Here is a 260,318-nt window from a genome sequence, read left to right on the forward strand (position 1 = left end):
TGAAAGAAAAATGAAAGAAAAAGATAGTTTCAATTATAAACAAATTTTCTAATCGTTTTGTAAGACGCTGATTTTAACGTTACTAAAGTATAACTAAGCAAAATTCCTAAGAAAATTAATTAAATGATTGTAATTAAAATATTTAGAATTCATAACAAAATTAATATTATGAATAAAATAAATAATACGAATATAGTTATTCATAAATAAATAACTTATTTCATGTCTTTTTCCTTAATCAAAAAGTCAAAACTAGACAGTGAAAATGTTTAGGGATGTATTTAATATTTATTTGTGTATAGATATAAACAAAAAGCTTATGCTGGAATATTAGTGAACGGTACTTTTATTTACGCTGCCCTAGAGATTCACAATGGGATAGTGTTAGCGATCTAGGAAACATCCCCGACGATGATCCGGAGACAACATACATACGTCACGTCCCATTTTACAGGGAGGACACATTCACACACTATTAATCCATCTGCGGATCGTGGTTTTGACCTGAAACAGAGCAGGATCAATCTCCGATCCAGTACCCCCGGAGGTACTGATTTGTTATGAAAAATTGGAAGACTTAGTTACCCCGACAGATTTAGCGTGCAAAAGTCATCATTTTGTCTTCGGTCAGAGGGGATGGAATTATAAGGAAAGAAATTAGATTGGCAAAAGTCATCTCCCCCAAGATTGAGATTTGAAGACACAAATTTATTTTTCCTAATTTTCAATAACATTTAAAACAAAATTTTAACTACCATATTGAAAAAAAAGTCCACTTTTCGATTAGTCTTCTGAAAAAGCGAATTATACTTAATAAGTTTAATATATTGAAAATCCTTGTTTATTTATCATCTATAAAATTTCACTCACGACTACGCAAAGTCAAAACTAAAGTAGAAAAATAATAAATTAACAGAAAATTGGGATAAATTTGTTACTTTAATCAGAATAAAATTATAATAAGTTTATAATTTTAATAATTTTAAAAATTGATTTTAATAATAGTTATGTAAAAAATCGATAAACTTTTAAAACATTCATCAATTACAGTACTATTAAGTTTTATATGACTTAAACATTCTATTAATGTTCATTGCTCATTTGATCACGAAAAATAATATTTATCATTACTCCAGATAATTTAAGTATTTCGAAAGTTTTGTCAGATAAAATAATCTCACAAAAATAGATTTCAGAGATCAGACATAATTTAAAAGTGTAAATAAAAATAATCTCTAATAGCGCTGAGTCAGCATCTTCTGAAAGTGTTAATCACGCTATTAAAAAAAACGAAAAGAAAAGAAAAAAAAAACTAAGTACTTGATAGTATATTTAAAAAAAGTGTACTTCTAGTGTAATTTCGAGTCCTTAAACACAGATGCTGTTTCTCAAATTTCAACAGTTAACGCGATTACAACAGGTATTTAAACAGAGCCTAATCAGAGTTTATGCATATTGAATTGTATCACACTGAATTCAATTATTCAAAATGAATATCTTTTACATCCTAGTCTTTTTGACCACTACTTTTGCTCTTCCTTTCCCAGAAGATCTTGACAATGGTTTAATTCAAATGTCTGATATTGAGGAAGAAAGTAAGTTTTAATATAATAATCTTTTTCAAGCACTTGCCCGAAATAAGCAAAATCCAGAGTATTTCAAAAGTTAATGCACAAACAGAATTGCATAAAAATATACAAAGGTCCTTCGAGATTGCGGAAAGTAACAAACAAATAATTGTTATGAAATTATTAGGCGCTGTGAGTGTAAAAAAAAAATTAATGTTTATGGTGATGAAGTAGAAAATTATTAATGAACAAAAGAAAATCATTAGATAAAACTTAATCAAATTAGCCGTATTAATAGAATTAGATAAAATATTGGATACAATCATCCTAAACAACCTAGCAATTAACTGATTAAATTTACTGCCACACGTGGTGGTTAACTTAACAATTTAGTGGTAGTACAAAGCTAAAAAAAAGAGTCTCTGGAAAATAAATATATTAAATTTAGATATAAGTAAATTAAGCTGAAATAAAAAAAAATCATAATCCTAAGAAAACGACAAAAGATTTACTTACACAAATTTATTCCATCATTACAAAAAGAAGTCACGAGTATACGAAAATGTATATTTCTAATATTTTTTACATTAATGTAGAAATCAAAAATTAATTTAGATCATTGTATTCCACAACAAACTTTACGGATCAAGATGGATCCTGAAAATTATCACAATTTCATTTCATTGAAACTCAAACGTTGCTCCACGTTCTTGGAGAGAACAACGGCAGGCCGAAGCCTCCGCTCCTCACCAACTCACATCATCGACTGAGGTATCAAATTACTTCAAAAGGGACTCTTCACTGTCGTTGCCACCATTCCAATACTTCCTTCCCAAAATCTCGATGTAGGTGTCTCTGCCCTCGAGTTGGAATTCGGCTCTATCTGCTCCTAGAATCCTGAACCATAAACTAGTAATAATATAAATTTACTCAAAAATAATTTAAATAAAAATTACTCAAAAATAGTTAAATAAAATTAAATAAAATTTAAATAAAATTTAAATAAAGTTGTGTGTTTACAGAGCAGCACTTCATCAGGGGACACACTGTCTGCAAACACACAGGAGCCTTTCTGTTGTTAGTGGCAGAGCCAAAACTAACAGTGCCCCGAGGCCCCTAATGAAAATACAAGCATAAAAATAATAATAATTACCACATTAAATAAATATTTACCATAACAACATTCATATAAATTTGCAATATAATCACCTTTACTGAAACAAAAATACTAAACACTTAGAAGACATCAAATGCACCGCCCCCAAAGCACATATAAAACAATTACAGTTAGTAAAAATGAAAAAGAAATTCCTTATATATTCCAAATCAGCTCAAAAAATAATGTGCTGACACCTAGATAAAAATAGACAAACCAAAGAGCTAAAGAATCCAAGTGCTGCCATCTGTCTAAAAAACCTCAACAGAATATTTTGAAAAAGAAAACATAATCCCAATAAATTTAAATCCAAAAATTAAAAGATGAAAACCAAACCATAGTCATGAGAATCTGAAGACTTGTCCAAAAACATTATTAGAATAAACCGTGGAGTGTGAAAAGTTCTTATCAATAAAGAGTGTGAAGAATTCAAAGTAGAACAAACCGTGGAGTGTGAAAAGTTCTTATCAATAAAGAGTGTGAAGAATTCAAAGTCTTATTAGTGTCTCAAAAATTATTGTTACAATGTGTAACATTATCCTTCCTTAAAAGGAAAAAAAATGAATAAAAAAAAATTTTTATGTACCAAATTTTTTTTTGTGATGTGACCTCTGAGGAACATGTAAAAGAAAAAAAAATATCACAAATAAACACATATCAAAAATTCCTGAATATATAATAAAAATTCCTGAATATATAATACATAAATCAAAACCATTATTGTCGTTTCCTTTGGGAAATTAATGTATCTCACTCTCTCTCTCAAAACACAAACAGATTCTCTACTAGCGTAGAGTAAGGAATTATCATACTATATACAATTCAAACTTACATACCGTAACACTACTGTCTTTAGTATAAATGATAAGTTTGAATACATAAATATATACTACATATGTTTATAACCAGAGTTTGCATAATTTTTTTTAACATCTATGTAGCTACATCTTCTTATAATCCTACTCTGGTACTAATTTTACAAAAAAACAAATTTTATTTTCTCAATTCTCTTTCAAATCATTTTATTCTTATGTTACTTTATTTCATTTTATAACTTTTATTTACCAATGTGATTTAGCTTAATTTATATATATTCTCCTCCTCTCACATTATGTGATTTCTAAATCGAATTTATGTATTTGTCTGACAATATGATGAGTTCAACATCAAAAGTAAAAATTTTAAATAAATGGTCAAAAATATATATATGGTAATACAAATAATTTGCTAACTTTGAACAGGATTTTTCCTATTCAATGAAATCTGGACCAGCCATCACATTGAATCAAAATTTTGGCCTAAATTTGGAAAAATGCAATTCAAAAATAGAAATGTAAAAACAAAATAATATTCATCAACTTAAACCATTTGTATTTTCACCAGAAAATCAAACTCATTATCATTATTTTCAAACACAACAATTCAAATCTTTAATTAGATTTAGTATAATCTTACTCATTAGTATTCTATACTCAAATCATGTTCCTTGACCATCTCATTCTCTAATTCCTTTCTTAAAATTCTTTTCTTAAAAAGTTTACTAACATGAAATTTTTTGTATAGGTCTCTTTGCTTATCTTTAATGTGTATTAAGTAATTATTATTCCTAAATTTTTTTGTTATTTCAAATGGACCTTCATATTTGGGATTTAGAGAATTTACATCAGTATTTATCTTTAAGTAAACAAGATCTTTACAATCATAATTAGGAGTTGGTCTACCTTTTATATATTTTCTATGCATTTCAAAATATTTGTTTTCATTTTGACTTACTATTTCCCTAGTCTCCGCAATTTGTTGTCTTAATTTTTTGATATAGTCAGATGGGTTTTCTTCACTGTTGGTATTAACACTTGTATTTAAAGGGAGATTTAAATTACGACCAAAAAATAGTTCAGCAGGAGTATAACCTGTTACCACGTTGATAGAAGAATTATAATGTAATTTGAAAAATAAAAGCTTTTTAGTCCATTCCCAACTATTGTTACACATTGAAGCTATAGATTCTTTTAGAATTCTGTGAGATCTCTCAATTAAACCATTAGATAAAGGATAGTAAAATGAAGTTTTACGATGTTCAATGTTTAAAGCCCTAATAAAATCTTGAAACTCTTCAGAGGTAAAGTTAGTACCATTGTCAGAAATAATGGATTGAGGCAAACCAAATTTTGAAAAATGTTCATTTAAATTATTTATAATTGTTGAAGATTTAATGTTAGTTAAAGGTATCGCCTCTAAATACCGTGAATAATTGTCAATAATAGTTAAAATAAAAAATTTATTATCAATTGATCTGGGTAGTTTCCCAACAATATCTATAGATAAAATTTGTCCTACACTTAAATCACCTTTTTCAATGAATTTAGTCTCAGTTACTTTAGATTTGGGCTTATTTGCCAAACATGCATCACAAGATTCAACAAAATTTTGGGTGTCTGCCAACATCCCATACCATGCATAATTTCTTTTTAACAAATTATAGGTCTTAAAAATGCCAAAATGTGCAGCATGTGCTGCCTTTAAAATTTCACCTCTTAATGAGATGGGTATAAAAATTCTATTTAAAGTTTTATATGGATGCTTAGGTGGTCTCACCCTCATCATCAAAATACCATCATTGTTTACAAAAATTTTTTTAGAAATTAGTTTATCATTATCATTTAGTTTTTTAAAGATTTCCTTAGTTTGTGTACAATTTTGTTGAGAATTTTTTATATTCTCTATTTTAAGCTTATCATTAACTTCAAAAATATTTGTGTTATTTACAACAGCATTATCATTAGTTACTCTAGATAGGTAATCGGCTGGATTTTTAAAACCAGGAATATGTTGAATTGTATAATTAAATTCCTGCATATACATTAACCATCTGCCTACTATCTCAGGTTGTTTTTGTAAGTTGATGTGAAAAGTTAAAGCCTTAGCATCCGTAAAAATAACAAAATTTTTTCCATAAAGATGTTGATGGAAATGTTTAATTGAATCTACAATTGCTAAAAGTTCCCTACGGATAGATGGGTATTTAGATTCAGAATGGGTTAACTGCCTAGAATAAAATTCTATAGGGTTAAAATTGTCCTTATTCTTTTGCATTAATATTCCACAAAGAGCACTGCTAGAAGCATCAGTTACCAAATAAAATTTTTGTTCCTCATTTATATTCTTTAAAGTTGGTTTAAGTAGTAGTTGTTCAGAGATATTTTCAAAAGCATCCTGACAATCTTTATTCCAATTAAAAATAACATTTTTTTTGTTAAGTTTACAATGGGTTTGATGATCTCTGCAAAGTTGTAGATTAAATGTCTAAAATAACCAATCATACCTAAAAAAGTTTGAATTTGTTTAACATCTTTTGGAACAGGAAATTTTAAAATTTTGTCTATATTATCAGAAGCGGGTGAGAAACCATTAGAATTTACATCAAAACCTAAGTATTTAATGTTAGATTTACAGATTTGTATCTTAGCTGGATCTAGAGTTAAATTAAATTTCTTTAATCTATCAAAAACCTTAACAAGTAATTGTGACATTTCCTCAATGGGATTTGCAGCAACAACAATGTCATCAAGAAAATACTGCACATTAGGACCTTTAATGTCATCTAAACATTTAGAAATTAAGTTATGGAAAAAAGAAGTACTGTTGCGAGAACCAAAAGGAAGACGAGTAGGTTGGAAATTGCCTATCTCACAACTAGGACTGGGCGATATTAGAAATTATATATCGTGATATATCGTCAGTTTTGCATCGCGATATAGCGATGTATCGCGATATAGTATTTTTGAATTTCATTTACTTTAAGGCACAGAAAGTCAGATTTCTATCAAGACTTCATACGCATACTGATTTAAATCAATTTATAAATTTGAAAATATATATGTTTTGCTAAAGAAAGATATTAAATAAATTGACTAAGATGTACAAATCTTACCTAAAATATTTATTGAAAAAATGTGTGTAGATACAGAATGAAATATTTGCACTTCTTTATCGTTTATAAGGTATAAGCAGTCTTAATTTAAGTTAACCCCTAAAACACCCTTAATGAAAAAAAAAAAAATTTTATTAAACAAAAGCTGATTTTAAAATTTCAAAATATATTTTAATTAAAATAAAAGTTAGATTGACTAAAAGCCGAAGTTTAAAATTAAAAATGTTCGAATTTTAAACTAAAAAGTAAACATAAGATTTGTAATAATTTCTTAAAATTTTCGTTCTCTGAAAGATTTCTCAGTTTAAAAATAAAAAGGGAATTTTATAAAGATATCTAGCTGAAATTATTGAAAGAAAATTTAAAAAATTAAAAAAAAGTTTGTTAAGAAATTCATTATACACTTAAAACAAAGTGTTAAAAAAATTTTTTTTTTTTTAAAAAAAGAAACTTTTTTTTAACAAATCAATATTTGCTTGTACTATTATGCGTAAATAATTACAGAATTATTAAGTTCGATCGTAATGTTCAAATTCTTAATGAAGAAGTAAACACAAGTTTTGTTATATTTTCTAAAAATGATCACGCAAATAACAAAAGATTTCTTAGTTTAAAAAAAAAAAATAAATAAAAGTGAAATTTATCAATATATTTACCTAACAGCATAGGAACAAAATTTAAAAAATAAGTTCGTTAAAAAATTATTTGCATGCTTAAAACAAAGAGCTAAATAAATTTTAGAAAAAAAATGTTTCTTAAACACTATTTTTATTATTATTTCATATAAATAATTAAATTTAATTAAATAATGACCGAATTATGAACGAAAAACAAAGTAAGGCAAAGTTTCTTAATTAAATTCTTAAAAATAAAAACAAAAGAATTGTGATATTCGGTAATATATTTAGCTAATTAACTAATAATATAAAACGAAAATTAAAAAAAAATAATGATTTTACTCTCTAATAAAACGAAGTAGTAATTGATAAAAAAAAAAAAAAAAGAAATGAATAAAATTCGCAAACTTTTCAAATTCTTTTGAACAAATAAAGTTTATTGACTTATGTCCAAAAAATAAGTTTTGTTTTAACTTTATTTCTAAAAATAAAAACAACTCAAGATTTATAAATTTAAAATCAGTAATAGAAGCCCATTAAATTATTAGAAGTTTTATCCGAAAGGTTTTTCATAAATTAAAAGAAAGTAAAAAAATAACCGAACAAATTTATTTACTTTGTAATTTAATTCCTTATGGGTGCCTTAAATTAGATTTCCGATAATTTTCACATTTAAAAATATAAAAAAAGTTTTGTCAGAAAATAAATAAAAAACTTACCTAATTAATGAAGAAACTTTTCTTTATAAATTCTTTTCAATAATAGATTGCGTTCAGAACAAGGTTACGACGGCGATCACGAAGTTAATCCCATCGAAAATAATCTACAAGAAACGATTTCAAATCGCGAAGGTGCGAAAACGAACATGTGATATAACGATATAAGGTCTCAAAAGTGATTCTGATTCTACCGCTCATCAGTCAAGGCCGTCTCAACATAACGAAACAATATCGTCTTCCACAGCGCGAGTTGGCATCGGAACGTAAGAGAAAGTCCTTGCGTGTATCGCTATATCGCTATATCGTTATATCGTCTTCTTCACTCGACGGCTTAAATCAGATTTCTGATGCATCGCTTGGAATGAAAGTTGCTGTATCGGTTTGCCGATATAGGCGTTAAATCGATATGTCGCGATATATCGATTTATAGCCCAGTACTACTCACAACAAAATGCTAATTTGGATTTGTCCTTTTCTTTTAATTTTATTTGAAAAAATGCACTTTTGAGATCTAAAACACTATAATATGACTTTCCAGAAATGTTATGCAAGATATCATTAATTTTTGGAAGACAAATTTTGAAAGTCTCAGTAACTGAGTTAAGTAACCTATAATCTATAACCATTCTGAATTTTTGCAATTCAGGATCATTAACATAAGGCTTTTTTTTGACAAAAATTACAGGAAAACAATAATTGGAAGAAGATGGTTCAATTATTCCTGCATTTAATAGATCTTTAATCTCTTTTTTGGCAAAGTTTTTTGCAATATTAGGAATAGGATAAGGCTTGGTTTGGATAGAAAAGTTATGCAATAAATTAAATTCAGGTACTACTGCATCAGTCGAACCCAATGTTGTATAAGATTGAGAAAAAACTTCATAATTTTTTAACAAAACTTTAAGTATTTCATCAGCATCTACCTTATTCAAATGACTTAAATCAAAATCAGAAGCATTAAGTTCTTTTTGTCTTAGTTGATGAATTTCATTTAGATTTAAATTATTAATTTGGTAATTAGCTTTTTCTTTAGGTTTGATTATATCATCATCTTTAATATCAATAATGTTTCCTAATTTTGTACCCTTATTGATTACAATCTTATTATCTGTATTATTTTCGATTAAAGTACAGAATTTTTTATCCTTAAATTCATTAACAGATTCATAGATATTATAATTTAGTTTGTTTTTGTTTGGAGAAAAAAGCATTTGTTTACTATCTTTTATATCCTCAGATATACCTAATTGAATTAATATTTGAGAATGGGGTTCCATCACAATCTTTTTTTTTGCAAAAGCAAAATTAGTTACACTCTTTACATCATTTAAAACATTGTTTACAATACGAGGAGTATCTTCGAAAAAATCAAATGAATCGTGTCCCAAAATCAATTTCCTATTCAGTGTGTCTAAAATAATTTTGTTATTTTGGATGAAGTCGTATCCCAAGATGATTTTATATTTGTAAGGTCAAGAATTTTGAGTAACAAAGAAAGTACCATATAACCATTTAGTATTGATTTTAAATTTGGATGAAATAGCTGACAAGTAAGGTATAGTGTTGTTATCTAAAGTATGTATTTTTACTGACCTAGATAAATAATTGACTTTTGTCTTTTCTTTTATTTCATTTACAGTTATAGGATCAATTAAACCTAAATTAGCACCAGTGTCTAATAAGGCGGGTACTAATAAATCTCCAAATTTTAACATTATGATAGGAAGAGCATCCGAATTGTCATTATCATTGCAAGTCATAACATGTTTATTACCTGCTTCCACTTCATTATTTTCTTTTAAGTTATCATTGTTTTGATTTATTCTATTTCTAATTATCTGATTACTATTTAAATTATGATTAGAGTTTGTTACTACCTGGTTTTTCTTATCATCATTATCTAAATTAAATTTTTTATGTTTGATATTACTATTAACAAATATCCTAGTTTTCAATATTTTGTCATTATGTTTTGTTTTGACATTTTGTTTATAGATTACTCTCTTCTTCAATTTTTCATTTGACCTTAACTGATTTGATTTCTCATTGGTTCTTGTAAACCCTGTATCATTCCACCTGTTACAAGAACCAGCTATCAGTTTAAATTATTCTGTCGCCTATCTCTGCTGTTGTAACCCCTATGTCTAAAGTTCCTGTTAAAACCTCGCCTGAAATTGCTACGACTCCTATCATAAGGTGTTGCTCGATTGTTGTTATTCCCACTTTTGCCTGGATAGTACCAGCAGTCGGTAGTCAAGTGATTTTTGTTGCAAATATGGCAACTAATTTTGGGTTGGACAAAGTTTCTATTAGCTGAGATATTGTTTACAGCCTTGCTTTTAGTTAAATCCTCAATTTTTTGTGTTAATTCCTCAATTTTGCGATTGCTTTCCAATTGATTTTTTAACAACATATCTACATCTATTGTTTTAGTAATATTGGTCACGTGATTCTCACTGATTGCTAGTGCATTCTCCACATCCCTTGCAATTTTTCCTATATCCTCAAACTTTGTGGCTCCCCTTTTCATAACTTCAATTCGAATATCGGGTCTCATACTGTCTAACAATTTTTGAGCCGTCATCTTTTTAGCCAAATTTAAGGTTTCCTCACTACTATTATTACTTATTTCTAAGTACTGATTAGTGGTTTTATCAACCTCTTCTGTTAGATGTTTAATGTCCTGATTTGGACGTTGCATGAGTGTATTAAATCTGTTCTGAATTTCTGCATAGTTTGGTTTTTTTAGAAATTTATCCCTAAGTATTTTTACTATCTTTCCAAAATCATTAGTATCGTCTGTACCAGCTTCACTTACAATTCGTAAGGCCTCTCCTGCTAAATTGAGTTTAAGAATTAGGCATTTTTTAGACTCATCCCATTTTTCTAAAATGGCAATTTGCTCTAAATTGTTAAGAAAAAAATTTAAATTTTCCTCTTTGCTACCCTTAAAAGTTTGCAGCGAATTCGCTAAGGAATATGCAGATTTAGCCATAGTGTATTATTAAATCACAGAAAAATTTACCGAATTAATATCTACCTTAAAATATCACTAAAATGTATATTAATAATCAATAAATAGCATTCAAACCCCCAAAAACAATATTCATACAATACATACAATACTCCTTATCAAAATAATACATAAAATGTAGTTTAAAAAAATATTATCAAAAAAAATGTTGTCAAATATATTTTTATATTAATAAAAATCAATAATCTTATTGAAATACTATAGAAATTAGTTTCATCACTGAAATCTTGCCCTATTAAAACATCATAAATACTGAAATCAATCAATGTATTTACCAAAATTACTAAATAAATTTTCTATGTACTTATTTAAATTTAATATCATACACATAGAAATAATTAATATATTCAAAAAATATATCATGATCTGAATTAAAATGCTAATTAACAATCATTCTAACTCAATTAAAATATCAACCAAATTATTTAAAATTTAAAAAAAAACCTATTTTCAATTATATATTGAATTACATATAAAATTTTAATGTTCAAAATGTAATATTTATATTCAAATACTTCATATTCAAAAGTATATTATGAAATAGCGATTCACATATAAATCAAAAGTATATTTCTTGTGACAACATATATATCAATATTAAAATCCAATTTGATACATTACTTATTGTTTAAATGTCAACAATAAATTTTTTATTTGTGAGAGAGAGCGAGAAAAATGTTTAAAACAAATCAATTATTTGATCATATTTTTTGTGCACAAGGCACTTAGTATTTAAAATTTAATAATATTTCAGCCATAAATTAATTTAAAAACCAAAGTTTCCAGAGATTCTCCTAAAAAAAAATTTATTAACACCAGATTCGAAACCACGCGACGGCACCATATATTATGGGCAGTGTGGTATAAAAAAAGAATTAATGTTTATGGTGATGAAGTAGAAAATTATTAATGAACAAAAGAAAATCATTAGATAAAACTTAATCAAATTAGCCGTATTAATAGAATTAGATAAAATATTGGATACAATCATCCTAAACAACCTAGCAATTAACTGATTAAATTTACTGCCACACGTGGTGGTTAACTTAACAATTTAGTGGTAGTACAAAGCTAAAAAAAGAGTCTCTGGAAAATAAATATATTAAATTTAGATATAAGTAAATTAAGCTGAAATAAAAAAAAAATCATAATCCTAAGAAAACGACAAAAGATTTACTTACACAAATTTATTCCATCATTACAAAAAGAAGTCACGAGTATACGAAAATGTATATTTCTAATATTTTTTACATTAATGTAGAAATCAAAAATTAATTTAGATCATTGTATTCCACTACAAACTTTACGGATCAAGATGGATCCTGAAAATTATCACAATTTCATTTCATTGAAACTCAAACGTTGCTCCACGTTCTTGGAGAGAACAACGGCAGGCCGAAGCCTCCGCTCCTCACCAACTCACATCATCGACTGAGGTATCAAATTACTTCAAAAGGGACTCTTCACTGTCGTTGCCACCATTCCAATACTTCCTTCCCAAAATCTCGATGTAGGTGTCTCTGCCCTCGAGTTGGAATTCGGCTCTATCTGCTCCTAGAATCCTGAACCATAGTCATGAGAATCTGAAGACTTGTCCAAAAACATTATTAGAATAAACCGTGGAGTGTGAAAAGTTCTTATCAATAAAGAGTGTGAAGAATTCAAAGTAGAACAAACCGTGGAGTGTGAAAAGTTCTTATCAATAAAGAGTGTGAAGAATTCAAAGTCTTATTAGTGTCTCAAAAATTATTGTTACAATGTGTAACAGAAATATACTAAATAACTCACTTAACTTAATGTTGATACCCAAGCTAAACTACATTTGTTCACTAAAACACACAATTCTGAATGTTTTGTACTGCTTTATGAAGTTTGAAGGAAAAAATGACATTTTAAAAAAGGATGTAATAGACTCGAGTAAATTTGGAGGATCAAGGTTTGGTATATTAATATTATTTATTACAGTTTTGCTTATTATGCAGACAAAGAGCTATGCAAAGTTAATTAATTGTTAATTTGGGTTTTTATTTTTATTTGAAAAATTATACAATCTTAATAATATGAAGACAATTTTATAACAATCTTTTTCTTCTTTTCTATAAGGTGCTGCCCCCAATGTAGACTTGGCTTGCTGAACAATGTTGTCTCAAATCTCCCTGATTTTAGCTTTAAATTTTTAGCTATCAATTTTTTATTACAGGGTAACAAGAAATTATAGGGATCACTTTTGTGGTTATCTACCACTAAAGTTTTAAAACCTTTTTACATATATAGCATACTGATCTAAAGCTCTACTATTTGACTTTCAATTGCAATACTATTTCATAAAATCACAAAAATGCTTTTGAAGAAATTTGACAAAAAGCTAATTGGTCAAGTACAAGTATTTTTAGAACTTCGATGGAGCCACAAGATTATAGAAACCCATTTTAAAAAGAAAGTTATTGCGATTTCACTCAGCCATATCAGTCGCATCAAGAATTCAAAACTTGGATCGATGCAAAATAATGCAAAACCAAAAAGAAGTGGACGGTCAAGCAAATTGAAGAAATCAGATTTGCAGAAGCTTGATAAGATGACATCAAAATCGGATCCTCCAACACAGACAAGCATGGCTAAATCTCTTAACGGGAGTCAGCAAGTTGTAAACTATCAACTAAAACAAAAGTTGAAGAAAAAATGCCATAAAAACCTAAATGTCATCATTTAAGTGAGAGATCGGTGCAGATTAGGAGGCAACGCTTATGGCCTCTCTACAAGCTTCTCTGTAAGGACAGATGGCGAAAGTTCATTACAACTGATGAAGCTTGGATCTATCTATCTGATACCAATGCTAAATTTCAAGTTCAATATCTTAGCCGTGGACAGTACAGGCGAGACTTGACACCATCAACCACGATACCTCATGTCAAAGGCGTAATGGTTTGGATGGGCATATCCGCCCATGGTGTGACCAAACCTCGGTTTGTGAAACCTGGGGCCCAAAATAAATTTTGAGTATTCTATACAGAAGATATTAAAGCCCTTTTTTAAGGATTATTACTGCAGATTGTACTCTAATAGTGATGCTGTGTTCCATCAGGACTCTGCCCCATCGCATGCATCTAAGGTCACCCAGAAATTTCTAACAGATCAACAAGTGAAATTCCTGAGACCAGAACAATGGATTCCAAACAGTCCTGATGCTTCACCATGCGACTATTTCCTATGGGGACATCTGAAAAACAAACTGAATAAGAAAAGATTTTCTACATTGAGAGGCCTTCAAAGAGCTATTAGAGAAGAGGTGAAGAAAATCTCCCAGGAAATCATTTTGCGGTCTTTAAAATCATGGCCGAAGCGTTGTAGACAAATCTATTATGCCGGAGGTCGACATATTGAGAAACATCGCTGAATTTATGTAATAAATTTTGGAAATAAAAACATTCAAAAATGATCCCTATAATTTTTTGTTACCCTGTAGATCTTTAGCAACAGCATTTTACCATCGCTTTCTGTGTCTTAAATTCATTGATTTCCAATTTAAGATATTTCTCAAACCCATATTTTTATCATTCTTTCCATAAGGCTCAAGGATGACAAGAGCCTCAATTTTTTTAATCGAATATTATCCTTTTATAAGAATTGCGATGAAATTTATGAAAATAATAATTGTCTAATTTATATATTTCAGTTGCCAGAGAAGCCATGACAAATCCAGATTTACTTGGTGGAGATATGCTTGGTGTTAAGGAAATTCTTGTAAGTAGTGTTTGATGGAATCACTTTACTTCTTTTTGCAAATAAAATTTTAAATAGGCCTAAAAACATTTTCAATCAGAACGGGTAAATTAAAAAAATTTAAATTTTCATTTTCGAAGAAAAATAATTTTATCTGAAACTGTTCTTTCTGTTGCGGTTTTGTAAGGGAAAAACAGTCTTATAAAAATTATAAAGTTTAAAAGTATTTTAATTTTGAGATTATTGTTCCATGAGGAAGCAGGTTTTTCTGTACAAACTTGCCCAAATGCAAACATCTCGGTCAGTTCATAATATTGAAACACCTGATTTTAAAACTGAAGTGATCAGAGAGTAATCATTTCTGCCTGATTAACTGGTCAATTTTACTTCAGCGCATAATACCTATCAAGAAAGGTCCCTTTAAATTTACAAAAATATTGTTTTAAAAAAATAATAAAACTAAAATTTAGTGAAATATTTACTGGAATTTTAGGAAGATTTTGAATGTAAACGTATCTGTCTCTCTCATATAACTTCGGACCGTTTGTGACATTTTCCTAAACTTTGGAGAACAGGACAAAAGGAAAATTTTTACCACTATCTTTAAAATCATTCACAAATTTCTACTGGATTGTTAGGAACAGAAGTTTGAAAAATAGAATTTTCTCCTTTGTTTAGCATTAGTCATTGTTAAAAATTTAAATGCAGGTGAATCAGTTTTTTCTTCTTCTACATGTATAAAGAAGAGAATAGCAGTTAAGTTTGCAGGATTACAACTCCAATTAAAAAAGAAAAGAGTTTATTGCACGTTCTGTAGTATTTAAATACTTTTATTTATTTTGTCTGGTACGATCGATTATAAACGTGGATGGCATGTGATGTCATAAAAATAGAATTTCTAAAGCTATCCATAATCATGCTAATATTTTGTTTATATTTACTCTTTTGAAAGGTTATTATATAAAACAAAATAATATAAATCAACGGTAATAGAAGAAGAATAAAAATAAATTATGTACTAAAACGCAAAGCAGATCGATTTTGTAAATAGCAAAAAATAGCCAAACTAATATTTTTTATATTTTTTTGCATTTCGGGAATTTTTATTTATCTTTAATCTAAGTAAAGTAAACGCAGACAAAATCAGCGTTTGTAACGTAACTGGTAATAACGTACGATGACGTGAGGTGGAGTATGATGACGTAACGTAACTGATGTCACCAAATTAGTAGACACACTTTTTTTACGTGTTTCTGCACTGTAAAAAGTTTAGTGTATATCCACGTCAAAAAGGGTGGCAACTATCTTACACCAAAGTGGTGTAGTGAAACACAATACATAACTATTGGAAATAGCGTTTTACTACACCAATGGTGTTTACACTACATGGTCTGAAGTAGACGACACCATTTTAGTTATTTAGTAACAATAAATTCATAATAGTAAGATAAGATACATAGAGAATAAAGTTATTTTAACAATACAATTAGTTTAGCATGTATATATATGCACTAATACTTAAAAAATTATTTGTAAATAAAACTTGGGTGTATCATGGAATAGAATCTAGATAAATTCGAACTAGGCTTAACACAATGGAAACGGATAGAAATTGTAAAATATAAAAACAGTTAATTCAGTTCTCAGAGATTTAAAAATTAAAATATAATTATCTTCATTACAAAATTAAAAACATACATACTTATGAAGCGGCAAATGTTTGCTGTTGATGAATATCAGTGTCGAGAATTACAACTACCTCTTGTCAGCTGTTTCAAAATTGTAACCGCTCTCGTTTTCCTTGGTGTTTCTCAAAACTCGCCAAGTGCCAAACTTGGTGTTTTAGGAAATTAGAAATTTCTCGTGTGGTGTAAAAGCATGATAGTTTGGTGTAAGATTATTTATCTTTAAGTGTTTTGATTTAAATTATTCCCTTTTAATCATATATAAATACTTGATTTGATGTTAGCCCGGAATAAAGTTCCTTTGTAGAATTTTTTTGGTTGTTCATCATCAAAATTGGAGAGAAATTACAAATTGTACAAGGTATTATACTTTACAAAATAACGTAAAGTCAATAACGATTAGAATTTTAAAAAAAGAACGTTGTTTATTAAAGTTAAAACTTATTGGAAAAACTGTTTGATTATAATAAATCTTGAATATTATGTGTCGGTTGTGGTCAATCTAAAATATCATTACCTAGTGTAACGTGAATTCGTTACGCTTGTTCGCACGTAATCATATTTTTTTCTTTCGTGCCCTGATTTTTTTTATTTATAATAACATTTGAAATAAAAACAAATAATAAAAAAGCGTGATTATTTTTAATTGACTTGTTTTATGCTGCTTTTCAGTTTTGCACATGATAATTTAAATTTTAAAGAAGTAATTTATTTTTTTTAAACGAAAAATTTTACAACTACGCTACTGTGCAAATTAATTGGGACAAGCTCAAAACTTTTCACAAATGTTGTTTAATCACTATAAGTTAACTGTATATGCTTCAGTGATGGGAGTGTAAGACTTTCAAATGAAAACAATATGGCAAAGAAACATCCTCTTTAATATTGAAAGATAACAAACCATCTACGAAACTTCACAAACTCCAATTAACAAGTAATTCTTTAAAAACATTGAAAGTTGTTATTAAAAGAACAATTAAAAACTTAAACTTTTGATTGTAAATATCGCATTCTGCAGGTGGGCGTCACCGGGAAGAAATGGGATATCGGGATGAAGTCTCGGACGCTGCACAACAACCTCTCTCGAAGGCAAACTGTCATCTGCTTAAATAATGGACTTCAGCCTTTTCACTCCCTGCCTTGGCCGCCGGTTGATGCTCCTCCGCCGGTATTCCTCCGCGCAGGAACTATTTCGGTTCGTCCTCCTACCTTCGATCTTCGTTCCAATCCTCGATCCTTCTACCTCAGTTTTCCATGCAATCTGAGCTGACGCAACCAACAGCCTCTACAGTAGCCCCCTACCAGAGCTAGCGAGACTTTTCCAGCTCATTGCTGATACTTTCCCTGAAACTTAACTCGACGGCCTGGTCGTGTCTTAACCTCTCTTGGCATGTCACTAGGCTCTGGGATAGTAGATTCCTCTGTAGATTCACTCATAGCTGTTGATTCGCTTTTAGGAAACATGTCCTGTTCATCTCGGGATACATATGCAGGTTTTAGACGATCCACGTTTACCGTACTTTCCCGGAATAAGAATCCTAAAAACCTTCTCCCCTCGACTCAGCACTTGAAATGGACCCTCGTATGGTGGCTGCAGGCCTTTCTTTATGACATCGGTCCTCAGGAAAACATGACTGCACGACGAAAGGTCTTTACTTACAAAAACTGCTCTATGGCCCTGATGTCTGGACTTTACTGGCAGCAACTCCTGCATGGTCTCTTTTAGTTTTCCTCCAAAGTTTGCGGGATCCGCTGTACCAGTAGACGGACATAAAAATTCTCCAGGCAGTCGTATCGGAGTTCCATAAACCATTTCCGCTGTCGTTGCCTGCAAGTCCTCCTTCCATGCAGCTCTAAAACCTAAAAGAATGGTAGGTAAAACTCTGGTCCACTGACTTGTACTGTAGGCTCTAATCGCTCCCTTCATCTGTCTATGAAATCTCTCCACTTGACCATTTCCTGCGGGATGATAAGGGCTTGTTCGATGACGGGCCGAACCCAGGAACTTAGTCAGGGCATCAAACAGTGAGGCTTCGAACTGTGTTCCCTGGTCTGTTGTGATTCGTAGAGGTATTCCAAATCTAGCAATCCATCCAGCATAGAAAGTCTCAGCAACCGATTTGGCTGTTATATCTACGAGCGGGTAAGCTTCTGGCCACTTGGAAAAACGGTCGACACAAGTTAGACAGTAGCGAAAACCTTCTGATGGCGGCAAGGGACCTACGATGTCGATGTGCACGTGCTCGAACCTGGCATTTGGTGGAACAAATGTACCAAGCTTGCTCTGTGTGTGACGTGTTACCTTAGAACGTTGGCAAGCTAAGCATTGCTGAGCCCATGTTCTAACATCTTTCTTTATACCAGGCCATACATATCGCTCTTCCACCAACCTTATAGTAGTCTTAATACCTGGATGTGAAATAGAATGCAGTTTGGAAAATACGTTTTTTCTGTCCACTTTCGGTACGAATGGTCGAATCCATTTGGTAGATACATCACAAAACAGTTCCACACCAGGATCACCTATTACGAATGGTTGAAGTACTAAAGACGAGTTACCGGTTTGAGCTAAAATTTCGGCTAGTTCCTGGTCGCCTTTTTGGTTGTTAGCCATTTCTTGAAAATTGATATGGGAAGGTGTTTCTATGGTAGCAATGTTTACTCTGGACAGCGCATCTGCAACCGCGTTATCTATTCCCTTCACGTGCTGAATATCCGTAGTGAATTGGCCAATTAAATCCAAATGACGCGATTGTCTTGGCGAACACTTATCTTCCTTTTGTTTAAAGGCATATATAAGCGGCTTGTGGTCAGTGTAGATAGTGAACGGCCGACCCTCTACCATATGACGAAAGTATTTGACGGCCATGTACGCAGCCAAGAGTTCTCTGTCGTAAGCACTATACTTTTTTTGAGACGGTGCAAGCTTCTTTGAGTAAAAACCAAGTGGTTGCCACTCTTTCTAGATCTGCTGATGCAAAGCAGCACCCATCGCAGTATCTGAAGCGTCTACCACCATCGCCAACTGTGCATTCATGACAGGATGGTACAGCGTGGTTGAATTCGCCAATTCTTTCTTGCTCTTCTCAAAGGCAGTAACTGCTTCCTCCGACCACTTGATCGCGCTTTTATCATTTTTCTTAGCACCTTTTAAATATTCGTTTAAAATTGCTTGAGTGTGGGCAGCTCTAGGTATGAATCTTCTATAAAAATTCAAGACCGCAAGAAATCGACGCAGCTCTCTTATTGTAACTGGTTGAGGAAAATTAGCAATTGCAGAAACTTTATCAGGAAGCGGAGTAATACCCTTTTCCGTTACACAATGCCCTAGGAATTCTACTGAAGACTGTCCCAGGACACACTTGCATACGTTGAGTGTTACACCATATTCAGCAAAACGTTGAAAAACTCGTTTTAAATGTGTTAAATGTTCTTCTTCGTTCTTCGAAGCTACCAATACGTCATCAAAATAAGGTACACAAAATTCAAACTCACCTAAGACTTGATGAATGAAGCGTTGGAAAGTTGCGGCAGTATTTGATAATCCAAACGGCATATACAAAAACTCGAACAATCCAAACGGGGATGCTACCGCAGTCTTTGGTACGTCTTCGCTGCGCACCGGAATCTGATAATACGCTTTTTCCAGGTCCAAGGTAGAAAATATCCTTTTACCTTCCAAAACCTGAAAACAGTCTTGCATGTTGGGAACAGGGTACCTATCTGGCACGGTCACACCATTAAGACGACGAAAATCACCACATGGTCGCCAGTCGCCGTTCTTCTTTAACACCATGTGTAACGGACTTGCCCAACAGCTTTTGGAAGGCTGACAAACCCCTGATGCTACCAGAAATTCAAACTCTTGTTTTGCAGCCTTCAACTTATCTGTCGATAAACGTCGAGGTTTCGAAAAAACAGGAGGTCCTTTTGTCTGTATCCAATGTTCTACTCCATGCTTAACTTTTCTTGGCGTGACACCTGATCTAATCAGAGCAGGAAATTCAGACAACAAATTGTGGAATTTGGAGTTCTCTAATATTACCCTTACTGCTGAAGCATTCCCAGTATACCGGGTACCACTTGTTTGCCACTTGGTCAAAGGATCAATTACTGTAGCATTTTTGACGTCTATTAATAAACCAAAATTACGTAAGAAGTCAGCTCCGATAATTGGATGAGGCACGGCAGCAATGATAAAAGGCCAGTTGAACTCTCTTCTGAGTCCGAGGTCTAATTTCAACAGGCGTTGGCCAAACGTTGGAATGGTCGTACCGTTTGCGGCGAACAACTTCATCTGAGAGGAATGGTCACTGGATGCATAAGCAACACAAGGTATCACAGAGACGTCAGCTCCCGTATCGATGAGATAACGTGAGGATGTAGACTTGTCCGTCAGATAAAGTCGCTGAATCATCGCTTCGCCGTCAACCTTTTGACTAGATGACGGCCTCAGCAGTTTTCCGGCAGGAACGAACATGGAGGTCGGCATTTTGTGGCTCGTTGTTTAAATATTTTATGATACCAGCAATACTGTGAATTTGCAGACTGTCGGCTTCGGCTTGTAGAGCGTTTCTGACTAGTACTTCTCGACGGTCACTTGTACGGGCTTCCAACCGTGCGAGACGAGCTGTGATCTCTGTCAATAAAGACCGTAAATCCGTCTGATCCGTCGAATCAGCAACTACGCTGACTGACTGTGCGTTAGTTGTTGTAGCCATGATACCATCCGCCATCTCTGCCAGCTTGTCCAGGTTATCGTTGGAAATCGCCAAAATCTGTTGAACATTAGTAGGCAATCTCTGCAAAAATAACGATTTAAGAATTTCATCGTTAATTCTCGCTCCGGCTTTATTCCGCATCTCCAGAAGCAGTCTTGAAGGACGGCGGTTGCCAACTTGCATCCTCGAAATCAAATCCCTTAACCCTTTCGCGACGCAAAGCGCGAAAGCGCGCTTACCGCTGAGGCCGGCAGTCTCTCTAGCGTGTGTCTCCCCAGGGCTGGAGGGTTTTTCGATGTTAAGCCTAATTCCATGAAATTACCGAAATATCAGCGCGTTGTTTAATATTGTTCTGTAGAGTATTTAAGTGACATATGCTTTATATATATTTCTATGGATACTTTATTTACTTAAGTTATTTCTTGTTTAAATGTATATTTTACACATTTTATTTTCATTATAGTGTCACTATCACTACTATCCGAATCTGTTTCAGAATCAATATCTGAAATATTTTGCATAATTTCCTCTATTTCCAGCTCAGTCAAAATTTTTCGACGCTTCGACATTCTAACGGTAAAAAGAAAAAAAAAATCAAGCCTGCAAGATCTAATTATCCACTAAAAACTAATCCGAAAATCGAAAGTAGCGAGAGAAAAAAAAAAACTCCCTTACTTACTGTAAATAAATATCACGTGCTAATTTAAAGAGCCCTCATAAAACATTCCCTCCCTCCACTCCTTCCCCTAAAAACCACGTGACTGTACTTTCATCTTGAGTAGAAGGTCAAATCTACATGTATCTGAAACCATATGGACATACAATGCCATCTTTTGGAAGAAATTTCATTTTTTAAAACGTTCCGAAACGCTGGCACAAATAAGTGACGGTCGGGGGTGAACGAGAAAACTCTCTGACACGCGGGTGTGTCGGTCGGGAAGTGAGCGCGTTTCTTGCTGTCACATATATGTGACAGTCGGCTCGAAAGGGTTAAGCGTTGAGCTTCAGATTCAGCATATTGAGAGCACAATCTTTTCTTAAGTGCGGCGAAATCCTTATCCACAGGTGGACTGATAACAATGTCGCTGATAATCGCCAGTTCCTCCGGTTGTAGAGCAGCAACTACATGGTGGAATTTCGTTGATTCTGTACTTACTCTCGCATGAGTGAACTGATTTTCTATTTGCCTGAATCACAATTCTGGATTAGCTCTCCAAAAAGGTGGCGGCTTTACAGTGACACGAGCAATTTGTTGATCAGCAGCTTCAGTAGATTCGGGCATTTTTCGCATTAATCCAAAATTAATAAGTCCAACAATAGAAGTAATTTGCACTCACGGCTTGCCAAAAAACTCTAAAACTTGAAACGTACCAGCATTTCCCCGTAATCCATCAACTAGTAGAATTTCTCAAAAGCAGTTTGCAGAAACAGAAATATACGCATTCGTTTACAGGTCACCAATTGTATATGCTTCGGTGATGGGAATGTAAGACTTTCAAATGAAAACAATATGGCAAAGAAACATCCTCTTTAATATTGAAAGATAACAAACCATCTACGAAACTTCACAAACTCCAATTAACAAGTTATTCTTTAAAAACATTAAAAGTTGTTATTAAAAGAACAATTACAAACTTAAACTTTTGATTGTAAATGTCGCATACTGCAGGTGTGCGTCACCGGGAAGAAATGGGATATCGGGACGAAGTCTCGGACGCTGCACAACAACCTCTCTCGAAGGCAAACTGTCATCTGCTTAAATACTGGACTTCAGCCTTTTCACTCCCTGCCTTGGCCGCCGGTTGATGCTCCTCCGCCGGTATTCCTCCGCCCAGGAACTATTTCGGTTCGTCCTCCTACCTTCGATCTTCGTTCCAATCCTCGATCCTTCTACCTCAGTTTTCCATGCAATCTGAGCTGACGTACATTAACTTACAAGCATGGTATAGCAATCTAATATGAAATATGTCCTCCTTTAGCTCGATATAGATCTCGTACTCGGTTTGGCATGGATTCTACTAAATTCGAACATAAATTTTTGATCTCGTCATCGTGAAACCAAACTTTTATAACATTCTCAATCATTGATTTCTTTGTTGAGCAGTCCATTTGACTCACACGTCTCTTCACTATACTCCAAAAATTTTAGATGGGATTGAGATCAGGAGAATTACCTGGCCAATCCAAAACCTTTAATTTCTGTTCTTTGTCATCTTAGAATTGTGGCAAGGAGCGGGATCTTGTTGAAAGACGCTAACACCCCCAGCGAACGTTTGCATCAAAGGCACAACTTTTTTTTCTATTATTGGAATGTACTTTTGAGAGTTCATCATTCCTTCAATCGGTACTAAGCTGCCAGGTCCTCCAGAGGTAAAACAACCCCAAAATATATGCTTTTAGGGGTGCTTAACTGTCTGAATAATATGTTGTTCACTTATGGGTTCTCCAGCACTTCGTCTGACAAATCTTGGTCGAAACTCTTTTACCAAAAAATGCATTTCGTCGCTGAATATAACTTTTTTCCAGTCTTGTGCAGTCCAGGATTTATTTTTCTTGGCCCAAATCAAACGTTTTCTATTCATTACAGATGTTAATAGCTGTTTTTTTATTGGTTTTCCTGCAATTCTCCCAGCTTCATTAAGCCTTCGTCGGACTGTCGATGTATCGATGCTCACACCAGTAGCTGATAAATCTCTCTGAAGGTCTGTACTTGTTTTGCGAGGATGCATTTTACTATTTCGTAATAGAAATTGGTCTGTTCGAGGTGTCGTCTTGCGTTTGAGTCCACATTTACTCTTTCGTTTCGGAGACACTGTACCCAAATTCTTTTGCATATGAATAATCCTCGAAGCACTCGATTTTCCAACTCCAACTGTAGCAGCAATATTCCTTACAGTCATAGATGTATGCTGACTAAGCGTAACAATTCGAATTCTTTTCCTGGGACTGATATCCATTTTTTTAATACACGTCAGAAGCAAACAATTCGCACAATCGACCGCTCCTGACAGCAACTGAAGCGCGAATAAGGAGTAAATGTTCGACACAAGATGATCATGTTGTCAAGCCGGCTTAAACCAGCCAAAAGCAACCCCATGCTTTGGCCCAGTTCAAACCGGTTTGGGCTGGAAATCTCCGAGAAAAAAACAATTTTCTGAAAAAATTTGTTTGTCCCAATTAATTTGCTCAGTAGATTATTTTTCTGAAAATATTCCATTATTTGTTTTACTTACTTTACTCCTTTTTGATGCAGTTTAAAAAATAAAAACAATAAAAATATGCAGTAATTTTTTGTTACTTTAAACTAAGAAATTGAAAAAAAGATGTTTTATTTCATTTGACAAGACAATTCCACTGACTGTGCCTACTGGCGTGTCTATATATACTATTATCTAATATATAGGTAATACTTTTTCCTTTTTTCATGCTTATAGCTGCTCACTCACTTGATATTTCTATTTACAGTTCTTTCGTTGCAAATGCAATGACGAATTTAATCATTTGGGGGTGGGGGGAATATGCATTAGTGATTTAAATAATAAGGTTATAAAATGGATAGATAGATATTACTTACTTAATTTTTGTATTATTATTTTTCTTTCTTTTAATTTCAGGAAGCCGACAGAAATGGGAGACGAGGCAAACAGTTTAGGTGGCCCAATGCTGTAGTACCGTATGTTATTGAAGACGATATTAATGGTAAATATTAGTTTTCACATAATAATATTTTTAAAGTAATTTTTAACAATTTAATTAATTTCAAATTTGTTTAAAGTCAAAGCATTTCTTCACGTAGCAAATGATGTTAAGCTTCGTGAAATATATTTTCTAATCCTATTTCCTTACTGCTGTTCAAAGACAATTCTTAATTTATAGGTTGACTCTAACGACTCCAATTGCATTTTTATAACTTTTGCCAAAAGTGAGGGAAAAAAATAATATATTTTTAGCGTCAGAACCAAATATTTAAAGGCAAAATAAACTAAAAAGCAGTAGAAGGAGCTAGGTTAAAAACCTCAAAATCTGTTTCATTGCAAGAGGAAGCAGGCAGGATTTGTAGAATCAGTTTCATCAATCAATCAAACTGATTTTGGCATACTACATCCCAAAAACCCTTTTTGACAAGTTTCTTTAAACATATAGTAAGTACGATAATTTCGGAATACAGAGCATATATCTTTAGAATAGTATTAAAATATTATTCACATTAGGTTGTTTGGAATTTGGCGTTTTCGAAAAATATTATATTCTAATCTTAAGACGTCTGACGCCATATAAGTTTCCTTTTAGCTTCCTTAACAAGACCAGCTTAACAAGACAGAATAAATAAATAAAAAGAAAAAATATAAATAAAATCTCTCGAAAAAATTAAAAGAATTTTTTTCTTCTAAATTTTAGACATGCAATTCTGTATTTTCGTCACGTAGCACCATTTAAAAACGTTTGTTCCTTTAAGAGTTTCGTTTTTAAATCTTTAGCTAAAAATTAACTTTAAAAAAAATTAAATTTTTTAAATATCACAAACTTACTTCAAATTTTCTAAACTAAGGCAATGATAGAAGAAAATTCAATTTGAACTGAATACTAACCTCTATCCCGGGGAATCATACCCCAGTACAGACTCTACCCACTTTAGATTGATTTCTTCTAATGATAAACATAAAATAACTTGATCGAAAAATTCAGCTGCATGTATTTGCCGATTTGCAAGTTTTTGTACCTTTTAATTTTCTTACCGATTTTGAATTTATCTGAAATGGGAACATACTTCTTAAAGGGAAGACTAAGAATTGAGAGTTTAGTAAATTTTTCTAGTGAAAAAATATTATGGAACCTGATAGAAGCAGAAAAACATCTTACCTGATTGTAAACTTAAGTGTTTTTTTATCCTAATGGCATGTAACATTGTATATTTCGACTTATGTTACCTGATAACAGCGTTGAAAGCAAATATTCACCACTTAGTTTTAATAGCAAAAACATCGATGAAAAATTTCAGATGCTAGTTATATATTTAATTTTTTAATAAGAAGAGCTTTATGTTTGTTTATTCCATTCTCAGTTAACAAATAAATTAGATATGTTTGTAAGCTGAGAAAAAATTTCGGTGAAATTACCGTACTGATATATATGATAGGATGGAGGCATTTTTCGAAAAAACACCATAATTCTGGTAATAAAAACAAAAATATACAATATTTGAACCATTCATTTAGTTATTTTTCTCCTCATAGGGTAACAGTTTCCCGGAAATTCCACTTTTCAGGTATCTAGTTCTTATTGCTTTAGTAAAATATGCAAAACTGAAAAATGAATTCAACCGAATAAATGCTTTTCATGCCATTCTTCAATGTATAATGATCAAATTACCACATTTGCCAATTGTTTTTGCACATTTTGAAACCATACTTTATTGTTAATTTTACCAAAACCGCTTTTAAAGCATAGATCCAGAAACAATGTAAATTTTTCCTTATTCTAGTAGTTTTGAAAATACATTCTTTATTAGTGTAAGTTTAACTTTGCTAATGACCAAAATGTTTAGGTAAAAAATGGAAACTGCATGGATTTTCAATATATTCACTACAATATAATTGATATGTCAAAAGGTTAACGTTACACTTGGTCTTAGTTTCATTTGCTGCGAAATGAAAAATGCATTATAATAAAATGCTTGGTTTAATATTTTAATTTTCAGTACATAATGTGCATATTTCTCCCCCCCCACCACCAGAAAAAAACTAAGCGTTTTGAACCAATGCTAGGCAGTTCCAATTCCAGATACAGCTTTATTAGAATTACATTTATTTCGAGATTTTCATTGTCAAGTTTTTCAATCAAATCTAATTTTAAGCTACTCGCAGAAAGGGATGACAAGATAAAAGAAGAAGAAAGCTATGACCAAGTGTTATGGATAAAATCGAATTTTACTCCGTCCTTAACTTTTTTGCTTTTATTAAAATTTGTTATTCGTTGCAAAAATTGTATTTCGTAAGGGTAATAAAATATTTTAATCATTTAATTTTTGCAATTATTCTGGTAAAGTAAGAAATATCTAACAGATAAATAAACATGAAGTAACATTCATACAGGTTTAGTGTCACATCAAAATGTCTGTTGCTTAACTTAATAAAGAACCAAATAATTTAAGATCAATGGGAAAGAATGATTTATGTCCAATTTTCACAAAACTGATTATTGAACCATTTGTTGCATTTTAAGAATTGATAAGTTTTAACCCATAAATAACGTGGAAAATCGGTTTTTCTTCAGAGTTAATTCACGTTCAAAATGATATGGGGCACAAAAACGTTTCTTGTCCAACTTGAAATTCATTTTCATGGATATAAAGCATTCTTCCCTCTTGATCGTTAGTTTTTTACGTAAAGGTAAATGGAGAATAGACTGCTGTTAGAAATAAATAAAGTAACATAAAAAGTATTAATTAAACTGAACTAAACTAAACTCAGTGACGCGACATCCCAGAGAGGGCCAAGGCTTACTGGGTCCACCTCAGTTTTCTTGACCTTGAGTTCTGGGGTGCAAGAACAGATGGTCCGGTTGGGTGGTTGCCAAACGCGGAACCCCAAGTGTTTAATCCCCAAGCATACTTGGTACTCATGTTATCTACCCACTGAAAGGATGAAAGGGGAAGTCAACTTTGCCCGGTCCGAGGATCAAAATTATATGTTAAGTTATTATTCTTAGTTATTATGTATTAACGAAAGTATTTGTTAAGCTGAGGAAATTTGTAATTGCACTAAAAACAGTTAATTAATAATTACGCACTGAATTATTTAAGAGCAACATAATTGCGACAATTTGTCACAGCTGTGTCTACTTTACCATATTGTATGAAGAAAAATAAGAATAAAACGGTAAATATCATATTTTCGAGAAATACATACTGTTCAGATCGGTCAGTCAAACAGTAATTTTCCATTCTTTTATAGACGAAACCCCGGTCTAACTGCTACTATTTACAAAAATTAAATATTTCGAAATTTTTTGAACACTTTCTATTTAGAAAATACTCCAATCCCTTTTACATCTTAATGCCTTGTGAAAATACAAGTTTAAACAGTTTCCAGACCACTGCAAATGAAATTTATTCCTACATAATCATCATTATCAATGGCTCGACAGTCCAGTTAGTCTTCTCAAGTGTGTTCGAGTTAGTCCTCAACAGTCAAGAAGTTTTTTCCAGGCTAACCTTTTTCCTGCGAGCGTTTTACAGTTTTTGTTTTTTAAGAGTTTTCTAGGTCATCTATCCATCTCGAATTCGGCCTGCCTCTTTTTCGTGTGCCAACTGGTCTGGTACTGAAAACTTTTTTTGTGGTGCAGTCTTCGTCCGTTTTGATAACGTGACCTGCTTGATTTCATTCTTTAATTAAGTTAATGTTAGGTTCATTAGTTGACTCATTAATGTTAGGATCATTAGATTATGTTTAATGTTAGGTTCATTAGATGCTCTAAATTTGTTCCTACATAACAGCTAATCGAAATTTATTGTCTATCGAAATTTTGACGATTTTCTACTTTGCTAGAATAGCAATAAGGTAATAAAAGCCTTGATATTTTTCTGCCCACTAATACATACCATATTTGTTATTTATAATAACAAGGGTTATTTTATTTTAAATTTAAATTTCATCCGCTTTTTTATGCATACTTTCAGATACGAAACGAAAAAATTTTTTAAAAAAAATCACAATTTTCAAGTAGTCTACAGCTTATAGAACAATTTTATTTTTGCAAGGCATGAATCGAAAAGCATGGAGAACTTCTTTCATAATAAGAGTCTATTACGATCAAAAATTTCAAATGCTTTCGTTGAAAAGTAAGGTACACTAACTTTTTTTTCTCATTTTTTTTACAAAAGTAAAATAGTTTTCTACGTATTACTATTTGAAAAACGTAGTTATTACAAATTTTATTACAGATTAATTTATTAATTTTCATATTTGTATTGTTTTCCCTTCGCATTTACAGACAAAAAGATGAAACTCATTGATGATGCAATCGCTTATTATCGTGAAAATACCTGTGTGAGATTTGTTCCGAGAACTGATGAACATAACGATATATAACGGATCTGGGTAAATATGTCAGATGTATTTTTCTTATTAGTATATCATTTTTCTATTTTTCTATGCGCAATAAGTGCTGAAAATATTTTTGTATTTCGAAAATTTATTAACACTATTCTACCTTCTTCTTCTTCTTCTTCATAAGCGCAACAGCCTTTCACAGGCCAAGGCTGACTCGCAGATTTTCCTCCATCTGGCCCTGTCCGGTGCGACGGCCCGCCATCGGTTGACTCCCAACAGCTTGAGGTCCTTTTCAACGTCGTCTATCCATCTTGTAGGTGGTCGTCCCCTACGTCTCGTCCCTTCAATTGTGGAAAAAGTCACTTTTTTGGCAGGGACGGCATCAGAATTTCTGAAGAGGTGGCCCAGCCACCTAATGCGTGATGCTTTAATAGTTCTCACAATGTCGGTCCCACCGAATTTGTCATATTTTTTGTAAATTTCGTGGTTGTAAAGAATTCTCCATACGTTATTCTCTTGAAGAGATCCAAAGATTTTCCTCAAAATTTTTCTTTCAAAAATTAGCAGTTTTTCCTCCTCTATTTTGCTTAGGGTCCAGCACTCACTTCCATACGTAGCTATAGGCCTGATTAAAGTTTTGTAGATGTTTAACTTTGTCTTCACACTGATGAACTTGGATTTCAGTTGGTTTCTGAGGCCGTAGAAACCTCTGTTAGCCATGGAAATTCTGTTATTTATTTCGATTTTCAGGTTGTTGTGGCTAGAGATCAAGGTTCCTAGGTACTTGAACTGGTTAACAGTTTCAAAAGAGTAAGTCATTATCTCCAGAGGAGATCGATCAGGAGTTTTATTTGTTGCGATCAAAAACTTGGTTTTGCTATTCTACCTACCACTGGAAAAAAAATCCACCCTTAGATATTATAATTTTTTTTGTTCCTAAAACATCTAACTAGTACTTAAAGGAATGTACATAAAGTAAATGAATGTACATAAAGTAAATAAATGTACATAAAGTAAATTTTTGTACATAAAGTAAATAAATGTACATAAAGTAAATGAATGTACACAAAGTAAATGAATGTACATAAAGTAAATGAATGTACATGGTGTTCTATAAAGACCCTAACCTAAAGTTCCAATTAAAACTGAAGATAAGAAATAATAAACTGGGAGACAGTTTAATATTTATGCAAAGATAAAGTAAGGATGCTATAGATATTTGACAAATTGCAATTGAGCTAAAAAAGGGCCAAAATCTCTTTGCTTTGAAAAAAATTGTTAAATCGCCTATTACCTGGAAAACACAAAGATAACTTTGATAAGACTGGTAATAATTGGTAATAATTTTAATAACTAATAATAATTTTCTGGTAAATAATTTTCGATTGCTAGTTTTAAAATTATAATTTGCAAATATGTAGCAAACAAATATACCATGTGGATCTCTTCAACTGGCAGAAGATGAACTACAAGATGGAAATTTGACATATGGAAAAAAATAACCTTTTTATTTATAAACCTAATATGATAGTTTTTCAAATTATGATTTGTGCAAAAATTATTTCATTTTAATTGCACTTTTGCAATTTTTTTCTAATTTTCTTGCTTTAAATAATGACAAATTATCTATAGTGTTTGTATTTATCTCTTTTGAGGTCTCTACATTTTAAGCTCTCGCTTATGTCAAAAAATAAAATAAAAAAAGAGGGAGGCAGAGATTTTAAATTTTGGATGATTTTATTAAAAATAGAAAAACCCTAACTCAAGTAAGATGAAAATAGTTTCCCATTTGAACTATTATTTTTTATAAGCCTTCTTAACGAGTGGAATTACTTCACATTTATTTCCTTGCATTGAACCTAGTAACCTGTATTCCTACGTTTATATATTTGGGTGATTCTCATGAAATATGACAATTTACAGTCACTTGCACCAATACTAAACTACTAAAAGAGATTTAAAAAAAATTTTTTTTTATAAATAGCATTGTATTTTAAAATGACTTTGCAATAGCATTGACTGTTTTGTATAGTTAAAAAATTTAAATAAGAACAAGCTTCAAAACTTCCCATAAATTCTTCAATATCTAAATTTTTTTAATCTCAACCAGTGTTAGCCTTCCTAGAATATACGCAGAGGGTATTATTTACAAAAAATTCGTTTAAAATAGTTTTTTCTGTCAATAATTTGCTTGTCCCAAAAAAATCTGTCATTTTCCTAGCTACTTTGATTTAGTTATTTATAACTAAAATATATAGAGCCAGCAATCAATATCTTATGTGAATAGATTGATTAGATACCCTTCTATCTGAGCATGTCTTGTTGCATCAATAAAGAACCAACTTTCGGGTTCAAAATCTATTTCAAAAATTTTTTCAAGGTGTGTAGGTTTTTGTGTTGTCCTTTTCCTGGCTTCTTGAAATCAGTAATAATATAAACTCTATAGATTTTTCTGAGTTATTTCAAGATATCCTGTTTTCTACAGAATATAAACGCCTTAGGCCAAAATATTAAATTAAAGTAAATTTATATGCTATAAAATGGCGAATTTGTCATTATCCTGGCTGTCATTTTCCTGGCTTATGAATGCCGGGACATTGAAGTGTTACCAATTTTTTTTTTAACTGCTAACACTGTAAACAGAGAAAGCAAATATTAATCTAATACCAAGTTTATGTATGATTGTAATAAGATTGAATGTAATCAAAGTCATTTATTTATTTAATGATTAATAATTTTACCCAATTTTATTCTGTACATATCAGCAGCAAAACTTTTTTTGATTATTTCTGCAGTAGATAATAGAATTAATATAAGTTATTCATGGTCCATCTAACATAAAAGCTTAGGTTTTGTTGCTTACTAATAGCTTAAAAAGACTGTTTTTTCAAACTTCTAAGCTAATATGTCATTCTCCTGGCATTCAAAATGTGGTGAATTTCTATTTTATTTTTTTCTTGAGTGAATGTAAATAAACTACACTGCTCTCTGTAAGATATTAATAAATGTCTTACTAAATAAATAAACAAAAAAAAATTAGATTGTTTTGAAGACTTTAAACTTGAAGAAGTTTTTTGGTACAAATTGTCATGTTTCCTAGGAATCACCCATTTATTTATTTTTCTAAATGTAGATGACTATTATTCAACTTCACGTAAACGTTCATTTCCTTACGATTAACGTATTAACAAAAAATCGTTCAAAAACTTATATACTTAGTTTATAAACATTTCTTTGACTGATATAAACTGATTTTTAAGCTGTTTCATAAACAGATTTTTTTGTGAAAAATACTGGCGTTTGAAAAGTAAGCAATGAGGAATGCGAAGCAATCACGGTAATTATTAATTGAAGCTTCTTAGTTCTTAAATAGCTCAGATTCTGAATTTTTTTTTCTTTTTTTACTTTAGATGTACCTCATACGTGGGAAAACAGGAGCTTGATAAACAGCCACAGCCCTTATCACTCACAGATGGGTGTGATTACGTTGGTACAATAATGCATGAATTCATGCATGCACTTGGATTCTATCATGAGCATAGCAGATCTGATAGAGATGAATATGTTGAGATCCGCTTAGAAAACGCAGATGAAAGTAAGACGTTTTCAATTATAATTAATTTAAAGTATGGGCCCCCTATATTCAGACAACGCCTAAATTTCTTTTCAGAAACTTTTGTAGACAATACAATGTATGCGCAATAGACTTAACTATTAATATTCATTATTAAATATACCTTATAATGTTGAAAATAAATGGACTTTATCTGATAAATGCAATTTATCTGAAAAAAATGAATAGTGCACTTTGGCTATTAAATGGACAAGTTTACATAAATGTACCTGATATAGAAAAATTTAAATAAAAATCAATAAAGAATGTGTAAAGAACTTCTAGTTTAAACTGTTTTTATTTCAATAGAACTGAAATCAGCAATTACTATTGATCTTTTAAATAACTGAAAAATACAATTGTCTTTCTACAATGGATAATGGTAAATTTATGCTAAAAAAATCATTTTTTAAACGTTTCTCTCCAAGTGACTAATAGAAAATTTTGAAGGAATTTAATTTTAAAACTGGAATACCCCCACCCCCTAAGTGAAAGAGAGACTCCCTCTAACCTTTTTCTTACTGCTGGAGATCATTCATAATTACATTGGTTACTCGTTGACCCAGTAACAGAAACCTCTGTATTGATCTACTGCACACTGAAAATATTCCATTTTTTTTTGTTAACGAAGTAAAACTAAGGCTATCGAGATCGTTAAGTTGTTAAATAATTGTTTCAAACTTTTAGTGCTTAAAATTGGTACGTTTGAACCATTCTTGAGTCAAAATTTTGGTAAAATTTTTGTACATGAGCAAAAATACTGAAAATATAAAATTTTCTTTCAGCGTCTTCAGCAGGCAGTATTTCGACTAATATGTTTCATTTTCTTTACCTTATTAACGGTTGATAATTTTTTTTTCATCAAATGGCAGGAGCTGAACATTATTCTTAGCCTTAGAAGATGCCGGAATTGTTACTCATTTCGCGTTACCCAGTGGGCACCTGTGAACCAAAGTCACAGAAGCGAGCAACATTACTCACGCTACGCTGCCACAAACCCGTTTATAGGGTGGGCCACATTCACACATCACACACAACTGAGGGCAACATATAGAGAGAGAAACATCCAGGTCCAGAGCGGGATTTGAACCCGCAGCCATTGGCTTTGCCGTTAGGCGCGCTAACCGCTCGGCCACCTGGCCGGCTAACGGTTGATAATAGAACGTATCTTTAATTTCTTGAAACGATCAAGTTCATTATGCATTTTTCAACTCACCATCGTAGTTTCAAGTTTCTAAGCAATATAGACTTTGGGGAGCGAAAGAAAATTTGTAAAACAAAATTTAAGAGTGCAATACTTTTAGAACATATTTGAATTTGAAAAAAAAATTCTTTGTTAATTTCATAAACAAATATGGCACTTTAAATATGCCAATTCTCAAATCTGTAGCTGCATTCCTGCGGTTCCAATGGTATTTTCCCAACAAGTTTAACACCTAATAATTTTCGAACTAACTACTGAATGTTAAGCTCTTCCTTTGCATTTCGTGTGCCTTTTTTCTGCACCTTTGTAATTTCAAGTCGTATAGTTTTATTTTTTCGCAACGAAGCGTAACTTTAAGTTGAACAGCCGAAACAGTAGCGGACTTAACAATTTTTGATAGAGAAATCGTGACATTTTTATTTATTATTTATTTATTTCTTACAGAGATGCATGGACAATTTTTTAAATTATCGAAAGCTTTAGAAGTTCGTTATACTGGATATGACTACGACTCCATCATGACTTATGGCAGCAAATCATTTTCCAATAATGGCAAAGATACTATTGTACCCTTACAAAAGGGCGTGGTTCTTGTAGATGCCTTTAAGAAATTTAAGATGACAAAATCTGACTTAAAAAGAGTCAACAGAATGTACAAGTGCCAAGTTTAAATAATGTTAATCTTCATGTACTGCTTATGAAAGAAAAATAAATTGTTATAAATAGAACAATATCATGTTTATTGTATCTGAAATTTAAAAAAAATTCTTATTAGAGAATTATTTAATACGTAACGTCTTATGAAGCACCAGTTCCGGCATGATACAAGATCTGTATCAGAGTGGATTAAATAAAATACTGCAAGGAATGCTTCAGTGTTTCTGCTATAATACTGGATTTAGTATTTTACCAGAAACGGTGTTTCGTAAACTGGCATCATACTGTTTACAGTATATTACTTCATTAAGTACCATACCACGCCCAGTATGGTACCGGATCAATTTAGTAATATACTAGCACCAGCATTATACTGGAACTAGTATATACCAGTATCATACTTGAACCAGTATTTTATAAGTCTGTATAAATTTAACACGTGTATAGTTTGATACTAATCCAGTTTCATATTGAAATCTTAGTAGACAGGTTTGTATAGGAAAATAAAACATTGATATCAATTGAGAACATCTTTTAAAAAGATTGGAGAGTACATGAGATTTGAAGCATTGATATTATTCAATCCTCATCAGACTTAGGTAATAAATCGTATAATCAACCGTATTTAAGTAATAAATAAAACATAATAGAGATTAATACACATACCAATCAATAAAAGGTGTTTTAAGAAAAGCAATAAATGGAAATATTTTTATAAGACTCTTTTATAAGTATTAAAAATTATGCTAGTAATGTTGGGGATTTAAAAAGACACTTATGTTCCTTACAACAATTTTATTTTGGCTTTAGTAGGACTCAAAATTGATAAACACCGAAAAACACAAATCGGGATCCTGAAATTTTCCATCAATCGACCAAATTAATTTTGTGTTATTGGAGAAAGATTATAATTTTTAGCTAGGATCAATAATACAAAATATGGGCACCTCAAAATCGAATCTATAATATTAACATGTAAGGGTCCTAGATAGAAGTGAATTTTGGCTCAATATTAAATGCCAAAGTTCAGAAATACAAACTGTAGACGCCTCTATATAGTCCTCAAATGAAAGTCTATGAGGACCTTAGACAAAAATGAATCTTAGTCCTTTTAGATTGATATTAAAAGCCACCTTAATGCGAATATGACAAAATGCCGGCAACCCTATTGACCCTATGTTATAAGCCTATTTTGGGTCATACGTATGAATGAGTTATGGTCCAATATTGAGATCCATGAATACCAACATTACAAATAATAGAAATCCCAATATTGGCTATATATTGTAAGTCCATTAGGGACTTTGACAGAAATGTATCAAGGCGTTTATTCGTTTATTTTTATCAATAGGGGAAACTCTATCAATATTGAATTTCAATCAATATTCAAATTCATCAATTGACAAGCTTAGTAGAGATGATTTTTAAATGAATGTTATCCAAGGAGTGACACTCAATAATCCAATATATAACGCCATATTTTTTCTTGAATAATTTTTTTTACCTTAAAAAATTTTAAGACGCAAAACTTGATAACAAAAGACTGTGTAGTTTGCATAAATAAATAAAAAATAATAATTTAACTCCTACAATTGGCATTTACAGCTGTTTACATTATTTAGTTATTAAACGTTACGGGCTGAATTTGCGTGTTGGAAAATTTCTCATTTCTTCATGTTTGTAATTTTTTTTAATTCAAAAATCCAGTATAAAGGTTTTGAAATAAGAACTGCAAGTAATTAAAATATTTTTTGTATCTGTCAACAATCAAATATATGTCAGCAATCATCAGTATTTTATTGTTTGTTGTTTCTGTGGAGAAAAAGGAAAACAATTCTATACACACTCACGTTAGTTTTTATTTTTTCAAATATTGTTATTACCAGCGGGAAGAAAAGTGACGAAAACTAGATTATTCCATCTCAAACTTCATTAAGAAGTGTATTTTGAAACATATTGCTTAAATTTTATGAGTTATTTAAATTCTGACTTTTAATTACACTTAACCATTGTTGTAGCTTCCAACGGAAAAAAACAAGTTCAGACCAGCCTGTATATATATATATATATATATATATATATATATATATATATATATATATATATATATATATATATATATATATATATATATATATATATATATATATATATATATATATATATATATATATATATATATATATATATATATATATATATATATATATATATATATATATATATATATATATATATATATATATATATATATATATATATATGTATATATATATATATATATATATATATATATATATATGCATGCACGAGTAAACTTGACATGTGGATTATTTCCTTTTAAATAAAAATGGAAAATTCTATAAAGATTTTATTGCTTTTAAAAACTCTCTGTCGCTTTTAAAAAATATTAGTGCACTAATACATATGACAATGCAAACAAATACTCTATTTCTAGTAGGATTTTTATTACAATATCTAGGCTTATTTCCGAAATATTCTTCTGTATATTCTTTTTAATTGCTTTGAAAACTACATTCCTATCATGCATAAAGATTAAAATAAAATGTATTGATTCAAAAACATAAAAATGCAATGCAGGTATAGAAACAATCATAAGTTGAAACTTCTGATTATAGAAACGAATTTCATAAAAATAGGAGTGTTCGTATAGAAACAGTTGAATCAAAAAAAAATAAAGTTATTTGAAAACGAAATCTTATTCACAGAGCGGCATTTCTTTCAGAATAAAAAATTATCTATGCTTGTTTCTAAAGAAATCCAAAATACATTTGATTATACTCTTTGACTTATTTTGTAACAGCTGATAAGACTTTAAAATACACGTTTTCTTTAAAATGAAAGCAGAAATGTTTTTACGAACTAAAAATATCTGAAATCGAATATAATTTGTACTTACGCTTGCGAAGGAAAAAATAGATATTAATTAAAGTGCAAATAATAAAAATGAGCATTATTTAATTTGTGTTCATTAAAAAAATTATAAATGTCATGCAAGGTAGGCTAAAGTGATAAATAAGATCATGGTATTATGGTCCTTTTCAAAACTAAAAAATATTTTAACTACTGTGACTTTTAAAAACTAAAATTTAATATTATTAGCTTGATTTATGTATCATACTATTATCTAAAATTAGTCTACTTTAATAAACGAAAAGAGCTCTTCTATTTTTCATCTAATATATTTTAAATTAATAGCTTTTTTTCGAAATTTCTTTCATTAATTTTCTACCGTATTGGTAATACAGGTATTTGCGTTAATTTACCAACGTTTATTTCTTATTGCAATCTAGCTTAACTTTCTTATATTTATTTACAGGATTTTTATAATAATAATTATATATAATAATAATATTTATTTTATATAAATAATATTTATAGGATTTTTATTTTATTATGATTTTAGTTGGTGAAACACTCATTTATGTTAGTTACATAACATATTAATGTAAAAATGCAATGTTTCAAGAAGAAAGAACTAAGGAGCCATCATAAAAATAAAATTTTTCTTAATTTTAATCAACATTAAAATTCTTAATGATCATAGATATACCATTAAAAATTAAGTATATTGTTTAAACAGAATTTTAATAATGTATGAATTTAAAAATTAGTCATATTACTTCAATTACAAACAAATAAATAACACTTTATTAACCATTACAAGAAATCATTTGTTGAAATATTTTTTTTCCTATCTAACAGTTCAAGTTTTTATAATAAATATACATTAAAATCTTTTAGAAGAATGTTTTCTATACAGTTGTTTATTATTTTAAAGTTGCCGTTCGTGAAGAATTTAAATCAGTTTTAATATTCCAAAGAATATGCTGTTCTTTTCTTTTTTTATATGTAAGTTAATGATTTGTGTTATAAAAATTTTTTGATAGAGAAATGTTTAAATGAAATGTTTTGAATTTCAGTAGTAATGTAGAATATTTTAACCGAGTATCTACTGAATATTTTACTGCAATTTTCTTTTCTTCACAATCATACATAACCATGCGTTAGACAATTTGGAATATGATTGGTGCAATCTAAGCGAAACAATTTTACTACAACAATTTTCAGTATGAATGCTCCTTAAGTTTTTGGTAGGTAAGTAGGTACTTTATCTACGTCGCACTAGAAGCTGCTTAGTAGGCTACTGGAGACGGTTCAGGAAACATCCCTGCAGAAGATCCGATGGCATACCATCATGATTCTTTTTGTGAGGTCACCTCCTCTATATAGACAAAAAAAAGTTCAAAGTTCTACCAACATAAAAATCAATTTACAATGTAAAGGTTTAGCAACGTATAAAAAATTTATTGTCTTTTATGAAAAACGAAAAAAATTAATAAGTTTTATTAACTGCGCATAAGCTGCAAGTATATAGAACTCATAAAATAAGCTAAAAAATTCAGAAAATATGGAAAAAAATGAAAAATAATGACAAGAGAAGAAAATTATTAACAATAAAGTGTGTTAAGGGCATTGCTCTTTGAGCCTAATTTTTGGATTTCAGCAGCAATAATAATTTGGCTCTTGCCAAAAATCAATTCAAAACGAGTAAATCCTGTTTTTTTTTTTTTTTTTTTTTAAATAATTGTTTTAATTATCAAACTTTTTAATTACAAACTTTAAATTATCCTGTCTTATATTATTGCCTTGCGCGCATCCATTTTCGGGCCCACCCAAGGTAAATAACAAATTAGACGCGCTTCAGTTTTGCAGTAAGAACGTGCCATAAGATATCACTTTATTTATGCTTCTGTTTTCATATATTGTAATCTGGCAATCTTATTACGAAAATATTATAAATCATTCTTGAAAGATTCCGGTACGTGTAAGTTCATTTAATTCGTTCCTCACTATGTAGATTTCCTTTCGTGTACTGTTCTCTAAAGTCTTTACATTTTATTTTCAGTTTTTTGCTTGATATATTTGTTTGTTTTTCCGAACATATTTTTTACTTAATGTGTTCCAATTTCGTTTAAATTTTTTTGAGTGCTCCTCACACTGTTGTATTGATATATTTTGCTTTGGCTATATTAATACAATATTAGAAAGCACTCCTTTTGCGGATATAATCGTGTGAGCTGATGAAGAGATTATATCTTTTCTTTGTTTTGTTTTCCAAATTTTAATAATTTTTTTTTTTTTTTTTTTTTTTTTTTTAGGTATTAAAAATTATGTTTTTTTAAATACTTTTAAAAAATTATTGTTAATAATTTTCTTCTCTTGTCATTATTTTTCATTTTTTCCATATTTTCTGAATTTTTTAGCTTATATATATATATATATATATATATATATATATATATATATATATATATATATATATACATATATATATGTTGTCTCGATTGATACTTGTACGAGCCAAGCAGACCAGTTATTATTCTTTGCGAATTAGGTCAAAAAGATTCACCTTTCGTTCGACAAGAGAGCACCGCATGGGTGAAAGTTAGCCTCCAGAAATTCTCGGATAGATAAAAGCGCCTCATTCATTCCAGTGGTCTCAGTCATTCACGTGACCTCATTCATGAGACCTCATCCGTAATTTTGACATAGATCTAGAAGGGGAAGAAAATTTTCGCAAGATTCCTGTACACATGCTACTGCTCAGTGACTGAGAATGGGACTTTCGATTACGTAGATTTTACGAGCACGTATATTACATGTTGCATTAAGGTTTTTAAAAACCTGAATTATGTATTATTATTAGAGATTTTAACATTTTTCTATTGAACGTTTTTATAAAGTTACTAAAAATATTATATGAAATGATTATTAAATGAAAAATTGTTATTAAATAAAAAATATTATTAAATATAGAACTATTACGTCACGTGGCAACTGGATTGGTTAAAAAATCCTGCATTCGAACAATTGTTCACATCTCCAAATTTCAAGAAATTTGAAAGACACTTCATTTCAGGTACTTTAAAAATTAGCTGGTAAAATATTTTGAGAAAAATCTGAATATTATTATTACCGTTAAAAATGTGGTTTATTTCTAAATCTTCACTAAAAGGGAATTTAATTTTCTATTAAATGATACAAATGGATACGGAATTGAAATGTTAATTAGATATATGTATGCCTACTGTTTAGTTTAAGTATTAGGAGTTTTATTGATGGAGATTTGTGTGTAATCATAACATCTGACATGGTCTGAGAAAAAAAAATATGGTAAAAATTACCAGATGATGGAGAAATTTACCGTGTTTCTGGCTCTATGGGAACAACAAAAAGCTAAGTAACTTTTACAAAAGAGCTTTGGTAACAATTTCGGTAAAATTAACAATGAAATATGGTTTTATAATATCTAATAAAATTTGGTAAATGTTTCAAAACTTAGTAATTTTATCATGGTACCCTCAAGCACAGCATAAAAACCGTTTATGTGGTAAAAATTTTCTTAAATTTTATATTTAAAAAAATATTTATGCTTTAGTGTGGTTCTTAAAAATTTGAAAAATGGTTTCCATAATATAATATAAAAAAGCTAAGGATTTATTTTCAATAACTTTCATCTTAAAATTTCGAAACTAAGGAAATCATTAACGAAACCAATTTTTTTTACTTTACTTGAAAATATTAAGAGTGGTGGTGGGTACTAACTTACTAAAATACTTACAAATTTTTATACTTTTTAAGGACTCTGTGATTCTTGATATGTGAATACGCATTAATAAAATATAGCCATCACTCCTGAATATTATGTGCCTACCTCTTCTGAAGCTGAAAATGAGATGGCCACCGAATTTATAATATCGTTCCGTCATTATACTTCTTTGCGTTTTACTCAGGAACGAAGATTGGAATATATATGTGCCTAAAAATGCCAGGTAGTTGTAAGGAAATATAGCCTACCAATTGAAAATAACAAAATAAATAAATCACAAAAAATAATTAAACTCTAAATCGAATAAACTTTACATAATTTTTACTATCACGAAAAACAAAGTTTTTAACTGCTTCACCGGAACCAGTTAACAAGTTAAACTGCTTCCGGTGAAATAGCATCTGCTTCTTTCTCTCCTCTAATATGCTGCAATCTGTTTAAACTGGCCATCTCTCCTCTATGGAATAGATTCACCCCTTAGTTTTTTTTTTGTTTTTTTGCTCTACACTACAATATAGTGCTCAGTATAATGAATGCTTTCAGTACAAAAGCTTTAAAGCCTTGAAATGACGTAGTTTAAAAATCTCAAAATAACTTGAAGTGTAAACCAATTGACTTGTACACCTTAAAAACTACCTTACTTAGCAGGTTGCTATAAACCAAATTTAAATCAACCTCAAAACAACTTAAAGCGAGAAAAAAAAATTATCTGTACACTTTCAAAACAACTTCCCTCATCAGGTCGCTATGATGTAGATTTAAGTCCACCTCAAAATAACTTGAGGTGTAAAAAAGTCGCCTTTACTTTTTCAACAACCTTTCTGAGCAGGTAAATTTGAAGTATATTTAAATCCACCTCAAAACCATTTGAAGTGTAAAAGAAATAACCTATACACTTTTAAAACAACCTCTCTCAGCTGGTTGCTACAAAGTTGATTTAAATCAACCTTAAAACAGCATAAGTGTGAAAAAAACAATTTCATATATTTTAATTAAACAACTTATGAGGTTAATTTGCGGTTGTTTTTGTTGCCAACCTCAAATCAAACTTAATATCTAAACACATCCTCAATTAAAACTCAAAAGCACTTTAAAGTTTGCAAGCGCCATCAGTAAAATATATAATAATTGGATAACGGTATTAATAAATGTATGTCATTAATCAAAATTTTACAAATATTTTATAGATAAATTTTATAATTTCCAATAATAAATTGCATTTCTACACTTTTAATTAATTGAGATATTTATTTATCAAATTCCGGGGACTAAAACATCTTTTTCTTCTGTCGACATCTTAATGCACGTTCAAGAGCTTTTCTGAGAAATTTATTATGATGCTATAAGGGATGGCACAATAATTAGCCTTGGCAGCAACATTTTCTGCGACAATAGCTGATTCATCTTCATCCCTCAAAGAGAAGGCGAATCATCGGAAAGGGATATAGCGTTACGTGACTGCTTCATCCGGAACAGTGACATCAGAGCTGTAATCTTTGTATTACTGGCTGCTTTAAGGAAGATAAGGTGTCAAGACGCATGGGAGGTATTAAGTAGATTTAAGATGGAGAGGAACAAAATCAATACTTCGTGTGGCCAAATAGATATGGAGACATTATTTTATAATAAGAGGCATAGCTGTAAAATGAAGGAATCGGATATGTTCAAATAAAAATGAGTCTTTTTTTAATAACTAAGAATTAAAATGATACTACAAAGAATGCAAATGTTTTATTTTTATACATAATTTGTGTGGACTTCTACATACTTTTTCCAACGTTTTGAAAGTTATTTTAATCCCGGTGGTAAAAAAAGAAGTAAGCCGTGTAGTAAATCGATTGCGCACAAAATCTTTTACTTCTTCATTGGATGAAGTTTTCGTTCCTTAAGGCTTCTTTAAGGTATCCGAGCAAATTATAGTCTGAATGTGCAACGTCCGAGCTATATAGAGGAAGTTCAATTGTTTCTCAATTTAAAGCTAACTTTTGTTAAATTTCTGATGTTTTATAAGGTGCCGTATTGTCCTCTTGTAAAAGCACTTAGCCGATCTGCATGTTACGTTTCTTAGACGGATTTGGGTTTCTCTAAAAGTTTATTATAATAATTTGCATTAATTTTTCGTCGTTCATGAAAGAAATTGACGTATACAACAACTCGTGAGTCCCAGAAAACCCTTGTGAGTACCTTATCAGCAGAAAACAGAAATTTTTAATTGAATGGACCAGATTAATTTTTCCTAGGCCATTCCATACTAAACCGCTTTGTTTCAGGAGTGTAGTGATGCAGCCCAAGTTTCGTCACAATGCACTATATATATATATATATATATTTTTTTTTTTTTGTGTATATATATAATATATATATATACATATATATATATATATATATATAAATATATATATATATATATATATACATATATATATATATATATATATATATATATATATATATATATATATATACATATATATATATATATATATATATATATATATATATATATATACATATATATATATATATATATATATAATTATATATATATATATATATATATATACATAATATATATATATATATATACATATATATATAATATATATATAAATATATACTATTATATATATATATATATATATAGTATATATATTATATATATATATATTATATATATATATATATATATATAATATTATATATATATATATTATATATATATATATATATATATATTATATATATATATATATATATATATATATATAATATATATATATATATATATATATATATATATATATATATATATATATATAATATATATATATATATATATATATATATATACAAAGCTGAGGTGTCTGGAATCCACCACAGTTTTTTGTGGTGGATTCCAGACACCCACCCAACTCGTCATGAATAATGCTTTGCACACATTCATAATTCATCTCTGTTATAGCACTAATTTCTCGACTTAAAATCGTCGATCATCATGATAAATGAATAAGGTCACAAACTTGGTCAATATGGTCGTGGTATTGTCGTAAGACTCATTCTCTGTCGACGATATATGTTTTCAACTTCGTCACGGGATTTAAATAAATTGTGTCATTTGTATATTTACGCCCGTGACATGATAGTATCGCCGAATTTAAATCCATACCAATAGGCTTGGCCCTGGTTAAAAATACAACTACTATGCATTGTGCATCTGAATTAGGAACGTTACGCTCACTCATCAATCTACTGGAGAAAAAAAAGAACTGTACACTACCAAACAATTATTTACACTCCAGATAAAATTCAATTGTTGCCATGACAACGAGAAAAAATCACCTACAGCTATTAAAACGGTCTTATTTATACTTGATTCACCTAAGCATATCGCATATTTTTACTATATCTCACTATAATATGCCGGTCCAGGTGGCTGAGCGGCTGGCGCGCCTGACTGCGAAGCTATTTGCTGTGGGTTCGAATCCCTCTCTGGGCATGGATGTTTCTCTCTCTCTTTGTGCTGTCCTCTATTGTGTGTGATGTGTGAATGTGGCCCACCCTATAAACGGGTTTGTGGCAGTGTGGCGTGGGTAACGTTGCTTGTCTCCGTGACTTTGGTTCACAGGTGCCCACTGGGTAACGCTAAATGAGTAACAATTCCGGCATCTTCATAGGCAAAGATTAAAATTCAGTGCCTGCCATTGGGAAAAAAACTACATCACACGGCACAATTTTATACGTTTTAAATCTTTGTAATAATGAATGAGTGCATAGTAAAAGTCTTCTTATGCATCTACTTCATATGTATAAATCTTGCAACACTATGTTTAAATTTAACAGAAGAAACAAAAACTGTAAGACTTCTTATGGAAATAACAGCATCAGACATGAATGTAATATACCAACATGTCTGTCAACGAATAAACGATTTGAAACATGGAGAAAAACATCACGTTTAAAATAGCAATGATATGTTGATTGAAAGGACTATAGCTTGATTTTCAAGATCTTAGACTGATACTTACCATCCTAAGGAAGCGAGTACAAACTATTGATCTTCTAATGAAATAATGAAAAAAGTCAGCTTATTTGAATTTGAAGACAAAAGTTGAAGAGCGTAGAAGAATTTTTACACGTATGAGAAGTCATATACTTAGAAGCAGAATGATAACGAGTAATACAGGGTTATTCATAATTCCCTCCGCCTGTAAACGCCATTTTTCTTTACTAGAACTGGCCTCAGTGGCACATGTTACTGCCATCTACCGGCAACTGCTTAAGTTAAAACTTGAATACTTTCGGAATAATTTCATATGTACCCTTTTGCCATATTCGTCTTGGTTTTTTTACTATAACGCTTCGAAACCGCGGGGGGAATTATGAATGACCCTCTATAAATGAACGAGTAAATTATATAAAGAGCACGAGCAATATAAATAGTTGAATATAAAAACTAAGCATTTATATACGGCTTTAAATGTTTAAGGGGAGTCGCTGTCAATAATGCTAAAACGGCACTGTTTCGTTGTATCTGTTCTAAGAAACTACTTATGATATCGCTTTGAAATTTTGGGGGAGATAGTTGAGATTATACCAGTTGTATGTTCTGATATTATTTAGCTTTAACAGGAATACTTTGTGAGATGAAAGAGATTTGCTGAAGCTTTTCAAAAAATTAAAAGTTCTAAGTCCATAATTCTTTTTTTAAAACTATAGTTCAAAGATATGTATAAACAGTTATCACAGTGTAAACATGTACAGGAAATATTCTGTGGAAAAACACTAAAGCTATATCTTGTTTAGATACTGAGAAAAGGTACATTGAAAAGGGCCATTTTAAGCATTATTGGTATATGCCCTATCGACTCTATTTAAGATGTTCTCGTTTATTTTTTATTTTATTTTTTAGTTTCTTTTTTATTGCTGAAGCATGATATTTAAATTTTTATTATGCTTCTTTAGTTAACAAAATTTTATAGTAAAGGTAGAGAAGGTTTTAAAAGGCATTCATTTAAATATTCAACACTTACATACCATTTGGTATTAACACGAGTAATCTTTTAAAATCTGGTAGTTGTGCTTTATGGAATAAAAACCAAGATAAAAACGCTTCTTGATTCCTTCGAATTGATAGATTAAAATAGATGCGATTGCAGGTAAAATTAAAATGGTTTGTTTTCAATTCTTTTAGTTGTTTACATTTTTTTTCGCAATGTTGAATATAAAAACGTAGTTTTTTACTCTTGCTTTTTTATTATTATTTTTAAATATTTATTTTTACTTTGTTAAGATACAAAAGTAAAACATAAGATCATACCCAATGATTTAAAATCCGATGATAGATGCGATAAAAACAAAACATTTTAAAGATACAAGAAAATGGATAAAGCAGGAAATAAAGAACTATAAGATTTAAATTTAAAATGTGTTTTTCTGAAAATGGTGATTAACAAATCATAAAAAAACATAAACGAATACCTTTTATAAAACATGCTCATAAGTTTCACAAGCACTAAAAGGTTTTTACTTTAGAAGTCTTTGAGTAAAAAAAAAATAGTTCAAAATCATTTTTAACTCCTCCCCACCATAAAAATTATTTAAATTCAATCAAACTTCGAAGTAAGAGATTATTTATTAAATTGTCATACATTCAAGAAATTTTTTCCCTCAGCTTTTCAATTGAACGAACTTTTGATTTTTCTCCAGCAAACCAATTTGATTTCATATAAAGATCTTGCCATCCGTAAAATCACAAATAAAAGCACAATGCGCAGGCATTTACGGCACTTTAATGGGATTTTTATCGATTTTCTGTCAGAATAAGTGACTTAGGTCACTTTAGCGGTGTAATCCACAAACACGATTTCAAACCTAGTTTGGAACAAACACTATCTTCAACTCATGGCCATCAAAGACGCACACACTCTAACGGTTGCCGTGGATGGTTCCTGAACAACTCATTCAAAGTGCTGAGATAGTTTGGCGTTGAAACATGCTATTTGCATTCGATCTGGTATCTTTGAAGTGATAAACTGGGGCTGAAAGACATCCATCTTATATTGGGGTTTATTGCTGGTAAATGCAAATTTTGATAGTGGGTTGATCCGAATTTACACGCTCTAAGCATTTTGCAAGTTATGGATAAAACCGGATGTTTCCTTAATCGAATTTAATTTCACATTGGGGTTGTTTAAAATGAAATAAATTCGACTAAACGTTTGCTTGAGTTAATTTGTTGTTTTATTTGACTTAACTTAAAACAGACATTTCTTATTGACTTTTCTTATTTTCTTATCATTAACCATTCTTTTTTTAAAATACTTTTTACATTTAGGAATTTCTTTGTCAAGATATCTGAATAAAGTGAGCTTACTAACAATTACTTTTCATAAAAAAACAGTAAATATTTTTACTATAAATTACGTTCTAATTTTTGTACTTCATCTATGTTTTTCGTACTTTATATATTTATTTTTGTGCTTATATTTTATTACGTACTTTGTCTGACTAAACGTTCACTGGGGGATTACTGCAGTTTCAGTAATATTTAAAACTCATTTCAAGAAATTTCGTTAAATTGATACGTAAAATAATATGACCAGCCAGATGGCCGAAGACTGTAAATCATTGTTAAAAAATTAAATCTAGCTAAACAAATCCGGTTAGACAAAAAAAAAAACTAAAGAAATGAAATTTTCTGGCTTAGAAGCATTATATGGATCAAAGGAACGGATAAATTAAATTTGATGAAAATGATAACTTTACGACTATTACATTAAAAACAAACATTAAAACAAACAAAACAGATAAGTTAATAACTTTTTTTCTCTAAGCTGAAAAGGATTTTTTTAAAAAGAAGGATTTTCATATGGTTAATTAGTTCTCTGAAATACTAACAAAAAAAGTGCATTACCATAATTAAACGGACCATATAACTTCAAAAAATACACGTTTTAGGACAAGAAGCTATTTTTTTCAAAAAATCAGAGTATTTAATTTGATCAGAGTCAGAAAAGTCAGAGCATTTAATTTGATGAATATCTTTTTAGAATGTATCAAGTAAATAAGAAAATTTAAAATTATAATAATAGGTTAAAAATCTAAGTAAAAATTACAGCGAGAATTCAACAAAATGAAATTAATCATGCGCTGTTTCGACAGGAAATAACCATTTTACCAGTCTGCAACGGAATAAAAGAAATTCTCAGAATTCACTAATAAAATTATTTGGAAAACTGAAATGCGACATAGCATTATTTTTAAGAAAATGAGCTGAAGAATATATTTTTCGAAAACAATGTATTAAAACAGGTTAGAATAAGAATTACGGAATGATATGAGATTGATACTGATTCAAATGATACATTCTTTGAAAGATTGAAAAACCATTTCTACGTAAACAAGACTTACAAGTATCCGGCAAGACCGTGAATATCGATAAGTTAGGTAACGTTTTTTCTTGCTTCTTTAACACGTTTTGTAGCTTACCCGTTAAATGTAACAGTGCAACGGTTGATTCCCAGGAGATCTTAAAGAAAACGAGGAAAAAAATATTGAAAGCGAAAAAACTAAAGCAAATAGTCTTAGTTATTGCATTGAAGAGAAAAAAAGTTGAACTTCGAGAAAGATTTCCTTTTTTGAGGTTCGTGGGAAATAACAAGAAACGATAGCTGCCAACAACAAACGAGTTTCGGACGAGAAAAAAAAAATGCCCTTTCCTTTACAAACGTACTGTATTAGGGAGTTAAAAAGTAGGGAAGAGATTTTTCTCATTCCTTCCTTGGTAAAGAAAAACAACTTGGATAAAAGAAAATTGGTTTTGCTTCAACTTGTCCGTTTGTTATTCGAAGTTTTCTCTTATGTAATGACTAAAAAACCACGTGTATCATTTGTAAAAGAATTCTGTGTAACATCCTCCGAAGTCCTTAGCAATTGTTCAAGCTTAAAAAAAAAGTAATTACATGATTTTTTTCACGGAATAATTTAAGGAGAAGGAAAAAAGACTTCTTAAAAATTTTATGTGTGATACAAATGATATTAAAGTAATGTTTTGCATGTACAGTGCTAAAGAAAAAGAATTTTTAAAAGATTTTTAAAAGGCAGTATGTTTGAAATTCGATTTCTCAGAAAATATTCGACGGATTTCGCAGAAATTCTGTATTTTGCCATGTAAAATTATATTCATTAAAATTATTAAAAAAAATATACCTTAGATCTCAATTTTTTTCTACTATTACTAAAGGACGTAACAAAAAGAACGAATATTTACTTAAATTTATTTTTTGCATGGAATTTTCGTAAAATATTTTTCCAGGTATAGCGAGAAGTTCAAGAAGAAAAATTAACACTAAGGGGGTAAAATTTTGAAACGCGCTCCTGACAAAAGTATAGGGGCCATATTTTTCAGATTTTAGCTATCCTTAATTTTTTGGGAGTTAAAACTCCGAATCGAATGAATAGTAATAGTTTATTTAGAGAAAGTAAGTTTTTGTGTCTGATTTCGTAACTTAAAATATCGTATGCACTAATTAATTACCATATTCGACGTTACCCCTTCGAACCATTAGGATTGAATCCCAGAACGTAAAGATCCTTTTATTAGATTAAAAGTTAATCAGGGTGCTCCGCTTATTTTTTTTTGAGCTCTGTACAACATTTAAAATACTGTATAAAATATGCAGTAACTCACAATATTAAGTATACGCATACAGTGTAATCTGAAATATTCACCCTCAATATATAATTTTAGAATCCTTTCAATAGATAAAAAAAATGTAGACTAAGGTGACGAGTTAATATTTGACAGAGTAGGGAACAAAAACAGATTAAAAATTGTCAAATTCAATTCAGTTAGGCAGAGATGTACAAACTAAAACCATGCATAATTGCTTAGAAGTATTTTATAGGCATCTCTCTAAAAATACGACACTTTAGAAAAAAAATCATAATAGTTCTTTTTCTAAATATTTATTTAATAACGCGAATTAATAACTTATCAGGAGCAGTTTAGCTATCATACAAACATTATGCTATTTACAAACATTTTCTGGCATATTAGTGCCAGGAAAATGTCACCCAGGGCATTTTAAATTTTTTTTTGTTTGTTACTTCCATGTCCAACTATTTTAGGCCGGACAGGAATTATAAACAAGATTTTTTAAAAGAAGCTCAGAGCGAATTCCATAGTCTATGTTATTAAATGTATGGAGTTAAATGTTATTAAATGTACGGAAATGGCAACATAAAAAAAACTTGCTTATTTAAATTTGTTTAAATTGATTTTTATCTTCTCTGTATCAACCGAAAGACAGATTTAAATGAAATGGTATGCAAATTTTACAATTTGCCTATTTTTCATTTAGACAGAAATAATTAATGCTAACCCCATTTCTGTAGGCTGTAGAAAAATAAAAATAAGTGGCCAGGAAAATGACGATTTTTAGTGTGATTTACAAATTATTGGTTGAAAAACTTACTTTTAAAAGTATATTTTGAAGATTATTCCTTGGGAACATACTATGGCAAAGCTTTTATCAGTCGATACCTAAAACATTAACTAGAGTAAATTGCATAGGGAGTTTAAAGCAAGCAATTAATTTTAAATATTGCTTGTGACATGCCAGAAAAATGACATTTTGAAACTAAACATGAACCTTTAAATATATATATAATTGCTAAAGCTAGTGTAAAATTATTCTAAAAGATGGCAATAATGGCATTAAATAATATTTGATAAGTCCTCATTTTACAGTATAACATTGAATTTCTGAGGGGATTATAGTAAATAGTCACGTTTGGAGAGACGTTTTTTTTAAATCATGCGTCAAAAAATATAACATTAGGCTTACAGATATAAGTTGTCAAAGTACAAATTTAAATTTAAAAAAAATTTAAGTTGTAAACAAAATTACGTAAAATATTTAAGTTTTCAGTACAAACAAAGACGAAACAGGTGGTCATAAAGTACCTGATTGTCCCAATTGCGTTTTTAACCTTTATTTTTTACTTCAATATGACTTACAATAAAATACAATGTGTTACATAGTTTCTACATACTTACCACAAGAACAGAAATTACAATTCACTAAATTAAATTAGGCGAAAATCACTAGCGCTGTTCGAATGGCGCCACTTCTTAAAAAAATGCGTAATCCCGACTACAAGACATGCGTCTACGGTAACTTAAGAGTTATTTCCATTCTCATTGGAATATTTTATCTGTGAGTAGGTCAAGAAAAAAAGCGCTATTATGAAATATTGGCCAATCAAAATCATAGAGCAGCCAGGAAATCATCCTGTGCTATCCTGTGCCATTGATTTAAAGTGACAAAGTTATCATAACATCATTTCATTTTAAGTTGAGACTCATGAAGAATTTTGTGAAGTACTAGGTGATTTTCGATATACCTTCAGCAAATTTCCAGATTTTGGTTATGCGAAAAAGTGGGTTCACAGATCTATAAGGAAGGTAATTGCTGACGCTCGCTTCTAACTTACAAGACTTAATGATACCGAAACAAAAGGGTGCATGCTATGTTAATATTTTATAACCAATTGGGTATAATATGAAAAAAGCACAAAAGTGAAAAAAGTACTTCCACTTACTAGGAATAACATTTACCTTTTAGTTTAATTAATAAACTGAGTTTTAAATATGCTTACTAAATTCATAAACTTCGGTAAAACAACAATATAAATTATTTCCAAAGGAACTAGACTAATACAATTCCAACCTGGCGAGTAGCGACTTATAAACAAGACACTTCGTTTGATGCTTTTACTTGTTGCTAGAAATCAGGTTCACAGAAAATGCTGTTTACTAGTTAAATTTAATAGGAATAACACGATCTGTGACGTAGGCTATAGTATACCCAATTGTCTTCGAAATAATTTGGTAACTGTCTTAACTGCCACCGTTACGCTTACTTCAATGTGACACGCCACGTTCTCAAAATAAACGCGAATCTACAGCATAAAAATCTTAATCAAACACATCTTAGGTTAAGAAGTGTTTTTAATGTATAGAACACAAAAAAATGAACCACCCTAAACAGATTTTGATCTAATGATCGGATCTTCACGTCCAAGGACTCAATCTTAATGGCTCGAAGGGGTGACCTCAAATATTCTAATTAATAAGTGCAGATGATATTTAAAGTTGCGAAATCATACTCAAAAGCACACTATCTCTGAATAAACATACCTTTTTTTCGTTGGATTTGGACTTTTGACTCCCAAAATATCGGGAGTAGCGTCAATCTGGACACAAGGTCCCCATACTTTGGTCAGGAGAGTGTTCCAAAATTTTAACCCTTTAATGTTAATCTTACTTCTTGCGTATTTCGCTATGGCTCGAGAGCTTTTTAAGTGAATTGAAAGAAAATTTTCCTCGCAATTATAAAATTCATTTATTTTAAGATAATCCCATGCGAAAAATAAATTTTAGTAAATATTTATTATTTTATTTAATAATAGTCGAAAAATTATTGTTGAATTGTTATGTATGAACATTTTAGTTTTGTCTTAAAGAACATAATTTCACAAAGAAAAATACAAAATTCGAGCAAAATCGGTCTAAATTCCTAAGAAATACTTAGAATATTAAATATCTTGATGACTTTTTTGAAATTCAATTTCTCAGTAACCATTCAACCGATTTAGCTCAAATTTTAGAACTTGCTATGCAAAATTATTTTCTTTAAAATGATGCAAAATTAGCATGCTTAATAATTCAAAATTCTTTCGACTATAATTAAATAAGATAATAAAAAATAATAAATCTATACAAAAAGTTATTTTTTGCATGGAATTATATCTTAAGATAAACGAATTTCATAATTGTGTGCAAAAATTAACAGCCCTCTCCTGATCAAGGGATTGGGACCATGTTTCCCAGATTGCTGCTACCCCCTTTAGTTTGAGTGCCAGAAATCCGAAACCATCGAAAAAAAGGTTTGCTGATTCAGGGAAAGTAAATTCTGCTCCTGATTGATTTTGTAACTTTATATATTGTCTGCACTAGGGTGGTACTTTTTTTGGCGCATGGTACATGAATCTTATGTGAGTATTAGATATTAAAATAGATTTTCCTACGTAGTAAATATGTCAGGGGACCTAATTTTACTATTGATTTCAGTTAACGACATGTTCATGACTATTCCATGTAACAACATATTGTTCTAATCGATTGTAAATAATTGAAGAAGAACATTTAGAAAACGGTGAGGAAGTGAAGCAAATAACTTTCATATTTTGAATAAGTATTCTACAATTGTATGGGAAAATTCATTGGATACCAAGATATCCACCACTTTTCAATTTTTGTTTATCAGGGATTTATTTTCATTGAGAACTCAAATTCATAAATTTAAAATATGGATTTCTTCCTAGGCATAAAGTTTAAATACTGTTAAGTTTCATGTAAATTATTTTTAAACTGGCAGTTCTTCGCCTCTATTTTTTCGATGCTGATCAAAGAAATAGCAAAGAATAGATCCTCGTCGCTGTTGATCAGAATTCAATGTCGTCGATATAAACTAGTTTTTTGAAAGAGTTTCTTTTCTCGCTCAGAAAAAAAAAGATTTCATTTGTATACGGAGAAATGTCTTGTAGAATACAGATGCATAGAAACTTTTTTTAAGGCGAGCCTGTCACATAAATTTAATTTTATCCAGAAAGTGTTTTGCTTTCGCTTTTACATTTTGTTCTTATTCACGCTTCTCAAGCCTAAGTGAGAAAGCGAAAATAAGATAATGCTATTGCAAAGGAAATGCATGAAACGTGTTTAAAGCAAAAGGTTTTTTATTTCCAACAGTTCCTTTACATGAAAAAAATGCATAAAATGGTCCTAAGAGATTATTTTTCTGATAAATATATAAATATACAGAAATATTTCAGATAGTTCTACGTGATGTAGAGAATAAGTTTACATATTTGTCAAAAAAAGTAAATATTTTCTTATGATTGAAATATCCTAAAATTTAATGCAAGAAAATAATTTTATTCTAAAAAAATCTGTATTCATTACAAATTCTGACCATCCTATTGATGTGGAATTTCCAGTTTATTAAATTTTACTTCGGGTAATTTTACGGTCAGAGCTTTTTTCTTACTTTTTTATTGCATATTATTGTGTTATTATCCCAAATGAATATCTGTGTCCATAACTGGAACATAAAATCAAGTTACTTGAAGACTAATAATTTTAATTGATAATGAAACAATTAAAAACTATGATTCAATTTTTTTAAATAATTTTCTTAGATTCTTTTTGCTTGCGATGAATAGTAATTATGTCAAATTAATGGTTTTAGGTAGATGTTCAAAATATCAAACCGGGACCTATTGGAAATTGTTATGAAGATCTTAGATGGAATCACATAAAGAACAAATGAAATCTCGTGACAAGTTTAGGCGTGAAGGGGAAAAGGGTAAAATTTAAATAGCGAAGTGAAGACAAATGAAACATTTTTACGCTGAATTGAATGGGACCAAACTCGAGGAGATAGATCTCCTAGTTTAGGCATTACAAGGGCTTAATGTTAGAAAAGTACGATGTTTTACATGTGAATATTTATGCATCTTGCATAGCCATCAGGGCAATTAAATCATTACTTCATATATATCATTTTACACTGAATTGAATTAAACTAAGAACATGGACTGGGACTTATAGTTCAGAAGTTATAAATATTTTGCGAACAAAAGTACTATTTTTGACTCGTAATTACGGATTTATATTGTTTTTTTTATTTATTTCCTATGAGCTGCACAATCAATCTTCCCGATGACCAGACCTCCAGAAGTGGTATCCAATCTTTCAAGACCACAACAATGGGTGAGATACCGTTGGCCATGTTAATTTGGACGTCTAGTTTCTGCCACACTAAATGGCAGCACCGAGACTCTATTTAGATGCTAATGTGCACTAGGAATTTAATTTTGCCGGAAATGCCAAGAGCCAATAAGGTGCTCCTGTGATCCTTCACATGCCGCATAATCATACAACATGGCCACTGAAGATTTTCTGCATCCCGAAAATCCGGTGTCTGGGTCGGGGATCGAACTCGCAGACTTGGGCTCATAAGGGCGACGACAAACCAACTGCACCACCCAGTCGATTTATATTGCACATACTCACAAATCTGACATAGCTATTTCTTAGCAATATAGGCAATTGTTCTCATTTAATATTTTACTCTGGATTGATGGAAACTAAACATAAGTCAATAGAACTTAAAGTTCAGAAGTTGCAAGATTCTTTTTTTGAATTAGGCTATTTTTTAAATGTAAGTCAATTTGTAAATTAATTAGTTCCCGAATGGAGCTCTTTTAGCAAAATTATCAACTTACTTATGTCTTCTCACTCAACATTATTTTTTGATGGGAAAATTAATTTGAAAAAGGAGTGAAATGTTTCTTGTTGGTCTTATTGTAAAGGTTATAGAATGAAGTGAGTTTGATATTCCAAATAATAGTACATAACATTTGAACATTTGTGGTGGACTTTTGTTATTTAGAGTTGTATAGTAAAATTCAATAAATTATAAAGAAATGTTAGTAAAACTAAAATAATCGATATGCATTACATTCATTTAGTAATTTCTCTGTACATATGGTAATGTGGTTGGTAAACGGCAAAGTAAACATATGGTTCTTATGCCATGCTCTAAAGTATCATGATAAAATTACCAATTTTTGCAACATTTACTGAATTTTATCACACATTAAAAACTATGGTTTATTGTTATTTTAAAAAAATGATTACGAAAAATGTTCTGCGAAAATTGGCGTTCCCTTATTGGCGTTCCCTTAGAGACGTATACACAGTAAATTTTATCATATTCCGGTAATTTTGTCCATATTTTTTGCCCAATGTACAAAAGAGGCTCCATCATAGAAAGCATTGGGAACTTACTGAAACGATGATGTAAATCATCAATTATAAAAGCGGTGAAAAATGTTCTAGTCAGCGACCGTAAAGCCTAGCCAAAATTATGCTCGGAAAACTTTCGCGAACATCAGAACACATGTCTGCCTGTTATTATTTTTCGCGTAAAATACGTGGTCACTGAACATAAATGACAGAATATGCAATTAAAATGACATTCTGCTCGTAAAAATTACCTTGACTGTAGGCATTGACGCTGTTTGAGACACAAGTGAGTATTTCAAATCAGACTGCTTCGTAGAACAAGACGAAGTACTGTTGTGCTGCCATCTGTCGAGGATCGTTAGAGTTGTGTGTACATTTTATTAAGTTTCTGATGTAGAGGATGTGCGTGAGAGGCGTTCTTTGATCCACGTTGGTATCGACCCCGGGACCATTGGCTATAGGTTATACACTTCCGCCAAGGGGAATTAAGATCTTTTGTTTAACAAGACATTTTTCGCAAAGTAGAGATAGATGACAAGAAGTTGATTAACCATCAGCTCAACTAGTTTCGAACTTTATTAAATACCACGCATCTAAAGCGGGTATTCAACAATGTATGTTTTTAAAGCCCACAATTAATTTTTTGCTTGTCAATTTTTGTTTATAAGAGTAGGAAACTATGCAAAGTAAGGCAATAAGTAAATAATGCATTTGTTTTAAATTATATGAAGTTTAATACCTCTGGAAATTTTTCTTAGAAGAGCATAGAGACAAATTGTGACGGAAATAAAATCAAGTTAGTTTTCTCAAATATTTGCCGTTGCATTCACTTAAGAAATTTAGCTAGCTATTTTAAATGTTGTATTGTTTATAACAGGAGATAGAAAATCAATAGTAAAGAAGTGCTTTTTTCATGTTCAACTAAGTAAAAAACACGTTGCTTATGAAACACTATAATACCGAAACATTTTTTTCATTTTTTCAAAGAAGAACATAATACATGCTCATGGAAATAAAATTTCATCTTTATTGATTAAGGAGACCCAAATTATTAAAAACTGGTAATAGTAGTGAAATTAATAATTCTCCAATGCATAATTTTCGCTAGATCTTAACAACTGAACAAAAAAATTTACTTGGAAAATACATTTAAATTTTTCAATAATAATTTTAAGATAACTAACGCACTGATCAGGCAATTGGCAAATAACCTATGATACCAGATTTGAATGTTTTGTTCCACACAATTGAAATGGAAACAAAAATAGCTGGAGATGAAACAAAAAACAGCACAATATCTCTCCAAAGAAAAGTGCAAATAGGAGCTTATTACGAAATCAAACAAAACTAAATCAACAAATAAATAAATTAAATTAAATATTTAAAATATTCCAAAAAGTGAGGATTCGTTGTTTTCAGTGCAAGATGGACAAGAAGAACAAATACTTTCCATGGGGTGGTTTAAAAGATACAAATGATCTTTATTTAGCTGAATTTCATGGAAAAAAAACCTATCAATAACCTAGAATTTGAATAAATGCTAAGAAGCCTTGTCTGATCACAACAATTGAAAGTGCACAGTAAGTTTCTCCGAGTAAATAATTAAAATCTAATTTAAGCAATCACAAATTTAGTAATTTTATGTGGTGAACAAATTTGGTTTTAATGAATATATTTTTTTTATTAAAAATTACCTTCGTTTTTTTTATTTTTTTTTAAAACTTTATATATGATATGCTTATTTTAACTGTATAGTTATTAATAAGAACTGTTAAATAGTACATGTTTATCCGTTAGTTCAAAGTTGTCTCTAATTGTTCATAGTTATTTTGGCTCTTATGATTGTATGAGTAAGTATTCGATCATATTTAATACATTGTTTAATTCTCACTAAAATTATTTTTAAATATAAATGTTTCAAATATATAGGGTGTCCCCTCTCCGTTATATATATAAGCGAAGTTGTAATCCGTTCCTTTTCCTTAGACTATCATAATAAAAATGTAAAATTCATTTCTTAAAAACCAAAATTCTTCTCTATCTTTTCTTAAAAAAAATTGCTCGACCCACAAAAAATGGCCTTCGCATTCATTTCCTTTTTCGATTTTTACTGAAACTGACAGTTTCCAAAGTCGATTTTCTTCGAGCTGTACACATTTTCTTTTCGAATATAAAAACTCTCTATTTTTTTTCTCTCACCCTCCATTTCGTCGAGTTCGATTTACTTCTGTCAATTTTCTTTATTTTTTTTCACGAATTCTTCTGAGAAATGTGTCACCGTAAAATGGTATCGAAGAGCAGTAACTTACAAGAAACGGTCCAATCAGAGAACGGTGTTCAGAAGAATTTTTCTCCGGAGAAAAATGTTTCAGTGTCCTTTCTCTTTGCCAGTCTTATAAATGTCATTTTTTTATTTGAAATTCTTGGCAGAAAATACAGGAGATGAATATAAATATTGACTGTTGGAATGTTTGCACATGTCAGAGAAAGAAAAAACCATTTCTTTTGAAATTTTAAAAGTCAGCAAGTTTCATGATGAATTTAATGTACCCACTCAAGTTTAAAAATGTGAGTTGAAAAATAAAAATTTATTCGAGCTCCACAATACCTCCAAATTTACTCAAATGTAAAAAAATACCTGTTGTATCAAATTTTCTACAAGCAGCACACAATTTTTCTGCAAACTTTTAGAAACCTGATCGAAAATAAATTTATTAATTATAACCTTGAATGGTTTAGAAATAATACTTACTCAAGCAAAAATTACCGTATAAAGTACTGACATTTGAGAGCATCATCCGTAAAGTTCATTTTTACCATAAAATATTCTACTGTAATTTTTACAGTAATATTTATTTAATTGGAGTGATTCAGTGATTTTACGGTAGTTATTATACTATAAAAATTATGGTATATGAGATTTTTTTCCGTTATATGATCCGAAAAAATGGATTTTGTGGTAAAAAGTACCAACCCTCTGAGTGCCGGTACATTTTTCTGTAATTTTTGCAGTTAAGAGGGTCATGTACAGGACAGTTTTAGAGCAGTAACTTGTAGTAAATGTGTTTCAATCTTTAAAACTGGGAAATTATATGCAATTTTCCTGAAGCACGCATGATTATTTAATTTTTAAGAATAATGTTCTTCTTGAAAGTCTAAAAGTATATTATTTATTTCAGTTAAATCAAGCATCACACGTGGAATGCAGCTAATAATACATAAATATAATCCTTGAAACAAATAAATGAATTCAGCTAATTGAAAATAAATTTAATTATTGTATTTGTTTTCATATAATGCCAACTTTTGCAAATGCTTTACAGTTGGTTGGTTTTAAGCCATTTTTATATAGCGATTATTATTATTTTTTTAAATTTGCCATTTGGTAGTCACGTGTGGGTCACTATAAGAAAAAATCCAGCAATATCCCGCACGTGACAGTTCAAATTGAAACAACTCTGAGCTTAGTTTTAATCCATTGTAGATTATTAAGCATTCAAACGGTTAAATTACATTTTATTGTAATTTATGAATCGAAGATAGCAAATTTATATTTCTATCCATTATTTCAGCGAAATATAAAACAAAAAAGTTTTACCAAAGAATCACAATTAAGTTTTCTTCTTTAAATATTAATATACTGTGGCTATTTGCCTTTTATAATCTGTTGTATTTTATAAGAGGTACAGTCTTACGGAATTAGTTGTTTACAAAATTTAAATTCGGTATACGCGTACCATTGAACGTCATTGATATTTGAAACATATCTGAACTTTTTATACGCTTTATCTTTCCTAAATAACTGAAATCAACCATAGAAATTGCTCTCTCTCTCCGTGTAGTTTTCAAATTCGTAGCATTTATTTTTTCATCATTGCTAACTAATTCAATGGTATTACATTGACATTAACTTTTCAATGAAATTTCTGATCTTCTTATAGTATAATCAGTTGTTTTATTTCTAGAACATTTAATACTTTTCCATACATACGCTATTTAAATTTATTTTCAAATTTGTTTTTATATTAAAATAATATTTCATTTTAGAATATGCTAATCCTTAAACCCTTTTTTTTTCATTTTGTGCGACAAATTTCAGTTGAAAGAGGTATTATATATTTACTACAACATTATCTTTCCAAATGATTTAGCTAAATATTTTCATTTTCTGTCTGAATTGCTTTTCATATAGTGAATTCCCCTTAAACTTGCATATAGTCAATACGATAAATGAAGATCACTCTATGATAACTTTGTTTTCGTCACACATTCTAAAAATAATTTTTTAAAAAAAAAATTAATGTTTAGACATTTAATTCATGAAAATATCCTGTGTTTATATTTGGCTTTAATATCCATGTAAATTGCACGTGTTCTGTATACTGTTTGATAAAGAAACACTTCTTTTAGGATAACAGATCAAAAGTTTCATTCCAGAGGTAACTTTGAATTTCCTACAGTGGTGTGGAAAAAAGAACCACCCTGAATAACTTTTGATCAAATGTTCGTATTTTCTAGTACTAGGTACTCAGTCTTAATGGTTTGTCGGGGTGACAAACTTACAAATATACTCAAATATACTGATTAGTTAGAACAGACAATATTTTAAGTTACAAAATTAGCCACAAAAATGTACTTTATCTGAATCATCTTTGCTTAATATATCTTCGCTTTGACATATTTGGATTTGTCACTCTCAATATATGGGGGATATCTACAATCTGGGGAATATGATTCCGATAGTTTGTGATGAGAGAGGCAAAAGTTTGGATCCCTAGATGTTAATTTTACTTTTTATAACCCGAGAAAGATTTGTGCTAATTAAAAATTTTTAATACTATTATAAAATTCGTTTATCCTTAAATAATTCCATGCAAAAAATAATTTACGATATTTTTTTATTTTTTTACTACTTTATTCATTAATAGTAAATTTTTTTTTTAATTTTATGGTATACAAATTTTTACTTCTTTTTAAAGAATGGATCTTTAAATGGCAAAATGCAAATTTTGAATGAAATGGGCTGAATATTCCCTGATCAATTGAATTTTAAACATCGGAATTCTTTAAAATACGATTTCTCAGAAATTATTGGACCGATTTCATTATAAAATAAATATTTGTTTGTTAATGCCTGATTTTTGAAATAGCTGAACATATTTGTGCTCGATCAACCATCCCCATTCCAAGAGAGAACTTTTTCCATAGGTCACTTAAAATTAATAATATGTTTAAGAGATTTAGCAAAGAGTATTATTTTCCAACTCACTCTAACTTTCACTTTTTATGTGCTTCAAAAAATGTGCATGAAAATTTCTCTACAAATCGCAGTAACACTAATGGATAGAAAAATGCTACTAAGAAAAAAAAGGCCAATTATCATACGACTAAAACTAAGCAAAATCTCCCTATTTTCAATGCCTTACTCTTTTTTCTCTATTGTCTAAAGGACCATATTGTGTAACTAGGACCATAGTATATTAGATATAAAAATTAATTCTCTCCTTTGATGAAATCTTAAAGTCAGCATATACAGAAAGAAGGAAGAAGACTTGATTTTAGATGAGATGTGATGAGAGAAAGTGACAAAAACGAAAAATATTCTTGTTATAGCAAATAGTTTTAATTTCTGTTGAATACTATATTTCATTGTATTAATTTAGGAAGAATCACAATTAAAAATTCCAAACCGAAAAACTCAAATATATAACTCATCAGTTATTGTATTCTTTTATTAATCACACCAGTTGATTAGGTCATTCAATATATATTAAGGTCATTCAATATTATTATTCAATATATAATAAATTTAACTTTTCACACTGTACTCAAGGTGCAGCGGTTCTCAAGTTATTCAGACCGATAGAGTTCCAATTATGTATAAAGAAAGTGTATAAAAAATTGCGTATGAAAATTGTGTATAAAGCATGTGCATAAAGAAGCTGTGTTTCAATCCCAAATTAGGTTAGGATTCTTAAAATGCTTGTTATTTTAGCTCATACATGATGTAGTGCAGGGTGATAGTATTTCTAAAACATTATTTGATGACACAATAGCGGAGCGCCCTCAAAAAGTTTCACGATTTGAAGAAACCCAAATATTTATGAAAACCCATATATTTATGCGTGCAACGAAGATTTCTATTTTCTTAATTAATAACTAATACAACTAATACATTTCTTAATTAATAACTAATACATAAACCTCTTTATCAAACTTACTTCATTACTAATTAGCATTTTAGTCGTATTGGCTCATAAAGCATGTTTAATGGATGGAAGTTCCACAAGTTAGTTTCAGCGTAGTGCATTTTTGCTTTTCGTTTGTATTTTCTGTAAAACAAAATCCTCCTGCTTAAACAAACGCCAGCATTTATGATTTTATTTTTATAATCGATGATATTTGAGGATATATATTAAGATTTAAAAACATTTTCGTTCTTAAAAAAGTTTGAAAATTTTTGAGGACAAAGATTGAAATTTGAGTACTGGCCTCAAGATTTGAGGACGTCTGGTCACCTAACTCTATAACTAAACCTACATTAAATTAAGACTGCTTGAAATTTAAATTAATTCTGAAGTATTTATTTACTTCGGTTCAGAACTTTAACATAATTGTAACATAGACAGTTAATGGAAGTTTTCATTGTTTGTTTTTGTTTTGTTTCGCTTTTGCATTGAATATTTAGAATATATTTGCGACCGACAGTATGATAATACAAATGTAGTAGTTAGCAATGCACATAAGGCTTAGCATTTCTTGCAGAAAAACTGATATCATCCAGCTGAGCCTGGATGGGTACTTCATAGTGCCACCGAAGGTTGAACCACGTTCTCTCAAAATGCCATTTTAGTGCCTTAATCCCTTAGCCATAGTGGCTGTCCAAACCTAACATTAACGTTTGAAAAATTTAATTAATAACATACATCTTCCAAAAAGAAACGCTATTAAAGCATGCATTTTATTTACATAATTATTAACGAATTTATTCGCTTTTATAATAACTTAAAACTGTTAAAAAATATTCCTCAAAATAAGTTAATTGCTGCAACCTTTCTCACAAAAAATTCTTTTATCTCTTTGCCCCATAAAATAGTTTCCTATTTTATTTCCGGAATAATCTGATTCTAGAACAGAGCCTTAGAAATTCTATTCCCTTCTGGCGAAAACGGAATAAAAGAGGAGATTCTGAGATTCGTCCAATCCTCGATAAAAGACGAGGCCAAATTTCTTTTGACAATTCTTTTACGAACGAATAAGCCCAATTCCCCTTCTTTTACTGGGATGTCGATGATTATATTACATAACTCATGACACCATATGAGAGGAAATAGTTCATGTCTATTGTTCTCTTGCATTTGGTTCCATCAATGAAATGGGTCACAAGATTTTAACGTCACGATAACAGGCATCGATTTTAAGTGATTGTACGTTTTTGGAATTTATATACAGGTTCACTTTTAACAGTTCTTTGAAATGATGATTTTTTCTTTTTGTGAATTAAAAGTACATTTATGTTGTCTGAAATTCATTTAGCGAAAACATTGTTCAATTTTACATTAATTTGTAAATATTTATGATTAAATTATAAAATTATAATTTATAGTTGTCATTCAATATAATATTTTTCTTTCTTTTTGTACGTAGTAAATAACGCTATGAAAAAAGGAAAAAATGCAATGCCAACAACAACAATAATCTCAAACTGAGTTTCAAGTGAGAAAATATTTTTATCGAACTCTAGCTAATTATTATAAAGCTTTTATTAGTGGAAAGACAAGTTCAAATATCAGAATTTTAGTGTAATTGTCTGGTGAGGCTATGGCACAAATCTATTTCGTTACATAGTGTCTCCCTGCTTTTTCTTTAAATATATACATGTTTTTGAAAAAAAAAAATTATTCTTTTTCCCTAGTCGATAGAAATAATGATTCTTCAAATTATGAAAACAAACTATTTGTTTCCTCATTTAAATGTATAAATTTTCTGTTGATGAGATGAATATTTATTTATTTATTATATATTATTTATTTACATATATAAACTTTTGACAGAATGTTTTGAAAAGATCTTAATAATAGATGTTCTCCATTAACAATTATACATCTTTCGCATTCTATATTCATCAGAACTAGTCATCTTTGATTTGTAAAAAGCATCCACTAATTTATGTCCATTTCTAGCAACCATCGTGTCGCGTCCATTCATGGAGAAAGATTTGCTTCCGTAAATCATTATGGAATCATAGTCAAATGTGTTGTACAGTATATTTTCATGTGGTTTCAGCTTGAAAAAATTGCCTTTCATACCTATATATTAATTGAAAACAAAACATTATTATTCGCAAAATATGTACTTTACTCGTATAATATTTGTGTTGTAAATTTTTAAAGGTAAAAATAAAAATTATAATATTTCTGATGTATAATATTTGTGTTGTAAATTTTTAAAGGTAAAAATAAGAATTAACAAGCACTTATGGATATTTACAAAAAATCTATTCAAGTTTTACATGTTATAACAGTATTTTAACCCCTTAGTGGTAGCTTAATTTTGAAGTAAATGGCCATATATGTGGCCATTTGTTTATTCAATAAAATTACATAAAACTAAGTGTATACGCAATGTATGTGCTAATTTTTAATTTTTGGGTTTATTTTTAGTTTACTTGTTTGAGAGTGCTGGCATCTAGTTTAAAACAAACTATATCTAAACACATGACAAATTGTCTAGAACTGCCACCTGTTGATTGAAAAATAAACACGATTTCGGGCATAATAAATAGATCTTTTCTGTTTCTTTAATCCTTTCTATTTCTTTAATCTTTTCTGTGAGCTACTTTTAAACACAACTACCCGGAAATATCACCTGCACGGGAAATAGAGGACAAAACTTCACCCCTTCATTTTGACTGGAGCGAGAGGGAAATATTAGTATATTATAATCTAAATATTTTATATCGTAAAGTGTTGTTAAAATGATTGAACTACCGATTCTGATAAAATTGAAATATTGTATGGTTTATATATAATTGATTATCGCATATAACTATATCTAAATCACATGGTATATCGATATCGGGAAATAGATGTTTATAAGTAAACCATTATAATAGAGTATGATTTATTAATATAGATTGATGTATGGAGGAGTCGGTTAAAAGTTAAATTTTTATCTCTAGTGATGTTTACTTAAAATAGACTTTTGAATATGATTCAGCAAGGTTTCAATAGTGTGTACGCTTAGATGCTATTTTTCAGAAAAATTAATTTAAAATTATGAATGATAAGCATTTTTGTCAATAAAAAAGTCTAAGCTGGAAATCAAAATAAACATACAAGTAATTAAATTTCGTAAATTGAACTAACGATAATATTATTTTTTCCAGGAAGTATGTAATATATAATTTTTTTCTTTAAATTATAGTTTTTGTCGCATGAACTTTCTCTATTTATGTGATGAAGAAAAATTTATTATCAAAATGATCTTCATTCAACTTTCTGTTGTTCAATAAACTTAAAATTTACTTCAAATTAAATAGATTAAGAAGCCGAAATACTGAACAAAAGACTATTACTACGTTTGAAATGTTCATAAATCTAAGTTTCTTTTGTATTGTTGAAATTTTAATATTTTATTTTTACACTGCTGGAATTCCCATTCTAAAATAATGGTAAAATAGCCGGCAGCCGATTGTCCGTTTAATGAACCGTAAAGTTTACACGATAAAGAACATTTATCACCTTTACGCTTTTGAAACCAATATGGTTAAAAATCATAATTTCAAACTACGCGATTTTTTTTATCATTTACTATTAGCATGGTTTCAAAACCATAATAAAAAAACTTATCTAGAGCTTTGCTTTTAGTTAGGTAATGTGCATTGTGGTGTAAAATTGTGGTGTTAGAAATATTAGGGTGCTAACGCTGGGAATCAAACCTCCGATCAGTCGGTCATGAGACGGACAGAGTAACCCTCTGGGCTATAATATAGGCACAGCTACAACGAACTAAGTGACTTCCTTAAGTGGGCCTAGTTGGTACTATAAAATTCTGGTTGTTTACCAGTATTAGGTGAAAGCAGTTAGTTAACGGTTATACTGGAATTCAAGAATTTAAATACCATCCTTTTTTATCGTTATTTGTCTATTTTATTTGAATATAGTAAGGAAAAAAATAATTAAACAAATTGTTATTCAATAATTTTGATCGAGAAATATCTAACACTGCACCACACTGCATATTACTCAAATACTTCCAGCTAATTTGAAAGAAATCTCAAATCTGTTTATCAATATTGTATATGAAAAGCAAAAATAAAAAGCAAATTAATTTTGTTTCAATAAAATTTTGTTTTGTTTATATTTTAAAAGTAACAAATAAAAAACTGATAAATAACTTTTCAAATTTGTTGAATGATAATAAAATTATTTCTCTGAGAACGTAGTATGGATCTCACATCTGTCTTTTTCTTTTTTTTTTTTCTTAATGATTTTGTTTCTACGGAAAAGAAAGCGTTTCTTATCATAAACAACAAAGTTTCAACCCTGTAGATACTAATACAAAAGTTATTTACTTTGATCGACGTTCTCAAGGTAGATAATCAGATATTCATCTCTGTCGGATCTACTTTGTTCATGAAAAAATCCAACAGCATGACCCAGCTCGTGAATAACAATACCAATATATAAGCATCCTTTGCCAAGTGACACTGGTTGCTGACCACCTGTTCTTCCAACGTGCGAGTAGCACCTGCATTTAAAATTAAATACGGATTGAATTAATCCCCATATGACTTCATTTATAAAGTTTTTAAGATATCAACTGTAGGAACTAATTATGTACAAATCACATTGCCGATTATTTAACAGTGTTAAAATAACTGTGTTTAAATAATATTGTTAATTATCTTACAAAGTGTTAAAATAACAATATTTTTATGATATCGTTAATTAACTAACAATGTGTCATAATAAAAATACATTAAAATGGCAGCATTATTTATCTAACAGTGTTAAAATAATTGTGTTTAAATGATCTCGTTAATTAAAAAGTGTTGAAATAGCAATATTTTATGACAGCATTAATTAACTAACAAAGTGTTAAAATAAAAAGATATATTAAAAAGACAGCATTAATTATCTAACAGTGTTAAAATAACTGTGGTTAATTGATAATGTTAGTTATTATATGAAAGTGTTAGAATACTAATGACTTTATGACATTGTTAATTAACTAACAAAGTGTTGAAATAGAAATATATTAAAATGGCAGCGTTACTTATCTAACAGTGTTAAAATAACAAAGTTTAAATGATATTGTTAGTGATCTAACAGAATGTTAAAATATAAAAGCTTATATGATAATTTTACTTATCTTGTTAGTGAAAGTATCATTTACTAGTGTGTTAAAATGGTAAAGCGTTGATCCCATTATTAGATTTCAAAGACAGTAGTAAAAGCGAAATTTAAATCACATTGTTACTTAGCTAACATATCCCTAAATTTCTCTAACAAAGAGTTAAAATAGCGCACGTACGTAAAAAAAACGTACATTTCCTTGTAAGCTATATAGAGCATTAAAAAAATAGAAATAATTCCCATTGTTAGTTAATCAAAAATGTGTTAACATTATTATTAGCTAATTAACATTTTTTAAATAAAAAAGTCACTTTATTTTTAATTCATTATAAATTTTTTGCCACATAAATAATATTTTTTTTAATCTGATAACAAAGTAATTTCTTTAAAATTAGTTTTAAAAAAATTGTAAAATTGAAAACAAAATATTTACCCGTTTCCAGAAAAGATCTTGATATAGTTTTTTTCTTTCTTTCTTGGAACAAACCTAATACAAGTCCTCTTATGATATTCATTCATTGCCTGTTGTATTACATTTCTGGCTTTGCCTTTGTCTAGATTTGAAAGTTTATGTTCAGGTAACTACATTATTAAGCACGGAAAATAATTTGTTAATTGTTAGATTCTCAGTTATAATATTATTTAAATTGCTAACTCCACGACCTTGAACAACGGTAAAAACAAGATACAGTTCCGTTCTAAAACTGAATATTCAGGTATGAATATCCAATATACACCGAAGAGCCATTACATTATGACCACCCTGCTAATAACATATAGGACTACCTTCAGCCCTCAAAACTGCTAGCACCCGCCGTGGCATAGATTCCACAAGGTGATGATAGATAATCTGAGATATCTGGTACTAAGCGCTCACCAACTGGTGCTGCAATTCTCTCACATTGCGAGAGGGTAGCGTGGCAGCACGAATTTGGTCTTCCAAGTAGGACCACAAATACTCTATTGGATTAAGGGCAGATGAATTTGGGGGCCAAGACAGGACTTGAAAGTCACTGGAACGCTCCTCGACCCAATCCATGACGATTTGACCCTTATGGCATGGTGCATTATGCAACTATGTTCAAGTAGCTTACAGAAGTCAGGGATTGTTCTATGAGGATTATGGGTGCTAATGTTCCCTATGAAAACATTGTTCCTGGGCGAGAAACCATGAAAACTTGGACGAGCCCATTGTTATAGATGGAGGGTGGTCATAATGTAATGACTCTTCGGTGTATAGTGTTTTATTGCTATTGCCATGAAACTAAGAGCGAGGATGAGTCGGAAAAATGTTTCAAGGCTGGCGGGACTACTGATAAGACGGTATATGAATCATCGTTATTGAACTCCACAATCACTATAGTTGTTACGAAATTTTACTGCATGCTTATTATCTGTAGTTCTGCAATGGAATTTACCACAAACGTTTTCCTATAAAGAAGTGTTTTCCTTATTAGGCTTTTTTGTCACTTGATATAGAGTCATCCTCTGTTATAAAAGTCTTAAGTGCCAATGCTTGCCCACTTACACTGTTATCGATAGCCGCTTCGACGAAACACTTTGAAATATAACTTTGTTTCTGATAAGCTTTCTATCAATTTCAAAAACGAGAAATAGATTCAGCGTCTCACATAAGAGACATCCAGAGCCATCTGTTTTCAATCTAAAGAAATATATTCTTTGCACCATAACTATTTATTTTTAATTAATGTAAATGTTTTCAGGATCCCTGCTCACACAAATAATATTCATTATCCTCTTTGTAATATGTCAAACTTTTCTTAGCCTAGACGTGATTTTTCACCCACTTGTATTAAATAGTCTTTCCGGTTCTTAGTTCTGAATAGGATCAATTGTTTATTATTGTAATATTAATATTACAATTTTAATTTTCATTGCCACTCAGACATTGACGTTATGTGAGAAACTTTATAAATTTATAATTTCCAAGCTGACAGCTGAAAAAATCTCGATTTATTATGAAAATAATCTATAAATGTTTTCAGATGATTTAAAGAAACCTTATAAGTAAGCACAATTCCTATTTTTTCTGGTTTTCTTAGTTCATATCTTTAAAGCTGAAATTCGCACTTGTTTAAATGACCCTCAGCAATGCTTATTTATTTTGTTTTTAATGGAAGGCAAATTTCATTATTAGTTCATTTTATCATTAAATTTTGTAAACCAATTTTTTCAGTCAAGTTTATAAATTTCTTTTTAATATTCTGAAACCCTAAAACATATTTAATTGTCTCCTCTACACTGTAAAAACTTTCGAACCATATAACGATACGAAAAATCGGGACTTTGGGTATATCATATGTAAAATTGAATCCATTTTTCCTAATCCGAAAAATATTAACCGGCGTTGCTTATGATATACCAGTGATATTGTTTTAATAAGAGTGATTCAATGATTTTGTGGTAATTATTACTGCAAAAATGACAGTTATTTAAATCTTTTGCTCCGTAACATGTTCTGATAAATATTGCTTTTTCGGTAAAAAGTACTGTCAACCTCAGTACTAGTACATTTTACAGTAAGCTTAGAATGTATTATTAAGTTATTGTAAATAGTTGCTACATGGTTGCTACTATTTACTACTACCTAAAATAAGAGCTTGGAAAGAAAGTGCACTTGCATAAAAAAGATCTTTAAACAAAATTTGATAAAAAAAAATTAAATAACGTTTTTTTTGAAAGTTACAAGCTTCAGATTGTGAAGATATTATTTTTAATTATGTCACACAAATCTAAAATGTGTTTTTAATGAAATGTAATTTGTTATTTTTTACGTAATGATTTTCAAAGCACTTTGAAATTTATTTTCAATGAAATATAAGTTAAAAAAATAAATATGAATAATAATAAATAATTCATACTTAAAGATGAGTCGATAATAAATGGAATAGTTGCTTGTGGCCACCTATATCTCTCTCCTGTTGTAGCACTACGGTCGGTGTCCTAAAGTACATTGATTACTAGCATAAGTAAAAACGATGAGGTCAAATGTGCATGAATAATATATGCAGTTAACGCTTAACGTAATCGAGTACTACATACTTTTATACAATAACCGTCGTCGAACAGACGACCCAATTTTGAGTTTAGACTGCCAATATTTAACTCCGTAGATTTGTAGTTGTGAACCCGGTCCAGAAAACTAGATAATCCCTGGATCAAGTATCGGGAGAAATTTGTCTTCGTGGAGGACTTTTTGATGAAACGAATCCTCATTTGCGTTACATTTAGTGGGAAACCATGAAATCTTCGCAATGATAGCCTGCCAGCAAGGGGACTCTAATCCATGACCCGTCTAAAACTGCGGTTATTTTATAACATTGTGGTCGGTACTGGCCTGATGTCGGTACATGTATCAACCATCGAATCTAATTCACCTCGTTGGAAGGCGTACGCTCTATCCCCTTAGTCATCATGGCTCGGTATAGCATATTAGTAGAAGTCCGCTATTACAACGAATTTCTAAGTCACCATTCTAATATTTATAATGAATTAAAATTACTAGACCTCCACTACTAAGCCCAAAAAAAGAGGAATATTAACACTTAAAATATTATTCTTGCGCGAAAAAAGTTTCAACGTAACATATTTTTAGGTTTTTATCATATTAATACAAAAAACCGTAAAACGAACTTGCTTACCACCTTACAATTTCAATTCCTTACATTTAAAAACAGTGTAAGTGAACACCAAGTCATCATCGTTTTTTGACCACAAATCGATAAGGCAATTACTTTACGTCTTGGCTTATATATATATATATATATATATATATATATATATATATATATATATATATATATATATATATATATATATATATATATATATATATATATATATGCAGTGAAACCTGCAAAGTTGACCACCCTTGTAAGTTGGGCACCTGCATAGGTTGACCTCAACTATCAAGAACGGAATTTTTCCTATATAATAAGCAAAGAATTCCTATATAATATCAATAAAGAAGCAAAACCTTCGTAACTTGACCACCTGTCTATCTTGTATGTTGACCACTGAAATAAGTCAATTTTGTCTAGGAGTATTATGAAATTTTATTCTAAAACCCTCATAAGTTGACCAGAAAAAAAAAATCAGAAAATTTTCTGTCATTTTGGCAATGTATGTTAAAATTTCACTTGTTTGGTGAAATAGTGTAAAAACCTAATCTAAACTCTTTTGTGAGTTGACCATCAGGGGAAACTGTAAGGGATCAGTTTTTGACCATTTCTTTCATCCGTTCATTGAAAACAGGTGTGTTAGTTGAAAAGTTGTTTTTCCAGTTGCAATAGTGAGCATTTGAATAAATGAATGCTCTGAAATATGCTTTGATCCCTTATTTATGGTCTTTGATCTTTAAGTGTAGTAAATAAATTTTAAAGTGTTCAAATAATTTTATTTTGTTAAAGTTTTCAAATTACATGTTTTCGTGTTCTGATATTTTAAGAAATTATATTTATTAAACACTTGCATATGCATAACTAACGAAATAATTTTTTTAAAAAAAATTAGTTAAATATTAGAATTATATGTATCAAATTGAAGTTCATTCAGGTTTAAACACATTTCTTAAGATATTCATTTGCATATTTTCTGAATAAAATTGTTTAGTCAAGTAAAAAAAAATTAAATATATAGCAACATGATATAGGAAACTAAAAAGTAAACAATGACCCATCCCCTCTATAAGTTGACCACTTAAACAATGCACCACAAGGGGTCAACTTACACAAGTTTTACTGTATATATATATATATATATATATATATATATATATATATATATATATATATATATATATATATATATATATATATATATATATATATATATATATATATATATATATATATATATATATATATATATATATATATATATATATATATATATATGATCTGGAGAAGTATTCGCATTCAAGGAAAATTTCTATTTTATTTTATATTTTATATTCTTTCATATGCACAAATTTGCACGCATTCAATTTATTTCGATTATTATATAAAATAATAAATAATTACTAAAAATAATTTTTTAATTGTGTGCAAAAATTTCTAAACTCTCTTGAAAAGTTCTCGAGACTTAGCGATAGATGCAGAAGTAAGTTTAACATTAAGAGCTTTAAACTTACGCAGCTCTCCTGACAGAACTTATTTTGTAACTTGAAATGTCGTCTGCGCAAACTAATTAGTATATTTGTCACCCTTTCGAACCATAAAGATTGATTTCCAGCTCTTGAAAATCCAACTATTAGTTGAAAAGTTATTCAGGGTGTTTCGTTTTTTTTTCGCGCACTGTTGAGCTAAGGAATCATTATTGTGACTTGAAGTATACCTTTCTTCAAACTGATGTTTAATATCTTGTCTAGGTATTTTAAAAAAAGGCAGCCGGTTCATGATGCTGGCCACATTATCACCATAATAGCGTTAGCTCCAAAACGATGGAGTCTCTACCACCGTGACCCCTTGCCAGAAACTGATTACTATGGAAGCGCTTCTTTATTATAGTATCTTTAAATAAAGTAATACTCACAATAGGTCCTGCTATATCTCCCTCAAACAAATCGGGATTTTCCAAAGCATTCCTTGCCTCTAAATTAAAAAGGAATTCCAAATCATATAATGCTTAAATTAGAATATTATTATTTTTTTTTTTAGTTTCCAATACTTCTCCCTGTTCAGGATAGGAGTGGATAAATAATTTTAGTGAATGTACTTTGTTTAAAACTTAGTAGTTTTAATAAATGTAGCTTTTAATACCTTAGATTTTTTTAAATAGAAATCGTTGTTGTGTTATTATGAATGAAACCTGATAACTCCCCAACTCTCTTCTGTGCGCTTATTTCTTTTTTTGTTGTCGATAGAAATGGCTTTGAGTTCAGAGGAGTAATTAAACTTTTTCTAAACAGGCAAACAAAGCATTGTTTGCAATGTTTTTTTTAAAACCAATTACACTGAGTCCGATCCCGTTACGATAGGAATATCAGTTCAGATATATATGGGTTTTATTTATAAAATTACAAATTTGTAATTATACTTATTTAACATATAATAAAGCTATCTAAAGTGATATACTGTTTCCAATGTATTTTCTTACGCCGAATCAATGAGACTGGACAAAGTTAGAATGAATTTTTATGTATAAAAGAAGGAGTTTTTATGCATAAAAGAAAGAATTTTTAGGTATAAGAAGTACTTCGTTTAACACATCCCTTACGTGCATGCTTTACAATTCTAACCAGGGACTATCTAAAGTATATAAGTTAAATTTTCAAATGTATTTTTTATGATGATTTGAATGAGCTTAATTCCTTAAAGATTTTCCTAATTGTTTAAAAATTAAAAGCATTTTATGAACAAAAAGTAAAAGTAAAATTTTGTTCTTGCACTTGTTTGCACATCTTGCATTGTTAAATAAACAAATGAAATAGTTTTATTTATTACTTTTTCTATCTTTTAATTGAAGAAGATCAAATATGAATAAAAAGTGCTAATATTTCAAAAGTTGAAATGATATTTTTTAAATTTTATAAATTTAATTTATATTGATTAATATTGATTTAATTAATATTGATTATTTAATTATTATTGATTATTTAATTAATATTGATTATTTAATTATTATTGATTATATAATTATTATTGATTATATAACTATTATTGATTATTTAATTATTATTGATTATTTAATTATTATTGATTATTTAATTATTATTGATAATTTAATTAATATTGATTATTTAATTATTATTGATTATTTAATTAATAATGATTATATAATGAATATTAATTAATTTAATTTTTGAAAAAAAATAAAAAATGATCTTGTTAGCCATTTAAAAATAATATAACCTCTTTAAAAATTATACTATAATAGTATTATTTTTTAAGCTTACTTTTTACGATAAGGTGAATTATCATTCACAAACTACGCTCACTAAATTTTTGACATTAACCAACTGTAGGATTTTGTAGTGATTTGTCAAGTATAAATAATTTAAAATAAAAACAATATTGCACTACTTCATTTAGCTTTTGGTTTAAAGTTTAAAAATAAATAAGAAAAAAATTAAAAATTATTTTAAAGCAGCGAAAAAAATAAATATTTCAAAATGATAGGTAAGGAATAAGTATAACGCATTGCAAAATACATTGAAATATCCTGGTCACTCTTTCAAAATAAGGCGAATAAAAAATTAATTCAACTGTCCAAAAGAAAAAAAAAACTCCGTATTTTACAGTTTAAGAAATACAATACCAGTTTCAAAATAAAATATTTTCTATTTAAATAAAATATTCTTATAACTACAGTATGTTTATTATAGTGGAAATATTAAAAATTGTGCCGTTATAAAAAATGTTTATAAGTGCATGCTTATTATAGTTGAACAAAAGATGATATTATATTGCTGAGTTATACCTTATTATACAAGCAAACACTAAATATCTTTAAAAATATGATGCTAGGCATATTATTTACTCCATAAAATATATTTTTAAACCCGATTTCGTATTAGAAATTACCTTTTACTTGTTCTGGTGAGAGATAGATTTCAGCCAAAACTGTTGCCAACAGGCATGAAATAATCAAAACATATTTTGCTCCCATCTTGTTGATGAAGTTGAACTAGCTTTAAATGATGCTCACTGCGAATATTTACCATAAACGGTACTTTATATACGCACAAAAACACACCCGTTTCACATTTTTTGGAAAGTTTAACACCTGCTGTTTTCTAACGGAACCACTTTTCTCATTTCGCACAATGTTGCTGTAGATAATTGATTCTTTTCCTTTGTACATAAGATAAAAGAATTTTCTTTAAATAAAAGTCACCTTTCTACTAAAAGACTCAAGAACTTTTTTTGCGATTAAATATTTTAATATATTTCATTTAAGTTAAATTTCCTAAGGGTTCATCATCTATAAAAAGCGTTCGTTAAAATATAAAATTCATACTCCTTTTCCTCTTAAAATTTTCCAAATCGTTTTATTTGAAAGTTTATACTTTGTAAAACAATACCACGTTGAACTCTTTGTAACTTTTTATTTTAGAACTAGATATGATTATTACTTTATTTTAGATACAAGTAATAATGTCGTTGCCCAAAGGAAAAGATTAAAAATACATTCCTAATCAGTTTTTTTCAAATTGAAAACAGTATTTAAAAGATTAAGAACGTATATAAAATTTTTTGGGGAATTAATTTGACCAAGGACGGGATTAGAAGATATTATTTATTAATACTAAAAAAAACGAAATTGTTATTTATAATTGGGAGCATTTATCGTTAATAATTTTTCAGGCACTGAGATTAAAATAATATGTTTACAGATTATTCGATTCATAAGAAACGGGGGAGAATTTTGCAAAAAATTTTGATGAATTCATTAAAAAGTAATCAATAAACAGTTTTTTACTAATTAATTCATAACAATTTATGTCTTTGAATATAAGAATTTCTTTAAGCAATATATTCGAATTATTAATACTATGTATCTAGTTTATATTGCGTGGGGGGGGGGCATTTGAAATGTAAATGGAAATTTCTTTTTATCTCAACTGAGTGCTGAGTTCTCGTCATATCGCGATTATTTTGTGATTATACACACATTTCTACTTGAATAACAACTTTTTTTCAATTTAAAACTTTTTTCCGATCTGCAACAGTTCGTAAAGAAATTGAAAATCCTAATAATTTAAGACATTACTTGCCGATGATTTGAAGTATGTTGAACATTCGAAAGTACGACTCTTTCTTCTGTATTTAAATTTGAATCTGGAGTCTAGCTTATAACATTTAAAATTTTGGTAACATTTTGAAAATGCCTCAGTTAAATAGGCGAACCACTTACACTCTTTCTTTTCAATCATCATGAAGTAGTTCCACAGCCACTCAATTCATTAAGCAATAAGATTAAATCCTCCCAGTCTTTGAGAAAAGTAAAATTCCGTATGTTTTTGGAACTATAAAAGGTATTAATTTTTATCTCCAGTTCTCTTTTTTAATCTGAAGAATGTTCTTTTACTACTTGTCTGATGACCACTAGCCACTTGTAACCAATTGTCCAATAACAGAAACCACCTCTCCAATGTTTAAAAACGAAGCGTCAATAGTAATTCTATAGTAATAAAACTATTAACATTATTTTTCACTATACTTGCTACGATATACACTGAAGAGCCAAAAAAACTGGTATACCTGCCCAATATCGCGTAGGGTACCCGCGAGCACGCAGAATTGCCGCAACACGACGTGGCATGGATTCGATCAATGTGTGAAGTAGTGCTGGAGATAATTGACACCATGGATCCTGCAGGGCTGTCCATAAACCAGTGGGAGTAAGAGGGGGTGGGGATATCTTCTGAACATCACGCTGCAAGGCATCCCAAATATGTTCATTAATGTTCATGTCTGGGGATTTTGGTGGCCATCGGCACTCTTCTGAATTTAGACACTTCCGCTGGCCACCAAAATCCCCAGACATAAACATTAATGAACATATTTGGGATGCCTTCTGCGTTCGTGTTGCGGCGCTTCTGCGTACTCGCGGTACCCTACACGTTATTAGGCAGGTATACCAGTTCTTTTGGCTCTTCAGTGTGTATCAACACATTTTAATCATTGAGAAAGGTATAAAATATGGATATTTTTTGGAGGGAAATTGGAATTGATTTCTTGGGATTGGTAACCACTTTTTTTATTAATATACGATATAAAAATGTATTCTAGCATTTTATTGCATTGAAAAGGAAAAAAAAGCCAAATTGTACAAAAAACAGGAACGTTTTGAAAATAGGATTATGGAATACGGGAGAAGCAGCCTTAGTATATACATCTCTTTTCATTAATTGATCCAACGTAAATAATATTACAATGTTTAATTAATGAGTAGAATAGCAATATAAAGTTTCAAAAACCTATGCTGGGTATCTTCTATATTAAAAAATTATGAAAAAAATATGTAAACATTTTATTTGAAAAGTGCCTAAAATGTAAGGGTTTAGGAGGGAGGGGAATATTGCCCTAATGTTAGAATTAGTTTTTTTCTTCATTGCTGGAATCCACATAATTTATGTTCTAGGGTTTAATTGCTTGAAATTTAAAAGTGAAATTTGCGCAAAATCTTTATTTGGAATAAACATAAGATAATAATTTTATTGGGAGTGTTTGAAAGAAAAGTCATTACGAGGATCTGAAACTAATACTTTTTACAACTAAAATCCGAATAAACTAAACACGTGCATTTAGATGTTAAGCGCAAAATAATAAGCATAAAAATTGTTTTGTGAGGTATTTCGAGCCTACAGCTTTTTTTGTTGAGAAAATATCTTCTTCAGAAAAAATGAATTGTTTTTCATTCCCAAATCTATATAAGTTACATTCCATCATTTAATTACTTAAAAACATAAAAAAAGACATACAAATGTTATTTTTGAAGTTTTTGAAGCTTACGATTTAATGGGGGTAGGGATAATGCGATACTCACGGACTATGATTTTTTTCCATCATCAGGATCTGGATAAGCTACATTCAATTGCTTAAAATCCATTATGCGAAAATATATTATTTGGAAAGTCCCTTAAACTTACGGTTTTAAGGAGGAATAGTGATCATATACTCCTCTGAGTATATGAGTCATCTTTTCTGAGTCATTACTGAAACACATGTGATTTATTTTCCAGCTTCTATATGCTTGTATTCCAAAAAAATATGCATTAAATTTTTATTCCTAAAGTAAGTACAAATTATAGTTTTTAGAAGGAAAGTGCACCATCAGGAAATAGGAATTATTTGTTTCCCGTTGTTGAACTTCTAAAGAGTATGTCCCTAAAAATTCAAATCTTTATAAATTTCTTCAACTATTCATCAATTTTTGAATTAATTTGAATGTGTTATAAACATAGTCAGGAAAAGAAATATATGTATATTAAGTAGGTAAAACTTAATCTGCACTATGGGACTAACCTGCACTATGGGAAAATACCTATATTTCCAAAAATTTCTACGCTTTTATTCATACTTCGTTTTCATATAAAGTTTGAACCGTAATGAAAACTTTAAAAAAAAATTTTTATGAACTTTGTCAAAAGAGAAATCATTAAGTGTAAAAATTTGGAGTCGCTATTTAATATTTCAGAAAGACCCTAACGGAATCTGGCAAACAACAATCAATGACAATTTCCAGAAAATTTTTATTGCTGATGGAACAGAGTAAATGTGACGAAGGTTTATTAGAAACACTTTTAAGTTTCAATGCGCAATCAAACAGGTTTTGATATTGAATACTTTCACCGTATACAATACTGACTTGTCAAACACGAAACGATACTGATTTTATTTCTTTCGCTTAAATAATCGTTTGCGTCCCTAATTTATACTTCTATATTGTTCCAGACATAATTTCAAGCAGTGAACTCTGTGATTCTAAAATACTTTATAATACTTAGAAACTGCATTTTAATTAGAGTAATTGAATACGTATTTTAATTTTACCTTGTTTGCCCAATCTATTGAAATCCAAGAGATGTATTGTAACATAAAATTCTATTATGTAAATGTAATAAAATGCTACAGTGTAAAATTGGTTGACTTGTAAATTATCACAATATAAGCCCAGGCCTATTTCTTGCCGAACATGGAAACTTTATTTTCAACAATTGTACATTTTGTTGACTCTTTCAATATCAGATGCTGTCATGCCCTTCTTGGTGTAAGGGTTTAACAATGCTTGTCCATTTCTTGCCACCATCGTAGACTTTCCATTGTGAGAAAAGGCATCATTCCCATAGATCATAATGGAATTATAATCGAAGGCATTATACAATATATTTTCTTCCGGAGAGAGCTTACGAAAGTTACCACTACTTCCTAAGAAAGCAAAATGTGAATTAAGAAAGAGAAAAACATTTTTAGAAGAGATAAAGGAAATTATTATGAAAAATCAAATATATTTTTACAATTCAAAAAGAATTATTAAAAGTAGAAATTAAAACCGGAAAACAGAACAGCGGAAAAATATCTTGCCTTTCTTACATCGTATTAATAAAACTGATATATATATATATATATATATATATATATATATATATATATATATATATATATATATATATATATATATATATATATATATATATATATATATATATATATATATATATATATATATATATATATATATATATATATATATATATATATATATATATATATGTATGTACACACCGAAGAGCCATTATATTAGGACCCATAATCCTCATAGAACAATCCCTGACGTCTGCAAGCTACTTGAACATAGTTGCAGACCATACATTCATGGCGACAGTTTTTCCTGCGAGGGATGGTGTTTACCATCAGGATAATGCACAATGTCATAAGGGTGGAATCGTCACGGATTGGTTCGAGGAACATTCCAGTGACTTTCAAGTCATGTCTTAACCCCCCAAATTCACCTGCCCTTAATCCAATAGAGCATTTGTAGTTCTACTTGGAAAACCAAATTCATGCTGCCACGTTGCCCCCTTCGTAATGTGAGGGAATTGCAAGACCAGTTGGTGAGCGCTTCGCACCAGATACCTCAGGCTACCTATCAGTACCTTGTGGAATCAATGCCACGGCGGGTGCTAGCAGTTTTGAGGGCTAAAGGTGGTCATACATGTTATTAGAAGAGTGGTCATAATTTTGTGGTTCTTCGGTATATATATATATATATATATATATATATATGTGTGTGTGTGTGTGTGTGCTGACTAATAATTTTAATATTTTAATTAAATTTCGTTAATTCAAATTATTATTTACTGATTGATAATTATAATAGTATGTTTTCATACTTAAAAGATTTCATTAAAAGACTTACTGGGAGAGGCATTCTCTAAGTAAATGATCAGATAATCATCTCTGTCTGATCTGCTCTGTTCGTGATAAAATCCCAAGGCATGTCCCAACTCATGAACAACAGTTCCCACATACATGCATCCATTGCCGAGAGATAACAGCTGCTGTGTGCTTACTCTGCCCACTGATGAGTAACACCTGTAAAAAAATGTGCTTTTTTTCTAGTAAATATCTCAACGTATTAAAGTAATTTAATCAGCTTAAAACAACAAACCTAGTTTCCTTTAAAATTACAGAGAGAATAGATTCGTCAAAATAATAACGTAAGGGTGATCCTATGACTAAACTTATCAATCTACCTAATGAAAATAATAAATATAATGAATTAAACTTATAAACTAAACTAATGATGACTAAACTTAACTTATATTTTTGAAATTGTTAATAAAAATACTATGAAATTTAAGAAAGGAAAAACAAAAGTGCCATCGACTTTAAACATATTTTGGTCTTATGCTCTAATACTAAATTATTAGCGAAATCCGATGGGGCCCATTTATGTATTTTTGAGATATTCTTAGTGGGCATAAAATAAAATATTAGTTGAAAAATATGGTATATCTGTTGAAAGAAATGCTTTAAGGACCAAGATATTAAAAAATGTGAGATGGTTGATGGATTAGATCTGATTTTTCATCTATTTAGAATGGATGATTTAAAACCAGTAGAATAGCTCATTTTGAAAGAGACAAAACGGTTAAGACGCAGTTTTACGATGGGTGGTTGCGATGGGATGGCTACGTCCCTTAAGTTACGATGGATAAGAAGCAGCTGAAAGAGATTTCAAAATATGAAATATTAGGAACAGGCCGACATTTATCATCCAGAAATCTCCTCAAAGAAAAGCTGTTTCCAACGACAAAGTATTTGCCTAAGCTTTGAAATTAAGTCTAACATTCTCAATTAATGTGTATAATTTCTTACAAACATTTTGTTTTACCTTCTTACCCATGTCCGGAAAATATTTTTATGTAAGCTTCTTCAGTTGTTCTGGGAACAAATCTCACGCATGTGTTCTTGTGATAATCATCGAAACCTTGCTGAATAAGTTTTGTCTGACTACCTAACAATAATAAAATGAAAAATTATATATATATATATATATATATATATATATATATATATATATATATATATATATATATATATATATATATATATATATATATATATATATATATATATATATATATATATATATATATAAACAATATATTAAAGCAATATTTAACTTTTCAAAATTCAGGATCTTTTATTTATAATCTATGATTTAAAATTTATTGTTTAAAAATATTACTCACTACCCCTTTTATGGTCCATGTGCTACATACTTGTACTTATATGCATCAGTTTTCTACTTTTACGCCCAAGATCCATCCTCTAACTCCGTTCTTAAGGACTTTCTCTTTTTAACTACCATAGAAGGAACATCGTATTTCTGAAAAAGGGAGGTCAGCTCCTTTTTTTCATATTCCTCGATTGAGACAGTTCTAATGAGCGCATTGCGTGCAATAAAATTTGCTATAAACATTTCAGTATGATATTTGCTGAAACGTTTTTATACATTAATATATAAATTTTAAAAATGAAATTTTACTGTATGAACTTAAATATGCTTTGAAAGTGACTCCGAAAATTCTTGGAAAAGGTATAGCTTTAAGAATGCATTTTAAATTAGAAAAATAAACAATACTATTTCCTATCCCAGTATTTATCGTTAAATATTTCATTTTTATAAGAAATAAAAAAGTTAAGGAAATGTTTAAAAACATATCGATCGATTCACAGAAAATAACATAAATTATATGTCTTTTCGCTGTCTGTAATAGGTATAGGTTTGTAATAGGTATGTAATAGGTATAATAGGTAATAGGTTTGTAATAGGTTATGAGCGAAAAATGACTAAAAAAAATTCCGACTATAAAAATCTGGTTCGATAATTAAATAAATTAATTTTATTAACTTCTAAAAATCAATAATTTTAATTGTTATAGTACTAAAAACTAATATTCAATAATGAAAATTAAACTTGGAATTATACTATTTCACAGAACTGTATAAATCTGAATTGTATTATAAAAATGACTGATGAGAAACCTTTTGTTTTAATTAGTTTTTTCTTATTAGAATAAGAGAATAAATTGTATATTTAGAACTGTGGGCTCGAAAAAAGCAATATGACTTGGAGAAAAAAAAAATTCTGGGAAGATTATCGTATTGCATTGTAATAGCTTTTGTGGTGAAAAAAAAGCATAATTATCTTTAATCAAGTTAAAATATGCCTTATTTAAACCATTCACATGGTAATTTTTTTTGTTCGTATGGTAACGGTTAAAGGTAATTCTGCTTCTCAAAATGTTTCTTCTTATTACCGCGCATTTAGTACAAAGTGAAACTGTAAAGTAAATATAACCAATAATCTTTAAAGTTTTTATGCCAAGGTATCATCATAAAATTACCAATTTTTACCATATTTCCCAATCTTTATCATTTTTATATGATCATGCTTAATTTTTATTTTACTAAACTTTTTTCTCAGTGGCTAAAATTATTAATATTAATGATTTACAAAATTAATGATTTTCAAGATTTTTTTTAATCCTTTAAAAGTAATAGTTGTCAAATGGAGCATTTATAAAAATAATCATAGTTGTTTATTTATGTAGGTTGTTACGCAATCACCAGCTCTTATAAAAATTATAATTTAAACAAGTTTAATATTTAAATGAACAAAATTTAAAAAAAAAACATCAGAAATATGAAAAGAAACCTGTAAGCAATATAGCATCACCCTCCCCCCAATCAGTTTCATTATTAAAGGAAACTGAAAAGCGTGTCAAATAATCAACTGCCATTATTTTGACTGTTACTTTATCATGAAAAATAGGTTTGATGATCTTGTGAAAGTAATCATCACAAAATTCTAACATGCACTATTTTTGTTTCTCCAATAAACATAAAATTATCTTACTTTAATTTTTTTAATTTCTGTAATTATTTGTTCCAAATATATACGTTACGACTGATGTTCTGATTTCTTCTGACTGAAATATTCAGGAAAATTCTTACCCATTGCCTAAATAGTATAAATTTAGGTCTTTGATATCAGTTAAAAAGAGACTGAGTTAATTTTTTTTAATCAAATTTTTCTTAAAAAGTATAACATATTAATTTCTTAAAAATGTCCTTCTTATTCAGATTTTTTGTTAGCTTTAATGTGAAGTTTATTGAAAATGATGCAAATTAAAAAAGTAAAAAACTTTATGTTTAGAAAAAAAATAAAATAATATGAAATTATTAAAAGTGTATTGTTTATTTTAAATCAGTTTGACGTATTTATACTTAAAGATGAATCAATAACGTATGGTACTCGTGCCTCAGGCCATCTAAAATGATTTCCAACTTTAGCATTACGTTCAGAGTCCTGCAAAAAAGAAATATATATATATATATATATATATATATATATATATATATATATATATATATATATATATATATATATATATATATATATATATATATATTATATATATATATATATTATATATATATATATTCATATATATATATATATATATTATATATATATAATACACACATATATATATATATATATATATATATATATATATATATATATATATATATATATATATATATATATATATATATATATATATATATATATATATATATATATGAAACTTTGAAATTGTATTTCTTGCAATTAAAAAAACATAAAAGGGAGAGTGGTAAATATCTACTAGGAATAATTAAAACGTCATTATTAAAAACTAATTAAAAGTCATTATTGAAATGCTTAGGTAAATTTACTTAGCTTTTTGGTAATCCCGTAGAATCAGAAACACAGTACATTTTACTATATTTTGGTCGTTTTGATCAAAATTTTTTCTCAATGCAGTATACAAATCACTGTGGTTCGTTACCTTTGCTCTGAGTAATCTTGACATACCTTTGAATGACGTATAAGTTATTCACTAATACTGCTAATAATTTCAACTTTTTAATTAAAATCAATTTACAATCAAACGAATTTATAAAATTAACAAAAAATTATTCTTAAGTAATTTAAAGAAAAATTACGGTGTCATAAATCCCGTCAAGGTGTTATACTTTAAACAGTCAACTTCCGTTTTGAAATCATGCTTTTTTATTAACTTAAAAATATTTTGTTGGTCAGATTTATTGTCTTGGAACAAATTGTATATATGACACATCGGTTTTGCAGGTTAATTTTAATAAATTTAACAAACTGGTTAGGATTACTTACTTCATCTACACCATACATGTCTCCATCGTACAAATCTGGATTTTGTAGAGCTAATCTAGCTTCTAGAAACAAAATTACGCAAATTTTTAAAATATAAGGATTCTATATTTATTAATAGAGAATAATTTTAAATTTCTATTTAAATGATAATTTATCTAATAATTTTCAGTGATAATTTGTAGTTTATATTAATATTTTAAAAATATTAGATGGATATAAGATATATTACTTTTTTTCCAGTTAAAATATGTACTTTTATATTTCAGTTTATTTATTCTTCAAGTGTACGAATGAGTTTCTGAAGAAATAAAAATGAGATATAAAATATTATGTTAGTATATAATATGTTGTTGTTATTATAGGTTTAAATAGCGCTGTGGTTGAAATGGTCTAGGAATCTTGTAAATTTTAAAATAAACTGACATCGACTGTATATTGAAATTTTTTTTTGAATTTAAAGATTTATTTAAAATATAGATTCATTTGAAAATGTGTTAAAAATTGCTGTTGGCTAGTTTAGAGATAGTGAATTAAGCTTTGCATAAAATTGTGATAAAAACCATTTCAAGCAGTTATTGTAATTCAAAATAAAGTAATAAATTAAACTAGATGTATATAAATATTTTTTACTTTGTTTATCATATTCTCGATAAAAATAATACCTTCAAACCAGTTGAGTAATCAATAAATATTGCCAAAATTTAATAAGCATTAAAATTTCACCCTAATTTCCTGCAAAATTCGCTTTCACCTTGAAAATTGACCAAGTAAAATGATATGACTATACATTTTTCCTTTCAAGCTGTCATCTATCCACGGGGTTTGTAGCAAAGTTGCACTTTCACCCTAGTGGTGCTCTTTTGTCAAACAAAAGACTCTTTACCCTTATTTCATTCACAAGGCAATGGCTGACGAGTTTGGCTAGTTCAAGATATTGAGTCGTTTATTGATCTGTGTCTGAGTTTTCTATGTGTGGCATTAAAGGCGATAATACTTTAATTTTAAAATGTCATTAATAGCCAAAAAATGTAAATAATTAAGAATTTGGAGAGATTAAAATTAAAGCATTTTTTAAGAAAATGGAATAGAGTGAAGTTCAAATTATGAATAGTAAAATATTTATTACACTAAGAATAAAAGCTTTTCAATAAAAAGGAAGCATATTAAATAAATCAGAAATAATAGTGAAACCCGACAGAATGCAGGAAAATAAAATTTTATTTACCTTCTTCTTCTTGAGGAGTCAGATGAATTTCACCTAGTGCTATACCTAGCACACAAAACACTAATATAATACGCATGTTTGTGGTATGATGATGTTTATTAACAATTTGCAGATAAAAAAACTTAAGAATCTATAATCCTATCCTCTTATGGAGTATTCTATCCTCTTATCCACTTCTTATCGAGTGAGTTGCTTATCTTCTTAGGGAAATAAACATTCTGTCATACCATTCCTAAATGGCAGAAAGCTTATCGATTAATTGTATGAGTTAAATGAACGTCTGAAGCAATATGTATGAAAAAATTTAACTAAAAATATAAATAGTAGAGTTTTCAGCAATATTAAATGGAGAATGGTCAGTGTTCCAAATAAGCTTAAATGGATAATTTTAAATTAAGAGTAACAAATGAATATCAAAAACTATTAGATTTCTAAGAAGTTTTCTTTTCTCAAACTTCACAGAATATCCTTAGATCTTGGTAAGACAACTAAACATTTGTCGGATAAATATTGGCATTTTTATCAAAAAACTAATATCTTTGCCTTATGTTTTTTACTATAACTTTAAAAATATTCAGTAAAATTAAACAAAATTTTTGGAGCTATCTGAAATTGAATACAAAAATTTTGTTATAAATTTTGAAAAGAAGTAAACTACTCAAGATATGAGCATTTAAAGGTTAATATTTTTTTTATATATAATTTTGTAGTGAATCGTATTTTGCAACTAATGAAAAAAGCCTTATTTGAATATTTTAAAAACGTGAAACGTTTCGAGACATTTTCTATGCAGTTTGTATACTTTTTCTAAAAGGCTCAAAATTATTCGGGGTTTTCCACAAATTTTATTTTGTAGTATTGCAATAGACCTGATAACTGGAGATCAAGAACAAAATAAAATTTATGAAAACTTTTTTAAAAAAAAAATTATATCGAAAATTTTTGAAAACTTTTTACGTTTTAAGACTTTCTTCATTAGTTGCCAAATAGAATTTACTACAAAATTATATAAATTTTTTTTTTCAATAACAATAGGAAAAGAATTATTTTTTTCCCCAAAGAACTACTTCAAATACTCATATTTTGCTTAGTTTTAAGCTATTTTTTTTTTCAATTTTAAAACAAATTTTTTGTATTTATTTTTAAATTGCTCCAAAAATTTTGCTTAATTTTATTGAATAGTTTTTAAATTACAGCAGAAAAAAGTAAGTAAAAAAAAACAATAGTTTTTATAAAATGTCTATAATTCTACAATATTTATGTTAGAATTATGAAATTTAATGCAGTTATTGAGTAATCAATAAATTAAAGTAATGAATCCAAGCTACAAGATCTTTGCTTTATTTTCTGGTACAGGGTGATTAAAAATAATAGTTTTTCATTCGTAATATATTATCGACCTCTCAAGCCTCTAACAGCTTTAAACCTTATTGCAATGTATTAAAATTGCGTGAACGAAAGAACTGTAAAGTTTCAAAATAATCTTCTGAGTATTTCTTGAGAAATGTAAAAAATGACGAAAAGTGAAAGCGTCTATTGTAGGGTAGTATATATATATATATATGTGGGGCGATATGTACTAACGTCAAAATGAATCGTTTAATTTTTTTATCCGATAAAAAACTTCTAGTTCAAATTTGAGTCTTCCATCTTATTACAAACGTGCTATAAGACACTACTATCAATTGAGCTTTGCTCCGATGTTTAGAAAATATCGAATTGAATAATTTTTTTTAGTTTTTCGTTTATTTGATTAGTAATGCATAGCCGAAATTAAATGTGAGACACCTTTCTCTGCACATAATTTTTATTTAGCTTTAACTTTCAATGGGGGGAAATTTAGCCGATAACCACAAAATGACGAAATAAAACGTTTTAGTTTTTCTATCTATCATATGAAGAAGCCTTTTTTAAAATTCAAGATTGCTATTTTGGTTAAAACGCGTCATTTGGCATCTAGCATTACTGAAAATTAGGATTATTATCTCTACTTACCCCGATAATTAAAAAACATTGAAGTGGAATTATTCTTAGTTTTTTTCCTTTACAAATAAGGAATGTGCAGACAAAATTAAATTTGAGTATGATTTACTTGTGGCATACTTTTGTTCGACATTAACTTGCATTCGGGGTATATTCAATTCCGATTATTTTAAAAGGTCTTAAAGAAACCTTTTGGTATTTCTATTAAATTTATAAAGTGCATATGGTTCACATTTGTGGCTTCTATCTTCAAAATAACATTTTTATTTTCATTACCGATTGTTGATTATAATTGACAGTATGGTTTTCATAAATATTCAATTACTCCAATTACCCTGACTATAAAAAAATATAAAATGACAATTTTCTTTATTAATTATATATATATATATATATATATATATATATATATATATATATATATATATATATATATATATATATATATATATATATATATATATATATATATATATATATATATATATATATATATATATATATATATATATATATATATATATATATATATATATATATATATATATATATATATATATATATATATATATATATATATATATATATATAAACCGTTGCTTTCTAAATAATAATTGAATAGAGGCTTATCTTTAGGTTTCAAAAATTTGAATAAACAGAAAACATCTGACAGTAAATACGCATCATATTAATGCAAGAATAAAAGAAAAACCCAAACGTCATTGTTAAATGATAACGGAAGCGTACACTGTGTAAAACATCTGCTACTAAGACCAAATTGCTACATTTTTGAATGAATAAGAAAAGATAAAAGTTACTTTTGATAAGGAAGTTAACTTTCAAAATGAAAACTATTCTCACAATATTATTATTTCTTTAACAGTTTTTAAAGGCTTGGAGCCCAGTTTTTAAAACTTTTAAAGCTGTAATTTAAAAAAAAACGTATCTAAAAAATTTTCTTTCAAATTGTAGAATAAGTTTTAGATTTACATCAATCACTAAATGGAATAGAATGCGGAATAATGTTATTCATTTTTTTCATCATATACAACTTTAAGTGAAACTGACACTTAGTCTGCATATTTTTTGTGATCATTTTCCCCATATTTTGCAGATATAAAATAATACTGTGCGCAATTTAAATCAGATATTTTTAAAATTTAGTTTAATATGTATTCAATATACTGAAAACAAAGTTAGATTTTAATGTAAAGACTTAAAAAACATAAAGCAGAGAACTCTAAACAATAACCTTACAATTTTTAATATTGTTCGAAATCTTAATACCAAAAGAATCAATCACATTTAAAAAAGTAAAGATTAATATACGAAACGAAAATCATTTTCATTTGTCTTAAAAACAATTTTTATATGTTATTATTATTTTTTTAAATATCTCATGTATGGTTTGTACTAATTGAAAGATGAAAGAAAGTATCTGTAGAATGGTGAAATGCAACGTTGTGCTTAAAATTGCTTTTTTCAAAAAAGTTTAAAAAATATATCTTATACCCCTTACAAAGAAATAATAACAAATGTAACTTAAGTGTTTGATATCAAACTAAAATAAGTTTAAGGAGTTTTAAGCAATGATTACGAATATGCTAATTGCTCTTAATGCCCCTGTAAACCACCCATTTATTACCAAAACAGGGTTTCTTGCCGCATAATAAAATGAAAAAGATAATAGTAACCTGTTGTACACTGGGAAAACATATGGATGTTTCATTCAAGTACACAAATGCAAATATAGTATACGGATGTCTTATTCTAATTTACGAATCTGGTATACAGATGTTTCATTCCTATATACTTATCTAGAATACTGATTTTTCATTTTATTACACGATAACGAATCGAGTAAACGACTGCTTCATCCAACCACGAATGCGAATCTTCCATTCTAATACACGAATCCGAATCTAGTATAGGGATGTTTTATTCATGTACATGAATGAGAATCTAGTATGCAGATGCGTCAGTTTAGTACACGAATACGAATAAAGTATGCGAATGTTTCATTATAATACCCGAATACGAATCTAGTATACGGACTTTTCATTCTAATTCATGAATACTAATCTAGTATGCATGTGACTCATTCTAATACATGAATTCGAATCTAATATACAGATGTTTCATTCTAGTACATAAATACGAATCTGATACTCGGATGTATTTCATTTTAGTACATTTTTGTCGCTTCTTTGATTTAATTCCGAGAAATTGAAATGAGAAGTAAGTATGTCCCATTAATATTATTTCCTTCTCTTTCAGTATTAGAATTTGAAAAATCGAGGCTAGCAAGGAAGAAACAAAAAGTTAGCTGTGTACCTCTTTTTGCAAATGAGTTTTTTTTCTTCAAAAAATGACAGAACTTCGTAAGAAATTAAAATACTCGCCATTCGGATACATGAAAAAAATTAGCTTTGAATTTAATTTCTTTGGGTCTTACCATTTTTCACTAGAAATACTCAGTGGCATAATGATTCTCTAAATAATACGTTTTTAAGCAATCTGGATGAAATAAAACTCATATATATTTCTAATAATCAGCTCGCAACTTTTCGTGGTTTCCATTTACAGTCAAGTAGGTTTTGTACACTTACTTAACGTGATAGCGATTTGACAGATTTTGATAGCAATTTCCTTTTCCAATATTAACTATCGACTCCCAATTTTTATAATTTTCGGCTTTATATTTGACAGTGATTATAAAAGTATATATTAAAATATATATTCAGGGGATACGTTACGGAACATTTTATATATTATAATATAAGTAAAACCATAGACGTTTTGAAAAATAATGGGGTTTTCTTCTTCACATTATTACGATTAATTTATACAGGTTAGTACAACTTTTGTCTAGTTAAAAAATATCTTATTTTGCTTATTCCATAGAGCTATTTATATTTAATATAACCCTATTAGTTTATTTTTTTCATGGTAAAAGCGAAGAAATAAATGTTAGAGTGGGGCGAAAAAAAATTTTTTTTTAATTTTTAAAACGGTGCTTTGTAAGAAATTCCGGATCAAATTACGGTTTAAAGTACCGGCACTTCAAGTGCATCATCCGCAATATATATATTTTACCGTAAAATATTGCACCGTAAATTTTGAAGTAACATTTATTTAATTAAAGTGATTCAGTGATTTCACGATTATTATTACTATTAAAATTAAGTTACATCAGACTTTTGGCCGGTAGCATGTTCCGGTAAAACTGGATTTTGCCGCATTATGGTCAGGAATTTTTTACAGTATGTAGGAAAAAAGTTATAGGTAAAAGAAAAGTAATAATAAATAAATAAATGGGCTGACATCGCGCCTTACAATAAGAAGTTACAATATTAAGCCTTTTCTAAATTTTTTAATATTATTTAAATTACATTATCGACACGCTATTATTTGGTATGTTTATTTCATGATTTAATAAAGTGAAATAAATTTAAATTCATTGAAATATAATTATTAGTTCAATGGGTACCCATTGCGCAGCGTGTTAGAAACAAGGGGCAAAAGTCGAAAAAGTAGAGAAGTGACCGCCAATCTGCCCCTGGGAGCTTCCTTACCTTTATAAATAAAAAGAAACTTTTACAGGTAGTTTTCATCAAATGAATTTTTAATTTAACTGAAACTGATCTTATACAGCTTGAAAAAAAAGTTTAGTAATCCCAACTTTCTTTCTAATTCTCTTGCCATTTACCCTCGTAGCTTACCATTTGTTGCATCATATAATCTCTGGTCGTGTTGTTAAGAGGACGATGTACTCCAAGAGAAGCTTTCCATGACAAATCAAATTCTCTTTCATCAGTAATTTATAATTTAAATAACGTACAAAATGAGTTCAAGTAAACCAAGAGTAAATTGTGAAATCTCAAATTATGATTTTTTTTCTTCAAAATATCAATTTGGGAACAAATTATGACAGGACAATTTCCCTTCTCCATAACTATAGCTAATTCAACCATTACTTGTTTGCAATTCTATATTTTGAAAAAAGTAATTCATGGTACGAAGCAAATAGTTACATAGTTCATAATCCATTGTTTATGACCATAGTTCCTAATAATAGTTTCCTCTTGACTGACCAGAACTTACTTTTTTCTTTCTTTACATTTTTATTAAATTACAGATGTAGTAGGAAACGAATTTGACACGTAAGGTTTCTACTATGGTATATTTATACAATCGCTCTCTTAAAATATGAGAAGGGTTATTCATTTTAGATTCGGTCGGATAGGATTGATACAAACTGTAAGAAATGAAAAAAAAATTATAATGGAAGCGTAGAATACACATACCACACATATTAAGCTTTAATATTGGACAGGAATTCATCTCAGATTTCGTCATAACAATAATGGCTGACGTTCAAAATGATGGCCTCTGAAATTTTTTGATGTGCCCTTTTTCAATGTTTTTTGACGATTTTGAATTATATATATTAAGGAAAAGACTAAATTTAATATTTTATGCACGCAGCTTTCTATTTTAAGCAATGTATGCTACTTGCTTCCTACGGCTCTTCAACCCCTTTCCAATGCTTGACTATTATTATTGTTACTAGATAAAAGACAGAGTGTTACACATAGAGTATTATGTATTATTCCTTACTTTAAAATATATGACTTATTTTCTTAACAGTATGCCTGTTTAAATCAAATTTTATGGATTATTTAATGGTAAAGTATTTACACTTATAATAATGTCTATTGGTTTTCAAATCGAGATGTCAATTCTCAAGTTTCTGGGAAATATTTAATATGAAATTAAGTGGGGTGAATCATTTGTTCGGGCCAATATTACAACAGCTGTAAAAGCGGATTTTTTGCTGTAAAGGATTTCCAAGTAGGTTGCACCCGCAGAATTCATCAAATTATAGTCAGTAGCTTATACTTACTAATTCAGTAGGCTTACAGTGGATACAGCTAACGGAAAACAGATTATTAAATTCCATTCAAGATAAGTCATTTGATGTAACGGATTACTTTTCACATGTCCCCAACTAAGATTCTGGTTTATTGTTCTAAAACAAGAGGATTTTTTATTGACTTTTGCTAGAGCAATACAAGAAGTATCTTTTCAGCAATATGTCAAAATACTCTCTAGTATTGTTCCTTGCTTCTTTTCTATCGATCACACTCATTATACCTCGATGGATTGCTGATAATTTAAATAACATGATTTTACTTAAAGAACATCATATCTCTACCTATGAAAAAATTATAAAAGGAAAGTTTGTTGTCAAAAAATCAAATCGGTTATTGCTATTTCGATATCAAACCCATGAGGAAAATAGTGCATCAGTCAAAAGTGACAGAAAAGTTGTAGGACTACTAGAAAACCCTAATTATTTACATCTCTGGATGGTGTCTGTATTGCTTGTCATCTTTGTCTGGATCTGAGATGGGACCTTAATTTTACCAAGACGGAGACGATGAAAAAATCTGAGTGTTACCATGAAGCGAAAGCCTTCACAAATGACTGCTCCAAAAATTGTCGAGTCGCTTACTGTGGTAATTCAAGATTTTGGAAACTCATTCAGTGATTACAGTTCTAATCTTCTGGTAGTTGTCAGCATAATTATTTTGCATGCAACAGTTGCAGAAATTGCAGGATTGAAAGAAATTGGAATTGAGTTGAATAAGTTGTATGTCAGTTAGAGGTTTATTTATAAAATTCGACTTAAATCAGATCTTACTAAGCATAAAAAAACAACTATCAGATTCATTAATACAGATATGATTTATATAACAGATTCATTCAAACATGTTTAATGCAAAAGCTGCACCACTTTTTCTATTGCTGAAGCATTACTTTAGGCATGTTGCAGATAACAGTTTTATTAATTCTGGTAAGATATTCAGATATGATTTAGACAAGAAGGTCATTGATTCAAACTTGTTTCCGATAACATTTTTGACCTGTTCAGATAACTGATTCAGTTCGACATATTCAGATAACATATTCATTTCAATACCTTCATTTCAATACGTTTATTTCAATACGAGAATAATTTCAATTTATTCAGATAACTGATTCATTTAGAAAGGTTTAATACTTTGCTTACGGCTGGTACCAGAATAGCACTTACTATCATGCTTCGTAGAGTAAAGGTCAGGAAAACGTATTCGCATCACTTTTTATTCTAAATGATCAATTTTAATCTAAAACGAACTAATTTTAAGATGTATATTTAGTGTAGTTTAAATTTTAACTAACTAATAAAAGTTTACAAGCTTTTTTTTTTAAAAGCGCAAATTAATAAGCTCCTTAAGTAATCTGAGAATCTTACCTGTAAGACGAATTGCAGATGCAAGCTGGTTAAGGCAAAAAAACTGGAAATAATTCGGATAATTTACTCTTTTCAAACATATCGTGCAACCAAAATACTTTGAAATTGTGCTTTATTTTACTTCTTTTTTTTAAACCATAAAATAAGAAGAAAAAAAACAGAATGTCGATTTTAAGTTTCAACGGCTTTAGCACATCAGAAAAATGTTCAATTGAGTTTAAAAGTTTTTTATGTTGATTTACTTCTTTCCTCATTTATCTTTTTGGCATATTAACTATTTTAAAAATAAAAACTTTACTTCTTTTCGTCTTACCATAATACACATATTAAGATTTTATAAATAAGATTTTATAAATAATAAATAAGGTATTTTATAAATGATAATATATATAGAATAATATATAAGTTTATAAATAATTTTCATAACAAAAATAAGACTCGAACCAAAAGAATGTCTTAGAAACCAAATAACTGTTTCAAATTTTTTGTCTATTTTTATCTCACTGTGCAACTAATAAAAACAGCACAAATATTTTATATTTTTTAATTTCCAAAATTATCAACATTTGTACATTTTTCTGACTCTCTCTATATCAGATGCTGTCATTCCTTGCTTTTCGTATGGATCCAACAGTTTTTCTCCGTTTCTTGCAACCATAGTATCTTTATCATTATTAGAAAAGGCCTTGTTGCCGTAGATCATGATAGATTTATAATCAAAAGTATTATACAATATATTTTGTTTTGGTGCAAGCTTACGGAAATTTCTTTGCATACCTAAATAAAATAATATATATTAAGGTATATGCATTAAGGTAAAATATTCTTTCTCTTTCTCTCTGTATATATATAGCAAAGCATGTCCTTCATATATATAAACACACACACACACACACACACACACACGCACGCACGCACACACACGCATATATATATATACATATACGTATATATACATGTACATATATATATATATATATATATATATATATATGTACTAACTTACTTTCATCTGCATTCTCTAAGTAGATGATCAGATATTCATCTCTGTCTGAACGACTTTGCTCGTGATAGAAACCCAAAGCATGTCCTAATTCATGAATAACAGTACCAACATACATGCACCCATCGCCTAGGGATAATGATTGTGGATTACCTATTCTACCCACAGCGGAATAACACCTTAAAAGTAAATAAAAATAGGTTGAGTAACTGAAAAATAAATGCTTAAATGATGCACAATTCGTGTCGCATCAATTAATTTTTACAATCTTTGTAAACTATATAATTTAAAATGATAAAATACTAAAATTTAAAAATAACGTCTGCTGAACAATAAATTCGTAAAATAAATGAAAATTCAAAAGTGTTATTTTTTTTCCTCAAATTTTGGAACTGAGTTGTTTTACTGATTTCTCAAAAATTTTAGATTTGACCTTTTAGTTTTGCATAGTTTAAAATAATCCAAAAACTTTCAGTGATTGCAATTCGAAAAGCTTTTGACCATTATTAAATATACGACAAAAGCAATTACAATGATAAAATTTTTCACAATTTTATGCAAAATTTATTGATTAGCTTGAAAAATTTATATTGGAGAAATATACAAAAAATAAAACTAGTATTAAGTGTCACAAACTTACGACCAGCTTCTGGCTAAGCAATTGGAACCATAGTTTTCAGATTACGGCTAATTTCATATTTTGATTGTCGCTAACGCGAATCCATCAAAAAAAGTTATGTTTATAAAGTTAAATTTATTTTTTTGTTTCTGGCTTCATATAATTTACTTAATATTTTACAATAACTAATTGGAATATATAAAAGAAGCTTTTAAACTATTTAGTTTAGAAGAAATTACGTAAAAATCTGATCTTCAGATCAAAAGTTATTCAAATTAATTTTTTATTATTTTTTTTACTCTCTGTTCAAATGCATGCATTGAAACAGATTAATTAAAGCCAATTTGACAGGCAACATTTTAATTATTATTTCACTGTTAAAAGTTGAAGTTTGAAAGCAATAAAATTTATACATAAATATTACCTTTAAAAAAGGCATTTTTTTAAAGGTAATATTTAGGCCAAAGGCCAAAATGTCATAGTTATTTCTTTTAAATTTAGTATAAACCGCTTTTTGTTTTGCTCTATAAGCTAATCTCTATTTTTGATGACAACCTCTTTCAAGTTTAATTTCATTAACTTGACGTTTTTCCGCTCATATTTTTTTAAATACTTGTTAGAAATTTTTTTTGCATGATTACCCTCATAGAAAAAAGGTTAGATTCTTAATCCCTTCTCTGCCGAATTTCCATCCCAAACAAAGCATTGTTTACGATAATTAATGAATGTTCTATCCTAAATAATTTTTTTAAATATTTGTTAGAATTTTTTTTGCATGATTATTTTCATAGAAAAAAGTAGTATTCTTAATCCCTTCTCTGTCGAATTTCCATCGCAAACAACGCATTTTTTACGATAATTAATGAATGTTCTATCCTAAATTCAAAAATGCAAAATAGTTTTGTCAGCAAGCAGTTTTTTGCTTGACTTATTGGAATGAAATATGTGAAGTCCCATCCACTGATCTCCAGTTTTCCCTGCAATGCATGAATTTGTTTTTCAAAAATAAATACACTGCGATAGCATATTTATTAACTCTATTAATTTAAGGCGTTCAAGATAAATATGGGCACAAAATAATTATTACAATTAAGTAAAAAATATTTTTTTAAATAATTTTTCTAACCTTACCGTTAAAACAGTCTTGAGCATCACAGCCCAAGATAGTTTTCAGTCACATTTACCGCAAAACTGAAACAATAACACTAATAAAAGCGAAAGTACTGACAGTGTGAAATGATTTTGATTTTTATTCAAGGTGGAAAACCTCACTGCAGAAACTGTGAAGAAAGTGGGATTACATCTAAGAGATGGTGCAGCACCATCTCGTAACAATATTCTAAAATACAAAAATAATCTCTGGATTTAAAAAGACGGTTAAGTAGCGACGAACTCATTTTCAATAATGCAATTTTTCTCTTCGTTGCATGACGTGCGACGCGGACCATACGGGCACAAAAATGTCGAACGTATGAGATGCGACACAGACAGAGAAATGGTTAAAACCTCAATCTGTTACTCAGATACTATCTACTATCAAGCTAACAATTCTAACTTTGTTATTCAAATTTATTCGTGTTTAGGTACTTTAAAAATATTTTTTTTATTTGACTAATTTAAAACGTATGAGATGCGATTTCGACAGAAAAGAGATTCAGCAGTCAATCTCTGTTACTCTGTAAATCTAACTAACAATTCTGACTTAGCAATTCAAATTTGTTCGAGTTTAGATATTTTAAATATATCTTAGATATTTTAAATATATTTTAAATATATCTTAAAACGTCAATTTTATGTTCCGATATTTTTGTACAACTCTTTTTTTAGTAGCTTTCCTGTGTAAGATAATAAACTAGGAAAAGATAAAGCGTTGCGCTTACCCTTTTCCCTCAAAGATTTTGATGTAGTCTCTCTCTGTTGTTCTGGGAACAAATCTTACACAAGTATTTTTGTGATAATTCTCAAAAGCTTCTTTTATAATGTCTGTGCTGTCCTCTTAAAAAAAAGAGATAAAAAAACATGAAAACATGAAAAACATGAACAAAAAGAAAGTTAATATTTTATTTTACTATCTATGTATATTTTTGTAAGTTTATTATTTAGAGAGATTTTTTCTAGTTTAAAATATATCTTTTGTAAATGTGTTAGGTATATTCAGTGCTTGTACATATTTTCTCTAAACATCATACATAAACATATAAATCATTGAGTTCGAAAACTGATCATCTCCAACAAAACTAACTTTTAAGAGAGGCAAAAAACTGAATAGTTAAGTATTACCTTGATATATAGAGCTATTTTTTTATTTTTTAATATTAAAATATGGCAGGTTACAAAATATGCTATTGCAGTTGTGTGACTTAATTTTCATACTTTCATCACTTAATTTTTTAATTAAAAAAATAACAAGATTTTATAAATGCCTGGTTTTCAGGCAAAACCTTAAAACGAATACTATACATTTTTCTAACAAGCAAAGCAAAAGTATTGTTCATTTGTCACAAAGAAATGAAATAAATTCCTTATTTAAGTCTTACACTTCATATTCATGGATATTTCTATAGATTCAGAAATCTTCTGGATTATGACTATTTATGCTATTCTCTTACAAATTTCTTCTTGGAAAGAGAAAAGCTAATTTTTAAAAATATTAAACATTAAAACTTAACAAAAATGATTTTTTACATAATCAAATATTTTCATAATGAAACCAAAGTATTTTAATATTCCTAAACATAAAAAAAAAATCTCCAGAGATTTTAGAAGTAATTTAAATGCGTTAGATTTAAAATATATAATTCTGGTTATAAATATTACCAACATTTCTAACTTTTCAGGAAACGTAAATGCAAAATGTTGATAGTTACGGAAAATATATTTCTAAATGAGATAGAATAATTAAAAATAAGTCAAAATATTTCAGAGCATTTTTAAGTATTTCAAAACGTAGCAAAAACACTATTTGAAGTATGCGAGTTTTCGTAGTATTCGGTTTGTTATTTTTATGGTTTGTATAACTTAAACTTTAAAAGCACTAAATATAAAAGAAAATTAAAAGAACTAAGAGATTAGATTACTCATTAGTTTTTATATTTTTAGCATAAAAACTATTTAAATTCGTTTATTGTCAAAAATTTCAGAAAACAATAATAACATTCAACAAAAAATTTCTTAGTAAAATGATTAATATTTACTTAATGATTTGTCGATGATGTATGGTACTTTAGCATCAGCCCACCTGTAACGAGCTGGAGGAATCGCATTGCGATCGAGATTCTATAAAAATAATATAAAGAAAAGAAAAATGTTTATTTGAAACTTTTAAAACCAAATAGAAACATATGACAATTATATGACATCATTCGACAGTTACAAAAGTGTAAGTTTATAAACAAACTTTTACAATTAAATTATACTTTTAATTTCATAGACTTTTGTTTAATGTTAGATACAAATAAAAAAAATTAAACCCAATAGTTTCAAATAAATTTATGGATTATCTTCCATAATAAATGTTCAAATAAACTTACGGATTAGCATTTTCTATTGCGCAAATAAAATGTAAGAATATCTAAGCTTTTATTCAAATTTATAATTCATGCAAAATGGCTATTTTAGAAATAAAAATTTTAAATTTGCGTAACGATTCATATCCAAAACACACATTAGTTGTAATTATTGCTGAAAATATCTTTCGCCAAATCATTATAATGCATTATGGTGGGCGAGAATTTTCCTATTAAGTTGCGGAAATCACAACTTGCAATTAAAACTGTTAAAATAGATTGATGAGATCGAGAAGAATTTATCTGAATGCAAAAAATTAAGCTAACATTGAAATTTAAATCCAATTCGATAAAATTACCATTCTTCTAAAATTAAAGATAACATATTGACCAAAGGATCTGGCTTCAAAAAGGTGATTTAAATTCATTGAAGGATTTGAGTTACATTTTCGTTCAAGATAATTTCATCAACATGGGACGTTTCTCATTTAAATATCAATTCGCGAATCTTCTTTTACCTTTATATACATGGCTTTCAGGTCTGGTTAATAAAAAGCCCTTCGCTGTGAATTCACTATTTATATTTAACAGAACTTGACATCTAATTCTTCACTTTTTTCACTGTGTTTGTTGCAAGAGCGTATAACTATTCGATGGCTACATTTAACTATTTGATGTCCACATATAACTATTAAATATGAGAAAGTATTTCTGTTGAAAATAACAATTTTAAAATAAGTAAAATTTTCTTACAAAACATATAATTTCGCTTTATACTCCTTGCCCTTAATAACACTTTTTGGAAACCTTAAAAATCAGTTTAATCAATATTTTTAATCGTACCATTTTGTTCCGATATTTAATCCAGGAGCTCTCTGGTCCTCTGAGTTGGGTTCACAATTGCAAGGTTACAGATTTGAATATAGGTAGTCGTGAACTTATAATTAGTTCAGGTGTTAGTCGTCGGTGATAAAAGAAAATTATATCCTGCCAAGAAAAAAACAATAACACTTTTTAAATTTGTTCAAATCCTTTGAGGAAAAATATAGAAAGAAAAACATGATTACCATCAGGTAATCAATTATGTTCATCAGAATCACCTTGTTAACACCAAGCAATCAAACTAGATTACTTCGTAAGATATTTCAAGAAAATTTCGATTAACTCATTTCCCTTTCCTTTAGCAATGAAATTTGCTTTAATTTTTCAGATTCGCTGTCCTCAATTGTGAGTCGTTAGATTTAAGTAGTGTTTTTTTTTTACTTTTTAAATTCAGATTTCCAACGTTTAAGTTTTATTTAATTTGTTACAGGGTTTATAAAAATATATTTTAAAGCGGTGATTGCTGATTAACATGTAAATAGCAGAAAAAAATCCGTAAAAAAATTTAAATAAGGATGATGTTACTGAATCACCCTCTTTATAGGGTGATAAAGTTATAACTAAAGAATACATGATTTTCCTTAAAATATACTGAAATGCTTACATCATCTACTCCTAACATGTCACCATCATACAAATCAGGATTTTGTAGAGCAAGTTTAGCTTCTGAAAAAAGAATTAATAACAAAATTAAAACATTAATTTCACGTAAATTTATAGATTGCATAATAGAATAGTTTTTAAAAAATACATTTATCTAAAAGGAATATTTCAAAAAAAGCATACTGATACTCATATATCAAAGATTTGAAAACGCTTTTAAAAATTCTAAATTGTGTATTTTTGTTCCTCGCTATTTCCGAAGGTGTTAATTTTTGATATTGTTGTATGAATGCATATATTTAACTAAATGTTGTGTTTATCCTGATATCACAATAAGATTTTGCCAATAATTGTGTTTGCCAAATATCAAAAAAACTTATCCTGTAACTTCCTTTATGTTTTTATTACGAACTTGATAAATCTTATAAATTTTACTTACGTTATGTCTTTTATTCAATTTAAAGATAAATTTCACTAACCACACTAAGTTCTAATATTGGCTTAACTGGCATTCCTAAATAACTGAAATGGATATTAAAAAGACATTTATAACGGGTGAAACAGTAAGATAACTTTTTTTCAAAACAGTAGCTTATAAATTCTAAAATAAGAGAAGAAAAAAAACGATACAGTCAATAAATAAACAATAATCTATTGGTAAAGTTCATATTGAGAAAAAACCATCACTCGTATTAGCCCAGTTAATGAAGGACTTTTGTAGGAACAAATTAAGGACAAGCTGAATTTTTATCAGTTGTTAGCACCTAATGAAAGGGATATTAGGAGATAGTCTATCCCTTTTGTGCAGTCTTCCAGGCCTTAAATATTTATTTCACAAACATTTTGAGTTAAACTCATATCTCTGTTTCAAATTTATAAGCTTTTTACAATTTTATTTCAAAATAGCAATTTTTTTTTAAAAAATAGGCGTTTTACTTTTTCAAAGCCTGCAAAACTTTTGCCAAGAAATTTTTTAAAATATTAAAGATTTTTGGTTTGAATTTTATTATTTCTATGATTTGTAAGAAACAACGCTTTTATTTTTGATAATGTAATTAAAAAATACTTTTAAAAAAATTGTAAAGTACTTAATTGCCATATTTCACCGATTACGGTTACCTTTCGTATTTCGAGGGTTATGAATATAAATTTTCCGAAAAAAAGTTCTATTTTTACAAAATTCCGTTTATGTTTCTGATTTCTTTACTTAAAACATCCCCTGAAGTAATTTTATTGTATATTTAAGATTAAACTTTGAAACTATAAAGACTGAATTCAAACAATTAAAAATCCCACAATTAAATTAAAAGTTATTCAGTGTGTTCTCTATTGTGCGAATTATTCATAAAAATGAAACGTACCTTCTCGTTGTTGAGGGCTCATTTGAGTTTCAGCAAAAACTATACTTAACAAACAGCAAGCAATTATTAGAGGCTTCATGTTTGTATTGAAAGATTTGAATATTGAGAACTGTTACTTTGAAATTGAGCTTTAAATTTCAGTTGTTGCCCAATAGAAAACGTTTCCTGTTTGTTATCTTCCATGAGAAAATAAGTGACTCTTTACAGCTTGCATTAATAGGTCAGAGCGAATGTTTGTATACTATCAACAAGATCTTTGATTTCAATAAGAAAAAGAATGGTAAATTTAACTAAAATGTAACATGTTTTGAATTCTAAAACGCATATATCAATTTATCACAACCCAGAAGTAAATATTTCATAGTTCTAAATATTTTCATACATGATAAAATTTATGAAAACTATACTTTGTAACTAATTGTCAATTATTAGTTTTAATCTTTTTCTTATTTAAACTCCTATAGTTTGAGAGAAGATGTTTTTTTTATATCATTTTTAGAATTTTATTGTGTGTATTGGTATTACAAACATTGCATTACAAACACTTGATATATATTTGCGTATTTAATGCATCCTAAGAAGCATATTTTATTTGTGTAATTTATATTTATGTGTTTCCTAAATCAGTGAATAAGATGAAAAACCATTCATGATAGGGAAAATGGGGGTTAGTATGGACGTGAAACTAGAGTGGGCGTATTAAATAACTTTACTTTTTATTGGCTAAATATCTTGTGTAAGATATCGTAGATTAGCAACACTAGTGTGCACTAACATGTGCAATAGTATAATCACTCTGTGAATAGTGAATATTTTATTTGAAATTTATAAATTAATTTCGAAAGGAATTTTTCTTTGTTAAAAGAACTTTTTCAAGATGCAAAGGTAATTTTCAAATTTCTTTTTACTCTTTTATTAACATATCTTATTTTTAGAATTTCTACAAAAAGTGATAAAAATTTTGCATGAAACCGCTTTTCGCAGGTTTTTCAAGTGAGAAAAATATCATTAAGTCTTGCAATCTGTATGTCGTATGTTATTGAACTATTTCAGCTTGAAGTTAAAATTGATTTAACATTAAATTGGTCTTGTACCTGCCAATACGGCAGAAATAAGCTATCTAAAACGTATCTCAACTTAAAAAAATAGCTAAATCTAGCTTAAATAAAAAATAGCTTAAAAAAATAGCTATAATATAGTATTAGCTATGTGTGTTTTATTCAAGGAATGTGAAAATTTTACGTTTTTGGTAAGAATTCAAATATTACCAAACTCATTACAGAAAACGAAAAAAGTAAAAGGAAATAAGAGAAAAGTTTTCTTTTATTTATTTTCTAAAATAAGATAGAAAATGTATAAAAAATCAAAAAGTTTAGCAACAAAACAAACCCCTCAGTGAATCAGAATTTCAACAACAGTCTTCAGATGTTCAAGAATTAAACTTGAAACTTCTTGAAATGCTAACTCAATAAAAGTTAACGACTTTGTGTTTATTTATTAAAAAATAATAATGATATGCATTATGTTGATAGAAAAGAAGTTGCTTATAGATTTGGAGATTATGATGCTCAATTAAGAGGAAAGGGATGAATATATTTCTTCTAGTCATGATTGAACTTTAGAAATGTCGAGTATAAAAATTTTATTTCTCAGGAACTATTCAACCGACTTTGTTCAAATTTTGTGTTGTACTATTTAAATTTAGATACTTTAGAATGATAAAAAAAGTATACCCTGCTAATTGAATTTTTTTACTCTTATCAAATAAAATAATAATAAATAATAATTATTTACTGAAATTTATATTTTGCCTGGCATTTTCTTTTGAGAAACAAATTTTAGAACTGTGCACAAATTTTTTTAATTCGCTTAAAATGTGTACGAGATATGGCAAAATACTGTGAATAAATAAATAAAATTAAGGATAAAAACTTTGGAGAGCTTTCCTGAACAAACTATTGGGACCATATCTTCCAGATTCCGACAACCCCCTATACTTTCAGGGGTCAGAAATCGGAATCCATTCAAAAAATGTATGTTTATTTAAAGTAGGTTTTTGTATTTGATTTCATAACTTAAAATATCATCTGCACTAATTAATTAGCATATTTGAAGTCTATATATATATATATATATATATATATATATATATATATATATATATATATATATATATATATATATATATATATATATATATCTGACTACACACATTTAAGACAGTGATCAGTTCATCATCAATATTAAGAAAATAAAAGATTTCAAAGCCAAAAAAGTGCTTACCAAAATTGTTTCGTCTAGACTTAAAGAAGTTAAATTAAACTTGTTGGCAAGCTAGAGTAGATTTTAAATACTAATGAATAATAATACTAATAAATAATAATACTAATTAAGTACTAATGTAAAGACCCATTTTAACCTTTAATATAAATACTCATTGTCTTGGTTTTGTTACCTTTTAATTAAGCTAAATAAATTTTTTTTCTGATAATTATTTTTTGCTTTAAAATTTAATGCTTACTGTTTTTAGATCTGGTTATTCTAACTTAAAAAAGTTTATAACAGTTAAAGTTCATTAAGTTTTGGTGTACAGACCTTTACAAAAGAAATACATTGGCTCACATAATCCATAATCTCAAATAGGTGCGCAGATTGATTTTGACGAAATTCTTAAATTGCTTTATTATCCAGCAAAGGTGCCACTGAGATAATTAGCATATAATTTTTTAATATTAACATATGTTGTACTAAACATTTTAATAACAAATTCATCATGGTATTTTACAAACATCTAAGAGACAGAAAATTAAATCAACTCTTACTTGTGCAATAATAATTAATTAAACTTACTTATTGTCGTGGTTTTATTTTAAATCTCGAAATTAAGTGCCCTAGATGTGAAGGTAAAAAAGACGAGCGAATTACGCTTTTTCAAATTCCTAAGATCAAATTCAAACAAGAACATAAAATTCATCAATCATAGAACTATGTTATAAAAGAACCAACTCTTACAATGCATTTAAAGGACGAAGAGACTTGAAAGAAATGAGTTTACTGGAAACTAACTTTCGAAGAATTTAAATGTGAGGCGCAGTTTGCTGAACGCCTTTACTTTAACAGACTAAGCTGGGAACAATTGATTTGAAGCTAGGTGAACTGCAACACCGGTACATAATGGAATCTCAGGACCTCAACAACTATTTCCTCTTGACTTACAACCATTTATTAGTCTGCTATGAAGGTATTCACTTAAAAACAGCAACACTTTTCTTCTATTACAACATTTTAAAAGCAAATATTTTTCAGTAAATATTTTGAAAAGTTTATGTAATGAAGCAATGACTGAACTTGAAGCAACTTAAATAAAGCATTGTTTTTTTATTATGTTCTATTTATTAGTCACAATAACTAACAATTGTACATTTTTCTGACTCTTTCAATATCAGCTCTGCTCATCCCTGGTTTGTTGTATGGGTCAGTCAACTTCTGCCCGTTTTTGGCTCTCATGGTATCTTGCCCATTCTTCGAAAAAGATTTGTTGCCGTATATCATGACGGAACCGTGGTCGAAGGCATTATATAAGATATTCTCATGTGGTGCAAGTTTCTTGAAAGCAAATGCCAATCCTGCATAATAAAAGAAAAAAATTGAGCTCAATAACATAGATGATTTGGTATTAGTTAATATTAAGAATAACATTTGTTTTCATAGGAATGAAATTTTCAAGCATACATTTTAAATAAAATAAAAGTAACTAAGTGCAAACTAGAGGAAATTCCTGAACTGGGGCGATTTTTACAATATTATTTGTGCAATCCAAGTTCCTGAGCTGAAATAAGCCTATTATCTTGTCATGATATCTGTATAATACAATTCAGGAAATTGTATTTGAATAATACCGATATTAAAATTTATTAGGCTTTTGAAATATGGTTACTAGAAGTTCTTGATCGAATAGTTAAAAGTATTGTTTTATCTAATCGAGTACATTATTCTGACCAAACTATTATTATTACAACAAAAAGCTTATTATGAAAATCTGGCAAAGGTTGCTCGGAAAAAAGAATTATAATGATTTTGGTTACGAAAGAACTTTTGATTAATGTAAAAATGATAAATTGATATTTAACTCTAGCAAATAAATTATTTGTAAACTACGATAGAATTTTTAATTATAATAAAACTTTTGGTTTTAATTAAACTTTAAATGACAATAAATACTATAATATATTTTAATATACTGAGTCAGTGTGAGATCTGTAGAACCCTTTTGTTTCTACCTAAAAGATTTTACTCTTGAATAGAAACGAAAACTCCACAGATCATCAAATTTGCACTTTTACAAAGACATTAGCAGAAATATGTCTCTTGAGAATTCCTCTATAAATATCTTTCCAGAACTTTTTCCTACCACTTACTAATACCAAGTTCTTCTTAAACCTTCTAACCTTTCTCAAAGAAAAAACTCAATCAGGTGATATTGCATAAAAGCAGTGACACACTCAAATAAGTTTCCCAGAGAAAAGATAGCTCGGTTGATGACAACTTTAATAGGGGTGAGGCACGTACCCTTATTGCCCACTCTTCTGATGAAAGAACAGAAATTAAAATTCCGACTGGTAAAATTGCTTCGATTTTCACTATAAAACTAATTGCAATAAAAGAGGTGCATATTTTTTTGACTACAGACTAAAGGACAGTCCATCCTCTCTGTCTCAAAATAAGTCCTAGAAGAAATATGTAATTGGGAAACAAATTTAACCCAAGGCATCGAAAACCTTCTGAAGCAAATAATTAAAACTGCATCTTCCAGTAGATTCCTGCCTATATGGACATGTAGGCATATGAATACGCAAATGTTCGTGCTAAAAGTGCCCGAGACTTGGATTGGTCCCCCATCAATCCTCCATTAACTCTCCTCCATTAACTCTCCTAGAAGTCTCATATCTGCAATAGCAAGACTCCTTACAGGACACTTCAAAGACGTGAAGATATCTACAAAAATGTCCATCAGATACTACTCGATGCAGGCATTTTCCCAAACCCAATTAACACCAGGAAACGTTTTTAACTGTCAGACCATTTTGGCTACACTTTTTAAATTTGGTACACCACCAGAGTACATCCTATACTCGTAGAACTCATCCTCCAAACTTTTGGAAACATTAAGCACTCAAATGGTTAAAGTAATAATAACAATATGTACTATTTAGTTTTAAATGAAATGATGTATCAGAATATTTAGTTCTTTTAAGGAAATCAAATAAATCAACTAACTAAAACTTCATACTCACCATCTTGAATATTTTCAAGATAGATTATCAAATAGTCATCTCTGTCTGATCTATTTTGTTCGTGGTAAAATCCAAGGGCATGCCCGAATTCATGGACCACTGTACCTACATACAAGCATCCGTCACCAAGAGATAGTTGTTGCTGCCCGTTTATTTTACCCACATGTGAATAGCACCTGTTTAAAGAATGGAATTATATTAAATTGCATTCATATTTCACAAAAGTTATATTTATTAGAGATTACAAGAAATTCTTGAAAAATGATAGGATTCTAAAATTCGAAGTAGTTTTTTTAGTAAAAAGTGAATGTGAAGCTAATGAAGTGAAGCTAACTAGAAATGCCAGTGAAGGAACTTTTGAATATCTAGAAAGTTTTGTAATCACTTTACTTTTAGAATACTTTATTTTTAGAATATTTATTTTTAGAATATTTATTTTTAGAATATTTATTTTTAGAATATTTATTTTTAGAATACTTGTGGGGAAAAAACGTACATTCTGTAAGGTTGCAAATTAATACTCAACTGAGGAAATTATATAGAAATTTAACGACTCGCAAATGAAAATGATGGAATTAAACACATGAAAACAGACAAGGGTTGAAAAACGATAGCTAGAAATACAGCACAATCGGCAATCTGGCAGATTTAAAAGTTTCATGACCATCTTTCTTAACAATGGTTCATCAGATTTCAATAGCCTTTTCTTTGTCTGTGCTCAAATAATTATTTATATAGCTTTCTAATTTCAATTTTGACAACGATTCTAGATCTTCAATTGATAGTTGTAGTTTCATAGTAGAATCTATACAAATAAAATCTATAACTATTTCGTTTTAACAAAATTTTTAATCAAGAAAAATAAAATCAATAATACTTCATAGCGTTTGTTTCAGAATTTCAGCGAAAAAAATGTATTTTCCAAACAGCATTAGCTATCCTCTGCCTTTATAGTCCGCTTGCCGAAGTCTGCATTATTTATGAGTAAAAAGAGAATTTTCTGTAATTCATAAACAACTTCCCTTTCAAATGTTCTTCTGCTAATATTTTAATATAAGCTAGGTATTTACCTTTGTCCTTTAAAGACTTTGATGTAGTTGAGCTTTGTTCTGGGAACAAATCGGATATAAGTTTTTTTGCTGTGATCATTAATACCTTGCAGAATGAATGCTTTTTTACGGAAATGAGCTTTGTATGAATTTTCTAAAATTCATGAAAATTTCCTTTTCAATTGTTTTTCTGCTAATATTTCGATATAAGCCATATATTTACCCTTGTCCTTTAAAGACTCTGATGTAGTTCGGCTCATTTGTTCGGGCAATGATTTTTTACGGAAATGAACTTTCTATGAATTTTCTAAAGTTCATAAAAAATTTCCTTTTCAAATGTTTTTCTGCTAATATTTTGATATAAGTTACATATTTACCCTTGTCCTTTAAAAGCTCTGATGTAGTTGGGCTCATTTGTTCGGGGAATGATTTTTTTACGGAAATGAACTTTCTACGAATTTTCTAAAGTTCATAAAAAATTTCCTTTTCAAATTTTTTTCTGCTAATATTTTGATATAAGTTATATATTTACCCTTGTCCTTTAAAGACTCTGATGTAGTTGGCCTCATTTGTTCTGGGTACGAATCGGACGCAAGTATGCATGTGGTAGTCATTAATACCTTGCTGAATGACGCCATGTGCGTTACCTTTACAAATATAAAAATATACATTTAATTCATATATACATTTTAAACACAATTTTTAGAATACACTATACGTTTAATTCTTAGATAAAACTACGTATAAAATATGGCTGTTTTATACTTTTGAAAAGTGTGAATACAAATTATTAGTATTAGTTCAAAGTAATTTCCTTCTGCAATAATTAAGTTAATGTTTTAAATTTACTTCAATTTTTATAAAACAGCCATATAATTACGCAATGTTTTAATCGGAGTAATTGGTATAATAACTCAGTAGTGATGTGTGGCCTATAGGTACACATTTGCCCTATATGGACTAAGCAGATGTTTTCTTTAAATAAAACGATTTTAAATCAAATCTTGTATTCTTCCTACTGATTAACTGATAAATAAGTGATAAATGAAATGATGTATACATGCATTTTCACCACTGGAATGAATAATAAATATTCATACATCAAATGGTTCCACGATATTTATTGGTGAATACAGTGTGCTTAAGCCTGCAAACAATTCCCAGTTAATAATTTCTTAAAATAACCCTTAATTTGATCAGATTTTTAATAAAAAGCTACGAATAGGACTGTATTTAAATAATATCTCTTAAATATAAATATTTAGTTTTTATCTTAATACTTATTTTCAGATCAATGAAAAATATTTTATTCAGCTATGAAAGTAATATGTCTTAAAAACGTTTGAAAACTTAACACTTTATTTCTAAAAATGTTGAAAATTGATTTAAATAAATAGTTTACAGCTCATTCGAAAATATTTCAAGCATGATCATTGAATTTTTTACTGTAAGCACTGTTTGACTAGTCATAACTAAAATTTTCCCATCATAACAAGAATGACTTATTTCTTTTTCTCATCCTAACACCAGACCATATAAATAACTGACACTATTCGCTATTATTCAAAGGCCTATTTACTAAAGTTTCTATCACTTCATTTTTTTTTAACTCTATCGATCCGAATATTATAATTTTTATCTAACACAAGTTTTATATTTCGAAGCAAAATTGCATTTTAATTTTAATACAGCTGCTTGAAACATTCTTACTTAATGAAGAATCAATGACGTAAGGAACTCTTGCATTTGGCCACCTATAATGGTTTCCAGCAATTGCATTGCGATCAGCGTCCTAAAAATATGCAGAGCAAGAAAAAAAAGTCAAACCAGATATTTTTTTTTCAAAATACTCTTACAATATTTGTTTTATATAAATTTAGGTACATTTATATTATTTTATCATTAGGATTAAAATATACAAAGTACAATGTAAATTAAAATATATTTTACGAAATTTATAAAAGAAATAATCAAGTAGAACTAAGTAGAAAAATATAGCTTTAAACATAATAAAAGATTAATAAGTAGAACAAAATGTAATTTAATAACACCAGCACAATTAAGGGAACAAAATGAAACATAATTAGCAGAGTCGAATAAAGTATAACTGAAATAAATTATACAAAACTTATACAAATAAAACTCAAGAACTGAGTTAAGAACAAAATCTAGCAGAAACTAATAATTGCGAAAAAAATAGAAAGAAAAGGATCTCAGTTTAAAACTTTAATCAAATGTGAAATAATCAAATTAAAGAAAATATTAATAGTCCAGGACAATAATCGAGTCTAATATTATAATATAATAAATATAATAATAAGAAAATTAAATCAGTGTATTCTCACAAGCAATTTTGAAAAAAAAATTAATAGACTAGAATTTTGTGTAGGGTTATCAAGCATTAGAAGTATTATATTTGTGTGTATAGTGTATATAGTGTAGGATTATTAGGGTCTAGAATAATCCTACACTGTATACACTATACATCCTGCACTATATGCACTATAGTGTATGATTATTAGGGACTTATATTTGTGTATCGTGTAGGATTATTAGGGACTAGAATACAAGGTAGGGTTTTTAAGCATTAGAATTGTATAATTGTATAGCATCATTAGGTACTAGAATTCTGTGTAGGATTATCAAGCATTAGCATTGTGTTGGATTATTAGGAACTAGAATACTAGGTAGGGCTATTAAGCGTTAGAATTGTGTAGAATTATTAGGGATTAAAACTCTGGAAAAGATTGTCAAGCGCTAAAATTGTGTAGGATTATAAGAGACTTGAATACGGGGTAGGGTTATCAAGCATTAGAATTGCGTAGGACTTTTTGAGACTAGAATTCGGGGTAGGGTTATCAAGCATTAGTATTGTGTAGGATTATTAGGAACTAGAATACTAGGTAGAGGTATCAAGCGTTAGAATTGTGTAGGATTATTAGGAACTAGAATACTAGGTAGGGTTATCAAGCATTAGAATTGCGTAGGATTTTTTGAGACTAGAATTCGGGGTAGGGTTATCAAGCATTAGTATTGTGTAGGATTATTAGGAACTAGAATACTAGGTAGGGTTATCAAGCATTAGAATTGCATAGGACGTTTTGAGACTAGAATTCGGGGTAGGGTTATCAAGCATTAAAGTTGCATGAGGTTATTACGGACTAGAATTGTGTAGGATACTCATGTCCAAAAAATTGAATGGAAAGTAATCTAGTGTATGACTTATACGAAATTTTACTGAAGAGAATAAGTTCGAATCTAATCAAACAATCCTTCATTTTTTTGGGTTTTTGTTAATAATTCTATTTTCACAATAACATTTTCGAAGCAAAAATTTATTTAAAAATGTTTGCGATTGGATTTTACGTATTTCTCAGCGTTTTAAAATTGTGATAAGCTGGCGTTTTTTTATTGAATACAATAAAATATTAACGCAAGTAACTAAATAATGTAAAAAATATTACTGAGAGTAATTTCGTTAATTATTAAAAAAATACTTAATTCAGTTAAATTTAAAACATCACACAATACAAAACATTGAAAAAGTGTTGTCATCAAAAGTTACATGTAGAATTTTAAATAATAGATTATAAAACACTAGGAGGCTCCGCCCCCTGCTCGCTAACGCTCGCCAACCCCCGAGAATTGCTACGCAATCCTATGTGGTTCACGCCGTGAACCAAGGCTCGCTACGCTCGCTCGCCAATGAACACAATGTTCTAGCACAAAGACATAATATATTATCATCAAAGACATAGTATATTATCATCAAAGATATAGTATATTATCATCAAAGACATAGTATTTTATCATCAAAGACACAGTATTATACTTTTATGTAGAAGAATTCCACCAATGTTCTTATTGGCTTTTAAAAAAAGTATATTAGCTATTTAGATTGTACATAGTGAAAAAATCAAAACATTAGCTAAATAAGAAACATATTAGCAAAATAAATTATCAAATATTGCTTCACTAATATTCTGCATTTTAAAGCGTGAAAATTCAATGCATAAATAAACGCGAAATATAAAAAAAATTCAATGCATTCAATACAAACACTTAAACGTTTTTTAGACGTTCAGGTAGCTCCCAGAAGAAAAATATCAATTCAACAGCGGCCTTTTAAAGCATTCTCACTTCAATTAATTAATTAATTCCTAATTGAGTTTAAATTAAATATTGTCATGTTTTTAGTGCATGAATCTGAATTGAACAACCTGATAATGCTCACTCTGGTTATTGTTATCTGGTTGCTCACTACGTGCTCTTGCGCGCCGAATCCAATCAATTAAAAATGAAAACTATTGCCAGCGCGAGAAAAGAAATATCATCGGTTTTATTGATACATACATACATACGTACGTACGTATTAGCGTTTTATATAATATAGATGTGTTTTTCTCTATAACAAATACATTAATAGCAAAAAATATTTTCAAACAAACCAACGTGAAAAAATTAAAAACATATTAAACTCATAATTAATCTTCAGATTTATGTATTTTTGCTAAACTTTAAAAATGAAATTTTTTTCTAAAATTTATACTCACATATTCTCCAGCTATATCCCCATCGAACAAATCAGGATTTTGAAGAGCCAATCTAGCCTCTAAAAGAGAGAAATTAATTAATTATTATAATTTTAATAATTATTTTAAATGAATTTTAGAAAAAACCTATTTATAATAGTGAAATTATTTATCATCCTTACAGTAGATCAATCTATTTGGTCATATTTTATAGATCATTCCAAAAATATTTTAAAATCAAAATGCTCCACATAATTACTTTTGATTTTAACACAGTTTTGCTTTAGAATTGAAAATTACAGAAAATGCTAATACGAAAAAAATCATTTTACACTTTTTTTTAAGAATAAAGTCTCCACATTTTCCTGTTTACTTTAAATGAAAGTTATTTTTTTCACGAACTGCGTTGTATGTGAAAGTTAAGTAAATGAGAAAAATAAGCATTACAAATTGTATGATCTATAACTTACTGGAGGTACAAAAATTGCAGTTTGAATGCATTTAAATGTCCTGTACTTATTATTGAAAACCTTTAATTTTTAGTTATATAATTAAGTGTAAACATATTGTGTATACAATTTAACGATTACAGTTAACCTTTTGCATATACCATTTTTTTATAGTTTCAGTACTTTATTGAACACAAAATTAAGACAATCTAATTTTCAAAAGTAACCTGGATCTGAATAACACAGAATTACTCGTTTGTTATTGATTGCGAAACTTAATTAGTTATCAAAGCTGAAAAATAGTATTCTCTCGATTAATACTATGGATTATTAAGAATTAATTTTGAGCATATGAAAATCTGATTAGTGGAAAAAAATGTTCAGTATTAAAATTATTATTTGCTGTGTGTAGTGCCTTCCTTAGCAATGCTTTATATGCTTTCTTAATGCATAAAATAACATAGATTTTTTTAACATATTTCATAAGACTAAAGTAAAATTTAAGTCATTAATTTGAAATGAATATTCTCAAGAGACAGGAACGGAAAGATAGATATGATAAGATAAATGAATTCTATATGCGGAAAAAAAATCTAGTAAAAATACTGAACTGTGGGGTGATTACAAAAAAAAAGCATAATTAAGGTAATAAAAACCAAATTATACAGTATTTAAGCCACTCATTTGGTAATTTTTCCGTTCATGCAGGCATTTGGTAATAATTCTGTTTTATCGGAAATTCTTATTTTCCAAACTTTAACTCTTACAACCAAACATATGGTAAAGGACACAAAATAAAAGTATAATTGACCGGGTAAATTGCCTTTATGACATTCTTTAAGGTACCATGAAAAAATTACTAAATTTTACCACATTTACCGAATGTTATCAGATATTATAAAACGAAATTTTATTGTAAATTTTTCCAAAACAATCACCAAAGCGCTTGTGTCAAAAACTACAGAGCATTTTCGTGTTTTTAAAGAGCCAGAAACAGGGTAAATTTTACCATAAATTGGTAGTTTTGACCATACATTTTTTCACAATGTACTTCATTAACTATAAGGATTGAAGAATCCGTATGTTTCAAGAATTCACAAATAGGCACCCATTAACTACGCATCTATTGTTAAAAATTAGGAACTGTTACTGAATATTACCTGCACTTTGCGTAGGACTTAATTGAACCTCTTCAGAGAAGGCAACAGCTACCAAACCAGCGATCAACAGAGCAATTTTCATGCTTGCAGATGAAAGACTGAAAAGACTTAATCTTTAAAAATAATGTGCGCTACATTTAAAGGCTTCGTTTTGATACGATTACTTGACTTCCGGTTGAAAAATGCCAGGTGTTACTGATTAAAATTTTAAATTTCAGTGTAATCTTGTAATCTTTAACCTTAATGAAAAAAGAATAAATTGAAAATAAACGTTACAAAATAATTATCAAATGCATAATAAGTTTCTTTGCAACAATTTTATCACGATTTTACTTCGTAGGCATTTTATATGCTTTAAATAAATAATGTCTAGCAACAATTAGAAAAATGCAATGCATGCATTTCAATTGAAGTCCTTATCTCCTGAAATTTTTAATTTCATACAGCTGGAATGGAATATCTTCCTGAAAGCTGGAAAACTAAGCTTTACTCTAACAACAGATTTCCAGATTAGGATTATTCTTAAGAATTCATTACAATAGTTTTATCGTTACAGTTCAGCTGCTATATGAAATAGTTTAAAATATTTGTTTGAGTTGCAAATAGCTGTGTACTACTTAAGAAATTATTACTCTAATTATTATGCTTTTTGAAGTTAAAATTCATATCACTTTTATTAACATTGTAACGACAACGTTTAAAGCAATAATCTTTTTCTTTCTTTATATTTATGGATACACCCCTAAATATCCATTAGCTAATAATTCATGAGGTTTAAACCATGAGGAATTAAACATCCATTAACAAAAGTTTACTATTCAGAAAACTTTAACTCTTTCAGTAACTCTTGAATTAAGTAGTAATTGTTAAAGATTTTAATTTATAAAAGGCATATATCATTAATTTAATTTAAGTTATAAAAAAATGTGCTTTGTTGCATTAAAAAAATAGGTTTTGAAAAAGATTTAGGGCTTGTTCAGTAATAACACCTTGAAATCGAATAATAGCTGCTGGTTCTAACGTACAACTGATTCTGTTTAAACAGAAATATACTCGATAATTTTTAAATTTCAACAGAGTTTTACCACAGGTTAAAGAAGTTTTTCATCCTGGAACAATTTTTTGTTCCTCAGTTCAAAAAAATTTCCTTTTCTGGTTCCAGTCACTTGAATCTCCATTATGTATGAGCACATAGTATCATAACGCATGGTATAATTATGAATTGTATCATAATACCATGTTATGAACACATGGTAATATGGCAAAGTATTATAATTTCATTATGCTGTTTCCGAAGTTTAAAGCGAGATATTGCTTCAAGTAAAATGCATCCTTTTTTGAATTTCCAGCTGAAAAAAGATATTTAAAAAAATGACATTATGAATATCTTTTCTAATTCTCAAGGAAACCGAAAATTAACGAACAATGAATACAAAAAGTGAAACTGAAAGTCCCGAAACTATATAACTTGATTACTCAACAGACGGGGTATTGAAACGAAATCTAAAGCATCTCAATTAATATATTATGATGTATCCATGTTTAATCCATATCACTTTTTGCTCCTGCCAGACAGTGATCCAAATGGAATTTTCAAAACTGTTCTAATCACCACTTTGAGAGTGGCCCAAACACTGACTCTGCAAAAGTTTCTTGAATTTGCTAATATGAAAGGCTTACAGCTCAACCATCCACTCACACTTTTATAAAGCCAAGTTACTCTTGAATTAACTCTGTTATTAAAGCCAGTTATTCTGCGTCCAAAAAGTTAAAGAGCATAATTTCTTTTGATAAACTCTTTCTTTACACACTTCTTTACATATTTAAAATTAAACTACTTAATTTCGATTTTGGACTCTGAAGATTATTTCCTCGAACTTTTGTAAATTGCAGGATTAACCAAACCCACCGTAATGGTTGCTTTCTTTAGCCACTTGATTAGTTATGGTTGGTTTCTTTAGCCATTTGGTTACTTCCTGACTGATACAGGAAATTATGATTGATGACATCAGAAAAATTGATGACAAGATAAAATAGGAAGTCGTGAAGACATTTAATCTAAAAATGCAGGTAAATCCTTAGTAATGTTGAATGAGGACACGTAGCATTACAATTTATCTTTAAAAGTTTCAATATTTTTCAAACTCTTCAAAGTAAATTTATTCAATTATAGAAAAAGATTTTTTTTAATTATATTTATATCAAAACAGCCTTCTGCATTTTTTAAGCAACAAAAATTAGTTCTAGCTGAACTAGAGGAGGCATGAACTGATAATGAGTTCTTAATAACTCTAAGTATAATTCGATCTTTGAACAGTCCATCTAATCACTTTAATTTCTTTAAAGAGTTGTTTCATATTGAAAAAAACTTGAATATTAAAAAAAAATCGTTGAACATAGATAAGAGTGTAAGTGGATATGCATTTACTAATTCGTATGCATTTACCAATTCAATTTAATAACTCAAATAAAAATTATTATTCTCCTATTTTCTAAATTACTCTAAAACTACAGCTAGCAAATCATTTAAGTGCAATATCTATGGATATAAGATAGAATGTGAAAATAAGTACGAATAAAAGGTTAGTGCAGTCAAACATCGCTATAGTGAACCTTCAAAGGACCGAAATTTCAGTTCACTGTGTCCGTTGGGCAAACAATTTTAACTAATGGTTTCAAACTCCTCCCTTTTATTACCCATTATTTTTATAAATAACCTATAAAATGAAATACAAACGTGACTGACATGACTTTACTATATAGTATGATAAATTTACTAGATTTTTTTTCACCTTGAAGCAACTAAGTTGTTTTATATGAAAGGGTTACAGAACTACTTTCAGTACTTCTGTAATGACCTGTTTTGAAGTAAATTAACTTGCTTCAAATTAAATATTTTATTGATAAATGTGGATGATACAACAAAGGTGTAATTAACAGCAATAAAAAGAGAATTTTTCCTCATTTAAGATATCTTGTAACCCTCTGACGATTAAAACTCTTTTGAAGAACTAAATGCAATTCTGTTGAATGAAAATAGTAAAAGACTTTGTAAAACTAAAATAGTAAAACTTTGTGCTCCACACCACTGGTTCCCAAATGATGCTCCGTGGAATCCTAGGGTTCTGTAGATAGATCACTGGGCCTCCGTAAGAAGTCTTTTTTTTTTAACCAGTAATGATTTTTAAAAACCTGTAATAGGTTTGTATCGAACCAATAGTTCATACTTTATTTGACTTTAAAGTTTTTTTTGAAAAATTATTCAGGTAAAATTGAAATAGGAATTGAATTGAGAAGCAATTTCAAATTATTGCATTAATATTACTCGTCGAACTTTTAAATTCAAAATAAAGTAACCAAGTCCAAGAATAAAGATTTATTTTTCTCTGATAATATTTCTTGCAATTTATAACAAATCGTTTTCAAAAATGATGGTTCGGATTATTTTTACTCAATTTCAACTTAAGAATACTACTAGAAAAACTACTAGGCAAAAACTACTAGACTTAAGCAAAAAAAAAGATAGCAAAAAACATGGCCTCTATAGACTTGTGAATTCAATTGCCTAACAAAAAACCTAGTTTTAAAACTTATTGATGAAACAATGAATAAATTTCATTAACATTAAATGTTTTTGAATTAAGTTGAAGTTTTCTCTGCTTTCAAATTTACACCTGTTCATTAATGTTTTTTAAACGTCAGGGTTCCACCAAAAAAATTGTGATATTTAAGGGTTCCGTGGCTGAAAAATATTTGGAAACCGCTACTCCACGCAGTGAATTTGCTTAAAAAAAGAAGCTTTAGACATCGTCAATAACATTTAATAACTCACTCTGATAACATTTTTGAGGCAAATATCAGGCTCTCCTCTCTGTAAGATCTGCTTTCTTCATGAAAAATCAGGAGAGCATGTCTTAACTCACGTATAACAGTATCTACGTAATGACATCCTTCATCAAGAGATACTGGTTGTTGTCGATAAATTCTTCCCACGTAAGACTAGTACATAGGTTTAAAGAGGGTTGAGATGCTTATATGTTACATAATTTATATAATAAATGCAATATGAATAACATATTATGATTTTGATATTAAAATGTAGAGTTAGACTATATTTAAGGAAATAATACTTGACATTTTAATATTTTCCTTATCCTTGTGCAAGTGAATTTAATTGTTATGATAAAACTTCCCTATATTAATTGAAAGGGAGTTATTTATGCCATTTACATGATGATTTTTCGAAAAGGGAACATAGATTTTAAGTTTGAATTTAAAAAGCAATAAAATTCTGAGTAATATTGTTTTTCATTAATTTAATTTTCTTAGTGACAAGCACTGAACTTCTCGTTCTTTCGCATTGAAAGATGCCGGAACTGTTGATTATTTAATATTTGTAATAAATTAGTAAAAATAAAGTTGAACAATATTTTCTGAAACTAAATTTCAAACAGCATAAAAATACTTTTAAATTGCCAGAAAATTATCATTTTAAAGAACTGTTAAAAATGCATCTCTAAATAAATTCCATAATACATACAATTGCATAAAAACAATGCTCGTTATCGTGAAGTTAAAAGCTTGCGACCCATTCCATTGATGGAACCAAATACACGAGAACTATAGATACGAACTATTTCCTCTCGTAGGGTGTCATTAGTTATGTAATATAATCTTAGACATCCCAGTAAAAGAAGGGGAATTGGGCTTATTCGTTCGTAAAAGAATTGTCAAAAGAAATTTGGCTTCCTCTTTTATTGAGGAATGGACAAATCTCAGAATTTTTCTTTTTATTCCGTTTACTCCAGACGGGAATAGAATTTCTAAGGCTCTGTTCTGGAATCAGATTATTCCAAAAATAAAATAGGAAAATATTTTACGGGGCAACGAGATAAAAGAATTTTTAGGAAGAAAGATTGCAGTAGTTAACATGTTCAATAGAATATTTCATTTTTATTAGTTATTAAGTAGTTTTAATACACTGATGAAAATTTCTCGGGAAAAAAATATTTAATCAACAGAGTTGCAATATACTGATCTTGAAAAATACGAAACTGTCATAAAAATATAAAAATTTCAAAAAAGGATATTGCAACGTACAGAAGGAAAGGGAGGACCAAACACTTTGAATAACTTTTGATTGAATAATCGGATTTTCACGTACTATAACTAAAACTAAATAGAATGAGGAAGTAAACACAAATATGCTGTTTAGTTGGTGCAGATGATGTTTCAAAGTACGGAATCAGACACAAAAACGTATTTTCTCCGAATAAGCATACTTTTTTTCTGACGGATTTAGATTTTTGTTGCTCAAAATATAAGGGGCATCCGCTATTTGGGAAATATGGTCCCAATAGTATAATCAGGAGAATGGGAGGTTTGGACGTTTCAATGTTAATTTTACTATCTGCGTATTTTGCTGCAACTTGAAAAAATTTTAAGCATATTGGAACCTTTTATGTACACAATTATAAAATTCGTTTATTCAAAGTGAAAAAAATATTAATGATTATAAATTATTTTTATTACTTCAATAATTGGTGAATATTTTTGAAATGCATGTTATATGAAATTTTGCATCATTTTAGAAAAATGTAATTTTTTGCGACAAAATAAAATTTAAATAAAAGTGGTCGAATAATTTCCATGAAGAAAAACTTTTAAAAGACTCTGATGTGTAAAATTTCCAATCTGGCTTATTCCGTTGAAATTTTGTATTTTTCCATATAAAATGTGACAGTGAGAAAATATTTATCGAAGAAACAATAAAACTATTCATATAACAACTCATATTTACTCAAACTCATACAAAGTATAAAATTTGTGTACATTATATGAGTTTTAAAGCCAAATATAAACACGAGATATTTTCATGTGCTTAGGGAAAGACTGCAGGACAATTAAAGAAATTTAAAAAAAAAATCTTATTTCGAATAGAAGTAAAATGGAATTATCTTGGAGTGATCCACATTGATTGCAACTTAAATGCAAGTTTAAAGAAAATTTACTTTATAGATATATAAAATTCACTTTAACTGGGCAAGAAGTCGATAGAAATATTTTGCTATATTATTCGAAGAGATGATGTGAGAGTAAATGTTATAATAACTTCCAATAATTGCGGAGTACAGGACACTGGAATATAAAGATAATAGTGTGGTGCCAACGCCGTGACTCGAACCCTCGTTCTGTCCATCATGAGACTGACAGATTAACTCTTGGGTCTATAACATGTAATCTGCTGCAAGTAACTACTGGGCTTCAGTTGCTGGTTTTAGTTGGTGGTATAAAATTCTAGTTATTTAATCGTATTAAGGTGAAATCAATTAATAAACGGTTTTTCTCACAGCTAACAGTTTGAATATCATCTTTTTATTTCCAATGAGCTGCACAATCAATCTTCCCGATGAGCAGACCTAGTGCGTTCTCCAGAAGTGGTATCCACTCCTTCAGGACCACCACAATGGGTGAGATACCGTTGGCAATGTTAATTTGGACGTCTACTTTCTGCCACACCAGATGGCAGCACCGAGACTCTATTTGGATGCTAAAGTGCTCTTACTTATAGTTATTTGATTGTTTTACTTTAATATGGTAAAATAACAATTAAATAACTAATAATTTTGCCATTTTTACTAGAAATTTGTAACAGTGCAAAATAATAATTGGAAGAAATTAAGGCGAGCTTTTAGTAAGAAATAAGCGGTAAAAGTGGAGTAAACGCCTGTAACAACAACTCTAATAACAATTTTACCTTGATCCCGATTTGGCTTATGAATATGCACCGAGGGATCAATATTGCGGTAGTTAGACATTATTAATAGTGGTCCTATATAATGCTAATATCGGCCTATTTATAGCCAATATAGGGCCTCTATATTGTGTATAATGAATATAAAATATCAGGTGAATCTGACAATTCTGTACAAAGCCGATATTGGTTGTAAAGTGACTGAAAAAAATCGGGTGAATCGAACAATTCCATGTAGAGCCAATATCGGAAAATTAGAACCTTTTGAACCCTTATTGAGCCAAGATTTGTGAATGTTCTTCAAATAAGGGTTAAAATTATTATGTTGCTACTGATCATTGTGGGAAGCTTACCTTTAGTGAAATTTCTTCCCTGGCAAAAATGAAATTGAACAAGATCATAAGAACTCCTCCCAACCACTCTTGGTATTTTGCAAAAAAACCGGGTGAATCTTTCAATCTTAGACCGAGAGCCCATCAAACTGCCTTTTCACGCTTCTTGAGTGGCCACACTAGATCCCTTACTTTCAACGGGGGCCAAAAAACTTATCCTGAATGTCATTGGTGCTCGACAGACATGGCCACCCCTGCGCATATTCTGACTTGCTTGGGGCTCAAGATGAGATCCTGCGAGACTCCAGTCTTTTTATGGATTTTTTGGAGGTGTTCGGTTTCATTGGAGTCGTCTAGAGCTGTAGGCGATTCCGAGATGGGCAACAACAGCAACAACTAAATGCGATAGAAAACCAATTAAAAAAATGCTGAAAAGAGCTATGATTTCAAAACGTCTCACGACCGAATTCTAAAACAGTATCATTATTACGATTGAGTGTGATGCTTAATCCAAGTTTCTAATATTAAATTTTAGTTTTAGAAAACAGCAATAATGAAGAAAAGCTACTTTTTTATAGCTCCTGATGATCACTTTAGCCTACCTTGCATTGAATTTTTAATTTTGTCAATTGAATTTAAATGTTTATCTATCTTTTCCCTCACAGACAAACCGAAATATTTCATTTTATGTCAGTAGTGCTATTTTAATGACGTAAAAACTTATATTCTTTCATCTAAAAGAAAAGTTGAATTTATGAGAAGTTAAAAAATATGTCAAAGGATGTTATTTTCAATTGCCTTGGAAACAAGCATAGATATGCATGTTTTTTGATCGCTTTGAAAGAAATATTACTCTGTGAATAAGATTTCATTTTCAAATAACTATTTTTTCTTGATTCAACTGCTCCTACTACAAATACTCATATTTTTAAGAATTTCTGTTCAGTGATCCGAAATTTTATCTCACGATTGTTTCCTTGTCTGCATGCATTTTTATCGTTTAAAAAATATATTTTATTTTCATTTTCAAGCATGACGGGAATGAAACTTTCATAATATTAATAGTAGATAATAATATTTTGGAAATAGGACTCTATGCTGTAATGAAAAACATATTCGAAATAGAATATTTGTTTGCTTTACCTTTTATTCGTGTATCAATATTACTTAAAAGAGATAGACAGCCTTCAAAAACTGTAGAATCTTTATAGAATCTTCCGTTTCAATTTTAATTTAAAAGTAATTTTAGTTGGTATGTTACAAATACTAGATTAGTAAAGTTTAAGATGGACTAATTTAGTCTTCGCTCTCTGTCTAAGACATTATTTGAAAAAAAATTTATTTAAATGTGGGTAGAATTTTTCCTTTTTCACCCATTGAAGCAACAACCAATAAGATAGTGATAATTGACATATATTTTAAAAATAAGAACAGAAATACCGTTAAATTCCAATTTGACACACCTTAATTGTTTGGCAAAAATGTAATGGATAAAATGAAAGGGATCGATAAATGGTACAAAGGGTGAAAAAAAAAGCATATGATTGCTGGTGAGTGAGGTATAAGCGTCTCGCTAATGGAATTTTGGGAAAGTGTAGAAGTTTAAAACTTCAGATTTTCAGAAATCCGCATAAATTTGGTCGAAATAAAAAAACTTTCGTGGCAATCCTCAAATTCGATGCACCGTCACATCTATTCAGCTTAAGTTTATTATCAGTTTATTTCTTTTTATTAAATTGAAATGAGAACCTGGAAATTTTCCGAATTTCGTTTGAGCTTTTTTTATTGAGATGATGGGACAAGTAAAAGTTTATTTCTGTTATGTGTTTTGTCGACCTACATGCCAGGCAAAAAGCAGAAATATTGTAAGATTTCTCGGCCGTGTATATTATCCGTGTATATTATCGGCCGTGTATATATCGGTACGTGTATATTATTTAAACAAGAATCGCAAACTAGGTTAAACATCTTAAGCCCTTATTGCTCTACTAATGCATCATCTAGACATTTCAATATTTTCATTCCACGCATCTGCTTATAGGAGCCAATTTTTAGCCTTATTAGGGCCAGATTATAGTTGCTGTGCTGGTGTCAGTCAACAAATACGAGTCATACCAGTTTTCAGTGTCAGTGTGGTGAGAGTGAATGCGCCAGTGTACAGTTGCGGTCAGGGTCTCAAACAAAAAGAATCACCAGTGGTTTAACTAAAACTATTATTTTGTGCAATCATGAAATTGAAAATGCAATTAAAAGCATATTCACTCATTAATTCGTTCTTAAAATACATAAAAAAACAAATTTTTGTTCTTCAAAACAAAAACCCAGCCTCCTGTTCTGAAATAAATTATGATTCACAAGCGACGCTTTTGATTTTGGTGAAAAGCTTGGTTTCTTCATTAGTAATCCTATTTTTCTAGAGTCGCTGAATCTTATTCTTAAAAGTTCTGGCACTAGACAACACAATTTTGCTTGAACTTTTCGACTACTTTCTATTGTTTTTAAACACCAACGATGATATCCAATTGATATGAATTTAAACCAGTCTCAGGGCATGGACTTACTTAAAGAACTTGATTTACACATATGTTTGAAAAGGCATTGGATATAAAGAATGTATTAAACTAGAGGAATTATTCAGAAATATTTACTCAAGTTTATATGAGCCAGTTCTTTAACTACTTTCCTATTTTTCGACACATTTGTTATTTTAACTCTCAATATTTAATTCTTTCTCGATAGTTGACATTTAATTTAAGAAATGGTAAAAGGAACTATCACAAACTTTCAGTTTTGTCAGAAGTTTAATTTTTATTTTTATTTTTCCAGAAATAAAGTATATCAAAGATTAAAGGAAAATATGTTCCCTTCCATCGGAATAACATCAAGCATTCATTCTGCTCTGCTCTGTTCAAGCTTCATGAGTGTACATTCACTTTTAAAGTGATAAAATATCTATTAATCAGAGATAAAAGGGCTACATTATATATAATAGCTAGTCATTATATATAACGGTACAGCATACGGTAATAGTCATTGAGGATAATTGTTTAGCGATTTGCATGCTAAAATATGCGTAACATAGTTCCTAGCATTTAAAACGAAATTATTATCTTATTAAATTCTTTTTCATTAAATAAAAATCATTATTATAATCTGATATCTTTTTATACCACAACCTTGAATTGAGAGCAGAATAAAATCTATTTTTAGAGATTACCTCTACATCTGCCCAACACATTAGTGTAGAATTTAAAAACCGTTTTATGGTTGCTGATTTTTTTATCATTAAAATTCATTATTACTTCTCACGCATTCTTTCCCGCCTATACATTTGTATGTGTAAGGAGAAGAAATAGAATCTTGGCATTAAATTCAATCAGTTTATAGCCAATACATGGATTCCTTAATTTTCCTTTCCGAAAACTAGACTTTCGCACATATGAGACACACGCATTTTTGATTTTTTGGTGGAAGGAGGTGTTCTGTGAGGCTTAGCCCTGCAGCCACACTATCCGGGACATTTTCCAAATTAATAATTTGAAAATGTATATTTACATTAAAAATTGAAATTAATATTCATTTTAAAGCTCCACATACATTTCAAAAATAAAGAAATTTTATTTATTGCAATTTGATTCTTTATTAAGCAGTTTATGATTTTCGTTAAATAATTGCTTTCCTACGTCACTCCTGAGTACAATTTGAACATTGGAAATACATCAATCAAATGTTTCTTAAAATTATGGTAACTACATCAATCAGCATTTTTAACTCATTTTAATTCATCGAACCTCTTCAGCAAATAGTAATTCATTCAATCAACAAACCTTTTCATAGCAAAAATTTTATTTTTCAACTAATGAGTAATACATGAACTACTTTAATCAACAAAATTTCCTAGATAGTGACTATTCTCAATCATTGACTGGTTATTTATCGAAGATTTGTATCAATCTCTTGACCCTTTCTCTCTTTCTTTGTATTGCACTACACTACAAACCATGAAAATAAAAGTTTTTTTTTTATTTCCTATGAGCTGCACAATCAGTCTTCCCGATGAGCAGACTTAGTGCGTTCTCCAGAAGTGGTATCCACTCTTTCAGAACCAACACAATGGGTGAGATACCGTTGGTCATGTTAATTTGGACGTCTAGTTTCTGCTACACTAGATGGCAGCACCGAGATTCTATTTTGGATGCTAAAGTGCACTAGAAATTTAATTTTGCCGGAAATGCCAATAACCAATAAGGCACTTCAGGGATCTTTTACAGGCCACATAATCATACGCTGACTTGGGCTCAGAAGAGTCGATGACAAACCAACTGCGCCACCCAGCCACGTGACAATAAAAGAAGTGACTATAATAGTTTCGTGATTTGTAGTGCGCTACTTCCTACCATTGATTCACATGTTATTTTTAAAGATCTTAAATTAGTAAATGACGCATTGCTAGCATTCTGTTATATTTTATTAATCAGTTAAATATACCCTAGCTTTTAATGTTTATTGAATAATATCAATAATGTACAGAGCGATCCAATGTATTGATCTACTCAGCTGATATCTATGTTTTATTTCCCCATACATACCTGCCATCTAAAGTTTCAGTATGAAACTGGATTAGTATCAATTTATACTATACTTGAAAGCATACCAGTGTATAAAACTCTAGTTTCAGTACGATAGTGGGTCCGATGCAACACCGTTGGTAGTATTTACGAGTTCCGGAATATTTTTGGAGTTTGTATTGTGCTAGATACAGCATCGTAGTTGGACCAGTATGATAAAGGCTTATGAAACCATGCTTTCAGTATAATACTGATTCTAGAAAAACCCACCCCAGTATATAACCACTAGTTCAGATATAATTACGATAATTATCAGAGGATTTGGTATTGTACAAGACACGTTTATGAAACATAGCGTCTTGTACAATACCAAATCCTCTACAATGCAGCATGATGGGGAAAACGGTGGGATTTCAGATTTAGGATGTTACCAGTACCTGTGTTTCATGGACCAGTATATGTTTTATACCGTTAAGATATTCTAGGAAAAGACAATTCTAAATTTCAGATCTAAAAAATATATTAATTCATTTACTTGATTTTATTTTTCTTTTGTAAGAAGTGCAACAAAATAAACAATATTTAAACTTGACAATGGTACATTTTGTTAATTCTTCTTATGTCAGATTTTGCCAGCTTCGTTTTAGTACTGGCACTCTTAAGTACAATGCCTTCTTGTAAAGGTACAATGGTTTTTTCGCCATTATTAGACCATGCCGTGCTCTCATAAACCATGATGGACTTATAATCAAATTTATCATATAAAATTCCCCAATCTGGTGTCACTTTTTGAAAGTTGCCTTTATCATCTGTAAAAAAAAATATTAAGATACATTTAACAAGAAGAATTAACTGTACTTATCTATTATTCATGAGCCAAATGAAAACTGAAGGGCTAAATTTTGTGCTACGTTATTCTGAACTATTTGGATGTTGATTGTCAGAAATTTAAGGAGTAAGCACAAGGTATACCGACGTTTATACAAGAATCACGACTGATTAAAACGGGGACTTTTAATAAATTAGTTATTCGTTATTTATTAGCACTAGAAAGATATTGCCCAAAAGCAGTCAGTAAAAAATGACTACATTGTGAAAGAATAACTAATGTATAAATAAATTTGTTTAAAATTAATTTTTAAAATTTTTGATATTATTTTTAGTTGCATAACAAATTATTAGTAAATATAACAATAAAAAAATTATATGTTGTACAAAAAGTCATAAAATTCTAAGAAATTGCGTCATTATTGTTTTTCTAATTGAAATTAAAAAGCAGTCAAAACGACTTCTTTGGGCAAACTAGTGTTAAGTAGGCAGTTTATGTTTACGTAAGAAATAATATTTTGGGTAATGATGTTTTGAAGTCACAACCGCGCTCTTCAATCGAAATTTTCAATACTATGCAGTAAAGTTATTTTGAGAACCGGAGTAATTATTTTCATTCTTTAAAAAAAGGTTGAGGGGCAAAGAGTGGGGAAGTAGCTTTTGACTATATCAAACTTTATCTACCAAAAGGTACCTCAAGATAAAAGGAAGAAAGTTCAAGACAGAATCAAGTTAACATATCTAGTATACTAGTGAATTAGTATCTAATAATTTTAGTGGTAGTTACTTCTCTCCGGAACCAGAATTTTATCTCCGATAGAATTCGATGAATGGACGAATTCTACTAGTTAATTGATGCTATTTTTTTTCTTTTTTAAGTGGCTAGGAGAATTGTATATGCTTCATCGAATTTTGAGAGCTATATGTGAGCAAATCACCTGTTCAATGTGGACCATCCATCGATGTTGGTGTGTTAATTGCAATGTGGCCGTTATTTGCAAAGTTAGCGAGTTCATGTAACGTCTGGGTCTTCAAAGTAGGGACAGGGCATTCGAATATGTCAATCTCATTAATCAAAGAGTGCCTTAAGACAGAATCAAGTTAAAACTTCTTATATACTAGTGAATTGGTATTTAATAATTCTATTGGTAGTTACGCTACTGTTACTGATAGGCCTTTGAGTGTGGGGTAAAAATATCAGGGATATCAATTGAATATAAATACAATTTCCATTTTGTCATAGTTAATAATTGTTAAAATAAATTTAAAATGTGACTCTTGAACATGCAAGTTGATTACGTTATAATTTTTGATTCGTTAAGCCTGCAGAGTAATACAAGGAGTGATCAAATGAAAAGGTACGAAACGACGTAAAACCGTAACAGTTTAATATTTGCATATTCCGCCATGGGAGAACTTAGCGAGACATCTCGGGATGCGATTGGAGTCTCTGACAGAGATCGAAGCCTACGCAGCCGCCCGCATGCGCAGGAGAGAGCAGAGGCTCTTATCAAAAGCAGCGTCCAAATGATGCGGCAGTCCGTATGAGGAATAGAAATTCGAGGACAGAAAAACCATTAACTCTTTTGTATACTGGGGGATACTCCGACACCTACGCAGGTCCATCAAGAACAAAAGACCGGGGCTGTTCACGGAGGGTATGGTTCTGCTCCTTGGTAACGCGCGTCCACATGTCTGCAGAGTCACACACATGGAACTGGACAAGTTCAAGTGGGAGACGTTGGACCATCCGTCCTACAGTCTGGACATGTCGCCCTGCAATTTCCATGTGTTTTATCCACTGAAGAAGCACCTGAAAGGGAAGCGCTTCAACTCGCACGCCGTACTCAAGGATGCTGCAAAGGACTGGGTCTCATCACGGCCACAGGAATTCTGGGAACAAGGAATCCAGCGGCTTGTTCATCAGTGGGATCGTTGTGCTCTGGCCTTTTTGAATAAAGTCTACATTTGTACCCACTGTGTCGTTTCGTACCTTTTCATTTGATCACCCCTTATACCTGGGTAAGTCTCTACCAGGTAACTTAGATTTGTGTCACGCATAAAACAGATAGAAGACTATGACATTTTCATAATAATTTCCAGGCATTTTTTTCTGCAATGTTTGCTTATGATCCATAAGAAACTTTGAGTTAATTTGCGAGAAACTCAAGTAGTGAGGAAGATTATGTCCCTTTTACTTACGACTTAGCCAATTCTGATGATAAAAAAAAGATAGAAATATAATAAAATATCTAAACAGTTGACATTTAGAGAAAAAAAATAGAACTTTGAATTAATTTCCTGGAAAACTTTCTTACAATAGTGATGATCATGTTTTGAAATGTTTCTATCTAAGTATCAAAAATGAAATGAAATTATTTTATTTTTCCAAAAAATGGTTTGAAATTTTTCTATCTCGGAAGTAAATTAGAAAAAAAAATGTGCATTGTTTATTTTTTCAGAAACTGTTTAAAATTTTCCTATCTAAGAGTCAAAATTAATTAAAAAGAAGAGTCAAGATAATTTATTTCCTGAGAAAAAATTCTTTGAAATTTTCTTATCTAAAGGCTAAATAAAGTTGAAAAGAAATTTGTACATAATTTTTTTCTTCGAAAAATGGCTTGAAGTTTGCCTACTTAAGAGCTAAAGTTGGAAAAAAATATATACATTGTTTATTTGTTTTCTCAAAAAAAATGTTTTAAAGTTGCCTATTTAAGGGCCAAGGATAAAAGAAATTTAAATAATGTTTCTTTTTTCAAAAAAGAAAAATAGATGAATGAAAGTTTTAGACCGGTCATTATTTTTTAAATATCTTCTGAAAGGAATGCTTTTTTAAATAAAGGCTAGCTTTGGAAGAAACAACCTCATCTCTTTTATCAAATTGTGCAAAAAGAGAACTTGCAATTAGGGGTATTAAAACCTACTTATATGTACTCTTTTTATTTCCATCACGTTTGCTTAGAATTATTTTATTACGTTTGCTTAAATTTAACAAGAAGAACCTCACAATTTTACTAGTATCTAATATATTTATCTTTAGTAATGAAATAATTGGAGTGAGTGTTCTTAGCTCTTATAACTCTGGAACAGTCTTAGCTTCTGCAATTTGGAGAGAGAGGTTTAGTCCAACTGTAAAATTCGTTCAAAACTTCTATTTGGTGGAACATTTGGAGAATTGGAGGAACATTTGATTGGTGGAACATTTTAGAGAGGAACATTTGAAATACAAATTTTGTTTCACAGGTTATCCATTACGTGTAATTAAAAGACAGTTTTTTTTCTTAATTATTTGAAAAATGGTATCAACAATGGTCACCAGCTCAGTTGAAATGCAAACAAACTTTAGGAGTTGATGTCATGGGTTTTAATAATTAATTATTTTTCATTCGTTATTACAAGTAAGCTCATGTAAATAGTTTTTAATAGTATCCAAAAGTGAAGCAGTCGAGTTATTATTTTTAGAGCTCTTTAAATCACTTGCTTACTTTTTTAGTAGTTACGTTATTGAAAAGGTTTTTATAAAAACTTACATAACATAAAATATCATCGTAAGAATGTATTTTAAATATTGTTGCTGCACACTAAGAAGAAAATATTGCCAAAAGTATCAGAATATGGTAACATTTAGAGAAATTGTAGCTATATGAGAACTCAAAAAAGGTCAAAATTATTTACCGAAGCCCTTTGTCAATGTGTTGGTAAAATTAACATTAAAATACGGTTTTATAACATGTGATAAAATTCAGTAAATATATTAAAATTTGGTAATTTTATCATGATACTTTACGTTATGGTAAAAATACCATTCATTCAGTTAAATTTACTTTTCAGTTTTGTAATTTTTACTGGATGTGTGACAATAAGAGCAATAATTTTGAAAATAAGGATTACCGACAAGCCGTTACTATATAAACGATACCAATTGAATAGTATAAATACCATACGTTTTAGAGTTATGGTTTTATTTAGCAGAAATATCACTACAAGACAATAAATTATTTGCCAGAATTTTTCTTCCCCTTGTATTAAAATAAAAATCGTTATCTTTTCTGATCTATCAATACATCTTCCAGTTCAAATCCGTATACAATTTTCAACAAAAGTTTGAAATAAATAAATTAAAAGGACATGTGAATAAAGGGACCTGTTGGATTAATATTGAATGAATTATAGGGTACAAAGGGGTACATATAGGATGGGTTATAGGGTACAAAGGGGCATATATAGGGTCAATTGTAGTTTGAAAAGTCTTACCCTCATCAACATTCTGTAAGTGAATCTCAACGTAGTCATCTCTGTCATTCCTTTGGTGTTCATGAAAGAATCCAATTGCATGCAGCAGTTCATGCAATATAGTTCCAATGTAATGGCATCCATCTGCGAGTGATACGGGCTGCGGTTGTCTATCAAGAGTATGTCTCCCAACATAAGAGTTAAATCTAAATTGAAAAAAAAATACAGATGCTAAAAGCCATAAATATTGAAATGACTATGAGGCTTCACATTTGGCTATAAATTAAAAAAGAGTATGGGTAATTTTGATTTCTTTAATAGTTTATTTGAGAGTATTTTAAAAATTTAGGGTAATATAAAAAAAATTACCATTGGCAACAAAAGTTTTTGTAAACCAAAGTTTTAATAAGTAAATTGTTTTCCTTTAAATTTTCCACTTTAAGGGTTTTAAATTGTTTTAGGATTATAAGGTTTGTTGGATTATAAGGTTAGATTATAAGGTTATTTTAGGATTTAGCGGGAGGATTATAGAGGTTTTTCCATTGAGTAAGTAATAATCAGCTGAAATGAGATAAGTAAATTTAATTTAAGAAAACATATCGCTTGATTCGTTAAGATGAAATAATTGTAACACAGTTTTTATTCGTTAACGGAACATATAAGATTTTAATAGTTCGAATAGTTCTAATATAAAAAAAAACCTAATTCAAGACAGATAAAATCAATTTCTATCTGTCTTGAATTTGATTTCTTAAATCTAAAAAAATTCATATTAATGTAACTGTTAACATCTAACCTTTGCCTTTCACTTTCTTTCACTCTCTCTCCGTCTCTCTTTATCTCTTTTACTTTTGACATAAACATGAGCGAGAACTTATAAAAATATTGTAAATTTCAAAATATTATATTCAGTATCCTGTTACTATTGTGTGATGATTGTTTTCCTTTTTTTTTGTCGGTACATTTTTCTTTAAAATGACCAATAAAGTCAGGCTCAGTAGAAAGGATATTCTTGTTTAAGACAGAGCTGACCCAAGCTAATGAAACAAGAATGCATCAATACTTCTGAAACGGGTGATTAGAGCGTTGAAATAAAACGTTTAGCAATTTAAAGACATGAAACACGAATAAAGTATTTCCCATGTTTTTCAAACCTAATTTTCTTATTTTTAAATGTGTAAAAAAGTAACTTCTAATCTTTGGTAACTTCTAATCTTTGCCTCTCACTCTTTCTTACTTTCTCCACCTCGAACTCTCTTTCTTTTTTTCTGGTGTAAACTCGAGTTCGAGTTTATTAACTCCTTAACGATCGGTTAGTTTTCAAGAAAACGGTCATAAAAGTGCCTATTTCTTTTTATCACTGAAAATTTGATTAGTGCTGACAACTAGTTTAAAATAAACAACTATCCATAATTACCTTAAATATCCTGGTACTGCCATCTGGTGCGTAAAATGAGAAATAAAATGTTTTCCGGGCAACAGAAATAAATTAGTTTTATTCTTATAGGCGCGTTACTACTGAACACTCCATCCCGGAAATATCACGGGAGCGAGAAATAGAGGGCGAAACCTCACACCGTTATTTTCACGGGAGCGAGAAGGAAGGGGTTAAAAAAAGATCTCTAGAGTCTACAACAGTAGAAAAATAGTCATTATCTAAGGCAAATAATTTAGAAAAATGTATCGAAGAAATCTCATGAAACTGCACTAATTTTGAAACAAATTAGAGCTTAAGAGAAAAAAAAAAAAAAAAAAAAAAAAAAAAAAAAAAAAAGAAGAAACTCTAGCAAACCCTAGACAGCGGTGGTAGCTACACTAACTTTTTGCAATGCAGAGAAAAGTTTAAGAGTACTTTTTATATAAAATATTCCAAAAAGAACTTACTTGATATAGATTTTTAATTTTTTATCAGAAAAGGAGACCATCAAGCTAAAATATTGGAATAGTTAAAAATAAATAAACCAAGAAAAAAAACGAAAACAGTGTCTGAAGCTAGTACATCACAATTGTGGAAGGCGGTTGTATATTCCATCATAAATTGTTTGATTACAAACAACTCTAATTAGTGCTTTTCAACTTAATATTGTTTTTTCTGCAATAAAAAATGCTTGTACACCCGCTATGGCTAGTCATTTTTTTCTTTGTGATTTTTAAGACTTTGATATGTTTTATTACTCGAAATATTATTATGGTATAAAACTTAAAAGTGCCCTCTAATGATAAATTTTTATGCTTCATTTTGACTAGATTTCAAATAGTCTATCTTTATGGAGACGAAACATCAAGTGTACTTTTTAAAATAATGACATCGCTTACTTACTATCGCTTATCGCTTACTTACTTATTGGTACTTGAGGTACTGCAATCATGTAAACATAAATTCGAATGAACTTTTCAAACTTTATTCACGTTGTTTGCAAGAAAAATTTAGATGTTAATAAATTCTTAAAAATTCTGAAAGTTGCATTTCTTGTCATAATGCATACACTATGCAAAAAAAAAAGCATTAAACATTCCAGAAAAAAAAAACAAATATTTTTTTAGGAATTAGACAAAGAAATATAAAAATTATAAAAATATATCAGACATACTTACCCAGTTCCGTTATAGATATAAAGGATTTTCATCAGTTTTCGGAACAAACCTTATGCAGGTTTCTCTGCGATAATAAGCGATAGCGTCATTTATGAGCTTCTTCTTTACGTCTGCAAATGTAAAATAGCATTAAAAAATAATTAAATAAAATATATATAACTAAAAATTACATCTTCAAATATTAGTACTTAAAAATTAATTTTATTTTCGCTAAATCTAAAGCAAAATACTTAGGTTGCATCACTTTTGAAGGAAATGGTTAAAATTTTGGTAGTAATCGAAGTTCACTGTAAAATTAACTTTACATTCACACTAAAATTATGGTTGCGGTCAATTAGACCGGAAATTCAATTTGAATTTATTTTTCTTCTTCATACTTTTTTTAAACATGTTGACATCTTCATACTTTTCTAAATGCCTGCAAATAATATGTGATTAAAAATTTTATTACTTTCAAAGAATAAATTGTTTTACAAATACCGATAAAAAATTGGTATTAAAACTAAAGACTTTATTGATGGGGATATATTTTAATTTGTAATGAAGCTTTATGGAGAAACTTGATGCGGTAAAATTTGAAATTTGATGGGGTAAAATTTTAATTTGTAATGAACCCTATACTTTCATTAAAAATACTTGGATAAAAAATCTAGAAATGAGTTTATTTTTAATGAAGTTATCTATGAAATTGAAACGAACGCGTAATGGTTCATAGCCCTTCGGCTTTTAAAAAGTAAGACGCTAATTTTGTATACAACTGTATAGCTCATTTTGCATACAATTAAAAAACCGCATGCGCCGATACCATTAAACTTACATGTTTATAGAGATAAGTGCTAAGTTATATTTCTTTTTACTGCGCAAAAACTATATGACTTAGAAACATAAAAACTGAATTGGTGCACAACAATGTGCAAGAAGTACAATGGAACTAAAAAAAATTAACATTTAAGAATTATTAACACGCTTAACTTGTATTAATGAAAGCTAAATGGTTCAAAACCTTTCCTGTTTTTTTGAAAGCAATAAGCTCATTTTGTATAAAACAGTATATCCAATTAACTAAAAACAGCGAGGATTGATGCCATCGTTATTTTGAGTGTTCTACTTAAAATTATATTTCATTTTACTGATCAAAAACTATGACTCAGAAACTTGAAACTGAATTGGTGTGTAAAAATTGCACAAGAAGTACGACGGAATAAAAAAATTCTACATTTAAGAATTATTAACATGCCTAGTATGTAATAAAAATTAATATGGAATGCTCTACAGCTGCAGAGATGCAACTACTGATATGAAATTTGATGTGCTGAGTACATGCATCGTAATATTAATTAAATTGAAATTTTTGAAATTAGAAACGACTCAAGAGCAAAAAGAAACCCGTTTTAAATTTACATTGCTATACAAAATAATAATAATAATAATTGTAATAATATTAATGGGTTATCATTATACTCTATTTTCATGTAAAATTACTGCTCATTCATTAGCAGCTGCAGAGATGCAACTACAGATATGAAATTTGATGTGCTGAGTACATGCATCTTAATATTAATTAAATTGAAATTTTTGAAATTTGAAACGACTCAAGAGCAAAAAGAAACCCGTTTTAAATTTACATTGCTATACAAAATAATAATAATAATAATTGTAATAATATTAATGGGTTATCATTATACTCTATTTTCAAGTAAAATCACTGCTCATTCATTAAATTTTATTGTGGCACACATTCTGCATTCGTAAGTTTAATTCTCTTTCAAGTACAATGGATTGGTTTTCAAATCCAAATCATTTGGTTCCGATTAATAGAATAAAGAAATGTTCCTTTTTCAATAATGTCGAATTGTAAGGAAAAAATATACAAAGATAAAGGAAAAGTAAACACAAGGGTTGGTGATCGAAGCGAGAAGCGGTAGTAGTCTCATAGAAATAACAAAAGGTTAAACTAGAAATCTTACTTGTGTAGTTTTACACTTTGAATCAAATGTCACTTTGACTAATTTTAAATATTATTTTAAATACTTTTGTACGTTTATCGAAAACAAACACACTTCGAATTTAGGCACAAAATATTTAGCTGACTGGTATTTAAGTTCAAATATTACGAACATGTTCATTACATTTATAAACTAAGTATTGGAATAAATAATTATAAAAATCGTCTCATCTATCTAAAGTAAAAAATTTTGAATTTGAGTGTTTGTGTGTCTTTCTTATAACATCTGAATCGTTTATGTTAACTAACATTTTGTAGTTATGACGGCGGATGAAAGAGGCTATTTTAGCCCATTAATATAATAATCAATCAGAAATTTCAATTAGATCGTTCAAAAGAGACAAGTTTAATTTTTTAATCAGCTGCCATAGTTTCCATGCAAACCATCCAAGAATTAAAAGTGAACATAGCAACTAAATGATTTTTTTGAAGTTGTCCAAGACCTCGTGTTTATTTTGCTTATATGTATTCATTCTGAGCAAGTTTCTAGAAAAATTAATAATTTAAAACTAACGGAAGATAAAATAATAAAAAAGATTGTACATTTTAAAAAGCAAAACTGATGGAGAAATAGCATTAACTCCTCATAGAAAATCATTAAAATTCAGCTATTATTAAGTATGTTATTGAAGACAAATATTTAGTTAAAGAATAGAAATAGTAAGACAAATAATTTGCTCAAATTATTTTGTTAGTACATGGGTTTCATATTGTAGTGCTTTACAATACTCATATATTTACTATTTACTTTTTATTTACTCAACACCAAGAGCGAGTATTGGAGCGAGGAGTGATTTTTTTCTTTGCCAGTGCCTAAATTAGGATTTTTAACTATTGGGTTCAGGTATCGTGTATTTCAGAATATGCCATATAAAATGCTATCATAACTTAAAACAATACCATTGCTTCTAACTAGGGGAGATTGTTTTCTACTTTATGAATGTCTTGCAATGGCTGGTCGATACGAATTCCACATCCGACTTGCGCTGACCACACTACTGACGTAAAATATCCTCAGCGGTAGACGGATCATGGGTTAGAGTCTCCTTGCCATCAGGCTAAATGCGTGAAGTTTTCGTGGTTTCCCTTTCCATGTGATGCAAATGCGCGTGATTTCCATCAAAAAGTCCTCCAAGAAGGCAAATTTTCCCCAATATTTGATCCAGGAATTCTTTTGTCTTCTGGAGTAGGATCAAAATTTCAAGGCTACGGAGTGGAACATCAATAGTCGTAAGCACAAAAAATTGGGTCGGTTGTTCAACGACGGTTATGAAATAAAATAAAATGTTGCTAAAGAGGGATGGGCCTAACACTCAATTGCTATTCTTTCTGTTTTTACTGAGGAATGAGATCTGTGTAATAAGATTGGTCTTCACTCAAACCTGTGAAAATAGGACAAGATGATGTAATTTTTTACTCTGTTGATTTACACTGATAGACTCATTGTTACATGTAATATGATGAATGCAAAATTGAGTAAACTAATAAAAAATGTTATTAAATTAAACAAAAAAAATACCATTAATGTCTGTGTGTATATAATAAGGTATTACACCATTGGGCCACCTGTAACTTTGGGGTCGTATACCATTTCTCTCTGCATCCTGAAATTGTAGAGAAAAATAACAGAAATTATAATAAATATAAATATATATATATATATATATATATATATATATATATATATATATATATATATATATATATATATATATATATATATATATATATATATATATATATATATATATATATATATATATATATATATATATATATATATATATATATATATATATATATATATATATATATATATATATATATATATATATATATATATATATATATATATATATATATATATATTGTGCGTTAAAGTAAAACAGTTGTTTAATCAGGCAAGAATGCTTACTCTTTTAAATGGGTTTTATAAAACGACGCAGCTTCTGTATCAAAACAACTTCTTTCTCGTTGAATTGCTAACTTAAACTTTAAAATTTTAAACTTTGCCATGGAGTCTATTTCTTTTTCGCCGGAAAAATTCTTAGGAGTCACATACTTTCAGATAATAAAAAAAAACTTTAAAGGTAATCAGTTATGTCAAAATTTTGAACTTTTATTTTTAGGTGAGAACTAAGAAAAAATCTACTTTTTAAAAAGTTTTAACTTTAAAAAGAAATGGAATAATTTTATTAAACTCTACTTACGAGCATTTCTTTAACTCCAAGAATGTCTCCATCAAATAAATCAGGGCGGCAATTGCAGCTGAAAAAAATGAATTAAACAATTTTCATTGAGAATTATTTTTATACTTCTCATTGCATAATTTCTTAAAAAAATAATAATTTTTTTCTTAAAAAATATCAATTTTATGCTTAACTGCTTTTAGCTGTTATTAACTATATAGCTATGATAACTATTTGCATGCTAACTGTATTTTTATTATCGATTTTCGCCTTACAAATTTGTTTATAAATATTCGAGAAATAGATATAGAGCAAATTCATATAATTTCTTAAATAGCTACATACGAATAGATTGGAGTTTAAAGCTTTTAGTCAATTTATTATTTATGATAGACATTCCAGCTTTACAGTATTCAATAAATTGTTTCAAATTTTGTTTGTGCTGTATTTTTAAGATGCATAAAAAATTTATGCATTAAAATTCATAAAAAAAATTTATATTAAAACATAACTTACTTTTTTCTTCCTTTTCAGACAATAGAATGAAACCATCGTCAAGGTCTTCTGAAAACGGAAGAGCAAAAGAAGAGGTCAATAAAACCAGAAAGTAAAAGACTTGCATTATGAGAGTTTTTTATGCAACCTAGCAATTATGCTAATTCTGAAAAGTTCCTATTTATATACCTGTTTTGATCGCTATAGCTATTGAACTTCGGAAATAAACATCTGTGTTCAGGAACTCAAAATCGCAAGCTTTTTGTTTTCCTTAAATATATTATAGATACTTTTTAAATGACTCAGAATAGGCATGATTATCACCCTCAAAGAAGCCGACTTCTCGGTCTAAATGATTAGTATTATTTGCATTTTTAAGTAATCTTTGATCGAAAAAAAAAATTTATTTGCATCGCATAGTTTTGAATATTCGACAAAATATCTTTGCCCATTTCTTTTCTCGCAGATTTAGAACAACTATATTCTATATGGTATGGAAAATTAAAAATAAAAAATTTTTTAAGTCACTAGTCATCCCATTGAGTTAGATTAATTTAGGGCATAAATTTGATGCCTTATATTTGACGCAATTACAGCGCATAATCCGCCTACATTATAAGAGCTTTACATTTCTAAAGTACGCACACAAAATTTTCGAAACATATCGGGAGATCAAACACCAGCTCTTCCCAATTCCATTGCTTTAACTACTAAGCCATTGCGACTTCAGTGTTGCGAATTTAATCATTTTTATTAACTTAATTATTATTAATTTTATTAATATTAATTTTTTTTATTAATATTGATAATAATAATGATATTATTAATGGGATTTCGATATTCGCTAAAATTACATTGTTATTGCTTATAATGTTTTAAAATCAGTATTGAATAAACTGTTGGAGTTTAAGTTTGAAAATGGGAATCTTATTTTTTCTGATTAATTTATCTTGCTCCAGACCAACACATCAAACTTATTGCCCCAGCAGAAATTTTCTATTAATATTTTGCCATATCAGAACAATGGATGATATATATATATATATATATATATATATATATATATATATATATATATATATATATATATATATATATATATATATATATATATATATATATATATATATATATATATATATATATATATATATATATATATATATATATATATATATATATATATATATATATACTTCCATCATAACTGGACCTAATTAAAAATGGACCCCTGGATTATTTGCTGCCACGGCAAAGAACGGATAGTGACAGGTGGTAGCTAGAGAAATCATTAAACCTGACTGAATTATTGACCAACTGAATTATTGACCTCCTATATCACAAATTCAGTCTTCTGACCACAAATTCATTGTGGTCAGACTGAGTAATGACGGATAATTTATAAGATGTTAGCTATTAACACTTGCTTATTTGAAACAACATGATTCGTGATATCGAGAATGCTGGAACTGGAAAGATGAGCAATGTGAACAAATTGTTTTTTCCCCGAAGAATAAAACTAGATTTAGTCAAATTATCGATTTTGAAAACAATTCATCTGAAGCTGGCAAAGAACAAGAGGCAAGCCTTCCAGCTTCAATGGAAATAACACTTATTGAGGTAGTGGTGTTTTTATTTGGGGTAGTGTTATAATTGATGTGCATACTCATAAGTGAATCAGTCACTTCCAGTTATTGCTTCACATTGTTGTACCAAAGTTTTTATTCCTCATCATGCTTCGTTTTTAAAGAAACTATGGAACCGCAGTTTTTCTTTGCGTATGACAATGATTCTCCTCATCAAGCAGAATAGTCAATCAGCTGTTAGAAATAGTAGACATTCAACTAATTATAATTTGCACGAAATTTTAGTTTCACCAGAGAGTTTCACAGGTCTAAATCCAAAATTTTTTTAATTTTTTTAAATTTTTTTTTCATTTCCAATGGCAAGGCAAAAATAAAAATAAATGAACAGGAGCAGAAGTAAAGATGACACAACATTAAATTGACCGAAGTCATTGCCTCCAGATAAAATGCCGAAGTTGTAGACCACTTTACCGTTACCGGAACGTTGCCCAGGGTGCACCACGAGGCGGTAGGCCTACGTTGCACCCCTTAAATCCAACAAACATATGTGAAACTCTCTGCAGCACGTCAACATGATTCTGAACTGTAATTGACAAGAATAGAGAGCCATTATTTTACAGCTCTTTGACAACCGTATACTGATCACGGACGACGTAAGGACGATGACATCACAAAATAAAAGAATATAGAAATTAGTATAAAATGATTTAAAAAGCATTTCTTTTTAATATTCCTCATTTTTCTGTCACTTTAGAAAATCATATTGACTGGGTAATTGCAACTTTATATATTCGTAAATTGGACTTAAAAAAGTACCATTAAGTAACATCATATCTATCCATTATATTTTCAGCAATAATTGGAGTTCATACCTTTACTATAATCTATTATTACTTTAATCTATTTACATGATCATATCTCGAATCTAAATTAAAATCACTTTTTTATAGACATACTTAAGAAATTTTTAAAGAGAATTTATTGAATTTTTTTTTTTTTACATGCATCTCCGTTTGTTGATATCTCGAAAATTCTGGAAGCATTTATAAGTCATCAGGATTAAAGAATTAGCTCGCAGCTTGCATACAGAGATAAGCTTAAAATACTTAAGTAGAAGTTAAGAAAATAAAAGTGCTCAATTGAGTAATGGGGCAAATAAATAAAGGTAGAAGGAGTGAATGAGTGGTGATGAACAACATCCCAGACAGATATTTTAAATCCTACAACAGAGTCAGGGGTGATCTTATGCATCTTTATGCGTCACTTGTCATAATGATGTTTTGGTCTTCTTTGCAATTATGCTCGAAGCTGATTTTTTCAGAAGTTCATTTTTTTGGGTGAATTATTTTTTGCTAAGCAACATTCGATTTCTCTGTATCATTGTACATAAAAGTTATTGTGATATTATTTCTACTGATTTCAAAAATCTATTGCACAAAATTACATAAAAAAACCATAAATATCAATATCAACATCATTTATGTATGATAAAATACTTCATTGACAACCTAAGGTATTTAATTTATACTTAAAATAGAAGTTACTCATAAACCTAAGGTTGGTGAAAACTATCCTAGGATCAGAAATAAATTTTCTATGACAATTGACAACTTTCAATAAGTTGTAAAATAAAACATCTCAGGTAGAAATATGTGATTATTTTGTGAAAAAATTTCCACCATTGCAAATATAGCTCGATTTCTGTCAAAGTCTCAGAGAAACTTTTGTATTTCTATAATGACCGTAGTAACAGAGTTGGTAAATAAATTAATATGATTATTGCTCAAGTCTGGCAGTATTGGTCTTTATATAATACAAGAATTTTAATTTATGTTTTCAAAGTAATCCGAAAATAGAAAGTTTATCTTTGGTAACACGAAATTTCTTATGGTTGTTTTATTTAGCAGAATTTATCTTGCTTTTAAGAGCCTAATGGTACGCAACCTATGGACTCGGTTGTCAAAAGTTTGCCATCTGGAATGAAACAAAGGATTAGGATCGTGATTTACTAAATCTTCTGGATACTGCTGCAAAGATATTGCATTTAAAATTTATTTCCAGCAGATATGGCTAGGTGAAAGGAATCTATCTATCTATGAATAATTTTTTTTCTAAAGTTATGGATGAAATAAAATAATAATAAAAAAAAATCTATAAACTTTTAATTCAATAAATAAATATACTCTTTAGAAATTAATATACTCTATAAAAATTATGCTTAATAAATCGATTAGAAATACAAACAGACAGCCGATTACGTTTGTAGGTGATCCAATCGAACCTTCATTGCTGGGTGGCCCTTCTATAGTATAAAGCTAAGCATTACTTCGCCTCGGATAGCATCCCTCAACTGAATCAGGTACCTGTCTATAAATATAATCGGAATATTATTATACTGTAGAAGCTTACGCCGAGATTTACAGTTTTTTAAAATAAGCATATCATTATTATTGCAAATAAACTTAATGCAATTAATTTGAAATCAAATAAAAATTCTATAAATTCCATTAAATATATTAGAATTCCAAACAAAAAGCTATTTGCTGACTGGAAGTAAAAAAAAATTTATTTTTTTATCAAAAACATCAATATGAGCGTTAAAAGCAATACGAAGTGTTATAACTCATCAGCATCCAATAACACTACATACCTTTGAACTGAGCTCTATTGGACTTCGTTATAGTAAACAACAAGAATTTTAGGCCAAGTGCTATTGGCTGGATTCTACACTGGAAAATCTCAAAAATTTAAATTAAAAAAACAAAACAATAATTAAAATTAAATCCAATTTTGTCCAGATCAACGTACATAAACATCACCACATCAACAGCCATATGGGCCACATCACCACATGACAGATGTATGCGTCAGAAATGAATGCAAGATCCGGTTAAGGTTTAGGCATTTATGAGCAGTGTATTTCTCAAAAAGTATGTTTAAATTTAAAATTGGACCAACAAGTGATTGAAGGAATTAGTTCGGGAAATTATTACAGCTTCAAAATTTAATAATTTAAACGTTTAGATTTGAGATTTTCAATTTAGGTTAAGCTTTAAAATTTTCTATTTTCAGCGTAAAGCTGGATTAATTATTACTAATTCTTCCGAATCTGATTACTTGAGCAATAATAATAGGTCTGACACTAATGCATCTGAAATAATTCTGTTGATTAAGTACCTCAAATTTGAAATCTTTATTTTTAACATAAGCAAAGATTTTGGTTCTTTGCCCATTACTATATGTAAATCTGAAACGTTCACTGCAATATCTTCATCCTCGTTTCAGCAAGATTTAAACAGTTTGGATAGATTGAATGACGTAAAAAAAGAAATTCAGAAAAATTAATGCAAAAAATATCATCGATGTATTTTGACCAATGACCAGAGCACGATCAATCTCCGATCTAGTGTCTCCAGAAGTATCGATTTGTTATGGGAACTTAGAGAACTTCGTGAACCTCTACAGATTTAGCGTGCACCAGGCACCATATTGCACATAAGGAGTCTCCGGCCGGTGATATCAAACTCACGACCTTTTGGAAATGGGCCCAACCCTATACTTGCCAGGCTATCCCAATCTCTGAACAACATTTAAGAAAAATCACTACTGTGAAATGTGCGGCTGAAAATATCCAAACCTCTTTGATTGCTACAAGAAACAATGGTGAGATGAGCTGCAATAAATGGAAACTTCTTCATTGGTTATCAATTTTTTTATTTTTCATTCCACTCTCCTTGCAAGTGATTAATCCGATTTCAGTTTTGTGTTTTTTTTACTCACTCAAATGTTTATCTGAGTCCACTAATATACTTTTTTACAACAACTTTGAATTGGATTCTGAAAAATATGTTTTTAATGGGCAGTTACGATTACGGAATACTGTGTATGTGCATAAATTCTATGTACATTAAATATTGTTCTAAATTGACTCTTATATGCTCTGAAAAAGTACGGATTGGTCAGATTAATCATTTTATTTTTATTTGGAAACTTAGTTGAAAGATCAATTATGTCTTCATCTTAGCCTAAAATATCATTAATTTATCAAATCTCAAACTTTAATATTTTTCCCGATATAATATTCTTATACGAAAAAGACAGTTCTCGAATAAGTATATTACAGTAATTGATTTATTAGTGGCAAACATTATATCAACTATTTAACAAACATGCAGATTGTGTCAAATTTCAATTATACCTTAGTACTATTTCAGTTTAATCTCTTGACTTGAGTTATTAGATTTTTTAATTTTAATTTAGCCTTTCGACAATAATATTATCCATGCACTTATTAATCGAAATATACTTCATTTCAGTAGATAAAGAATATGATGAATATCTTATAGAGCATTTTAAAATATATTTTAAAATTATACTTTAAATTTAAATGTATTCATTTAATATTGTAAATACGTCTCGGGAGTTTGCATTAATAGTGTGTGATTAAAAGTTTGAAAAAATTAAAAAAACTCTTGCAAAGAAATTTTTTTTGCTGTGTTTTGTGAGTTGTCATATTTTCTAACTCATAAACTATTCAATTTAGCTTATTACGTTGAAAATGTGTGCAAAATAGTTAGGGGCTTTTATATCCTGTACATAAAAAATAAGTCTAGACATGTCTAGAAAATTTTGCAGCTTATTTCAACATGAGCGCACAGCTAAATATGGATAATTAATTAATAAATGAACCTGTTTAAACGACCATTTAAGTAAAAAAAATCGTATGCCGTGCACTTGAATGAAAAAATATCTATAAAATAAGAATTAAAATAAAGGTTATTTTGCATTCTAATTTTTTGTTGCTTTTTTAAAGTGATTAATCAATTATATATTCATGGTAAACATTATAATAACACCACGAGACATGTTTTAATATAAAGCGTGCTTTGCATGCGAACAAACGAATTAAAAGGGTGCCATTTTCTTGTCTTTGTAACTTATCCAAAAGAAGAGTATAGCTTAGAAATTTGGGGGTATTAGCTTGTAATTGCAGCTTTGAAAGCGTGGATCACATTGGAAGAAATTTTTTTGCCAATTTTACTGATGCAAGAGTATATATTGTATAATTGGTGTATTAATTGGAATTAACATGAAGAAAAATCATGAAGAAGAATTAAAGGACCAATAGGATAAAGGATTCCGTGTTAATATGAAGAACATAAGTGAGAAATTATAGCGTAATTAAGATGAAATATATATTATTTATAAACAGTATAACAGTATTTAAAATTTAAAATATAAGTATTCACTTTATGAATCTGATAATAAATTAAAAATAAAAGTAAAATAAAATTAATTATATTTTAATCAAATATATATATTTTTTAATTTAGCAAAATGAAAAGCGATCTTGAAATAGAACTGCTCACTTATTCTAGGGATGAATCAAACTCAAGTAATTTTGTGACAGTCATTCATGCCTTGCAAAATGACATATGTACTACTATCACTATGGAAAGAAAGATTAAAAAATATTTTCTTAAGATTTTACACGATCAAAAATAAAGCATTATATAAATTTGAAAAAAAAAACATAACGAATTCCACAGTTTTATTTATTTTCTTTCTAAAACTTATGTTAAATATAGCATATGGTAAGCTGAATGTAGATGTATTTATTCATACTAAAACATCATCCGAAACGTGACAGCGTTATAAAAAATATGCTATTGTGATCTTTGCTTTCATTTAATCAGCACAAAGGTATGATGAAAAATAGCGATTTTCATCGGAAAACTGCATAGCACAGATTTGAAAAAGAACAACCAATTTAACTTTTTAGAAAGAAACACAATATTAAAAATTTCCCATGCAATTAAATAAAAAAACTAATTTTTTAAAAAATGTTGATTGTCTGAAATTTATGTAACGATACCATGCCTCAAAATAAATCTTTATTTTACAAAAAGTTCTTAAAGAGAAAAGAATCATGGAATAAAATTTTTAAAACTGTTAAAATAATTTAACGTATTTTTCATCAACAGGAGAATTTTTTAAGAAAACTATTAGATCTTTGACGCCAGGTGGCTGAGCGGTAGCTGTCATGCCACAGGTCCCTGGTTCGATCCTCGGGCCGGGCAAGGTTGACTCAGCCTTTCATTCCTTCAGTGGGTCGATAAATGAGTACCAAGCATGCTTGGGAACTAAACACTAGGGGTTCCGCGTTCGACTGACCACCTGACCGGAACATCTGCACCTGCACCCCAGAGCCCAAGGTCAAGAAAACTGAGATGGGCACAGTAGGCCTTGGCCCTCTATGGGCTGTCGCGCCGCTGAGTTCAGTATTAGATCTTTATTCAAAATTCGTGAAAATTAACTTCCAAAAACCTATTTCTCACAAATTTTAAAAATATAGAAACATATTTGAAATGTTTTCTAATCTTCAAATATATTTCTATATTTTGTCCATTATTTACAATTTTTTTTGTCCAACACCTGCAAGAAAGACAGACAAATGGTTCTATATGGAAATATGGTCAATAGGATCATATTTCCATATAGAACCATTTGTTCTATTGACCATATTTCCGACTTAATCGAGGAATCTGATTTTTTCCAATTGCCCTGTTTCACCCCACTTTCTCCTATTTAAAACTGACAAAAAATGTTTTATTAATTTATGACCAAAGTAAGAGCCTAAATATTTAAAAATATTAAATTTCAGTTATGAGAGGTATTTCGTATACTCTCCTGGTAACACACGAGAGATATTAAAGGGAATGCTGTTTAAATATAGTCATAAGGTCAGAATTAAAGAAAAAGTGAATCAGTTAAGAGATAAAGGAATGATAACGTTCTATTTTAGTTTCGATATGGGTATTAGTCGAAATATGTACATTTTCCTTGTTTTATCAGTCTTCTTACTATCGACAAGTACTTAAAATGTATATTTCGAAATACATCCTCAAAAATATGTAAGAAAGAAAAATATCGGAATGCTATATGAAGTAGAAATATTGTAGATCAGATTCTATGATTTAATCATCATTGATTGAGCTCAGAAGTAAGCAAACTTTAGCTGAAAAATGCTTGCATTAAATATTCAAACTTTTTTTCTCGTTGTTCTAGCAGTTTTATTAATTTCTGGTAAGAATTTCTTTTAAGTAAATTTTTTCATTAAAAATGTTAATTTCCAAATTTATATTTTAAAAATCTCAATCTGAGATCTTCCAAGTTGTTGTATAGTTAGTGAAAGTGCATTGTATAAGAAAAAAGTGCTGTTCAGAATAAACCTGCTCCAAACAAGTTAAAATGACATCCTTTCATTTTAAAGATACATAAAATGAATAGTTAATAATGAAAACCAGTAAAAAAGAAAGTTGGTACTTTTAGTTAACGACAGTTAAGATAAAAAATAATTAAAAAATTAAAATTTACTCAAAATCAGAAAGTAGCGCAAAAGAACTATTTATTAAGTTGTATGTATAAATGAAGGAATCTAATACTCAAAACAGTAGATGAATACTTTTTGCATCAAAACATCGTATTAGTTTTTAAATAAATTGTTAATTATAGGATAACAAAAGCATTTAGTATTCAAGATATTCCTACGAATTGATATTGCCTAGTTAAAAGAATGAAAGAATAGAATAAAATGCTTTACCGATGTATACTTTCTCCCAAATACAAAATCACGTAATGGTATTCATATAAATATTGTAAAATTCATTGTTACTCATCATAATTTGTATTAGCTCTTGTATTTTGCAGCTGATTTTTCAAAAGCGGGTAAGTTAAATTTTTGTTAAACTGGTGACAGTTCAAGTATAAATCTTTATTTATACTTTAACTTTCACATTATATATATATATACAAAAATGTTGTGTAATCGTAAAATTTTAAAAAATAGTTTTGGAAAGTATTCATATACTAAAATATTTCCCAAAATAATCCATTTTAAGATATAATTTTGATTAATAAATGTAATCGATTAATTGATTATTATTATAATTATACAGATAACTGTTAAAAAAAATTAAGCTTCAGAAATTCATAATTTCAAAGAGTAATCACATAGATGAGCAAATTTGCGGATATGAATGTTGTCTGTTGTGTTAGTGCAGACGCTATAGCAATAAAAGTCATGGCAATTAGTATTTTCAGTTTCTAAAATACAATAGTTTTACGTAAATGCAACCAATTTATTTCATTAGACGTAAAAAGGCGTGTTTCAGTCATTCGTTTGCACTGGTAATTTTTCGCTATCTTGGGCTGGCGAAATATAAATAAAATATATAACTATATTTAGTTATATATTTTAGCTAGAACCGATTAGCGATAAGTACACGCACTTATCGTTAAGTTGTCTCGAGTAAAATATTGAAGCCTGACTTTATACTGCACAATAAGCTGATCATAGCAAGATAAATATGGTTGATGCCACTTAAAAGTAAGTAAATTTTCTGATTTTGAATGGTTAAGCTTTTAAAACGAGAAGAATCATGTTTCTTCAAATAATTCAAGCTATCGCAATTGCATTTTGTAACAATTAAGACAAAACCTTTTGTTTATAGTTTGAAATAGCTATGGTTCATCCCGGCAGTCAAAAGTACATTGTAGCCAATGGTGATTGGCTACAATATACTTTTGACTGCCTCGGACAAAATTATTTATTTGTTTTTTTTTTCTTTTTCATTTTAATAGGAGACCCTTCGTTTATATTAAGGTAGTTTTTTGTTGAACTACTTCAATGCAATTTTTATTTATACGAAATTTTAATATAAAAACTGTTTCTATTTCCAATGCTTAATTTTTGTAACTGCATTTCTAAATTAGAATTTAAATTTCAGAAAAATTAGCAAAAACTATTTTAATAAATTTCTATAACCTTAAAATTCCTACTTAAAGTTATAAAAGAAACTTTGAACATTGGAAATAGAAACAGTTTTTATATTTAAATTTCGTATAAATAAAAATTGCATTGAACTAGTTCAACAAAAGAACTACCTTAATATATTTCATTTCTCTCTCACTGTGGCATATTATTTATAATTACATAAAATGTGAATTAAGAAAAACAAACTGAAACAGTACTAAGCTGCGCATTCCTATAGCGTTTAATGAATTAATAGTTTTTCTGTTTACGTCATGGTAACTTGTTGTTTGTTAATAAATTCCAAACTTCATCGACCTTTTTTTTCTGTTGCGCTTCATTTTATTTTATTCGTATACATTATTTAAAAGAAGTAAATTTTGACTTGGAAAAATATCTGGCTTTCATTGTTTTTTTGAAGAGAATAGGGCTAGCTAAATGATTCCCCTCACAAAATAATCTTCTTTACTCAAATATACGATGTATAGCTGTGATATTAAGTATGTCTCTTCTCATTTCTCTCTTTTTTACATTTTTATCCAAACTTTTAATAAAATTTCTTTCTCGCGAAACATAGCCACTAACCCCTTTATCTTTTCTTTTCTTTTTTGAGCCTGTTTTTACATGTTGCAACAGTGCAAATATATTATGGCATAGTAATATATCTGGGGTAACCATAAATCGAACATTTATGTTATTTTGAATTACTGCAAGAACCTCAAACCGACTCACTCACGAAAGCTACTAAAAAGCATTCATATTCAAAAAATTAAATACATTTAAGAAAAAATTATAAGAATACTTAGCACTTGAAACTCAAAAACACTCGAAGGGTATTATTATAATAATATAAAGAAAGCTGACTTTCCAATAAAAGAGCACTTAAGAATAACAGTATATATGATGTTCAAAACTTACTCCCCCTCCTTTATGAGAAACAGCATAATTTTATAGTATAAATTATTTCAGACAAGATTTAATGCAAAAAAGGTACATTTTATTGCTTTGAAAGAATGTATGGATTCTAAATATAGTTAGCAATGAATAAAATCAAAAATAATGTTTTAATTAAATAAATTTTATCAGAACTTGTAATTAATCTATTTCTTAATGTTTATAAAAGCACAAATTAATTAAAAATTCAAATCAGTCTATTATGACAAATATTGGTAATTATGCTTCAAGTGAAAGATACTCTTTAGCTATTTTTCTTTAACTATTTTTTATTTCTTCAGGGTTTTTGGCTTCTACTATTGTCCCGATGCATATACATTTTCACCAAAAAAAAAACCATGTCTCAAACTTTTTTTGTTGATAAGATATATGTGAAAATATAGTTCAAGTATTTACTTAAAATTACGTTGGTAAAATTCTGATTTATATATAATATTTGAAATATTTACATTGAAAATATGAAGATAAATTAAACTTATTTAATATTAGAACTTATACTATTAGAACTATGATTTAGGCATCGCTATTTCATCTATTAAAAATTAGCATTTTGATGTATTTTGATTTAAAAGGTTAAGAATATAACCATCTTTAATTTTTAGTTTTAGAACATGGTGACCCGGGGAACCCGGAATGAGGCCAACCAATGAGAAATTTATACACTCAAAGGGGCTTTCTTCAGGGAGTGTTACACTTGAAAAAAACTCTCGGAATAAATTATGATCCTGAATATCTTGTCCCAACCCAAAATCCAATAAATTTGAAACATTTCCAAATAAATTTGGATTTATGTTAAAGTGTAAATAAACGCAATATGGATCCCGCTATTTTGAAAGTCTTGACTTATGAAGTATTGAGCTCTTACTACCCTGAGCCAGAGTGACTTCGGATCTACACCGACGGATCCCTCCTACCAGACAGTCATAATTCTGGTGCAGGCTTTTTCCTTTCATGTCCCTGTGAGACAGGGATCTGCTTTTGATGGAGAGATAGCTGCAATCTGAATAGCTCTAGTCCAGTTACAGTGTCATATCGATCTTTTTAAAAAAGCTGTTGTCCTGTGTAACTCAAGAGCTGCTTTGCTTGCCATTGCATCCTTAAATAATCCCTTAAGTCGAGACATTTTAGATTGCCACCTCCAAATTGAATACCTAGCATCCCTTAAGAAAACCATTGTTCTCCAGTGGGTTCCTGCACATTGCGGGGTTACGGATAATGAAAAAGCAGACTACTCAGCAAAAAAGGGGGCCTTAATCAATCAGACTTCTGCGTAAATTATGCCCTTCTGTTCCATCAAACAGCTTATTAAGAGGACCTTTAAGACCTGTGCTCACGAAGAACTTATCGACCAAACTTCTATTATGTCCTGGAGGGAATGCTATTAGAACTATGATTTAGGCAGTGCTAATTCATCTATGAAAAATTAGTATTTTGATGCATTTTGATTTAAAAGGTTAAGAGTATAACAATCTTAAATTTTTAGTTTTAGAACATCAGGTTATTTTTCACAATAGTTTATGGGCATTGTATGTCATGTTTAATATAAATAACATTTCGTTGCAAAACATATTGAAAAAGTAAGGAAATAGTATCTGAAAAATGATTTTAATAATTATTAGATATATTAAAATTACTTTGTATATTTTCTGTTAAAGAATTTGCTAATTCGGCTACTGTATTTGAAAAAGCATCAAAATTCTTATCACCTTTTCTAATTGTATTTAACGAAGAAAATCCGATCAAATTCTGCCTACTGTTATCAAGTATGAACCAATGAAACTTCCCCCCCCCCCATTTTTTTCATTTAAAAACATAGAGAAATTACTTCAAAAATTATTTTTTGCTGTTAAAGTGATCACTTTGAGTCCCTCATAAACAAATGATAATGAAACCCAGCTTAAGTTTTTAAGTTTTTTGGTTTAGATCATATGCTTTTCAAGCTTAATTTGACTGAACCAGAAATAATAGGTAACCTTCTTTATTATCTATAACCCATAAAATTTACAATACATTGAGGATTCTTCGGCACATGCATAAAATAAGCTGTGGAGAATTATTAATAAGAGGATGTTAAGAATTATTTAACTTTATTTTCAATTTAGCTAATTTATCAATGCTTTCTTTTATATAGACAACTCCCTTGAAGAAAGAATAAAGAAATTAATAGGTATTGAAATAAAGATATTACAAGTAATTTTAAAAATTTACAAAATTTTTACTATATTAATGTTTTCAATAAAAGCTTTAAAAGTTTCCTGCAGTTTATGACATAGATTAAAATTTGAAAAACTGCCTTCTTTTGCAGATTAGAGAATGTAAATTTAAATGAAAAGGGTTCTTGGCGTAGCTTACATCGTTAATTGAGTATACATTGTTAATTGGCGTAGCTTACATCGTTAATAATAGGTAAAACTTCTACCTATTATGATTTCTGACCGCATATCTGATTAAGTTTCTCTATACTGGGCAAAAACATAAGTTAGCAGCTAGGAGAACATTATTTCGAGCGCTTTTTAGTGTTATCCCATTTAAACATGAGTTCAACCTCAATATGCAATTATTTACCCACACAGTCTACGCGGACATACAAATGGGCTGTAGTGTTCAGTAGAAACGAGCCAATAAGCATAAAACTAATTCATTTCTTTTGTCCCGGAAAACATTTTATTTCTTATTTTACCCACCAGGACATATTTAAGGTAATTGTAGATAGTAAGTTTATTTTAAACTAAATATCAGCACAAGATGCTTGGATGTCAGAAAACAAATAGGCACTTTTATGACCGTTTTCTCGAAAATTTACCGATCGTTAAGGGGTTAATGCTTTGAGGGGTTAAGGGATCATTAAGGGGTTAATTGAGCAAACAAATACCATACCACTAGGCCACTGATTCAGGAATGAAGCAAAAATTTCACTTTTGTTTAAAGTGCGTTTGACATTTTAATGCATTTATCTGGGAATTAGCTGGTTAGTGCGCTTTATTACATTACGAGGTGAACAGCCTTAATGTACATTACTAATATTTTAGGTCTTATGCCAAAATGAATTTCCGAAATCGTGCCCTCCTTATCTTAATTTTTTTTTACTTAAACGTAATTCAACTGCTACACTTTATTTATCGTAACATGTTTTTCGAGGTAAAATGAGTAAAAGTAAAATATATTAACTCTAAAAACAACCATACGTTATGGGTTTCCATTGTAATTTTTATTTATTTCTAATTCTCTTTATTTAATTAATTTTAAAATAATTTATTTTAGATTTAGGAATTCCAGAAGGTAAGCAATATTAAAATATTAAAAGTTTCTGCTTAATATTTTTTTTGTGTTGTGCGTGAAATAATTTAAGGATTTTAATGAACTTTTTGTTAGTATTGGATCTGCTAAAAAAATGATATTTGTTTGCTTCAGTCTTTTACAATAACCATCAAAGGGGCCGGGATAGCCTGGTCGGTAGGGCGCTGGGCCCATATCCAAGAGGTCGTGGGTTCGATCCTCGCCAGCCGAAGACTCCCCGTGTAGTAAATGGTGACTGATGCACGTTAAATCTGTCGAGTCTCAAAGTCCTCCATGTTCCCACAACAAATCAATACCTCTGGGGGTACTGATCCAGGAGTTTCCTTGTCTTCTGGATTGGTTCAAAATTACAAGGCTACGGAGTTGAACGTAAGTAGTCGTAAACCCATGAAATTGGGTCGGCTGTTCAACGACGGTTATAAAATAAAATAACCATCAAAAATCAAAGGAAATCATTAATTTTATTACGTCAATCATGTAGGTTCGTGGGATCGTATAAACTCAAATATGCAGTAAGAACAGAAAACTATAATGAATAGTTCAAAACTTTCGAAAACTTCTTTTTTTTTAGCTAACTATTGTATTTTTACTTCCGTTAATTTGTTGGCACTTAAATATTCTTAAGTGGTACTTAAATTTCAATTTTTATTAGATAAAATCAATGTGATTTATCAAGTAATAACTTAATTAAACTATAAATACTTAGAAATTCCATTTAGTCTATTCTAACAAATCTTGATAATTTTATTTCAAATAAAATATATTATTTCGCTATTTAATGTTGGATTAACTTTTTTTCAATTTTTTTTTCTGGGTTTTCATTTCTTTTTCTGTCTTGATAAATATCCATTTTCTGCGAGAAAAAAAACATATTCTTCTTATTCTTATTTCTTCTTATTCTTACTTCTTATTTTTCGTTATGACGCGTAAAAGTATAGTGCTAATAATTTCAATGAAAATATGAAGATAAACTGAAATTTTTTTAAAATATTAGAACTCATAATTTTAGTACTTCAATAAAAGTTCAAAAAGAGCTCTATAAAATTTCAATATAAGCTTAAATAAAATGTATTCGAACGGTAATTATTATGTGAACAAATTATATGATAAAATATAAATCTGAGACTTTAGTTGTTGCTTTTTAATATTAGCAACTGTTTTAAAGATACGATTGCTCACACGTCTACTGAGCATGTGACGTCATGATGACGTCACTCTCCATAAAAGGGGAAATAGAAGACCAAGCCTTACTGTTTGGAAACCTTGATAAACTCAATGAAACAATTCTATACAGAATTTATCAATTTTACACTTCAATGTAAATGCACCTAGTCACTGCCCTAATCGTACATGCACGTCCTTATTACAGATTAAAACAGGTAAACTTATAACCCTAATATCCCTGAGGATGTACGTATTTTAAATATAGAGCCGATAGATACCATACACTGTTAAAATTTTCATTCTAAGATTGTGGTAAAATAACTGGCAGCTGTCTGTCCATCCGATTAACTGTAAAGTTTACTGTAAAGAACATTTTCTTCCTTTATGGTTTTGAAACCATTTACAAAAATTATGGTTATGAAACTTTGAATACAAAATTTTACTGTTTTTTAACCATTTACAACCAGCATTTTTCACAAACGTAAAAAAAATCAATTATTTAACTAGACATAGGAGCTCGGCTTTTCGTAAGCCAATGGGCATTGGAGATTGCCGGACACTGGAAATTCTTCATGTGTTGAAGGGAATGGAGGAAATATTGTGGTGTCAACACTAGGATTCGAACTCCAGTTCTGCCTGTCATGATATTGACTGATAAGCCCGCTCCCCTACGATGTGTACGCAATTGCAAGGAACTAAGTAGCTTCATTAGATGGCTCTAGTTGGTGCCATAAAATTCTGGTTGTTTAACCATATTAAGTGAAAGCAGTTAAGTTACAGTTTTTTTTAAAATTAGCAGTTTGATTACCATTTTATTTATGGTTATTTAACTGTTTTGATTAAATATGCTGAAATAACCATTTAATAAATTATTATTTAACCATTTTTTCCGAGAAATTTCTAACAGTGTACCACTAGGTCACTGAGTCGAGAATGAAGCAAACATTTAACTAGTACTTAAAGAGCGCTTTACTTTTTTTATAAAATTTTCTTGGAATTAGCTGGTTAGTACGCCTTATTATTAATGTGAACACTCTTAAGGTATATTATTTATATTCCAGGATATACCAAAGGGAATTTCTTAATCCATCCTCTCATTGTCTTAAATTTTTATTGAACTAACAGAATTCAATCGCAACACTTGATATTACCTTAACGCGTTTTCTTAGATGTAAAATAAGTAGAAGTGAAATATTTTAACGTTAAAATCAACTGTATGATACGGATTTTTCAAAAGGAATTTTTATTTATTTTTATTAAATTGATTTTGAAATATTTTCTTTTAGAATTCGCACGCGGTGAGTAATTTTAAAATTTTAATATTTTTATTTAAGAAAATGCTTTTCGTTCACTCCAATTTTTTACCCTAACTTTCCAGAGTCAAAGCTTCACAAAAAATTTTTGTCACATGAGGAAGTTCGAGGGATAGTGGTAACTCATATTTGTATTGAGAATAGAAAACTGTAATAAATAGCTCAAATCTTTGTTCTTAGTTTCTTATTAATGTGAAATATTTTTGACTTCACTGAATTGTTGGTGTATAAATATTTATAAGTGGTACTTTAACATTTCATTTTCTGTTTGAATAAATCAATGTTAATTATCATGTTATCCCTCAATAAGGTGATCACACAGAACTATGTACACTTTTAATATAGCAATATTGTTTGCATTTCATAATCGAGAATAAAAAATGTTTTCCTTTCCCTTTCTAGTCAGGACTCACGAATGAAACAGTTTTTCATAAAGGAGTATTAATAACAAAAGATTAAACAAAGAGTAACAAAAGAATATTTAAAAGTATCTTTCTTATTTTTTTAATATATTGGGGGTAATAAAATATTGAATTTAATGTCATATTAGTAAATTCAAAGTTATACATTTATTTGAATCCCCATTTAAATAAATGTATAACCAAACAATTGCATGACTAGGAAAAACATCTCATATATTATGTTGTTAAAAATAAAAATAAAGGAAGAAATTATAATTTTTTTATCATATTCATAAAATTGGTGTTTTTAAATAAGTTCCAATAAATTCGTTCAGAACCATACGAGAGTGGAAAATTACAAATGATAACAATATGAAACTATATTTACAAATAAACGACCCATATAGTACAATTAAGTCTGTAGTTATTGTATTATTGTATTATATTGTATATTGTATTATTGTTCAGTTATTGATGTATTATTGATAAAAAAAAGTATTTCCAAACGTAATATTTTAAAATTATTTATCTAACATTTAAAAATTTTGATGACAGTCTTTCTCATTTGATTTCTAAAAAATGTAAGACAAATCCTGGAATTCTCTAGAAAGAAAACATTAGAAGAATATTCCAAGCAGAAATTGCTTTTCAATAATTAACTATGAACGTTAAGATACAAATAAAAGATTGGATTGTACATTTTTTATAGCCCGCAATTGAGAATACTTCGAACTAGTTGACTTAATGGTACCTAAATGACAATTAATAATTCAGTTTAAAAATTTAGCAACATGGCTAAAAATTGAATAATATGTAAATATTTCTCAATTTTTAAACATTTAAAGTTATTTTTTTAGAAAAAAAACTATTTTTTAATTTAAAAGTTATAATGATTACTGCTTTAAATCTGTTAATCCATTTGCTTATACATTAATCAGATTCCATGGTTAATTATTTGCTAAATTCTAGAAAAGAATTCAAAACTATCGAATACACAGATATAACACAATTCACAGCTAAACATTACTGTTTGTCAGAGAGCTAGTCTGTCAATCTCATGACCGATAGAACAGGGGTCGAAGTCCCAGCTTTGGCATTGCATTAATTCATTCATTCCCTTCAACACAGGAAAAGTTTCCAGTTTCGTACACTGCATAATTTGTGACACTGTCTAATAGAATACGTTACTCTCATTATCGTATAATTGGTAGCACTATAAAGCTGCTAACAAAAAGTCTAGTATATTCCATATCTCACAATAGACTAAACAACTATATAAACAAACTAAATCCCATTCCCCGGTTTATTTGGAAAAAAGAACAAAACTCAAAAACAACCTAACTTCAATTCCCATTACCAAACGAAAAGCTTTGCTTCAATGTCCAGTATATTTCTTTTTTACGGTTTTGAAACTATACCAGATGTAAATGGTAAAAAAAAGCATGAATGCAAAACTATGCTGTTGAAAAATTGTATAGTTTTGGTTGTTATCGAAGTAAGATTTCATTATCTCATTTTTACTTTGAAGTGCTTGAAGACATTTTTTTGCTGTTGCTTTAAATTATTATTTGGTTTAAATTTTTTATTTTGTTATATCATTATTTTGTTTGTTATTTTGTTTTGTTATGTTAATTCATGTCACTAGGCAGAGCTATAAATTTATTTTAAAAAAAATCAGTGAGCTAAATTTAATTTTTGTCAAACTTCAAAGCTTAGATTTGTGCTATGCTTTAACGTTTTTAAAATTGCCTAAATCACAAATTGATTTAAATTGACTTTCCATCTTAGTTTTTAATTGGTCTTTAAACTTAATTGGTATTGATTTACTTTAAACTTTCGATATTAAATTGATTTTATGTTGTTTCTTTTATATAGAAGTCATAACTATGATTTCAATGCTGTAAGAAAATTTTAAATTTTTATAGTTTGCATATTTCAAACGTCTTGTGCGTGGAATTCTTAAAAAATCGTGTACACATTATTGCATCTTATGATATAATATAAATATGAAACATTTTGTAATCTCTCTTTGCATATTGCATGTTCATTAACACGCATGTTTTTAGCAATTATATAGCGTTTGTCTTTTATTTCAACAAAAAAATGAAAGGAAAAGCTCCGTTAATTCGATTGAGGAACAACGCCAAATTAAATACGTTTTGGTATCTGAATTAGATGCATTTCAATAATTTGAATAAAGTTTTATGATGAGAAAAACTGAGTGGGAAAAGCAAACAATGGCTATGAAATTCCGAGATATATCAGGGTATTTTATTTGAATATTAATATATGCGAAGAACTCTAATTCCACTTCCAATTCTTCTTCCGAACAATGAGAGAACGATTTGACACCAGTTAATTTAAAGACGAGGCTTTGATGTAAGTTTCTAAAGAGTGACAAAAGCATTGTAGACCGACTGGATAATTAAACTGGTTTGGATTACACGAATTATCCTTTAATAACGATTGATTAATGCGTAAGAAAGACGTATGTTTATAATTTTCTATTAATTTCTTTTACTATTGCTAGTCCCTTCAAACTCTACAAGCTTTAAACTTTATTGATATATATTATAAATCGCATGATCATCGCTAAGCACTTCTAAAGCTATGAAATAATTCTCTAAGTACTTCTCAAGAAATATTAAAAATTGAGTTAGAAGTGCTTCCATAATTTTTTCCAAGCACTATTGACCCAGTAAGGTAGATTTTTTTCATAATTTTAAAGTGAAATAAATTTTTTTGATACCCTGTATACAACATATAGTTAATGGTCACTAAATTCGGGTTCAAAGTACGATAATAAATTACTGGCATCCTGTCTTGCAGTACCTGAAAAATTCATTTTACTCTAAAATCCTTGTTTGCCATATAATTGTATAGAGTAATTTTCCCAGTAATATTAACTGTATAATTACAATATCACTCACTCTCATTTAGGACAACCTAAAATGTTTATTTCAATAGAGGTAAATAAGAACATTAATGTCATTATTTTTCCTTTGAATATACATCAGGACAGCCTAAAATGTTTATTTTAACAGAAGTAGGAAAGAATATAAATATCATTCACTTTCGTTTAAATGCATTATGATAGCCTAAAATTCTTACTAAAATATTTTAAACAGCTGATTTTACAACAGAATAGCAATATTAACATGGTGAAATGGGAAAACTTTGTCACTGGTGCAAACAGTAAAAAAAAAAATAATGAATAAAAAAAAAATTAAAAAAAAGTGTCACTGCTCCGTGATCATTTGCCCGGTATAGCCTACATTAATGTGTTTAGGGTTAAGTGCCTTAAAAAAACGCAAGAAGAATAACGAGAATTAAAACCATGTTGTTTAAAGTACTAACATTACAAATTAAAAATACAAACTAAGTACAGGCCCTCTGTATAACAAGTAAACAAACAACTGACATGGTCAAGTTGTTTGCGCGCCAAATGCATTCATATTTGAAATCTCGCCGAATGCTTCGGAAATTATTACATTAACTAAACTTCTTTAGTAATCCATAATAATAACCGGTAATTGAAACAATTTCTGATAGATTATACACTAAAACTCATTTATTTAGCTATTATTAATAATTGCAAGTGATTAATCGAAATTACAGTATTAACCAATTAATAAAAATGGCCATGATATACACAATTATTATCAACGAGCCCCCTAATTTTGTTTGAATGGAAAGAAAATTTAATATGTTTGTTGAAAGGAGAGATAATGATTTAAATTATACTCAGAAAATGGAACAAAATCCACTTTTTTTATAACTTTTCGGAATTGTTTAAAATAACACAAATTATTAGAATTCTTTGAAACTAATTCAAAACTAAATCGAAATACAAATTTGGAGAGCAATCTGTGGAAAGGTAAGAAATGATAGTAAAAAGAAATTGAAAAGGATTTAACTAAGTTGTGTAATGTTGATTATTAATGATTTATTAATGCTTCATTCCTCTTTGCAAGTATGAATAAACACGGGTTAGCTTATATAGAATAAAAACATCAACTAATTAATTGTAATATTTTCATTTTTCAGAAGATTTTAAAGCACCATCTCGTAGGTAGCAATTGCAAGAATGACTGTAAACAGATTAAAATAAAATGTTCTAAACATATTGGTATTTTTTTTTGTCATTTTACAAATGAGCATACTGAATTGTTAGAACATTGTAATTTTCTTTCAATGTATTGGTATGTACATAGCTTTATTAAAAATGTATGCGTCTCCTAACGATATCCAATGAAATTTAAACATGATAAAACTGCAATAATTAAACAGCTTACGATTCAAAAGTAACTGTCACCAATTTATATCGGATAGATACCAATTATTTTATATTATCAACTTTAAAAATAAGTTACATTTAAAAAAATACATATAAGTTAGCTATTGAAAAATATCCTTGATATCAATGATGTTAGAGGATTTAACTTAAATTACTAATGCACTACTTTATATTATAAGTTATTGTTTTGCTTGCGTTAAATTACTTGCTGAGGTTAATGCGGTTTTAAAAGTTTATGCGTTTTTAAAATAACACGCACTGCACTAAGAAAGTTGAAGCCGAATAAGAACTTGATTTTAGCAGAATACCAATTGCAATATTTTGATTAATTTTATATTTTTAAAAAAAATTCTTTTTTCAGTATGTACAATTGCTTTGCATTTTTGATTATTCAGGAAACTAGATTATCATGAAATATGCCTAGTATAATAAGTAGTGCAATTTGGTGCAGTGATTTTCTGGTTAATGTTTTATAAGGCTCCCAATAACTACTCTTACTTTGAAATAACCATGTACTTTATTTTTAAATTTTAAATAAAAAGTACTGAAGTATTTAATTAAAATGGTTGTACTCTACTAAATACTCTAAATGTTGTGTGTTGTGTAAAAAGTTATTTGCTGTTATTTATTAACAGATTAATATTGTTTTAAAAATTTTAAGAAAATGAATGGTTGCAGTTGATGCAAGATTCTACATAGATACCATGAGAAGATTCTAAGGAGATACTAAAGAAGATATTGGTTTACCTCATCATCACGAAAAATCTTTAAATATTAAACCAAATAATTTCTATCAGAAATTTTGTCTTATTAAATGAGTCCAACAAAACACGACAAATAAACAAAAACTTTAATAAAAAAACCAAAGAATTTTATTAAATTTTCTGATGTCATATTTTTTTCAATTTTTTTAAGTTTTATTTTTCAATATTCCTTCTTTAATCCATATGAAATGCTATTTATTTTTTGAATCCCATTATTATTATATGATATTATTTAGTTTCAGTTTGGTATAACCTTATAACTTGAGTTTATCTGGTAAATGAAAAATCCAAAAATTTCTTTATTGTTAGCGATGACTCTGATTATGTCAAGATCTTGATTCAAGACACAAAATTAAATTAGTGTTTGACTCAAGTATTTAGGTTCAGGCTTTGTGTTTAATCCAGAACTCGTTTACAGAGTAGCTTTTACAGATATCAAAACCAATTTCTTCCCTTTCAACTCAAAGGAATGGAATGTAAAAATAAAGCATCTACTGAGTTTGCTATGGAATTGAATAATTTTATATGGGGTATGGGATTGAATAGTATTGTATGATAAATGAAAACGAATAATCTTATGGTGGAATATGGAAATGAATAATTTTATTAAATGAATAATTTAATCCAGACGTCGTTTACAGAGTAGCTTTTACAGATATCAAAACCGATTTCTTCCCTTTCAACTCAAAGGAATAGAATGTAAAAATAAAGCATCTACTGAGTTTGCTAAGGAATTAAATAATCTTATAAGAGGTATGGGATTGAATAATATTGTATGATAAATGAAAACGAATAATCTAATGGTGGGATATAGAAATGAATAATTTTATTAAATGAATAATTTAATCCAGACGTCATTTACAGAGCAGCTTTTACAGATATCAAAACCGATTTCTTCCCTTTCAACTCAAAGGAATAGAATGTAAAAATAAAGCATCTACTGAGTTTGCTAAGGAATTGAATAATCTTATAAGGAGTACGGGATTGAATAATAATATATGATAAATGAAAACGAATGATCTTATTGTAGGATATGGAAATGAATAATTTTATATGGGAATGTAAATGAAAAATTTCATATGAAGTATGAAAATAAATAATTTCATTTGTTATAATAAAATAAAAAATCGTGTTTTTACAAAATTAGAATTAATTTAAAAAATTATTTGGTTTCAGCATCATCAAAATTGTGTGGGTAATTTCAAACTGAAGCATAAGGAAAAGAGCTCGATCTCACGATTTTTTAATTACTCGACACTTATAAACTCATTTATTTTATATTATGTTTTTAGCTGTACAAAAATAATAAATAATACTTGGTAGGAATTGAAATTTATTTGTTTCAAATTAGAATTTTTAAAAAAAAGTGATTTGTATTCAGCATTATTAAAATTGTGAGGGTAGTTTCAAACTTAAACGTAAGGAAATAAAAAGGAGTCTAATTTTATTATATTTTTAATACTCCACACTCATAAACTCCTTTATTCAATATTGTTTTATTAGCCTTAAAAAATATGAATTTAATTTAGAGAATATATGAAGAAGAGAGGGAGTGGGAAAAAAAAGAATGCAGTAAATTATCATTGCATAAAATAAAGTATGTGTTCATATTAGAAATTAGCAGAAATAAGAAGGCTATATTATTCCCCTTTATCATTTATTAATCTAATTTAACATTTGTACATTTTATTAACTCTTTCGATATCATTCTTAGTCATTCCTTGCTTGCTGTACGGTTCTGTCAATTTCTGTCCATTTCTGGCCACCATCGTGTCTTTACCGTTCATGGAGAAAGCCTTGTTGCCGTAGATCATAATGGAATTGTGATCAAAAGTATTGTACAAAATGTTCTGCTGAGGTCTAAGCTTTTGGAAGTTAGACTGCATGCCTAAGTAATACAGAAATATGCATATAACTTTAAATTATGCTTCATAATCATATGTCTGAGGTAGATAGTGTGTTTGAGATTAAGTAAACTAATAAAGATTGGTTTATGCTTAACATATTGGTTATACCATGGAATACTCCAAATAAAAGTAAAATATATTTCTACAGTGTACGGTAAAAAATTCTGGATCAAATTACGGTAAAAAGTACCAGCATGTGGGTTTTTTTTAAACTTTAAAATCCATTTGAACCGAAACTTGTTACATAACAAATTTTTTTAAACTGTAATTTTAACAGTGATAATTACCCTTCACTGAATCACTCATATAAAATAAATATTACTGTAAATATTATTTTATAATATTATACGGTAAGAATATATTTTTTGGTAAAATGTATTTTACGAATTATGTACCAAAAGTCCCTCCACGTTTTACCGTAATTTCATCTGGAATTTTCTACTGTGCGTTACTCTTACGGAAACATAATTACCGTACATTATGTGTGGCTTTAAACATTCCACCTTAAAAATAGATAGCACAAACTCAAAAGATTAAAAATAAAGCTATTTACTCGTATACATAATTCTTACCGATTCTAACAGTAAGGAGGTGTTAATAATAAAGTAAGATTTTTTTTAAACACATTTGTCAGTTTTTTCGTTAATAACTATCTTTGTAGGTTGAGAATAATCTTTATTACTATGCAACTCAATTTTCTGTGGAAAAAATTTAAAAACTTTAGTTTTAGGAATGAAAAATATTTTCCTTTATTTAAGATGAATCAAGCATACGGCATTTTAATTATAAAAGTAGAAACAATATAAGAAATAATTATTACCATCTTATTTTTCTGCAGTTCTGTTATTCGGTAATTTAAAATACTCAAATTTGTCTATTTAACAAGTAGTTAATAATAGGGCACTCTAACCAGCATAATTGCTCACCGCAGTTCAGGGAGAGCAAAGAAACTTCATACAGTGGCAGCTGCAATGGCACTTCATGCCATAAAAATATACATTTTCAATGTTACAAAGGGTTGCAATGGGAAAGATCTGGAAAAGATATGGTTCCAACCTAGTCTGGAGATCGGCAATTTTATTTTAACTTTTAATACTGTAATTTGAATATTTCGTTGTGTGTCAAATATCTTTAAGAGAATGAAGTATTTAAATATTTATAACACTCCCTAGACTGTGTTGTACAACTATGGTGGTTAAGGCGTCTAACTAAGAACCTGGAGTTCCTTGGTTTGAATCCTGCGGGAAGCTAATGAACTTTTTTTTCCTTGTATATCCCTGTTGACACTACGCAGTTTGCTCAAAAATGATTTTTTTTTTTTGCTGTTTCAATTTTGGATATATGAGGCTTTCAAGTCTACTTAGGCACATTTTTACTCAATTTAGAGTAACCCTTTTTTACAATGTCAGAATCAAATTACGGTATTTTCAAAATGTCTACAATCATCTGCAATCACTTTTTGAAACCTGGGAACACAGTCTTTTACACTTCAAAACGCAAAGGACAAAATTGTAAATGTGACATATAGTACCGTTTGGGTATTTTTTTCAGTTTCTACAAGAAAACTCTGTTTTAAGAGAACTATAAAATACTTACTTTTTGACACATTTTCAAGGTAGATGATCAAATGCTCATCTCTGTCTGATCTGCTCTGCTCGTGGAAGAATCCAAGGGCATGTCCCAACTCGTGAACGACTGTGCCTACGTAGTGGCATCCGTTACCAAGAGACAATGCTTGTTGGCCGTTGATTTTTCCCACATAAGAATAACACCTGTATTTGGAGACCAGATTGATATTTATTATCTTTAAAGCATTATTAATGTATTTTAATTAGTTGTAATAATTTAGCAGTTGTTTATTTAAAAAATACTTTAAATTTGTATGATTTTTTATAAATTTATTTAAGTTAAATATTAGTATAGCGATTCAAGTTTACCCATTTGGTGCCACTACATCAAATGTCATTTTCTTTTGGAATTTTTCAAACTTTACAGCATTTAACAATGTACATGTAAAGCAGAAAAGGATATTTAACCCTAAAAATTGAATTAGTTTTATTTGTATACCTTGTACTCGAAAAGGGAGCTTTGTCACCGAATGGTAAGTAAACACATAGTACTTTTTTTTCCAAATCGAAGTTTAATAAATTAAATCAAATAAAAAATTCCTCTCAAATTAAATCTATTCTTAATTGCCTGTAAAACATTCAAAATGTATTTGTAATTTACATCGCGATATCCGTATGGATGAAAAAAAAACATTTCGTATTAGGAAATACTAATTAAGTAAAATGTATGCTATACTGCTACTTTTATAATTAAATACAGACTGCGCACGCTTAGTAACGTATCCAGTGCCATTTACGATACCCATTTATATTTTTAATAAATAAAAATATAATAATAAAAAAATTTAATAATTAAATATAACAAGGAATTTTATAATTAATATGCCTAAAATTACCTGAATTTGTATCGCATTCGTTTTAAACACAAATTTGAGCTCATTTTGAATTTAAATTATTAGTTTTAAATATTTAATTTTAGAAAAAAATAAGTGATATTTTTAAAGCTATTATAACCATGTTTATTCTATAAAGAATATAAATATTTGTTCAAATGAATATGCAAACTTATCGATCTTACCCTTGGCCCTTGAATATCTTTACATAGTTGGCTTCAGTTGTTCTGGGAACAAATTTGACGCAAGTGTTCTTATGGTAATCATTCATTCCTCTCTTAATTAAATCTGCCTTATCACCTTTATAAACATATAAAATTGGAATAAATTACTACAAGCTCCTCCTTTAAAGATTAGCTGAAATTTAGGAATTTTATGCAAGCGCACGTTATTGTTATATATCATAGACACTTACGCTGTAAGTTACAAGATGGTTTTTTATGTACGTATCCAATTTTTTTTTAAAAAAAGGGGGGAAATTTGAAAGATAAGGAGTATAATTTTTGCCTGCATTTTATATTTATTAGACAAATTTATTTGACTTATTTTTAAGAGTATAGTGTAATTAAATTTAATCCCTTTATCGTCCATCCATCGAAGAGTAATTAATTTTAATATTAATTTTAATATTTGCTAATTAATAATAAATTTCAATAATTTAATATTTTTAGTTTTAATGTTTGCAAATTTTAATATTTTGCAGTTTTATTTTAAAATAAGTAAACATGAAATGTTTTGGAAATATTTCCTAATACTGTGATTTTCAAAAACCTGTATATGGTAATATAGGGTGAATATGGTAATGTATAACAAAATGAAGAAAAATATTAACAAATTACAATAAATAGTATTGTGGTGGACGGGGGGAATTATCAACCTCACACCACAATGGAGAGGGAGATCCATTTTATGCTAAATATTAGAGAAAAAATTCATATGCTTATTGCTTGAAGATGTTTTATTTTACTACACTATTATTTTTATATTACTCTGTTCAACGCAGGTTTTATAGCAGTTGCTTTTTTCTCATTTGGTCTGTAACCTTTTTCTTCGAGGCAATCTATGCTTCATGCTTGTTAAGTGATTTAAGCACGCTGCTGTTTCATTATTTTTCTCAGACTTTAAATTTTTACTAAAACACTTTATAAACTTCATAGAGTTAAAAAGTGATATTCCTAAATTGGTTAAGAATAAATTATTTGTTAAATTCTATGTATGCTTTATGTTACAGTTTCGATATAACTTTTTTTATTTACTGTTTTATATTAGATTTAGTTAGATTTAACTATGTCAGCGTGAAATTTTACCTCTGATCAGCGTATCTCAACAAATATAATAAAACAGAAGATAAATGCTTTTCTATGACTTATATTGGTTTAAGATAAGGAGATTTTTTATGATAAGAAGCGATATGACTGCAATTATCAGAAATTAAATACTTAAATGATGTATCGAAATTAGCTTAAAAAAACTTTCTTACTTAAGGAAGCATCAATGATGTAAGGAACTTGTGCATTTGGCCACCTATATCTATCACCAGCGATCGCATTTCTCTCAACGTCCTAAAAGGATTAAATATAGTCAAAAATAACATCATATTATTTGAATTCATATGAATTTCATATGAGTCGAGTCACTAACAGTTTTGTAGTTTAGTCTTTGAGAAAAAATCAACTAATTTCAGTTTGTAAAAGACTAATTTATTTATTTTATTAATTATTAATATCCTTAAAGACATTTTGAGTTATTGCTGTCAATAAACATAATATTATTGTAATCTTGAGCAAATCGCAAAAATTTGAATATTTTATGAACAAGATTGGAAATGATTACCCATAAAAGGGCAAAGGTATTTTTTAAAGTCAAGCAATTTTTTTTAGAAAATATATGTTAAAATTTAAGAGAATTTTCTGAAACCTTTTTAATGGTACAGAAAAAAGATAACAAATAAAAAAATGTTTCATCATAATCATGAAAGTCGATCAGTTTACGAGAACCAGAACCGCTCTAATTAAAAAAAAAACGTTGTGCTCTTTATTATTTTTACTATGTACTGTAAATAATTCCAGATTAAATTATCATCTGTAAAATCCATTTTTTTCAGTAAAATATAACACTCAAAGTTTTGCAATAATATTCATTTAATTAAAGATATTTGGTCATTTTACTGTAATTATTTCTGTAAAAATTACAAAATATCAGATGTTTTGTTCCGCGACGTTTTGAGGTAAATATGAATTTTATCTTAAAAACTAAATGTATCCTGAGTGCTGGTACTTTTTACCGTAATTTTAACAAGAATGTCTTGCAGTGTACTTTCTCATAAAATTTATATTACTCACATGTGTAACTTCTAAGTTGTATTGTTTTTATAAATTGTTTTAAACTGATTTATTTTTTTCCTTTGTCTGATTTTAGCAATTAAAATATAAAATGCATACATTAAACGATTGACTACCTGTAATGAAATGAAATAAGCTTTTTCCTTTCTATGTATTTACTGTTTAATTTTCTTTTTAGTTAGTAAAGCAAATGGTTCATATCTATTATGCTTCATTAATTAATGAACTATTGTTAAAATGTATTTTAATTAGTTCATTTTAATTAAGTAATTTGTTTCGAATATTCAAAATCCATCATGAAACTTTTTTGTGGTTTCCGGTCTTTTTTGTGGTACACTAAATAATGGATCGGAAATTTTGATATTCTCAATATACCGTCAAGAATAAAAAATAAAAATAAGAAGGGTGAAAAAGAGCAACTTCAATATAGATATAGTATTATCCTAATTTTATAAAACGATTAAAAATATGCAGTTTTAATTCAGCATTCTTTTGCTTTAAGAATTTTATTTGGTATGTGTAATCTCGATCTGGTTTGTTAATTTTATTTCAAATCAAACTTTTTTTACAAGTCAAATATCACATTTAATTTACTAAACATAATTTTCATACTTTTTGTAATTTATTTCTTATTAATTTAGTTTGAAGTAAGAGAAAAGTATTATATTCTGCATTTTAATAAGTAATGGTTAGGAATTACAGCACGAGACAATTATATGTTTCTGCGGTAAATTTTCCAAACTAGCTCATTTTCAAACAATAATTTTTCAAATTTGAAGTTATTTAGATCTGACAGGAACACTTATTCAACATTGAAATTTTTGTGACTTTCGAAATCAATTATAGATAAACTTTTGAATATGAATGGAAAAAAAATCAAAACTTATTTATATTTTATATTTTAGCTCAATTACTATTTAGATAATCTACCAGATTTCCTTAAACTGCATTAGACTGTTTGTTTTTTTTATAATTAAGAAGTACTAAAATATGTTTTGGTAAAAGTACCAATCAGAAAAAGATATATAAAAGCACGCCGGGCTCCTATCAGCCTCAAATGGTTAACTACTTAACTGCAATATGTCATTTTATTGATTTCATCTATTTTGCTTAAGAATAAAAAGGCTCCTACCATGAATAAATGACACTAACTCTTTGATTTTCAATTGCATTTGACGAACATATAACCTTTATTATCTCTTTTACCTAAGTATAAAGGACACCTACCAAGAATAAATGACAAAAACAAATTGATTTCCTATTGTATTTTACTTATTTTATCTCTTTTGTCAAAGACTAAAAGACAACTGCAAAGAATAAATGACAAAACGCGTAGCATTTTATGCATTTCTCGAAGGATAAGTATAATTTTCACTGCAAGAAAAATACCCAGAAAGCAATACTTACAAAGGCTCCGTCAATACCAGCCATGTCACCATCGTATAGGTCAGGATTCTGAAGTGCAAATCTAGCTTCTAAAAGTTAAAAATTCAAACTTAAGGCGCATTGTTCATAATAATATAGTAATTAAGTTAAGGGATACTACTAGCATGAGAGAGATATTTTATAAGGTGAAAACAAAATGAATAGTTCTACTGATGAGTTAGAATAGAGCAACAGAATGAATGACAATACTGGATTCTGAAGTGCAAATCTAGCTTCTAAAAGTTAAAAATTCAAACTTAAGGAGCATTGTTCATAAAAATATAATAATTAAGTTAAGGGATACTACTAGCATGAGAGAGAGATTTTATAAGCTGAAAACAAAATGAATATTTCTACTGATGAGTTTGAATAGAGCAACAGAATGAATGACAATACTGGATTCTGAAGTGCAAATCTAGCTTCTAAAAGTTAAAAATTCAAATTTAAGGAATATTGTTCATAATAATATAATAATTAAGTTAAGGGATACTACTAGCATGAAGGATATATTTTATAAGATGAAAACAAAATGAATAGTTCCCCTGATGAGTTAGAATAGAGCAACAGAATGAATGACAGAACTGCATTTTGAATTGCAATTATTAAAAATAATTTTCGAATAAAACTTTTTTTATATGTTACTATAATTGATTCAATAATATAAGAAAAGTTTTATTAAACACTTGATTTGATTTTAGTTTATAAATTATGTAGCATTTCAAGTTAACATTAATTGATAATTTGACCAGATTCCTTCTTTAAGGAAGATTTTGTATGTTGCTTTCTGGTGTGTTTAAAAGAATTTTAACTTGTATTTTAGTTCAATTTTGGTTTACGAATCATTTTGCCTTTCAAGCATTGAATTTGAATTTCTCCCGTTTTTTTACTTTAAAAATAGGGCTTCGGAGCGCAACTCGCATTTTTGTCTTATTTAAAAGTACTTCTTGCTCATGTTTTGTTACAAAGTACTTTTGTCTGTACTAAGCTCCAACATGAATACATGCTGAGTGCCTCCAGAAAATGTCCTGTATTGTATTCATGGTTCTTTTATTTCTTTTTTATCCTTTGACCTAAGATTAAATCTCTACTTTTAACTACTTTATTTAATAAACTCATTAATCCTAACTAGTTTTATATAAAGTTACAACATCACCTTATTTTATTTATAAATGATGCGCTGCGGTAAACAAACTTTCATGGCAATATTTATTCCTAAATGAGGGGATTTAAAGGTTTTTATTCAGTTAAAGCATTCGAATTTTCTTTTATTTTATTAATAAAGAATAAATAAAAAAGAAATAATACCTTCCTCCTGATCCGGGCTTAGCTGAATATCTTCAGCTAAAGTAACGGCAAAAAGGCCGATGAAGAACAGAGCAACATTCATGATTGTAAAGTAAAGATGGGAATAAGAGGATAATATTTTATTGGTGTGCGAAAGGCTTATAAATACCTTATTTTTGATATGATTATTTAATCTTTGATGAGAAAATGCCTTCTGTTAACAGTTTTTATACAAAATATCAAAGTGAAACGTATATAATTTCTTGTTTATCAACTAAAATTATTCGCGAACATGATATGTAAATAAACGTCAATTGGTTTAATCAGAGCAGGATATGAAACTTTAAATATCAAGAGTAAAATTTCGTTTATAACGTGTTCGAATAAATAATTATACATAAATTTATTTCCTATACTTTTGAATTTTATTTCTTTGATAACTATTTAAAAATATTTAACTCCTTAAAAATGAAAACTTATAAAAAAAAAATTGTTCCAAACATGCCAGTATTCAGAAAAAAAACAATCAATAAATATTTTTAACATGTGAAATTTTTGAATTTGTTGAAAAAAACATTTATTATTTACATGATATTTTAAACTAATCACAAAATCTGCACAATATATGATTTAAACATTAAAAATTACGTAAATGAATCGGATATAAGAGAATAAGTTCAGCTATTTCCTAATAAAGAGTTTTCTTTATCACTTGAACATGTTATATACACTTATTACTAGTTTAAAAAGTAGTCAAATTCATGCTTTTTTATGTATTTTCTTTCTAAGTTGTTAAAATTGTTTGAATTTTTATTAAGAGACGATTTAATGTGTTTCAAACATTGTAAACCATTGTAATGTTACTTCTAAATGTAATTACAAGTAATTACAATAATAATTAAGAATGTTTTGAAAATTTTGAAATTTTATTACATTTGGAATGGATTTATTTTATCCAGTTTTTCATTTTAAGACTTTTTTGAAGCATTTCTCTTAATTATTCTTTCTCCTTTTTTCTTGATGATAATGAGTTCTGCTCATGGCATGGGTAATTTATCAATTCAGTAACAGGAATTCATGGTTGAACATAGTCATAATCAAGACTGTAGTATTTTCAAACTTAGAAAACAAATGAATGTATCAAGCATGTTCAAATCGAAGTTTAAAGAATTTGAATGATTTTAAGTTTTCAAAGGCTAGGTATCTTCGTTCTCAACTCGTTAACAAGAACACAAAGCTTTTTTCAAGTGTTAATCCCCTCTTGACTACTTCAACGGAAGCACACGGACTTTATGGACTGAATCATAGTACCAAATGAATAGAGAATCGGTGTTTACCTGCTAACTTCCATGAGTGGCTGAATCAATCAATAAGCTGAAGAATTGTCTGGTAGAAAAAAATAAGGACTAAAATTTTGCACAAGAAGGGAAAATCTTTCACTTTCATAAACATTCCTCTATATTCTGTATGTTTACGCTGACTCGCTACCTTCCATGACTGGCTGACCAAACACTTAAATTTAACAATATTGAAATGGTGTCAGCTGAGCTAAAGAACTATCTTTAATTATTTCATTTTATTTTATAACAGCCGTTGAACAGCAGACCCAATTTTTTGAGTTCACGACTACTAATGTTCAACTCCGTAGTCTTGTAATTTTGAACTCAATCCAGAGGGACAATGGAATTCCTGGATCAAATAATGTTAGAAATTTGCCATCGTGGAGGACTTTGTGATTGAACTAACCAGAATTTGCTTTACATGGATAGTAAAACCACGAAAATCTCCCATGGTCAGCCTGACAGCAACTGGACTTTAACCCACTGTCGGTCTACCCCTAATGATATTTTAAGTCAGCACTGTGGTCGGTGCAATCTGGATGCGGAATTCGTATCGATCAGCCATTACAAGGGATTCGAACCCTTTTCACCCGGTCTATCCCCTGAGCCACCACGGGTCTAACTGTCTTGTCTTATAGAAAAGAATGATGATCAAAAGTTTCCAAAAAGGGAAAATCCTCCTTTTTCAAAAAAATATCTTCTTTACTCTATACCTCGAAGTTGCCAAAATGGTGACCACCATCCATGGCAAGTGACTTGATATTTGAAAAATATTATGTAATTGGTTTCATTCTTTTTAATCTTGGTAACTTTCTATTCTTCTAGAGCAGTGATGGGGAAACTACGGCCCGCGGGCCAAGTCCCGCTACTACGGCCCGCGGGAAAGGTTTAATCCGGCCCGTTTAAGAGTGCCGTCGTGAGAATGTTTGAACGCGTTCTTACTTCGTAATGTGACGACCCGCATAAAAACTACCTGCGGCGATATTCAAAACACAATAGTATTCTGGACTTGAGTTAATAGAACTTGAATTAATACTTGACAACTTGAGTTAATAGAACTGAACTGTAATACTCTCCTGAAACAAACTTACTATTACTTACCATTACTAGAATTTTATAAAAATTTAAGTCCAGATAATTTCCCAAATCTAATTACTCATGCAATGAAGATAATGACAATGTTCGGCTCATCTAATATATGCGAACAAATCTTTTCTACAATGAAGCTTAGGAAAACTTCTTTAAGAAACAGAATTACAGATGAGCACCTTTCATCACTTTTAAGAATTTCTGCTTCGCAAATGGAACCGGACTATGATGAAATTTTGAAGAAACAGTCTCAATTTCATTTTTCTCATGCACCATCAACCAGTAATGACACCAGAAAATAAAGTGATAATTCTTCACATCAAGAACTACACTAAATTAACTTTATATTTTGTGCTTATAATTTTCTTACCTTTTGCTTTTTTACTATTAAAATAATAAGTGTATGTAATAATATATGTATATGTTTATAGAACACATAAATTTTTTAACGATTAAGCATTATTCTTTGGCCCGCTACGATTGTCTAGTTATTACAAATGGCCCGTCTTAAAAAATGTTTCCCCACCACTGTTCTAGAGGATAATTTTTGTTTGTTTTGACCAATTAATATACTTCTAATTCTACATTAAAATACTGAAATATACGCATCATGAGATAATTCGAGCAAAAAATATTCACTTTTAGGTAAGTTAAAGACAAAAGCAGGAACATGAAAGCATTTTTGACCGGTACTGAGAGAGCATTGTAGTTATATCATCATCAAACTTATAAATTTTGTTCCGACTTTACTCTAAAAAACACTTAAGAAAGCGTTCGACTCAAGCTCATTTTCCTGTAAACCATTTTGAGATATCAGTCATAAACCAGAAAAGGGAATAGACTTATATTTTTGAAAAAAGTTTTTCTGCTCAAAAGAAGCCTCTCTAAACGACAATGCATTAATTCAACTCTTTTTAAAAGTGTAAAAAAATTATTGTTACAAGAGGAAACTTTCAAGGATACTTTCTATACAAGAGGATAGACTTTTTTCATTTAACTTTTGACTCTTTCATCGCGAATGACGAGATAACTCGTCGTCGTTCATCGATATGCCCTAGTGACGAGATAACTCGTCCTCTACACAAGGCTTTTCTACATTATTGCAGTGTGTCCTTCTACTTATTTATCAACATTTTAATGCATTCTAACCCACAGTGTTTTGCCTTTACATTTCTACCTCAGGGTGACAGCAGCAAACATTTAGACCCATTTACCATATATCAAATAATAAAATTCTAAAATACTTTCTTAATGATATCAATAGTTTTTTTTTAAAGATATCAAATAGATTATCTTTACCTTTACATATGTAAGCATAATGGAAATGAGTAGTTTATTATTACTTTAAAAACTTTGTTTTCAAAAATAAGGAAAATTTAAATAACATTTACAATTTAACATTTTTTTTTCAAAAATTGTTCAATCAATTAAGCAACTACAAAAAAAATTGTAATTACCCCCATAGACAATGCTAACAATAATTTTGCAAGCTTCTGTAAAAAATTCTATGTTGAACTTTTAAACATGGAGTTAAAAAAAATAGTGAAAATCTTAAGGTTAGTAACTTTAATAATATCATGATTAAAAAAATTTTAGCCTTAGATAAGAGGTTAAAAATAAAAATTGGCAATATGCAATTGCCTTACTTAATTATCAGTCCTAAATTTCCTTTCAATTCCTATAAAATTTAGAACATGAGGGTCTAATACTTATCTAATTAAACCTGAGACCATTTTCTCTAACTACATAATACTATTGTTAACAATATTATTAAAGAAGTTTTTCGATTTTAGAATTTATTAAACAAAATAATATTAATTCCAATGAGACTTTTGATTTCCAGTATTTTTTCAATAGCATTCCTCTTTCTAAACTAAAATATGTCCTTTTGAATTATTACTTTAATTTTAAAAATATCCTTAATTACAATTTTGATTATTGGGAAATTCTAAATAATTTTTGTCTTTTTAATAATTATCTTTATAATGGAAAATATATTTTTTATTCAAATTGATGGAATACCACAAGGATCTAATTTTTCATCTCTCTTAGTTAACTTATTTTTGTACTATCATGAAAGAAAGCATTGTATTCTTAATACAAAATTTGTTTTTAGATTTATTGATGACTCAATTTTCTATAACTTCCAAGATAATACAATTTTATTAAATGATATTTTCCTCGAGGAATTAATCTGGCTTCATTAATCATGACGACAATATTTATATTAATTTTTTGGATTTGGGTATTATAAAAGAAGAAAATATGTACTTTGTTGATTTATACTAAAAAAGAAATGATTTAATTTTAATATAAATAAACTAAATACTTGGAATTCTAATGATTCTTGCAATATCCATTTAAGTACCTGTGATGCCACAATTGGCATACACATATTTATTTTCTATCCTTTTAAATATCTCTTATTACTTAAGCTGATTTCTATTAATAGAAAAATTACATTTAAAAATAAATCAAAAACTTAATCTTTTTAAATGAACATAAAATATTTATTTCTTCTCTTCCAGATCAATGTAACGGATACTTTTTTTATTTCATTACTAATGCAGACTTATATATTCACTGTCGCCTTTAATCGAAAACAAAAATCTATTTATAACTTTTTATTCTAATTTTCCAACGGCTAAATGTTTCGGTTGCATGGTTATAATAATTCACATAAATTTGTTGGCGACTCGTGATCGCCAAGGTATTATTTTAAACCCAATATTGATATGCTGATTGGCTTTGTTTTGGCTATGCTATATTTTAATAAATCGCCAATTTTGGATCTCCTACCCATGCTTCTGTGTCCGTCGGGAACAAATTACACGTACTTTTTAATTTGGCTTTTGATTAGGCAGGTCGTGGGGATTTGTCTCCCACGGCCTGTCCTTATTAATATTATTATACAAAATTGATTCAACTGAAATTCTAATGGATAATATATTTTTATATTTTGTAACTCGAGCTCTGCAAATATACTACTAAATAAAAGCCTTTTTATTAATTCTAATCCGGCTCAACTATTATATTCATCTTCTTCTGTTTTCATCATCTTCTGTTTTCAACATCAATCTTCAACTGGCCCACTATACAAATACAACCTCCAACCACACTGGAAATAATATCCTTCTTCATAAAATTGGCACACTTGGCTTTTCCTTCTTCATAGTACCATTTTTAATAAAATGAATAGAATTAAAAAAAATATGTAGTAATGTTTATTTAACCACAAAGCAAATAGATAAGCTCTTTCAAAATTTTGCAAAAAACAATCGATTCCTAACTACAGTAATTAAATTCTATATAAAATCATTGAGTTAATAGCATGTTATTATAAATAAATTTACTACAAACCTCTTTGATAATTTATTTAATTTTTATCATGTGCAAATCCATTTCGGGCAAATACGTGGCTAAAAATATGGGCAAAACAGGCCATTTATGTTTCTCTCGCTCTCTCTCTCTTCCTTAAACAAATGTTAATTCTCTTTAATCATTAAAATTGTATAATTAAAGACCAACCTTATTAATTATAAACTTCTCTAAATTATTCAGTATAATATTACCTTGCTCACATTCATTTTTGGGCTAATCCTTGGTAACTTACAAATCAAACATGCTTCAGTCATACTGCAGTAAGAAAGCTAGTCTATTTACGCTTTTACTTCAATTTGCGCGTCTGTTTTCATATTTTGTAAGCTGGTTACCTTATTACGAAAATATTTTAAATCATTCTTGAAATTTTCCCCCTACATGAAAGCTCATTTGAATTCACTACTCACTTTATAGATTTTGTTTTATGTTTTGTTCTGCTTTTTCTTCGCATTTTACTTTCCATTTTATTTTCTGTGTTTTACATGACATTTAATACTCAATGTATTCTATTTTGCTTCGAAAATTTTTTGAGTGCTCCTCACACTATTGTATTGATGTATTTTGTTTTGGCTATATTGATGCAATATTAGAAAGCACTCTTTTTTGTGAATATAATCGTGTGAGCTGATGAAGAGATTATATCTTTTTTTAAAAGAAAAGCATTTATTTTATTTCTTATTTTAATATTTTTTTTTCTTTTTTCATTAATTTGAATTTTTTTTTATATTTTTCTTCTTTCCAATTAATATAAGGAGAAACAAAAATGGGAAAACCAACAGTCGTTATCAAGACACATCTATTGGTATAAATTAATGCGACATTTATATATATATATATATATATATATATATATATATATATATATATATATATATATATATATATATATATATATATATATATATATATATATATATATATATATATATGCGAACTTCTTATACATATGCTTATTCATACATAAAAATAAATATTTAAAATTTGCAACTTTTAGTGAATGTTTAAGTTAATATTTGCTTGAATTTACTGAGCTTTTAGCTAGTGCTTCGTATATTTCTTTTTAAATAAAGATAATGAAAAATTTGAACAGTTTCCTTAACAGCGTACGTTGAAGTAGACACGATGTCTTTAAAACATTTTATGTGAACTAAGTAACGCAGGCGAAGGGAAAAAAAGCAAAATTTTTAAAAGTGCATGAGCTATTGGTACGGAAAGACACCGAACGAATCATTGAAATTGTTGAAGAGTTAAGGAAAATTTAATCTTTTAGAAAGAGTGTATGGTGTTTACTTTTAATTTCATTTGGAGAGAAAAAAAAATTACAGTTATACATTTATTCTATGTTTATTGAGAACCTAATAAAAAGTCACGATAAAGGTGGAAGGGTACAGTTATACATTTTATTCACTCTCTCAGTATCAGCTATGGACATTCCAAATTTATTGTAAGGACCAAGCAGTTTCTTGCCGTTTCTAGCCACCATGGTGTCTTTACCATTTGTAGTGAAGATTTTGTTGCCGTAAATCATAATGGAGTCGTAATCAAAACTGTTGTACAAGATGTTCTCATGTGGCTTAAGCTTTTTAAAATCGTTCAGATTACCTAGATAATGAAAATATAGCAATTTTATATATCAGCTTATTATGAAAAGCAATTATGTCAACATAATCTACATTTTAAACAAATTAATACATTTCTCTCAATTATTGGGAAATCCAAGTACAGCAGTTAAATTTAATAAACCGATTTAATAACTCTTAGAAATATTAAGTGAAAGACAAACACATTTAAGAAGTTTCAAAGTAATCTCCGCTTGACATTTCGGTAAACGTCTCAAAAACAACTTTTGTAGAATTCAAAGTGCTTCCTCAATGCTTGGCATTCTGTACCTCTTTGACGTCCCTAAACCTACTTAAGTAATTTTTTCCCGTTTCGAATGTAAGTGTAATCCTATAGAATCTCTTTAATTCTGATATCAACATTCTGAAAGATTTTTCTAATGATTATGGAGAATGATGCATCCCTACAATCTACGAAAACAGTTTTCTGCTAACGATGCAAGATTTAAAATGTCGAAGTCATTAAGAAAAAGTCTCAACGTCAATCCTAAAGCACTTGTTCAAAATGCTCTTTATTTTTGAAGTTCAGATCATTCTGAGAGATTTTTGCGAATAATATAGTGGGTGATTCATCGCCTCAATTTACGATATAATTTTGTGCCAACCGTGCAAGATTTACAAAGTTGAAAGTATTAAACAAAATTCCAACGCCATGCCCAACGTCCATGCTCAGAATTTTTTTTTTAATTCTGACGTTGTCAGAATTCTGAAAGAGGATTTCAAAATTTTTTTTGAAACCTTTACAGCAGAGTATAGAAATGTATTACTTTGGATAATAATTCTAAAGATATGAATAGGTGTGTAAGTCACACATTATTTTCAGTTATTAGTAGGTATTTTGCAAAAACTAACAGTCACACAATTGCAACTAATTCTTTTCATGATACATTTATTAAAATTGATTTATTTTTAATATCTTGCTGGCTCCTTAAGGAATTTTCTTTTTTCAATGACGCTGATTTGGAAGAAAGAAAGCAAAATAACTTATACTTGACTGGACTAAGGTCACGTGCAAGAATGGCTATCTAGTCAGTCCAAGTCAATAGTTTCCATTTTCCAGAACAGCTTAAAGAGGACTCTAAAATTTGATTTCTTAGTGATCCGATAAATTTTTGGGTCAAAGAATGGCTTTGACAAATCTTTTTTTTAAATATCAGGCCCTTATTTATTAAAATAATATCACTCACTTAAGGTGTAAAAATAAACATTTCATATATATATCTATCTATCTATCTATCTATCTATATATATATATATATATATATATATATATATATATATATATATATATATATATATATATATATATATATATATATATATATATATATATATATATATATATATATATATATATATATATATATATATATATATATATTGCTTCTGATCTAGACGTCTTTATCTACACATATTTTGAGTGTTCCGGAGCTTTTTCTGGCTCTTGGGTCAGACACACAGTTATTAACAGTCATTGCAAATTACATCACACTTACAAAGATCTTATAGTAGAATAATTCCAAGCGATTTTCAAAACCAATAATTAATTTACCTTCCCATGTACAAAAATATTTCTCTGAAACATCAATGCTTTTGCACTAAAATGCATGAAATCAACCATAATCTACACAAATAAGCAGATTCATAAAATGAAAAATGGTTTGTTTTTTTTAGAGAAAATAATCGCAAAAACGTCTTCGTGTTTAACTTCGTTTAAGGTTTAGTTTGCGACTAGCGCTACAGTTGTAACAGAATAGCTGGTGTTATCATGCAAAGAAACGTATCAAAAAGGTTAACAATTAAATTTAAGAACTTAAACCAATTATTAGAAAAACTTATTTTTCGAGAATATTATTAACAATTTTTAATTAAAACGCTGGCACTGCCCGTGTGCTCAGCTGGATCCGAGGCATCTCTTCAACTGCGTCTCTGTTGCCTCGACCCTCTTCAACATCGACCTCAACTGCTGCCATGACACCCTTTATTCCGAAAAAGTCGGAGATGTGGCCAGGGCTGTGCTCCATGCCTTCGGTCACATTTGAATTATACTTTTCTGCATTTCTCAAACGACAACAACAACAATTAAAACTCTTAAACGAATTACCAGTGGGTGCTTTGCTCTCGCAATATTTTGAGGCATATAATTTTGAGTTGATCAGCCTTTTTAGAATAATATCAGTTACATTTATACTTACTTTTCATAATATTTTCGAAATAAATGATCAGGTAGTCATCTCTATCTGATCTGCTCTGTTCATGATAGAATCCAATAGCATGTCCCAATTCATGAACGATAGTGCCTACATGGTGGCAACCTGACCCAAGTGAAAGCGGTTGTCCTATTCCTGGCTTGATTTTGCCTTTGCCCACAAATGAATAGCACCTGAGTTAAAATTTCAGTTGTATGATAAGTTTCAGTGATATATATATATATATATATATACATATATATATAAATATATATATATATATATATATATATATATATATATATATATATACATATATATATATAATATATATATATATATATATATATATATATATATATATATATATATATATATATATATATATATATATATATATATATATATATATATATATATATATATATATATTTTTATATATATATATATATATATATATATATATATATATATATATATATATATATATATATATATATATATATATATATATATATATATATTTATATATATATATATATATATATATATATTTATAAATTAATATTAATTTGATTTCCTGATGAAAATTGGAGATGTAATATAGTAGTCTCAGTAATCATGTTTTCACTTTTCCTTGTATTTTTCGGAAATAAGGTTTCAGTCTTGCCTTCTTAATTAGTGATTCTTTTAATTTTGATACGTTTTGTGTTTTCAATCACTTAGATAAATTATGACTCTGAATATGAATATTTGAGTGATTTCAGTTTTGACAAACGTTTTAAAAATATGTTAAATATGTTAAGTAACTTAATGTGTAAAGGATATCCATTGCGAAATATGTTTTATGTGTGGCAATTTGAGCCACGAATATGGTTTATTACCTAGAAAAGTAAATTCACCAGAAAATTCTGTCAGAATGGAAAGGAACATGCCGCTACAAATGAACATAGCGAGAAATACGAATATTCGTAATCGCGTGGAATCGGTAAAATTGGATTTGAATACGACAAATAGTGACAATTAATATTTAACTAACTAGAAATTTAATAGTTTTAAGTTCTGGCGTAGTTTTTTTAAGCATAATTATGCAATCAATGTACAGAAGAAAATCTGGAAAATCACTATGCTTAAAAACAGTGCACCCAACCTGATAGAGAATAATTTCTTCATTATTTTGGTGGCCCGTACGTGATTGTAAGGTAAGATCGGTCACTATAAAAACATATTCAGTGTTCATAAAACTCCCAGTGTAGCTATTATATAATTTAAATTTGCATGAAATGAATACGTGAGAAATTCTAAATTGTTTATTGAAAAAGTGATTCCTTTAGTTCTAATTTATTTTATCATATTTGTGATAATTGTGGTACTTGATAAACAATTGAATTAAATTTGTGTATTGTTTCTGCAGAAATATCCAGAAAAAAAACTTTAGTTTTAATTGTGATATATAGTTCTTTTTTAAAGTATTTGCTCATTGTTGTATATTCTTAATTAAATTCGTACCTTAAGCCGTATGGCTCTTTAATTTTATATGAGGTCAAAATGAAACAAAAAATTTCCAAACTATATATAAATTCATTAAAGTTTTATATGAGCTTCGAGACTTTCCGAGCACTATCCTCACAAAACGATTTGTGTAAAATAATTATTAAATTTTTTCATTCAAAATATTTCATCGAGGAATATACTGTTAGTTTCGATTTAATAATATACAGTATGCTTCCTTTTTCTCAAAATTTTTCCCATAATTAGCTAAAATTAAAAAAAGAGAATAAGAAAAATGCTTCTGTGCCTACGTCCTCCATAAATGTGGTATTATATCTTCTCTAAAAAGTAAATAAATAACCAAATGTTTATTTTTTATTGCATAATTTTCTACTTACCCACTTCCTTTAAATATCTTTAAATAATTATCTTCGTTTGTTCTGGGAACAAATCGGATGCAAGTGTAAAATTCGTAGTGATCCATGCCCTTTCGAATTATTTCCTTTTTATCACCTATAGATGAAAAAAAGCAATTAAAATCATTTTTATGAGAACTGATATGTTTTTGTATGACAAGATAATCGTAATGTAAGCAGCTAAATGTTTCAAGGGCGAGCATAAGTAGGACTTGTTGCAACGTGCGTAAATATTGTTTTGGAATTATTATGTTTTTATGTCTAGTTTGGATTCGAATACGATTAAATAAAAACGTATTTAAAGTATACGTTAAAGATCTCTTACAATTCAGAAGTGGGATAAAAAGAACGGTAATTTGTTGTTTATGTTTCTTTTCTTTCTTAATTTACGATGTCTCATTTATCTAAAGTACGTAAGTCAGAGTTACAGGTTATTGCAATGGAACTTGGCGAAGAAGTACACAATGCTTTTAAGATTGCAGATCAAAAAAACTTGGTTTTAAATAGCACAAACTATGATGAGGATTTGGTACAAGGAATGATATTCGGGAAAAATATACTTGAGGGTGCCCCTTGACGAAATTGGCGACTTATGTTTGGCGCCATACTTGTTTGCCCGGAACACCGTGGTAACCCACAAACAGGACATTTATATCTATTACTAATTAAACCTTTATTCATACACCAGTCAATCACTGTTTTTTTTTCATTGTTATTAAAATCGTACAGAAGCTTAAGATTTATCCTATTGACAGTATTCATTTTTAGTACCAGAAGCAAAAATAACCTTACCAGCCGGTATCCAAAGTAGAACTAACGGATCTCTGAAATTACATTTAAAAACACCGCTAAATTCTAAACTAATCAGAATCACGATTAAAATCTAAACCAATCAGAATCACGATTGGTTTTCAACATCGCCCAGCTTGGCGATCACAACTTGGCGGGGGCACCCTCAAGTATAGTCTACCCTGATATTCAATTTAAATGCGGATGGAGAAGCCGCAGCTGCTGAGAAAGAAGCTATGCGAAAGCATGAATTGGAAATGAGAAAATTGGAACTAGGGAATGTTGCACTTATTTACCTATTGATTCGCCAAAACCAAAAATAGACTGGTAATCTCAGTTAAGGTACTTTAATTCGAAAAATGACGACATAAGTTTATTCGTAGTGCGTTTCGAAAGAGTAATGAAACGAGTTAAAATGGAGCTAAATTTATAGGTGGCTTGTTTGACTAGTATTTTACCAAGAGATATAGTTGAAATAATCATGCGAGAATCAGAAAAATTAGCGGAAAACTATTCTCATGTGAAGGAATTGTTACTAAAACGATATAAATTAAGTTCTGAAAAATTTAGACAGTTGTTTTATTCGCATAAAATTAAAATTGATAGTACTTGGCGAGAATATTATTATGAACTTGAAACATTTTTTGATGGATGGATAAAAGGTTTAAATATAAAAACAGTGGAAGATTTAAAAAATGTAATTATATCAGACAGAATTAAGCAAAGTGCACCATATTTAAAACGAGCAAGATATATTTAAAATATACGTTAAATATCTCTTACAATAAACATATTTTAATATTTGACATTAAAAATTCTATTTTTATTCTTCAAATGCTGCTGTGATGCTTTACATTTGCTTACGTTTCAACAAGAACAATTTTGAAATGATTCTTTTCCTTTTGAGTACAGTCACAAGACGGGTTAATAAGATCACATACCAAAGCTTAATATTTTCATTTAGTTGTTTTGAGATAAATTTTATCGGAGTGAGCTCTCATTTACTAATGACTTATAAAATTATATATTTTTGTTTTATTGTTAAGCATTCTCAAACAAAAATATATATTTCAAACAACTGATAAATTGGACTTCTGACTGCAAAAACTTCATTAACTTAAAAAAATAAAGATGAAAAAATACGACACGTTTCAAGGTTTTAAAAACAGACGACCTTTATCGAGACCAACCAGCATTCACTTGTTGGTTAGTCTTAATAATGAGAGTCTGTTTTGAGCGTTGGAGACAAGTCATCTTGAAGTCTGATGAAGCTTCACCCATTCGATTACTTGGTATTATTTATTACAAATTATCAATTTGCATCATATAGTAGGTGCGTGAATTCTACCATAGAAATCTTCATTAATTACGAGTAGTTTAACGGAATGGAATATAATAAGTGTCTTCGTAATAAAAAAAAGAATATCTAAATTCAAACACATATAAATTGTTGCTTTAGTGCCATCAAAATAACTCTTCTGTTTGTGCTTCTATATGCACGTAAAAAATTTTTTTATTAAACAATTCAAGAATTTCCCACGATGCATCAATCATTGTGCTCTAGCCGTGGTGGCTCAGAGGGTGGAGCGTTCTCCTTCCAATTAGGTAAACCGGGTTCTAATCCCAGGGTTGTCTGTGTGATTCAAATTCCGCACCCAGCAATAATCAACTACAGTGCTAACGTAAAATATCCTCAGTGTTAGACGGATCATGGTTGGAGTTTTCTTGCAATCAAGTTGATCATGGGAGAGTTTTCGGGGTTTTCCTCTTCGTGTAACACAAATGCTGATAGTTCCATTAAAAAGACCTCCATGAAGACAAATTTCTCCAAATACTTAATCCAGGAGTTCTTTTGTCTTCTGGATTGGGTTCAAAATGCAACAAGGCTAAGGAGTTAAACATTGATAGTCGTAAGCCAAAATTTGGGTCGGCTGTTCAACGACTGTTGTCAAATAAAAAAATATTATTGTATTCTATTTTTATACCATAGAATCAAAATTCGCTTTCTAACGAAACACAGTTTGGAATGATACGAACAAAATCCATGAAATTTAATACACAAAGAAAGTTATTTTTCCATTTTACCTATGTAAAAAAAATTTACGATTACATCACAAATTTGACCATTTAAATTTTAATCTAATTTTAATCTCATTTAATTGATTAAGAGTAATAAGTCAACTTCAGTATCAGTCAGTATTCATTTAATATATTAATTAAATATTAATAAGGTATTTAACACAACTTTTAAAATACTAAACACATGCTGATTTCGTTTTTGATTTCCTTTATGATTTTGATTACTAAGCTGATAAGAAATTTAACAATACTAATACTTTAATAATCCGTTTCTTTTATTGTTTTTGATTCGTATCATGTTTTGCATTTGATTTTGTGTGCATAAATCGTCAACTTAACGTGCATATGTAAATAAATTCTGAAAATGAGTTCTGCTTTTTACTCATGCCAATTACGCTGTTTATTGCCGTCCATCGAAACATGTAGTTATGCTATACATTAATTTTGGATCAATCACATTATTTTAACGATGAAATGCAGTTTTTTTTTCTTGATTCTAAGAGAGAAAAGCTTCAAATATATTAATTGACTTTCATGAACTCTTTCTAACACACTTCTTTATTTAGTGAAAGTGAAATTATATATTTATCAATTTTTTTTCTTCTGAAGCATAAAATAGAATCAAAAGGAAGTGAACTCTTGACTTTTACTTAAATAGATGATCTCAGTATGTATTTCTTACTTAAAGAGGAGTCTATGACATAAGGAATCACTCCATTTGACCACCTCCACTCTTTTCCCGGAATAGCATTTCGATCGGAATCCTAGAAACCAGATAGATCTAAATAATTTTTAGTCAGATAAACTATTACACTGCAAAAAATTCCAAACTGTTAATGAACGCTTGTATTCCATTTTTTGGTATAAAATAGTCAATTACAAGTGCTTAACAACACAGCAGTTAAAATAATATTGATCAAACTTGAAACGTTTTCTCGGTAATCTGAAAATCTTGTGTTGACAAACACACCGATTCCTCAAAGTTAGTTTCCCTTGTACTAAGATTGCAATTATAAATTTCTCAAAAAACAAAATACTATCCTAAAAACTAAACTTTTAATAATTATTGAAATGCTACATAAATGTTTTGTTCTTAATTTTTCACTGTGCCCTTTCTGTTGAAGGAACTACAGAGAAATATGGAAATTTTTCATTACGGGCAACTTGAAATCAATACAATTACACAATCACCGATCATACTATTGGAAATATATTAGTATGGTATATTTTTTTTAAATTTCCAGTGTTTAAAGCACACAAAAAAAAACAGTTGGCGTAATGGATACACCCTAGATTAATAGTTTTTTCTTTCTTTCCCGCATTTCATGCCTGTTATATATTATAGTGCCATGACTTGTTATAACTTGTTTTTATAATACTAATTATGTTAACTGGAAATTTAAAACACTGTGTGAATTCGGATACGAGTTTCCCCATGCTTATGGATGGATGCCTGATCAGATTTCTTTTTCTTCCCATCTTGTCCTAGTTTCTCGGGATCTCCGACGTTTTCAGAGTCGGAAACGCCCACGCATGACAATTTGTGACATATGCAGATTCACTTGTTTACGGCTTACATTTAAATATTCATGTGCCTCACAATTTGTGTAACTGCCAGGTTTTTACAGTTTTGAAACTGTAAGTTATTGAGAATTGAAAAAAAGACCTTTGCCTTAGTGACTAGTTGCGACCCATTAGCGATCCGGATCTACATAGTTAAAGAATGTCCTATAAAAGTACCCAATTTTAGGCTTAAATAGTACAGAAATAGTTAACTATAAGGTAATGAAATAAACCATAAGTTGAAAATAAGAGATGAAAAATGTAATACACAATTTTCAAATTTATTTTAAAAAGTATCCAACGGATTAAATTAGAAATGTTTCCTTACAAGATCCTTATAAGAGCTAATCCTAAAGTCCAGAGGGAAGTGACGTCGTTGAAAAGAAAACGAAATTATGAACTAAAAAAAGTCATGTAACCCTAGATATCTGAGACAAACAAAAATGGCTATTTACAAACCTAAATTGACTTCAAATTTTGTTGCGCTCGGTTTTCGATTTTTGTGATTCAAATTTAAAGCTGGGCATGAATTTTCTGCAACATTATTCATTAGCCATACACTATTTATTTAATCCACCAATAAGTAATTGTATAAAAATGTTTGGTTTTTCTCATTTTTTTATATGTTTCGTTTATATCATATGTTTGGTTTTCTGCAGAAAACCCAGAGCATGGATTTTACTTTTAGGTTTATTTTCGCTTCCATTATACATTCAATGTTTCAAATTATGTTTAATTAATGCTCCTTGTTGAAGAAATTGTAAGCAAGAGTAATAAATTTATATTTACAAAAAATATCGATCACTGTATCTTTCATTTATTAGTCTGTTTTTGTAACACATAGGGACAGTAAATTAATAATGAAACTTCTAAAATGAAGAACTTATTATGAATTCTTTGTAAACGCTTAGTCACTATCACAATTCAGATTGCAGTATTAATGTTTCTGACGGATCATGATGCGTATTTCAATTTTAAGGACTTATATAATAACTCTTGAAAAAATAATATAAATTATGTTACTTTTTAACCTGAAATACGCTTCCCTTTACAGTGGTAAAAGATCAAAAAATAGCCTAAGCCATCTTTAGAATTACTCCTCAATGCTAAGTTTTGGCTAATGTCCTCGGACATTCCTTTACTTAGTCGTTTTAGCAAACTTCCTAGTTTCGGAAACAAGAAAAATCCCGCGAGTACAAAGAACGGAGAACATGGTGGATAAGTCATTTCGACTATCACTCAAACTAAATAAAAACAGGCAAAGGAAAGAAGGTTTTTTGATGCCAAAAAATCTTCCATCGGCGTCAGAACACAGATGAACATATGAACATTTTCCGAAAGAAGAATTTAGAAGTTTTTTTCTTTAACTTCTGCAAACAAATACAAAAATGTATTACAGCAACTGGTGTTTACTTCAAAACATGATAAATAGTTATGTTAGTAATATAATGTTTTCTAGAGTTTAAAAAAAAATCTATAGCTTTAGAAATTTAATAGTTGAGCCTTATATCTTACACTCAAAAAAAATTCTGACGCATTCCTACAGACATAATACTTACAAAGTCCCAACCAACAATGTCCCCTTGAAATAAACCAGGATTTTCTAAAGCCAGTCTAGCTTCTAAAATGAAATTGTACATTATTTTAATTATTCATTAAAAATTCATGTAGTTATTTGATAATGAAATAAAATCATTTGATCAGAGAAGCAAGTCTGGAAAAAAATTAATTTCGAATAAAAAACCGAAAAAATAAAAAAGACATAACTGAATAATTAAAAAAAACTAGATAAATTAACAGTATAGTTAGAGTGAAATAAGTACACAATCGAGGACACAATTCCAGCGAAGAAAGAAGAAAAGTGTCATCAAAGCCTGATAAATCATTTAGAAGTAAAGTGAGATTAAAAATATCAAAACATGTTTTCTTACTCGAGGAAAATGGGAGAAGGTGAGAGGCGATAATAAGAAACGTTTCAGCTGACAAACAATGGAATTCAATGTCGTCAATAGTGATTTGTCACATTTTGGTAACTTTTTTTAATCCTTAATACTAATATTTGTCTCCTAATAAGTCTAGTTACTTTTTCACTTTTGAGAAGAATTCTAAAAAGTGCAGTGCGCGAAGTTAAAAAAAAAATCATCCTCACTCTAAAGATCTAGAATTTGGATCTTCACGTTCAAGGACTTATTCTTAATGGTTTGGAGGGGGAACAATAAGTATGCTAATTAATTATTGCAGACGATATTTTAAGTTATGAAATCGAGCAGAAAAGCATTCTTTCTCTGAATAAACACACCTGTTTTGAAAGAATTCGGGTTTCTGACCCCCGAAATATAGGGGGCAGTCTCAATCTTAGGAATGTGGTCCCTATAATTTCGTCAGGAGGGTGAACCAAAGTTTAGACTCCTTTATGCTAATTTTACTTTTTGCGTATTTCGCCATGTTGTCTTGAGAACTTCTTAAGCGAGTTAAAATATTGTGGGCCATTATTATGAAATTCGTTTATCCAAATATTACTATGCAAAAAATAAATTTTAGTATGTATATATACAGTGGTGGCCAAAAGTGTGGACACTTTTTGAAAGTTTTATGCTTTTCAACTTTGTGTGCTTGTGGAATATATTAATTTTCACTTAAATACAAACGTTTATATATCAAATTGAAGGTAATTTAATGTAGAATTTAATAATAAATGCAATATTACAATATCTGTATTACAGAAAAAGTTATGCAATTAATAGTAAGATCTATCTTAGATTTGCATTTTTTTAAAGTGATACTTACACAATCAATAATTAGTAGGATGACCCTTAATTTTTAAGACAGCTTCACAGCGTCTTTTCATGGAGTGAACGAGTGTTTGGAGTTCATCTTTCGTAATCACATGGTGCCAAGAATCAATTATAGCTTCAATAAGTTGTCGTTTATTGGATGGACGTTTTTTTCGTACAAGAATTTTCAAACGTCGCCTCAAATTTTCAATTGGATTGAGATCAGGGCTGTTTCCTGGCCATGGTAATATATCTATGCCTTTATTTTGAAACCATGCTTTGCATACTTTTGCTGTGTGGCATGGAGCTGAATCCTGCTGAAAAATAAATGGTGCGTTGTTGGAGAAGAGATCCCTGATTGAAGGTATCAATTTTGGTTTCAGGGCAGTTTCGATGTATTTTTTGGCATTCAGGATGCCATCAATCACTTGAATTCGGCCCACACCATCTGCAGATATACATGCCCAAATCATGACATTTGTTGGATTTTTAGTAGTTGCTTCAATGCAATTAAGCGCTTCACCTACTCTACGTCTCACGTATTTTCTACCATCACTTCCAAAGAGCGATATTTTACTCTCATCACTCCAGATTACTTGCTTCCATTGATTTTCTGACCATTTAAAGTGTTCTTTTGCCGACTTAACTCGTTTTTCGCTTTGCTTTTGGTTTAAATATGGTTTGGGGGCCAAGACATGACTTGAAGGTCCCTGGGATGTTTTTCCACGATTCGACCTTTATGACATTGTGCAATATCCTGTTGGTAAACACAATCTCCCGCTGGAAAAACTGTTGCCATGAATGGGTGAACCTGGTCTGCAACTATGTTCAAGTAGCTTACAGACGTCAGGGAATGTTCTATGAGGATTATGGGTTCTAATGTGCCCCATGAAAACATTGTTCCTGGGCGAGAAACCATGAAAACCTGGGCGTGCCCATTTTTATAGATGGATGGTGGTCTTAATGTAATGGCTCTTCGGTGTATATATATATATTTTACTATTTTATTTAATAACAGTTGGAAAAATTTTGAATTGTATGGTATAAAATTTTTTACATCATTTTAAAGCTTTAAATATTACATGGCAAAATCCAAATTTTAGTGAAAATGGTTGAACAGTTCCTGAGAAATTTAATATTATGTATACCACTTTTCCGAAATTCGGATTCTCAAAAAAAAAAGGAACTATTCCACCAATTTTGCACTAATTATGTATTTTGCCATGCGAAATTATTTTCTTTAAGTGATGTAAAGGAGTGTATACCTTAAAATTCAAAATGTTTTCAAATATTATTAAATAAAATAATAAAAAATAATAAGTTTTTACTTTGGATAACCGAAACGAATTTTATAATTGCGTGCAATTTTTTTTCTTCAATTCTGGGGATATGGCGAATTACTCAAAAAGTAAAATTAACATTAAAGTGTCCAAACTTTGGATCGCTCTCCTGAGCAAATTATGGGGACCATATTTCCCAGAGTGTAGCTAAAACTAAACTAAACTCAGCGGCGCGACAGCTCATAATGGCCAAGGCCTACTGTGCCCATCTCAGTTTTCTTGACCTTGGGCTCTGGGGTGCAGGAGCAGATGTTCCGGTCAGGTTGTCAGCCGAACGTGAAACCCCCAGTGTTTAGTTCTCAAGCATGCTTGGTACTCATTTATCAACCCACTGAAGGGATGAAAGGCTGAGTCATCCTTACCCGGCCCGAGGATCGAACCAGGTACCTGTGGCACGACAGCGCGAAGCGCTACCGCTCAGCCACCGGGAGTCCCAGACTGTAGCTACCTCCTATATTTTGTAGGTAAGAAACCCTAATCCATCAAAAAAGCGTATTTATTCAGAGAAAGTACGTTTTGGGTCTCATTTCGTAAATTAAAATATCGCCTGATGTAATTAATTAGCATATTTCAAGACACCTCCTCGAACCATTGAGAATGAGTCATGAAACGTGAAGATCATTAGATCAGAAGTTATTGCGGGTGGTCCTTTTTTTGGCACAGTGTGCATTAAATGCAACGATAAACGAAAGTGGTGAATAAAATTCGTTCCGATGATGAGCAATACCTAAACCAGTCACCAATCGTACTATTCTTTATAAAGAGAAAATATTTATGATTTTCGATTTTAAATAAGATATATTAGAACGTATATAATTTTTATCATAATGCTAGTTAAAATCAAAGCTAAATGACATAAAATGATTGATACTTAAATTTTATTGTAATTAGTTTATCTTAAATAATTTTTTTCATGAAAGATGAAGAAACTGACATTTATTTTCTCACGCCAAAAAGAATGCATTCATATAAAAAGTAGCAAAAAGTATAAAAATATATAGTAAGAAAGAAATTCTTGTAAAATTTTTTTACTCTATAGTTAAGACATCTCAGAATTATGTTTAATAAAAAAACATAATTCTGAGTAATGAAATGAAAATATATGGCATTTGAATCATTCATCTGGTAATTTCTCCGTTCATATGGTAACGATTAAAAAAATAGTTCTTTGTAGACATGGTTTTGTAGTTCTTATTGTTCTTCATATTACCACACATTTAGAAAGAAAAACAATAATGAAAGTTACATCACGGTAAAAAACTTACTGTAGTTTCATTTTTGCTACTGTTATCTTTGTTTCTTGTTCTAATATTATTTTTTATCGTTTGTTTTTCTGTCAACAGTTGTCGTCTAATCTGTCGTCCAATTAAAAGAAAACAAGACGGTAAGAATACATTTAATGATAAAATGAGTTTTACGGATAATTCACCTAAACTGTCTATACTTTATACCGTAATTTGAACCCAGGTGTTTAACTGTGTAACCAAAAATCGTATTCTCTTATTCAATCAAAAATTTATTCTCTTATTTTGGAGCTAAATATAATTTATTCCAATTTAAAAATATTACTATAAATGTATTGTTAACGGATTGAACGTCAAAGTGGCAATCAGAAATTTAAATTTTACACTTGTTTTTTTACAATATGAATGAATTTTTTTCATATATATTTATGAGTGTATTCATACTTAAAACTGATGTTCAGGCTAAGATGCATAATTACATAATATTTTTTGACAAAAAAATTTCCTGCGCCAAGTGCAAAAAATGAAGAAAAAAAAGAGAAATTATCGTGGTTCATTTTTATAAATGTATTTTAGTTGTTTCTTTAATATTTATATCGTTCAGATACAAGTGCGAAATTGAAAACCTCTTTATTTATAATAATAGGAGATATATTGAGTTTTTAAATGATTTAAGCCTAAATATTTCGGTTGGTAGAATGATCGTTTTCCAGAAATTTTTAAAATGTTTCCGGTCCCCACTGTCGACGGAAAATACGCAATTGGCAAACAGATTTAAGTTCCATGGACTAAACACAAAAGGCCCTTTCCTGCAAAGAATAAAAAAACAGATGAGATTCATCAACAAAATTTTAAACAACCATTATTTGCCCCAATAGTTTCCTTATGCCTATCATTATCTACTGAGTTTATTTCTTGCTACTAGGCTGGAAAAATAAAATAAAAAGTGTTCATGCCTCAAATTTTATTCCATGGGGTACATTATAAAATATCTCGGTAAACATGGCGCTAAAATGTACTAGCATTTTGGGTGCATCATCCATAAAATCCATTTTTACCTTAAAATATTATGTCGTAAATTTTACAGAAATATTCATTTGCTGACTGTAATCATTACTGTAAAAATAATGGTAAATCAGAATTTTTGTTTCGTAAGATGAACCGTTAGAAATTGATTTTGCGGTACGCATTTTTATCCGGAAAAAATGGATTTTACCTGTAATTTTGCAGTAATTTGTCCCAGAATTTTTTGCAGTGTCTGCTTATCGTTCACGGTTATGGAATAAAATAAAATATCTATATTTTGAGATTAACTATTTTTTAGAGTAAACTCTATTTTTTTTAATGTATAAAAACTAATGTAATTGCGAGCTCAAGTTAGAAAGAAAAGCAAAACAAGATTACCTTTCTCATCTTCTGGACTCAGCTGAACAATAGCAGCTAAAGAAACAGACAGCAAACTTGCGAAGAACAGACGAATCTTCATGGTTCTGAGCCTAAATTTTATAATTAAACAAGTCCAGATATCGTATTTTAAATTATCTTCTTTTCAACGCCATTTTATAATCACTTATGGGAAACCACCCTGCTGTTGCTGATTAGGATATCATAAAAAAAAGGATTCAAATTATTTGTTTAGAAGTCACGAAATATTAATGATAAATATCAAATGTTCTTGAATTTTAACATTTCAAATTGCATAAAACTGATTTATCATTTTAATTACATGAATTTCAATTACAATTGTTGACACAATTGGTGTATTAAAAAATAATGTTTACAGCTGCAGCAAAATTCATTCGGAATGTATCATGAAAATTTGCATAAATTGAATAACATAATTTCTTTTTCCTTTGTTTCGTTTTTTTAACCAGGATGAACTTTGATTTTGAACCACCATTCTCATTTTATTGAATGAAACTGTGTAAAAAGAGGATGGATATAAAATCAAATATATTGCGCTTATAGAAATTGTGTAGCATTTCTTTTTGTGTGTACTAGTGTACTATTTTACATTTTTAAAAATACGATAAGATGCAATGCATCAAAATATAAGTATTTTTTTTTAATTTCCAATTTCTATTTATCGTTAACTTAATGAACGAAAACATTAATTTGTAAGAAACTTCGTCTATTGTGACCGTCAGCATGGTGTGGGTAGAGACAAGGGTATATTAACAGAAATTTATAAAAGTGTTAAGCAAGAATATTTTTCTCACATAAATTAGGAAATTAACATTTATTGCACTTTCAGTAGATTTCAAAACACTGAAATGTAAAATATCACCACCCACATATATTAAAAATGGCCTAATGAGAGTTTGTCCAATTTCTCATAAGATTTTCCGTCCAAAACTATACCTTTGAGATTTTATAATCAGTATTCCAGAAAAACAATCTACGATCATACACTATTCTATTTTATATATGTTAAATTTACTGCATTTCTATAAATCTCAAGATTTGGCATGATTAAAATCGGCTTGCTTAAATTAATTAAAAAAAGTAAAATTAAAATATAGTTTTTCCTCTTCTCACGATTCTCTCATTTCTTGAATATATTCAAAATTCTAACAACTCTTTCTCGAAACTATCCTTCCTTTTGAATAATGTCAATAAGTTACTATTAAATAATTCATATTGAACTTGAAACTATATATAATTTGCAGCAAAACCTCTGTAAATAACAAACTTAAAACTTCTGGAGCAGATAATTCTTCCAGAAATGGAAAAGGTAGGACAATTAATAAATGTCTATTATATTATTCTTACATATTTTATTTCTTTTTATAAAATAAACTATATTTAATGAATGTTTAAAAAATTTATATGGATAGAAATAAAGTAGAAGAGATTAGGGTTAATTTTCTCATATGTAGTTGCACCAAATCCCATTTATTGTTTTTTTTTATTTTCGTTTTCAATTGCTTTTATAAAAAAAATTATAAATTATGCAAAAATAATAAAAATATATATTTTTATTTTGTTAGTTAACATTTCTTGTACAGTTGTAAGAATTTTTAACAATTGTACATTGCATTGATTCTATCGATATCACTTTTGGTCATTCCTCTCTTGTTATAGGGGTCTAACAATCGCTGTCCGTTCATAGCCTCCATGGTGTTTTGTCCGTTCTTAGAGAATGCTGTGTTTCCGTAGATCATAATGGAATCATAGTCGAATTCATTGTACAAAATGTTTTGGTATGGATCAAGCTTGAAAAAGTTAAATTGCGCACCTGTATAGAGAAAAGTAAATATTAAAAGCTTTAGTTGTGATTACATTTAGTATGCCAAAAAATTTAATTGATTATTCATAGATTTGACAACAGAAAAAAAAGTTTTAAATTAATAAAAATAAGTATTTAGGTAGATCAAAAGTTTGAAAAATTAAATATTTTTCTAACCGAAATTATTCATTTTAAGAAGTTTCGATAATTTAATCAAAAGAAAAGAATTATGAAAAAGTAAAATATTTTAATAAAAATGTTTTTTTTCTATTCATTTAAATTTAAGCATTTGTTAACTTTCTATAAAACTGCAGTTTGAAATATAACTATTGTTGGTAATAATTGTACAAAATACACTTTTTGTAAAAATTATAATAATGGTAATTGAGGTGAATTCTATTAAGCAATTAATATGAACCCGTATACCTTTAAATTTGATTTAAAGTTCAACGATATATTTAAAAGAAATGTTTTAATTGCTCTGTAGAAAATGCATTATCACAACAGCTCATTGTATATTAAGAGGTCAATGTTGTTGAGGCTCCACAATTTCATGATTGAAGGCATGATTGTAATACTGTAGTCAGCATGCCGTCACATTTCCCCGAATTCATTGACCACAAGGTGGGTGGAGCTTGTAGCAGAACTCTGGGATCGAATCCCACTATTTTACAATGTCAATTCATCGTCGCAAACACTAAGTCGAAATATTTTTTGCGCTTTGAAATAATAATGGAAATATTGAATGGATAACTATTACATGATGATCAACTTCAAGCAACGACAATTTATTTATCCTACTAGTAAAAAAAAGATAATTAAGAAGAAACCCAAAATAATTTTAATCAAAATTGCAAATACTCACTCGCGAATGCGTTTTCGAGATAGATGTTCAAATATGAATCTCTGTCTGATCTGCTCTGCTCGTGGTAGAACCCAAGGGCGTGTCCCAACTCATGAACAACTGTACCCGCATAGTGGCATCCTTGACCAAGAGATAAATCTTGTGAACCACCAACTGTACCAACTTGAGAATAGCACCTATTTTTTTAAAAATCAGAATTAAGATAAAATGCTCTTTGAGTAAAATAAGAAAAAATATTTTACTTTTGCTCTACAACATTTTTTACATTACCAGACTTTAAAAATCAAGGTATGCTGTTTGCAAGACGTTTCATAATCTATGAATGTAACAAGTATTTTTAATTTTTTTTGAAATATTGAATTCAAAACTAACCTCGCATTAAGAGTCCCAATTTGATGTTTATGGAAGAAGAAGAAATGAAATAACTTTAGTAACTTGTCGTATCGCTGCTTAAGAAAGTGGGGCTGAAATTAATTAATGAACTTAGAGGCGCTTCCTCCAGAAATGAAATATGTTGTAACGAATTCAGCTCCGTTTTACCTCTTCAACGATCTGCTGAACTTCCGTTAGCATTTTTGTTTCTTTTCCAGCATTTTAATACTTTTTTTCGACTACCAGCGTATATATTGTTAATCATTTAAATTTTTTTTTTAAAAATTAAATCTAAAGCAAAATCTAAAAACAGTGATTAGTGGACACCCTGCATATCTGATAGATTTTTTAAAATTATACGGAAAAAAAATCATAATTTCTTAATAAAAGAAAGTGCAAATAATCTGGATAATTTCTGATAATATTCACTTGCTAAGAGGCGACAGAAATCCCATAATAACATGCAATTGCATTGGAAATCATCATTGTTAAAAATAAAAACCATAAATTGGAAATTAAAATGATTAAAAACAAATTTATTTGTCAGATGGAATTTGAATGCGATCCAACTAATTCTTATTCTTGTAATTGGTGAATATTTTTACCTTTATTAAAAACAAAAAACAGTATGGTATTAGACAGCTGCTATTAGATTTAAAAGCAGCTTAATATTAAAAGTTCATTTTTAATTTGCCTAAACCACATTCCAAAATATATAATCGTTAATTGAAAGATATTCTATTTTATAACTGAAGATTTTCACTTATGATCTCATTTATTTTGGTTAGTATGGAAGATTATTGCTTTTCTAGTAAACAACAGGTTTATTGAACTTTATTAAAGGGGAACATTATTCCAATTCTTAAGAGTTAATATTCTGTTGTGAAGTCACGAAATATAAGTTAAAAATAAGTAGAGTGTTTTTAGAACCCAATGAATGTTCTCCCATTAATATAAATAAAAAATAACAAAGATAATCTTACCCATTTCCAAAAAACATCCTGACGTAGTCATGCTCATTTGTTCTGTAAACGAACTTCACGCAAGTGTGTTTGTGATAATCATCAATTCCTTCCTGAATAACTTTAAGTTTGTTACCTTCATAAAGAAAAATTTAAATGACTTTAAATTAACCTTGTGGAGCAATTTAATCAAATTAAAAAAAACGCTGATAACAATTAACTATGAATTTTGTAACGATCAGCAATAATACTGACTTAATATAGGTTTTACAAGTGCATGCAATGAGAAAACCGAAATTGGTTTGGGCAGTTAAGGGTAGGTTCAATCTAGGTTAAATAGTTGTTGAAATAGAGAAATTTATGTAAGATTTATGTGGGCTGAGTATGCGCTATCATGTGCATTGAACTACTCAAATCATGTAAAACACATGACGTGATAGCTGTCTATTAAGCACCTATTCGACTAAGATTATTGAATATTTAGCTTGAACGAATGTGACAGTGAACGAATGTTTGCAGTTTACTTTCAAAATTGTAAAATAAAATTGATTAAAATCTTTAGTACTTTTAATTAATAATTACTAATAATACTAATAAATAATTACTAATAATTATTAATAAATAATTTAATTGATAATACTTTTAATTTACTTTTAAATTAATTGCAAATTTTTGAAAGAGAAATTTTTGAGTGCTAATTTCAAACTTATAAACTATATATTTCTGTTCAGATATACAAAATCTGGTATTTTAATTTCTTTACGATTTTCTCTTAAAGACATTATTTTGAAACATATTTAACACGAAATCTAAAATAGAAGTTCAGAAAATACACCATCATAAAAATATAGTTGTTTCTTTATTATAAAGTCCTTGACAATTATATTTATTTAATTATATTTAGTTTTTATTTTATTTATTAATTTAATTTTTTGTAAATAATTTAATCAATAAAATTATATATTATTATATTATTATTAATTGTAGAAAAATAACTCTTTTTTTAAAAAACGAGTGTGAAGTTTATCATGTCAAAGTTGATAGTTTATCATTCTTCTTATATCCAAATTATCAAAAACTACCATGAATGTAATTTAAATGAATAAAATTAAAATCTTGGTGTAAACAAAGCATAAAGTATTATACTAGCATTAGTGTCGTGAGCCGCAGGGGCTCACGGGATAGAAAATGTGCCTCCCAATGAGGTGAAACAGTTTTGAATTCTACTCCCGGCTCGCACCGAGCACAGTGATGACTTGAAATATCCTCAGTGGTAGACGGATCATCGGTTAGAATTTCCTTGTCGTCACCATAGAAGGTTTTCGTGTTTTTCGCCACGATGAAGCGCAAATGCGGGTTAGTTCAATAAAAAAGGGACAAAGCCAGTTTGTCCCAATACTTGATCTAGCAGCCCCTTATCTTTAGGGTTGAAATTAAAATTACAAAGCTACGGAGTTAAACATCGACAATCGTGAGCTTAGAATTGGGTGGGTTGATCAGCGCTGGTTATAAAATAAAATGTTAGCGACGTGACCCGTGGTGACTCGGATATAGCACTATATAAATTAGAATATATTAATGTTAAAATTCCCTTGCCGTCAACCGTCTGCGGTACTCGTAACTCAACTGTGACTTAGTTTCATCAAAGAGTCATCCATGAAGGCAAGTATATCACACTGCTTGTTGCTGGAGTTCCCTTGTATTCTGGGTTGGATTCAAAATTAAAGGGAAATAGAGTTTAACATTGAGAGTCGCAAGCTCAGAATTGGATTGGCCGATTATAAAATAAAATTAAATATTTGTGCAGTGTTTGAAGCATGTATTTCAGGTTTCTAATTTTTTGGCTTAGAGCTTAGTCTTTCTTTTTTGTAACTTCATCTTTAAAATTAATTCTGAGTAAATAAAGTAAAAAAAGATCATTTTCTTTTTAAACTTCGATGAAAAAATCTAACTAACCTCAATAAATATTATAAAAATGATATTTGCATAGTAATCGTGAGGATTAGTGAGTGAGGCAAACAGAGGTCATCTCGTCATTATATTCAGTTCATGAAAAAATACTTTTTCAATAAACTTTTTGAGGTTTGTTTTAATGGAAAATGAAATTATTTTTTAATAAAATTCATCTTACAACTATCAGCATGTAAATATTGCATTATTACCTAACGATGAATCAACTACGTATTACGATGAAGCAACTACATATTCTGTGTTAATAGAGTAAAAAAATCATTTTCTTTTTAAATTTTGATGAAAAAATCTAACTAACCTCAATAAATATTATAAAAATGATATTTGCATAGTAATCGCAGGGATTAGTGAGTGAGGCAAACAGAGGTCATTTCGTCATTATATTCAGTTCATGAAAGAATACTTTTTCAATAAACTTTTTGATGTTTGTTTTAATGGAAAAGGAAATTATTATTTAATAAAATTCCTCTCACAACTATCAGCATGTAAATATTGCATTATTACCTAACGATGAATCAATCACATATGGTACAGTTGCATTTGGCCATCTGAAATGAGATCCAACGATAGCACTTCGTTCAGAGTCCTAAAAAAATTATTTCAATTTTCTCAAAATCACGTAATAATTCCAATAATTTAAAAATGCTATTTGAAAAAAAAAGAATCGTAATAAACTAGTGTTTTAAGCTAAGTAACAATTGTAAGTAGCATACCTCTAAGCTAATTAACAAAATGAGGTACAATTGATATAATAAATACTTAAGATTAAATACTTAATGCTTTATACTGAAATTTACCATTAAGAATCACTTTTTCATTTGTGCAGTTCCTTTTCTTTTTCGTATCAGATAAAAATGCACGTAAAATAATTTCGTTCATTATTTTTTTAAAAACAAAAATGCAATGAGCTAGAGATATTTGATATATTTACATTTACATTTATTTTTGCTAATATTTACATTTATTTTTTTATTTATTTTTTATTTAAACGACTTAAAACTCCTCATGCACCACAAAGTATAGCATGAGGCTTACAGTTGTAAGTAAAAAAACAAAAGGAGAAAAATTTACAAATTTACATTAAAAACAAAATTCCGCAAGGCCGCAAGACTTTCAATACTTTCAATAATATTTACATTGTAACTTTAGAATTGAAATGCATTTCATACAATTCAATTTATTTTCTAATTTTAGGTTAAAAAAATATCTCTTAAAGGGTTGTACCAATTAAATTTGCAAAATTTTTAAATTATACTGCGCTGAATTTGGAAAAAGCTCCCTGATACAATTTTTTGATAATTCTTGCGTAAAATAATCTCTTGATTCTAAAAATTACATTCATTTAATCCCACTACCCACCGTTTACCGGGAAACCTCCCATTTTCTTTGATTTAAATTTAATTTCGCTGATGGACTTAATTATAATTAATTAAGAGATATTTATTTGATTTAGAAGGGAAATAATTTTAACTTTTAAATTTCTTATGAAACAATGCAGAATGAAAATGCTATTAAATATAAACATCCTAACAAGGAAGGGATTTCAAAGACTTTTCTAATAATTGAAAGATAATGAAATATAATCATTTAATTATAACATTATAATATTTTTAACATATCATTTTATGAATTTAAGATATTCAATTAAGTAAATTTAAGATATTTAATTTAATTCAATACTGTTTCTAAAGAAAATGCATTTTTTTGTTATCTTACAAAAGGTAAATAATGATTCAAACAAAAGAGAAATTTGGTATAATGTTTTAACTTTATAAACGATTATCTTTCATTGTAAAATCAATGCAATTGAAAGCGAAATCATTTTTCTTCAGTGAAATACTGATTTCATTTAATTGAAGATAAAAAAATATAGCAAATTACAAATAAAATTATAATGTTCATATTAGTATACTATTGAATTAAATTAAGGTATTTTATTTAATACCTTTCCTGGAGAAAAATACATTATTTATGTCATTTTTCTCATCGGAAAAAAAACAGTTTGCTCAAAAAACTAGTTGCAAGGATTCATTTTTATAAGCGATAATTTCTCATTGTAAAATCAGTTGAAATCTCATGTAAAGACACAATATTTCAATGTTATGTTACTTCAGTTTTTAGATAGAAAGACGACGCAAGCGCTAATAACTAATAATAATAAATAACTAATTATGAAATCTATTTTTTTCTAGCAACTAAGAAAGTTTCATATAAAAATAATACTTACGAAGCGTCCATCAATACCAGCTATGTCACCTTCGAACAAGTCAGGATTTTGCAAAGCTGCTCTTGCCACTGAAATATAGTAATAATTAATTGTGTTGTCAGGTCTAATCTTATTTTCCAGGTAAAATATTCAAACATAATTCGTGGATATTGTTTCCATTTACATAAATCGAGAATTCGCAGTTTTTGTTTTATCTCAGTTTCTTCATGTTGTATAGTCGAACAATAATTTATCTTTGCTAAGATCAAGAAAATTTAATACTTCAGGGGTAGGAAGTAAACACTAATAAAAAAACTACTATGTGTTGATAGTATCAATATGTATAGAATCAGTGAAATCAATACCAACTCAAATAATAAAACTAAAATGATTCCAAAGTATTTTTTTAAAATTTATTATTATTTCTTGCCGTTACATTTTCTTTACCAAGTAAAACACATATTTAAGAATGTATCCCATCGAAACAAAGATTACCTGCATTCAGTATGATTTGACGTTATGCTTTTGCTCTAGACAACTAATGATATTTAAAATTTATCACAATCAAGCTACTTTCTGGTGTACTTATACCTTTGAGGGGCCATGTAAAAACCAATTTACTCAATATCTATCATAGAATTGTGTGCTTTTAGTGCAGCTGTTATATGCATCAAAATTACTCATAAAATATTTTTTACCTACACGGAGAAAAAAAATTCTTCCCATTATTAAGCTAATGCTTTCACAGGAATATTTCTCATTAACGCACTTTTAAAAAAACAAAACAAAAGAAAATTAAATTTATCGAATAAATAAATTTTATGTCATGCTCTAAGGCAGTGGTGCGCAAACTTTTTTCGACTGCGACCCCTTTTGTAGAGAGAAAATTTTTGGCGACCCCTAGAGATAAATGTTCACAAATACGATGTATATTTTGAGCATTTCTTTCGTTTCATCGAATAAAAACATCATCATATTTGACTCATATTAATTTTATTTATAATTTTAAGAAAATACTTTTTGTATAACACAAAAATCATTAATTGCCCTTTAATGAAATGTATGTGGCTGCAAGTTTCTAATTATCTCATCGATGTTTGGATGTATGTTGCTAATTGCAATTCGCATATCATCTTCAGGGTTTAAACGCGAGCGGTATTTAGTTTTTATTGAAACTAGTTTGCTAAATCCAGTTTCACATAAATACGTTGATGCAAATTGTATTAACACTCTGATGGCATTCTTGCATAAAACGGGATATTGTTTTTCCACGGATAGCCAGATAGAGAATACATTACGCATTACGGTCAAAGAAAGAGTGGACAGCATGAAATTGCAATTAAACTGTGAGTGACGGCGCTTCACTCTTTATATGTACACTGTATAGTATGCAGCATGCAGGGATAATGCATTTCATAAAAATTTGGCGACCCCCACAGGGGTCGCGACCCCTAGTTTGCGCACCACTGCTCTAAGGTATCATGATAAGATTACCAAATCTTACAACATTTATCAAATTTTATCACATATTATAAAACCATATTCTATTATTAACTTCACCAAATCTATTACCAAAGCACCAAATCATTTTGGTGTTACAATAAAGCCAGAAACACGGTAAATTCTGCCATATTCTGGTTGTTTTGATCATATTTTTTCCCATTATGAAACACAAGAGAACAGTTTCAAAACATGGAACATTAGAGAACCTTTGATATTTACAATAAAAACCGAACACTGGTTGAAGAAATAAAGTTATAATTTTTAAGCATTGTTCCTACTATGCTATTAATAGTTTAATAAATTATAAAGAAAATACTCAAGGATATGAAATGAAGAAAGAAAAAATTAGAATGGAAAAATTTATAATTCTGCAAATGAAATGTAATTAATTTGTTAAACAAAATAATGCATAATAATACATAAATATTAATTTATTTATTTTTATGTAAATTAATTAACACATTTATTAATGTTTTGATGTTAACTATTTTCGACTAAAAAAACCTTTAAAATGTGCGTAAATTCGACTCTAATACATTTTAGAATAATTTTATTATTTAATTTTGGCAGAAGTAATATTTTTAATAAAATTTTTAAAATTAGTTATTTAGTAAACGGAATAATAACTGTGAAGCTACTAAGGTAAAGTGGGTAAAAGTTTTCCTGCATAACATGCGTTAGTTTGCAGGTAAGTTGTTCATAAAGGAAAGGTAAGTTGTTCCAATTTTTGTTTTAGGGATAAATTTTCATTCTATTATGAGAAAGTACTTACATTAAGCATTCTCAGAAAAGTGATTTTTCAATACTAATAGTATTTAATGCTATCATTTATTTTAATACGTATCTATACACCTACTATGCATTTTTTCCTTGATAAAAACATAATCGTTCAAGTTTATTTTCTTCTTTTATTTTCAATTTAAGTACTAATAAAAGCATTTACTAATAATCGTAATCTAGAAAATGATATTTAATTAGAGTGATTTGGTAAATTTACGGTAATTATTCCAGTTAGAATTATGATACATCATAAAGTACCGGTACTCTAAGTGCCGGTATCTTTTACCCTAAATTGATCTGGCTTATTTTTTATATTGAGCTAGTTTTTAGCTACAAACATGGGAAAACAAGACATTTTGTTACTTCAAATTATAAACCATGAGACATGCCGTCCATTAACGAAATTAAATAAAATATCTGTGTTTTAGAATTTACTATTTTTAAAGTAAAAAGCAGTTGCTCCAATTTAAATTTAAAAAATATATTTATTTAAGCTAATTTATTACAATTGAGAACTCAAGTATACCTCAGAACCAAAATATCATTACCTTCTTCATCTTCTGGACTCAGCTGAACAATAGCCGCTAAAGAAACAGACAGTAAACTTGCGAAGAACAGAATAATATTCATGGTGTTTCAGCGTGAATTTGAACTTCGTAATTAAGTTAGTGTAGATATGGGTTATTAAATTATCTTCTTTTCAGCGCGATTTTACAATCGATTATGGGAAACCACCCTGCTGTTGCTGATTAGGATATTGTATAAAAATAGTTCTAGTTAATGTTTTGGAAGTCGCGGAATATGAATAATAAATATTAACCGTTCTCGAGTCTTAACGTTTCAAATTGACTAAAACTGCTTGATCATTTCAATTTTATAAACTTGAATTAAAGTTATTTAAGCAATTGGTGTCTTAAAAACTCAAGTTTATAAATGTAAAATTCGCCTGGATTACCAGTGTTAACATGAATTAAATAACATAATTTTTTTTACCCAAGTTGAGCTTTCATTGTAATCTACAGGTCAAATTTTATTAAAACAAAACTTTGTAAAAAGTGGATATGGAAGTGTAGGCAAATATATTGCGGTTATGAAATTTCAATAATATTTATTTTTGAGTTACATATTTTAGTTTTTCACAAATACGGTAAAACGGGTGACATCGAAATACAAGTTTTTTTTCTTCAATTTATTATTTTTGATGTGTAGTAAACTTACTGAACAAAAAAAATCATTTATAAAAATTTTCTTTTATGTAGTCGTCAGCATAGTGTAGGAGTGGGGTATGATAACAGAAAACTGTCGAAGTGTTAAACAAGTTTCTAAGATTATATATTTATGTTATTATTAATAATATAAGGGAAAATACAAAATAATTAGATTTTTAACTTGCTTAAGATAATGTGTGAGCTTCCTACTCCTTATCTAACTTTGTAAATCATCGGATAAAGCTTTATGCAGATCTCATTTTTTTAATATTTATTTTCGAACAATACTTGAACTTTGGAACAACTGCTAAAAACCGAATTTTACTCTGGTTGGAAGTAACGGAAATGAGAGACCTTATACTTTGTCTTTTTAGGGAATGATACCTACATCTTGAGCATATTCAAAATTTTATCAACTCATCCTTGAAACTATTTACCTGAATAGTGACAGATTACTAATAAAAGATTAAGTTTAAACTTCAAACTGGAAACAACTTTCACCAACTCTACGCAGAGAGAAAGAAAAATATTATCAATACTATCAGAATGTTGCAAAACGTACCGTGTTTTAGACTTTATGGGAGCACCAAAAAGCTCGGTAATTTTCACTTTGGTTATGAGTTTGTTGAAATTAATAATAAAATATGGTTTTATAATATTTAACACAATTTGGTAAATATTCTAAAATTTGGTAATCTTATAATAATACCTTAAAAAAACATTTATTCGTTTAATTTTTTTCTTTTAATTTTGTATTTTTTACTAAATGTGTGGTAATAATAACTAATTTTGAAAACCAGAATTTCCGGTTAACATATGATTGGAAAAACTACCAAAATAAACTATTTGAATTCCGTATATTTTGGTTTTATTAATACCAGGTTACAGTTGATTTACCAGGTGACACGGCTCACATTCTTAAAACAGCTGGAATAGACAATTCTCGAACTAAAAATGAGTAAACGATAAAAAATTTCCTTTTGTATTTAAGCAGTCTAACGTTAACTCGAAGTGAAGGGAGGATTTGCACACTTTAAAAGTAGTTCCCGTTATCAGTTAAGTTTCTTTTTTATGAAACTAGTACAATGCACAGGCATCTTCAATTATCTATACCGATTTGCGTTTTCTGGAACTAAATATATACGTAAGTAACTAATAAATTTAAGAAAATAAAATAAGCTATAAAAGTTATAGACTTAGAATGAAAGAAAAAAATATTATAAAACGAAATTAAAAAAGTAAACTGATTTCTTGAACCAATTAGAAAGGATTACTAACAAGATATACGAATCAATATGGTAGTCATTTATCTTGAAAACATACTTCCTTACAGACACTTAATCCCATGAAATTTAAGAAAATTCCATTCACAATAGAGTACGAAGGTGGCTAACTTGTTGTCTGTAATGCCACCTGTCCTTAACATATTCAATTTATATAACTCTTTCGTTTGATCTCTGTAATACTGAAATTATCAACACTGTAACAAAGCATTGAAATACCTACTCGTGCAGATGTGGAACTGTTAATGTTATATAAGAAGTATAAGTTTTTCAATGTTCAATTGCGCGTTAAAAGTAATTCACTTTAAGTGCAATTTTTCAAGTAAGTAATTTTTTTAAAAGTATATTTAAGGAGAGTTTGAAAAAAATATATAGATTGAAAAAGGTAAAAGAGATTAAAGAAAATTTTATAGATATTACTTGCAAAAAATCCCATTTACCATGTACTGTTCTTTTTCCCTTTTCAATTATTTTTATTAAAAAAATTATAAATTATGAAGAAATAATAAAAATGTTTTTTTTTCTTATTTTATTACTTAACAGTTTTATTTCCTTTACAGTTTGAAACATTTTTAACATTTGTACATTGCATTTACTCTTTCTATATCACTTTTGGACATTTCTGTCTTGGTGTAAGGGTCTATCAACGCCTGCCCGTTTCTGGCCTCCATGGTGTTTTGTCCATTCTTAGAGAAAGCTGTGTTGCCGTAGATCATAATGGAATCATAGTCGAAGTCATTGTACAAAATGTTTTGGTATGGACTTAGCTTGAAAAAGTTATATTGCGCACCTGCATGGAAAAAAAGGTAAACATTTAAAGCTATAATTGTTTACATTAAATACGTTAACAAAATTTCATTAATGATACATGTATTTAACTACTAATAGATGAAGTAATAAAAATAACTTCTTTGGTAACCCAAAAGTTTGAAAAATTAAAAACTATATGGACATTACTTTTTACATTCAATATATTTTTTTAAGGAAATGTCCATAATTTTATTAAAACTTAAAAAAAATGAATAAATGAAAAATATATAAATAGTAAAATATTTTTTTAAAATTTTTATTAAATAAAGGTAATATTTTTTCTTTTTAATGTTTAAAATAATTTTTTTAATTTCGTTTTTTTAATTACAATTTAAAATTTAAATCATTTTAGCAATAATAGCATAAAGATTTCCTTAAATTTTGATGAATTTTAATGAATAATTAATATGAACACTCACAATTTTAATTTTAACCTAGAATTTAACCTGTCACTAAACATGAATCTAGTATTATTTTTCTGTAAATAAATCATTCCCATAACTGCCTATTGCAGATCAGAGGGTCATGGGGAATAGGCTTCACAATTTCATGACCAACGGTATTGTAATCAGCATTGCGCACAAGCTTTATTATTTCATTATTGCGCATTACCTTATATTTTTCAACTGAGCTACCACCCACCGATCTGAAATTGGGTGTACTTCAAGCCTCCATCAGGGATCAAACCCTGCTCCGTTGCAACAGCAGTTCAGCGTTGTAACCATTAGACCATCTAGGCTCAATTGTTTTGTAACAAATTATTCTTTGAGTATTTATATGAAAGACATTAAAATTCATGAGCTATAATTTAATTAAATATCTTTAATTCATGTATTAATTTATTAAGTAATCTAGCTCTTTATTACTTTGTTACTTTATTTAACTCTTGGCAATGACAATTTATTGTTTCTACAAAGAAAAAATAAATAAATAAAATAATTAAAAAGAAACCCAAAACAACCAAACATTCTAATACTTACTCACGTATGCATTTTCGAGATAGAGAATCAAATATGAATCTCTGTCTGATCTGCTTTGCTCGTGGTAGAATCCAAGGGCATGTCCCAACTCGTGAACAACAGTGCCAACCTGGTGGCATCCTCGACCAAGAGACAAATCCTGTGGACCACCTACTCTACCCACTTGAGAATAACACCTATTTTTTAGAGACAAGATAATAAAGTAAGATAGGAAGGTTATATTTAAAGAACTGAAGGTTATATTTTCAATAATGAATTTCAATAATCGTTCATATTAACTGTCTCTTTGAACTGCACATATTAATTTATGTTTCAGCGGGATGTTTCATAAGCAACGAATGTTGCATGTCCTTTTATAATCCTTTTTCAAAATTGAATTAAAAAATTTACCAAACATTAAAAATAAAAGTTAATATACATAGAAGAAAACATGAAGTCGCTAAAGAAAACTTCATTGTTTAAGAAAAAGGAACTGAAAATTAAAAACAAGTTTGATTAAATGATGAACTTAAAGGTGTTTCCTACAGAAATAAAGCATGCTGTAATTATTTCAGTTCTGCTTCGCAGTAATGATATGTAAGATTTCATTTGCGCTTTTGTTTTTTTCTAAGCTTAAATATTTTTTTGAGACTAACAATATGTATATTGTTATAATTTTATTTTTGACAAACTTTAAAAAATATACTCTACAAGCAGTGATTTAGGAGTATATTTAATCATTTTTTTAAAAAAAATGATAAGGATAAATTGTACTTCTAAAATGAAAGAAAAAAATAAATAACTTTTAACTGGATAACTTTTAATGGTATTTACGCTGTAAAAAATTTACACCCAAATTTTACGAAATTTTCTTTGACGAAACTGTTTCCTGGCACATGCCCTAAATGAACAAATCGTCAAAATGACGAAATAACTATCAATACTTTAAGATGTGTAAGAAAACGAATTTCGTGAAAAGTAAAGCAATATTTCCTCAATCATTTGTTTGACTCCACATGTTGTTAGCCATTGTTAATTATTTCTTCGTGGGCACTATGTAAGTGTATTATCGTCACTCCAACAGCACAAGGACGGACAGAACCGGGATTTGAAACCGTGATCTTCCTTCTATGAGGGCCAACTCCTTGAGGTCGGTTTGGCTAATTTCGTCATTCTAGTTTCGATTGTCTAGTCTTCGCTCCAGTTAGCAATTTCCCACATGCTAAACGAACGATTGAAACTCCACAGAGACATGCAAACATATCATAAGTCAGATAGAGCAGCAAGTAAAAGGTTTTTTAAAATCTGAACCAAAGATTAAAATTTGAGATGAAAATGATTAAAGGCAAATTTCTTTTTCGGATGTAATTGTATTGTAATTCATTTAATTCTTATATAGTTAATTTTTTTTCTTTTGTTTAAGAAACGAGCCATTATCGGAATGGAAACCAGTTTAATATTAAAAATGTATTTTTAATTTGCTTACGCCAAAGTCTAACCTATACACTCCTTAATTGAAAAATCCTTTATTTCATTGCTGGAATTTTTCATTTGTGATCTTGATTATTTTAGTAGTAGCTGAAAATTAACTCTTTTTATAAAACAATTGGTTTATTGAACAGCAATTAGGTAGATTTCAATTTTAATTCATTTCTGCAGTAACGAAATATTAATTAAAAATAAGTACAGTTTTCTTATAATGTACATTAAAAATCCTCCTGTTAGTTTAAGAAAATAAAAAAGGAAGATCTCACCCAATTCCGTGAAACAGTCTGACATAGTCTGGCTCGTTTGTCCTGCGAACAAACTTCACACAAGTATGTTTGTGATATTCATCCATTCCTGCCTGAATAAGTTCAAGTCTGTTACCTTCATAAGCAAAGAATAAATTAATTGAAATGGGCGTAATGGAACAATGTCATCAAATTTTAAAAATGAAACATTTTAAGCAATATAATTAATCATAAATTTGATTTCGATCAACTATAATAATGACTTATCATGGGATTCAATATTGATTTAGCATAAGTCTTAAAAGGGTGGATGGAAGAATTCGAATACCTCGATCTTGGTCCAATCGACCTAGGTCTGTTTGGGCAGTTAAATGTATGCTCAATCTGGATAGCTGCTGAGGTTTGCACAAATTTATGCAGTTTCAATACAGGCTGAGTGGTGGTTATCAGGTGATTTGAGCTTGTCTTGACATGATGATGAAAGAACCTAACATGATAATGGTCCTATAAGACTAAGATTCTCGAATATTTGGTTTGATGGTTGTTTAAATTCTTTAACAACTAAGATAAATCTTTTCTGTGCCTTTTCAAAGATTTTATAGAATTTCTTACATTTAAAAATGTGTGAGAATTTTCATGACAAAGTCAAAAACAATTCTTTCTTCCCACATCCAAAGTATCAAAAATCCCCATATATATAATTTAACATATTGTTTACAGCTGGTACAATAAGTAAACCAGAATGGCTTCACTATGCTAAGCACCGTAAGAGAAAGGTTAAATGAATATCATAGAAATCGTTGCGTAAATGAAGTATAAATTAGTTTATAGTATAATTTCAATGGAAAATGATGTGGACATTTATTCAGAATTATGTAAAGTACTTTTAGAGTTTATTTACATAATATTTTCAAACTAAAGCACTTCAAAATAAGGGGCTAGACTTTGGTTTGAATGAACTAGAAAAAAAAGTTTTTGAGATTAAGAAAACGGTAACTAGCATTTGAAGTGAATTAGTTTAAGTTTTTCTGTAAAAAAAGATTTATAAAATACTATTTTGTACAACATTTGTATTAAATAAATTAACATTTTTCTGGTCGTAACAAATAATTTCAGACGTGTAAAATTCACCCAGTTGCGCCTTTTAATTTTTTCTTAGAAAAAGAATTATAACATCTTTATTACATAGCACCACCCATTGCTTTAGACACATGAAAAATTATATCGATGATTATTTGAAAAAATAACAAAATCAAATTTTTACTGCATGTCATTCTATAATAAAAAAAAAGGAAAGAGTTTAGGTTTTTATGTCTGTGTGCCTCTTATATAACTTCAAAGCCATTCGTGCTAGTGTCCTGAAATTCGGACAGAGATTGCGATTTCAGTCCCAGATCCTAAAATCATTCATAAATCTAAGTCCATTCAGGCGAAACGTTTAAAAAATGACTTAAATGACGTTAAAGATGACCATTAATAAATTTGACTGTATGTGATTTTTTTTAAATATGTTAAGATCAGTGGTAGTTTCCAGCCTTAAGCTCTATTTAATCAACAAAAAAAAACATTTTATGATCCTTAATATTACACCAATCTAATTCGACATGTCAGGATTCAGCAAGGTTCAACAAGGATGACATGACATGGGAAGGCTATATCATTGCGTTTGTATTTTTAAAGTCATTTGAACCACGAATTTATTTTGTTTCTAGTTGCGCTTTTAAAATCATCTGCTGTGAAACTAAATAATTTAAATTCATAGGAAATCAGCTTAATTAATTCTAGTAATTGAATAGACTAGTATGGAGTTGGTGCTGTTGTAATATGTACCATATTATATTAATATTGGTACCATTTCACATGCAAACCACTGTAAACGTGGAATTGTTTTTGTGGTTTTTCTTTACAAATAACAGTTCTGTTTATGCTGGTTAGTTCCCTTGAAAAAAGTCTCCCACGGAAGTCAGTTTGTTCCAATAGCTGATCCAGGAGCTGCCTTCTCTTCTGAGTTGTTTTCAAATTACGAGCTTGCGGAGATGAACATTACAAATTTATAATTTGGTCAGCTGATCAACACCGGTTATAAAATAAAAAAAAATTAAACATTAGTACTATGGTAAAAGATGATTATACTTGCATACATCATAAGTTCCCGACCTTTTTTGACTTACCATCCAGTTTGAAAAACAATTTTTTTTAACCCCTATTCAACATTTATTAATCAATTAACATTTTTAATTACATTCTTTATCTTCGATACACTACCCTTTCACTCATACGGTTAATTTATTGAAAATTGACATTGACCTATAATTTTATAATTCAACTTTTCTTCAGCAAACTTTTTTACAGCAAATAGCTCTTACATTCAAAACTATTGTAACGTTGATGATGAATAAAAAAATATAAAATAATTTGCGAAAAATTCAAAAAAAAGTTTGAATCTTGTAAGAGGAAAACAAAATCTCCTCAAACTTTCAAGCGTACAGTCATTTGTGTAGAATATTGTTATTTTCCTGATAAAATTGGTAAGTAATACTTTTCGCAATATATTTCTGAATAATTAATAACTGCTTTTATGAGATATATAATTTCCACAGAGTTAAATATGTATTGATTTTTCGGTACAAATAAAATTATTAATTTTAAAATGCACTCGATCGTTAATAAAAATTCTTCTATATAGTAAAAAGTCATCAGCACCCATAAATGGGAAGTAGCGCCCACATTGTTAACCAATGATATGTAAGGTACCTATTAAAATTGAACCAATATTGTGTAGTTTTTATAAACTTATTGTGGAACGAGGTTTTTATAATCCCTCGAATAGAAGAAAATCGTTTCATTGTCGTTAATTTTGATTATCATGCGGTTCATTTTGCTACCTAATAAAACTAACTTTGCTGTAAACTAATAAAAATGCGAATTGAATAATTTAAGAATGCAAAATCTTCAAGGAAAGGTTGAAAATAAAAAATAAAAAAAAATATTTTTGCTTTATTTAATGTGCTGGGAATCTTCGAGCATCATTTTGTAGCGCTGTTTAATACTTTTATATTGATAATTTACTTTTTTCTTATACCCATACGTAGAAAGGATGTACAGCTAGTTTTAAATATAAAAATGACGAAAATTTTTTTATTTTATATGAATTCTATATAAATCTATAAATCTATTTTCGAATAATTTATGCTGTTTATATACTGAATATAAAATAAGAACTAAAAGCTTAAAAAAATATATACATAATCGAAATAATTTTTTATACTTCTACTTATTGTTATTCTACTATTGTATATTCTACTTATTATTATCTACTTTTTTATACTTATACTTCTACTTTGAAAATTACGAAATAAGATTTTATAGCAAATGCATTTTTTTACTACTATGATAGACGAATGGAAAGTCAATCTTTTCTGGAACTTATTCTTTGTTAATTTTGATGAAACAAACAGCTCTTCCTCAGTGGATAATTTAAAAATGATGTTTGCATATCAATCGTGCGAATTGGTAATCGTGGAGTACGAAAACACAACATCCTTCTAATTTATAAAAAAGTAACAAATTCTTCATGGTTTTCAGAATTTATCAAATCAACTCGTAATTATATTCAGTTTATAAAAAATACAACTTTTTAAGACTAATTGATTGAAAGTGTTATAAGAGTGAATAAAATTATTATTAATCTTAAAATTATCATAAAGCAAATTACCTAGAGATGAATCAACGGCATATGGCACAGTTGCATTTGGCCATCTAAAATTAGATCCAACGATGGCACTTCGTTCGGGATCCTAAATAAATTTCAATTTTCTTAGAGTTGCGCAATGAATGTAATTATTTTAAAACGTTACAAATAAATGTTATAAATTATCAAGGAAATTCAATTGTTCTAAATTAGCGTTTTCTTCCTTCATGGTGTCTCATGCGGAATTTAATATAAGGAAATAATTTTTCAATTGCAAAATTCATTTTCATATCAAATAAAAATACAAGTGAAATAGTATTGTTCATAACTTATATAAAAGGAATATGATAATCTGTTAAAAAAGTCTGTATTTGCCAAGATTTATGTTGTAGCTTTAAAACTGAAATATATTTAAAAATTATGAACGATTTATTTATATACTTATAAATGGTTATCTCTCATCATAAAATTAATCGAAATAAGCGGAAAACTACTCTTTTCAGCACAATACTGATTTATTTAATTAAAGGATAATAAAATATAATCAATGGCGTATAAAATTAAAATATTTTATTTATAGAATTGAATAAAATTAAGATATTTAATTCAATACCTTTCCTAAAGAAAAAACATTTTTTAAGAAATCTTTTGTAAAGTAAAAATAATTTGTATAAGATCCAAGAATGGAAATTTAATTTTACAGACGTTATCTTTTATTGTAAAATCAATTGAAATAATAACAAAATGACTTTTCTTCAGTAAAATACTGATTATATTTAATTAAAGGAAAATGAAATATAGTCAGTTACTACTAAAATTAAAATGTTTTTTTAGCATATTATATAAATAAAAAAAAGTTATTTTATCAAACACTTTTTTTTGAGAAAATCTTATTATTTATATAACCTTTCACAACCTTAAAAAATAGTTTATAAACAAAGCTAGATTTAAGAATTAAGATTTAAAAGTGATCCTTTCCCATTATAAAAACAATTGAAATCTCAAGTAAAGACACTATATTTCAATTTTTATGCTACTTCAGTTTTTAAATAGAAAGATGATGCATACAAATAATTAAAAATAAAAACTAGTTTTTTTTGCAATCATGAAGGTTTCATTTTTAATGTAAATAATACTCACAAAGGGTCCCTCAATACCAACTATGTCACCTTCGTACAAATCAGGATTTTGCAAAGCTAATCTTGCCTCTGAAATATAATATTCATTAATTGAGTTGTCATTTTTGTTTTATTTGATCTTTTGCTGAATCTCCACTATAATTTATTTAACCAGATTAAATATTTAAACATGGATATTACTGATTCGTTCCATTTGTATAAATTAGGTATTTCTGCTTTTATAGCCGAGAATGATAATTTATCTTTGTTGAGGTCATAATAATCCAATACAATAGTTATTAGAGGGAAAAAAATTAAAAAATAAAAAATTTGTGGATGAAATCAACGTGATAAAGTAAAGTCAAGTAAAAAAAGTAAAGTCAAAACTACCAGAATGTGGTAAAATTTACAATGTTTCTGACTCTATGGGGACACTAAAATCTGGGTACTGTTTACCAAAGCGCTTTGGTAATGATTTTGGTACAATGTGAACAATAGTTTTTTAATATGTGAATAAAATTTTTTAAATTTTGTAGTTTTATCATAATACTTTATGATAGGTCATGAAAATCATTCATTCGGTCAAATTTACTTCTTATTTCTTTAATTTTTTATTAAATGTGTTGTAATAAGAATTATAATTGTAAAAAACAGAATTTCAAGTAAGTTCTTTCCATATCAACGAAAACCCAATGAATGGTTTAAATACCATATATTTTGATTCTTATTACCAGAGATTTACCAGAAATTTCATTACCATACATGGCGGTAATTTTAACAGAGTTTTTTTTTTGATTTGTAGGTATATGTAATTCATACATGTCAGGAAAATTTCATCGGTTTATTTTATGAATATACACGTGTCTTTTAATCACTAACGGTTATGTGTATAATCAGAGATGGTCAGTTAATGAAAAAAATATTTTCTCAGAAATTTTTTAAAACTATTTAAATGTTCCAAAATTTAAACAAAATAGTTTTATTTACGTGCAATAAGGAAAAGAAAGAGTTTCTTTTTTACTATTCTTAAGCGATTTGTTTTAAATTGATTTGAAATAATAAATTTAATTGCACTTTTCAGCATAAATAATGATATTAGTGATGCTCCATATTTTGAAATAACTTTGTATTTAAATTTATAATTTCAATTTGAAACTGGTTTATTTCCGTCGATAAATTTAATTATCTGTTAACTATAAATAAATTATTTAAAAGTTATATGCATGTTAAATAAAATGTGTAGTAATAAAATTATTTCGTTGATGATTAATTAAATTTACTGCTACTTACAATACGCTTAAATGAAAAATAATAAATAATCAATAAAATTATCCATAACTTTAGTTTTACTGTCATAAAAATTTATAGAATCTTAAGAAAATTATAATCTCAATAAAAGTTCTTTCTTCACCGTTTATCAGTCTTGAGAAATTTCAAAAATAAGATATGGGAACTTAAAAAAGTATTTCCAAAATTATATTTATATGAAAAAAAATATTTATTATTTTAATTAAGGATTATTTTAATTATATCTGTTTAATTCATCTTACACAATCCAAAAAAAATTCAATTGCAACTAAAATATTATAAATTTCCCATTTAAACTGATTATAAAAAGAAATTTACACATTATTTTCAATCCAACAATTTAACTTCTACACGCAGGTAGAAAAAACAATTTTGATGATTGATAATAAAAATTTTGTTTGTTAGATAATAGTGTTTAAATGATTAAGGATAAATTTCTTATATTCAAATATAAGATATTATTCAACTAACAATATTATCCAAATAAAAAAATATTATTCAAACAAAAATATTGTGACAAAGGTTTGATGTTTATGCGTATATTAGTTAGGTAAATACATAAATTGTACTCAGTAAGTTATAACCTATTCTGCGGAGTTAGGATAATTATGCACCAGACTGTTTCCATGGAAACTAGTCAAAACCGTAATAGCGAGACTGAAATGTTCTTGAAAATGTTCTTGATAACATATGAAATGAATCCAATAAAGGATACGGTATACTTCATGCTATGTAGATTAAAGCAAATGCTAAATTGGATGTAGCACAATTAATAAAGCACTTTCACTAATGAAAATACATCAAGTAAATTTATATACTTTCATATGTGCGTTATTTACGTTGTTTTTTGCCACAGTATGAGATGAAATTGTGAAATCGTAGGATAGATAAAAGAGGCTACATTAGAGTATCTGTGTTTGAATAAGTTTACTTTACAATGTATCTGTTCTTCATATGTGTTGTTATTATCCGTAAATACACTATATTTGTATTCATTCATCAGTCTTGTTAATTAAAAAACCCATTTATAAAATCAAATGCAACATTATTTAACGTGATCAGAAAATTTAAATTCTAAATTTATTCTTCAGAATCCAAAACTTTTCCGATAGAATTGAGTTTTAAAATAGTTTTTAATTTTAAAAATGATTTAAATAATTTATTCGCAATTTCAGTCCAAAATTTCGACGTTACCCCTGATAGTTTTTGTAGCAAACAAAATAGTTTTCATTATTAATTTTTATATTATCTTTATAAAATAGGAAAGATTTTATGTACCACATTGTTCTACAGCAATCGTTTTAAGTTTTCCCAAAAGTTTAAAAACATTTTTAGTGTTTTACTTATTTATTAGAAAATATGAAGATTGAGATACCGTTTATTTTGCTTTTAAAGACTACCATCAATGCCGATGGTCATATGAATAAAAATTTCAATAAGGTTTACTATCATAAAAAATAAGAGTAAGTACTAAAATATAATATTACCTTCTGCTTCCTCGGGACTTAGATGAATAACATCAGAAAAAGCAACGGCCAAAAAGCCAAAAAGATACAGACCAGACTTCATAGTTATTTGTCGAAAAGTGGAAATAAGGTGATAAACTTGTAATACTTTACTTGCTTATTTTAAATGTTTTCTAATCATATTTAATATCATGGGAAACGCCTGCTGCTATTGATTAAAGTAATATACCGGTATCTTAAATATCACTTTTTTGTTGTTTTCAGTATCTATCCATTTCAGCCCAAGATAATGTATTCAAAGAATATTTTGCTTCCTTCCTTATGCCTATGAAAATAGCTATTCAATTTCGTTTATGAAATTTATTGCTATATATATATATCAATAATATTCTTTTGAGTTTGTAACACAGAATAATTAAGTAAGTGTTTACTTGTTATATTATAAGAATTTTATTAGTAACTAGCTATAAGTGTTAGCATTTTTAAGTGTTTTTATTTGTAACTAGCTCCCTCTATGTTCAGGAAAATGATACAAAATGTGAGCATGAAAAATACAACGGTTTTAATTTGTGTCGAATTTTTTTAAAATTCAAATTTCAAATGATTGTGACATTATTTATCGAATTTATTTCTGTTTTAAACCATTGTTGCCATATCTGCATTTGTACTCGATTAACTGGCCACTGTGATGATAAAAAACGAATCATAAGTCCAAGTGCTTAGCAGGGATGGTCTTTTTATTTATCAAAATTGTCCAATTTTTAGAAGTGTACACATGTTGCCTTATATTGATGTCGAACCAACTAAGGTATAAAAATAAAAATAATGGATTCATGTAATGACACGAAGAAAGTGACAATAATTAAGGAACTTAACAGAACTTGAGTGAAATGTAAAAAAAATCAATGTACTACATTTTATTATTTTTTACATTTTGGTAACTTTCAAGTAAATTTTTAATAAAAAATTTTGTATTTAAAGAAGTTTTGTGAAATGTAAGAAACGTATCTAGTAGTGCAGATAGTACTTTTCATTAATTTTGTTGAATTAGAAATAAGTTATGTTATTATTGTGCTATTATTTAAGAAATTTAAGTTTTTAGTTTGTAAGTTTTTGATCCCTTAAACTGAGCTTTAATTACTAATGCAGAATGAAGCACTATAAAGAAAACCAATAAGACTTACTCTGAATTCAATCAAAATTAAACTACCACGCGTGCTTTGGTAAAGGAGACTCATTTCCAGCAAATGCCCTAAGAGTAAAAAGCATTACATTTGATTTATTTATATTTTTGTAGAATTTATAATTTAAAACTATTGCTTATACTAAATTAATCATTAAAATTAAATATTTAGTAAATATTATTATAAATTTGATAATTTTAGTTAAATTGAAATTATATAAATTTCATTAAGAGACCGATGTAAAACAAATTCATTTTATAAAAACTTACATTTATTGAGAGATTCTTAAATGTTGGGGTGCGGAGAGAATGTTCTTTTCAATGTATTACACTTATAGTTGATTGGAGATTTTTATTGACAATTTTTATATTAATTTATTTGAAATTACAAATAAATTTTTGTATTATAGAGAGTTTCTTGAATTTTTTAATAAAAAATAATTGCGAAATTAATATTCGAGAAGAGACCTCTACACCCTAGTTTTTGTTTTCTTTAAATAAAAACGAATTAATATTTATAAAATATCTTAAAATTTTATCCGCTATACAAATAAATTAATTCTCTTTAGTTTGATATAGTACTTTGCTTGGAGATTACTGGACTCAAGCTGCGCCTTTTTTTATTAAATATCCCTTGACAAAAAAGCTTTCAATTTCAAAATTATTTGCCCTATACTTTTTGCTGAACATACGTTTCTAAATTATTACTTTATTCAGTGGCTAGAGACATTGTATTTATTATCCTTTTATTAACATTTTATTATCATTTTATTTATTTGCTCTAAGAATGAATGAATTTCCATTTCCACATGATTTTCCATTTTAACTGTTTCGATTGTGTTTTAGCAGTTCTGTTTAAGTATAAAGTTTAAAAAATTGTACCTAGATACTACAAATAAGACAAGAAAGTTACTTTTAAATGCTAAGAAAACCTGATCATAATAATAATAGTTAATTGCCAAGAAAAAATGTATATAAAATTGCTAATTATAACTATAAATAAATATGTGAAATAAATAATAAGAAGAAATAAAAAGAATAATAATAAGAAAAAAAACCTTAAATAGAAATTAAAATTGATGTTAACAACTTTTTGTTATAGTAAAAGCTTATTAGTCTACTACTTAGTCTATCATAAAAATATTGATATAATCATCGCTGAATCCTTAGTTTATGTTTTGTTTTTGAAACAAAAACGTCTACTTATTCATTAAAAGCCGAACATAATTTTTGAATCTAAAATCTATAACTGTAATGTAAAATAAAAATTCTAAGAATTCGTAACAGGTTTAATTATTGGAAGTTCATTTTTTAAATATGTGGAAACATTACTTTTCATTGTCCTAACGTCAAATTGCTTATGAGAAACTTTGTCAAAAAATTGCTTAAATAAAAATATCTCATACATGTAAAACATGTTATAGATGTTTAAACAAAAACGTCTATGTTCTCAGTATATGGACATAAATTATGAATAAAGTAAGCATGCGTATACTGAATTTAAGTATTTAAATTACATACTATGTAAAACAAATTCTTCATGGAATTATAGAAAGTTATTTAATTAATCATTTAAGATATCTGTAAAAGTGACATTGGATAGTAAATTTTAAATTATCTGTAAAATTCTTGATTTATATTTCTTTTCCAACTTTACTCTTAATTATACAGCATTCTTAAAATTAATTTTGGAGAAATAGAATGGTAAATTAAAAAAATGAAATGAAAAAAATCATTCCCTTTATAATTTATTAGTCACAGCATTGAAGCAATTGTAAAGTTTCTTAACAATTGTACATTTTGTTGACTCTTTCGATGTCATTTCTGGTCATTCCTTGCTTGTTGTAAGGGTCAGACAATCTCTGTCCATTTCTGGCCACCATGGTGTCTTTTCCGTTTGTGGAGAAAGATTTGTTGCCGTAAATCATGATGGAGTTGTAGTCAAAAGTATTGTACAAGACATTTTGGTGGGGTGAAAGCTTGTTGAAGTTAAATCTCATTTCTGTGTAATAAAGTAAAAGAAAACATTAGATTCATCGCTATTCTAAAATTTATGAAATTTCAAAATTGGATACATTACACATTTTTCTTTCTAATGTTTTACGGTAAGATAATTTTATTCATCAAGGGAGTTAAATATCTTTTATCATCTCATTCAAAGTATTTTCGGTTTACAATAAAAATGCTTGCACAATTATTGAGCAATTCTATCAGAAAAACTTATTTACAATATGATGGCTTAAATTAAAAATTAGCAATGCATGGAAGATATTTTATTTTATAACCGTCGTTAAACTGCTGACCCAATTTTTAGTTTACGACTACTAGAGGAAAAGGGAACTCCAAAATCAAGTATTAAGAGAAATTTAAGTTTGTTGAGGACATTTTGATAGAACTAATCCACATTTGCGTTACATGCAGAGGAAGTCCACGCAAACTTCTCACGGTTAGCTTGGCATCAAGGCGTCTCTAACCAGTAATCCTAATACCGCTGATGATGTATTACGTCAGCACTGTACTCGATGCAATCCGAGTACAGAATTCGTATCGATCAGCCATCATTGGGAATCGATCCCAGGCTACCTCATTGGGACTCTGCCGCTCTATCCCTTGATCCTATTAAAAATGTTCGAATAACAATTTGTTAAGTAGTGAATTTTTTTAAAAGTCTATATTTATTCTGAAACGAACTCCTCTCTCGCTTATATTTTAAGTAGTAACAAAAAATGCATTTTATATTATTTTTCCCTATATTAAGAAATACCTTTATCACGTTTATTATGTTGCGTAAAAAAAGTAAGTATTTCATTAAACATATGGCAAAAAAGTCATATGGTAAAAGAAGTGGAAAATGGCATGGTAAAAAATGGTCATATGGAAGAGAAAAAAACAATTGTTAAAGAATAATATAAACAAGTAAAATACTCACTTTCTGCGACGTTTTCAAGGTAGATGATCAAATATGAATCTCTGTCTGATCTGCTCTGCTCGTGGTAGAATCCAAGGGCGTGTCCCAACTCGTGGACGACTGTTCCTGCGTACAAGCATCCATTTCCAAGAGATACAGCTTGTTCACCATTGATTTTACCCACATAGGAATAGCACCTTTTTAAATTACATATGGAAATTTCATTATCCTAATTATCCTATTTTATTATCATAATTTATTCATTCAGTTTCAATGAACTGTTTATTTACAAGTGTATGACAAACAAAGGAGGGTGGAATATAAAATTATTAAGATTCGAATGTCACCCGTGTGGTGACCGGGTGTAAAAGAATAGTCCCAATGCAGCTCATGCATGTTGTAAAAGGCGACTAAAATGGGTACCCAGTGTCTGGAGGCATAACCGGGTACCCTGCCACTGGGAATTATATCAGGGGACTGGTCCTCCAGGTTGGGGGTTGGGCATAGGGTTGACACCTCTATCCTGTAAAATTTTCTTGCTACGAAATCCTTAGGAGAAAACAAAGATAAATCGGAAGTCGTCATGGAGAAATCATCAGAGGAAGGCATTGGCTCACATTGGGCTGTCTGGCCAACTATGATGATGATGATGAAGATTCGAATGTCCATTGTGTGTATCCTTCCCCCGACATGCAGTTCCACATCTCAATGGTAAACTAAATATAATCCGTTTATACGTAAAGTAGCATTTGTTCATAGAAATATATGTCCTGGTAGTGGTCATGCGTTTTCAGCATTGTTGGCATTAGGAAAGCATAAATTTTGTCGTTAAGAAATATGTATGCTTTGTCTTTCCAAATTGAATCACCCCCAATGACAAGAATTCCAAAGGAATGCCTCGCTGCTGTTCCGGCGTTTATTGATTTAAACGTGATAAAGAACGAAACATGAATTCCATTAGAATGTGTTCTTTGTGACCATTTAACATGTGCGGTGTAGACCACGAATTTGATTAGTGTAAGTATTTTTCATTCTTTGCCCCTTCTTTGTTTGTGGTATAGTTATAAGTAAAGTCCTTTGAAATACTGAAATGCTTAAACAGAATCCCTAACACATATCTAGTCATATTTAATATTAAGACCTGAAAAATGAGAATTATAAAAAACAGTTTGCTTGCCAGATAAACTCCAAAAGAGGTTAATGTTATCATCAGGGACTAAAACAATTAAAAAGGAGTTTTTTTTGCTTATATGTCTTAAATTAGTAAGGGAATTTTATGTTTGAATGCTAAAATTAGCTTGAGGACATTTTAAGTTTCGGATTTTGTGGTAAAATTTAAGTTGTAAGCTTAAACATACAAATTGTTGAGGACATATTATTGAAAAGATTTCCAATATCGGTATTTGTTTTGAAAACTTTGGACGATGATTCACTTAATGCAGTTTCAGAAATTCCAGTTCAGTTTAAAACAGTATTATTGGTACTTTAATCTCAATTATCCTGAACCTTTACTAAAAAATTTCTAAGGTAAGAAATTTTTGTCATTCTTAAACTACTTAGTAAAAATTTTTGGATCAAATTACCATGAAAAGTAATGACACTCGGGGTGTCATTACTTATTACCATGAAATCAATTTTTAACTGTGCTTTATTGCACAAAAATCTTATGTACCGTAATTTTTACATCAATAGTTACTGCAAAATCACTGTTATCTCTGTGATTAAAAAATAATTACTCTGATATTAAGGTAAAAAAATTTATAGTAGAAATGGATGCATCTAAATATAACTTGATCAGGAATAATGCAATAATGTACAATTTGCTTGATAGTATGGTTCAGTAAGGCAATTTACTATGACTGCAGTTTATTCGTACAGCTTTATAAGTCAAAGTTCACTAATAATGTTTAACTATGAAGTTAAATTACTAATAATATTTAATGATTTTCAATCACAATCGATTAATTAATGATGTTTAAGAGCGTAGAAAACTCTTCTAAGACGTGATATCTCAATTCATTCCTCAAATCAAGTTATGCAAGTTATTACTTTCCTATAGAAAAGTACTTTTTTTATTATAGAAATCAATCAAAAATATGCTTACCCTTGTCCAGAAAATATCTTGATGTAGTTTTGTTCGTTTGACCTTGGAACGAATCGGACGCAAGTGTTTTTGTGGTAATCATTAAAGCCTTGGTTGATGACATTTTGTGCATTGCCTTTTAGAAGCGAAGAAATGAAATAAAAACAATTATAAATTCGTTTTTTAACATTTTTTTAAAGTGTCAAATAGAAAATTTCAAACCACAGCAAAAAAGGAAAGCAAGGATTCTGAACTATCCAAATTTTCTTTATATTTACTAAACATTTGTATTACTATTCAGTTTTGAAAATAAGATCTACAATTCTGTGAAAATTCTACTCTGAGAAAGTGTGATACGCAATATCTGAAGCTCTAAAGCTCTAAAGCAAGGCACGAAGAAGTAATACACTTCGAAAGAAATTCCCATTGCGTAAATAAGGGGAGAGCTCTTGAAATAAAAATATATAATGCTATTTAATTACTTTAGTTAATTTTTAAAACGCTACAAAAGAGTTATAAATCTGAAGGAGCTAAAAAGAATTCTTATTAAAACCGAACATTTTTAAACAGAAAACTATTCCTATTCAAAATTGCAAAGTGTGTACTTTTAACTTATTGGCAGTTCATTTATGTTTTAAATAATAACTCAAACTATATTCAAAACTAATTGATTTTTGGCATTATTAAATCCAATTTTATGCTGTTACTTAAAAAGATAATTAAGGAGTTGTATATTCATGCATTTTATAATAAATATTTTTTTTAAGAATCTAGAACTAATTTTAGGACAACGCATTTTAAAAGATGGGACAAATAATTGTAGTTAATAGGACAAAGATTTGATAAAGTTAAAAAATTATAATTTTTAAGCAGATTATAGAACTAATTCTAGAAATAAATTTGCCTTATTTTTAGTGACAATTATAATTCTGGAACTAACGTTAGGACAGCACATTTTTAAAGGCAGGACAAAGTGTTGTTAATAATGACAAAATTAAAAAGTCATATTCTTCTTTCATTAAAAACAAAACCATGATTCGAGTACAAATCAGTGAAATATCCTAAAAAATATTACAATTCGAAGACACACATATATTTAGGGAAAATTTTAAATTATATGTGCCACAAAGTTTTCTTTTTTTAAAAAAAAAACTTACTAATATCAGATGAAGAGCCATCTTATTCAAACTTGATATTATTACCAAGAAATTTTTATATATCATATGATACTCTGCATTGGTTTAATGCTTTTAAAATGAATGAGTTTATGATTATTATTTATTTTTTTCCGAAAATATTTTCATCTATGGTGTACGGATTTTTCTAAAGTATATTTTAGGAAGGTATTCATTTTTTCTTATATTTGATATTATATTATACATAAAAATATTCAGAAATGTGTTTTGGGCAATTAGAGGACATATTTCAGATTTGATTACTTTTAATCATCTTAATAATTTTTATTAATAATTTTACTATAAACATAGCAAACACAGAGGTATTAATTTTATGAAGATTTAAAATTTTTCTAACAAAGAAAATTCGACTCTGTTTAATCTCTACAACAGTTTGTGTTATACGAATGCCATGTTTTTCATAATTTATAACTAACTAATGTTCGTGAAACTACTTTTTTACTAAAATATAAAGTTAGGAAAAATACAGTTGCAATGTCAGCTAGTTAAATTTAATTAAAACAACATCCTCAGATAAAAATTGTATTCTTACTCAAAGAAGAGTCAATGACGTAGGGTACTCGTGCATTTGGCCACCTGTAGTGATTTCCAACAATTGCATTACGTTCAGCATCCTAGAAAAAAAATAATTTAGGTGATAAACATAAACTAATTTAAAATGAGCTAGTATTGCTTATTATTTTTTGCAGATAACAAGGCTTATTTTACGTATTTCGTGTAGCGAATGTTTCGTGAAATAGATGTAAATTATGTTTCTGAAATTTTCTTATTTTAGTAGTTATTTTCAAATTTATGAACTAAACATATTATGATAATAAAAGAAAATGAAGCACAAATTTTAATTTCATTTTTAAAATCTAAGGATTTATTAATAATTCTAAATATTTTACACTCAAGTATGGTTATACTTTAAATATTTTTTTGACCACAATGTTATATTATCTCTAAATATCGTATAGTTAATGATAAAAGCTATTTTTAAAGTCGTCATAAAACCATGCAATTTTCAAAATTGACCTATAGTGAAAGGGCATTTAACTATAAAATGTTTCATATCCATTTTTAAAATATAATTTTTATTATTTTTTTAATAAGCATTATAGACTATTGCTTTTAAATTCGAATCCGTGAAACCATCAAATTGTCGTTGCAAATGAACGAAAAGATTTCAACCTTACATAAGTCTAACCCTCCATGGTTAACTGAACGTAAATTAATTAAATATTCTGTAAGAGGAATTCTTATTTATCTAGATTATTTATTTGAAATAATATAGTAAATTACATATTTGACATAAAGGAGGCTCTTAGTAAAAACGAAATATCGTGTATGAGTGAGAAAATTTCAATTTTTTTTATTTATGGGTTTAAATGATATCTCTTCCATTTCAAAAGATATAAGTTCACCAAGCAATGAACTTCATTCAATTTCTACAAGCGTCAAGTTCTTGAGCAAAATTGTACAGAAATTATCCTTAAAAGCACTATTTTAACTTAGAAAAACAGGGAGAAAGGGAGTTTATTTTTAATATGAAGAAACATGCTGTTAGAGGGGTTTCTAAGAGTTTTATATTTACTGGATATAATTCTTAAATGACTTTCTGTTACTTTTTCTCAGTGTGTATTTGTTTCGTTTTTTTTAATACTAAGCAAAATTTCGTTTCTCAATACGAAACGTAAAACAGATGCAAAAAAATAATTCTGTTCAAATAGCAAACTTATCACTATAATTTTTAGTTATTTTTAAAACATACATATGATATCATTAATATAATTATAAAATAGCGATTACTTAGGAAAACTTATGCTTTACACAAAAAAAGAAAAAATACTTACAAAAGGTCCATCAATACCAGCCATGTCTCCATCGTACAAGTCAGGGTTTTGCATAGCCAATCTAGCCTCTAAAAGAGAAAATTTTTGAAAAATTAGTCAGTAGTTATTTAACCTCATTTTATCAGGCAAAATTAGCAGCTTGGATTATCACGCATATTTAGTTGCACAACTTTTAAGTCCTGCAAGCATGTTTCTTTATCTGCTTTCACTATGCATTTTCCTTACATCAAACCATTTTACATACATTTCACTCTATACATTATAATAGTTAAAAAGAACTATTTTTAATAAACTAATTATTGTATTTTTAACACCTTATCTTATTATCTACTTAAGTATCACTTTTATCCCTATAAGCTCACTCGCCAAACTCAGCAATTTTAGTAAAATCTTTAACTTATCTTTTTAAAAAAACAATTAATCAAGCATACATAGCTCCCAAACATTTATCCGAATTTTCTTAGACAATTTCGAAATATCTTCAAAAATTCCTTTTGTATCTAAAATGGAATTCCAGCAATTGTGTAAAAAATATTAAAAACGTTGAATTCAAAATACATTTTAGAAAGCGCCCTAAAGAGTTATTTTTTTATTGTGAATTCATTTTGTGGTGAATTATTAATTATTCGAAATTTAGAACAATATAATTAACTTGGCTGTTACTTTTTCCAGTTCAAAAATTAATAGTTAAAAAGTATTAAGCATGTAGTAAATTAATCCTATTTAAACCTGATAACAAGATAATAGTGTTCAATTTCTCGATAGATAAAAATTATAATACTTCCTTTATTATTAACTTTTAGTTTTACTAAAATTTCCATATCATTTAAGCAATTAATAGTTTTTTGAAGCATTTCGAATCCAATAATTTTTTTTTAGGATTATTTCGAAGCAATATGTTGTTAAATAAAATAAAATTAATCAATTTGTATCCTTTATAAATAATTATAAACAATATGTTACAGACTTATTTGCTCCTCCAAAAGTAAGGCACTTTTAAATCCATTGCTGCTAAATGTTAAATATGTTTAAATATATTATTTACTAATATTAATTATCAATATAAAAAAATATGATACAAACCATGATACACATGGTTGGAATAAATGATAATCGTACTACAAATTTACGATGATCCTAATCGAGAATATGAGTTTAGATTATTTTTCCAACAGTACAAACCAATAATTCAATTTAAGAGAATTAATACAGAAGTAAAGAAAATTATTATTAGTTTAGAAGTTAAAAGAAGTTAAAATTATTAATTTCGATTATCTGAATTTTGAAACAGTTTCACTGTTTAAATTTTTAAAGAAAACTATTACTTCCTTTTGATACAAAAAATATTGCAATTTATTTTAACTTATTTTTATAAACAATCCTATTTTCCATTGAAATAATTGAGATTTGTGTTAAATAGTTTTGCTTAAAAATAAAAAATCAATCTTTATACTTTAAATAAACTATGATTTGAAATGAATTTCTATAATCTGAGCTGAAACTAAAATTCCATAAATGTTCCTTAAAACCTAATAATACTAAATGCAGTACTGGATCAGTGGTTGAGGTACTAAAAGTGATAGTCAGTGGTTAAGGCACTAAACTGTCGTCATGAAGAACTGAGGATCGATCCTCAGTGGTGGCTTAAAGCTCACCCAGCTTCAGAAGTCTGGGTACCAGCTTGTTAATGAAGTAGAAACTGCCTGTATATAATACTGACCACATTGCCACAATCATACCGTTGGTCACGAAATCGTAAAGCCTTAACTTCCATGACCCCCTCATCCAGAACGGGCTGTGGCGTGAATGCTTTATTTTTTCATAGTGTTACCCTTAATAACGCAATAGTGTTCTTTGAAATAAACTTAAATATATTTTTATATGACGTTTTAAAGTCTTCAAAATAAAATTTAGTTTACAAATAATATTTATATTGTTTTTATTGGCTCAAGTTAAAAACAAAATCAATTTTTTATGCATATCTGAAAAAATAACTTTTTTATATATTTATTATTTTAATATCTCACAAGTTTAAAAAAATGTTATTTAGTTTAATATATTGTAATATGAAACGTTTCTTTATTTTTTTTAATTTCAACATTTTGAAAAAGGAAACGAACAAATCTCTTTGATTTAGCAATCATATAGAAATGGATTTTAGAAATCGTTTTACTATATTTTAAAAATTCAGAATGATTTAGATTTGGAACAACAAACTATTTTACAGCAATTGTTTTTGGAGTAAACTTAATTTTTTAGAGTAAAAAACCTCTTATACAAATTTTCTCCATACTTTAAGAGGAACTCACTGTTGCTCTATGTATTTTACATCACGGAAAAGCTTTGTAAAGTTCTAAAGAATAGCAAAATAAACATTTATATTAAGGAAAGGAATTACCATCTTGTTGCTGAGGACTTAGCTGAATGACTTCAGCCAAAGCAACGGCTAACAAACCAGCAAGAAACAGACCAGTCTTCATGGTTATAGTTTGAAGAAGTGGGAATGAAACGATAAGCTTTCAAGATTTTGCAAGCTGCTTTTAAATGCCTCCTTATCAAAATTAATAATAAATGTCATGTGAAATGCCTGCTGCTGATGATTAAAAAACTACGCGATCAAAGATCTCTGTTTATCAAATAAATTCAATTGAAAACAGGATATGTAAACAAACCTTGAAAATTTTGAATGAAATAAAATAGATAGTGCAACATTCTATTACTTTTGTATATTTGAAATACTCAGATGAAATTTTATTTATGATTGCTATATGAATTTCAGTTATTCAATTCAAAGAGTAAAAATGAACTCATAGTATAATTTTATTCGTCCTGATTTAAAATGTAAACTGCACATTTATGAATTTCATTTAGTAATAATTTATCATTTGTGAAATCCAAAATAGCTACAGTGTATCTCTTTTTTGATCATATAAGCACTCGCAACAAAAAGTGCATGAATTACATTATAGATTCAAAATGTAGGTGCAAACTCAGGTTCAAAACAAATTAAAAAATTCGTGGATCTTACCGTAATGTTCGAACTTAAAAAATGTCCGATTCCCGTGAAATGTACTTAAAATATTCCTGATAAAAATGTTTCTGTATTAAATATTCCTTAAATATCGCACAAGATTTGTTTTTAAGAAACGCTTATTTTTAAAATAACGTCAAACGTATTTCAATTTATAGCAAATTGAAGATTTTAGAATTTTACGTTACAGAAATGACTTTGAAATTATGTATTTTTCTTAAAGAATTGTGCTAAATGTGAAAACTATTTCCCTTATTATTGAAAAAGTATGAATTTAAGAGCATACTTAAGTCACAAATGGCTTCAATTTTGCTTTACTTATTATTTAGTTCGCAGAAAATAATTTTTTTCCCATAGTAATTTGAAACTGTTACAAGGACAGCAGAACTTTTTAAATTAAATAAAAAAAGGCTGACTAAAAATATGCAAAATCAAATGTTCCTTTAAAAGAAAGAAAATTATATCGCTTAAAGGAAAAAAGAAACCATAGAAAAAAGTTTTAATTCGAAGAAAAAATAAGCGAAATACTGGATATAATGAATAAAAAAGATTTGTACTTTCTAAAAAACACACAGTGCAAAATTGGGTGCGTGGATTAAACTGCTATAAGGAGAATATTGGGTAATATATAACTGCTATATTGGGTATATAGATAAAACTATTTTGAAGTTGATGTATATGTCTTGTTACTTAAATCATAAAGTCTTACTTTCGAATGTGTATTAAATCGCCTACGGGGTAACTGATTAAGAAATATGTGATTCTCAACTTTCAGAAACTTTTTCATTGAGGACTTCAAACTTGTCTCTTCTTTGACAAGAAAAAGATGAGTGTTTTTTACTGTAATTGTACTGCAAAAAATTCCGGATCTTATTATGGTAAAAAATACCAGCACTGAGGTTGCCAGTACATTTTGCCGTAAAATCTATCTTTACCGTAAAATTTATGAATTTGTATTTTAAATATGGCATATTAAAATTTTTACAGTAATATTTCCTGTAAAATTAGCTGGCTTAAAAATTAATAAAATACTTAGAGGTATTATTTCCCTATAAAATATTTTTTTTTATCCCTTATTGACTGTAATATTTATTTTTCTTGCTCTACTCATCTATTATAACATTTTTCATTTTGATTACGAGGAGCATCCAGAAAGTAAGTTTCCCTAATTTATAAAAAAAAAGAACTCGCACTTTCAGGAAAATATTTCTTGGCAACAAGTACAGTTCAGCTATTTTTCAACATAGCCACCACCAGAATTGAGACACTTGTCGTATCGGGAAATCAACTTTTGTATCCCTCTGTCGTAGAGCTGTGACGCCTGTGAATGGAACCAACGTGTGACAGATGTCTTCAGCTTTTCGTCGTTGCCAAAACGCTCACAGGAGCTCACATTTCTTGGGGTGCAAGAAAACGTGAAAATAGCTGGGAGCGATATCTGGACTGTAGGGTGGATGATCAAACAACTCCCAGCCAAATTCCGTCAAAGCAGCTGCTGTGCGTCATGCCGTATGTGTACAAGCCTTGTCATGGAGCAGCGGAACAACTGCAGTGAACATTCCACGACTCTTGTTCTGAATGGCAAGTCACATTTTCCGCAGTGTTTCACAGTAACGGTCACAGTAACAGTAGACGTTTGTTACACGCTGGTTCCATTGACAGGCGGCACAGCTCTACGACAGAGGGATACAAAAGTTGATTTCACGATACTACAAGCGTCTCAATTCTGGTGATGGCTATGTTGAAAAATATCTTAAACATTGCTGTACTTGTTGCCAATAAATATGATCATGAAAGTGTGAGTTCATTTTCTTTTTTAAATTCGGGAAACTTACTTCCTGGATGCACCTCGTATTTTCTAAATTAACAGTTTAAAAAAGTTGTTTCTCCATTATAACGCTAAATTTAAGGATAAACTTTTTAATCGGTGTCTTATTAACCGTTTGCTTAAATTATTAATCGTTTTACAAAGTTAATTATAAAGATTTCGCATAAATTAGAATGCAAATTGGAGATAAAGAGATTCGTTGTACCATTAAAAACATAACGATCAGCTTCATGCGCAATGTGATGCTTGCACCAATTATATTTAATATATAAATATGATATTTAAGCTAAGTTAAAAGTTGTTATAGCAATTATTAAATTCTAACAATTATTGAATGATATTAAATGCTAATACGTAATAATTAATATGAAATGTTATTTCAAAGAATGATTTTAAAGCAGAACTTTTTATATTCACCAATCAATCTTAATCGAATCATAAGAAAAAGTTTCCATGCTCTATTTTGAATTTATTTTCATAATGGCTTTCATCGCATAAGCAAAATGCATAGAACTATTTAAAAAAAGAGAGTCAAATAGAAAGTTATCAAATAAAATTGAAAGTTCCAAGCAGCAAATGTTTTAATAGACATTTTAAATGTTCTGTTTTGTGTTGCATATTAGGTTGTAGTTTCACAAGTTTTCAAATGGTTACTGAGGAATATAATTAGGGTAAGATTTTACATAGACAGGTAAGATTATGCCTGCTGCCTTCAAACGTACAAGATCTCCTCAGTTAATTAATAATAATTGAGAATGTCTATTGTTTCACTTTATATTAAGACTAAAAATATAAGACTTTTTTGAAAATTAAATTTTTTGAAATATTCAAACAATTTTGCTAAACTTTTGTATTTTCCATGTAAAATTACATATTTTAAAATAATGTAAATAATTGCATACCTTATCATTCAAAAACTTTTCTGCCATTATTAAATAAAATAATAAAGAATAATAAATATGCACAGAAATATATTTTTTTCGCCAAATTGTTCTTTGGATAAACAAATTTCATTGGTGCATGCAAAAAATTTTCAATTAACTTAGAAAGTTCTCGAGGTAAGGTGAAATACGCAAAAAATAAAATTAATATTATGAGGTACAAACGTTTGATCCCTCTATGGCCGAACTATGGGGACCATATTTCCCGAATTACGGCTGTCCTCTATATTTTGGTGGTTAAAAAGCCAAATCCGTCGAAAAAAGGTACGTTCAGTCACCGAAAGTACGTTTTTGTGTCTGATTTTGTACTTGAAATATCGTCTGCCCTAATTAATTTATATAATATATCATATAAATTCGGGATAGAAAAGAGTTGCACGAAAAGAACACACTATTTCTCTATAAATTCGGGATAAAAAATAGTTTTGTGATAGAATTGTTCTTAATGAATATTTTAAATATGCATAATGTTACTATATATTAGGAAACTTTTGACTTGATTTTTATAAAAACTTACATCTGATAAGCAAAAAGTACAGTATATGTTTAGAGTGACACAAATGGAAAGAATCAAATAAAATTGTATAAATTTTTAAGGAAGGTAATAAAGTTGCTAAGAGCAGTATTAAACGTTTTATAAGACTCAATTAAATCGCTATACATCACTTTTTCACAAAAGTTTTTCAGACTTGACTTTAACTTTTATGATAATGTGAACTTCAGAAGCAAATTTTACCATAAAATTTTTAGAGTGACGCTCATAAAAATATTTACCTCAAAAAATTACAATTTCTTTCTTATTTATTTTTTGAAAAATTTCTTAAATTTACCTTGCATTATTACATTTTATTTCAAGGAAATCTTATTTTTGCCGATATTTTAAAAACAATTTATACCTCGGAAATAATTGTGCAAGCAATTATATAAATCACTACTTATTAGGGCAGTTATTTTGCGAAAATTTGTTTTTATTTTTATTTTATTTATTTATTATTTTTTTAACTGCTCTAGAAAGAGAAGTAAATTTTGTAAAATTTTGTATCTCAAAAACAAAGAGAACTATATCATTTTAGAGTATGGCATGATTAAAAACTATTTATTAAGAAATTGTTATTTTCATATATATTATAATTTTCATTGAGAATATTTTTTGATAAACCTTCTAAATATTCAATGTATGACTAAATATTATATTGCTTTAAAAAACATGCATCTTCTTAACTGTTACTTTCATAATAATTTAAATCTCTGAGTAACAGCATGAATATCATTGGAAAGAAGTTTTCACAGTTTTTAAACCGCTGACAACAAGTATGGTTAAAAAATCAAAAAAACAAACAATTTAATGGGTTGGGAATCCTTGGGCATAATTTTGTAGCCCGGTTTAATACTGTTATATTGATAATTTACTTTTCTTTCATGCCATACTCAGAAAGGATATACTACCATTTTAAAATTTAAAAATGACGGAAAATTTTTTATTTTATATAAATGCTGTATAAATCTATAAATCCATTTCTAATCAATTTACGCAACTTAAATACTGAATATAAAATAACAACTAAAAGTTTTTAGAGAAAAATATACATAATCGAAATAATTTGTTTATACTTTTACTAATAATCTCTTTGAAAATAAAAAATAAGCCTTTATAGTCAATGCATTTTTTTTATTGCTATGACAGCCGAATGGAAACTCATTTTTTTCCGGAACTTATTCTTTGTTAATTTTGATGAGACAAACAGCTCATCGTCAGTGGATAATTTAAAAAAGGTGTTTGCATATAAATCATGTGAATTGATAAGCCAGGAGTAATAAAACGCAACAGCCTTTTAATTTGTAAAAACGTAGCAAATTCTCCCCTGTTTTCAGAATTTATCAAACCAACTTGAACTCGTAATTATATTCAGTTTATAAAAAATATAACTTCTTAGGACTAATTGCTTAAAAGTGTTTTAAGACTGAATAAAATTACCTTTTATTCTCAAAATTATCATAAAGCAAATATTGAATTATTACCTAGAGATGAATCAACGGCATATGGTACAGTTGCATCTTCATTTGTGTTTTTTATCCTTAGTAAATGCACTATATTTGTATTCATTCATCAGTCTTGTTAATTAAAATACCCATTAATAAAATCGAATGCAACATTATTAAATGTAATCAGAAGAATTAAATTTTAAGTTTGTTGTTCAGAATCCAAAACTTTTCCGATGGAATTGAGTTTTAAAATAGCTTTTAATTTAAAAAAGAAATGATTTAAGTAATTCATTCACAGTTTCAGTTCAAAATTTTGACGTCACCCCTGATATTTATTGATGCAAGCAAAATAGTTTTCAGTATTCATTTTTATATTATTTTCATAGAATAAGAAACATTTTATTTACCACATTGTTCTGCAGCATTTGTTTTAAATTTACCCAAAAGTTAAAATACATTTTCAGTTTTTTATTTATTTATTAGAAAGTATGAAGATTGATTGATAGATTATTATATGATTGATAATAAGGTGATAAACTTGTAGCACTTTGCTTGCTTATTTTAAATGTTTTCTAATCATATTTAATATCATGGGACACGCCTGCTGTTATTGATTAAAGTAATATAACAGTATCTTAAATATCCCTTTTCATTCTTATTGTTGTTTTCAGTAACAATCCATTTCAGCACAAGATAATGTATTCAAAAAATATTTTGTTTGCTTCCTTTTGCTTATGAAAATAGTTATTCAATTTCGTTTATCAAATTTATTGTTAAGAATATTGCTATATAGAATTTAGAAACACCCACTAGTTTAAAGAGACATAGTTTTTTTGAGTTTGTAACACATAATTATTCATAACTGTTTATTTGCTTTGTCATAAAATTTTATTTGTAACTAGCTATAAGTGTTAGTAATTTTAAGTGCTTTTATATGTCACTAGCTCCCCCTATGTTCAGGAAAATGACACAAAATGAGAATATGAAAAAAACAACGTTTTTAATTTGTGTTCAATTTTTTTATTCCAATTTCAAATGATTGCGACCAGTGGCGTAGGCAGAATTTTTTCAAGGGGGGTAATTCGAGTATGTAATAAATTCGAGTATGTAATAAAGCACATACTCGAAAGAAATTCGAGTATGTAATAAAGCACTATTATTTCCCTAATTTAGACAGCTAGACAATTTTGACTTTTCATTTAGACAACATTGTTTAGTTAAATTTCGTTTTTATTTTTTAAGTTTAAGAATATAATTTTTTTTATAATAAGAGGTAAAATAATTCATTTTTATTAAAAAGTTGGAATAAATGAAGCCAGAAAAAACTACTCATACTGCAAGAGCTACCTAAATAATAACCGTATAAATGTGAATATTCCATAGAAAACCAATGAATTTAACCAAAAAATAACTTACCAACAAATAGGGAATTAAACCAGTATACAAACACGCTAAAAATTTATTGATTTATACAGTAATATCCAAACGACGGGGTTTTTTTGCAAGTTCGTTTAAAATGTCTTCTACAGCTGGGGTGAATTTTCTATGAATGCTTAAGAGCGCCAATCCATTCATTCTATTATTTCCCGTTTAGTTGCGTAAATAAGTCTTCAAACGGCGTAAAATCGAAAAGGATCTTTCGTTTGCACTCGTTGAAACAGGTAGAACGACCAATATTTCTAGGAGTTTGAAAATGTTTGGTGTTTTATTTTATTGCACATTCCAAGAGCATCCGCCGCAGTTTTTGGAACACTACCTCCGTCTTCACTAATCCTTTTTAATCTTTTATACCAGAGTTTTAGTTCAGACTTAAGGCTTTCTTTATAGGTATCCAAATCTTGAGCGCAAAATTCCACTAATGCTTCAAAAGCCTTTATGTTTGAAGGTTGGCAAATGAAAGGATCGGCAGGTAGAAGACACTGAAATCCTTTCAAAATATCACGATGCGATACAAATCGTAAGTCTAATTGTGTTATAAAATTTTCTATAAATGGAATAAAAACACTAACTCTGAAATATGTTTCCGGTGTCGATGAGGGAAAATTATCGCGATTTTTCTGTCTTCCCGTTATTCTAGGGATTTGCATGGAAGTGGAAGAGCCAATGCTTGTTAGCATAAGAGAAGAAGAGCTGAATATTTCAGAGAATGTTTCAGTGGCATTTTCACGCATTAATTTTAGATCTTTAATGACATCTTCTGCAAGACTCACTGCCTCTATCAAATCTATGCTTGTTTCTTGTAGGTATCTACAGAGATGAATTGTTATGGTCAGTGGCGTACGCAAGGGAGGGGTTTAGGGGTTTGAACATCCCCCTTGAGCTCAGACAAAATGGCAAAAATAAACATTTTAGTAGAAATTATGCGGGTATTATTTTTTAAGACTATACATTTTTATTTGCCTTATGCCTACCTTTTTATCTCACGGTATTTCTCAGAATACTGAAAAAAACATTTACTATAATAGGGTTGTACTTTTGAAAACAAATTCACGTGGTACTGTTATGGACTGGTTCTTTTCTGTTCTGCCAGTCGCGATAGTTTTCGAGACTGGCTGTCATTCGCGAGGTCTTTACGCGATGATTCTGGAATCTTAGACGTTCTGTCGTCTTTGAGACAATTCGAGAATTTTGGAGATGCGGTGAAAAATTATATAAAAAGGGGAACGGAGTACAATGTAAGTTTTTCGGTTGTACAGAAATGTGATACTTCCGTTGAAGAAAACGTTTCTAGCATAACAAAATCTGATGAATGTGAAAGTGGCCCTCAAAGTGGCCCTCAACTTCCCACCCATATGACATTGGACTTTTTTCAGAAGATATTACATGCGAGAAGATATTACATTATGTTCTTAAACTTAAAAAATCAAATCAAAATTTAACTAAACAATGTTGTCTAAATAAAAAGTCAAAACTGTCTAGCTGTCTAAATTAGAGAAATAATAGTGCTTTATTGCATACTCGAATTTCTTTTAGTAGCTTCAGAAAATTATGAACACCCCCCCTTGAAAAAATTCTGCGCACGCCACTGGTTATGGTGAAAACTTTGTAAATGCACAAAAGAGATATTACGAACTGGCAATTTGATACTGTGCACAGTAAAGAATTAGCCTGGGTAGCCGATTCCTTATCCTTCCATTCTGATATTTCTTGTAGTGTTTCGGGGATAGGCTCGAAAAGTTCCACCACAGCGGTTACTGAGTCGTATCTTTCCATCCAACGGGTTGCACATAGCTGTTTAATTTTCTCCCTCTTAGAGCTGGTTTCCATCTCCTCTATTGCTGAGGATAGGACATGCTGTCTTTTTGGCGTATTTAAAAAGTCGTATAATGTTTTAATTGTCCCTAAGCAATTTCTAATGCCAGTTATTTCGCATGCATTTGATACAGCCAAATTGAGGCTATGAGCAGAGCAATGTACATAGAGTGCTGATGGGACAATACTTCTTACGTGGGCTTGCACACCATTAATTTTTCCACTCATTGATGCAGCACCACCGTACCCCTGTCCACGTAACTTTTTTATATCAACTTTCATAGACTGTAATTGGTCTAATATTGTTGTTGCTATTGCTTTTCCGGTTAAGTCATGCACCGGAATGAATTGCAAAAACTGTTCGGTGATGTTAAAATTTTCTTTATCGACATATCGAACGCATAACGATAATTGCTCTATACCTGCAATATCAGTTGTTTCATCTGCAAGAATGGAAAAGCAAGTTGCATCATTAATCTTGCTGACTAGTTTTTGCAGGATTAAAATATTGCAAACTTCAATAACTTCGTTCTGAAATCGAGGGCTGGTATACTGAGCATTTTTTCTGCTTGACTCTAAAATGTTCTTAAGAGTCGAATCGTTCTTACTCCGGAAACGAAGCAATGCCCGAAAATTTCCGTCGTTCTCTTCACCTGGTTGTTCAGCAATTATTCCCGAATCCTTATGTCCTTTTAGAGCGAGACCTTGATTTCCACTAAATAGGATGGTTTCAATGATTGGAGTAATGTTTTTTCTATTTTCTAATTTTCTTCTGCTTGCTGCACTGTCAACTTGTTCATCCACAGGTTTCATCTTTCCAAGTAAAATATCGTTTAATGTCCCAGCAGTTTCGATCGATTTTTTGTGATAAAGACATTTCTCGTGTTCAGAAAATCGCTCTACAGCATTTTCCAGTTGTCAAATTTTACATTGCACAGTTGACCTAAAGGTTGCTTTCCAGAACCCGCACCACTTGGGGCGAAAAGTACACAAAATTTGCAAAAAGCACCACCCTTAACCTCTGAGGAAAAACAAATGCACCCTTAACCTTCAGGAAAAACAAATGCAGGATTGGGTTCCCAAACATTTTTAAGTATATCCAGTTTTTTATTCTCGCATGTATTATCTTCTGAAAAAAGTCCAATGTCATATGGGTGGGAAGTAACACTTTGAGGGCCGATTTCACATTCATCAGATTCTGTTACGCTAGAAACATTTTCTTCAACGGAAGTATCACATTTTTGTTCAACAGAAAAACTTACATTGGTACTAGATGCTGTCACCTCACTAATTTCAGGTCGTGATTTTTTCTCAAAGTAATTAAAAATTGTTAATTTCTTGCGTTTCGACATCCTAAAGATCCAAGAACAGCAAAAATATATACATATGTATTGGCACAGAAATATCCGCTAAGCTACGATCCCAAAGTTTCGAACTGGAATGAATAACTTCAACGAGCACAGTGTCTCCAAAACAAAACAGATTTAGAAACAAGCTCCGAAAGGCAAGCAGCACTGATAACTCTTAGTCTGACTAACTAACTCCACTGTACTCCGTTCCTCCTTTCATATAAATTTTTTTACTGCATCTACAAAATTCTCGAATTGTCTCAAAGACGACAGAATGTCTAGGATTCCAGACCTCGCGAATGCCAGCCAGTCTCGAAAACTATCGCGACTGGCAGGACAGAAAGAAACCAGCGATCGGGGCTCGCCCATAACAGTATCACGTGAATTTGATTTCAAAAGTACAACCCTATTATAGTAAGTGTTTTTTCAGTATTCTGAGAAATACCGTGAGAAAAAAAAGTTGGCATAAGGCAAATAAAAATATATAGTCTTAAAAAATAATAGCCAGCATAATTTCTACTGAAATTTTTGTTTCTGTGCGTATTATTTTGTAAATTTTTTGTACGTATTATTTTGTACGTAAATTATACATTTATGCGTATACTGAATTTAAGTATTTTAAACACGTACTGTGTAAATAAATATCTTAATGGAATTATAGAAAGTTATTTAATTTCCCATTTCAGATATCTGTAAAATTGATATTGGAAAGTAAATTTCAAATTATCTGTGAAATTCTTGGTTTAAATTTCGTTCCCAACTTTACTCTTAATTATTCAGCATTATTAAAATTAAATTTTCAGAAATCGTGTGATACATTTTAGAAACAAAATGAAATAAAATAAATCATTCCCTTTATAATTTATTAGTCACAGTATTGAAGCAAATGTAAAATTTCTTAACAATTGTACATTTTGTTGACTCTTTCGATATCATTTCTGGTCATTCCTTGCTTGTTGTAAGGGTCAGACAATTTCTGTCCATTTCTGGCCACCATGGTGTCTTTTCCGTTTGTGGAGAAAGATTTGTTGCCGTAAATCATGATGGAGTTGTAGTCAAAAGTATTGTACAAGACATTTTGGTGGGGTGAAAGCTTGTTGAAGTTGAATCTCATGTCTATGTAATAGAGTAGAAGAAAATATTAGATTCATTGCTATTCTGAAATTTATGAAATTTCAAAATTATATACATTACGCATTTTTCTTTCTAATGTTTTACGGTTAGATAATTTTTTTCATTAAGGTCGTTAAATATCTTTTATCATCTCATTCAAAGTATTTTCGGTTTATAATAAAAATGCATGAATAATTATTGTGCAATTCTATCAGAAAAACTTATTTACAATATAATGGCTTAACTTAAAAAGTAGCAATGTATGGAAAATTGTTTATTTTATAACTGTCGTTAAACTGCTGACCCAATTTTCAGTTTACAAGAGAAAAATGGAACTTCAAAATCAAGTAGTGGGAGAAATTTAAGTTTGTTGAGGACGTTTTGATGGAACTAATCCACATTTGCGTTACATGGAGAGGAAGTCCACGAAAACTTCTCACGGTTAGCTTGGCATTAAGGCGTCTCTAACCCTTAATCGGTATAGCAATGATGATGTATTACGTCAGCACTGTATTTGGTGCAAGGCGGGTACGGATTTTGTATCGACTAGCCATCATTGGGATTAAAACCCAGTTCACCACGTTGGGAGGCGTGCGCTCTACCCCTGATCCTATTAAAAATTTTGGAATAACGATTTGTTCGTTTGTGGTTTTTTTTAAAAATCATTATTTATACTTAAACCAACTCCTCTTTCACTTATATTTTAAGGAGTAACAAATAATACATTTTAAATTGTACTTTTTCCTATATTAAAAAATGCCTTTATTACGTTTATTATGTTTCTTAAAAAAGTAAGTATTTCATTAAACATATGGTAAAAAAAATCATGCTGTAAAATAAATCGAAAATAGCAAGGTAAAGAAATGGTCATATGGTAAAAAAACAATTGTCAGAGAATAATATAAACATGACAAATACTCACTTTCGGCGACGTTTTCAAGGTAGATGATCAAATATGAATCTCTGTCTGATCTGCTCTGTTCGTGGTAGAATCCAAGGGCGTGTCCCAACTCGTGAACAACTGTTCCTGCGTACAAGCATCCATTTCCAAGAGATACAGCCTGTTCACCATTGATTTTACCCACATAGGAATAGCACCTTTTTAAATTTCATATGAAAATTTCATTTTAGTTTTGAAATTTACTATGCATCATTATCCTAATTTATTCATTTAGATTCAATAAACTGTTTATTTACAAGTGTATGACAAAAACAAAGGAGGGTGGAATATAAAATTATTAAGATTCGAATGTCACCCGTGTGGTGACCGGGTGTGACAGAATAGTCCCAATGCAGCTCATGCATGTCGTAAAAGGCGTTTAAAATGGGTACCCAGTGTCTGGGGGTACAACCGGGCACCCTGCCACTGGGGATTATATCAGGGGACTGGTCCTCCAGGTTGGGGGTTAGGCATAGGGTTGACACCTCTATCCTGTAAAAATTTATTGTCACGAAATCATTAGAAGAAAACAAAGATAAATCGGAAGTCGTCATGGAGAAATCTTCAGAGGAAGGCATTGGCTCACATTGGGCTGTCTGGCCAACTATGATGATGATGCTGAAGATTCGAATGTCCAATGTGTGTATCCTTTCCCCGACATGCAGTTCCAGATCTCAATGGTAAACTAAATATAATCCGTTTATACGTAAAGTAGCATTTGTTTATAAAAATATGTGTCCTGGTAGTGGTCATGCGTTTTCAGCATTGGTGGCATTAAGGGTGCATAAATTTTGTTTTTAAGAAAAATATATACTTTGTTATGGTTGGTATTAGAAATATATATATAATCTGTCATTCCAAACTAAATCACCCGCAATGCCAAGATTTCCATAGGAATGCCTCACTGCTGTTCTGGCTTACATTGCTTTAAACATGCTGAAGATCGAAACATGAATTCCATTAGAATGTGTTCTGTGTGACCAAGGGTGCCCACAATTAACATGTGCGGTATAGGCCACAAATTTGATTAGTGTAAGTATTTTTAATTTTTTCACCCTTCTTTGTTCGTGGTATAGTTATACATAAAGTCCTTTGAAATATTGAAATGCTTAAACAGAATCCCTAACACATATCTAATCATTTCCAATATTAAGCACTGAAAATGAAAATAATAAAAAGCAGTTTGTTTGCAATTTATTATGTCTGCAATTAATTGTACAGTTTTATAAGTCAAAGTTCACTAACATTGTTTAACTAAGAAATTGAATAATATGTAATGATTTGTAAAGCCAATTGATTAATGAATGATGTTTAACAGCATAAAAAACTCTTCTAAGATGTGATATCTCAATTCATTCCTCAAATCAAGTCATACAAGTTATTACTTTTCTATAGAAAAGTACTTTTTTATTACAAAAATCAATCAAAAATATTCTTACCCTTGTCCAGAAAAGATCTTGATGTAGTTTTGTTCGTTTGACCTTGGAACGAATCGGACGCAAGTGTTTTTGTGGTAATCATTAAAGCCTTGGTTGATGACATTTTGTGCATTGCCTTTAGAAGCGAAGAAATGAAATAAAAACAATTATAAATTCGTTTTTTAACATTTTTTCAAAGTGTCAAATAGAAAATTTCAAACCACACCAAAAAAGGAAAGCAAGGATTCTGAACTATCCAAATTTTATTTATATATACTAAACATTTGTATTACTATTCAGTTTTGAAATTAAGATCTACAATTCTATAAAAATTCTACTCTGAGAAAGTGTGATACGCAATATCTGAAGCTCTAAAGAAAGGCACGAAGAAGTAATACACTTCGAAAGAAATTTCCATTGCATAAATAAGGGGAGAGCTCTTGAAATAAAAATATATAATGTTATTTAATTAATTTAGTTATTTTTAAAAAAGTTACAAAAGAGGTTTAAATCGGAAAGAGTTAAAAAATATTGTTATGAAAACAGAAAATCTTTATATAGAAAACTATTCCAATTCAAAATTGTAAATTGCGTACTCTTAACTTCCTGGCAGTTCAGTTATATTTCAAATAATAACTCAGACTATATTGAAAACTAATTAATTTTCAGCATTATTAAATCCAATTTTACGCTGTTGTTTAAAAAAATAATTAAAGAGTCGTATATTTAAGCATTTTATGATAATTTTTTTTAGGAATCTAGAGCTAATTTTAAGACAACACATTTTAAGAGATAGGACAAAGAGTTGTAATTGATGGTACAAAGATCTGATAAATTTAAAATATTATAATTCTAAATCTGATTCTAGAACTAATTTTCTCTTATTCTTAGTGACAATTATATTTCTAGAACTAACTTTAGGACAGCACATTTTTAGAGGCAGGAAAAAGAGTTGTTAAGATTGACAAAGTTGAAAAATCATATTCTTCTTTCATTAAAAACAACACTATGATTTGAGCATAAATCAGTGGAGTATCCTACAAAATATTAAGATTTGTGTAGCAAAGCTTTCTTCTCTTTGGAAAAACTTACTAATAGCAGCTTCATCAAACTTGATATTACTAAGCAGTTTTTATATATCATATGATAATCTGCATTTGTTTAACACTTCTAAAATGAAAGAGTTTATGATTATTATTATTTATTTTTTGCTGAAAATATTTTCATCTATAGTTTACGGATTTTTCTAAAGTATATTTTAGCGAGGTACTCATTTTTTCTTAATTTTCGATATTATATCATACAAAAAGATATTCAGAGATGTTTTTTGGACAATTAGAGGACATATTTTAGATTTGATAACTTTTAATCATCTTAAAATCATCTATTAATAAATTCATTATAAACATAGTAAACATAAAGGTATTAATTTTATGAAGTTTTAAAAGTTCTCCAATAAAGAATCTTCGACTCTGTTTAGTCTCTACAATTTTTTGCGTTCTACAAATGCCATGTTCTTCATAATTTATAACTAACTAAGGCTCGTAAGAAGGCTTTTTTACTAAAATATAAAAAAAGGAAAAATGCAGTTACAATTACAACTAGCTAAATTTAATTAAAACACTATACTAAGCTAAAAATTGTATTCTTACTCAAAGAAGAGTCAATGACGTAGGGTACACGTGCATTTGGCCACCTGTAGTGATTTCCAACAATGGCATTACGTTCAGCATCCTAGAAATAATTTTGGCGATAAACATAAACTAATTTAAAATTAGCTAGTATTGCTTATTTTCTGCAGATAACAAGGCTTATTTTAAGTATTTCGTGTATCGAATGTTTCGTGAAATAGATATAAATTTTGTTTTTGAAATTTTCTTATTTTAGTAGTTATTTTCAAATTTATAAACTAAACATATTATGATAATAAAAGAAAATGAAGCACAAATTTAAATTTTGTTTTTAAAATCTCAAAATTTATTAATAATTCTAAATATTTTACTCTCAAGTATGGTTATACTTTAAATATTTCTTACTGCAATATTATATTATCTCTAAATGTAGTATAGCTAATGATAAAAACTATTTTTACAGCTGTCATAAGACCATGCAATTTTCAGAATTTACCTATAGTAAACTTGGCATTTAACTATACAATGTTTCGTATACATTTTTAAAAATATGTATATATTATTTTTTAATAAACATTATAGACTATTGTTTTTGAATTCGAATTCATAAAACCATCAAATTGTCGTTGCAAATAAAAGAGAAAATTTTAACCATATATAAATCTAACCCTCCATGGTTAACTGAACATAAATCAATAATTATTCAGTATAACGATTACTTACTTATCTAGATTATTTATTTGAAATAATACAGTAAATTATTTAATTGACATTAAAGAGGTTTTTAATAAAAACGATGTATGGGTATGGGAGATCAAATTTTATTTTTTTATTTCATTTATAGGTTTAAATGATCTCTTCCATTTCAAAAGTTTTAAGTTCACCAAGCAATAAACTTTGTTCAACTTCTACAAGCGTCAAGGTCTTAGGCAAAATTGTACAGAAATTATCCTTATAAGCACTATTTTTACTTAGAAAAACAAGGAAAAAACCGTTCTTTATTTTTAATAATGAGAAACTTGCTGTTAGAGGGGTTTTAAAGAGTTTTATATTTACTGGATATAATTTTTAAATAACTGTTTGTTACTTTTTCACAGTATGTATTTGTTATGTTTTATTCAATACATCAAAACGTAAAACAGATGTAAAAAAATAATTCTGTACAAATAGCAAACTTATCACTATAATTTTTAGTTATTTTTAAAACATATATATTTGATATCATTAATATAATTATAAAACAGTGATAATTTAGAGAAACTTGTGCTATGCACAAAAAATATATATACTTACAAAAGGTCCATCAATACCAGCCATGTCTCCATCGTACAAGTCAGGGTTTTGCATAGCCAATCTAGCCTCTAAAAGAAAAAATTAAAAATTTTAGTCTCAAATTATTTAGTTACTGTAAGCAAGTTTCTTTTATCGGCTTTCCCTATGCATTTTCTATACATTAAACCATTTTACATGAATTTCACTCGATACATTACAATAGTTAAAAAGAACTATTTTTAAAAATCAAATTATTATATTTTTAGCCCTTTATCTTAGTATTTAATTAAATTTCAGTTTTATCCCTATAAGCTCGCAATCATATTCATTCACCAAACTCAGCAATTTTAGTTAAATTTTTAACCTATCGTTTAAAAAAAAACAATTAATCAAGCATACATAGCTCCGAAACATTTGGCTGAATTTTCTTGGACAATTTCAAACAATCTTCAAAATTCTTTTTGTACCTACAATGGAATTCTACAATTATGTAAAAAATATTAAAAACGTTGAATTCAAAATACATTTTAGAAAGCGCACTAAAGAGTTATTTTTTTATTGTGAATTCATTTTATGGTGAATTTTTAATTATTCGAAATTTAGAACAATATAATTAACTTGGCTGTTACTTTTTTCAGTTCAAAAATAGTTAAAAAGTATTAAGCATGTGGTAAATTAATCCTATTTAAACCTGATAAGATAATAGTGTTCAATTTCTCGATAGATAAAAATTATAATATTTCCTTTATTATTAACTTTTAGTTTTACTAAAATTTCCACATTATTTAAGCAATTAATATATTTTTGATGCATTTCGAATCCTATAAATTTTTTTATGATTATTTCGAAACCAATATGTTGTTAAATAAAATAAAATTCATCAATTTGTATCTTTTATAAATATTAATAATCAATATGTTACAGACCTATTTGTTCTTATAAAAGTAAGGCACTTTTAAATCCATTATTGTTAAATGTTAAATATGTTTAAATATATTATTTACTAATATTATTTATCTATGCAAAGAAATATGATACAAACCATGATAAACGTGGTTGGAGTAAATGATAATCGTACTACAACTTTATTACGATGACCCTAATCTTAAATATGGAGTTAGATTATTTTTCCCCCAGTACAAACCAATAAATCAATTTAAGAGAATTAAAACAGAAGTAAAGAAAATTATTATTAGTTAAGATGTTAAAAGAAGTTAAAATTATAAATTTTAATTAGCTGAAATTCAAATCAATGTCAGTGTTTAAATTTTTAAAAAAACTGTTGCTTCGTTTGATTAAAAAAAATTTTTGCAATTTATTTAAATTTATTTTTATAAACAGTCCTGTTTCCCCTTGAAGTCATTTAGATTTGTGTTAAACAGATTTGCTTAAAAATTAAAAAACAATCTTCATACTTTATATAAACTATAATTTGAAATGAATTTCTATACAAATCTGCTCTAAAATTAAAATTCCATCAATGTTCCTTGAAATCTAATTATACTAAATATAATACTGGCTCAGTGGTTGAGGTAGTAAACGTGATAGTTCAGTGGTTAAGGCACTAAACTGTCGTCGTGAAGAACTGGGGTTCGATACTCAGTGGCGGTTTAAAGCTCACCCAGCTTCAGATGTATGGGTACCAGCTTGTCAATGAAGTAATTATGTATATAATACTAACCACATTGCCACAATCATACCGTTGGTCACAAAATCGTAAAGCCTTAACTTCCATGACCCCCTCACCCAGAACGGGCTGTTGCGTGAAAGCTTTACTTTTTTACACTGCTATTCTTAATAGCGTAATAGTGTTCTTTGAAAATAGTTTAAATGCATTTTTATATGAAGTTTTAAAGTTTTTTAAATAAAATTCAGTTTCCAAATAATGTTTATTTTGTTTTTATTGGCTCAAGATGTAAAACAAAATCAATCTCTATGCGTATGTGAAAAAAGGATTTTTTTAATATTAATTATTTTAATATCACGCACATTTAAAATTTTTTTAATTAGAATAACAACCTGTAAGGTAAATGTTTCTTTATTTTTTTTAATAACATTTTAAAAAAGGGCAAAGCTCTTTGTTTTAGCGATCATATGGAAATAGATTTTAGAAATCGTTTTACGATATTTTTGAAATGCAGAATGATTTAGGTTTGGAACAACAAACTGTTTCACAGCAATTGTTTTTTGATTTAATCTTAAACTTAATTTTAAGTTGTTTTTTTAAAGAAAAAAAAACGCCTATACAAATTTTTTCCATACTTTAAGAGGAACTCATTGTTGCTCTATGTATTTTACATTCGGAAAAGAACTTTGTAAAGTTATAAAGAAAAACAAATAAAAAGTTAATATTAAAGAAAGAAATTACCTTCTTGTTGCTGAGGACTTAGCTGAATTACTTCAGCCAAAGCAACAGCCAACAAACCAGCAAGAAACAGACCAGTCTTCATGGTTATAGTTTGAAGAAGTGGGAATGAAACGATAAGCTTGCAAGATTTTGTAAGCTGCTTTTAAATGCCTCCTTATCAAAATTAATATTAAATGTTATGTGAAATACCTGCTGTTGAAGATTAAATAACTGCGCGATCGTAGGTCTTTGTTTATCAAATTGAGAACAGGATATGTAAATAAACCTTGTAAATTTTGAATGAAATGAAATAGACTGTGTAACATTTTATTATTTTTTTATATTTGAAATACTCAGATAACATTTTTATTAATGATTGCTATATGACGTTCCGATGTTCCGATTTGTAAGAGATAAAAATGAACTCATGCAAATTTATTCTATAAAATTTTTAATAATTTTATTCGTCCTGATTTTTAAACTAAACTGCATATTTATGGATTTCTTCTAGTAATAATTTCGTCTTTGTGAAATTTAAAATAGCTACAGTGTATCTCTTTTTTGATCATATAAGCACTCGCAGCAGAAATTGCATGAATTACATTTTAGTTTCAAAACATAGGTGCAAATGCAGGTTCAAAATAAGTTTAAGGAAAAAACGTGGTTCTTACCATAATGTTCTAACTAAAAAAATATGCGATTCCCGTTAAACGTAATAAAAATTATGCGATTCCCGTTCGTGATAAAAAATTTTTCATATTAAATATTTCTTAAATATCGCACAAGATTTGTTTTTATGAAACTTTTATGTTTTAAGTGACGTCAAACCTATTTTAATGTAAAGCAAATTGAAGATTTTAGAAGTTAACGTTACAGAAATAATTTTAAAGCTTTACATTTTTTTTGAAGATTTGTGCTAAATGGGAAAACTATTTTGCCTATTACGGAAAAATAATGAATTTAAGATCATACTTTACTCACAAATGACTTCAATTTTGCTTTACTTATTATTTAGTTTGCAGTAAATTATTTTATTCACATAGTAAGTTGAATCTGTTACAAAGACTGCAGAACTTTTTAAACTAAATAAAAAAAAAGGTTGACTAAAAACATGTAAAATCAAAATTAAATAAAAAAAATGAAAATTCCATCGTTCAAACGAAAAAAGAAACCATAGAAAAAAGTAAAGATTACGGTTCATACTTTCCGACAAAAATTGTAGTTTTTTTTTATTAGTCTTTAATTTATTGAAGACAGCGTAATTTATACTAATTTATACATTACTAAAAAAATGAAAATCTAATTTATATTTAACGAAATTTATTTAAATATTTGGTATATTCAAAAACAATTGTGAAGAGAGAATCCGATAGTCTCGGAAAACTTTGAAACTTTGAATTCGGAGAAAAACTACTGGGTGTAATGAATAAAAAAGACTTGTACTTTCTAAAAAACACACGGTGAGAAATTGGGTGTTTGGATTAAACTGTTATAAGGAGTATATTGGGTAATATATAACTGCTATATTGGGTATATAGGTAAAACTATTTTGAAGTTGATGTATAGGTCTTGTAACTTAAATCATATATAAAGTCTTACTTTCGAGTGTGTATTAAGGCGCCTACGGGGTAACTGCGTAAGAAATATGAGATTCTCAACTTTCAGAAACTTATTCATTGAGGACTTCAAACTTGTCTCTTCCTTAAAGAAAAAGGCGAGCGTTTTATGATTCATTCTAAAAAAATATTAATATTATTAAGCAGCTCTCAAAGTAGAAAAAAACTCAGTTAATAATACTAATATCATAACTTAGAGTAAGAATTTTTTTTTTTTTTTTAGTTTTTCAGAACAATACACTTTGCATCCTTTTGCAAAAACAAGGAAATTTAACACTAGCAAAAACACATTGATGTAAAACTGAATATTTGAAAAAAGGCTGCATGCATAAAAAGGCTAATGAAATTTGCATAGTTTAAATCTAAAAATGATCTTAAGCATTACATCAACAGAAGTTCCTAAGTAAAATATTTTAAGCATTAAATATTGGATTAGATCATCATATTCACTGTAAAATAAATAGATTGAGATAGAATATAATTTTAATTACAATATTTTAAATTACTGTACAATTCTTCGTCACTGGATGAATCTGTTTACGTACATGCAGTGGCGTAGCTACCGAGGGGCTAGGCGGGGCAGTGCCCCGGGGCCCTCAAGCTCAGGGGGCCCTCGAATCCTTACCAGAAATCTCGATCGAACTGAACTTTGGGAAATTTCTCCCATTTTCAAAATAAATACGACATTTTGCAACCCCACTTTAATCATGACAACTCAGTTGAGAGAAATTCAAAAGTTATGCCTATGGAATTCCCCTAAATTCTCTCTGTAGGTTGGCAGTGTTGTCATTTTGACGGATAGTGATATGTGCGTTTTATTGTGAATTCGAGTAAAGATTTTTTTTCGAGAACGGTTAAAAAATTAATGCTGTATCAGGAGTAAGTAAGCTAATGCCAATAAACTTTTTTGTACTGGTCAATATAGTGGTTCAATTTTATTTGATTTTACCACTCATATTGATGTCCGTTAAGTCAATAAATCGTGTCAAATCTATAGATTTCGGCTACAGCTCATTGTATAACGCGAAATATCGTGAAAAAATGCAAGTCACCTGCAGTAGGTACATTAATTCAGGTCCGAGGGCAGGAGATCGTTCATGGTCTCTGTAATGCCTTTCCTTTCCAATAAATAAGCAGACCAGATTTTTAAAACAATAAACTTTAACTTTATTTAAAAACAAAAGAAATAGGCATTGTTTTCCAGTAACAGCTTCCAGCTCTTAGAATACCAAGGGAGACCCTCTCCCGATTATATCAAACATACATCTACCTTTCTCTCCCTCGCATCCCTCCGACGGGAGGACAAAATGCACCAAGTGCGCCTTAAAAGGTCGCTTAACAGTTGCCAACCATTACAATCTCCACCGTTAAATGTGGTAACACTAACGGTGATAATTTTTTTTCTGGGGATTCCCCAACGACACTTGTAGCGTATCATTGTGTTTCTCTTTCCTTTTATTTTACTTTTAACGTCGTCAGTGAACAGTGAGTACCTACCTACTCGAGCACAATCTAATATTGTATTGTTTAAATAAATTAGAAAACTAAAATTATGGATAAAAAGAAGAAACCCCGTGGTGCATTTAAACGCAAACAACACCAAGAAAGAGAAGATAGTAAACAAAAATTGACCAAAATTGACAAGTTTTTTAGTCAGCCATCTGCAAGTACATCTGACCAAAATATTTCTATTGATAGTGACTCAAATAATGTGGTAACTGCAGTGTTGGTTGAGAAGCCTACTGAAGAAGATTCGACAATCATTGCAGTTGGAGATACCTCCGCCGCCGAACATGTGAACGTGGATAATGTTTGCATGACACACATAAGAGCGGAGGGTTTGGAGGAACCACAGACCTCTACATTTTTCGAAAATGTGTACGACAAATCTTCTTAAGACTTGGGAAACTTCACGAACAACATATTAAGTGATAACGAAAATCGTCAAATTCTTGATATGGGGCCTTTACAGCCTTCAGGACCTTTTCCAACAGACATCAACCAGAACAATAGGTGTTTTTCAAAATCGTACTACGTTTCGTGTTCTAAATATGGGCCAGTTAATCGTTTTTGGTTAATCGTTATTCCAAAATACTAGACGCTGCCAATTGTCAACCCTACTGGTTGTTTGCTTCACAAAGGAATAATGTTTGGTGTACGGGAATTCGATTTTGGAAGCATTTATCGGAAACAATTAAACAACACAGTTGTTCGAGTGGCCATTCGGAAGCATGTGCTGTGTATGAATTTTGGAAAGAAAACGATACTAATACTATCGACAAGGAACTTGAAAATGAAATTCGCAAAGAAGCATCATTTTGGAAAATTTTTCTTCAAAGGTTATTCGATATCATACTTACCCTAGCAAAGAGTTCTTTGGCTTTGAGAGAACATCAAGAAGACTTAAGTCAGAGAGGATACCATGGAAATTTTCTGTCCTTTGTAGAGCTTGTCGCCCGATATGATCACATTTTGCGGCAAGTTTTGGATATGCCCAAAGGTAATAATAATTATTTCTAAGTTTTTTTTTATCGTTTTATTTTGTTTATAATTATTAACTGTTTAATATCAGGACTTTTTTGAAATTGTGTTTTTTTATGTTTTCAGGATCTACAAGATATCTGAGTGCAACAATTCAAAATGAAATGATTGAGAGCTTGGGGACCAAACTCGAAACCCATCTACTAGAACAAATTAGAGTGTCACCGTTTTTTGCCATCATAATAGATACGACACAGGACATATCGAAGGTAGATCAGCTAAGCATTGTTGTGAGGTATGCAGTAATAACCAGATCGGAAAATGGACAGCCAATTGATGTAGAAGTAAAAGAAGTGTTTCTAGGCTTTTATGCAGTCATCAAACATGGCGCAGTAGATTTAGTCAACTAAGTGACAACATTATTTATCGACAAAAATATTGATTTAAAAAAACGTGTTGGGCAAGGCTATGATGGAGCCAGTGTGATGAGTGGTGTGTATAACGGTGTACAAAAACATATTAAGGATATAGAGCCTAACGCAGAGTACGTACATTGTGCCACTCATAATTTAAATTTGGTGATAAATGATGCCGTTAGCAATTGTGTGGAAATACAGAATTTTTTCGCAACGTTACAAGATTTGAATAACTTCTTCGGAAACAGCATCAAACGTTGGGATCTACTGTCAAAATTCACTGGCGAATCGGACACCACTCTAAAAAAACTAAATCCGACTAGATAGTCCAGTAGGGTCAATACGATATCTGCAATAAAACTTCGTTATTTTGATATTATCAAAGCATTATCAGAAATAGTTCTAAAGAGTCCTAATAAAGATGAGCGTAGCGAAGCAGAGAGTATTAAAACAAAAATGCTAAATTTCGAGTTCGTGTTGCTTTGCGAATTCATGCATAGTGTATTGAACGACATCAATTATGCATCCAAAACTTTACAAAAATGCGACATCAATTAGGGCGAGGCGCGTAAAGTTTTAGCAGAGACCAAAGCAAAGTTGCAAATTTATAGAAATGATTTCGAATTATTCAAGTGCAAAGAATTTATTGATATTTACCATCTAGTTTTACCTCAACTAACTCAAACATGGACTGTTATATAGAGTACTAGAATGCGACCTAACGGAAGTATTTACAGCAATGTTACTATTCTTTACAATTCCTGTCACTTCTGCAGCAGCTGAAAGGTCATTTAGCAAATTAAGTATAATAAAAAATTATTTAAGAAATAATATGGGCCAAACTCGACTCCGACATTTATCGCTTATAGCAAGTGAAAACAAAACCGCATCAAGCGTGGATTTAAACGAAGTCATTGATACTTTTGCGAAAACTATAGCTAGGAAAAATTGTAAATATAATTGTTATTTAATCAGTTGGTAGGCCCGACTTTTATGTAATAAACCCTTGAATCTTCTCTATTTCGTTTTATTAGCCAAACCTTCACCAAGTATTAATTGTAATTTATGTTGTCACCGTTTAATATTTTTATTACCTGCCCTGCAGTCCACAAAAAAAAATGCTTAAGTAGCTTAGCATTATTAAAGTATTTGTATATTTAATATTTTTATTTGATAAAACCTAATCAGTTTACACAGCAGTGGGGCCCCATTTTTTAATTTGCCCCAGGGCCCTTGGTTACCTAGCTACGCCACTGCGTACATGTAACATAATCGTACTCGTTGCACATAACTTTTTTACCAATTTCAGTTAATTAGATTTATTGAGTTAATTTAATCACTCCCATTCAAAATCCACTGACTTTTATCTCTTGTTTTCAAACATTTTACGGATACTGGGAAATGAAACTACGGCTGCTGGGCAATATGATTCGAGGTTGAAAAAGGAGGGACATCTTTGGCATTTTAAATTTTATAATTGGAAATAAAAATATTGCTAAGATATAGGTATCAGCAGATAATTGTGCATTTAACGCCAGAAATCAAGTAAATTTGAGCTTTTTTTCAATGTTGCAGACTAGCATTGCTGTAAACAAGTACATTTAGAATAATGAAAAGGAAGTTTCGAGCATCTCTCTAAAATTAATTACATTTTTTAATCGTTTCCATTCTCAGATGAATATTTGGCTGAAAGTTGGAGCTTTTCGTTTTTATAATAATTTTCATTAAAATAGTTACCATATTGGGGATGCAATCTAGAGCTTTCCCCAACTGGAGTATCCCGGAAACTTTTTGACTGCGAAATGTCTTTACTTCTGATATTTTCTACTAATAAGTAGTGATTATCTGAGCGAAGTTCGAGAGTTTGATCCCCACGCACCGAAGAATCCCCGAGTGCAAATTGATGGCTAGTTCATGTTAAACCTTTCTGGGTTACAAAGTCCTTCAAGTTCTCAATAACTCTGGGAGTACTGGATCGGAAATTGATCGTACTCGGGTTCAGGTCAAAATTACGATCTGCGGATGGATAAGTGAGTGTGTGAATTTGTCCTTCTTGTATAAATACGTATGCATTTTGTCTCCGGATCATCCTCTGGCATATTTCCCAGACCGTCGCCAATAGCCCAATGTGCAGCCCCAGTTTGACGTTAATAAAAGTACCGAAAAGTACCATTACCAGAGCGAGCATCTTCATCGAATTAGTCTTTTCTTTCACTCTGTGATTTAAGACAACTTATGAACAGAACCCATATTCTTCGCTGTTGGGCACTTCATGGCTGCGACTTCGAAATCATCTGAAATTGGAGAGCCTTTGACAGTTTTTCCTGTCCCTCTTATTTGATTGTAATCATAAACCCTTGATTGGGATATTGTTGTAGAAATTTAAAAAAGAATTAATAAAATAAGAAATAGAAATTTAAAAAAAAGGTTTACCATAAATTATAAATAGTTGTTCTTAAAATGAATTAGACTAATTGTACTATGAAAAATTCTGGATCTAATTACAGTAAAAAATATCAGCACTGAAGGTGCCAGTACATTTTGGCGTAAAATCTATCTTTACCGTAAAATTTTATGAGTTTGTATCGAAAATATGGCATATTAAAATTTGTGCATTAATATTTCGTGTGAAATTAGCTTGATTAACAAATTAATAAAATGCATAGAGGTATTGATTCTTTATAAAATATTTTTTTATCCTTTATTACCTGTAATATTTATTTTTCTTGTTCTACACATCTATTATTACGTTTTTTGTTTTGCCTATTTTCTAAAGTAATAGTTTAAGAAGTTGTTTCTCTATTATAACGATAAATTTGAAAATAAACTTTTTATCCGGTGCCTTATTTACCGTTTGCTTAAATTATCAAACGTTTTACAATTATTATTTTTTGGATTAAAGTACAAATTGGAGATAAAGAGACCCGTTACGCCATCAAAAACAAAAACAATCAGCTTCATGCGCAATGTTATGCTTGCACAAATTGTATTTAATATATCAATATGATTGATAAGCTAAGTTAGAAGTTGCTCTAACAATTATTGAATGATATTAAATATTAATACGTATTAATTGATATTAAATGTTATTTCAAAGAATTCCTTTAAATCAGAACTTTTTTGTATTCACCAATCAATCTTAATCGAATCATCAGAAAAAGTTTTCATATTCTATTTTGAATTTATTTTCATAATGGTTTTCATCGCATAAGCAAAATGCATAGAACCATTTTAAAAAAGAGAGTCAAATAGAAACAAGTTATCAAATAAAATTGAAAGTTTTAAGTAGCAAATTTTTTTAATAGACATTTCAAATGTTCTGTTTTACGCTGCATATTACGTTGTTTTTTCACAAGTTTTTAAATGCTTACTAAGGAATCTAGTTAGGGTAAGATTATACATAGGCAGGTAGGATTACGCTTGCTGCCTTCAATCGTACTAGATCTCCTCAGTTACTTAATAATTATTGAGAATGTGTATTGTTTCATTTTATATTAGGACTAAGAATATAAGACTTTTTTGAAAATTAGATTTTTTGAAATATTCAAACGAATTCGATAAAATTTTGTATTTTCCATGAAAATTGCATATTTTAAAATGATGTATATATTTGCATACCTTATCATTCAAAAACTTTTCGACTATTATTAAATAAAATAATAAAGAATAATAAATATTTAATGAAATTTATTTTTTTCACAAAATAATCTTTGGATAAACGAATTTTATAAGTGCATGCAGAAAATTTTCAATTCGCTTAGAAAGTTCTCGGGGTAAGGTGAAATAAAAAGGTGCAAAAAATAAAATTACCATTATGAGGTACAAACGTTTGATCTCTCTCTTGGCCAAACTATGGAGACCATATTTCCCGAATTGTTATTTTTCTCTATATTTTGGGGGTTAAAAATCCAAATCCGTCGAAAAAGGGTACGTTCAGTCACCGAAAGTACGTTTTCGTGTCTGATTTTGTACTTGAAATATCGTCTGCCCTAATTAATTTATATAATATAATATATAATTTAAATTCTGGATAGAAAAGAGTTGCACGAAAAGAACACACTATTTCTCTATAAATTCGGGATAGAATAGAGTTTTGTAATAGAATTGCTCTTAATGAATATTTTAAATATGCATAATGTTACAATACATTAGGAAACTTTTGATTTGATTTTCATAAAAACTTACATCTGATAAGCAAGAAGCACAGTATGTGTTTAGAGAGACACAAATGTAAACAATCAAATAAAATGGCATAATTTTCTAAAAAAGGTAATAAAGCTGCAAAGAGCAATAATGAACGTTTTATAAGTTTCAATTAAATCGCTATGCATCGCTTTTTCAGAAAGCGTTTTTCAAACTTGACTTTTACTTTTATGTTAATAAGAGCTTCAGAAGCAAATTTTACGATAAAATTTTAGAGTGACGCTCATAAAAAATATTTAGCTTAAAAAATTATAATTTCTTACTTATTTATTTTTTGCAAAATTTCTTAAATTTACCTTGTATTATTACATTTTAGAACAATTTTATTTCAAGGAAATCTTGCTTATTTTTGCTGATACTTTAAAAACAATTTATACCTCGGAAATTACTGTGCCAGCAATTATATAAACCACTATTTATCATTACCTATTAGAACATTTATTTTGTGGAAATTTGCTTTTATTTTTACTTACTTATTTATTTAGCTGCTCTAGAATTAGCAATAAATTTTGTAAAATGTTGTATCTCAAAAACAAATAGAACTATATCATTTTAAAGTATAGCATGATTAGGTACTATTTATTACAAAATAGAAATTTTCATTGTGAATATTTTTTGATAAACCTTCTAAATATTCAGTGTATGACTAAATATTATATTGATTTAAAAAAACATGCATCTTCCTAACTGCAACTTTCATAATAATTTAAATCTCAGAGTAACAGCATAAATATCATTCGAAAGAAGTTTTCACAGTTTTTAATCCGCTTACAAGAAGTAGGGTTAAAAAAACAAAAAACAAACAATTTAATGCGCTGAACTTCTTTGGGCATAATTTTGTAGTGCGGTTTAATACTGTTATATTGATAATTTACTTTTCTCAATTAAATTTAATATTAAATTTAATGAAGAAAATTAAATACTGAATTTAAATACTGAACATAAAATAACAACTAAAAGTTTAAAAAAAGATTTATACATAATCGAAATAATTTTTTTATACTTCTACTAATAATCGCTTTGAAAAATACAAAATAAGCTTTTATAGTAAAGCCTGGAACTTATTCTTTGTTAATTTTGATGAAGCAAACAGTTCATCATCAATGGATAATTTAGAAATGATGTTTTCATATCAATCATGCGAATTGATAAGCAAGGAGTAAGAAAACACAACATTCTTCTAATTCATAAAAACGTAACAAATTCTTCACTTCCGAATTTTTCAAATCAACTCGTAATTATATTCAGTTTATAAAAAATATACATTTTTAAGATTTCATTGCTTAAAAGTGTTTTGAGAATGAATGGAATTTTTATTAATCCTAAAATTATCATAAAGCTAATAAAGAATTATTACCTAGAGATGAATCAACAGCATATGGTACAGTTGCATAATCATTTGTCTTTTTTATCATTTGTAAATATACTATATTTGTATTCAATCATCAGTCTTGTTCATTAAAATACCCATCAATAAAATCGAATTCAACTTTATTAAATGTAATCAAAATAAATAAATATTAAAATTGTTGTTCAGAATCCAAAACTTTTCCGACAGAAATGAGTTTTGAAATAGTTTTCAATTTAAAAAAAAAAGGATTTAAGTAATTTATTCACAGCTTCAGTTCAGAATTTCGACGTCACCCCTGATAGTTTTTGATGCAAGCAAAATAGTTTTCATTATTATTTTTATATTATTTTCACAGAATAAGAAACATTTTATGTACTAAATTGTTCTGCAGCATTTGTTTTAAATTTTCCGAAAAGTTAAAATACATTTTCAGTTTTTATATATTTATTAGAAAGTATGAAGATTGATTGATATATTATTATATGATTGATAATAAGGTGGTAAACTTGTAGCATAACTTTCCATTAAGGTGGTAAACTTTCTAATCATATTTAATATCATGGGAAACGCCTGCTGCTATTGATTAAAGTAATATAACAGTATCATAAATATCACTTTAAATTCTTATTGCTGTTTTCAGTAACAATCCATTTCAGCACAAGATAATGTATTTAAAAAATATTTTGTTTGGTTCCTTTTGCCTATAAAAGTAGTTATTCAATTTCGTTGATCAAACTTATTGTTAAGAATATTGCTAAATAGAATTTAGAACCACCCACTAGTTTAAAAAGACACACACACATATATAATTATATATATATATAATTAATTATATATTATATTTATATATATATATATATATATATATATATATATATATATATATATATATATATATATATATATATATATATATATATATATATATATATATATATATATATATATATATATATATATATATATATATATATATATATGCATGCTTAGGAAAGATGTATAGGAATGTTTTTAGAAGATGAGTTCGGTACGCAAAATAAAAATAAATAAATGAAATGAAAAAAGGATCCTATTAATAATATTCTTTTGAGTTTGTGACACATGATAAGTATTCATAACTGTTTATTTGTTATATTATAAAATTTTATTTGTAACTAGCTATAAGCGTTAGTAATTTTAAGTGTTTTTATGTGTCACTAGCTCCCTCTGTGTTCACGAAAATAACACAAAATGTGAATATGAGGGGAAAAAAATCATTTTCAATTTGTGTTCTATTTTTTATTCAAATTTCAAATGATTGTGACATTATTTATCGAATTTATTTCTGTATTAAACCATTGCTGACTTATCTGCATTTGTACTCGATTAACTGGCCACTGCGATGACAAAAACTAATCACAAGTCTAAGTGTTTAGCAGAGTTGGTCTTTTTATTGATAAAATTTGTCCGATTTTAAACACGTACACATGTTGCCTTATATTGATGTCGAAGCAAATCAGATATAAAAATTTAAAAAATGGATTCATGTAATGACACGAAGAAAGTGGCAACAATAAAAGTTATCTATTAACAGAAGTTGTGGGAAATGTACAAAAAAAATCAATGTTATATCTTTTATTATTTTTTACATTCTGGTAATTTTCAAATAAATTTTACAATAAGAAATGGTGTATTCAGAGAAGTTTTGTGAAATGTAAGAAACGTATCTAGTAGTGCAGATATGACTTGTTTTTTTTCTTTCTTTTTTTTTAATTTTGGTGATTTTCAATATTTTATTATGAGGCAATTATTCAAGAAATTTAAAATTTTAGTTTCTAAGTTTTTGACCCCTTAAACTGAGTTTTAATTACTAATAAGGATCGAAGCACTATAAAGAAAGTCAAATGAATTCAATTAAAAGGGAACTACCACACGTGTTTTTGTAAAGGAGACTCATTTCCTACAAATTAGTAAAAACCATTACGTTTTATTTATTTATATTTTTGAAGATTTTATAATTTAAAACTATTGCTTATGCGAAATTACTCTTTAAAATAAAATATTTAATAAAAATTATGATAAATTTGATAATTTTAGTTAAATTGAAGCTATATAAATTTCATTAAGAGACACAAGCCGATGTAAAACAAATTCATTTTATAAAAACTTACATTTGTTGAGTGATTCTTAAAGATAGGGGAACAGAAAGCATGTACTCTTCAATGTATTACACTTAGAGTTATTTAGAAATTTTTATTGAATATTTTATATTAATTTATATAAAATTATAAATAAATTTTTGTATTATAGAGAGTTTCATGAATTTTGTAATAAAAATTAATTACGAGACGATTATTCGGTGTTGGTGATTGACAGCGAGAAGAGAGGTCTACATCCTAGTATTTGTTTTCTTTAAAGAAAAAGAGTGATGATTTATAAAATATCAACA

General features: G+C 28.8%; 12 protein-coding genes, 1 long non-coding RNA gene and 1 pseudogene across 21 annotated transcripts; 3 read left to right on the plus strand and 11 right to left on the minus strand.

Moving 5' to 3' along the window:
* The first annotated feature begins 1,450 nt into the window (after positions 1-1,450).
* Positions 1,451-34,751, plus strand: LOC107443108 (seminal metalloprotease 1). The gene is made up of 6 exons (XM_071183455.2): positions 1,451-1,595; positions 14,699-14,766; positions 24,766-24,850; positions 29,144-29,250; positions 32,613-32,797; positions 34,464-34,751. Exons 1-4 carry the CDS (start codon positions 1,490-1,492, stop codon positions 29,239-29,241), a joined length of 357 nt encoding a protein of 118 aa, XP_071039556.2. The 5' UTR covers positions 1,451-1,489; the 3' UTR covers positions 29,242-29,250; positions 32,613-32,797; positions 34,464-34,751.
* On the plus strand, positions 29,921-34,690 carry LOC139427080 (astacin-like metalloprotease toxin 4 pseudogene; annotated as a pseudogene).
* Positions 34,752-64,167: 29,416 nt separating the features above from the next.
* LOC107443121 (astacin-like metalloprotease toxin 5) lies at positions 64,168-75,306 on the minus strand. Its single transcript, XM_043049067.3, has 6 exons — positions 75,090-75,306; positions 73,099-73,157; positions 70,428-70,509; positions 67,979-68,099; positions 66,762-66,937; positions 64,168-64,494 (listed from the first exon to the last, which is right to left on the minus strand). The coding sequence occupies exons 1-6, from the start codon at positions 75,172-75,174 to the stop codon at positions 64,277-64,279; spliced, it is 741 nt and encodes a 246-aa protein (XP_042905001.2). The 5' UTR covers positions 75,175-75,306; the 3' UTR covers positions 64,168-64,276.
* A 3,887-nt stretch (positions 75,307-79,193) lies between these two features.
* Positions 79,194-86,147, minus strand: LOC122274028 (astacin-like metalloprotease toxin 5). Its single transcript, XM_087167861.1, has 6 exons — positions 85,988-86,147; positions 84,763-84,824; positions 83,811-83,892; positions 81,417-81,531; positions 80,431-80,606; positions 79,194-79,439 (listed from the first exon to the last, which is right to left on the minus strand). The coding sequence occupies exons 1-6, from the start codon at positions 86,061-86,063 to the stop codon at positions 79,222-79,224; spliced, it is 729 nt and encodes a 242-aa protein (XP_087023987.1). The 5' UTR covers positions 86,064-86,147; the 3' UTR covers positions 79,194-79,221.
* An 8,654-nt stretch (positions 86,148-94,801) lies between these two features.
* LOC107443126 (astacin-like metalloprotease toxin 5) lies at positions 94,802-102,337 on the minus strand. The gene is made up of 6 exons (XM_016056894.4): positions 102,246-102,337; positions 100,886-100,947; positions 99,088-99,169; positions 97,774-97,888; positions 95,278-95,453; positions 94,802-95,048 (listed from the first exon to the last, which is right to left on the minus strand). The coding sequence occupies exons 1-6, from the start codon at positions 102,322-102,324 to the stop codon at positions 94,831-94,833; spliced, it is 732 nt and encodes a 243-aa protein (XP_015912380.1). The 5' UTR covers positions 102,325-102,337; the 3' UTR covers positions 94,802-94,830.
* A 3,261-nt stretch (positions 102,338-105,598) lies between these two features.
* Positions 105,599-114,823, minus strand: LOC107443118 (astacin-like metalloprotease toxin 5). Its single transcript, XM_016056887.4, has 6 exons — positions 114,730-114,823; positions 113,142-113,200; positions 110,299-110,380; positions 109,121-109,235; positions 107,540-107,715; positions 105,599-105,871 (listed from the first exon to the last, which is right to left on the minus strand). Exons 1-6 carry the CDS (start codon positions 114,809-114,811, stop codon positions 105,654-105,656), a joined length of 732 nt encoding a protein of 243 aa, XP_015912373.1. The 5' UTR covers positions 114,812-114,823; the 3' UTR covers positions 105,599-105,653.
* Positions 114,824-126,891: 12,068 nt separating this feature from the next.
* Positions 126,892-138,884, minus strand: LOC147807156 (astacin-like metalloprotease toxin 1). Of its 2 annotated transcripts, none has more exons than XM_087168662.1 (6): positions 138,750-138,884; positions 138,255-138,312; positions 137,564-137,648; positions 134,040-134,149; positions 131,466-131,650; positions 126,892-127,192 (listed from the first exon to the last, which is right to left on the minus strand). In XM_087168662.1, the coding sequence occupies exons 4-6, from the start codon at positions 134,069-134,071 to the stop codon at positions 126,966-126,968; spliced, it is 444 nt and encodes a 147-aa protein (XP_087024788.1). In that variant the 5' UTR covers positions 134,072-134,149; positions 137,564-137,648; positions 138,255-138,312; positions 138,750-138,884; the 3' UTR covers positions 126,892-126,965. The 2 variants fall into 2 exon arrangements, with proteins under 2 accessions (XP_087024788.1, XP_087024789.1); XM_087168663.1 differs by having other exon boundaries at positions 137,564-137,641; positions 138,251-138,312; positions 138,750-138,868.
* Positions 138,885-147,123: 8,239 nt separating this feature from the next.
* Positions 147,124-161,432, plus strand: LOC122270681 (uncharacterized). 7 transcript variants are annotated; one of them, XR_015435520.1, is made up of 8 exons: positions 147,124-147,400; positions 148,025-148,042; positions 152,212-152,247; positions 153,342-153,359; positions 155,828-155,839; positions 158,131-158,155; positions 159,196-159,224; positions 160,303-160,381. It is a non-coding gene; the product is annotated as an uncharacterized LOC122270681 (long non-coding RNA). The 7 variants fall into 7 exon arrangements; XR_015435522.1 differs by lacking the exons at positions 159,196-159,224; positions 160,303-160,381 and adding an exon at positions 161,214-161,432; XR_015435521.1 differs by lacking the exon at positions 159,196-159,224.
* Positions 161,433-162,956: 1,524 nt separating this feature from the next.
* On the minus strand, positions 162,957-170,860 carry LOC107448199 (astacin-like metalloprotease toxin 5). The gene is made up of 6 exons (XM_087167863.1): positions 170,757-170,860; positions 169,434-169,501; positions 167,165-167,246; positions 165,870-165,984; positions 164,820-164,995; positions 162,957-163,204 (listed from the first exon to the last, which is right to left on the minus strand). The coding sequence occupies exons 1-6, from the start codon at positions 170,836-170,838 to the stop codon at positions 162,987-162,989; spliced, it is 741 nt and encodes a 246-aa protein (XP_087023989.1). The 5' UTR covers positions 170,839-170,860; the 3' UTR covers positions 162,957-162,986.
* Positions 170,861-177,873: 7,013 nt separating this feature from the next.
* LOC107448200 (astacin-like metalloprotease toxin 5) lies at positions 177,874-193,607 on the minus strand. Of its 2 annotated transcripts, XM_043049068.3 has the most exons (6): positions 193,454-193,607; positions 188,251-188,312; positions 185,811-185,892; positions 182,243-182,357; positions 180,360-180,547; positions 177,874-178,147 (listed from the first exon to the last, which is right to left on the minus strand). In XM_043049068.3, the coding sequence occupies exons 1-6, from the start codon at positions 193,533-193,535 to the stop codon at positions 177,912-177,914; spliced, it is 765 nt and encodes a 254-aa protein (XP_042905002.2). In that variant the 5' UTR covers positions 193,536-193,607; the 3' UTR covers positions 177,874-177,911. The 2 variants fall into 2 exon arrangements, with proteins under 2 accessions (XP_042905002.2, XP_087023990.1); XM_087167864.1 differs by lacking the exon at positions 188,251-188,312 and having other exon boundaries at positions 193,454-193,536.
* A 1,405-nt stretch (positions 193,608-195,012) lies between these two features.
* LOC107446534 (astacin-like metalloprotease toxin 5) lies at positions 195,013-204,647 on the minus strand. The gene is made up of 6 exons (XM_016061210.4): positions 204,486-204,647; positions 201,676-201,743; positions 199,953-200,034; positions 197,499-197,613; positions 196,144-196,319; positions 195,013-195,287 (listed from the first exon to the last, which is right to left on the minus strand). The coding sequence occupies exons 1-6, from the start codon at positions 204,565-204,567 to the stop codon at positions 195,070-195,072; spliced, it is 741 nt and encodes a 246-aa protein (XP_015916696.3). The 5' UTR covers positions 204,568-204,647; the 3' UTR covers positions 195,013-195,069.
* A 2,295-nt stretch (positions 204,648-206,942) lies between these two features.
* Positions 206,943-217,693, minus strand: LOC107446539 (astacin-like metalloprotease toxin 5). The gene is made up of 6 exons (XM_016061215.5): positions 217,535-217,693; positions 214,762-214,829; positions 213,646-213,727; positions 209,952-210,066; positions 208,219-208,394; positions 206,943-207,218 (listed from the first exon to the last, which is right to left on the minus strand). Exons 1-6 carry the CDS (start codon positions 217,614-217,616, stop codon positions 207,001-207,003), a joined length of 741 nt encoding a protein of 246 aa, XP_015916701.3. The 5' UTR covers positions 217,617-217,693; the 3' UTR covers positions 206,943-207,000.
* Positions 217,694-220,428: 2,735 nt separating this feature from the next.
* On the minus strand, positions 220,429-229,220 carry LOC107446537 (astacin-like metalloprotease toxin 5). The gene is made up of 6 exons (XM_016061213.4): positions 229,117-229,220; positions 226,719-226,786; positions 225,416-225,497; positions 223,709-223,823; positions 221,626-221,801; positions 220,429-220,698 (listed from the first exon to the last, which is right to left on the minus strand). The coding sequence occupies exons 1-6, from the start codon at positions 229,196-229,198 to the stop codon at positions 220,481-220,483; spliced, it is 741 nt and encodes a 246-aa protein (XP_015916699.3). The 5' UTR covers positions 229,199-229,220; the 3' UTR covers positions 220,429-220,480.
* Positions 229,221-239,948: 10,728 nt separating this feature from the next.
* LOC139424796 (astacin-like metalloprotease toxin 5) lies at positions 239,949-247,948 on the minus strand. The gene is made up of 6 exons (XM_021147312.4): positions 247,845-247,948; positions 245,498-245,565; positions 244,226-244,307; positions 242,595-242,709; positions 241,138-241,313; positions 239,949-240,218 (listed from the first exon to the last, which is right to left on the minus strand). The coding sequence occupies exons 1-6, from the start codon at positions 247,924-247,926 to the stop codon at positions 240,001-240,003; spliced, it is 741 nt and encodes a 246-aa protein (XP_021002971.1). The 5' UTR covers positions 247,927-247,948; the 3' UTR covers positions 239,949-240,000.
* Between the last annotated feature and the right edge of the window lie 12,370 nt (positions 247,949-260,318).

This window comes from Parasteatoda tepidariorum, chromosome 7, assembly GCF_982258835.1.
Source record: "Parasteatoda tepidariorum strain Cologne lab strain chromosome 7, Ptep-v5.0, whole genome shotgun sequence".
Lineage (NCBI taxonomy): Eukaryota > Metazoa > Arthropoda > Arachnida > Araneae > Theridiidae > Parasteatoda > Parasteatoda tepidariorum.

Coding starts and splice junctions, on each gene's coding strand:
- LOC107443108 (XM_071183455.2), top strand. CDS start 1,490: ATGAATATCTTTTACATCCTAGTCTTTTTGACCACTACTTTTGCTCTT. Junction 1,596..14,698: donor GTCTGATATTGAGGAAGAAA/GTAAGTTTTAAT, acceptor TATATATTTCAG/TTGCCAGAGAAGCCATGACA. Junction 14,767..24,765: donor TTGGTGTTAAGGAAATTCTT/GTAAGTAGTGTT, acceptor TTTTAATTTCAG/GAAGCCGACAGAAATGGGAG.
- LOC107443121 (XM_043049067.3), bottom strand. CDS start 75,174: ATGGGAGCAAAATATGTTTTGATTATTTCATGCCTGTTGGCAACAGTT. Junction 68,100..70,427: donor TATTATCGACTCATCTTTAA/GTATGAATTATT, acceptor TTTCAAATCTAG/ACAAAGGCAAAGCCAGAAAT. Junction 66,938..67,978: donor AAGATCTTTTCTGGAAACGG/GTAAATATTTTG, acceptor TTTTAAATGCAG/GTGCTACTCGCACGTTGGAA.
- LOC122274028 (XM_087167861.1), bottom strand. CDS start 86,063: ATGCGTATTATATTAGTGTTTTGTGTGCTAGGTATAGCACTAGGTGAA. Junction 84,825..85,987: donor GACTCCTCAAGAAGAAGAAG/GTAAATAAAATT, acceptor TTTTGTTTCTAG/AAGCTAGATTAGCTCTACAA. Junction 80,607..81,416: donor AAAATATTTTCCGGACATGG/GTAAGAAGGTAA, acceptor ATTTTTTTACAG/GTGTTACTCATCAGTGGGCA.
- LOC107443126 (XM_016056894.4), bottom strand. CDS start 102,324: ATGAAGCCTCTAATAATTGCTTGCTGTTTGTTAAGTATAGTTTTTGCT. Junction 100,948..102,245: donor GAGCCCTCAACAACGAGAAG/GTACGTTTCATT, acceptor TTCTTTTTTCAG/AAGCTAAACTTGCTCTACAA. Junction 97,889..99,087: donor CATCATCGACAAATCATTAA/GTAAATATTAAT, acceptor CTTTTTTTTAAG/AGGACAGCACAGACATTATA.
- LOC107443118 (XM_016056887.4), bottom strand. CDS start 114,811: ATGAAAATTGCTCTGTTGATCGCTGGTTTGGTAGCTGTTGCCTTCTCT. Junction 109,236..110,298: donor CGTCATTGATTCTTCATTAA/GTAAGAATGTTT, acceptor ATATTTGTAAAG/GTAACGCACATGGCGTCATT. Junction 107,716..109,120: donor AGAGTCTTTAAAGGACAAGG/GTAAATATATAA, acceptor TTCTTTAAACAG/GTGCTATTCACATGTGGGTA.
- LOC147807156 (XM_087168662.1), bottom strand. CDS start 134,071: ATGAAAATCCTTTATATCTATAACGGAACTGG. Junction 131,651..134,039: donor TATATCTATAACGGAACTGG/GTAAGTATGTCT, acceptor TTTTCAATTTAG/ATTTAACTCTTATGTTGGGA. Junction 127,193..131,465: donor CTTACAGAATGTTGATGAGG/GTAAGACTTTTC, acceptor TTTTTTTTACAG/ATGATAAAGGCAACTTTCAA.
- LOC107448199 (XM_087167863.1), bottom strand. CDS start 170,838: ATGAATGTTGCTCTGTTCTTCATCGGCCTTTTTGCCGTTACTTTAGCT. Junction 167,247..169,433: donor CTGGTATTGACGGAGCCTTT/GTAAGTATTGCT, acceptor TAATCCTTTTAG/GACGTTGAGAGAAATGCGAT. Junction 165,985..167,164: donor CATCATTGATGCTTCCTTAA/GTAAGAAAGTTT, acceptor ATGTTTATAAAG/GTGATAAGGCAGATTTAATT.
- LOC107448200 (XM_043049068.3), bottom strand. CDS start 193,535: ATGAAGATTCGTCTGTTCTTCGCAAGTTTGCTGTCTGTTTCTTTAGCT. Junction 188,313..193,453: donor GAGTCCAGAAGATGAGAAAG/GTAATCTTGTTT, acceptor ATTTCATTTTAG/AAGCTAGACTGGCTTTAGAA. Junction 182,358..185,810: donor TGTCATAGACTCCTCTTTAA/GTAAGAAATACA, acceptor TTTCATCTATAG/GTGATAAAAAGGAAATAATT.
- LOC107446534 (XM_016061210.4), bottom strand. CDS start 204,567: ATGAATATTATTCTGTTCTTCGCAAGTTTACTGTCTGTTTCTTTAGCG. Junction 197,614..199,952: donor TGTGATTGATTCATCGTTAG/GTAATAATGCAA, acceptor TTCTTTATGAAG/GTAACAAACTTAAAGTTATT. Junction 195,288..196,143: donor TCTCGAAAACGCATTCGCGA/GTGAGTATTTGC, acceptor TTCTCTATACAG/GTGCGCAATTTAACTTTTTC.
- LOC107446539 (XM_016061215.5), bottom strand. CDS start 217,616: ATGAAGTCTGGTCTGTATCTTTTTGGCTTTTTGGCCGTTGCTTTTTCT. Junction 213,728..214,761: donor TTGGTATTGAGGGACCCTTT/GTGAGTATTATT, acceptor AAATTTATTTAG/GATCCCGAACGAAGTGCCAT. Junction 208,395..209,951: donor AGACTGTTTCACGGAATTGG/GTGAGATCTTCC, acceptor TCTAAAAAATAG/GTGTTATTCTCAAGTGGGTA.
- LOC107446537 (XM_016061213.4), bottom strand. CDS start 229,198: ATGAAGACTGGTCTGTTTCTTGCTGGTTTGTTAGCCGTTGCTTTGGCT. Junction 221,802..223,708: donor AAGATATTTTCTGGACAAGG/GTAAGCATATTT, acceptor TAATTTAAAAAG/GTGCTATTCCTATGTGGGTA. Junction 220,699..221,625: donor CCTTGAAAACGTCGCAGAAA/GTGAGTATTTTA, acceptor TTTATTACACAG/AAATGAGATTTAACTTCAAC.
- LOC139424796 (XM_021147312.4), bottom strand. CDS start 247,926: ATGAAGACTGGTCTGTTTCTTGCTGGTTTGTTGGCTGTTGCTTTGGCT. Junction 245,566..247,844: donor AAGTCCTCAGCAACAAGAAG/GTAATTTCTTTC, acceptor TTTTTCTTTTAG/AGGCTAGATTGGCTATGCAA. Junction 242,710..244,225: donor CGTCATTGACTCTTCTTTGA/GTAAGAATACAA, acceptor TCGCTTCTAAAG/GCAATGCACAAAATGTCATC.